The 263,387-nt window shown below is 46.6% G+C and overlaps 2 protein-coding genes across 5 annotated transcripts; one reads left to right on the plus strand and one right to left on the minus strand.

Moving 5' to 3' along the window:
- Window positions 1-10,633: 10,633 nt before the first annotated feature.
- Window positions 10,634-60,720, plus strand: PARP12 (poly(ADP-ribose) polymerase family member 12). Of its 4 annotated transcripts, XM_054726116.1 has the most exons (12): window positions 10,638-11,033; window positions 15,697-15,832; window positions 18,481-18,757; window positions 20,536-20,637; window positions 29,231-29,354; window positions 38,158-38,353; window positions 43,249-43,390; window positions 46,154-46,250; window positions 55,244-55,319; window positions 57,176-57,306; window positions 58,201-58,352; window positions 59,678-60,720. In XM_054726116.1, exons 1-12 carry the CDS (start codon window positions 10,702-10,704, stop codon window positions 59,998-60,000), a joined length of 2,088 nt encoding a protein of 695 aa, XP_054582091.1. In that variant the 5' UTR covers window positions 10,638-10,701; the 3' UTR covers window positions 60,001-60,720. The 4 variants fall into 4 exon arrangements, with proteins under 4 accessions (XP_054582094.1, XP_054582092.1, XP_054582093.1 ...); XM_054726119.1 differs by lacking the exon at window positions 58,201-58,352 and having other exon boundaries at window positions 10,634-11,033; window positions 59,678-59,861; XM_054726118.1 differs by lacking the exon at window positions 46,154-46,250 and having other exon boundaries at window positions 10,636-11,033; window positions 59,678-59,861.
- Window positions 60,721-64,107: 3,387 nt separating this feature from the next.
- Window positions 64,108-213,163, minus strand: TBXAS1 (thromboxane A synthase 1). Its single transcript, XM_008150476.3, has 13 exons — window positions 212,928-213,163; window positions 180,276-180,369; window positions 177,236-177,288; window positions 139,718-139,814; window positions 128,169-128,285; window positions 113,608-113,696; window positions 111,787-111,935; window positions 110,104-110,234; window positions 106,072-106,383; window positions 72,182-72,273; window positions 68,186-68,323; window positions 66,559-66,721; window positions 64,108-64,347 (listed from the first exon to the last, which is right to left on the minus strand). The coding sequence occupies exons 1-13, from the start codon at window positions 213,014-213,016 to the stop codon at window positions 64,273-64,275; spliced, it is 1,599 nt and encodes a 532-aa protein (XP_008148698.2). The 5' UTR covers window positions 213,017-213,163; the 3' UTR covers window positions 64,108-64,272.
- Window positions 213,164-263,387: the final 50,224 nt, after the last annotated feature.

A 263,387-nucleotide genomic window follows, 5' to 3' on the forward strand; every position in this document is an offset into this window, starting at 1 on the left:
CTACCACGTAGCCCTTGACCTCCAAGTAGCTTACCTATGCAAGACCTGTGACATTCTGAACTCACGTTTCCTTATTTCAGAAAGCAGTCCTAAGTGGAACTTAATCATAACGATAAACCTTGTCTCCACCTACTTTTATCTTGGCCATTTCCTTTTTTAAATGCCAGCTATTTCCTCCCAAGGTTTTTCACCAAAACAATGATCATAAGTGCTGGAATATATATTATCTTGCAGAAACAAAATAACCCAGACATACTCTTATATTCCTGTGGTAGTTGGTTGGTAACAGTTACCATTATTAAGTGGAATATATAGTGAGGAATTAATTGCTTGCCTAGAATCATTTCTTCCCTCAAAGATTCATACGTAACCTTTTATTTTTACAAAGCATACATATAACTTCCACATTATAGTCAGGGACCTGAGGTGTCACTTGCTAAGCAAATCCCCAGGTTATTTTATATTGCAAAAGAAACCTAAACCAAACTAAGGGCCTTACATTTATGGTTAGACTGAATCAAAAGCTATAACCTCAATTTTCCCCAAAATAGCTTCTGACTGCAAACGCGTCGTGCAGTTTTTAGGTATGAAATAGCACTGATCAGGAAATGCATGTGCAACTTCGCAGACTGTATTTCCTTCCGAAAAGACTTTTCTACTTTTAATATAAATTAAGCCATAATAGTTTCATGCTGTGGAAAGAGGGTGAAAGGTTCATTTGAAGAGATTATATAATATGAATTTTCACATTTACTGTGAAATGTCTAACTTTGCCAGTGCTTCAGCAGGTTTTGTGTGTGTGTTTTTTTTGTGTGTGTGTGGTTTTTTTTTTGAGGGGGTAGAGGGAGGTGATAGGGTGGGGTAGTATTGATTTTAGAGATTTCAAATCTGTGAAATTTGAAAAGGGGACAGTTGTTGGCTATGGTATTTATTAGTTTTGTAGTAATGTTTTGCTAGCCTGACTGACTTTTCTTAACTGATTTTTATGCCCATGGTCCAAGGAGACTGGTACCCTTTCTTGTTTGGGGTGTCTGCGGAGTAGTGTCTTGTCTGTTTGTATAGGCAGTCAATGTGTGTGCACATGTGTGTCCTTTGAATACAAAAGCACACTGTGTGACTACAGAGTGGGGTGTGGCTGGGAAACGGGATGCTGAAGCTTTAAAGAGCATTTTTTTTTTTTTTACTCTTAACAGTATTTCCCATCTTTTGCCTGCAGGCAGGGAAAGTGTACAGTATTTATTTTGCTTCTGTTTTAAATTTGTAAGTCTTTAAATAGTTTAATTGGTTACTAGAGGGGAGGACAAGTGACTTGTTTAAAGTTGTATTTGGTATTCTTACTTTTCAATTTCTGTATTTTAAAATATTGAAATCAAAATTGTATTACTTCTGTTTTGATTTTTTTAGCGCTGGGTGTATTTTTGGCTCATTTTGTTTGAAAGTATAAATGTTGGAAATTGTATAAAATGTGTCTTTGAAAGAAAAAAAATTCTATATCCAATTCTGATTTTCTGTTCCTTTTTTCTGCTTATTGATTCATGGGAGAATTATTGGAGTCTGTGAAAAACTATATCAAACTTAGGCTCCTTACTATTTCTGAAGATTCAAATGTGCAGAGTAATGTGTCATATTATTTTATTAGACATATTGCTGGGGAGGCAATTAGCGAAAGAGAGGAAAAAAGACAAAAGCGTAATTAGTTGGCAGATGAGGCTATGCTATGGCCATGGATGCTGGTGCTACTGGGGGACACTTAAAAGCATTTGTTGTTCCCAACCTGGGGAAGAAATGAAAATATGCCTTGTACACTGCAAGTACTCAAATGGAAAATAAAGACAATGAGGGTTTCTATTAAAAGCCTGTCTGCAACATAGCACCCAATTCTTCCCACTCTAAAATGAGGGGTGGGTAACACCCCACATTCCACAGTCTCACTGCTTGGTGGAAACACAAAGGTCAGCTAAAGATCGAAGGAGTGTTGGTCCCGATAATTAACTGCTAACATGCAAACTAGAGGAAGGGCAAACATTCCACAGGTTCACAGATGGCATGTGGAATGTTTGCACAAATACTTCTTGAGCACCTGCAGTATACCAGGCATTGTCTAGCACTGGAGCTACAGGAGTAAGACCCAGCCCCAGTCCTGCAGGAGCCTGTGATAGATGTGAAAGGAGGGGAGAACGAGGGGTGCTGTGACCCGGCTGCCTAGCGGGATGGGAGTGGAAGTGTGAGTTCAGTGAGATGAGTTCATTGTGGACATAGTGCTTTTGAGGGTCTGAGAGCCAGGTGTGGGATGAGCTGAGCATGGTGAGAGCTCACCTTGGGCCCAGGAGAGAGGAGCCAGGGACCAAGGAGGAAGGAACCCGGGGCAGCACTTCGGGCAGAAGAAGAGCCTGGGAGGGGGCGGGAAATGGCAGGAGGGTCTGCTCTGGAGAAAGAGCCTGAATGCAGATTGATGGAAACCAAGGCACCGAAGGACCCCACGGCCTCTGCTCTTCCTGTACTAATACCTGCAAGAGAGTAGGTGGTCCAGAGTGCACCCACTTAAAGGCACCTCAACAGCTGTTACAAGAATGGTGCCCAAAGCACATTCACACCTCCTCTTTCTTACTGGCCTGTTTATTCCAGCTGATTGAAAACTAATTCTGAATAAATCTGTTCTTTTGTAAAAGTCCACATGCCATCTGTGAACCTGTGGAATGTTTGCCCTTCCTCTAGTTTGCATGTTAGCAGTTAATTATCGGGACCAACACTCCTTCGATCTTTAGCTGACCTTTGTGTTTCCACCAAGCAGTGAGACTGTGGAATGTGGGGTGTTACCCACCCCTCATTTTAGAGTGGGAAGAATTGGGTGCTATGTTGCAGACAGGCTTTTAATAGAAACCCTCGTTGTCTTTATTTTCCATTTGAGTACTTGCAGTGTACAAGGCATATTTTCATTTCTTCCTCACAACCCAATGAGGTAGGTGCTATACTCCCCATCCTGCAGATGAAACTGAGGCCAGAGACAGCAACTGACATGTGCAGGTTCACACTGCTAAAAAGTAGAACTGAGGTTATAATCAAAAGCCTAACTCTAAAGGCCACATCATTTTTTATGAATTGTTTTTCTCTTTTTTAAATTTATTTCTCTTTATTTTTCCCCATCACCTTTTATCCCCGCCCCGCCATACACTCGTCCACCTCCACTGCCACCCCAATCACCACACTGTTGTTCATGTCCATAAGTTCTTTCTCTCTCTTTTTTTTTTTTTTACTCAATCTCCCCACAACATCCTTCTTCCCACCAGAGCTGTCTGCCTGCTCTCCCTGAGTCTAATTGTGTTTTACTTTCAGTTATTAAAAAGGAATAGATGTCTTTAGGAACGATTTGTATTCTAAAAGTTTACTTATAGGCAACCATTTTGGACTGAAAAAATATTTTTTTACAGAAGTTTTCTATCATTTAAAGTTTGAGTCTAGCCCTAACCAGTTTGGCTCAGTGGATAGAGCGTCGACCTGTGAACTCAAGGGTCCCAGGTTCGATTCCGGTCAAGGGCACGTACCTTAGTTGCGGGCACATCCCCAATAGGGGGTGTGCAGGAGGCAGCTGATCGATGTTTCTCTCTCATTGATGTTTCTAACTCTCTATCCCTCTCCCTTCCTCTCTGTAAAAAAAATTAAAGTTTGAGTCTATCCTTTTCCTAGGGGCTGGGTACATATGAAAGCATGCTGTTTATCTTCTAGGATCCCACCTTCTAGTGAAGAACCAACTAAGCAAGGGACAGGTGATACTGTTAAAATCCATGAACCTAACATGAATTCCCAAAGTCCCAGAGTTAGGCCGTGCCTAGTGCACCCCTTCCACTGGACATGGCCCTGCAGGACGGCACAGCCGTCTACCACTGCCCTTCTCATACTTCAGCCTCTCTGAGCATCATTTCCTGACCCCCAGCTCTGGTAAAACCATCAGCCCAGATAAAGGAGAAAGACATCCATCCATATTTCTCTTTATCTCTCTTTCTCTCTTCCTCCCTCCCTCCCTAACTGCTCAGGAGGTCACTTAGGGCACAGCCTTTAATAGTCTACAATAACCACAGCAGTGATTCTCCCAAAGTCTGATTTAAGGTGTTAGCAGAGTTGATTCTGTTGGAGGCCTTAAAAGAACCATTCCAAGCCTCTCCTCAACTTGCAGATGCCATCATATCCCTGTGTCTCTCACATCGTCTTCCCTCTCAGTATGTGTCTGTGTCCAAATTTACGCCTTTTGTAAAGACACCAGCCATACTGTATTCAGGCCCATCCTAATTACCTCTCCTTTTTTTTTTTTTTTAGTTAATCCTTACCCGAGGGTATTTTTTCCACTGATTTTTAGAGAGAGTGAAAGGGAGGGAGGGAGTGGGAGACAGAAAGAGAGAGACATCAATGTGAGAGACCCATAGATTGGTTGCCTCCCGAACTTGCCCAGACCGGAGCCAGGAATCAAACCAGAGACCCTTCCATGTTGGTGCTGACATTCTGACCACGAGCCACACTGGCCAAGGCATAAACTTATTTTAATTATCTCTTAAAAGACCCCATACCCCAAAATGTTTATATTCTGAGCTATTGGAGGTTAGAACTTCCAACATATGAACTTCGAGGGGGGGACACAATTCAATCCATAACACTACTGGATCAACTCATACAAATAATAACTTTTCAGTGAGTCAAGTTTATAAATCCATGTTTATTTTTTTAAATCCTTACTTGAGGAGTGAGGATATTTTTCTCATTGATTTTTTAGAGAGAGTGGAAGAAAGAGGGGAGGGGGAAAAGAGAGAGGAGGGAGAGAAACATTGATGTGAGAGAGACATCAATTGGTTGCCTCCTGTACATGCCCCAAATGGGGGCAAGAACCAGACCTGCAACCAAGGTATGTGCCAGGAATCGGACCTGTGACCTTCTGGTGCATAGGCCGACACGCTAACCACTGAGCCATGCTGACCAGGGCAAGTTTATAAATCCATGTTTTAAAAAAGAGAAACATTTTTCTTATTACCACATTATCCCCTGACCAGATCAGTAGTGACCACTGCATAAGAAATGTGCCCCTTTACAGAGTCATTGGCCTACTTATGATCCTTAAAACGATCCTTTACCTTGGGCCAGATGAAGCCTTGGGGCAGGACTTCTAGCCCTACCCATATCCAGAGCAAATCCCCAGGGATCAATACAGTTCCATGTGGGTAGTGGGATTATGGGTGACACTTGCTGTGTTTATTCCTTTCTCAAATATTTATTGAATATTAAGTACTGGCTGGGCTCTGGGTAGGTCAATGGGAACAGGACAGGGTCCCCTCTGTCCGAGCAGGGGGTGACAGTTTAGGAAAAAGCACTGTGCTAGCATTGCAGCAGCACCCGAAGCCTGGTCTGGGATCCCATGCTGTCCCGAGCCTGGTGTCCAGCCCTGCAGCAGTGCAGACTTCCTCTTTTCTCTGGGGTAGGGATTAGCTCTGCCCATCAGTGATGTTCCTGTGTCCTGAGCTGAGCGTGTCGTGGACACTGCTCTGCCAGGTGCTTTTGGATCCTTTTGCCCAACTGCAAACTTTGCTAAGGAGCCACTTTGCCCAGGTGCAACAGGTACAGAGAGCCAGAAGGGCCCGAGGTTTTCTTTCTGCTCCTGCTCCCCCTCAGGCCTTAGCCAATGCCTGATGGATGGTGGTACAGGGAAATAATAGCCCAGAGGAGGGACACACTCTGAGCAGTATTTATAGTCCACCCTGCCTATGCTCAGATTCCATATTTGCAAATTCGCCTATGTACTAAAATTTACTTTGTTACCCCAAATCACTGTATGGTACTTTCATGGTCATTCAAGGACACACACATAGCGAGGTGACACTGTGCTCTTATTTCAGCTCTTTGGGTACCATGTGTACCAGTTAATAATGCGGATTTTGTAATCAAAACACGATAATTTCAAGAGAAACATCAAAAGTGCTTTATTCAAAGTAATGTCCATCACTAGCTACACATTTTCCCCATCTTTCAGGTAATTTGTGGATACCGTCCCAATAGAACTTTTCTTGTTTTGAGGCAAATCATTCAGAGACCCTTTTTTCCACTTCTTCGTACATTTTGAAGTGCTGCTCAGAAAGTGCGTGTGCCATTGATCAGAACAAGTGGTAATCTGAAGGAGCAAGGTCTGGTGAACATAGCGGGTGGGTTAATACTTCCCAGGCAAGATCTTTTAATGTGTCTTTAACTGGTTTTGCAGTGTGTGATGGTGTGTCATCATGAAGCAGAATTACTTTGCCGTGTCTTCTGGAACATTCTGGTTTTGATGTGAAAGACAAAGAATGTCCAGGTCAACCGAAAAACTTTGAAGATCAACAATTACAAGCATTATTGGATGAAGATGCGTGTCAAACTCAAAAACAACTTGCAAAAAGATCAAATTGTTGATCTTCAAAGTTTTTCGGTTGACCTGGACATTCTTTGTCTTTCACATCGAAATCATCAAAGCGTGGTTCAAAATGATTATTTGTTGTTGGTAGTGATCAGTATTAACGGTTTCACCTGGTTTTAGAAGCTCACAATACACCACACCAGCCTGATCCCACCGAACGCAGAGCATTGTCTTCTTTCCGAAGCGATTTGGCCTTACAGTTGATGTTGATGGTTGACCTGATCAACCCATGATTTTGTGCGTTTGGGATTCTCAAAATAAATCCACTTTTCATCCAGTCACAATTCGATGCAAAAAAAGACTTTCTTTCATGCCATTGAAGCAATATTTTACTAATGACTTTTTGGTTTTCCATTTGTTTTTTGTTCAGTTGATGTGGCACCCATTTTCCTTCCTTTAAAATCTTTCCCATTGCTTGTAAACGATTGGAAATTATTTGCTGAGCAACGTTTAATCTTTTTGCAAGTTGTTTTTGAGTTTGACACGCATCTTCATCCAATAATGCTTGTAATTGTTGATCTTTAGTTTTTCGGTTGACCTGGACATTCTTTGTCTTTCACATCGAAATCATCACTTTTAAAAGCACTTAAACCAGCGTTCACAAGTATCTTGAGATGGAGCATGTTCACCATAAGCTTCCCGAAGTATACGATAACTTTCAGCAGCACTTTTCTTCAAAATAATGAATTAAAACTTCTTGCAAATGCTTTTTTTGGCATGAAATTCGACATTTTTAACCATAAAAATATCTATGATGTTAACACCTTCAACAAATTTGACATATGAAGTTTTGAAGCTTGCTGTCAATACAACAACATAGCATACATATCAAATCACATATATATCAACATGTGTGTAACTCCATCTATTGAAAAAAATCCGCATTATTAACCGGTACACTGGTAAACAAGTATTCTTTTTGTTGTCTATTTAGTATATGTTTTTTACATTTTGGTGCTTTTTGTTGGTTATTTCACTGTTTAAAATGATCCCCAAGCATTGTGCTGAATGGCTGGCTAGTGTTTCTAAGAGCAAGGAGGGTCTGCTGTGCCCTGTGGGAAAAATCCCTAGGTTAGGTAAGCTTTGTTCAGGCATGGGCTATAATGATGTGGGCTGTGAGTTCAATGTTAATGAATCAAGAAAATATATTGGCATCTTTAAACAAAAACAAACATATGACAAGGTTGTGCATTAACCCAAATCCCAAAAATGTGGCCAGAGGCTCACAGGAACTTAGCCCTGTACTCCCCCTAGAAGCAATGATTTCATATTCTCTAATTCAGTGTTCATGGTGACTTTATAGAATACTAGAGGCCCAGTGCACAAAATCGTGCGGGTAAGGTCTCTAGGGCCTAGCCTCCTGCGATCAGGGCCATCTTCTGCCCATTTGCCAGTCCCCAGGCTGAACACTGCCTCCACCGCCAGGCTGTGAGGCTGTTGGGATCACCAGCTCATCCCTGGCTGCTCCTGGGCTCAGGCCTGTGGGAAAGTAGGTGCAGGTGACTTCACCTCCATGCGCATGTGCCGGGCCGGCTGCTGATGGAAGGCGCTGCCCACTCGGGGCCGCTCATGCCTGGGATGAGCTGGTGATCCCAACGGCCTGACAGCCAGCCTGGTCTTCCCACCACCCACCCCAATTCCCCTGTTCACCATCGCTGATCCATCAGAGCCTGCGGGACGGGGTCAGGGACCAAGAGGTCAGCCATTCAGCCCACTCGCCAGTCCCCAGTCCCGCCCTGCCCCACTCGCGGGCTCTCGGGGAGGGACCGAGAGATGCTCAATTCACCTCATGGTGACCGGTCGTTTGGTCATCACGGTTGTCAAGGACACTGACTTTTTATATGTATAGATAACTACCAGGAATAATGAGAATCCACTGTGGGGATGCGTGTGGCCTTCTAGATTCTTAGAATGAAGTTGGAGCTTTGCAAAGCCCCTATGGACATCTCATTGTTCAGCTTTTACTTTAAGTTTTTTTTGGTTAGCTTATTGTTTGCCCCTACTGTTATCCATTGCCACAACCAGCCACGACATAAAAATTCAAATGGTAAACAACCTGTGGAGAGAAGCCATTAGGATTGGGCTAGTCGGAGTGAAGTGGAATAAATACCAGCTTTTTTAGGAAGTCTTCCAGAGGACCACCAGACAGGTCAAATCATGACTTATTTGGAACTGAGGCTTTGAAAGAGCTCCAGCTCTGTTATGCTGTCTGCTATAGGTACCAGGAGGGTAGGCTGTTAGTTTTTCTTTCTTTTAAAAAAAAAATTATCTTTATTGTTGAATGTATTAAAGATGTCCCCCCCATTGACCCTCCTGAATCCCACTCCCACACTCTCCCCAGACCTTCACCACACTATTATCTGTGCCCAAGGTTATGCATACAGTATATGCATATAAATTCTTTGGTTAATCTCCCCCCAATACCCCACTTCCCTCTGAGATTTCTCAGTCTGTTCCATGCTTCCATGTCTCTGAATCTATTTTGTTCATCAGTTTATTTTGTTAATTTGGCCTCTGTTAATTCAAGGCTGCTGGGGAGGAGGAGGCAGGACTAGAGTAAATTAGAATGCTACAAAGCTTGATGTTCCTACTCAGATTCAACTATTTTTCTTGACTAAATGCTAAATAACCCATTGCCGCAAGACTCTGAAAACATTAATTCTGACCATTTTTTGCCAGTTTTTCATTGCTTGTAAAGAAGGGCAAACTTTACGAGATCCTTACTCCAGCATTTTCACTGACATCACCCTTCCTTTAAAAAAATGTTATTTTATTGTACAATATTAAACCACAATTTAAAAATAAATTAAAATTTTAAGAAAAAAATTTTCCACACAAATTGAAAAAAAGAAAATCCAAAGAAAAATTGCTTCTCATCCCATCTCCTAATTAACTCATTTTCATTTGTCCATGTTACTATCTACTCTTCTTCCATACATAGGTTTTAGTATTTTGTTGGTACTATTATAAATAGAATTTTATGTTCAAGTTAATATAATACTATCATCTCTCCACCCCTCATCTTCCTTCTTCCACTTTCCTAGTCCCTCCTGCCTGCTCCCTGCGACCAATGTGGATGCGAACAGCAGTGCTCACCTTGCTCAGCCGCCTCAGGTTCATTGCAAACCACCTGCCTTCCCTCACAAATGGGTCTCTCTTCGCCACTGATTCCACACAGCGTTCTTCCTCACTGAACACGCCACGGCTGTCGTTCTCAGTCAGCGGACGGAGACTGAACACAAGGTTTTGCGAGCAAACGATCCACCCTTGTACCCACTCCCCCCGCCCCCCTGCACATTTCAGTACATAACTTGGGTACTGTTCCTTTTAGTTCTAGAATATTCTCTGAGGAAGGCTCGCCGGGTCAAAGGTCATACACAAGGAAAATGTAAGTAGCTATTCCCCGACTTTCCCCAAAGGCTCTAACAAGTCCCATTTCCCTCCGCAACGTGTCCCTGTGCTCTGAAAGGTCTCTCACTACTCGGTCACTCTTTATTCAGAAAGGGTGCGGAGCCACGTAATGGCTTTTTAAAGTACGATATCCTTTTATGTTTAAAATGAGGATTTCGCTGCCAAAACGGAGGAGAAAGCAACACTGAAGCTGCTCTCGCCCCTCACGCCCTTCGGGTGATAGCTGTGCGTGGGGCTGCGGGCAGGTTCGCAGGCCGTCGGCGGAAGCCGTCTGGGCGGCTGGCGCGGTCCGCCGGCTTCACAGGGGGCGTCCCAGCCTCGCAGGGGGCGTCAGGGGCCGTCGCAGCCTCACGCAGCCTCGCAGGGGCCGTCGCAGCCTCACGCAGCCTCGCAGGGGCCGTCGCAGCTTCCCAGGGGGCGCCGCATCCCACCTGACGGACGCGCCGGGCGCAAAATCTCTGCTCAGTGGAACCTCTCCACACGCCCGGCCCCGGGAGGAGCGCGCGCGTGCGGCGTCGCCCTCCGTCCTCGAGGTGAAGGGCCCCAGAGGCGCTTTCACTCCCCGCGCCCCGAGAGCTGCCCTGAGGGGCCGCGAGCTGGCCGGGCGCCACCAGAGCAGCGGCCCCGACGGCGGGAGGATGATCTCCTGGTCGGGCTGGCCGGCCGCCTCCGCCGGGGGCGCGGAGGGAAGGCGCCGAGCCCCGCTCAGCGGCGGGCCCGGGGGCGTGGCGCGGCCGCCGCGGTTCTCCTTTTCCCCGAGCCGGGGCAGCTTTCGCTTTCGCTTCCCGCCGGCGTCTCCTCCCCGCGGGACCCGCCCCGCCAGCCGGCGGCCCGACGGGCACCGCACCCCCGCCGCCGCGGCCATGGCCCAGGCTGCCGCGCTCGCCGAGGTGACCCAGGTGCTGTGCGCGGCCGGGGGCGCCTTGGAGCTGGGGGAGCTGCGGCGCCGCTTGCGGGACGGCGTCGGAGCGGACGCGCTGGAGCGGCTGCTGCGGGAGTCCCGCCGCTTTGTGGTGGTGACGCGGCCGGACGCGGGCGGCGCGGCCGCCGTCCCCGAGCGGGTGGTGCTGGCCGTCTCCGCGCTGCGCCTGTGTCGCGGCCACCAGGGCCTCAAGCCCACCTGCGCCGGGCTCTGCGGGCAGCTGCACTTGTGCAAGTTTATGGTCCTGGGCGCCTGCAAGTTCCTCAGAACCGGGTAAGGCGCCGCGGCCGGCCGGGGTGGGCGGTGGGCGGCGGGCGGGGTGAGGGCCGGGCGGAGGGGGGTGTGTGTGTGGAGGGACGGGGCGAGGGCCGCGTCCCCTCCGTTCGCCCGCTTGGAGCCCTTTCTAAAGTTTGGGGAGGTGATTTGGTGGCCGTTCCCCCTCATTCTCCTCAGTGAGCATTTATTGAGCACCTACTGAATACCTGGCACTGTGTGTGGGAGGGACTCGGAGCCGTGTCCGCAAGGCTCCCGATAGCAGAGAGTGATTTAGAGGCTGAGACGACCTGGGTGTGGCCGCACCGGCGTGGAAGTGGGGGGGAGGGGGAGTGGACGCGGGGGCGGGAGCGAGGGGGAGGGGCGGGCTCTTCTGAGGAAAACAGGCCGCGGCCCGCTCCCCACGACGCCCTGCCTCCGAGCCTTGAGGGCCGCAAACCGGCGGCTTCCTCAGCCCCAGGGGAGGGAACCTCTGTGCCTGCTCCCACCGGCTAACCGGCCGCGAGAGGATTCGGTGGCCTTGGGGATAAAATGCAAGCTCCTCACCACGTCAGAGGCCCCTGGGGAACGGGGCCGCCGCCCTCCGCCCCGCCCCGCCGGGGTGCCCTTTGGTTTCTGGAACACTCCCAGCCTTGGCCCACCTGGTGGCCTTTGCCCTGCGTGGAACGCGAGCGCCTTTCCTGGTCTGTGTCCTGAATCCTGGCCTCAACTCAAAGATCACTTTCCTTCTTTTTGAGCCGCCTCCTTCCTCTCCACCACACTGTCCTGTTCCTTTTCTCTCAGCACCTGTCCCATCCCCCTGCCCCCAGAAGAACGGAAACCGAAGGAGGCCGAGGCGGGCGGGTGGGCGCGGGGCCCTGGCGTGGCCCTGGCCGGTGGTTTCCCACGCTGCATGCAGCAGGTGCTCTGGGAGGTGGATGGACTAGGTTTGGGCTAAGAGTTTGGACCTCACCCTGAAGGTGATAGGAGCCTGTGAAATGGCAGGCGAGAGTGGTCATCAGGTCTGCCCTTTAGGAAAATGTATCTCTGTGTGGATGCTGATTTACGGGAGAATCCGATGGGGACCTGATTGGAAGTTAGTTCATTTATCGGAAATAACTAGTTCCTTCCTTCCTTCCTTCCTTCCTCCTTCTCCCTCCTCCTCCTTCTCCTTCTCCCTCCCTTTCCTTCCCTTCCTTCCTTCCTTCCTTCCTTCCTTCCTTCCTTCCTTTTCTCTTTTCTTTTTCTTTTTCTTTTTCTTTTTCTTTTTCTTTTTCTTTTTCTTTTTCTTTTCCTTTTTTTGGTTCAACACAGTAGACATTACTTCTGGCTCATATCAGGCTCAATAGCCAGTGTGAGGTAGGGCCCCTGATCTATGCAGCCATTCTGGAACCCAGGCTGGCTGACCTAGACTGTGCCCTCCTCAGCTCTTATGGCCATTCTGGGTATCAGGTTCCAGGAAGTAGATGGAGAAGATGCACAGTAGAGGGGTGGAGAGAGGTTTTTATGGGCCAGTTCTGGAAGTGGTAGACAACCTTCCACCTGCATCCTCTGGACCACAAGATGTCTCATGGTCCCACTAGATGGGGCTGGGAATGCAGTTTCTGGGAAGCAGCTGTCCAGAAATAACTGGATTAGAATATTGTAAGGCCCAGGTAAGGCCTTAAGACGGGGTGCATGTGTGAAAAATTTGGGTAGATGGTGAGAGTGTAGTGGCAGTATGAGAGAGGTGATGACAGTTTTCTGTCAATTTGTTGTCAGAGAGATGACTCTTACTTTCATTTCTTATTGTTGGCTGAGAGAGCAGGAGAGGATTTTGGTTTGAAACCTGTCCAGGGGTCTGAAGCTTGAGAGGACGGCCAGGGCCCTGATTGGCTAGTTTGGGAGTTGGGTGGCATAGGCCATGGCTCCAGGAGTGGGTCAGATCCAAGGTGGGAGTCTGAGGGTGGAACCATGAGGAAATTGGTCCCTCAGGGACTTGTGGAGAAGAAGCATCTCAGGGGACAATAAGGAGCAGCAGCTGAAGAGAAAGGCAGACACAATAAATGGGGATAATTAGTGAATCTTGTTAATGCTAATGTCCATTTGGTAAGATGAAGATGGCAGCTCTATTCTTAGGCTACTTCCCAAAATTTGGAGTCAAATTTTACTTGTCTTGGAAATTTGGACATCTGGTGTTTACTGGCCTAGATGATTCTGAGTTTTCTTTTTTTTTAAAGTTGAATTTACTGGGTGACATTGGTTAATAAAACCATGCAGGTTTCAAGTGTACACCTGCATGCTACATCATGTGCTCACTGCCCAAAGTATATTCTCTTTCTGTCCCCATTTATTCCTTCTTTGCCCTCTTCCACCTTCCCCCACCCCCTTTCCCTCTGGCAATCACCATACTGTTGTCTGTGTCTATGGGTGTTATTATTGTTGTTATTATTAAATAAGTTTTCATTGATTTTGGGGAGAGAAGAAACATCGATGTGAGAGAGCCATAGATTGGTTGCCACATGTACACACCCTGACCAGTGATCGAACTGAAAACCGGGGCATGTACCCTGAACTGGAATCAAACTAGAACCAAACCGGGGACCTTTTGGTGCATGGGACAATGCTCAACCAACTGAGCCACACGGGCCATGGTTATTATTATTGTTATTTTTGCGTAATTCCTTCACCTTTTTCACCCAGCCCTCCAAAACCCCTCTTACAGTTGTCTATTTGTTTTATTTGTATGTGCTTCTCTTTCTGTTTTGTTTGTTAGATTATTTTGTTCATTAGATTCCACATCTTCTTTATTCTTCACCTTTCCCTTTTCCTTGAGGTTCACACAAAAGTTTCTTGCCCCTTTCTTCTCTGTTTCTGGGTCACGTAGGGAGAGTGTATGTGGCTGGTTGTATTTTCTATGTATTTTCCTGTATCTCTACTGGTCTTCCTGAACCTCAGGTCAGCTGTTTCAGAAATAGATTCTCACTGCTGCTTTTCATTGGTGACAGCTGGGAAGGATCCCTGGTCCCTAACTTCCTTCCTGTGCTTAGGGGGATAGTGAGCATTGTGGTCAAGTGCACAGCTCTGGAGACAAGCCTACCTTGTTCCAACCGTGCCTCCGCTCCTTGCTAGCTGAGTGGACTTGGGCAAGTTACTTTATATCTGAGCCTTAGTTCCATCATCTGCAAAACGGGGATAATAATACCACCTATCTTGCCTGGGGATGTGTGGGAATGGGATGGAGGGGTTCAATGGGGAAAATAGGGGACATCTGTAATACTTTTTAAAGATAAGTTTAAAAAATAATATCATCTACTTCATAGAATTTTTGAGGACTAAACGAATTAACAAAGAAATCGTTTGGGCGATCCCTGGTTTATTGTAAATGCTCAAAAAGTTTTAGCAGCCATCATCATTATAATGATTAGATAGATTTGCTCTGGCATCACCTATTACTAGCCCCTGTGCCTAGAATGTTCTTTCCTTCTCTCCTTGTCTGGATCCTCCTCAACCCTAAGAATTTGGCTCAGGCTCCCTCTAGTTTGCTTCCCCATTTCCATCAGGGTCAGGTGCTCCTCCTCTCCATACTGATATATTCTGAACACAGCTGACCTTGTACTTTCCACTCCATTTTAAAGTCATCTCTATGTCTTTCACCTCCACTAGATGAGAGGAGTGGAATCAGGATGACTTCAAAGGAATGGGAAATGGTCTTTTACTGAGATGGCAGAGCCTATGGGAGGTGCAGGTTTGGAGGAGTCGATCAAGGGTTTGGTTTTCTTTTGAGATGCTTGTAATAAGCATGATTTATGAGGTACGGCAGTGTCTGAGTCAAGCAAATGGTATTTGCCTGATTCTTTTCAGTCATGTTGATCAGGGCAGTCAGTTGAAGTCTTTGGATCATTGGGGCATGGTGCCAATGCCTGGTTCACAATGAGTGTTTAACAAGGGCTGTTGATCCAAAAATGGAGTGGGGAGGAGAAAGGGCTGGGCCTCAAGGGAGTGTAAGCCCTTATAACCATAAGTCATCTGTACTTACTTATTCAGCCATTGTTTAAATGTCCAGTGACTGGTAGGCTATGACTCTTCTTTGGGGAATGGCCTTGTCATTCTTATTAGATAGCTGCTGAGAGGCACTGTTCTGGATTCTACAATTCACAAGTTACCATCTCTTCCTTTGTAAATAAGCTTTATGTTTTATCGTTGCATAGAAATGCTGTTTTTTCTCCAGTGCTTCTAAACAATGTAAGGAACTATTCTTGTACAATTATCTTAAAAATTGATAATTGGTAATTATCTTAAAGATTGATAATTGTATTAGTTTGCTTGGGCCACAAGTTAACACAGATTGGGGAGCTTAAACCAGAAGTTTATTTTCTTACAATTATGGAGGCTAGAAGTTAGAGATCAATGGTTGGTTTCTTCTGAGGCTTTTCTCCTTGGCTTGTAGATGGCCATTTTCTCCCTATATCCTCACATCGTCTTCCCTTTGTGTGAATCTGTGTCCTCTAATCCCTTCTTGTAAGGATACCAGTCAGATTGGATTGGTCCCCTCCAGTGACCCCATTTTAACTTAATCACCCCTTTTTAAAGACTGTCTCCAAATACAATCACTTTTAAGGTACTGGCAATTAGGGTAGGTCTTCAACATAAGAATTTTGTGGAGACACAATTCAATTGTGACACTAACTCTGCTCCTTTGCAGGAAGAACTGTAGAAACAGTCACACCTTGACAACTGAGCATAACCTGAGTGTGCTAAAAACTCATGGCGTCGATCATCTCAGCTACAGTGAACTCTGCCAGCTCTTGTTTCAGAATGACCCCTGGCTTTTACCAGAGGTGAGTGCTGGGAGGGGGTGGGTATGTGAGCAAGGAATTGGGAAGAGGCCAGAAGGTTGGAAGATAGGAAATATTATGGCAGAAGAGAAGCCTAGGCCCTCATCATGATCATTGGGATCTGCCTGGAGAAGATCTAGTTTGAATTCCCAGTTCTGTGACCTTGGGGACTGAACTTGCCCCTTGAAGCCTTTCCTTCTGTATCAGTTGGGCTGGTACCGCCTTTCCAGGGCTTCTGTGAGGTTGGGGGAGCCTGTTTGGCCAGTGGCTGCAGCAAGACCTTATTTACACAGCTGAGGAGATAAGAGACTCTAGTCAGCTCCTCCCTGTCTAGCAGGACCTGGAACCATGCAGATATCACTGGACCCAGCTGGGTCTGTAGAAAAGCTTTCTAGGGCTGCTGACAGGTAGATGTGCTATTTACTAATTCAGTTGTACCCAGGATTTTGAACTTTAGTTGATGTTGCATTTCTGGTACCCACTTGTTTCAAAGCTCATTGCAATGGTTACATAAGACTTTGGGTCTTCCTCGAAGCAGACACCAAGATGGGATTATAAGTGTGAGAGATTTATTGGGGAATGAGCAGAAGAAGTTGGGGTGAGCCTTCAGGCAATGATGCAGGTTTGACATCTGTGGCAGCAGAGAGGGAAGGAAGGGGACTGGGCAGAAAGATATCCTGACTATAATCCATTTCTAAGAAAGCTACCTGACCAACAGGCAGTTCTGATCTAAAGTCTTCACTGTTGGAGGTGGCTGGTGTCTCCCCAGAATGGTGTGCTCTGTTGGCTGGGAGCATCCTGAAGGAGTGTGGCCTCTGTGTGAAGAAGGTAGTGGCTCCAGAGGGCAGCAGCTGGGCCAAGAGTTAACTGCTCTGCAGCACGTCTGAGCAGTGCCTTTCTGTGGCCAGCCAGGTTATATGGGATGTTCTGACACTGTGCCTACAATGAGGCAACAGAGATTAGATTGGCATATTTTAACGAAAATGCTTCCATATGATTCAGTTAAAATCATTCATTTCAGAAAGGTGCTACATAGCACAGTGACTGCCACATAACAGTTATTAACTTTTTTCTTTTGAAAATTAATATTGATTTAATTCAGCTAATCTTTATTGAATATTTTCTATGAGTCAGACACGGACGATAAGGAGATAAAAGACCCTTTTCTACCCTTCCAGGAGGCACATTTACTGGGTCAGACAGACAAGTCAGTGAATAATTGTAAGGTGCTATTTTAGATGCTCTAATAGAATCAGTGCTCTGTATCAGGGGCACAGTTTTGGGCGCTGGGGAATATGTCCTGGGATAGATGGTGCCTGCTCTGGGAGCTGAAAGATGATTGAAGGATGAAGTTTTGGGAAGGGAGACACAGAAAGGAGGGAACTTGGCATAGTCAGGAGATAGCGTGTAGGTCATTAGGACCTGGATTTAGGGTTAGAGAGGGGAGAAAAAGAAATGGGTAGGCATAGGGAAGGAGTGGGGGGGGGGGAGGTTTGTGTTTGCAGAGTGGGTTTTCACGTTTTGGAGAGATCCTCTTGTTATTAGTGTGAAAAATGAATCAGAAGATGACCAGTCTGGAGTGTGTAGCCTCTGTGTGCTTGGGTGTACAGGTTGGTTCGGAACACAGTGCCAGCAAATGGGAGCTGAGACCCAGGGTGGCTTTCTGTCAGGATGTCTACTCTCAGGCTAGACTCATACAATGACTAGTTGGGGCCATCACCATGAATCGAGCACCCACTGTGTTCCAGAGATTGTATTAACCACTCCTTGTATTTCCATTTTAATCCTCACAATAGCCCAGCAATGTACATGGGATTATTCCCATTTTAAGGAACTGAACAACAGAATCTCAGAGCTTGTGAGTGGCTTGCCCAAGATCAGGAAGCTTGTAAATGGCAGAATCAATGTTAGGGTTCAGCCCTCTCTGGCCTTTCCCTTTGGGATCCCTGCTAAATCATGCTCAGTGTAGTACCTGTGAATTAAGTGGTTGAACCCTTAGTGGTCTCTGGCCTTGTTTTCATCCCCAGGAATTTGAGTGTAGAGGAGAAGGATTAATTGATTCAAGTCCCAGCTTTGCCAGCACCCAGTTCAACAGCCACTGTGTGTGCCAAATTGCTGTGTGACCTAGGGCAAGTGGATTAACTTCTCTGAGTCTGCGTGCTCCCTTGAGAAAAAAAGGACTGCATTTGGCCTTCTCTAAGATGCTTTAAACCCTAAGAACTTCTTTGACCCTGAGTTGCGGAAAAAAGAGTTGGGAGAAGCTGGGGCATGAGTTGGGGAGAGCTGGTGAATCAGGGGGAAGGGTGTAGGTAGAATGTAAGGGTTGTTAGGAACTATTATGCAACTTACATTAAAATGTCTCCTGTGAAGGAATAGCTTTGATCAGTTTGAAGTTCTCTGGCTTTTCCCAGTGGAGGGGCTTGTTTTGAGAAGTCTGCCATCCACAAAGTTTCTGTTTTAACCAAGGGTATATATTAAGTCATCCAGAGTGAGGGATATTCTTATTTTGTGTGGCCTGTGCGGATGATGGAATCACAGCAGTTGCTAGGTCTCTAGAGGAACATCTTCTAACCTGTGGACTAGTCAGTAAGAAGATGGTGTAATGTGTGAGGCCTTCCTAAACTGCTGTCTTTTCCCTTCTCTGTCAACAGATCTGCCTTCACTACAACAAAGGAGATGGACACCATGGCTCGTGTTCCTTTAGAAAGCAGTGTGTCAAACTCCATGTCTGCCAGTATTTTGTACAGGGTGAATGCAAGTTTGGCACAGGCTGTAAGAGATCCCATGATTTCTCTAATTCTGAAAATGTGGAAAAACTGCAGAAGTTGGGCATGAGCTCAGACCTGGTGAGCAGGATGCCTTCCATTTATAGAAATGCTCATGACATCAAGAATAAGAGCTCTGCCCCTGTCCCACAGGCGACTTCTGGTAAGGCCCTCGGCTGGGGCTCCTGGATTCCAGCTGGCCATTAAATGGAATGTGTGACTTTGGATAAGTCGGTGCTTCTTTTAGTAAAATGCTGTTAGTGATCCCCTTCTAGCTGGTGGGGGTTGTAAAGATGAGTTGAAATCATGGGCATGAACAAGCAAGACATTCTACAAAAATGCCAGTTGGTGTTGACAAGGAATGAATTCCTGCTGGGCCTTACTTGCACTGAGATGGGAAACTGCTTCTGTCCCCTGGAGACCTGCACAGCTCTAGGGGCATCCTTTGCATTGCATTCTTTTTTGATTGTTTAAAAACAAGTGAACAAAGCATAGAGTAATGTTGGTCTCTTCTTGAGATGAATAAATGGAATTTTTTTAGACATTGTAAATTTATTTTGTTCACTGCTCATCTCCAGTGCCTGGACAGTGCCAGGCCCACAGTAGGCACTGAGACATTTGTTGAATGAATGAACATGTTAAGATAAGTATTTTTTTTAAAAAAGGAATGTCAGGCCCTGGCTAGTTGCTCAGTGGTTAGAGCATCGGCCCGTGGACCCAAGGGTCTCCGGTTCAAGTCCCAATCAAGGACATGTACCTCAGTGTAGGTTTGATCCCTATCCCTGGTTGGGGTGTGTGCAGGAGGCAACTAGGCCATGTGTCTGTCTCACATCGATGTTTCTCTTTCTCTTTCCCCTCCCTCCTCCCTCCCTTTCACTCTCTCTAAAAATCAATGGAGAAAATATTCTCAGGTATGGATTAAAAATAATAGTAAGAAAAATAATGTTAGACTTAGTGAGAGGAACATAGGGAAATTCTGAGCAGATATTATTTAAGTAATAAGTATTTCTTCAGTACCTGTTGTGTGGGAAATGAAGAATGTGGTCCCTCACAGAGGTCATGATACATTGGTGTCCATTGCATTACTGGCTGTTGGCTGGCCATTCTGGTTATCCATTGTTTTATTCAACAAATTTTATGCTTTCCATGTAGTGATAGTTACTGTCCTGGGCCTGGTTATGTCTTGGTGACTATGAGACACGGCTCCATCAGGGATGCACAATCAAATCCATTTGTTAGCTACAATGATATCTAGGATTTTTAATAGACCCCTTCTTAAAATATCAGGTGTCAGGACTACCAGCAGACAAACATCACACTAATCTTACCTGATTTTTTATATTTAACAATTATCCTTGCTATATGTGTTTTCCCTTCACATTTTCTTTGATTAATTTTGGTTAATTTCTTTTAATAGTAGAAAGCCTAGAAGTAGACAGGGTTTTGCTTTAAATAGATCTTGAAGAGTTCAGTTGGATTATGGCCTTGTTAGTAAGGGAGGGAAGGATACCTATCCTTGGGGACAGAGGGAGGTAACCTCCAGGGTTCCACAAGTGTAGGTTTTGAGGTTGAGCCTATGTATGTCTGAGGAGCACATAAAAAGAAAAATGAAGAGGAATAATAAGATTACAGGTGATACTAAGTTGAGAGTGTTTGCTATATGCTTGTTTTTAAGGTGGTAGGTGGGGAGTATTAAATGTAACTACTAGGTAAAGGCTCATTGTAGCATTAGTAAAGGTAAACTTTGAAATCACTTACATATCGTTTTTATATTAAATTTATTATAATTAACCTAAAATTAATTGAGGTTTTATTTTGAGAGGTAGACTTTCCATTTATTTCTTTTTTCTTGGTATTGGTACCCAGTCCTAATAGTTCATTAACAAGTATTTGCTATTGGAATTAAATCCAGTAGCTGATACATCTTTGTGGTGTTTGTAGAAAGAAGAGACAGTTCAGGTTCTGTGTCCTCAACAACTACTAACCAAGAGGAGAGTGATCAGATCTGCTTGTACCATATCCGGAAAAGTTGTAGCTTTCAAGGTAAGTCACAGGAAAACCCCTCATCTATGTGTGGGTGGGATAACTGCTTCTCATTCCTGGAGCTCTGCTCTGAGGCTACCCACAAAGTCCTCTTCCCTGTTGAGAGAGGGTCAGGCCTTCTTAACCATAAGCTGGTGTGGCATTTGGTCACACCAGTTCTGCATCAGTTTTGTTGGGGACTTGGGGATGATAGGAATTATTTAAGTTTCTAAACATCAAACAATGATTTTGGGGGCCATAGTTGTGTGGTTCATGCAGCGGGTGAAACCTTGGTCAGCATAGTATGAAGTCACAGATACGCACAAGTCACAGATGCATAGTCTAGTGGAACAAAGGTAAGTGTTTTTTGTACAGAGTGGTTGTAGATTTAGAGATGCCTTAGACCCATGTTTATTCTTGGGAGATGAGTAATTGTTTAAGTCAGTGATGGCGAACTTATGACACGCGTGTCAGCACTGACACGAGTAGCCATTTTTGATGACACGCGGCCGCTGAGGCGGCCACATGCCGAGGATGAAACATTTGCTGCTCCTGAGGATGAAACATTTGCGAAATAATGTTTTTTCCTCAAAGTGACACACTACTTGAGTTATGCTCAGTTTTTTGGCGAAGTTTGACACACCAAGAAAAGGTTGCCCATCACTGGTTTAAGTTGTGGTTTTCTCTCCACAGTCCCTCTTTTATCAGATGTAGCAATTCTTGTATCTATGTGTGTGTTTATATTTTTACTAAACCTTTTTTTTCTTATTGCTATCCTGGACTTTGACTGAAGAATGTTTCCTTTTCAAATTTGGTGACTCCTCTTAAAAAGCAAACACCACAACTTCTTGTTTCATTTTCAGTCTTTAAAAACTACCCAAGCAATTCACGAATACTTTCACTTTGTAAAAGAGTCTAATAATACAGGGTAAAGTCTGAAGTCCTCCTCCAGCCTTCCCCAAAGGTAAACACATTCCATGTGGTTATGATATTGGTTGTACATTAACAGATGGGAACATATGACATATTATTTAACCTGCTTCCTTTACTTACTATTGTGTCTTGGAGGTTTTTCCCTAGGTTAGTTAGTACATGTAAATTCACCTTGTTTTTAAAAACAATTGTGTAGTATATAATTAGAGTGATGTTCCATTGAACATCTGAGTATACATGTGTATTTCTGTGGACAGATTCCTAGAAATGGAATAGTAAGTCAAAGAATAGGTGCCATCTACACTAATAAAAGAGAAAGATGCAAATTGACTGTACCTTCATGACACCCGCCAGCCAATCAGGAGTGAGTATGCAAATCAACCCAACAAAGATGGTGGGTTAATTTGCATACGTGCGGCTGGGGGTGGGGCGGGACGCTTGCATCATCACCATGGCAACAACACAGGTGTTTCACACCGCCCCAGCAACTCCGAGCCTCTGGGCAGCGTGGGGAGGTGGAAAGGTGGCTGTGGGCCAGAGCGAAGGCGGTGCCGGCAGCTAGGGGAAGGAAGGCCCATTCTTGCATGAATCTTCGTGCATTGGGCCTCTAGTCTATACTAATAAAAGGGTAATATGCTAATTAGACTGGGTCAACTGGACATCTTCTGGTTATCCTGCCTTCCTTCCGGACAAAGCCATGGTGGCAGGGGCTGAGGCAGAGTGGTTAGGGGCGTTCAGGCAGGCAGGCAGGTGAGCGGTTAGCCAGTGGTCCCAGATTGTGAGAGGGATGTCCGACTGCCGGTTTAGGCCCTATCCTCTTCACACACAATTGTATTTGACTTCTTTATTGGCTTCTCCCTATCACACAATTTTTCTCTCTCCTTTATGTAACACTTTTTCCTATTGACTCAGCATTGGGCCTAAAATGGCAGTCGGACATCCTCCGAGGGGTCCCGGATTGGAGAGGGTGCAGGCTAAGCTGAGGGACCCACCCCTTCTGTTGTACGAATTTCATGCACTGGGCCTCTAGTATACTCACTGAGTGGCCAGATTATTATGATCTCTGAATGCATAATAATCTGGCCACTCTGTGTGTGTGTGTGTGTGTATGTGTGTATGTATTAGAGGCCTGGTGCATGAATTTGTGCATGGGTGGGGTCCGGCCAGTCTGTCCGGCCAGCCCTATATAAGATATACACTGAGTGGCCAGATTATTATGCATTCAGAGATCATAATTATCTGGCCACTCAGTGTATACATATATGTGTATATTTTAAAAATCAACACTGAGATCTAATTTACACACAATAAAATGAATCCATTTTAAGTGTACACTCTGAGTTTTGGTAAATATGTCTGTCATATACACTCTGAGTTTTGGAAATATGTCTGCCATATACACTCTGAGTTTTGGTAAATATGGCTGCTAAATAAATAAAGTGATGCCTATAATCTAGATATGGAACAATTCCATTATTCCAAAAGTTTTCCTTATGCCCCTTTATAGTTAATCCTCACCCCCCAATTTTCTGATCTCAGGAAATCCCTGATCTACTTTGTTACTGTAGGTTGATGTGCTTATTGAGGATTGCATGTAAATAGAATTATACAGCATGTATTCTCCGGTACCATCTTCTTTCACTGAGCATGTTTTTGAGGCTTGGTCATGCTGGAATATCCATAGTTTGTTCCTTTTTATTGCTGAGTAGTATTTCATTGCATGGATTGACTACAATTTGTTTGTCCATTCAGATGATGAACATTTGGGTTTCCAGTTTTTGGCTTTTTACAAATAAAGCTTTGTAAATCTTCATGTACAAGTTTTCATGTGAATATATGTTCCCACTTTTCTTTGGTAAAGACCTAGAAGTGCAATTACTGGATCATGTAATAAATGTGTGTTTTACTTTATAAAAACTGCCAAACTGTCTTCCAAAGTGGATGTATATTATTTTAACTTTCCACCAGCAATATATGAGCATTTCAGTTGTTCTGCATCCTTGTTAACACTTGGTATTGTCAGCAATTTAAATGTTAGCTGTTCTAATAAGAGTAGTGATAGCTCATTGTAGTTTTAACTTGCATTTTTCTGATGATTAATGGTATTTAACATTTATTTTCAGGTGCTTATTGGCAATTTGTACATCTTATGTGAAGTATTTATTTAAATATTTTGCCTGTGTTTTAGATAATAGCTTTATTGAGATATTGAGTATAATTCACATACCATACAATCTATTTAATAGTTTTTAATATACTCAAAGAATTGAGCAGCTATTATCAAGGTCAATATTAAAACATTTCATTAAAGAAACCCTGTACTTAGTAGAAGTCACTCATATTCTCCCTTCACCTCCAGCTCCTGGCAACTATAGATTTACAGTCTATCTCTATGGATTTTCCTGGACACACACACACACACACACACACACACACACACACACACTAGAGGCCTGGTGCATGAAATTCATGCATGGGGCCGGTAGGGGTGGGGAGTCCCTCAGCCTAACCTGCACCCTCTCCAATCTGAGAGCCCTTGGGGGATGTCCAACTGCCAGTGTAGGATTGGGCCTAAACTGGCAGTTAGACATCTCTCTCGCAATCCGGGACCTCTGGCTCCTAACTGCACACCTGCCTGCCTGCCCTAACCACTCCGCCTACCTGCCTGATCCCCCTAACTGCCCTCCCCTGCCAGCCTGGTCACCTCTATTACCTTTTTTTTTTTTTAATCTTATCCTCTTTATGCACAATTGTATTTGACTTCCTTATTGGCTTCTCCCTGTCACACAATTTTTTTCTCTCCTTTAACACTTTTTCCTACTGATTAATCATTTATAAACTTCTTTCCTCCTTATTTCCTACTTCTGTTCCATCATCCTTCTTCCCATATTTCTCCTACCCTCCCTCCCTTCCCACATTCCTTCTTTCCTTTATCTTTACTCCTACCCTCCCTCCCCTTTTCCTTCCTTCCCACTTTAATTTTTTTCTTCACTTCCTCCCTTGGACCTGCTTTGCTCCCTCCCCCATTTCTTCCTTCTTCCCATTCTCCTTTTAAGCTCTACCGGCTCCCCTTTAAAACTTTTCTTCCCTCCCTCTTTCTCTCTCATCCACATTCTTCTCTACTTACTTTCAGGGTTTTAATATCTATCTGATTGTTTAATATCTGCCTAATTACTCACTATCATTTATCTTTTTTTCTTTTCTGACTTCTACTTTTAAAATCTGTCCCCAGTACACAGCAATACTTGATTTTCATTATAGCTCCTACAGTTCACTCACACATACTCTTTCCTTCTTTAACTCTGCTCTCTACTGACTCCTTTATAAAGTTCTTCCCTCCCTCCTTCCCTTCTTAAAGCTTCCGTTGGGGGGCGGGGGCATTAACCCCCAGCGCAGGGCTCAGCCCTGGCCAGGTGTTTGCAGCACCCCCTTCTTGGCTTCCCCGCCACTGTCCTGCTCCCATTCCCTGCCTGAGACGCCCGACCCAGTGAGGGTGGCCGAGGCCCGCATGGCCCCGGGTGCTGCTGCCACGAAGCAGGAGCGCCTCCTCCCAGAAGGCCTCGGACCGTCTTCCACTCCATCCCGGACCCTGTGGGCGCCTGCCAGCCAAAGGCCGCCACTGCCCTCCTCGCGCTTCTGAGCAGGGCTCCCTGCTCCGCACACCCCCCCTCCATGGTCGCCACCCCCTTCTACATGCAGTTTCCTTCCCCTGCTATTGTATCCTATCTTACCCCAGGCCTTGCAGCTGCCTGAGCAGAGGGCGGGACGCAGCCTGTTGATCTGGTTGTGACGTGATGCTGTAACAGACAAATTTGCATATTCTTCTATTACTAGATTAGATTTTAAATATATGTGTGTATATATATATGTATATATTATTGATTTCAGGTAGGAAGACAGGGGGAGGAGAGAGAGAAACATCAGTGATGAGAGAGAATCATTGATCGGCTGCCTCTTGCATGCCCCATACCAGGGATCAAGCCCACAACCTGGGCATGTGCGCTTGATTGGAATCAAACCCGGGACCCTTCAGTCCACAGGCCAACACTCTATCCACTGAGCCAAACTGGCTAGGGCATCTGGATATTTCAAAGAAATGGAATCATACAATATGTGGTCTTTTGTGACTTTTTGTGATTTTGCTCATTTTGGGGGTGTTGTTTGATCTTGTTATTGAGTTGCAAGGGTTTCTCACAGGTTTCTCTCTCTGCAGCCCTTATATCTACACTCATGTTTTCCATGGGACAAAAAGCAAGGTCCTGCGCACAAGCAAGGCACTGAGGGAATGCCTGCTGGGGTGGATCCCAATTATTCTCATTGCCATTGCCTGAGTGTCTTCCTTGCTTCTTGTTACATTGAACTTTGATTTTGTGAAGCCCCCAGACCCTTCCCACTTCTGCGGTAGCTCTCCTCTGCTTACTTTGCATGTGTTTTTCTCTTTCCTTTTTATCTCAGTTTGATTCTGTTTCATATTTTTAGAAATCCTTCAATAAATCTGGTCTTTTGATGGAATGGTTTATTGTTTTCTAGTGCTTTGGGATTTATCCTGCTTGTGGCCTATCATTTCAAGGGCTATAGAGAGAAAGGGGACGTAGATGTGGGTACTTTGCCATTGATTTGGTTTCTGTGTCTCACCTTCTAGAAGGCCTAGACCAGGCGTCCTCAAACTACGGCCCGTGGGCCACATGCAGGTGTTTTTGCCGTTTTGTTTTTTTACTTCAAAATAAGATATGTGCAGTGTGCATAGGAATTTGTTCATAGTTTTTTTTTAAATTATAGTCCGGCCCTCCAACGGTCTGAGGGACAGTGAACTGGCCCCCTGTTTAAAAAGTTTGAGGACCCCTGGCCTAGACTCTAGAATGACACAATGAGGTGGGGAACGTTTGAAGTATGGAAGGAAACTGAGAAAGGGGACAGGAAGACCAGGGCAGATGTGGCAGAGAAGGGGTCTCATGCCTTCATCACTGAACTGGGACTCAACTCTTGCCAGCCACTGTAGCTGTGGTGGCCTGTGTGGCACCCTCCTTTCCTTGTGCTTTTTAAAGTCTTTAGTGTTGAAAGTATTACAGAGGTCAGCTTTTTCCTTGTTGTCCCCTTCTGGCCAGCACCCTCTTTTTGTGCCTTCTGACTTGTGAGCAGTGCGGGTTCCATGCTCAGCTCAGATTAAGAACCAAAAGGCTTGAACCTGCTGTTTGACCACATGTTTGGCCCTCATGTCCTTCTCAATGAAGGATCAGCCTGGAAGGCAGTTGGTGGTGGGTGCCTTTTTAAGGGGAGAACCTTTCTTCAGGCCATCCAGGATTCACCTGTGCTTGGGTGTGTAAATGCAGTAACTGAACACTTATCAAGGATCATTGCCCTTAATGCCCCTCAAGAGGAAATGGGAAATCTTATTTTGTCATAACTCTGGACCACAGTTATGACCTCATCTATTCAGGCTGAGTCCTTCATTATCATTCTTGTACATACCCCTAGTCAGGAGTCTAAGAGGCTCTAACTCTGGACAAGTCAGGATGTCCTGAGACCCGCCAGTGTGGCTGTACCCAGCCTTGCTGATTTCAGAGGAGATTTCCTTGGCTGGGGTCTTCCTCTTGTTCTCTGTCCGTTCAGCCAGGTGCTCTCTTCCGTCCACTTTGACAAGCCCAGGCAGCCTTCCACCTTCCTTCATTGTCCTTCCCACACCACCACATCTTTTATAGTATCTCTGAGAAAGAAGTAGTATTGAGTACTTACCTGAAAGAATGCTTATGATTTTATTATTTTCAAGTGTCAAATTAGCCAAGCTTCATTGTTGTTATTTTGAAAGATGAATTAAAAATGTGAAAAGGACAATCATTAAGAAATTTCTCCCTCACACCTTTTACCCAGTACACAGATTGCTTCCAGAAACAGTCATTATTACCAATTCCTTTAATATCCTTTCACAAAGATTTTATACATGAACAGGTGTATATGTCTAATCTCTTTTCTTCTTACACTGGCACGCTATGCACACTGTTATATCTTTTTTCACTTCACTAGACATTTAATTTTTTTGAATATATAATATGTGATTTGGTCCAAAATTTAAAAGGTTCAAAAAACAACAGAAATCTCCCCTTATAACTCTGTCCTGGCCACCCAGTTCGCCTGCAAGGAATAATACGTGCACAGATGTGTATTCAGAAAAAATACCTCTAATTTTTTTTTTTTTTACCCCAAAAGAGGCATTCTTTTAAAAAAATATCTTTATTGTTGAAAGTATTATATCGGTCCTCCTTTTCCCCCCATTAACCTCTTTCAGCCCGCACCCATTCCCCACCTCTCCCTAGGCCCTCACTACCCCATTGTCTGTGTCCATGGGTTGTGCATATATGCATACAAGTTCATTGGTTGATCTCTTCCCACCCAACCTCCCCTGCCTTCCCTCTGAGGTTCAACAGTTTGTTCATGCTTCTATGACTTCTGGGTTTATTTTTTTGAAAAAAATTTTTTTTATTGATTTCAGAGATGGAGAGAGAGATGGAAACATCAATATGAGAGAGAATCATTGATTGGCTGCTTCCTGCACACCCCCTACTGGGGGTCAAGACCACAACCCAGGCATATCCCCTTGACTGGAATTGAACCCAGGACCCTTTAATCTGCAGGCCGACGCTCTGTCCACTGAACCAAACCAGCTAGGGTGAGATGGTGTGATACTTGTCCTTTTCTGACTGGCTTACCAGTACCGTACTGTTTTGATTACTTCACTTTTGTAATTAAGTTGGAAATCAGAAATTGTGATGCCTTTAGCTTTATTCTTCTTTCTCAGAATTGCACTGTCTTGCTACCTTATAGCATATATCTTGGAGGCAGGTCCATAGCAGAGTGCACAGAACTTTCCATTGCTTTTCGTTCCTGTCTCGCTTTCCTCTCACAACATTCTTCTATATGGATGTACCAGAACCTCATAGAGGATATTGAAAGGTAGAGGCTGTGGGCTGCATTCTGGGTGAGGGTTTGGTATGAGCCAAGACAAGGCATGTGGGAAGTGTTAGGAGTGAGAGGGGCCTTGCGGAGTGAAGGGAAAGCGTAGGGGAAACAGTTGGCTGAAACCCATAGACCTAGGCCATTTATTATGTGTATATCTGCAGGGGCAGAGCAGTGTATAAAGTCCTTTAGGGGTGTGTGTGTGTGGGGGGGGGGCGGGCTATGTGTGTGGAGGAGAGGTGAGCATGTTAGCAGCCAGAAAGATCAGTGTGTGTTAGAACCATGCTTCTGACCCACTTGCAATCAAACATGTCTGGGGTTGGGATGATAGAGATAAAGCTGGCTCCGTTTTTGGCATGAGCACTACCTGTCCACCTGCCAGTAACACATAGTCAGACTTTTACCTGCTGGTATGGTGCCTTTGGCTTCATAATCATCTTCTTTACTATCATGAGATGAAATTCTTATATAATGTAACCTGCCAACTTATGTCATTTGAAAAATCAGTGTAATGTCCTATTAAAAAGAGAGACATAAAAGGGAAAATGTATATGATAAAATACATAGTATTTAAATATCTAAATGCTTAGATATGACCATACTAAAAAAATACTCCTCCATGAATTTCCAAAGTATTCCTAGGTCAGCATGCAGCACCACAGGCATTGATAACCATGGGACTAGGTCATGCTGTCTAATACCAAATGTCTTCTTTATATTTTAATTTTAGATAAGTGCAATAGAGTTCATTTCCATTTGCCATATCGATGGCAATTCTTGGATGGAGGCAAGTGGAAGGATTTGGACAAAATGGAGCTTATTGAAGAGGCGTATAGCAATCCCAATAAAAACAGGTAGGAAATACATCATTTGTATCTGCTTTGTGCCTGGGCTTTTGTGTATGTTGTGGGAAGTTTAGACACACAAAGAGTTTAGTTTTTTTCCCCCTCCAAATATGTTTTTATTGATTTCAGAGAGGAAGGGAGAGGGAGAGAGAGGTAGAAACATCAATGATGAGAGAGAATCACCAATCGGCTTCCTCCTGCATGCCCCACACTGGGAATTGAGCCTGCAACCTGGACTTCGGCCCTGACCGGGAATGGAACCGTGACCTCCTGGTTCATAGGTCGACCCTCAACCACTGAACCATACCAGCTGGGCCAGCAGGGTTTAGTTTTGATGGCTTTCACATACTCACACACTTTCTCACACATACTCGCACACTTAGTAAGCAGAATTGGAAGTTAATGTTCATACTGGAGGTTTGGTGTCTCTGTTCTCTCACCTCTTTTTTTTCAGGGAAAAGCTGTGGGGGAAGGAAGTGGTGGTAACAAGTGAGTTCTGAATTATTTGTTGTTGGGACTGATCACTTACATATATCTTCACTGATTAGTGCAGAAAAGCAAGAGGCAGTCATTTGTGAAATTTTAGCCTTTGCCTATGAAGTCATACAGCTGAATTGCTGTTTATGCAGCCTTTAACTTTCTTATTTTTCTAAATGTGCCTCAGTATTTTCACTTAGTCAATTCAGAGTAAATGGAAATCCTGGGTAGCTTTATTTTCAAATACTTACCATGTCTTGGATTGAACTTGCTAAAATCTGTTGTCAAGAGAATTTGCGTCGATTTTTTGAGTGAATAAAATAAATTTGTGCTTAGAGTGCAATTATGTACAAATTGCTACTGCAAAGTATGTGAAACAAATTATTCCCCTTAGGAGGATTAAATGGCTCACAAACCATCCCGTCTCTCTCTCCCTCTCTTATTCTGAGGCAAAATTTACACACAGTGAAGTGCACTGATAGTGAGTGTGTATTTCAGTGAGTTTGACAAATGCATTCACTTGTGTAGCCAACACTGATTCAGGTATAGATCATTTTCATCACCCCAGCAAGTTTCCTCTTGTCCCCTTTCAGTCAGTGCCCACCCCCATAGGCCACTGCTGTTCTGATGTCTATCACCATAGATTAGTCTTGCCTGTTCTTGACCTACAGCTAAGTGGAACCATACACTGGACTGTTGTGGCTGGAGTCTTTCTCCCAGCACTCTGTTCTTGAGACTCTTCCAAGATGTCTTGTTCACATGTACACAGGCTTCCTCAGGGCAGATGTTCAGGGATGAAACTGCTGTAGGGGGGCGTTCATCCTCAACTCTGCCAGGTGATGCCAAATTGTTTTTCAAAGGGATTATGCCACTTTCCACTCCCATTAGCAGTCTCTAGTGACATGTCCCCCTAACGTTTGTTATCGTCTGCATCTGAACTTTTCCTAGTCTGGGGTGTAACTGGTATATTCATTTGCATATCCTATGAGGTAAAGTGTATCCCCATATATTTGTTGGCTATTTGTGCTTCCTGTGCTATAAAATGTCTGTCCTAGTAGTTTGCCTATGTTGGCAGAATTTAGGGGGAGGTTGTGTTGTGTTTTCATTATTTTAATTTTAGGAATTTAAAACATTTTAGTTACTAAATGTGTGTTGAAAATGCATTCTTCCTGTCATGTTATGGTACCTTTTAATGAAGAGAAGTATTTTTCCATCTTTTTTTTTTTATTGTTTTGTACTTTTTATGTTATAAGAAATCCTTCCTTAACCCAAGACCATAAAGAAATTTTCTTTAAAAAGTATTAAGGACTGTATTTAATTTCTTCTTGCATGTGTGAAATATGAGTTCAGTTTCATTCTTATGCAGATTAATTACCAGTTTTGCCAAAGGCCACTTGTTATAAATGTATTTAATTTAAAAATTTTAAAAATTGTGGTAAAATATACATATCATAAAATGTACCATCTTAACCATTTTTTAAAATACATTTTATTGATTTTTTTTACAGAGAGGAAGGGAGAGGGATAGAGAGTTAGAAATATCGATGAGAGAGAAACATTTATCAGCTGCCTCCTGCACACTTCCCACTGGGAATGTGCCTGCAACCAAGGTACATGCTCTTGACCAGACCCGAACCTGGGACCTTTCAGTCCGCAGGCTGACACTCTATACACTGAGCCAAACCAGTTAGGGCCAGTTTTAAGTGTACACTTCAGTGGCATTAAGTTCATTCACATTGTGTACAACCATCACCATTAGCCATTTCCAGAAGTAAATTTATTTTTAAATCAACCAAAACTGAGCCAAATTTGGCAGAACATTAACACATTTTATAGCTCATTTTCACATTCAGCTGCCAAATACTACTTTTTAAAAGTAGGCCATTTCTTTTCCACCCGTTTTCAATGCCGCCTGTGTTAGATGCCAAGTTAGCAAATACACACCCACGTCTGTTTCTGGCCTTTTCCGTTCATTGGTCTGTTTGTATCAATACCACACTGGTTTATCTCATTATGCTTTTTAGTTGCATCTGGTGAAGCAAATCCCTACCTTGATTTTCTTTATAATGTCTTGCTTCGTCTTGGTCTTTTGCTTAGAAATTTGAAAATCTACTCTCAGTTTTCATAAATAAAACTCTGCTGTGACTTTAAAATTGAAATTGCATTGACTGCTGTCAGTTTGGGGAGAATTGACATCTTTATGATGCTGAGACTTTCTTTCATATGTATAATAGCATCTCATTTATTTAAATCTTTAATATCTTTTAGTCGTATAATTTTCTCCATTAAGGTCTTGTATATCTTTTGTTAGACTTTTTTCTTTAGGGATCTGTTAGTTCCTTCACTTAAAAATTTTTAAAAATACATATTTTCCACAGTTTCTTTGAGATATAAGTGTATATAACACTATATAAGTTTAAGGTGTACAGCACAATGACTTGACATATGTATATATTGCAAAATGATTACAACAATAAATTTAGTATCCATCACCTCATAAGGTTATAAAAATTTTTTATTTCCTTGTGATGAGAACTTTTAGGATCTATTCTCTTAGCAGTTATCAAATATGCCATACAGCATTGTTAACTGTAGTCATCATGTTATACTTTACATCCCAGTTAAAAAATGTTTAAGTTATGTTTTCTCTCTGCTGATGCATAGAAATGCAACTGACATTTGTATAATCTTGTATCCTGCAACTTTCCTAAAGTATCTTACCTCAAAAGAATCTACTGTTAATTTATGTGAATTATCTATATAGTTATACTAGTAACTATATGTAGAAATTAATATAATTGGTGAATAATATTTTTATTTCTTTTAAATTCTTATGCATTTTATTTCTTTGTATTGCCTTATTATAGTGGCTAGGACCTCCTATATCATATCCCGATTTTAAAAATAATAACTTTAAATGTTAAAATGGTTCTCACTTTATCTAATAAAAGAGTAATATGCAAATTAACATCACTCCACTACACCCACAAGCCACGCCCACCAGCCAATCAGGAGTGAGTATGCAAATTAACCCAACCAAAATGGCTGTGACCATAGAGAGAGCAGGAGGCTTGCGTTTCCCTGGTAATGGAGGAAGCCAAGCTTTCTGCACACCCTGGATGGCCTAGGCCACCACTCAAGGCTACAAAGTTTCAATTATAGAAGATAGATAAATCCCAACAAAAATGGCTGTGGCCACAGAGCGAGCAGGAGGCTTGGCTCCGCTCAAGACTACAAAGTTTCAATTATAGAAGATAAATAAATCCCAGATACCAGGGCCTCTGCTTGGGTTGCTGGGGGGCGTGGCCAGCCTGCAAACCACCACAGGCCCCTCAACCAGGCCGCCCCACGCCCCAAGGAAACCCCCACCCTGCTCCGGGACACCCTTCAGGGCAAACCAGCTGGCCCCCACCCATGCACCGGGCCTCTAATCTATCTAATAAAAGAGTAATGTGCAAATTGACCATCACTCCAACACACAAGATGGCTGCCCCCATGTGGTCAAAGATGACTGCTCCCATGTGGACACAAATGGCAGCCACAAGATGGCCAGCAGGCAGGACAGTTGGAAGGGACCAGGCCTGCAAGGGAGGGCAGTTATGGGCAATCAGGTCAGCAGGAGAGGACAGTTGGGGGGGGGCAGGCCTGCAAGATAGGGCAGTTGGGGGCGATCAAGCCTGCAGGGGAGGGCAGTTAGGGGTGACCAAGCTGGCCGAGGAGGGAAGTTGGGGGCGACTGGGCCTGCAGGGAAGAGCAGTTGGGGGGGGACCCAGGGCTGCAGGGGAGGGCAGTTAGGGGCAAACAGGCTGGCAGGAGAGCAGTTAGGTATCAATCAGGCTGTCAGGGGAGTGGTTAGGGGGTGATCAGGCTGGCAGGCAGAAGTGGTTAGGGGCACTCAGGAAGGCAGGCAGGCGAGCAGTTGGGAGCCAGCAGTCCTGGATTGTGAGAGGGATCCCAGATTGGAGTGGGTGCAGGCTGGGCTGAGGGACACACACCCCTGTGCGCGAATTTTGTGCACTGGGCCTCTAATCTATATAATAAAAGCTTAAGTGACCATTACGACAGAATGACCAGAACTATTGGTTGCTATGATGTGCATTGCATAAGCTACGCCCCCTGGTGGTCAGTACGCTCCCACAGGGGGAGTACCACTCAGCCAGAAGCCAGGCTCACGGCTAGCGAGGTCAGCTGAGGTTCTGGGAGCTTCTCCCGCCTCCGGGGCAGCGCTAAGGAGCAGTGAGTCGAGTGGTAAGGAGCTGAGCAGTAAGGAACGAGGGATCCTAGATTGTGAGAGGGATGTTTGACTGTTGGCTTAGGCCCAATCCCCCTGGAATGCCAGCTTAGGCTCGATCCCCGGGGGCATCGGGTCTAAGCTGGCAGACGGACATCTCCCGAGTGGGTCCCAGACTGTGAGAGGTCACAGGCTGGGCTGAGGAACCCCTCTGTCCCCAGTGCACATATTTCGTGCACTGAGTCTCTAGTGAATAAATGTTTGGAACTTTTGTCCTTGTTAAGGAATTGTAATGTTATTTCTAGTATGCTAGGAGTTGATTTTTTAATTGTATATGAAAATTGAATTTTATTGAGTGCTGCTTCTGCATTAATTAGCATTAATTAATTCCTTAATTAAGTGAATTATATTAATTTTTAATGTTAAGCTACCACATTCTTGGGCTTAAGTCATATTTAGGCCAGGATACACATGCTCACACACTCAGACTCTCTCACACAGTGCTGAATTTGGGTTGCAGGTACTTAAAGATTTTTGCATTTATGTTTGGTAAGATTGGTTTATACATGTTTCATATTACCTTTGCCTAGTTTATTTTATTTTTTTTATTGATTTCAGAGAGGAGAGAGAGAGAGAAACATCAATGATGAGAGAGAATCGGCTGCCTCTTGCACACCCCCCACTGGGACCGAGCCCACAACCTGGGCATGTGCCCTAGACTGGAATTGAACCCGGGACCCTTCAGTCCACAGGCCAACTCTATTCACTGAGCCAAACCAGCTGGGGCATCTTTGCCTAATTTTTTATCTTAAGTTCACAGCCTTCTAAAAATGGGATTGGGATAGTTTCTTTTCTATTCTTTGAAAAAAATTTATATAAAATTAGAATTCTTTTTCTCCTTAATAATTGATCATAAGAATGTCTAAGCCTAATGTTTAATTTGTGGGAAGACTTTAAACTACTGACCCAATTTCTGATAATTGTTAGAGGACCAGTCAGGTTTTTTATTTTTCTGTGAGTCAGTTTTGGTAAGTTTATTTCCAGGAATTTGTTCTTTTATTTATTTTCAAACTAACTGTCATACAGTTGCTTGTGTCTGTGGCATCTTTAATTTTATCCCTTTTACATTTCTTTTTAAAATTTTGTTTTGTTAAACCTCACCTGAGGATATTTTTTCCATTGCTTTTCAGAGACAGTGGGAAGGGACAGAGAGAGAGAAAGAGAGAGAGAGAGAGATGTTGATGCGAGACACATGGACTGGTTGCCTCGTGCATGCACCCTGACTAAGGACCCACAATCTGGGTATGCGCCCTGACCGAGAATCGAACCCATCACCAACTGAGCCACACTGGCTAGGGCCCTTTTACATTTCTAATATGTCCCCCCTCCTTTTTTTCTTGATTGATCTAACAGAGATTTATTAGTTTTACTAATATTTTTCTTTTTAAAAAGAACCAACTTTTGTCCTTTCTTGATCTCATATATTAGGTGACCCATGGTTTATTTCTTAAGTATATTTTCAAAATGTGTTTATTTAATTTTAAGTAATTTGCATTGTGGTCAGAAAGTAAAGAGCATATAATAACAAACTCTTTGAATTTATTGTGTCTTGCTTTATGAGTGTAGTACAGTGTCAGTTTTAGTAAAAGTCCTATGTATGCAAGAAGTTTTTTTGATGCAGTTTAGATGAAGTATATTAATTATATGGTTCAAATCTTCTATATCCTTATTGATTTTTTTTGCTGCTTTAATCAGTTACCCTCAGAGATATGTTAACACTATAAATTTGTCAGTTTCCCCTTGTAATTCTGTCAATTTTTGTTTCATGTATTAAAAAAGTGCTTTAAAGCATTTATAAGTTTAGCATTTATATATTCTTAGTAATTTCAGTCTGTTAATGTAAAGTGGATGATTTTTAGTTCTAGTAATGATTTTTTAAAAATTTATCTTTATTGTTGAAAATGTTATAGATGTTCCTCTTTTTTCCCCCCATGACCTCCTCCATCCTGCACCTGCCCCTTCTAGGCCTTCACTACACTATTGTCTGGGTCCATGGGCTATACATATATGCATTTAAGTTCCCTGGTTAATCTCCCCCCCACCTCCTCTAGTAATGATTTTTCTTTAGATTTGTCTTGTTTGATATTAATACATCGATGCCAGCTGCTTTTAGTTACTGTTTACTATTCTTTTACTTTCAAGCTTTTTTGTCCTTATATTTTAGATATATTTTCTATAAACATCTTAGAACTTTTTTTCAGGTTGACAATCCTTGTTTTTTTAATTAAAAGTTAGTTTATTTACATTTATTGTGATTACCTGTACATTTGAATTACTTTTTACTGTCCATCTTGATTTTTTGCTATTTGACCAGCTTTTTCTATATTTCTTTCCTCTCTTTTTGGTCTTCTTTAAGATTTTTTTCTCCTCATTTAATTTTTTTTTCTTATTTACTAGTACATATTGAATATCTGTTCTTTTACTGGTTACTCTAGAAATCTAAACAGCTTCATTAACTTATAGCAAACTTTAACAATTCAAGCTAATTTATACTTTTAATCATTCTCTTGAATTATAAAAGAAACTTGAACACTTGAATTCTGAGGTAGTTCCATTCAAACTTATTTACTACTTATATGAGTTTGGGCAAATTATTTAACCTTCCTGTGTCTCAGTTTCCTCATATGTCAAGTAGATAAAACAGTTTCTACATCAAAGGGTTATTTTGAGAATTAAAAGAGTTAATATATGTAAAACATTCAGGAAAGTTCTAGGCATATAACATGTGCAATATACATGTTGCCTCTATTCTTTTTTTATTTTCCAGAAATTGGAAATTAGCATCATTTTATATAGCCAATATTTGCTTCAACTTATACATTTATCATTTTGTTTTGTACTCAACATTCCTTTGCCATATATTTCCTCTTGGATTACTTTCCTTTTTAAGTTGATCTCCTAGAAGTTGCCTTAGTAAGAGTATAGTGGCAAATGTGTTATTTGTTTGTCTGCAAGTATCTTTTTATTTCATCCTCATTTTTGAAAGATCGTTTTTTTTTTTTAAAAATATATTTTATTGATTTTTTACAGAGAAGAAGGGAGAGGGATAGAGAGTTAGAAACATCAATGAGAGAGAAACATCGATCAGCTGCCTCCTGCACACCTCCTCCTGAGGATGTGCCCACAACCAAGGTACATGCCCTTGACCGGAATCGAACCTGGGACCTTTCAGTCCACAGGCTGACGCTCTATCCACTGAGCCAAACCGGTTAGGGCGAAAGATCGTTTTATTGGGTATTTTCTTTGAACTCCTCAAAGATTATTCCATTGTTTTCTGGTTTCCATTGCTTCAATTTAGAAGTTAGTTATAAGTCTAACTACAGGTATAATAGTTTCCTAGGACTGCCTTAGCAGTTTACCACGTGGTGACGTAAAACAACAGAAATTTATTCTGTCACAGTTTTGGAGGCTAGAAGTTAGAAATTAAGGTGTCAACAGGGCCCCACTCACACAATAAACACTCATTATATGTTAACTATTGTTATTTTGGTTTCTAAGGATTTCCCTTTCTTACCAACTCATCAGTGCATTGAAAAATTTTTAAAGCAGCATTTTCTGCGTTGTGAAAAGAATGTCATGCTAATGAGTTTGATTTTATTATTTTTGCATGGCAAAACTGATCTTAAAAAGCAGTCCTCCCTTCCCACTTGGAAATACTTTTTTTTAATGTGCATGTTATATTTACTAGTATGTTCACATCTACCAGCCCAGTGTCTGGAAGACCATGGGTGGAAGTTGAGGGGCCTATGTTCATCTGATTGGTGGAATTTTTTTTTTTTTTTAAATATTTTTATTGAGGTATTATATGTGTACATATCTTACTATTACCCCCCACCCCACACCCACACATGCCCTCCCCCCCCAGAGTTTTGCGTCCATTGTTTATGCTTATATGCATGCATACAAGTCCTTCGTTTGATTTCATAACTCCCCCACCTTTCCCAAACTTTCCCCCTGTACTTTGAAAGTCTGTTTGATGCTTTACTGTCTCTGTATCTATCTGATTGGTGGAATTTTAAGTATATCTCTTGTATTATTTTGCAGGGTCTTATGTGCTGACTTGGTTAGTATCTTTCACTCTGATTATCTGAACTTTGAGTCTATGAGGTTCGGCAGTGCCCGGGTTCGGCGCCTCTCCACAGCCTCTTCTGTCACCAAACCTCCACACTTCATTCTCACCACCGAGTGGATTTGGTACTGGACTGATGACTTTGGTTGTTGGCAGGAATATGGAAAACAAGTAAGTGTGATAGAAAGCGGCCAAATGTTTCCTCCTGAGGGCTATATAGACAAGCCCTTCCAAGCACAGGCATAAGGATTGTTCTTGGGGTTAGTGAAAAAGCCAAAGATCTCCAGACCTCCTGACTCACCGTTTGGTGGGGTGGGAGGGGGATTGCGGCAAAACTAGCTAATTCAGAGTTCATTTGTCTGAGGTTTCATCTTTGAACAATTTAATATCTGTTGGTTCACGAGATCAGAATGACTAAAAGTTGTAGTGAGATCATGTTTCTTCATTGGTTTTGTTAAATGGGGGTAGAAAGATGCTTCTCTTATTGTTAAACAGGTAACTTTGGAGCAAGTGCACGTGTGTATTGGAGTGTATGTATGATAAAGATTAAATTTGCAGGGTAAAGTTTAAGGCTTTGCAAAGCTGGCTTTTCACCTGACCTGTAGCAGCAACTTTATAGAAGGTGGGCAAGAATAAGAAAATGGATTTATTTCAGATATTTATTTGGAATATGGATCAAATAACTGCTGTTGTCAATTATTTGAAGATGTTCATGGATGGATTAGATTAAAGGCAGTCCCCTGGTCACCTTAGAGGTGCAAAGTATAGGAAGGTCACCATTTCTGTAGGGGAAGCTTCTCCGAAATAGAAATTGGGGTATGTGGCTGTTGGACATTTGTATTGTTTTGGATTGTAAGAGGCTGTGCTCAAGCTCTGGTTTCTTATTCTCAGATGTACTTAGAAGATCTTCTCTGGAAACATAATGTGAGCGCCATGAGGTTAGGAAGCTTTGTCTCTCTTTTGCCACTGATGTGCCCCTGTGCCAAGGATGATGCCTGCAGGTCCTTGGGAAAAGGTTTTGGTCAGTTGAGGAAAGAGATATTGTTGCCTTAGGCTCATTGTTCAGTTGCAGATGGTCACTCTCATTGGTGGCCTCATGACTTGAGCTTCATTCTTCACCTCCATTTCTTCCAGTGCCAGCCTGTCCTCATTGGCTGTTCTGTCCATCCTCTTCCCCACTTATCTCCCTATCTCAAGAATCCTGGGATTCCTCTCACCTTTCCTGCCATGTGGATTTGTTCAGGGAAGCTCTCTACCATTGCTCTCGATTTGGCCAGAAGCAGGAGGAGAGAGGTCTTGTCTGTATTGAGGAGGGGAAAAGGGTGACAGATTGGTCACACTCCAGGAATTGAGTTTATTTGGTGACAACATGGAGGGATGCATGGCAGACAAGAAACGCTTAGAAAATGTAATAGCCTTTCACTTTTCGTTTGTCAATTTGTCTCCCTCTGGGGTACAAACTCTCTGGGAGCCTAGTGGGATAACGTGGGACCCTGTAGGTAACCCTGGAGAAAGTACATTTCTCTGGGTGGCTTCCCCAACTGGGTGTCACTTTGGGGACTAGAGGCCTTTCTCCTTCAGACAGCCCACTCTTAGGGTGCTCCCCTTTTCTTTTCTGTGCCACTACTCTTTAATGCAGAGTGCATAACCTCTTTAGAACAGCGAGAATCTCAGGGTTTGATTGTGTAGGTATGATTGACACACCATGTGTGGGTGGGTACAGATGCATGTTTGTGGGTTTGGTGATGGTCCACTGCATGGTCTCAGTTTGTACCATCAGCGGGACTACCTCATGAAGTGACCTGTCCATTCTAGCCCTTCCTTGCCCACACACTTCTGGTGTCACCCATATTTGTATTTCTTTCTTGGTTTTCTGCTAATTACCAGTTCAAAATAGTTTTCTCTTGATTCTCAAAGAAGCTAGGTTCTTTTATGACTGAGCTCAGCATGTACCCCCAAATTTCAGGTCCAAATTGCTTCCTTCCTATTAATTTCCTAGAGCTGCCATGAAAAAGTACCACAAACTTTAGAATACCAGTGATTTATTATCTCACATATCTGGAGGCTGGAAATTGAAATCAAGGTGTCAATAGGGCCATGCTTCCTGTGTCACCAGTAGGTAATCCTTTCTTGCCTCTTCCTAGCTTCTGGTGGTTTGCTGGCAGTCTTTGGTGTTCCTTGGCTTGTAGATGCATCACTCCAGTCTGCCTTTGTCATCATATGGTGTTCTCCCTGTGTGTCTTCAGATGGCCATCCTCTTGTAAGAACATCGGTCATGTTGGATTAGGGGCCCATCTTAACTAATTACATCTGCAATGATCCTGTGTCCAAATAAGGTCACATTTTTCAGGTACTGAGGATTAGGGGACACAATTAAACCCATAACCCAATCCTATATAATAATAGAGTAATATGCAAATTAGGCGTCACTCCACAACAAAATGGCAGCCCCCATACCCACAAGATGGCAGTGCCCAGTTCCCTCAGCCCCGCTGCTGGAATGTCTGGCCTGTCCCACCAGCAAACAGAGCACTGAGAGCAGGGCATGGCGGCTTCCTTAGTGCTGCGGCAGCGGGAAGCTGCCAGGCCCTGCGCACACAGAGCCGTCGGAGGAGCAGGGCCTGGCATCTTCCTGTTGGTCTATGCGGCAATCTGGAAGCCGCCAGGCCCTGTGCACACGGAGCTGGCGGAGGAGCAGGGCCTGGAGTCTTCCCGTTGGTTGCCGCGGCAATCGGGAAGCCGCCAGGCCCTGTGCACACAGAGCTGGCGGAGGAGCAGGGCCTGGAGTCTTCCCGATGGTCGCCGCGGTGATCGGGAAGCCGCCAGGCCCTGCGCACACGGAGCCGGCGGAGGAGCAGGGCCTGCGCACACAGAGCTGGCGGGCGATTGGGAAGACTCCAGTGCCAGCAGAGCAGGGCATGGCGGCTTCCTGATCTCGGCAGCCAGGAAGCCACCAGGCCCTGCAAAGCTGGGCATGGCAGCTTCCTTAGTGGGGCAGTGGCAGGGAAGTCCCCAGACATGGCAGACAGAGCCCAGACAGCAGGGCTTGGGGGCTTCCTTAGTGGGCAGTGGCGGTGGGAACACCCCCAGGCCCCGCAGACAGAGCCTGGACAACAGGGCATGGGGGCTTCCTTAGTGTGTCCGTGTCTGGGAAGCCCCTAGGCCCGGCAGACAGAGCACATTGCAGGGCATTGGGGCTTCCTTCACATGGCACATGGCGGCAGCAGGCAGAGAGCGACAGCAGGGCATGGGGGCTTCATCTCCATGGCTGCAGGGAAACCTCCAGGCCCCGCAGAGAGCAGAGAACCATGGGGAGTGGGCCTAAGCCATCAGTAGGATATCCTCTGAGAGCTCCTGGATTGTAGAGGGTGCAGGTTGGGCTGAGGGACCCCCGTGTATGAATTTTGTGCACCGGGCCTCTAGTTTTGTATATAAGAGAATTACTATTTAAAAAAATTTTTTTAAAATTAATTTTAGAGAGGAAGGGAGAGGGAGAGATAGATACAAACATCAATGATGAGAGAGAATCATTGATAAGTTGCCTCCTGCATGCTCCCTCCCACCCCCCCACTGGGATCAGAACTCACAACCCCAGCATATGTCCTGACCAGGAATCAAACCATGACCTTCTGGTTCATAGGTCAATGCTCAACCACTGAGCCACACTGGGCCCATTACTGTTCTTGGCCCATTGAAGTTTCCTGCATGAAACTTGATGTCCCCGAGGTATTGGGCTCCAGCATGCATTACTCTGACATATATTCTCATTGGATTATTCTCAACAGGCTTCTCTTTTCAATTTACCTTTTTCATTTCCCCCTTTCCTCTAATCTCCTCTGCTTTGATCTAAAAGCCCTACAGTTAACCTTCATCCTTTTGAACAACCTTAACAACCCATCCATCTGACTTGCCAGCACCTGACTTCTATTTCCATTACTGTTTATTCAGGAGTACTTTTAGAAGGTGGGACCCAGCCAGGCACAGATGCTGTCAAGGGGAGAAGGCTCAGGGGCTAAATCTGATGGCACATCCAGCCTTTGCCCAGAGTGCAGTCCATTCCTTCCTCACACACCTGGCGTTCTTGCTTCTCCTCCATGTCCTTCATGTGCTTCTTTTCCACTCCCTTTGGTGAATGTAGGGGTTTCCCAGGGTCTAGCCCACACTCCCATTCTTCCAGTTGTGTGTTTTCAGGGGTGATCACATAGATTCTTCTGACAGTGGTGCCCACCTCAAGTGAACTCTATGTCTCTGTCTCCAGACCAGATTCTTCAATCATCAGACTTGTGTATCCAGGCACCCACGTGATAGTTCTGCATACCTTTGCTTTTTTTCCAGGCGCTGTGCTGAGTGCCCTGAATGTCTTATTTAATTATTTTCCAACCTCTTGAGGATGGTATGATACTATTGTAATGATAGGAGTACTATTATTACTCGTGTTATGGAGTTGAGATAATTGAGGTTCAGAGAGGTTAAAATAACTTGCCAAGGTTATAGAGTAAATAGGGTTTGGGGCTAGAATTCAAGCTCAGTTTATCCCCAAAATCTTAGATATCTTATAGGTAACTGTAATGAGAGTGAGAGATTAAAATGGATAATTGAAAAAATAGAAGAGCTCTCCAAGGGATCAAAAAAAAGAGAACAAGGAGGGCTGTCCTCTCACTAAAGGATGGCAGGAACAAGACGAGATGGAAAAGGGGCAACATTGCTCAGGCTGTCCAATCAGGCAGTGTTTGAGGATTCTCTGTTGATGTTTCCCCTTCATTTGAATGCTGTGTAATCCACTATGAGTCACTGAATGCTCTCTCCTCCATTGCTCCCATCATGGTTATCCTGGTTAGCAGCACCCATATTTATAATTTATTTTCCTAGGCAGCTTTTGGGAAGCAGTTGTGTTGGCTTCTGTTCTGTGCCTTGCTCTCCTGCCATATCCCTGTGCCTATTGTGCCTCCTCCATGATACTAATTCCACTGTGACCAAGTCTGCAACATGGCAAGGATAGCACCAGTGTTTGTCTTCATCATTGTAGATTCTTGCCTTCATGAAGTATCTGTTTTTTTGCCTTGCAGGGCATGGAGCACCCCACGACCACCGTCAGCAGCAGCGATTTGGAGAAGGCCTACCTGGCATACTGCGCACCAGGATCTGACACTCAGGCAGCCATTCTCAAGTTCCAGGCTGGAAAGCACAAATACGAGTTAGACTTTAGAGGTACTTACTGACTTACCCAACAGGGTCTGGTCATCTGCTGGCTGTGCCTTTTCCACAAAAACCCTGGACAAACTGTTCACACATTGAGGCCCAGGGAAAAAAAGGAAGGGTGATTACTGCTCTGAAATGCTTCCCATATAGAAAGGGAGACAGACCTATAAACAGATGATGCCAGTCCAGCAGAATCAAAGAGAAACTGCCTGAAGAGTGGTGAGGGGGAGGGGAAGTGGACCCTGAGGAGCGGATAGGAGCCCCAACAGTGGAGGGAGGGACAAGCAGGGTCAGCACTTGTGCAGTGGTGGTTGTCCTGTTGGCCATGGCCAAGTCCCTCTGTGTCTGAGGATTAACCTTAGTCCCCAACAAGTGTCGTTGTGTTTCTGCTCTGCAGCTTTGCCTTATACTCCCCAGTGTGGTCACATTAATACCATCTTTTCTATAGGCACCTTCAGCATAGATGGGTTGCCAGAAGCATACATTAACTAAAAGTTGCTGGGAAGCATATTTTTTTGTGCTCATGGTGGCCTGAAACTGGGCCTTAAATGACGTGTCCCTTTTGCCTTGACAGACAGAAGCAGGCCAAACACTCTTTGGCTAGGTCTTCCAGTGACCTGGCCAAAGAGTGAGGATTTTTATTTTTAAGTTTTAGTTTTTCTATAACTTCTTTTAAGCCATTTCCAGATGGATTTAAAGTGGGCTTTCTTTTAAACACAGTTGACTGTTTTCTCTGTTTTGTGGACCTTCATTCTATGTGGAGGGCAGCAAAGTGTCTTTAGTGAATTACCCTAAAGCCACTTTAATTGCCTGTTTTTAGTCAGTTGTTTTTGCTTGTGGTTTTGTGGCACTGGTGGTTTTGCTTAATGTAGAATGGCTGCTACCTCGATGGGCCCTTACAGGGATCTTAAAGTGTCTACTACTCTTCAGTGAGAACTGCTTACCACCCTTTAGCTCAATTGGCAAACATCAACCAATCCAGTCTGACAAATGCAGATTCCCGAAAGGGACAGTGAGAGGTATGCAAAATATTAAAAGTCAGGACTTCCCTGAAGATCAAGTCTATATAACTATCACCCATCTGGTTGCTGCTGTTTGAAATATTTATTAAACTATTGAGAATATCAAAACAACTAAACCAAAAATGTCAGATGCAACCTTGATCACTCTCAACCTAGGCCACACTTCCAGGGGACAGAACAGAAAGTCAGGTGAGAGTGGGTAAGAGCTCACCACATGTGGTTGACTGCAAACCTCAATGTGAGGAAAATCATGCTTCAAGTTCACCTTGGTAGACACAGTTTTTTGTTGGTGGTAGATAACAGTAGCCACAAGAAGCTTGAGATGAGTTAACTTCTCCTCACAACTTCACTACTAGATATAATGAAAGCAAATTTCAGACCCAAATCTGCCACTCACAGTTATAAACTAAATATTAGGAAGCAAGTACATTTAAGAAATACATAACAAACCAAATGACTTGTTCTGTAGGATTGGGAAAGACTCAGTTGTCCTTTTAGGGACTGTTGTCATAAAAGAGTCACTCATGGTAATGCCAGGATTCTAGAGGAAAAGCTGAATTCTGACATTTGTTAGCTGCTATCAGAATCCCCACAGTCAGGGCTTGCTTAGGGTCTTAACCTCGTGTATCCTCTTTAAGGGTAAATTTGGGAAAAGGCCTCACTTTACTCTGCCCATGGGGGGATAGGGATTGAGTCTCACATACACGTCTTGAATAACTTTTAATTTCACTAGTGAAAAGCCCATTTAAGATTCATCACAATGTTAGTGAACAGGTCAATAAAATTTGCATGCTAATTAACAGAGTAGTGAGAGATTGAACAGTGGATAGTAAAGGGGGTTGTAGTAGCAGGATCTGAATTATGGGCTCCCATTAGAACATGGGGGAACCCCTAGGAGTGCCTGATCTTTTTCTTAAATATATTTTTATTGATTTCAGAGAGGAAGGAAGAGGGAGAGAGAGATAGAAACATCAATGATGAAAGAGAATCATTGATTGGCTCAGGAGTGACCTCCTGGGCAGTAGCATAGGGAATACACACTTCAAGTGCAGTAAGATAAGTTACAGATATATACAAATTAATATTAAAATGCTTTTTAAATGAAAAACGTTATTTTTGTACCCTAGGTGCAGAAAGTAAGACTTGACAAGGTTTTCTTGGTAGGTGAGGACATATAATCTAACTTGTAGGAGGTATTCATGGTTTTTCTACTCAAAGTGGGGTGTCCCTTTCACCCTCAGGATGAATCTCAGGATCTTAGGGATGGGCATGGGACAAGAAATTTGCTGATTAAAAATGGTACGGGTTTTACAAGGTTGAGAAATAATGTACTGCTATAGAGTCAGTTTAAGAAAAGTCATAAGAGTAAAATTATTATATTAACTCTAAATCCCACTGGCTCAAGATGTGATAATTTGTTCTTAGGCTGGGCTGAAGCTTTTTTTATATCCAGACTGGGAAAAATTGCTGAGCAACATAATAGTTTAAACAGGATCGGAAGGAACAATTTAAAAGCACTCATATGTAATTGATGTATCAATTACTAATCATACATTTATTCATTAAACCCCATCTCCTAAGGATTGATATTTTCTTTATGAATATTTGAAATAGGTAAAACTGCCTTATTTTTAACATACTGATTCTAGGGTCTATATATTTGGATTAGCTTTCAAACCCATTTAATTTGTTTATTAAACACTGACATTTGTGTGTGTGTGTATTTATTTATTTATTTTTTATTTTGCAGTCTTTATTCAGAGAAACCTGGTCTTTGGTACATTCAGAAAGGTTTGTCGGAGACCCAAATACGTGTCTCCTCAGGATGTAAAGGCGAAGCAAACCAGGTGAATGGGGTTGGGGAACTTGTCACTTAAGGTGTGTGTCGGTTGGGGTGTGCTCTGCTGAGTATAGAAAACTTCAGACTGGTTAAAGCATTAAAGAGCTTTGTTGGCTGTGTAAACTGAGTGCCCAAGTACTCTTGGTGTCCGAGTATTCTGGGCCTGGCCCTTGATCTTTTTGAGTTTTTGCTATTACAAGTATAACCCCACAAAGGATGATCTGGTGTTTATACCATTTCATATTTGTGGAGCTGGGTCATCAGATTAGAGTCCTAAAAGGTCAATGCAGGTTCCTCTTCATGAGGTTGAGCCATTATGCATTTGTCCCAGAGTGCATGGGGTGCCACTTTTCCTTGACTTTGCCAACAGAGTGGTGAAGCTTTTAGATCTTTGCCATTTTTCATAGGTGGGAAAGGGCATATCTGTGCATTTTAATTTGCTTTCTCTTATAAGTAAGGCTTACTATTTTTTCCTAACATGTAAGAGCCATTTTCCTATCTCTGTCTATGGACTATTTGTGTTTTTGTCTATTTTTCTGTCAACCTTTTGGTATTTTTCTTAAATAGGAGAATTTTTTTTTTTTATCAGAGAGATGAACCCTTGATTTGTTATATAAATTATAAATATTTTCTCCTGGTTTGTCTTTTGGATTTGTTTATGAATATCAGGATCTTAGGGATGGGCATGGGACAAGAAATTTGCTGATTAAAAATGGTATATAATGGTACGCAGACATATTTATTTTATTTATTTATTTTTAGTTAAATGTATCAGTCTCTTCTATGTATTGCTTCTGGATTTAGAATTTTGGTCAACTATGACTGCTCCCACTTCTGGAAGTCATTTTTGACTCTCCAGAGCCTACTGTAGGCATAGTTTGTCTTTTTCCTAAGACTGGGTCTCTTTGGGGCCATAAGCAAATGCCACACATCAGAAATAAAAATGGTTATTTTGCTCAAATTCAGACTATGATATGAGTGATTCAGAATCTTCCCACTCCGTAACCTGAGAGTCGTACATGATGCAGTGATGTATGGTTCTTCCCTCTAACGTTTTGTCATAACTCCAGCAGGCAAAAATCTGCTTGGGCCTCCTTGGCCACCTGGGGCTCTTAGGGTTGATCACTTTCAGAAACAAGTTCTCTATTTAAAACAGTTAACAGAGTCATAGTTGTTTAATGGGAAGTTCAAAATGGCATTTACCCATAAGGTATCTGGTTTAGTTCCTTACTATCTTTACATCCTCCATGGAAATGGTTTATTCATGTAATTGGGTCTTATTTTTTTCTTTTAAAAAAACTTTTAGATATTTTTTTGTTATTTAATTTTTTCCCTTCCTCTAGTTTGGAAGTTATACATTGTGTTAGTATTTTTTTTAAAGGCCACACTAAAAATTACAAAATGTGTTCTTCACTTAGGTATAAGTCAGTTAAATTGATTGCCATCCTGTTAAATTATATAAGGACCTTTATATAATTTACTAGAGTCCTGGTGCATGAAATTTGAGCACTTTGGGGGGTGTCCCTCAGCCTGGCTTGTGCCCTCTCACAGTCTGGGAGCCCTTAGGGGATGTCTGACTGACGCCCTCTCACAGTCGGGGACCAGGCCGTCAGTCGGACATAGTTAGCGCTGCCGCCATCTTCCGCCACCACTGCTGCACTCACCAGCTGTGAGCCTGGCTTCTGGCTGAGTGGTGCTTGCCCTGTGGGAGTGCACTGACCACGAGGGTGCAGCTCCTGCATTGAGCGTCTGCCCCCTGGTGGTCAGTGCACATCATAGCGACTGGTCGTTCTGCCATTGGGTCGATTTGCACATTAGCCTTTTATTATACAGGACTAGGGGCCCGGTACACGAAATTCGTGCACTGGGGGTGGGGGAGGGTCCCTCAGCCCAACATGCCCCCTCTCACATACTGGGAGCCCTCAGGGGATTTCCTACTGATGGCTCAGGCCCGCTCCCCACGGGAAGCGGGCCTAAGCTGAAGTCTGGCCTCCCTTTGTGGGAGGCAACCGGGCTGGTCAGGGGAAGGCACCAGCCCCATCACCCTGCTGCTGCAGCCACTGCCAGTCACCACAGCCACCAAGGTGTTTTCATCAACACGACCTCAGTCCCTTCACCAAGAAAAAAATGACAACTTTCTTTAGGCATTTTCAAGATGTGTCTTTCATAGGATATGCATTTCTTTCTTTTTTTTTTTTTTTTATCCTCGTCTAAGGATATGTTTCTATTGACTTTTAGAGAATGTGGAAGAGAAAGGGAAAGACAGAGAGAAACATCAAAGTGAGAGGAACACTTTGGTTGCCTCCTGCATGAGCCCTGATCTGGACCCTGGCCAGGGAGGAGCCTGCAACCTAGGTACATGTCCTTGATCAGAATCAACCCAGACCCTGCTGTGGGCAGGCCGAGGCTCTATCCACTGAGTCAAACCAACTAGGGCAGGATATGACATTTCTTAGCCCTCCAGCAGTGGACCTTCGTTTTTTTCTCCAGAAGTATGGTGGAAAAACCCTAGATCACCTTTTTGGATTCTTATTACCCAAGTTACTGAGAACATTACCAGTGGCATACAGGAAGCTTAGCCAATGTGCAGTCAGAAAAGGTGTTTCCTCTATAGTTCACAACAATCACCGGCTGTGCCCTGCCCAGGCCTAAAGCCTCTGGCCAAAAGCTTTAGGCCTGGGAAGGGGACCTCCAGCTCCCTGTGATCGCAGACACCGCCCATTGGGCAGGGGACCCCAGCTTCCTGCAATCCACCACAGGAGCAGATGCCCTCGCAGGAGCGGACCCCCACTTGCCTGCGATCCATCACAGGCTCCCCGCTGGTGCCTAAGGCCGGGAAAGCCTTCGGCAGGGTGGTTTCCTGGTGGGCATGGCTTGTGGGTGTAGCGAAGGTACGGTCAATTTGCATATTACTCTATTATTAGGTAGGATTCCATGTACTTTTCTCTTGACTTAAGTTATTTTTTTAAATTTTTATTTATTTTTAAAATATATTTTTATTGATTTTAGAGAGGAAGGGAGAGAGAGAGAGAAACATCAATGATGAGAGAGAATCATTGATTGGCTGCCCCACACTGGGGATTGAGCCCACAACCTGGGCATAGAATCGAACCGTGACAGGGAATCGAACCGTGACCTCCTGGTTCATAGATCAATGCTTCACCACTGAGCCATGCCAGCTAGGTGACTTATACTAGGTGTATCGGTTAATAATAGAGGATTTTATAATAAATGAAAACACAATAATTTCAAGAGAAACATCAGAAGTGCTTTATTCCAAGTAATGTCCTTCACTAGCTACATATTTCCCCATCTTTCAGGTAATTTGTGGATACCATCCCAATAGAACTTTTCTTGTTTTGAGGCAAACCATTCAGAGACCCAATTTTCCACTGCTTCATACATTTTGAAGTGCTGCTTAGAAAGTGCGTGTGCCATCAATCAGAACAAGTGGTAATCTGAATGAGCAAGGTCTGGTGAATATAGCGGGTGGGTTAATACTTCCCAGGCAAGATCTTTTAATGTGTCTTTAACTGCTTTTGCAGTGTGTGATGGTGCGTCGTCATGAAGCAAAATTACTTTGCCATGTCTTCTGGAAAATTCTGGTCGTTTTACAATCAAAGCGTGGTTCAAATTGAGTATTTGTTGTCAGTAGTGATCAGTATTAACGGTTTTATCTGGTTTTAGAAGCTCATAATACACCACACCTTCATGATCCCACCAAACACAGAGCATTGTCTTCTTTCTGAAGTGATTTGGCCTTGCAGCCGATGTTGATGATTGACCTGGATCAACCCATGATTTTGTGTGTTTGGGATTCTCAAAATAAATCCACTTTTTCATCACCAGTCACAATTCAATGCAAAAAAGACTGACTTTTGTGCCATTGAAGCAACATTTTACTGATGACTTTTCGGTTTTCCATTTGTCTTTCATTCAGTTGGTATGGCACCCATTTTCCTTCCTTTAAAATCTTTCACAATTATTAAAAAGTATTTAAAAAAAAGAAAGAAAAAAGCCCTAACCGGTTTGGCTCAGTGGATAGAGCGTTGGCCTTTGGACTCAAGGGTCCCAGGTTTGATTCCGGTCAAGGACATGTACCTTGGTTTCGGGCACATACCCAGTAGGGAGTGTGCAGGAGGCAGCTGATCGATGTTTCTCTCTCATTGATGTTTCTAACTCTCTATACCTCTCCCTTCCTCTCTGTAAAAAAATAAATAAAATATATTAAAAAGTATTAAAAAAAAACCTTTCCCATTGCCTGAAAATGATTGGAAATTGTTTGCTGAGCAATGTTTAATCTTTCTGCAAGTTGTTTTTGAGTTTGAGACGCATCTTCATCCAATGCTTGTAATTGTTGGGTCTTCAAACTTTTTCAGTTGGCCTGGACGTTCTTCGTCTTTCACATTGAAATCATCACTTTTAAAGCATTTAAACCAGCATTCACAAGTATCTTGAGATGGAGCATGTTCACCATAAGCTTTCCAAAGTATACGATAACTTTCAGCAGCACTTTTCTTCAAAATAATGAATTAAAACATCCTGCAAATGCTCTTTTTTTTTGGCACAAAATTTGACATTTTTAAGCATAAAAATATCTATGATGTTTAACACCTTCAGCAAATTTGACATATGAAGTTTTGAAGCTTGTTGTCAATACAACAAAATAGCATACATATAAAATCGCATATACATCAACATATGTGTAACTCCATCGATTGAAAAAAATCTGCATTATTAACTGGTACACCTAGTATTATTTTTTAATTTAATGAGGCACTATTTTTTTTTGGCACTATTTTTTTATACTATGAATATTTCATTAAATTTATTCACATTCTTATTGTTTTCTTTGTCCTTTCAAATTTCCTTAGATGAAGGTCTGTTGGAAAACTGGGGGGAGGGGATTATTTTGTTTTATTGGGGAGGGGGTTTTTATTGATTTGTTTTTAAAAAATTTATTTTACTTTATTTTTTCCACTACCATTTATCACCTTTGTGTCTTCTTACACCTCCACCCACCCCACCCCACCCCACCGAAATCACCTCACTGCTTTCCATGTCCTTGAGTTCTCTTTTTTCCTTTTTTTTTTTTTTTGCTCTATCCCTTCATACACCAGAGCTGTCTACCTACCTGTTCTCTATTTTCTTGTTTTAATCCTCACCTGAGGATATTTTTCCATTGATTTCTAGAGAGAGTGGAAGGGAGGGAGGAGCAGTGGAAGGGAGGGAGGAGCAGGAGAGAGAAAGAGAGGAGAATTGATGTAAGAGAGACATATCGATTGGTTGCCTCCTGCATGCACCCCCACTAGAGCTGGGAATCTGCAACCGGGGTATGTGCCCTTGACTAGGAATCAAACTTAAGACCCTTTAGTACTCGCACCATCGCTTTAACAATTGAGCCAAACCAGTCAGGGCTGTCTGTTTTCTTGGTAGTTCAGTTTATTCATTAAATTCCACATATGAGTTAAATTTTATGGTACCTTTCTTTCTCTTACTGGCTTATTTCACTTAGCATAATGTTCTCCCGGTCCATCCATGCTGTGGCAATGAGTAAAATTTCCATTGTGTGAATGTACCATAGCTTTTTTATTCACTCATCTGCTGGTGGTCACTTGGGCTGCTCCAAATCTTGGCTATTACAAATAAAGTTGTAGTGAACTTAGGGCTACATATATTATTTTGAATTAGTGTTTCAGGTTTCTTTGGGTAAATTTCCAGAAGTAGAATCACTGGGTCATAAGGCAGGTCTGTTTTTTAGTTTTTTGAGAGTAACTCCATACTGCTTCCACAGTGGCTACACCATTCTGTATTCCCAACAAAAATGCACGATGGTTCCCTTTTCTCCACATCCTCACCAACACTTGTTGTTTGTTGATTTATTGATGATAGCCTTTCTGACAGATCTGAAGTGATAGCTCATCGTGGTTTTAATTTGCATTTCTGTGATGATTAGTGATGTTGAGCATCTTTTCATATGTCTATTGACGATCTGTATGTCCTCTTTGGAGAAGCATCTGTTCAGGTCTTTCGCCCATTTTTTGATTGGATCGTTTTTCTTCTTTATGTTGAGTTTTTTATTATAAATTCTTTATAAATTTTGGATATTAACCCCTTATCAGATGTATCATTGGCAAATATGTTCTCCCATTCATTGGGTTGTCTTTTCATTTTGTTGATGGTTTTATTTTGCTGTGGAAAAACTGTGTTTTGTTTGAATATGTCTTTATTTTGCCCTCAACATTGAAAGATATTTTCTGTGGGTATACATTTTTCGTTGTAGTTGTTTTCTCTCAGAACATTGATGTCATTCCACTGTCCTCTGGTTTTCATTGCTGCTTTTGGGAAATCAACTGCCAGTTTAACTGGTACTTCTTTGCCTGAATCACTCTTTTTTCCCTTTGGTTAATTTTAAGATTTTCTGTTTATCTTGGTGTATGGATTCTCATTACAGCATGTCTCAGAATGTGTTTTAATTTTCCTGTTGGAGATACTTTGGGCTTCTTAAACCTGTGAGTTGGTGAATCTCATTAGTTCTCTTTGAAGATTGCCTTTACCCTATTTTCTGTCCTCTCTTTGGATTTCAGTTGTATTCTGACCAAATGCAGGCCTTTTTACTCTCTTCTCCATATCTCAGCTTCTTCCCAATATTTTCTATCCCGTTATTGCTCTGGGCCATAGTCTGGAGAATCCTATTTCCCATATCATTCAGCTCATTCATTCTCTCTTCAGGTGGTCTGATCTGCTAGTAAGCATGTCAATTGAACTATTACTATCAAGGATTGTATTTTATATTTCTAAAAGTTGTATTTGATTCTTTTTCAGATCCTCCAGGTCATATTATAGTTTCATGTGCCTTGCATATGTTTTTAGTTTGTGTTTTATTTTTATTTATTTATTTTTAAAATATATTTTATTGATTTTTTACAGAGAGGAAGGGAGAGGGATAGAGAGCCAGAAACATCGATGAGAGAGAAACATCGATCAGCTGCCTCCTGCACACCCCCTACTGGGGATGTGCCTGCAACCAAGGTACATGCCCTTGACCGGAATCGAACCTGGGACCTTTCAGTCCGCAGGCTGATGCTCTATCCACTGAGCCAAACCGGTTTCGGCTGTGTTTTATTTTTTTAAACATAGAAAGAATAGTTATTTTGTATTATGTCCAATAATTTCAGCAACTTAATTCGTTGTGGGCTTGTTTCTGGCTGATTCTTGCTCATTGCTTAGTTATTTTAAACTGTGCTATTTTCCTAGGCACGTTATTTGTGGGAGTTATTTGAGGCTTAGGATGAAGGTCTCATGCCAGCAGAAATGGAGTGTAGATCTAATGTAGGAAGAACAGAGCATTTTGAAACTGAGTAACAATGATTTTGAATTGGTTTCCCAGTCCTTGTTCCTAAATCCCTTGGGACATGTCTTTTATAACTCAGTGTTTGTTTGTTTTTAATTTTTATTTTTAGAAAGATCATGTGCTGCTTGTATTGTGTGACACCCTGTAGTTAATATTTCTGAGTAAAAAAAATGTATAGTCACTTTAAGAAAGATATATAGAGACCACAAGCAGCCTCTGGCAGTTCAAGTCAAATTTCTACTACCAAATTTGTTTTGACATCAGTTTTATGTTTTTACTAGAGGCCCAGTGCACGAAATTTGCACACTGGGGGGGGGGGGGGCGTTTCCCTCAGCCCAGCCTGCACCCTCTCCAATCTGGGACCTGGAATCAGGCCTAAACCAGCAGTTGGACATCCCTCTCACATCTGGGAATGCTGGCTCCTAACCGCTTGCCTGCCTGCCTGCCTGCCTGATTGCCCCTAACCGCTTCTGCCGGCCAGCCTGATCACCCCCAACCACTCCTCTGCCAGCCTGGTTAACACCTAACTGCTCCCCTGCCAGCCCAATCGCTCCCAACTGCCCTCCCATGCTGGCCTGGTCACCCCCAACTGCCCTCCCCTTGCAGGCCTGATCTCGCCCCCAAGTGCCCTCCTCTACCGGCTAATTTGGTTCTGATTGGTCGGTTTCTATACCAATCAGCGTCAAAAGCTCCACCTCCTAGGCAGCCATTGGCCCCTCACAGTTGACCCAGATTTGGTTCTGATTGGTTGGTTTCTATGCCAGTCAGCATCTCTGGGCCTATCAATGAGGCCTGATCAGAAAGGTGGGGCTGATCAGCAGCCCCGGTGAAGGCTTGGAGAGAAATGGAGGCATGGCTGCTGGCCAGGCCCGGAGAGAAAGAGAGAGGCAAGTGCTGATCAACAGCTGCCACAGAGGCTATGGATCAGACCCTGCTTCTCTCTTCAGGCCTCTCTCCAGGCCTGATTTGCAGCCCCCTCGGCAGTTAGTGCTGGGTCACTGTGCCTGCTGCCGTAGCAGTCAGTGCTGGGTTGCCCTGGACTGACTTCTGGTTGGCCAAGCCTCTGGTCATGACGGAACCAGGGTTTTTATATATTAGAATATGCCAAATACACCTCTCGAGGCTATGGTATATAATAAAAGTATAGTATGCAAATTATCCCCTCGACTGGAGTCCTTCTGGGAGTTCGGTCAGGCGGCAGGGCCGGCCAGGGGAAGGGAAGGAGTACTCTGCTGGCTGCCGCCAGATACTAGGGACACTACCAGTGCACAAGTTTCGTGCACTGGGCCTCTGGTTTGTAATAATAATTCAGAACTCTTTAATACAATTTTCAGAGCTCTTTGAATTTAAAAATCATGGATAAGGGTCTGTCGGTGCTGCTTTAATTATATTCTCTCTCCCTATGTACAGGAGTTGAAGATACAGGTGAGTATCCTCATTGTTTCAATTTGGGCCACTTAGGCAAAGAGGAAAGTGCTCTCACAAGATGGATAGTATGCTTATGTGCTTCCTCTCCTCCCTACTTTTAAAAAATGAGATGCTGATATTCGAGACAGGTGGTATTGGCTAGTGGAGGCCACCTGTGTATGATAGTCTGTTGATGTCTGCAAACCAAATGTCTTAGTGTTTTTGTTTACATTTTGTAGCAATGTCAAGTTTCAAGGCCCAAAGAGCATCCCAGACCATTGGGACCCCTCAGCCCTGCCGGACCCCGGCTTTAAGGTATGGGACTTGTGTTGCCTTGGACTGGGGAGGAGAGTGTTCTTTGAGATCAGTGAGTATAAGTGATGTGCTGATTCTTCCACCACTGAAGAAGCTGTGAGGCCAGGGCTCATGAGGGAGGACAGAAGAGGTATGTGTGGGGTATTTTTTTCAGGTTTTGGGGATTTTAAGGCTAGAGACCACGCAGGAGATGGCTGTGGTCCTGAGGGGAGAGCATGTATTGTGGATGGAGGACAGTGAGCTGGTAAATTTCTAGAAAGGGTAGAAATAGGAGCTGGGCTCAGCCAATATATATTAGTTATACTAAGCAAGAAAAGGAAAAGAAACCACTGACTATGACAAGCGACATCTAGAAGGGAAATTTCTGTTGGAAGGTGCTAGATAATAGGAGACAAGAGAAGGAACACTCAGTTCAGCAGCTCCTTTAAGGCTTGTCAGATTTGGGGTATTGCGCTGAATTCAGTAGAGTACTCAGGCCAAGATCATGCCTTATCTATGTGGGGTACTCAGACTGGCCTCTGATGGCTGACTTCGTGCCACGCATGTTGCAGACAGCTTTTACAACTGATTGTTACTGCCTTGGAAGGACTCATCTTGTTGAGCTAACAAAGCTCACACAGACCCCAGTGGCACAGGCAAGACCAATGACAGGCAGGGTGAGTTGACAGCAGCACTCAGATGTCAGAGGACAAGGCAAACATACTGAGGGGATTAGAGTAGGCTCCACTGGGTCCACTTCCAAACGATGGCTGGTGCTTGCACAGGTGGAGGTAAAAGAACATACAGGGTGATGGGAACTGCATGTGAAGCAGCCCAAGTCAGGACATGGGGTGTCAGGTATATCTTGGATGGAGGGTGTGAATAGACATGGGAAGAAGGAGAGAGGTCAGGGCTGGGCTGTGCAAAGCCTTGATCATGGGTTGAAGCAGAGGCCATGACAAGTATGGGAACCCATGAGGACCTCTGGTCTGGAAGGAGCAGGGCTGGTTTCCATACTTGAGGAAGAGGAGTTTAGCAGCTCCCATGAGATTGGAACAGGGAAACCAGAATCAGGATTTGGGTTGCAGGAGGCCCATGGACATGCATGCCAAGTCCTGACATGTAGGATCTTTGGGGGTGATGGTGAGGTGGCTGTTATAAGGCTGTACATGGGGTAGAAGAAGAGGATGGTATAAAGGGACTCCCCAGTGATCCTCATATGGTCTATCACTGAATCAAACCTCATGGCGCTGGGAACAGGGAGGCTGATTATATGGTCCAGGCTGGAAGTGCAGGAATTTGAGTATTGTCACTCTGTGTGACAGTCGGTTGTTCTTGGTCAAGGGCCTCTCCTGGCCCATCAAAAGTGCTGTTTCCCAGAACAAGAGGCTAAGGGAGAGTTGCGCTCAGCTGGGAGGGATACAGTGGCCATGCTCCTGAGTTGCTATGTGCCCGTCTACCAGCTTGGCCTTTCTGTCAGTGCTTGTGGTGTGGGACGTTCACACAGTGCTGCTGCCCATGACAGCGTTTGCCCCTCTCCACCAAATGTACGCCTTTCACATTTATTGACACCAACACTTGGGACTTGTAGACTATGTAGTCTGCCTTGTGTGGGGTCAGAAGAGCAGGGACATCCTGGGAATACCTAGGATGGTGCTGATATAAGCATCATACCTGTCCTTCGGGCAGGTTTCACCGTGAACACAAATTGCACAGATTCTACACCTGGAGAGACTGCCTCTCGGGGCAAAGGGGAGTGGTAATCTCCTTTGGGGCTTGCTTCTGCAGTTCTGGCATTTTAGGCGTAGCTTTGGGAAGAGATTGATCTGTACTTTATACTTAGATGATAACATAATAAAAATCTTTGCCCCTTGCAGCGGATCACCCTCAGTTCTTTCTCAGAAGAATATCAGAAGGTTTGCAATCTGTTTAACAATACACTGCCTTACTACTATGTTCAGAAGATCGAGCGAGTCCAGAACCTGGCTCTCTGGGAAGTCTACCAGTGGTACGTCAAGGGCTTGCTCTCAGCAGGCTGATGACTGTCCCCTCACACTGTTACATAGTAGGCTAGCTGCTTACCAAATGGACTTTAGGGACAGTTCCAGATGGCAGCCACTGCTTGCCCAGTGCTGCTGGAATAGGGAACTGTCTTCCTGATTTTTTATCTATCTCATCATCTTTATAGCTTAGTGCTGCATGTCCCCTCAGAGAGACGAGGGGAACGAGGCTTTGTAGTGACAAAGTCAGCACTTGTATTCTGCCTCCCCGAAGATCGACAGGATGGTCCAGTATAAGCCACCTACACTCTGGAGAACATAAAGCTATTGTCCTGACAGCCAGAGAGTAGGAGCCTTATTTTTTTGCCTGAGGACCAGCATGTTCTTGGGCAGTTGTCCACGTGAGCTGGAGAGGAGAATCACAGCAGGTCACCATGGCAGGCCTGGGGTTCTGCTGACCTGTCCCCACAAAAGGTTGGAGCAGTCTCATCTGTGCTCTGGGCCCAGTGATAAAATCAAGCCTCATGGCGCTGGGAACTTATGGGAGAGAGGACACGGATGACCCCCCCACAACGATCAGCGGTCTCAGGCTCCCCCTGCTAAGCTCCACAAGGAAGCAAAGGGTAGGCACGAAGCACGCCTGTCTTCCCAAGGCTGGTCTGCTTTGGGAGTTCAGTTTGCTGCTGGAGGCCTAAGGCTGTGGAGGGAAAGGCTTCCCTCTGCTTTTCAGGTCCTGTGTTCTACCTTTCCCTCTCTGGCCCATGGCTGGAGTATCATGGACTTGGATCCATATCTCCTGGCCTCATGACACTTCTGATAAAATGTGTTTTCTTAGGTCAGGTGGCATGTATTTGGTGGTAAGTGCTTTCTCTCCAGCACACATTTCTCTCCTGTGATTCTAGGCAAAAAGGGCAGATGCAGAAGAGAAATGGAGGGAAAGCGGTGGATGAGAGGCAGCTGTTCCATGGTACTAGCACTGGTTTGGTTGATGCAATTTGCCAGCAGAATTTTGATTGGAGGGTCTGTGGTCTTCATGGCACTTCCTATGGCAAAGGTAAGGTTGAGGGCAGCTTGCACCAGCATAATCAGGCCTCGCTGCACTGGCTCAGGAAACAGTTTTAAATCAATTGGTGTGTGTGTGTGTGTGTGTGTGTGTGTGTGTGTGTGTGTGTGTGTGTGTGTGGTGGGCGGGAGTGGGGGAGCAGTGTAAGCTGATAAGCCAGTTCATACTCAGTGAGGAATGGCTTTGCCATCTGTGGGGATGCCCAGCTGTTGGCTCCCTTCCTCTCCTTTGTGTGCAACCAGGAGCTGACCCAAGGGTTAGCATGGGCAGTCCTGCTTAGGCTGGGGTTTTGCTTCCTTAAGAGATGGACCTATGTCCCTGTGGAGTGGAGTTCTCGGGAGATGCTGAGCACGAGTCAGGAGAGGAAAGGGGGTGCCTACCCAACCAACCCTGTACCTGCGCTATTTTGTAAGAATAGAAATCTGAACACCTCAGATACATGCATGTAAATATGCCATTCTAGCTATTTGGTGAGTTATCTGAGTGTTTTTCTTTCTTGGTTATTTTTAAACTTCATTTGGACATAGTTTCAAGGAAAGTTGCAAGAATAATATTTTTTAAAGTCCTGAATACATTTACCTATATTCACCTGTTTTAATATTTTGCCATGTTGACTTTATCACCTATCCATTTTTTCCTGATCCATTTGTAAGTATGTGACATATGTCATACCTCTTCACCCTTTAACACCTCCTAAGAAAAAGGACATTCTCTTCTGTCATCACATGGTTACTAAATTGAAAAAAATTCATAGTGAGGTGGTAGTATAATCAACAGTCCCTGTCCCAGTTCCATCAGTTGTCCAGAACTTAGCCTTAGTCCAACGTGATGACTATGGTGTCAGGATGGATGAGAGCCAGTGGAAGGTTTTAAATCCAAATATATAAGTGGCAGCTTCCAACTCAGGTTCCCATTAAACAGGGTTCATAGTTGTATGCATTGGGCTGCCGGTGTGGTTCCATGTATGGGATCTTGGTCACTTTCCACACCAATCTTACTAAGTTGGCCATGACAGCCCCATTTTATAGCTGAGGAAACAGGTTTGGGGATTAAGTTCTGTTATGCCCAGAGAGCCGTGTGATTTGACTGACATATTCAGAATGTGAAAGGAGTTTTCTGTATCAGTTTGGTGTCCCCTCTGATGCCCTTCTTGGGGAAGGCTAGAGAAAGAGGAAGGATGGAGGGAGGACAGGAGGAAGATATGACAGAGGAGCAGAGGCCATTGGCATTGCCTGGTTGACAGGATACTAGAGCCCCTCCTGCCCGGCTGCAGCTGTCCTCCCAGTGCCCAGTTAAGCCTGTGCGTGTTTTTGCAGGGAGCTACTTTGCCCGAGATGCTGCATATTCCCACCACTACAGCAAATCCGATTCAAACTGCTACACAATGTTCCTGGCTCGGGTGCTGGTGGGCGAGTTCACCCGAGGTGATGCCTCCTTAGTCCGCCCCCCAGCCAAGGAGAACCAGGGCAACGTTTTCTACGACAGCTGTGTGAACAGCATGTCAGACCCTTCTATCTTCGTGATCTTTGAGAAGCACCAGGTCTATCCAGAGTACATCATCCAGTACACCTCCAGCAAGCCTCTGGCCGGGGCCTCCACCCTGTTCAACCTGGCATCCTTTTTTGGTATCCGGCAGTGAGCACGAGGATGTCTTTCCTGTCTCTCAGGCTTGTCTTCCTTGAAATAGCTATTTGGGAAAGTTGGTTTTTTTTATAACAAAAAAACTTTAATGAACTGTTTAACATTGACTTCTCAATGAAGTTACGTTCTTAATCTCTTGCTGATGGTAGTTTTTGGTTTTAAGTAATTTTTGAGCTTGATATGGGCTAACCAATAATGATTGTAGGTGAGATTTTTACTAGGGTAAATTTTACGTTTTACTATTTTTGTTAACTTTGCTACTGATTGGCCCCAGGCACAGAGTTTCTAGTTAACCATTTTATGGATTGGTTTTAATTTTTAATAATTTCTGTCTATCTCTAGTGATTTGGTTTTTCAGGGTCTTGGTGGCATCATTTGACTTTTTCAGCCTATGTACAGAAAACCTGTCTTGTGGACCAGGGAGGTGCAGTCATTGTGTCTGTTGCTCTGGTTCTAATCCAGGCAGCTCTTCTGCTGCTTCTCCTGGGCTCTGGCCTTGGAATTGGTCCATATATCACATTGTTAGACACATGGCTACTGTGGGTGTCATTCCGTCCCTGCCGGTTTCCCTTTGTCATGGGCCTAGCTCATGAATGCTTGTCCCAGCATCTTCTAAGCGTATTGGATGTCCTCTGAATATGGGTTTTATATCTTTATGAGATTTGAATACCTGTGCTACAAATGTTACAATATGGAAATAAAATAATATTTATCTCAAGTGGGTGACGACTGAAGTCCATTCTTCAACATCGTGTATTGAGTTCCTGCTGGGTACAGGAGGTTTTCTGGGTGTTGGAATATAACAGAGCCCCTGTTATTGGCTTCGGGGGTGCTATGTGTAGTTTATCATGAAGCTGAAGAAGCTTCTTCCACAGCCCTAGGAGGGGCCCAGCGATAGCGTCACATAGTCATACACTTTGGTTAAATTTGCAAGAGTTACTTTTTTTTTTCTTTTCCCCAACTCATACAAGTTCCAAGCTCCACAAAACCTAGAATCACTATATGTTGTGGACATGGAGGAGGTGGGTGTGTCCTTTGTGTGTCTTCCACACACAGCAGGTTGTGGCGTCTCTGCTAGACACTGGCTGGCTCTTGTCCAGAGGCAAGGGGCTGGCAGGAAGGCTCCATGATATGAGGCTGTCTGCCCCTTCCTGGGTGCTGTACCCATGGGCCTCCCAGGTTCAGTCTACAGCCACAGTCCTCTCCTTAGCTGCACTCTTCTTCCCGTCACCTTCCTAATACAATATGTTCACTCTCCACATGATGCCTCCAATTCAGCTGTTTGTCCTGTAGTTGTCAGATCCAAGCTATTTTTCCATCCTTGGAACAGGGGTAGAGAGTGATCTGGAACTTGACACAGGTCAGCTAATCAGGCCAGAGGAGAACAGTTAAATGACCAGAAAAATGAAGAAGCAACGACAATACTACCTTTTTCACCAGTAGAACCTAGGTGTAGATGTTATGATTTTCAGACCCTCCCAAATATTTCCCCCACATCCTGACTAATCTTGAAATTTCATTTATTGCTGTTTGATTAGGTCACTAGTCCTCCTATCATGTAGGTGGGGGGCCTGAGGGGTGTCAGAGAATCATTAAACAGGTGCTTGCCTGCTAAGTCTTCTAAAAAATATTTATGTATTGATTTTAGAGGGGGTGAAGGAAGAGAAAAAAAATCTGTCCCACTTATTTATGCAATCATTGGTTATTTTTTTTTATTTCTTTATTGATTACGGTGTTACATATGTGTCCTTATTTTTTTTTAAAATTGTAAACATTTTTATTGATTTCAGAGAGGAAGGGAGAGGGAGATACAAACATCATTGATGAAAAAGAATCATTGATCGGCTGCCTTCTGCACACCCCCCCACTGGGGATCGAGCCCACAACCCAGGCATGGGCCCTGAAATCAAACTGTGACCTCCTGGTTCATAGACCGATGCTCAACCACTGTGCTATGCCGGCCGGGCATTGGTTGCTCTTTGTATGTGCCCTGATTGGGGATTGAACCTGCAACCTTGGTGTATCGGGATGTTGTTCTAACCCAGTGGTAGGCAAACTCATTAGTCAACAGAGCCAAATATCAACAGTACAACGATTGAAATTTCTTTTGAGAGCCGAAAACCGACTTCTGCGCATGGGCCACGAAGTTTCAGTCGCACTGTACGTGCGCATCTGCACGTGGTATTTTGTGGAACAGCCACATTCAAGGGGCCAAAGAGCCGCATGTGGCTCGCGAGCGGCAGTTTGCCGACCACTGCTCTAACCAACTGAGCTACCTGGCCAGGGCTGCCTTTTAAGTCTTAAATGTAGATAAACTGATCCTATGCTTTTTAACCATCTGGTTGCTGGGAGCCGAGGAGTGGGAAGCAGGAATGGTCTTTTTTGGGAATTTTAGTGGGAAGGATGGCAAGAGGAACCTGGGATGGGAGAGTATCAAATGCTCCAGAAAGGTCAAGTGAGCTATGAAGACTGAAGACAACATGGATTGGCTGACCTTTGAGAAAGCAAGTCGGAAAAAGCAACTACATGGATTGGAAATTCAAGAGGAATGGGGTCCATGAGGCTAGGTTGTAGGGTGGGCATGGGGAAAGCTGTTCCTCCTGTGTGGGCACAGGAGGGAGTGGGCACTGTGATGAGAAGAAGTAAAAATGACCACAACTCAGAATGTTAATGCAAAGAGTTAGTGGGATCCAGGGCAAGTGTGTGTGTGATAGCCAAGACGTCGTCAGGAGGTCCAGCTGGGATGCAGCTGGAGGGCTTTGTGGAGGACCCGTCAGTGCCATTTCCTGCCCTGTGTTAGCTGGTGCTGGGCGTGAACAGTGGGCTTGAAACAGAGCCCGGGGGTGTGTGAGTCCAGCGATTCTCGCCCATTAGGAAGCCTGACTGCTGTGTCTGGAGATTGTGACCACCTGGATGGAGAAGGGGAGGGAAGCCAACACGAGTTGATGGTCTTGGGTGTTAGGTGTGGACGTGCACCTCAACTAGGGAGCCAGGTGCTCAGCTGGGCCCTTCTGCAGGATGAGGTTCTGTGATGGCCATAGGGGGTCAGGGACGGGGGAGACAAACGGGGCCACCAGGGGAGCCGATGGATCACCAGGAATGGGAATGGATGGTTTTTCCCGGTGAGTCTGAGCCCTGGGCTGGGCATCTCAAAAGGGGCTGGATTCCAGAGATGAGCAGGTGGTGGGCACCAAGTGTGTGAGAGGGCTGTGATGGGCTGGCAGGACCTCCTAGAGGACGGGCAACAACCAGGGCTGGGGCAGTGCTGGGAAACAAGGCTGCCTTCCTCTCGGAAACTTCCAGGGGAGCCCTTTGGTGAAGCATGGGGAGCTCTGGGCTGGAGGGGAAAGACTTCACAGTAGAGGCAGCATTTCCAGCCACGGATATGTGGCAACCTATTCTGCCAGCTCACATGAAACAGCCTGAGCTTTCTAAAGGTGGGTCGGCATCTGGGATCCCATCGATGCTCACAGATTCCTATTATCTATATGGCATTTAGCCCCTTAATGCTGCTCACAGGTCAGATAGAGGAAAAGGTCTTTGATCTAGGCCAGCCTCCTTGCTTTACAGATGAGGAAACCGAGGCTCAGGGAGGTGGCAAGATCATGGCTGCTGGTGGGAGATCTGGGATTCAATTTGCAAGTTCTTTGTTGAATTTAAACTTCTCAGCAATACAATAACTGCTTTTACTAAAATTCACCTCTGTATTTTAATTTCTCGATCAAAATTAAGAAAAGATGATGATGCTCTTAAAAAGTACACTTTAGCCTCCATCACTTTTCTGTACATTGAAACTTACGAAGTCAGTATTACCCTACCTAGAAATATCAAAGCATAATAAAGCTTTTGAACCACCTTTGAAGTTGAACTTCTGAATGTCATTGCCTCAGTCAGATACTGCAAAGTACCAGAAGCTGATAAGGCCTATGAGCTGGTACCATCAGGACAGCTCAGCGCAGTGTCCCTGTGTGGATTCCTTCCATCCTGAGGCCAGGACAAAACCCCAAGTTCTCAGTCATTTTGTCAAAGCTACGGTTTCACTTATCAGCAATTCCTTATTGAGAGAGGGGGATCTGTGGTTCAAACACCAATGGCAGACAAAACAAAGTGTAACAAACAAACGTTTATTAAACATTTAGGAAATGTTACGGAAATGACCTCTTTTATTCTGGTATGCCAGGCACCCTTTAGATTACTTAGGTGACGTTTCCCCCAAATCCGAATTTCCACAAGCGTTTTCTTTGAATTAGAAGGTGCTGTTGTAATTGTGTCAGCGGGAGACAATCTTGATGTAGACACCATCTTTTGGACCTAGGGCAGATTTAGATTCTAGCTGCAGTGGTACCTGTGATAGAGGAGATTAAAATATTTGTCACAGTTAAACACATCCACAGGAAAACATCCTTGGGACCAGGCCTGAAGCAGGGTTATGGAAATTCGGCTGAGGCCTCAGAGAGCGGAGCCAGGAGTGAGCAATGCAGCCTCCCAGCGGGACCCTGAGAACCCAGCAGAGCTGCCTCTCCAGGACTAGGCACTGGGCCCTGCAGCACTGGTGCTCGTCCCCCCTTTCCTGTGCAAATAGTTCCCATTTATTCTCTCAGGAACCCTGGTAGTGGCTGACTTTGCAAATGAAGAAATGAAGGTTCAGACGTGTTCAAGGTCACATGGCTAGAAAGTAGAGAGCCAAGCCTCACACTCTTCTCATCTCTCCATCTCCCTCCCTGTGCCCAGCCAGACCCTGAGCAGCCGCTCTGGGAAGGACTTTGGGGAGTGGGGCCTCATGCTGTTCCCTGCTCAAGCATGCTGTGGTCTGACCTCAGTGCCATTCAGAAAGCTTTCCTTATGTCTCACAAGGAAGATGCATAGTGGGCTGGGGTCTTGGAAAAAACACCAAACGTAAGAAGCAGGGTAGCCCCTTTGAGCCATGTGTAAAATGATGGTTCAGTGGCTAACGTGAACCCTTTCGAGGAAAGAAGAATCACCAGGCCTTACTACTGGGGCCTTGTCAGATGTCTTTGAGGATTATAGTTCAGATGGGAGACCAGTTTTAGAAGCAAGATGGTCTAGACCTGTGCCATCCTGTACAGTAGCCACTAGCATTATGTGGCTGCTGAATGCTTGAAATGTGGTTAGTGGAAAAGAGGGGCTGACTTTTTTATTTGATTTCATCATTAACATGTAAATAGCCACATGTGGCTAGTAGCTCCTGTATTAGTACAGGTCTAGACAAACTAGAAACACCATTGGACTTCAAAAAAAGGAGGTCATAAAAAAAAAAGGTCATTTGGGGCTAGCAAAGTCAGGGAGGGCTTCCTGGAGGAGGTGACTCCTGAGGTGGGTCTAGGAATGGGAGAACCCATGTGAACAGAACTTCTCGGGAGTCACTTCAGGATTTGAGGCAACACCCAGGAATGTGGAGGATGGGACTAGACTTGGGGTAGAAAGTTGAAGAGATGACATTCCAGGTCGGGGCAGTAGCCTGAGCAGGTAGAGAGGAGCAGGTAGAACCCTTTCAGAGTGGGAAGTTGGGGCAGGGAATGTAAAATGGGCTCAGATAAGTTCTTCCTGGATCAGCAGGCTCCAGACTCATGGCTGGTTCTTGAGCTGGGGAGTGCCAGGCATAAGCAAGTGGTTGGGGACATTGGTCCAGCCACTGTACTGGATGTCAAGATGAAGGGTAATGAGGCAAACCCCAGAAGGAAGTCTTGCACACATGGAAGACCTAGGGCAGTCAGGTCTGCCTTCTTTCTCTGTTCCCTCATCTTCCTTGGCTCGGCTCTGTGCTCCTAATTTGTCCCTCCTCTCTCCAGCCTTGACAATCAGAACTTGGTGGGCATTTTCACATCCAATATCTTTTTTTAGCCCAACTGAGCTCATTATTCCTCCTGGACCAGCAGCCCACCCCAGTCTCCCTGTTGGTTGGGGAGAGGAGTCAGTGCCACTCTCTGGATCTAGAAGTTGTCACCATCTGTCACTGTGTCCTCTGTCCCCTATGCCCTCTGGTCCAGGTCTACTGCAGTGCTGTGCAGGGGAGTTCCAAAAAGGCATGGAGGAGAGCAAAGTTCGGTTGTGTGGGGAACAGCTAGCATCTTGCAGACAGGCTGCTGGATGTGGAGGAGAGGGAGGGCTTGGGAATGAGCAAGATCGGATTTGAACCCCAGTTTCTTCACTCTGGCTAGTCATTCATTAGCTTGTTGATGTTTGTTGAATGAATGAATGAATGAGCACCTGCCATGTGCCTGGCATTAAGCTGGGTGCTGAGGCACCAAACAATAAATATGACAAACTTTTGTTCCCTCACGGAGCCTGCAGTCCAACTGTTGGACCTCAGGCAAGTTACTTAACCTCTCTGAACCTTGTTTAAGCTCCTCGTCTGAAAATGGGAATAATAAAACCTACTTTGGATTCTCTTTGCCAAGGAGGGAAGGGCTATAGCATCATGAGGGCTAACCCTACTGTACAAAGAACAATAATAATATTAGGCCAGCTGCAGTGCAGACAACGTGGTGAGCACACCTGAGCCTGGAGTAGCAGGGCTCACCTGCAGAGGGCTCACCTGAGTCTCAGGGCAGACTTCAAACCGGAACTTGCTCAGGAGGTGGAGCAGTGTCAGCTTGACCTCCAGCAGCCCCAGCCGCACCCCGAGGCAGCTCCGGGGACCCGCTCCGAATGGCAGGTAGGTGAAGGGTCGCCGGCACCTCTGGGCCTCTGCTGTGAACCTGTGAGGCAGCGCAGTCAGGTTGGCCCAGGACACCCGCCTCCACTTCGGGGCTTCTTCAGCCACTGGGTCTGGCTGAGGGTCTCCTGTTTCAGAGGTGACGATCCTACCAAGCGGGCCTAACCTCCACCGAAGTCAACAGAATCCTGTTTTCTCTTGGGCCTGTCCCCAAACTCGAGCTGGTGGCTGCTAATCCCTGAGCTTTTGTTCCCCTCCCCTCCCCCCTTCCTGCAGAGGCATTGCGAATGAAAAGAATCACCTGGACAGTCAATGTTGCCTTCCTGCCCTCCTACCGTCCATCGTGCTGTTAACGAGCCTGTGGGCTCACTATGATCCAGAAAGGTAAGAGCCTTAAAGAAACCACAGCCCTTACCTGGACCCTGGGCTCCACCTCCATCAGCCAGAGGTGATAGCAGCCATACTTCCTAAGAAGGGTGCCTGGGCCCTGGTCCTCTCCTGCCCCAAGGCCAGGTCCTGCCAGCTGTCTTTGAACCACGGAAGGCCTTCCTCAGAGGAATTGCCTGTCTGCTACTACATGGCAGCGTGTGCCACACGTGTTCTGTGACAGTCAAGCTAGGTGACAGCCACTGTTGTGTGGTAGCCAGCTCACTTCTTATCACCTCCGCACTTTTCTGGGCCCAAGGTACCCTGGACCCCCCATCCCCCTTTTCAACTGAATATTAATGCAATGTTTGTTTCAAAGATGATGCTATAAGCCCAGCGGCCACTGTTTATAGTTCCTGATCTTTGTTTCCAGGAGCTGCTGTGCAGCAGGATCTAGTATTTGTCTAGGTCCCACTGCCCACAGCTTCCCTGTGACTGGCTGTAGAGCTGGGGTTGGGTCCCCGGGAAGATGGAAGCGCTGAAGGTGGGGCCCATCTGCCGCCTGGCCAGCCCTCCCTTGCCAGATCACACAGGAAGGGATAGAAATTCGTTCCTTTGAGGAGGGGCTGTGGATACAGGTGCAGACATTTTAAATCTGGGAGCCTAAAATGAAGTGTAAACAATGGACCACATCCACACAGGGGGCAGGAGGGGGTCCAGGTCTGCCATGTTAGTCTAGCTGGTTCTCATGAGTTCCTGGAGAAATTGTGTTGATCCTCTTGTTTGGGATCAGGCTCCCCTTTTTAAAAGGAAAAGATGTTGTGTTACTTTCCCGTGCACACCTGAAATATGATCCGGTGTCCTGTGTCCTGTTTTGAACAAACAGAAGACACCTACTTACAATTGCCTTGTTCCTTGCATGCAGTGCTGCTGAAATGCTAACTCTCTGGATTCTGTTTGGGGCTTTTAAAAGTAGTACAATTATTTCCTTGGAAAATTATGCCTCACAGCATATGATTGCCTTGGCTTTTGACAGGGGACAATGGTACTAGATCTTTACCAAATCTGTGTCTCCGGCAGCCACCTACAGTCCCCTGTCGCTCACATCCCTCAGGGGCCCATTTGAAGGGGCGGCGCTTACCTCTCGGGGTCAAAGGCCTCTGGGCGTGGCCAGTGCTCAGGGTCATGGTGTAAGGCGCCCACAGCCATTTCGACCACTGTGCCCGCAGGAATGCGCTGTCCCAGCAACTCGCAGTCCTGTGCCGCCTCCCGTGTGAACCTGCGGGGGGGGGAGGAGGGGAGCGAGACAACGGGTCACCCCAGCCTTGATGCAGAGTAGAGATGAGGGGAGCTAGGGTGGGGGCTTGACAGGGCAAAGGGGGTCTGGGTCTGAAGTGTGAAATGAGTTGGGGGACAAGGGAAGAGGATGCCCTGTCCCCTTCAGGGGGGACCAAGGCCTACCCACCCCACCCCATTAAGTTTCTACTGCCCTGGACCCTGCAGCCTAGGCCAAGCATGTCAAACTCAAAGGCTAACACAGGCCAAATAAACAAGTTTGACATGCTTGCTCTAGGGTCTTTAGACTGGCCTGGCTCTTGGTGAAAAGGTAGTCACTGCTCCTTCCTTCATCCAGCCTGAAGCCCATCTTATGCCTGGGTTGGGGGCACACAGGTGCCTTTGAAGGGCTTATTTCTGAGGAGGGCTTACACGGCCCCTGGCCACACCCTCCCTCACCCCTCACTTTACCTAAAGGAGATTTGAGTTGAAAATCTGTTCCCCGTTCATTGTCTGTGTCACTATGGCTAAGTCCCACCAGAGAGGAATGCTTCTGGTCAGATGGTTTATTTTATCAAACGGCCATGGCATAATCCCTTTTATGTTCTATTTTTTAAGGGCTAGACTGTCTATGTTTGCATAGGCACTGACAATTTCTGGGAGAATTCCTAAACTGCTTCCACTATCTCCTCTAGGGGATGGATCTGGGGTAGAGGATGACAGGGGACCAGGCTGGCAACTTTTTGTTTTGATCCTTCTGTGCTGTTTAGTTTTTTGGGGGTATTTTTTTTTAGGTATAAGCATATTATTTTGGTAATATAAATAATTTTTTAAAAAATTAAAAATAATCTATGTTGGCTTTTGCTTCAAGTGGTAGGACTGGGCTTCCCTCAATGTCTTAGAGGAGATAAAATTATTATACTAATTATAGCTATAAAAGATATTAAGAGCAACCACAGCTCCTTGCAGCATTCATCACTCTGTTATGAGCATTTAATGTGAGAGTCAGAAGCCTGAAAGGCAGGGCTGTGGGGCCCCATTCAGATCCTCAGTTACTAATGCAGTTAATATGTGCTTGCGTCTGGGAGCAAAACCCCAGTTTTGAGCAGGAAGATGGGGGGAGGGGTATACAACCTCAGTTCAAAAAGGATCAAACAAGGCTACCCCTTTTTGTCATCTGTATCGGAAATAGCTTGGATCTGATGCAAAACCCCCTACAAAACAGAAAACAGGGCCCTCCCTTCTGAACATGGTGGCCTCTCTGGCTCGGTTAGGCTGCATAAAAGGCCAGAAAAATCTCTGAATCCTACTGCATAGAAATTGGACTCACATTAATAACCTTTCAATAAGAATTACGTTTTTCACAAGGGCCATTCTGAGTTATTTTTATAGATGAGGGTGTCAGTCAAGTTGTATCAGTGCTTGGGAGAAGCTAGCAGGCTTTTTCTGAGATTAAAGGAATAATAAAATGGAATAGAAGAATAGAATTAGACTAGACTAGACTAGAATAATAAAATTCTCATTCTCCTTACATTCATCTCAAATCCTATGCCTGGGCCAAAGCGAATTGGCCTCTTGTTTGGGTGAGAATAATGATGGTTTGCCTGTCTCAGTTCTGTTGTTTGAGAACAGAAATCAGCAGAGCTGATACGGTTAAAAATGCCAATGGAGTAGGTGTAGAGGAAGGTGAGGCCCAGGAGATCATGACTTGCCTGAGGTTGGAGCAGGACTGGAAGCTGGCCACTCGACTCAAAGCTCAGTGCCTCTTGCTCTTTACCTCATACCTTCCATGGCAGGCTGCTCAGAGGGGAGTGTGTCTTCCCATCACTATCCCACTGATTCTCCCTGTACTCCGTGAGGCAGGTGGAGCAGGCACATGTGCCCATTGAACACTCAGGACACAGAAGCACAGAGCAGTATAGAACTTTCCCAAGGTCACACAGCAAACTCAGGGCTGGGCCAGGACCGTCCTGACTTTATATCTAGACCAGTGATTTTCAACCGGCGTGCCATACAACTTTTTAAATCATGCGATACCCGACTAGTCAGGGGCCCTGACCTCTTTTCCCTTAGATTGTCAAATTAAAAAATGGCAACAGCCAACAACAATAGCTGTCCAGTGTGAATGAATAAAAATTATACCAATTTTTTTTTGTCAGACCTGAAAAAATTATACTTTTTGGTGTGCCACAGAATTTTAGTAATTAGTTTATGTGTGCCGTGAAAAAGGTAGAAAATCACTGGTCTAGACCCATTCTGTCATTATAGGTCACTGCGCTATATGCGGCTTTGTGGGGGAATTTTAACAAATGCATCAGGTACTCTGGTTTCTGTCCTGCCCGGAGTGGGAGCGCCCGTGTGCTGCTTCCGGGAGCAGTGCTGTCGCCGACTTGCTCCCATGGTGCTGCGGATACAGGCCAGCAGGAGAACTGGAGAACTGGCCGTTCACTTTGTCACTCAACACATCATCCATTCAAGGTCTGGTGATGAATTTGTGATTGAGTTTAGATCCAGGAAATGATGTGTCTTTGATGAGTTTATACACTTTCCTCCCCCCCAGAGAACACGACTGTTCAGCTCAGCTGACTTCCCCCTGTGCCGGGAGCCCCGGCACCTGGCGGGCCTGACCTGGGACCCGGTGTCTCTGGGGCCCCATAAAGGCTTCTTTCCTTTTGACAGTCTTCGTTGTGTCCCTGAATGTCTTATTTTGAATTTTCTTTTAATGTGTATAGCAGCCGCCCAAGTTCTATTGGAAGGACGTTGGCTATAAATCATTAAAAAACAGAGATTGGATACAGTTTGCTCTGCGGCTCCCTCCAAATCAGGGCAGGCCCGTGGAGTCACTCCTCACCCTGGCCCCAGGGGAGCAGGGGGGCCTGGCGTCCCCACTGCTCCCAGAGAGGTGACAGAAGCCTCGTGCACTCGGGGACCATGGGTTATGACTCACACCCTGGAATTCTCTATATTTGCTCTGGGCCTGAACATATTGGACAATATCAACCACACTCTCTAATGATGTTTTTGGAATTAATTCCAAGATACCTGCAAATCATCCACATTTTCTAATATCTCCTTGTGGTTTATTCATTCATAGAAATGTGGATGGACTTTATGATACACAGTTAAATGCTTTGTGTGGCTTCTGATTCTGGAGCCTGAAATCTGACCTGAGGGGAGACCCCGGGCTCCATGAGATGCCTGGTTTCGGGGGACTTTGAAAGAAGCAGGTGGCCTGGTTCCTGCTCTCAAGGCACCCACAGGTTAGTGTGGCTGGCTGTGCATTGGAGAAATGTTACAGAGCAGTTGAAATGTGTCCAAATATAACATGAGGCATAGTTAGAGCCGAAAGTGCTGGGGACGGAGGCAGTGAGGAACAGTGTGGCATGGCGCAGTCAGACTTTGGCTTGGAACTCCGAAGACAGAACAAGTGTGGGCTGTTGGGGACCAGGCCTTGGCGGCCCCCCTAGAATGTCAACTTCGAGGGCACGGGTGTGTCTCTTTCATACGTGGCTCATTTCCTACTGCATGGCACAAGGCAGATGCTCAATAAATAGTTGCTGAATGAAGGAAGGAAGGAATGGGCCAGGGGAATGGCAAACGCCATCTAAAGCTAGGAGGGCAAAGAGACCAGCTTGGGTTGGGGAGGAAGGTCATGTTAAGACACTTATTGCCGTGGTTATTGCATGGAAGGCATTACATCTGGTGCCCCTGGGGATACAAAGAAACCTCAGACTCAGATCCTGCCGCCAGGAGCTTGAGTCCAGCGTTGGTGATAACGCAGGTGGTGGCAGACTGGACAAGTGAGGACCCCAAGCAGCGATGCTGAAGGGACCTGGGGCGCAGGGTGGGGGTGTGAGCCTACCTGAAAGCCGGTGGGTACATCCTCAAGGTCTCGGCGATCACCATGTCCAGGTAGGGCAGGCCTTCCTGGAGGCTGCAGTACTCAGGGGCCGTCTGACGGAGGGATGTGACAAAGGAGGAGTGTCGAGTTAGACCGAGTCACACAGCCTCTGTCTTTTCCATTCACGTTAGAGTCCTGCTCCAACTTTAGCAAACACCTAAATGGAACCCCCACCAGATCCAAAGCTGACACCACCGCGATGGCATGTGATGAGCATGTCCTGTTGAGCAGAATGTTCTCTGTGCTTGTTTCATGGTGCGATACATTGAGGCCAGGCAGGCCCGGCCGGGAGCTGGGGTCTTTGAGGGTCATACAGAGAAGTTCAGTTATTAAACATCATTGGCATTTATGGAGACCTGGTGATGCAGCAGGCTACGCATGGTACAGACACTGCCTTATTTAATCCTCCCAGCAAACCGGCCAGACAGCTAGTAAATGAGGAAACTGTGGTTATAGGGACTAAAAAGGTTACAAGACAAATAGTGAAATAGAAAAAGAAGAAAGAAAAGTTTGCAACATTCATAAAGGATTAATAAATAGTAGCAAAACCCAAAGAGCTAAGAAGAGAAATTCATTAGAAAAAGGGCCAAAGGCTACGAAGAGGCAAAGCACGGAGGAAGAAATACAAGTTGTCATGATAAGAATACAAATGAAAATCATGAGAGTCCATTTGACACCTATCAGATTAGGAAAAGTTGGGAAATACTGATTAGATGCTGGGGAGGGGGAAGGTATGGAGCTAATAGTACTCCATGTTGGGGGACCCGGACACCCCTTGACGACTTCCACTGCAGTGGCACTGCACCCCTCTGGCCCTCACCCTGAGAAACGACATTGACCGAAATGACTATTTGAGGACCCGCCGAACTGAGTGTGTTCAGCACAGAGGTCTGAAGATCTTTGAGGGGTCGCAGCCTACTGTGGGTTTGGGTGAGCCTGTTTGAAAGAAGATGTGCTAAGATGGACTAAGGCAGTGGTCGGCAAACTCATTAGTCCACAGAGCCAAATATCAACAGTACAACGATTGAAATTTCTTTTGAGAGCCAAATTTTTTAAACTTAAACTTCTTCTAACGCCATTTCTTCAAAATAGACTCGGCCAGGCCGTGGTATTTTGTGGAAGAGCCACACTCAAGGGGCCAAAGAGTCGCATGTGGCTCGCGAGCCGCAGTTTGCCGACCACTGGACTAAGGGATATTTGTATGATAACGTCAAAGTCTTCATTTACTCTTTCCCTGGAGGAGCTTTTAACGGTGCTTCTAAGCTTTTGGCTCAATTTACACATGTGAGCATTAGTTTGGCCCCGAAGGTCTGATGTGGTGGAACCTGAGACTCCGCGGATGGCTTTTAGTACAAATGGATGCTTGGGCCCTGCCCCCTGACTTACTTATTCATTCAACCCAGGGAGCGTTGGTACATACTATTGATTTGATTATTGGTCTGAAGGGGAGCCTGGGCCCCATCTTTTCCTTTGAAGTCCTTCCCTTCCCAGGTTCTAATGTGTAGCCTGAGGGGTAAGACCACTGCTCGTCTTTCTGTCTGTCTGCTACCCCAGGATCCTCTTTTCGGGATGGGGAGGAGGGAGGCTCAGGCCTCTATGTTTTAATGGGACTATGTTTTATGTCCCTGTCCCACTTACAGACCCGTCCACCCACTGGGACCTAGTTTTGCTTGCCTGTAGTTCCTTCAGGAAAATCTGGGACAAAGGGATTCTGATCCAATCCTGCCAGCAGAGGGCAGCAAATGTATGGCAAATGGGGACTCCCTGGGAGGCTGGGCCCCAACTCAGAATCACAAGTTAGACCCAAAAGGACCTTAGAAATCATGAATCCAGATTCTTCATCATAGAGGTGGGGAAAATGAGCCCCAGAGAGGAAAGCCATGAACCCCCAAGTCACACAGATGGAACTTGGAATGGAAACCCAAGTGTTTCTCATTCAGCAATCCCTCAAACACCGACTGTGTGCCAGGTGGGGGGCTAGGTGCTGGGATCCAACAGGATTAAGTCTCTGCTCCATGGGGAAACAGACTCCTAAGTAAGTCCTTATATTGAACGTGGGCTTAGGAACGGGAACTAAAGCTCTTTTTTGGGAGCTCATTTATTTACTTACTCATCCAACCCAGAGAGAATTGGTGCATACTATTGCCCAGGCACTGTGCTAGGCACAGGGGCGTTACTTTGAGACCCACCGAGCCTTCCCATCATCTCGGAGCTCACAGTCTGTCCCAGGAAGCAAGCCAGTGGTGAGAGGTATAGGATGGGAGCTGTGGGAGAACTGATAGGGGGCACGCATCCCGGCATTTGGGATGGGGCAGCTGCTAGAAGGAAGTGTTGTCTAAACAGAGATCCTTACAGTGAATAAGAAGAAGCAGGTGAAAGTGGGTGGACTTGTTGGGATGCTGGTTCAAACCCCCCCCCCCCAAAAAAAAAAGGCAATCACAGGGCCTTGGGTCCTCAGTGGATATTTTGTGTGCTTAGGAAGTTATGGTTTATTTTTAGTGGGATGATGGTATGGTGGGCATGTTTTAGAAAAGAGCCCTTTTCTTCTAGAGATATATACCGAGATATTTACAGACCACGTGATGAGTTGCCTGGGATTCCTTTTTAATGGAAGTGGGGTAGGGTGGGAGTTACATGAAACTAGAGTGGCCATAACTTGGCTCTGATTGAAGTCAGGTGATGGGTACACCCAGGGTTGATGCAATTACTCTTCTAATTTGTGTAGGTTAAAGCTTTGTTTCCTAAAAAGTTAAACTACTAAATAGACATTTAAATAGCAGGAGTGGGTGGAACAGCCGCTGCGAAGACTCTGAGCTGTGTTAAAGAATTAAAAATGATTGCGTTGGGCTGGCCGAGTGGGAGAGGGGACACTGGGGGCTGAATCTTGGACGACAGGGAGCAGGTCTCCAGGCACAGGAGGCAGAAAGGCCTCCCACCGGGGCAAGCCTTCAGACAGCGTCAGAAGTCGATGAAATGTGGAGGGGATTGGACACAGTGGTGGAGGGCTGTCAGAAAAGCAAGGCGGAGGTCGTTTTGCTATGTGGGTTGATATGCTACACATTTTTCTTTGCCATCTAGAAAAAACTAAGATATAAACGGGGGTGGGGGGGGGCGGGGAGGGTGGAGGAGAATTCATGAGGAGTGAAGAGGAGAAGGAAGGGATGCTTAGTCAAGAAAGTACTTTTCCTTGGAAGAGCAGGCTGGCCGCTCACCCCGAGGTTTAAAATGGAAGCAGCGTCTCCCAGGCAGGAGGCTGGACCGCGCGCGGGCTGAGCGTTCCTGTGCTGCCGGCCTGGGCCTGCTCAGGCCCCTTGTCCATCTGGTCAGGCCGGGGTCTGCCTGCCTGGAGTGTCAGGGGGACTTGGGGGGGTGGGGTCTGAGCAGAATATTCTCTGTGTCCAGCCAGGAAGCATGTGAAGTGTCTTCCAAAAGATGACGTAAAAAGTGGTCCCCAGGGGTTTTCCCTGACTCCGGCTGCACAGACCAAAGAACCAGAACCAGAACCGGGAGGACTCTTAAAGTCAGCCTGCCTGCCTCCCCCCACAGGGTGCCCTGCAGCCTCGCTCCCTGACCAGGGCCCTGCCTGGAGTCGTCACCAGGTTCGGCTGGGGCTCCATCCTGGATCCGTGGCCCATCAGCTGTGGCCTTGGGCCAGTTGCCAAGGCAACATCAGCAAGTCACCTGGTCTGTAAGTTGGGGTAATGACAGCTCCTCACCCATCTCTAGGGCAGGGCAAACGAGCCGGTGAAAGGTCTCTGGAAACTGAATGTACCAAACAAACTGGTAACACTTCTCTTTGGACATAGTCAGTAGCAGGGAGCTCATTTCATCGGGAGGCCCTTCGTTGTGTCTGAAACTATAAGGATGTGTCAAAGAGCAGAGCGATTCTAAAATCTGATAGAATTTACTTCGGCTGGGGCTTACTTCATAGCATAAGTAACTGCCCTGAGAAGGTTGAAAATCAGTATTAAATATTTACTAATATTTACCATTGGGAAATACCAACTAAATACTTAATGAATAAATATTGGGAAAAATAGAAATTTAAACAGTAAACTGAATCTTTGTGTTGTGGTTCACACTCCCAATCCAGCATTCCTTCATTTTTAGGGAGATTTTTTTCATTTGCGTTTGATTTTTGAATGGGCAGTAATTCGAATTTTATTTTTAAGGTTCTTGGTTTATTAGTGTTTCGATCATATAGGTTAGGATCTGCAAACCAATATCTATGCAATAAATAAACCTGATGGTTAAAGGAACTTCATAAAAAATCTTTAGATAAAGCCGTTGAAGAGGAAATCATACTACTCTCTCCTATTAATATCGCTTTGTTACATTTAGATTATTGTGTACATTTTCTCTGTAAACTAGACAAACATACACACACACACACACACACACACACACACACACACACACACTGAGTCACCCACATCTACACACACACCCTAAATATGATGTGGAGTATACATGAGAAAAAGAAAATAAAAAATGTTATCGCTTTCAAAAAGATTTTCCCCAGCCCTAGCTGGTTTGGCTCAGTGGATGGAGCATCTGCCTGCAGACTGTAGGGTCCCGGGTTTGATTCCTATCGGGGGCACATGCCCAGGTTGCAGGCTCAATCCTCAGTAGGAGGCATGCGGCTGGCAGCTGATCAATGATTCTCATCATTGATGTTTCTATCTCTCTCTCCCTCTCCCTTTCTCTCTGAAATCAATAAAAATATATTTAAAGAAAAAAAGATTTTCCCCAGAGCCCTGGCCTGTGTGGCACAGTGATTAGAGTGTCGGCCATGCATCAAAGGGTTATACCTGAGTTATAGGTTTGCTTCCCACCCCCAGTTGGGGTGCATGTGGGAGGCAACCAATAGATCAAGCATGTCAAACTCGCACCCACGGGCCGCATGCCTCGTTTATTTGGCCTGTGTTAGCCTTTGAGTTTGACATGCCTGCAATAGATCTCTCTCTCTCTCTCTCTCTCTCCCTCTCTCTCTCTCTCTCTCTCCTTCCACTCTCTCTCTCTGAAAAGCAATAGAAAAAATATCCTCAGATGAGGATTAAAAAAGAAGAAGAAGAGATTTTTCCTGGAGATCAGGGCCCTAAGAGGAATGTTATCATGTCCTATTTTGCTAAAGGAAATGGAAACAGAGTGGCTTCAGTTTTGTGCCTCCCAAGTCGCAGCAACAGCAGCCTGAAGCAGTATTGATGGGTGCTCCTACCCCGCCCCCTGCCCCCGTGTTGCCGCACTTGGCATTATGTAAAGCGGGCTGAGTTATCCCAGCCCTCCCTCCCCTCCAGGAGGCAGGGAACTTAAAATCCCTTAGGATGCCGCATTCTAGCATCGGGACAGCCACGGGCAATGCAGCCAGATGAAGAACAGAGATTTCCATTTGCTCTGATTCTCCGGGGGACATAAGACTATAATATGAAACCAGTCCAGGGAAATGTGGTGACATTGGCTTTGCCCTTTTGCCCACAGACCCAGAAGAAAAGCCCCTCCCCTTGCCACCAGCGTCCAAGGTGAGGATGGGGTCCTCAGGGCGGGCCTGAGCAGGGCCTGGGCTCCTCACTGCCCAATTCTCTCAGCAGAGGCGCTGAGGCCTTTTCAGCTCTGAGATTCCATAGATGTGGCTAGTGAGCTGTTTCAGGCTTGGAGCGAGAAGCAATGGGGGGTGGGAGGTCATGGTTACCGAGAGGCAGGAGGAGGGTCTTCCTCTCAACATCGCTGGCTTGCCTAGCCAATGCCCGGAAAGTCCTACGCGCTAGTTTAAAGAATTTGGCAGGTTTAGATGCAGACATGCATGCATACATCAGAAAAGGTAATTAGGAAAGTATATATAGCATCTATTTATATCCACTTTGAAAGGAAAGAGACAGACTCATCTCACGTGAACACATGGCTTATTCCAGGTGCTCTGTACTCTGAGGTCCAGGCCATAAGAGATTGGGGGGGAGGGGGGAGATGTAATGAAAGAACATAGTAAACCAGCCCGTGTGTGCGCGCACACAGTGTCAGCACTCACAGCCCATGGCCCTGGGCTGAGCTTTATTCATAGCGCTCACCCCGCAGGAATGTCTGTCTTTAGAGATCTATAATAATAGCACTTGCCTCCTGCCATACTTTACTGCCCGAAGGACTGTTACATCCATTGTATCGTTGGTCCTCACAACTGCACTGTGAGGTTGCCTATCTTACTGATGAAGAAAACAGAGATCCAGAGAGGTCCATGGCTTGTCCAAGGTCACACAGCTAGTAAATGGCAGAGTCGGAACTAAATCCAAATCTTCAGATGCCAAGGATTTCCCATCATGCAGTACTGCCCAGACCTCCCTCCCTCCTTCTTTCCTTCCCTCCCTCCCTGCTTCCCTCCTTCCTTCCTTCCTTCCTTCCTTCCTTCCTTCCTTCCTTCCTTCCTTCCTTCCTTCCTTCCTTCCTTCCATTTATGGAAGCATAACATACATACAACAAAATATAACACAAACAAAAGTGTAGCTCAGTGAATTTTCCCAAAGCAAGCACACCTGTGTAACCAGCGTCTGATCAAGACACGGAAGATTTCCAGCACTCTGAGCGCCCCTCGAGGGTAACCATTCTCCTGCCCTCTCGCACGAAAGATTACTTTTGTCTGTGTAAGAACTTTACATGTGTAGGTGTTGGCATCCGCCTTCTCGTGCTCAATATTGTGTCTTGCAAGTCACCCCTGGTCTGGCATGGAGTTGTACTGTGCCCCCTCCCGGCGTGCTACCTCACAACCTGCCCTTTCTGTACGTTTGCGTTGTTCCCAGTTTGGGGGTCATTGTGAGTAAACCGCACATGCTTGTACGTGGCTTTTGGCGTGCAGATGTGCACGTTTCTGTTGGGGATACACACACCCAGGACCGAGTTGCTGGGTCACAGGGGTGTGCGTGTTCAGCTTTCGTGGATATTTTGAACGGTTTTACACATTGGTTGTACATACTGCCTAAAACTTCAACAGTGCATCAGCCGAAAAGCAGCTTGTCACCACCCCCCTTCGGTTCCTTCTATTTTCTCTCACGGTGGGTTCCTCCCCCCTCTCTCTGCCCGCCCCCTCCAATGGGCTGCAATCGAACCACTATCTCTATTCCGGGAAAGGGTCAAGAGAAAAAATAGTGCATTATTTGGGGAGCTGAGTTATCTATTCCTATAGTGTGTGTGTGTGTGTGTGTGTGTGTGTGTGTGTGTGTGTTGGGTGGGGGTTGGCAAATAAGGTACATCTAATTACCGAATTTCTAAAAATTGTCCCAATTACCAGACACAAGCGGTCATAAGCATAAAACATACACTAAAATCAACTAGATTCGAGTCTTTGGGTTATCTGCTGCTTTTTAATATTTGGGATTCTGTTCTCTCCATTGCCATGGATCATTCACGTTGATTGTATATAATGTTTAAAGAAATAAGCCCTTAAGTAAGTGCCAGTTGAATCACCCAGCCCACTTTCCCTGCATTTAACTTGCAGACAAATTCTTTTTGTTCGCTGTCTCTTAGGTAAATGTTGGATACCCGACATACATTTTGCAGAGCTGGAGGGTTGGGAGGGGGAAAAAGAGATAAGATACAGTCACCTACTATACAACTTATTATGTATTTGGGAAACCATATACTTGTTCATTCAAAGATTTATTATTAGGGTAATAGGGAGCCATTGAAGGTTTCTGATGAGTGGAGGTAACACAGGAGAGACTACTGCAATGGTCCAGGCAAAAGCAATGAGCTCCGATCCCAGTGTCCGCCATCGGAATGGGAAAAGGGGTTGAAAGAGAGAAGCAATCTGAGCAGTCCTTCTCTATCTTGGCTGCTCCCTCCTCATGGCAGGGCCTCACCCCAGAATACTCAGTAGTAATTGGTGTGAATTGCGGGGCAGGAATTGCTATTGTCTTAAAAGCTCCCTAGTATATACATTATAATAAGGGAAGACTTGCCAGGGGAGGTGGGTCTTTTAAAAAATTTTTTGAAAAAAGTATTTTACTTAAGTAATATCTGTCTTACTTAAAGGAGGTGGGTCTTTGGAGATAAGGGGTCCGGGAGTGACGAGATGCGAGTGATCCCCAGGTTTCATTCCTGGGTGGACAAACCGGGTGGGGCTGCCTCCTCCAGAAGGCGCTCAGCCTGGAGGGGTGGAAGGGTGGGAGGGTCCCAGGGCGGTGAATGAGTGCTCTGGGACGGGGTGGAGGAGAAAGGCTGGGTGCTGAGGCCTGGACCATAAGGACTGTCCAGGGACAGGTGACAGGGACACTGGGAAGGAAGGGACCCAGACAGTGTCACCGACCTCCTGGACACGTCCAAGGAGATTCAGAACTAGGAGAGGCCACTGCATCAGTCAACTGGGGGAGGGAGGGGTCGCCAAAGCCAGCATCAGTGGGGTTAAAGGATGGGCAGGGGGAGAGGGGATGGAGCAGGAGGGACTGACACACCCTCCTAGGAGGCGTGCTACTGAGCAAGCCCAGGGGAAAAGTAAGGGTGCTGTCACATGGCTGAGCGGCGGGCGTGTGACAAAGGGAAAAGCCTTCCCCTGTAGTTACTGAGGGCAGAATCAGGCCCAGTGGTTAAGTCCCAGAGAGAAAGACTTTGACTCAATGTAGGGAATGGTATTCAAATGAAAGGAACTTAAAAATATATATATGTTATTGATTTTAGAGAGGAAGGGAGAGGGAGAGAGAGATAGAAACATCAATGATGAGAGCGAATCATTGATTGGCTGCCTCCTGCACGCCTCTACTTGAGATCAGGCCTGCAATCCAGGCATGTGCCCTGGCCGGGAATTGAACTGTGACCTCCTGGTTCATAGGTCGACACTCAACCACTAAGCCGCGCTGGCCAGGCCAAATGAAAGGAATTTAACAGGGAACCAGGCAAGCCCCATGCCCACTGGAGATTTCCAAAAGCTGTTATTGAGCATCTGACAAGGTCTCTGTAGGATATTCAGGGGTCACTCACCAGTAGGAGGTGGAAGTAGGCAACTCCATGGTGCCTTTCACCTCTGGATGGTCTGATGCATCACAACCCTCCCCCTCTCCCCCGGGACAGCCTGCGACATTAGTAGATCCCGGGTCACTCTGCCAGGCCGAATAAATGTCACAGGAATGTGGAGTGATCGACTTGCTCTACTTATCCCCCACCCCCACCCCCACCCAGCCCCCGCCCCCGGCCCCCGGCCCCCAGCCTTCCCATCCTTGGTCCTGTGTGCATGGCGTTGATAATTCAGTCTGAGTCAGGGCCCGGGTCACTCACTGTTTGGGGAATGGTAAACAAAGATAAGAGCTTTAAGCACTGGAATTTATTTTTTATCCACTTGGCCTAAAAGACACTGCATGGTAAATTTAGAAGGCTGATTGCAGACCCCTCCCGCCCTCCGGTTTCCTGCCGCCTCCTCAGTGCCCATGCTCAGGACAGAGTCTCGCTGACCATGAACCTGAAATGTGTTTGGAGAGCCCGGGAGCCTGTAGCGGCCGCCTGCCGGGATGTTTATAAAAACGTATCATCCGAGGGCCTGGAAGGAAGGGACCGTTTCCTCGGAGAGCTGGCTCAGCTTACCATGCCGGCAGCAGCCATCTCTACCCAAATATTTCCCCAAATATTCACCCAGACGTCCTCCCTGGGGAGGGAGGTGCTCCGTCTCCGTCTCCCACCGTGGGGAGGTGAGGTGCTCCCCGGGGAGGTACCGCATTTCAGCAGCCCACCCTCCAATTTATTTACCAAGGTCTCCCTCACGCCTGGGCGTCTATAACCCAACAGCTCTCTCTTCTGTGTAGGTTAAATCCCTTTGCAACCAACTCCGAGAACCTGTAGAAATCCTTTTGTTGGCCGGGAATGCTCTGTATTGAATATTGTTGGAAATAAATGAGCCATTGTCTGGGCTGAGAATTTCTGGTCAGATAGAGATCTTCACTGTGATACGATTTATTGCAGCAGGGCTTTGGGGTTTTTTTCCAAGCTCTTTTTAAATTCCCTATTGCCTGCTCAGTCCATTTTCACATCTTAGGATATAAGTGGGGAGGGCAAGCTAGAAAAAAAAAAAGAAAGAAAAAAACTCCTTTGCCCAAGAACCATGTCTAATGGCCTAAAGTGGTGTCTGGAACCACATTTTAACAAATGCCCGGAAGTGAGGTACATCTGTTGGCCAGTTCAGGGCAGGGTCACCAGTGCTCTCCGCTGTCAGGCTCGGAGGACAGCCACAGGATGGCGGTAAAAAAGAAAGAGCGGAGGCCCAGGAGTTACACCGGCTCAACCCTCTCATGTTCAGATGAGGAACCACAGCCCAGAGGCGTCAGGGGACTTGCCCTCACTCTGCCCACACCGAAACCCTCACTTACCACTCCTTTTAAGAGAATAAATAATTCCATTAAACCAGCTAAAATATGCCCCCACCCTAGCTAAGAGTAAGTTTTGAAGTTAAAAATCAAAAGTCTAAAGAGCAATTTATCACTTTTCTCTTTTATAACAAACTCCTGAGATTTTGAATCTCGCTATCAAAATGGAAGAGTGGAGATCTGGGCGGAAGACGGCCAGTCAGCAAGCTCCCAGGATTAAGTTGGCTCATCTGTAAAATGGGCAGAAGTCACACCTCGAAGCTTGTAGTGAGGAAACCTCGTAAGGCGCCGCATTTATAGGGTTTCTTCAGAAGCTCTGTTTGTAATTCTTCTGCTTTGGGACATGAGATGAGGAGCAGAAGTATCAATTGTTTCTACACCTGCTGTTTAGAGACCGTGTGGGTCCCTGTCAAGCATGGGGGCGCCGCAGGAGAGATAGCCGTGCTGCTGAGAACTAGGAATTCCACTGGGGCCGCTTTGGGGGAGAGGCTAGTGAGAAGTCCCCACTCCTGTCATCAGAGGAGGGTGGAAGATTCTAGAAGATAAACCCTGCACCTGAGCGTTGGCTGGGCCTTGGAGATATGCTTCAACGCTGGCCCACTCCAGGGGCAAGACTAAGGTCAGGGCTATGTGGCTACAGGTAGACCCAAGCGCAGCTGGAAACCATGACGCCTATGCTACCACCCCCTTTCCCGGACGCGGGGGTGGCCAGGGGTGGGCTCACTGGAAACAGCCTGCAGTGCTCAGTGCACCCCACTCACTGGGGGCCTGCTCACAGGCCCGAGCCAGGTTGTGCGGGTGAGGGAAGGGAGCAGTCATGTTCTTTTAGCATCGATGGGGCTCGGCTGCAGCTGCAGGGAGGCCAGGGACTCGGGAGCCCATCGGAAGGCAGCGATGCAGGGGCTCGAGGCCCTGAGGCACCTGCAGGCAAGCACCTGGCTGCCCGGGCCAGGCTCGGGGCTGGCGGGAGAGGGAACTGCTGGCGGACAGGACACCAGGCTTCTCGAACCCTGTGTCCTCTGCACAGGCTCGTCCTTCTGACTCCCTTGCCTGTTACCGTGAGCCCTCAGGCGTGACGATAACTTCCGTCTGCCAAGAACTGGGAGGACGCCTCTCTGTCATCTCGTCTGACCCTCACAAGACTGCGCTTTGCACGGGAGGAGGCGGAGGTGTCGGGAGCCCGGGCCGCTGGCCACACGGCCACCTCTCACCCGCACGGCCCTGGCTCCCCACCTGCCCCGCCCGAGGCGCTGTTCCTCTTCCCGTGGCAGGTGGCTCTCAGTGGAAAGGGTTCCTGGGCAAGGATGGCCTCTCTAACGGCAGGCTGAGCACGCACAGGCCCAGAGCAATGGCTGGCACGAGCTTCCCGCGGCTGCGGCCTGTGTGCACACGAACCACCTCTCCCTGCCTCTCGGAGCGGGCAGAGCGGGCTTGGATGAGGAAGAATGAGGCTCCTGGGGAGGAAAACGTTTATAAAATAACTTGGGGGCGGGAGGGGACTCCAGCATGTGTCTCAGAGCCATGGTGGCTGATTTCCGCTCAGAGTAGCTGAGACTCTGCCTTCCTACCCCAGCCTCTGTTTGTTGGGTGCAGGCCGGCCGCAGGCGAGGGGGAGCTGCCCGGCCGGCCGCACGGCAGGGCTCCCGCCAGCTGGCAGGCAGGTGGTCCCCGCTCAGCAGTGGCCTGGCAGACCCTCCCCTCATACCAGATGGGGAGGGCTGTCCTCCCTGAGGTGGGCATGGAGGGGAGTTAAGGGCTACCCCATTCCAGTCTTCCTGAATGTGTCCCCAAAGCCCGCAGGCAGGGGAGAGAGGGTGCTGGAGGCTCCCCTGCAAGTGAGACCCACACACTCCATGTCTAGGGCCATGGGGTGCTGAGTGCTCCCAGCCACGGCCCTCTCCTCCCATCCCCCATCTGCTGGGCAAGCTGGGCCTGCAGACCCCAAAACATCAGGCAAAGGCTTCAGGTAGGGGCGTCCTCTCATCTGGACAGAGCTGCCTGAGCCCTAGGGGCTTTACCCCAGGCCCCGCCCTGGGCCCCGCTTTTGTTAACCTTTCACATAGGGGCTGCTCTAATGTGGGACAAAACCCCAAGAGGATGACTGGCTAAGGGGGGCAACCCAGCTCTCCCCACGCCCCTGAGAGAAGGTCCTCTGTTTATGGTTTCCTTTCTTCTCGAGTTTATTTGATGATTTTATCTATCTTAGGGATCTTGCTGACAGATCCTTTCTAACAAGACTTCACCTGTCCTGCAGGTCCCCTTCCCAACCTCTGGGCCTCCCTGATGTTTACAAACTGCCTCTTCCATACGCTGACCGGCATTCTGCTGGGCATAGCCTCCCAGCGCCTGCTGTATACCCGCGTTGTTCTGGGGGGGCGGGGAGGGCAGATGCGGACAAGCCCAGCAGGCCCCCTGGGGTGGAAGTGTGGGCGCCCTGGGAACACGCAGTGGCATCCTGGGGCCACCGAACTGCCCCCGGGGTGGGGGTTGTGGGATCACAAAGACTTCCCAGAGCAGGTGAGGCTTACGCTGAAGCAATTTTCAAAAAGCGTTTTGTGTTCTTTCACACAGAAACAATAAAAGCACTTAAACAAGGTTTTGGAACAAAATTGAAACGAGTTCCATCACAGCCGCACATTTATGGCCGTTTTATTGGAACGCGTGCTCTCTGTGGTCTGCGCCTCCCTGCCTCACGCCGGCCACGTGGCAGCCCATATATATTGGCAGCGGCACGTGTTAATTACGGCAATTTGTTTTGGCCGAGGATCTTAAGGAATCATTTGTTTCCTTTGTCTTCCGTGTCTGCAGCTCCCTGCAACACTCCATGTGCCCACGGCCTCAGAAGCAGCCCTGAGAGGGTGGGCATGGCTGAGCAGGGCCAGGCCTCTGGCAGGGCCCTGTTTCCTGCCCTCACAGGGTGACAGCAGATGGGCCCCCAGCAGCTCCTGGGAGGACAGCCTCACAGCCGTGGCGGGTCCAGGATGAGAGGTCACAGGGTCAGGCTCAGAGTGGTGGGATGACCCCTCAGCAGACCTAACGGAGAAGGTTGGGCTCCTTGGAAGACAGGCGGGTCATCTGTGGCCACGTAGGAAACGGGCCAGAGGCCAGGGGCCCGCCAGCTCCGGGGTCTCCGGGCAGCCACTCCCGCGGGGCTCAGGCTGTCGGCCGGAGCTGTGTGTCCTGCCCGTAAGGGCTGCACCTGTGTGTGCGTTCACGCGAGAGGAGTGTTTGCTGAGACAGAGCAGCCCCCTCCGGGCCGGACGCCAGCTGCGGCCCCTGCAGACGGCCTCTGTGTCTCCTCGAGGAGACAGCAAATACAGTAAATTCTGTATTTACTGTGTGACCCAAGTGAGGGGCGAGGAAGCAGGGCATAGGACCTGGGGGTGCACAGTGGGGCCAGGGAGAGAAAGCCCGGCCGTGGGGGGCTGAGAGCGGAACCAATGGCGTCTTTGGAAGAAGGGGAAGTTCTGCGGCTACACTGAGCCCTGTGGGGCAGGCACAGGGGGAGTTCCACTTGTGTCATTCCATTGAATTTTTACTGTACAGATGGGGACACGGAGGCTCCGAGGGGTTTGTGTGGCAGGTCACGGGGCAGAGAGGGTGCAGACTGGCAGAAGCATGGACTGGGGGGCGAGTGAGAAGCCACGTGTGCACGATTCCAATGGCGATGACAGCACCAGGCAGAGAGGACAGCACAGGAGGCCTTTCCCGCACTGGAGCGGGTCGTGCCAGGGTGCGCTCTCCGCTCAGAGCTGAGGGCCAGCCGGAGGGGCATAAACACAGCGGGAGCGCGTGCACGGGTCCTGCCTGGGACCCTTGGTTGCTGTGATCAACAACAATCTCTAAAGTCCTCAGATCTTGGATATTTGATCATTTTGTTGGTCCCTAGCAAACTGCTGTCCCGGACAAATGGGATGGCCAAAGAGAGTTTTGTTGGAAGGGAAGGAGGGTTCTGAGCTGAAAGGGAGGGGTCCCCGGAGGAGCCGTGCAGTGGTGACTCAGGAGTGGCCCAGAGGGACCCTGTTTGTGGGGGAGCAACATGCACATGCCGAGACCCTGGGTGGCATCGAGGCTCAATGGCGGGCGAGGAGAGACGTGTGGAAGTGACGTATGTCTGTCTGCCTAAGGTTTCTGAGATGAGCTGTAGAATGGGAATAACAGGAAGATTTGCAACAACAGCAGCAAAATAAAAACGAATGTTTCCGGAGAGCCACTAGCTGCGGGCTCCACGCTTACATGTTATCCCAGTTCATCATCCCCAACCTCACAGAGCAGGTATGATTACATCCCCTCTGACAGGTTAGGAAGCTGAGGGTTAGTGTCCCGTGGCTGGCAGGAGGGTTCATCCTGGCTTGAGGCGGGGAGACTGACCCAGAGCCTGTGCTCTTAGCCCTCAGCCTGGCTCCATCCAGGCGGGGCAAAGGTGAAATGGGTAGAGGGCCGCGGGGCCTGTAACATGCCGTCTGTGAGTCCTGCTATGAGTGTCCTCGCTTCGCATCACCCTGAAGAGGGGGCTCGTGGCTCCTCTGTGCTGACCTGGGGGCATTGGCAGGGAACCGCTTTCAACCCCAGGGCTCGGGCGGGAACCAACTGGCAAGTTTGTTCCATGGGATGGTAGGAGGGAGGGAGCCCAATGGACTTCTCTTTGTAAACCAATTGATGACTGAGCTAAGAGAAATATTAGAAGGAGCCCCTGAATTTGGATTCTGCAAGCCAAGGCGAACTGTGGTAGACAGAGCAGAGGAGGAAACGTGGGGTCCTGAAAAGGGACTCATTTTCTTTGGAAATGATCTATCACAACTGGGGGAAGAAAAAAAAAGCTGTGGAGTGGGTGCGCACGGAGAGGGTCTAGAGCAGGCGTCCTCAAACTACGGCCCGCGGGCCACATGCGGGTGTTTTTGCCGTTTTGTTTTTTTACTTCAAAATAAGATATGTGCAGTGTGCATAGGAATTTGTTCATAGTTTTTTTTAAACTATAGTCCGGCCCTCCAACGGTCTGAGGGACAGTGAACTGGCCCCCTGTTTAAAAAGTTTGAGGACCCCTGATCTAGAGGATGGTAAACTGAAAGATGCCAGAAAGTTCTGTATGTGGTTTGACTCTCTAGACTTAGTACATGAGTAAAATATACAAATAGCTAGCTCTTGGATTAATGTCTTTTCCCCACCGGTACACTTGTTTGCAGGCACCCAGCTCAGTAGCCCCCTGTCCTGATGACCGAATGTAAGAGTTAGAGCAAGAACATTTGAATTCTGTATTTACTGTGTGACCCTGAGCAAGACACCTAACCTCTCTGAGCCTACCTTTGAACTCCAGTGGGAATATTTGTAATAGGTATTCTACTAACTTCGGAGATTAGGGAGAATAAATGGTAACGAATAATAGTTTCTGTTACTATGGTTTTCTTACATCCTGACAGTGGACATCCCAGTGGAGAAAATGTAGGTCAGTTGCTTGGTACAGATCTCCTGAGGTACCACAATACCAAGACCGGGCTCAGGTAGGAGGGCAGGAAGATACTAAACATCAAAGATGTACCAAGATGGAATAACTTAAGTATTGGTATAAGTCAAGTGGATGCCATAAGCAATGATATCCTCAGTTTAGATCAGAAATGATGTAAATCTTGGAAATTTTAGAAAAAATTAAAGGGATAAAATGGTATGGAAGTAAGACAATTCCATCAAATAAAACTGAAAAACGTGGATCCGAGAATGTGTGTTTTAACTTGGAGATCAGGAAAATAGATACTAGAGAGTGTGGTAGAGTGAAACCAAAGGCTCAAGCTTGGGGGTTGGGAGATCTAAGTTTTATTCCTTGTTTGGCCACAAATTAGTGAAATGGGCTTAGGAAGTCTCTTAACTGTTCTAACATGCTTCCTTATTTGTAAAGTGGATTTAAAAAAAAAAAATCTCCTGCCTGGCCAGTGGCCAGTGTGGCTCAGCGGTTGAGTGTCGACCTAGAACCAAGAGGTCACTGGTTGATTCCTGGTCAGGGCACATGCCCGATTTGCAGGCTCGATTCCCAGTAGAGGGCGGGAGGGAGGCAGCCAATTGATGATGTTTCTATCTCTCTATCCTTTTCCCTTCCTCTTGCTCTAAAAATCAATTAAAAAATATAAAATTTAAAAATCTCCTCATTCACTTTTCTGAGCTGTAGTGATAAGTTGTGGTAAAAAAAAAAAAAGTTTGAAAAACATAGTTCTAATATCCCAGGTGCGCTTGCCTCAGTTTCCCCCATTCACTGGTGCTGTTATGAACGATTCCTTTGACTCTGCTAACGGTTCCAAAGTCCCAGCAGCTGGTGCCCGTCCCTGAACAACAGCCCCCCTCCCTGCCAGCAGAGCCCACAGGGCTTACAGTATTTATTAAGTAATAATAGAGTCGCCAGATTTATCATATGAAAATACAATCATTCAGTTAAATGGGAATTTCAGCTATGCAAGGAATCATTTGTTAGTATAAGTATGTCCAAAATGTTGCACGAGACATACGTATACTAAAAAAAAAAATGATTCACTGTTCATCAGAAATTTAAAATTAACCAGACAATTGTATTTTATGTGGCAGCCCTAGGTAAGTAATAAATAAACAGAAAACTGGGGGGAAAGTTTCCAAAGATTAAGACTTTTGAGTGCCCCAAACTACAAAACTTAGTTCTTTCATATGATCATAAATTAACAGCTGTATCATATTATGCAAATTTATGTTAAGTTATTCACTATCTGTCATCATGCTCCAATAAAAATTGTATATATGACATTTAGAAAAAAATGACATCTTCTGATAAGAGTTTTGTTCTGCATTTTGGTGGCGCTGATTGCCTCTGGCTCGCCGAACGCCGCAGCCACAGATACAGAGAGCCAGGGTCTTTGTGAGCGTCTCACTGAATTACTTATGGTCTGTCTAGAATTCTCGAGAACAATCCCAGTGAGTGGCCTGTGGTTGCTTTCCTCCATGTTAATGCCTTTCAGAAGAAACGCAGCTTGGCCGTGAAATAACGGGCAAGCACACCCCTGCCTTTCATCTGGAAGCCGGCGGTTTCCCACCAATAAAAACCGTGCTTCGAGAAGGTTAGCTTCACTGGACAAGCAGAAGGGAGATCATGTGGTCTTTAATCTCTGTGCCTTCCTGTTTCTTGATGATGATACACAAAGGGGAAAAAACCCACTTTCTGCTGCTGCTTTGCTGTAGCATGGCTGTAGAAATGCCCACCAGTTGGCTAATTGAATATTCAGAGCATAATAGAGATAGATGGCTTATCTTCAGGCTGATCTGCTTAGTTTTTCAACTGATGACGGCCTATTCTCTGGCGGCTCCTGGCATGCCACCGCGTTTTGTGTTTGTTTTTAGCAATTATAATTTTGTTTTTCTAATTGTGGAATCCTGTTTGGGGCAGAACTGCTGGTGTCTGTGCTGGGAGGGAGGGGTGAAAGCTTGCTCAGGGCACATTACACCCTCAGAGTGGTCCTGGGAGCAGAGGCTGCGAGGAGGGCCCGGAGCCAGATGGCTGTAAGGGATCTTTGAAGAATGCCAGGCCAGGCTCAGAAGACAGGCTGCTTGCAGCAGAAATTGCAGGGAGGAGGGCAGGTGAGGCTGATGCAATTAAAAAAGGACTCTTTGTTCACCCAGAAGAGAAAATACAGACTCGGAGGGAAAAGTCAAAGTGGCGTGCTGGGCGGGTCCTGTGCCTACTTCCCCACTACAAAGGCAAACTCTTCCTGCCCCGGGGTGGGGGCAGGGCCAGAGGTACGCTGTCTACACTCGGTCTTCCCAGACCCCATGACGTAGAGCACACAGTGGAATGAGCATGGGCCTGGGAGTCAGGTATCCACACCCCGAGGGACCTTAGCTAGCCTCCTAATGTCCTTTGCCTCAGTCTTTTCATCTGCAAAATAAAGGCATGAGATGGAATGTTTTCTGATTTTCTTTCAACTTTAGCTTTTCTTCATTCATTCCACTAACAGAGAGAACCTTGCACTCACGGCGTCAAGAGCGGAGCTTGTCTAGGGGTCAACAAGCAGAAGTGTGTCATTTTGTCTAAGACAGTGGTCGGCAAACTCATTAGTCAACAGAGCCAAATATCAACAGTACAACGATTGAAATTTCTTTTGAGAGCCAAATTTTTTAAACTTAAACTTCTTCTAACGCCACTTCTTCAAAATAGACTCGCCCAGGCCGTGGTATTTTGTGGAAGAGCCACACTCAAGGGGCCAAAGAGCCGCATGGGGCTCGCGAGCCGCAGTTTGCCGACCACTGGCCTAAGAAGAGGGGAAGGAGGAGGAGGGGGAGCAGGGGATAGAATATGAAACTCCTTCTAAGGTTGCTGACTCCGACTTTCTGAAAATGACTAAGAAAGGCGAATTCCAAGAGGAAAAATCTGTTGCTTTTTTGGTCACTGGTTCTCCCAGCTGAGGAGGGAGAGGCCTCTGATGACACGGGCAACTAGGAGGATCTGATTTCTGGAAGTTTCTGTCCAAGACGGAGCAGCCACTGGAATGGATTACACCCAGGGCCCACTTCTCGTTCCAGCTGATCCACAGGGAAATGACTGAACCAGTCAGCAAAAACCTGCCTTGCATCTCCCTAGGCTTTGAAGTTTGATATGGGAAATGCTATTTGGAGGCTTGGGGCGGCGGGGGGGGAGCGGGTTTCACCCCTTCTTTCAGCTGTAGAAGAGAAAAGCAAGCATGGATGGACATTTAGCAGGATACCCCTTAGATACAGCCACGGGCAGGATTTGTTTCGCTGGATTGTGGCCTGTATCACCAGAAATCTCACGGAGCCTGAGAAGGCCGTTTGTCAGGACAACCACACACCTTATTAAGTGAGCAACATTTTGAGGGACAGGGAGAAAAAGCCACTCGATGCAGTGATAGATGGCAGGTGTAACATGAATTATTCCCGCGGGAAAGAAACTGCCTGCCTGAAACCCAAGGGACAGAATGAATAGAGAAATTCCTGATCTGTTCGACTTTATGTGGAAAAAAATTGTACATGGACGTATTGATAGGATTTTATTTTAAGGGCAGACAAGGGCATGTCAATTTGTCAAATGTTAAGTAAAAAGTAACAAGATACTTTTTGGCTTAGGTTTCTTTCTTTTGCTATGGACTTCTATGTTGTCTGATCTGTTGATTGGTTGTTGAAGCGAGTTAATTGAGTTTTTCTGTTTATGGTAAAGACGCATCTCGGCTTCTTAGGCTTTCTTAGTCTATCAACTTGTACTGAAGGTACAAGTAAAAATGCCATTTGTCCTGATCGTGTCCATGGTACTTGGTGGCAGAGGACAGGGAGAGGACACCGAGACAGGAGGAAAAAGTGTTTTTGGGGTCTTCCCAACACCGTGACAGGGACCTGGCTGGCACAGTGCTAGCAAGTGGTCGTAAACGGGTCTAAATGGGAGCTAAACCACTCTGGACAGCTGCTCGCTCTCGGAGACCTGTCTACCACCGACCTCGGGGTCCTTCCCAAGAGAGCACCAAGGAATGTTGGGGTTTGTGGACCTGGGGTCAAATGTAGGTTCTGCTTCTCCTTTGAGCTAGTCATTTGCTCTCTGTTTCAATGTCCTAATTTTTAACCTGGGGGAATGTCAAAGTGGTTGTTAGCATTGCCTGGCCCAGCCCTAGGCCCAGAGCATGTGTTCAATAAACAGTAATTCTTCTTCTTCTTATTTCCATCATAATCATTTCCAATACTCATTGATATTGAATGCTTGACTCCAAAGAATCACTCCTTGATAAAAACACTTCGGAAACGGGGTGTTTTTGTAGGAGAACCTAACGCAGCCAACACGGACAGCAGAGAGTTACCATCCGCCACTGGCCACAGACTGAGCACAGAGAAGATGGACAACACCCTGAACATCGAGTAAGAGGCCCACAGTGAACTGAGCTCAGAAACAACACCACTGGAACGGGAGACTTTTCCATTAGATGCTTCTAGGAGATTTCTAATTTACATAATGCTCCTGCTTAGTAGGACCCATTTCTTCATAGAGTTAGGTCAGATTTATCTTACACATAAAAATTATTATGAATAATTACGGTGCTCCATAAATGTTTACTGTTATGATGATGGTGCCGGTGACCACTATCATTAGCATCTTTCAGGTCTACAAATCACTAATTTGCAGCCAGGCTGGAGAATCATTAAATGAGCTTTTCAGAGAAAGGAGAGAGGTTGAGGGGGAGAGAGAGAAAAAGAGCGAGAAAAAGCAAGAGAGAGAGAGAGATAGATAGATAGATAGATAGATAGAGAGATAGAGAGTGAGAGAGAGAGAGAGAGCAGAGAGAGAGAGAGAGAGAGAGAGAGAGAGAGAGAGACGGAGGCTCCAGGGAGCTAGAAACACTCCCTAAATTCTGAGGTAGCACGTGGCTTGTGAGGGAACCTCCCTAGGCGTCTGTTGTCTTATCTGTGAGATGGAGAAAGAGCCCCTGCTGCTCCTGGATATGGGGCACAGAGCAGATGGCCTCTTGTGTTCTGGTATCTTCCATGTCTAAGGGCCATAATTCTAAGAGCAGTCCCCTGGAGGCCTTGGTCTCGTGGCTCTGTGGATGGACCTGAACCACAGCACAGTCACAGAAAACCCACTACTTCCTGGTGACTCAGTGAGTGTTTTCCCAAGAGCAAAAAGCATCTCCAGTAATTACGCCGAGTATCTATCCAGTCAGTCATGTTGTGCATAATGCAACCCAAGGACTGAAGTGAAGCTGGCACGTACACCTCGTGGGAGTGTGGCCGTGGTTCTTCCTGCACCTGCACCTTACAGTCACCCGGGGGGCTTTTAAAAAAGTGGGGTGCCGGCCTCACTGTAGAATCTCCTGGGGTGGATCCCAAATACCCGCCATTTGTAGAAGTTCTCGAAGACACGAATGTACGGCTGCTGTTGGGCCTTGATGTGCATGTGGGTCCCTGGTCTGGGTGGCCAGGTGGGTAGGAGAAGGAACTGTTAGAAGGTCTCCAGTTGCCTAAAGTCAGATTCTGCCTAGCAGTGGGCTGGGGTCTAGTCTAAAACCTCGGCCCACTTCAGTTGGAGACTCTGGGGCCTTGGGGCGGACAGGAGACCCTGCAGTGCAGACCTCCCAGGGGGGCGGCTGCATATCGCGCAGATAGCAGGAATCAGGCGCAAAGACTATCCAGTTGGGAGGGAGGGCAGATGGCCCCTTCGTAGCCTCAGGATGCAAAGCTGGTCCCCAGCTCCCCTGTGTCCCAAGGACATTTCTGAACTGAGATGAAAATGGCACTGAGCAGCGGTGCATGGCCCCCAGCCAGGACAGCATGGCATGTGGCATCCAGCAGAGACCGAGGGAGAGGGAGGACAGTGTGGTCTCCGTGGTGGGCACCAGCGACGAGCAGGGGAGGGCCAGGCTGGCAAGAAGCTGTAAGACAAATGGCACGTTTCATACCGAAGAACTCGATGCAAATGAACCACGAGGGAATGCAACTCATGAAAAATTCCAGGGGCACGGAACCCCAAGAGAAAGCCTGGGCTGGCTGGAGAACTTTCTCCAATGAATGAGACAAGACCAGCTTCGCCAAAGCGGGAGAAAAGCACCAAGAAGGGTGTCTGTGGAGGCAGAGATGCCTCTGTTTCAGGAATGTTCAGGGATCGGGCCTGCAGGAGCCCGGTGCTGTCACCTTGCACTGCGTGGGCCACGAACAGAGAGGATGCATGAACTCGGAGACTGGACTCCACACGGGAGCGGAAAAGCCACAACAAACCCAGGGCTGAGAGCCAGGATGGCAGTTAAAGATCAGGAAACTGAGGCACAGCAAGGGGTGACCCCAGCATTGTATGTACCCCTGCCACTGTGCCCAGAATCGTGCATGGGCTCACTCATCTAATCCTCACGACAATCTTATGATTATATACTCATATCCCCATTTAAAAAAAAAATCCTCACCCTAGGATATTTTTTCCATTGCTTTTTAGAGAGAGTGGGAGGGAGGGAGCAGGAGAGAGAGAGAGAGAGAGAGAGAGAGAGAGAGAGAGAGAGAGAGAGAGAGAGAGAAACGTTGATGTGAGAGAGACACATCAGTTGCTTGACTCCTGCACATGCCCCGACGAGGGCAGGGGATTGAACCTGCAACCCAGGTATGTGCCGTTGACCAGGAATCGAACCTGTGACCCCTTGGTGCGTGGGCCGACACTCTAACCACGGAATTACCGGCCGGGACTCATATCCCCATATTACAGACAGGAGAAGGAGGAGCAAAGGGACTATGCCAGTCATCCTTGTCACACTGCCAGGGATGGCAGCTCCGTGCCTCTGAGTGCGCTATTGGGAGGCCTGGGCCCAGCACCCACGGCTTGGGCCCCTTTTTGGGTGGCAATGTCCTTGGTCAGAGAGAAGTCTCGGTTTGTTCTGAGTGTGACTGGGAGCTGCTCCCTCGGTGAGAGCTTCATGACTCTGTCTCCAGCTGGGTAGAGAGTGCCTGCCCCCAAGAAGGGGTGAGAACTGCCCCCAAGGAGGGGGACCTCAAGCACAGTGGCCGATGGGGCCAGTGTACCTCATAGTGCCATTTTCATGAAAAAGTTTGTTCTTTTTCCAGAATCACCCTCCCCTGGACCTCCCTCCTTCTCAGCCGTTCCAAGCAGTGTCCCATTGAGTTAAACTCCTTGCATACAGCTGAGGAGGTGAGGAGTGTATCCTCTTCCTTCCAGCCTTGACTTTCTAATTAAAATGTCTTCGAGCCTAAGCCCGTTGCCAAAAGAGCCTGGGTGGCTTTCTAAAGCTTCTTGTTCATGACCAGAGGGAAGTCGATCCTCTTCTCATCTTTATAACGAGGACTCTTTTCGCAGGGTATCTGTTTTATGCTTCCTGCAGCTCCGGCCCCAGTTTGGTCCCAGCAGGGGGAGGCCAGGGGAGTTTAATTACATTCCTCCTATAGGGAACATTCAAGGAATGAGGCTTTGAAAAACAACTTATGCTACCAAAAAGGGGGGGGGGGGGAATCAAATTAAGCGATGGAGAAACAGGCATTGCCTTTTGTGTCCTAGGGACCCAATCTAAATATTTAAATTTTAAAGACAGAATTCTAAGTGCTTAACTTTGTAAACCTTACACATTGCAACTCATAGGGGAGTCAAATACCCTTCCTGATCTGGAAGATTCACATGCCTGGCTGCACAGGTTCATGCAGTTGATGTTTTCACACATACCATATTCAGCTATAACACAGAATGCTACACACACACACACACACACACACACACCCCACAGACATAATGCTATCCTCAGTCCTGAGGCAAAACAGATTTACCAGAAAACGGAGACTAAATTAAATGTACGGACCACACCACAAGCAAACACTTTAGAAAGGCCCCTTATTCCTTACTGATGTTCCAATTGTTCTTCTTCCCTCTGTCTCTGAGCTGCCCAGTGACTGGCTGTTAGTGGGTGTGGAAATAGCCCCCCCACGCCCCGGGGAGAAGCTATTACTTTGCTGACTGCTAGTAGATAAATACCATGAACGGAGAGAGGAGAGACAAGGGTGAGTAGGTGGGCAATTAGTGAGGACAGATTTCAACTTGATGTCGGAAGAACTTTATCAAGGATAACAGTAAGTTCCCTGTTCCTGGGAGCGTTCAAGCAGAGCGACATGACCTCTCAGACCTCTGTCTTCGATGGGAGGCTGCCCTAGATGGCCCCTGGGATCCCCTCAGAGCCATCCGGTTCCTTCCTTCCTTCCTTTGGCGAGACAGTTCTGGGCGTGAAGTGGTGGGTGTGGAAGTAGCCCCGGAAGTCCTGTGGGAACACCACGTAGGACTGTAGGCGCTGCTGAGTGCTGCCTTCACTTGCCTGCATCTACCGGGGCAGTGGCCTTCTCTGGCTCCCGTCTACCAGGGCGAGTAACCATGTGTTTTCTCCCGGGAGTCTCTCCCTGTGGGTGCCCACCTCCAGGTTGCGTTCAGATAGTTACCAGTTAGAAGAGAGTGGGCAAACTGGCACTCATTCACTCAACACCCATTCACCACAAGCCTCTATGTGCCAGGCAGAAGACAGTCCCTGTGGGGATTGAGTATGTCACCCCTCCCAAGAGTAGTGGCCTTTTAGTCCTGGGTAAAGGGCTGAAACAAAGGAAGAGCCCCTAATGGTGAAATTCTAATCCTGGTGACGGGTTGGGTCCTCAGGGAGCAGGAGTCTTTAAGTTTGCCCCAGCCGATACCACTCGGCTCCACGGGTAGACAAATGGTTTGGTCAGCGGAGTCCAGTGACTTTGGTTTTTTAAAAATGTGTGTGTTTATTCCTTATTCCAAGAGCTAATTGTTGGGAATAAAGCCCATATTTTTGATGTTTTAAGAGCCTATAATGTGAGCCGTAGTCAGATAAAAGAGCCATTCAGCTGAGAATCCAGCTCCATGTCAAGTGGGCCCACAGAACGCCAAGCTTCACCTCAGAGCTCACTTTCCCAAGTTTATTTTTAATTCTTGCTTTTCTGGACTGATGTGAACCGACCCCGGCAGCTTATTGGCTTAGCAAAGCTCAGGCCAGAGGCCCAGGTAGTGACTATAAAATACTCCGAGTCGCCACACACCAGTATATGCTGGTTGGCGTGGCCCATTCCCGGGGGGACCATCTCTTTGCAGGTCACCTCTCCCTCTGCCGAGACAGAATTGCTCTGCGGGGACTCAAGGCGGAGGGGGACTCGGAGCGTTAATTGCTAAAAATTGCAAGTGCTCAAGTGCTACACTTGATTAAGCCTGGTGGCCCAGAAACACACCTGCACGTTCTTCCTGCTCGTCAACCCGCCTCCCACTTGACCATCCCCACTGGATGCACAAAAGACATCACTGTGCAAATTTACAGGCTCTGGGACAGCCAGGGGCCCCCAGGGGACAGTGGGTCAGGAGGTGAAGCAGGAAGCCTCGGTGCCTCTCTGGACCTCGGGGAACTGAGCCAGAAAAAGAATAAAGAAGACTAAATAGTGCTGCGAATCTTATAGAGGAGAGAAAAGAGAAATCCAGGACGCGGGGCCAGAGGAAAAGGGAGAAGAAAGAGAAGAAGAGGCAGGGGGTGTGGCTGCCCCTGCCAAGGCCCCTGGGAGCAGTTCAAAGTCAAATTGGGTCAGTTTCCCCGGGGTCAGGTGGGCATGGGTCTGGACTGCCCCTGACCATGTGGAGGAGTGGGCCCCTGGGTGGTGGCAGAGGAAGCCCTTGGCACTGAGCAGCACCCAGTCACGGCACAGATGGCCACAGAGAGGCACAGTCTACCTTCCTGCAGGTGTCCCCCAGGAGAGAATGGGCAGCTGACCTGGATGACAAAGGCTAGTGTGTGTGTGTCTAATAACCATATGGACAGTGGAAAACGGGGCTCTGCCACCTGATCCAGATTGGCTGGTCCCCCCGCTTTGGGGACGCTGGAGTTGTCTACTGATGGGGCACAGAAGTGCCCTGCACCCTGTCTTCCTTCTTCCTTCCCGGAGTGGGGGCTGTGGGAGCAGGGCCACCTATGGTAACTTCCAAGATGGAGCTCCAGGTACCCCCACCGGGAGGCCCCTCTTGTAGGCCGTCAAGACTTCTCTGCGCTGCTATTCCGTGTTGGGATGCCAGGGAAGGGTGAGAGAGCCTACTTCCCTGGGGGCGGACACTTCCAGAATGAAGGACAGGAAGTGGGCAAGTGGGACACATTCTAAGGGCCCCCACTGAGGCTCCTGTTCCGCAGCGAGGATAGTACAGGTCTGCTCTAGGCTCCTAGGGAAGCAGCGTCAGGGGAGTTGCTTTGATCACAATACCCGGACGTGGCCTCTTGATTGGCATCTACACGAAGGGCTCACTGGGGGAACTTCGGTCCAGACGGAGCTCCCTGCCTAAAAGATCTGGCCTGACGGCTGCCTGCTGGATGTGGCAGGGCCCCCGAGTGCACGTGCACCCTGAGGGAAGGCTCTGGTGGCCACCCCCATCTGCCTTGTAAATGACCTTCCATCAACTCCGGAGCTCTCCCTAGCTTCCCGCCCTGGAGGAAATGGTTTACGGAGGCCAGACAATTTTAGGGTTATGGGCAACACACTTCTAAAAACACCCAGCATTTGGGTAATTCCCTCATCACTTTATCTCTCACTCAATAATGCAAGAGTGGCAACCTTATTTTTGGAATCATTTTGAGGCTGTTTGCATTTATTAACCAAAGGTAAATCACTGCAGAACATCAGTGCGTTAACTATCGTGAGAAATAGTTACTTGCTACCTACATCACAACTGAGAGAGGTGGGGTAGGTGTTAGAACCTGGCTGATCGCAGTGTGGGCCATGGACCAGCAGCTTCCACATCGCCGGGGAGCTTGCTGGGAATGCAGAATCTCAGGCCCCACCCCACCCTTGGCTCAGGACAGGGCAAGCATCCTCTCTAGGCTGATGGCTCCCTGCTCTGAGTCAGCACCTGCATTCAACCAGCTCCCCACGTTGAACTTGGAGATGCTCCACCTCTGTCTGGTGCTACCGTCTGTGGCCCTGCCGGTGGCCCAGTTCTTGTCTTGTTTTAGGGTTTGGCTCTAGGGCTGCAAGCTGTCCTTTGCTCCCACCTCTTCCCTTGTGCCTCATTGATCTGTGCTGCAGGGTCTGTAGGGAAGGGATGCATCAGATGAACCACTTCTGCCCGTGTGGCTGGGGAGCACCTGAATGGATCCTCCTAAATGTGGGACAGCGAGACCCGCGCAGACCTAGGCAGGAACCCTTCCCAGTAGGGAAACCCATTTCCAGTTCTTCACTTGAATCTTAAAGTCAACTTTGCCCTACTCCCTGTGTGGACATGACCCTGAAAATTTGCCCTGGGTGGGACCCAAAGTGGGTGACATTTTTTTCCCCATAGTGAGGATAAGTTTGTGTTAAGCTACTTGCATTTTTTCCATGAACCCTCCCCCTGTTACAAAGGATGTGTATTTATGAAACAGCTAGCTGGAGGCAAATGGCTCTTCGTTTCTTCTTTTAATGTAGCCACAGAATATGCTATTTTCCTTTGAGATCCCCTGGCTGCTTCAAGGAACAAATTCTCAACCTTGCTCACATGAGCAGCACGAGCTAATCAGCTGAAATACCCAGCATGGAATGTCCTTTTATCCTTATGAGAAAAAGAGTGAGTTTATTTTAATTAGATATTTATAATGGTTACAAAGCAGCTCTTCAAGAGAAAATTTCAGAATTTGGCCTTCCTTCTAAGGCATAACTATGTTCAAATTATCCCAACGAGAGGCTATCTATCAATCTAGCCCAATTTGTGATAAATTTACAACTGGGTTCTGCACAGATTTATAACAACAATTAAGCAGAAGGAAAATGGGTCATAAATTTTTGGCTGGCACAGTCCGGCACCAACGAGAAAAAAGCGAATGGTTTAGATCAAAAGTCGATAATTTCCACATAAAGTGCTAAAGCTATAGCAAAAACAATTTGTATGGAAAGAAGTTGTTTTCTCTCTCTCATCCTTTTCAAAATTAGATATTGGAGAACACAATGAAGCATCCACATTACAAAGGTCGTATTAAATCACTGGTGTGCTTTCTTAATGTTACGCGAGGCACAAGTGCTACAAATCTTTCCCTTCTCAACTCGAATTTAATGAACGTGCCTCCTCTTCAATATGACTAAGACGACACGGAGAAAAGAGAGAGCTCTCCAAGAGATTGGGGGACTTGAGAAAGAAGGTTTTAAGCCGCAATTTGATGGGGAATGAGAGGAAGGAAAGCCAGACAAAAGTCCAAAGCCAGGTGATTCGGAAGAAAATGTAGGTGACTTAATGAAGCAGCCCAGAGGCGTGAACGATAGAGTGGGTTATAACTGTGTCATAAACTGAACCAGGAATCTGTACCCTGAAAGGAGAAAGGCAGTCAAGGTCACTTAGGTCAAAACAGGTGGTGAGAGAGAGGGTGACCCTGGGCGGAATGTTTGAGCTGCGAGGCCAGTGTAAGGGAATCCTCAGCAGTGAAGGAAGACCTTTGAGTATCGTTATAGGTGCCAGAAATTCCATTCTGCTCAAGGCAGAGCACCTGGATCACTGGCTTTCACCCCTGACAATTTCACACCTTGCCTGGGAAAGGATGCAACAAGGCCAGCTGTCTACCCGGGCTTCATTCTAACCAGCAGGGAAGCGGTGCCTGGCTCTGGTATGAAATGCCGCATCCTTTACCAGAAGTTCACGAGAGCAGATCATTTACAAGCACAAACAGCAGGCAGCGCTAAGCGCTGTTGGACTTAGACCGCTGCCTTTGGAAAGTTAGTTTTTACAAGTTCAGAGGAAGGTGAGCGTGATTGCACAACAAGAAATTTGAAAGTGGGAGCTTCTCTCAGGGAACCACGGATTCTATGTACACGGGAGGACACACTGTTCTCTGGCCACTCAGCAGCCATTCACCCCACTTCCAGTAACAGAGGTTTGGGGATCCACGGGAAATCTGAAGGGTTCAAGACACCAACTTCAGCGAGGGAGCAGTGACTCAGGTGTAAGCCAATCAAAGGGTCATATTCTTGGCCACGGTGATTGGTTGAGGGCTGGGCTTGGGACCCAGTCTCTATCAGTGTGATCCACGATACTTTCCCTGAGATTTCCAGGAAAGAGACTCTTGCTGTTTCATGCTGGACCTGAATCTGCTCTCTTCTACCCCTTAGCCTCGGCCTCGGAGGGGTGAGAGGGATGCATAGAAAACGTGTCAGAGCAGGGAGCCATCAGCCTAGAGAGGATGCTTGCCCTGTCCCGAGCCAAGGAAGGGGTCTCGGGTGGATCCACTATGGAGAGCGCAGGCAGCTGCCGGAGCCAGTGTTCCATTCTCCAGGGGGCCTCCGGCTGATGTAGCGGAATTGCTCATGTGCCCTCTCTGCCCATTTCAGCACCAGAAAAGGAACTGGAGAGAGATGTCAGGGCAGAGGGGACATGGAGGGAGCAGCCACGGTGGGTGTGCCTCCTGTGGGCCACGTGGGCCTGTGGAAGGCATCAAAGCTGTTCAGGAGGGCTGACTGCCCCCAGGAGACCCACCACCAAGAAGCTGTGGGGCAGGAGCTGCAGTGGGAGCTGGAGCGCCCTCCCCCATCAGGGATGGTATAGCGCGGAGGTCCCAGGAGCCCCGTGAATAACTGGCATCCCCCCCAAGCCAGAGGCCACTGCGGAGTAGGCACTGAGAGAAGCCCCAGTTAAGCAGGATTCGGGGATCTGTTCGATGGCCCCAACCCTGGGAGGAAAAGGGGGCCCAGAAGAAGCAAAGGGGGGCGGGGCGGTGGAAGAAGAGACAACACTCCCTCCTCAGGGCAGCTTCCTCAGGCCGCAGGTCAGCCTGAGCTAAAGGGATAGAAGAGGGTTGACTTGGATCTGAGACTGAAGCTTTAAACTGTACTGGAGTGGTTAAGACCTTTTAATGCCTAAAAGTGACCAGAAACTTTTGAGATCTGTCTGAGGTATCATCAAGGAAAGAGAAAGAAGATTCATGAAAGCACTTTGAAAGGAAATAATTGGAGAAAACACAATATGGTCCCATGTTTGTAGCTCTTAGTTCAGACTGTTCCACATACTGGTTACACAGGTGTTGTGAGACCCCTAGGGAAGTCCTGTCTGGGAATGGAGTGTGCCCAGAGTATGGGGAAAGATGGGGAGAGAGAACAACCAGGGTCCCAGCGACAGTGTGTGAACCCCTGCATCCCCCCAGATTTTTAAAAAATATATTTCTATTGATTTCAGAGAGGAAGGGGGAGGGAGAGAGAGAAACATCAATGATGAGAGAGAATCATTGATGGGCTGCCTCCTGCATGCCCCCTACTGGGTATCAAGTCCACAAGGCAGGCATGTGCCTGACCATGAATTGAACCAGTGACCTCTTGGTGCATGGGACGACGCTCAATCCACTGAGCCACACCGGCCAGGCCCGATTTCTTTGATATGTGGGTCAATGAGCCCCCTGAGCCAATCTGCTTTGAGTTTTCTGTCAACAGAAAAAAATCCTAACTGATACAGGGCACATATATACTCTTTTTTTTTTTTTTTTTTGAAAGAGGGACAGAAGTTTCATGAGATTCACCTAGGGCCGTGGTCGGCAAACTGCGGCTCGCGAGCCCCATGCGGCTCTTTGGCCCCTTGAGTGTGGCTCTTCCACAAAATACCACGGCCTGGGCGAGTCTATTTTGAAGAAGTGGCGTTAGAAGAAGTTTAAGTTTAAAAAAGTTTGGCTCTCAAAAGAAATTTCAATCGTTGCACTGTTGACATTTGGCTCTGTTGACTAATGAGTTTGCCGACCACTGACCTAGGGTGTTGCCATAAAAGGATGTGACTCAGGGAAAAGAAACTGTAGAGTTCAAATCCAGCGGTCTCATTGACAAATACAAGGGAAGGCCATCTACTGAGGCGTGCGGGGCTCCACAGGGACATCATGGAAAAGCCAGGTCAGGACAGCCTTGGGGAGCCTCTGGAGCCGAGTCTGGCATTAACTGGCACTCCAGAAATATTTGTTGAATACAAACCATCAGGAAATTATAACAAGTCATTCTTTACATGCTAATTTTCAGGAAAATATCTAATGTGTGAACATATATAATCTGCACTTCCATATCCTGACAGATGGTCTGTATTAACAAAACTGATTATCAGAAGGAGAAGAAGAAGAAAGAAGGAAGAACACGGAAAAAAAAGAAAAAAAAGAGAGACCTTACAAATGTTTATTGAGTGCATACCATGTGGGAGGCTATACTACTAGTAGCACTATTGTGACGACCAAATTTAATTTTTTAACAAGATGCACTGTATTCCTATTTCTCAGAGACGCCCCAGCTGTTACCTAGAGAAAGAAAATGGCCTGGGGGTTTGCATGACTGGGGTTGGGCTTTGGGGGCTGTTTCTTCTTAGAATTGGGATTTGGACCCTGAGAGTCTTAAGCTGTGTACACAAGGTGTAACTAGCAACCACCCACATCAAAATCACCTGGGCTGTTCATTTTAAAATGCAGGTTCCTAGGCATGGACCAGACTTCATGGAATCAGAATCCCTGAGGGCGGGGGCCTGGAACCTGCATCCCAAACACTCTTCCCAGATGGTTTTATGTAAGCTAAAGTTTCAAAACTTTACCTACTAAAATGTTTCTTTGCCCAGGGGCCCTCCGTGCCTGGCAACATTCTGCACAGCCTGGTGGGAGGTGGCCCTCTGGGGAAAGAAGCCCCCATCCTAGGTTGGGGGGGGGTTTGAAAGAGCCAGGGTTTAACAAGATAATGCCATCCTCCTTGAGGTCATGGTCAGTGAGGGCCATGTCAGAGGTGGGGGTTGTGTTCGTGAGGGCCTTGGACTGGAAGCCTGTGGAACACTCCCTGTGGCCTCCTGGGAGAGGAACACAACCAGATGTGGTTATGATGGCGCTGGTGAGACAGACTCCTGGAGCCCATGCTCTCTGCATCACACCACACAGTCTAGACTTATTTGCTGCCTTCGATTGCCCTGGAGGGTTTTATTTGGAAGGGAGATATTTTAATAGACATAACTTCTTATTTTTCTTTTTTCCCCTATTTTTTGTTGTTTTTGTTTTTATTTTTCAATTAAATTCCCCGAAGGTAAGGAGCATGACTTCTACCTGGGTAACCCACTGCCATATCTGCCACCTGCTGGCCACTCACCAGATGCTTGAACGTCTTTAGTTCGACCTGCCCTCGGTTTATTTAAGGCCAGTCTTTACTGCCTTCCTGGGATAACACCCGGAACTTCCTCTGGGAGGTGCTCTCCCAAGTTCTCAGTCATAGAACTTGAGTATGATTGACTCTGGGGGTGTGATTAATTGCTTCAAGCCCATCTGTACCCCATTCCCCCACAGTAGTTGCTTCAAGAATGGGCAGTGACCTACACATTCCCGTCAGAGTGAACCTCATGTCTCTTGCTGAAAAGCTGGGGCCACATACACGCTTTGCTCCATTGATTATGAGCAAGGAAGCCAGTAGTCCAAACGTTGTTGGCAGGCTGCTTGGAGCTTGGAGCACAACTGAGAATGAGGCCGTACCACGGAAGCACAACCAAAAACTGGGACCTGGGGCCTGAGCATGTCACTGAGGCCTTTGTAAAGATTTGCCTGAAGCCACATCTCTTCCTGAGTTGCTCAGTTTTCTGTCCTAATAAGCCCCTCCTCCCCTTTAAATCAGTTTCGTTTGGGATTTTGTTACCTGCCAGCAATTACGTCCCAATAGATGTGCCCTTCAGTGTCTATTATTTCTCTTGCAATATGTATCCCAGTCATCTTTGGTTCCTCCTCCTCCCCCTCCTCAATTAAAAAAGCCACACAACTCTCAATAAAGTAGGAGCCGAGAGGTGGCGGGAGTGGGTAGCAGGGTGATTTGGATTCATGACTTGTTGAGACTCCATGCCCAAAGAATATCGATTCATGGATCAATGTCAACCTGGAGGGAAGCCCTGTCCTGTTCAACATTTTAATCAATGACTCGGATGAAATAGGAGACATGCTTAGCAAGTCTCAGATGACACAGAGCTGGAGGAATTGCTAATATGACAGATGGCAGAATCAAGATTCAAAATTATTTTGACTGACTTGAGCAATAATAAGAATAAATATAAACCCTTACATCTAGGCTTTAAAAAAATCAATTATACAAGCAGTGGATTGGGAAAGTTCAGCTTGGCATTTGTCATAACATGGTGGAACTTTAGGCTGACCATAGCTCACGATGAGCCAAAACTTGGAGCAATTAGTAACGCAGGTAATGCATTGGAGAAGAAAGGCTAACCTTGCATTTACTTCCCCAGAGGGAGAAAGAAGTAGAATTTTCTGGGAAACAGTTTTCAGCTCAATATATGAAAAAAAAAAAAAATTCTAATAGTTCCAATAACAGAATGGGCCACCTCCCAAAACTGTGAATGCAGTGATTACATCAGAATGTAGTAGAAAGGCTTCTATGATGGTGGTCTCCCTTTTAAAGCACAGATTTTAACAGTGATTTTCTTTAACAACTCATAAGTCAAAGCAATGCACACATAAGCATCCAGAAAAAAAAAATATGGCGTCATAAAGTAGCCTCACTCGGCGCCCTTGAACGTGTGCTTCAAGTCCAGCAAGGAGGAAGGACACATTCTAGAAGGAAGATCCAGAATCTGGACTCCGCACTACCGGGCCCCATTTCACCCGACTCCATTTACAGACCGGCTCTTCTGTGTTCGCCCAGCTGCGTTATGCCCACTCGTGCCTTCACACCTGCCTCCCTGAGCATGGCACCGCTACAGCCAGAACACCGGGAAACAACACCTCCTGCCCCACCCCTGACCTTTGACCCTGACCAACGGAGGACTTTGCTGCAGCCTGGCCTGGTTTCATGGATGGCCCCAAACAGGGAAGGCATGTGCACAATTTTTCTTGTTGTTGTTTTTTCTTCTGTTGTTCTGAACGCCGCATCTTACTTGCTAACTCAGAGAGATGGAGAATGTGGGCAATGGCCCTATTTCATCTTGTGAACCTAGAATGTGATTTTAGCGAGGCAGTTAACGAAACTAAGTTTCACCTCGACGAACACACAATGGTGTGGAGTTCACACGGGCCACGGGACCCAACTCGTACTCACGTATTTCTCGGTGAAATGGTCCACCTCTCTCAGAAGCTTCTCCTGGCAGTCGGGGTGGGTGGCCAGTAGGTAGGTGGCGAAGGAGAGGGTGTTGGTGACGATCTCGTAGCCAGCGATGAGAAAGAGGAAGGCCTGGCCCACGACCTCATCCACCGTCAGAGGCTTGGACGGGAGTCTGGGCTGGTGTTTCTCGGAAGGATTCGCTGAGCATTCGTTGGAGAAGACTTGGGTGACGATGTCGAAGCTCTCCACGCCCACGGAGGCGGCAGAATGGCGGGCATCCAGGACCATTTGGAGGAAGTCTCTGCGCCGCTAAGGGACAAAGGAGGGAATGCACATTATGTATGGCCCGGGGCCGCATAAGTGGGGCTTCTTGGAGCACAAAACCGGACGTGGACATGCAGCTTTAGGATAGATCAAGGGTTCTCGCTGCGGGATGAGCTGAGATGGCGAGAGCCCCCTGAATGTCCCTCCGTCTGCACTGGCCCGCATACTGGTGCAGTCAGGAGCAGACGGTGATGCAGTCAAAAAGATGAGGCCGCCTGCCCATCTGGGCTGGTCAGAAAGACGGTAAGCCACTCTGGTGAGTGAGCAAAGCAAGTTGCAGAAGGATGTGTAAAACCAGTCAACGTACAAGGCACCTGATTGCATCCACTTGCCCTTGCAGAGTGAACCTTTAGCAACATCCATACAACAGTTCCCCGTGAGCCGGGGGAGATGGGAAAACAGGGGCTTCCAGTTTTTACTTTACCCATGTTTGTGCTGCTCATTGGTCGCTTGGTTTTCTAACAATACAACAAATAAAACATCATGTAGATTTAAGTCAAAGTATGTGCTCCATTGTTCACTCGCGCCCAGTTCAGGGCTTCTATGCTGGCCATGTTTTTCTCACCAGCAGGAAGTTAACATAACCTGGGGGCGGGGGACTGGCTTTGGTGAAGCTTGTCTTCAAAGTCTCCAGCCTGCGTTCTGCATCTCCTAGCCTAGCCTCCTCATCTCGGGCCCCTTTTTTCCTCAGTAATTCCTAGCCCATTTCAGTGGTTAGAGCTGTCTTACCATTTCCCCTTATCTTCTTTATATTTTTGTTATCACTAATTGTAGCCATAGAAGCACTTACAGATTGCCTTAGCCTTGACTGAGCATATCCCTGGCACATCCTTTCTCTGAGAAGCTCTTTAATGTGGTGAGTGACAAACAATAGGTTACTCTTTTCAGATGTTTTATAGAATTAAACAGCAAAAGGAGAGTATCAGAACCACCAACATACTCTAATTTTAAAGTGCGTTACTTGTAGCGTTTTCTCAGTTTACGGTATTGGCTTCTGGGTTTCCATTGCATGAATAATCCGTGCCACACACATGAGCACGTAATTCCATCCTTTAAGATGGCTGTTATTTCCCGTGTGGTTGCTTTCTTCCTCCTATAAAAACAGAAGTGTCTCCAGGGCGGGACCCTGCACTCCCACCTCAGTTTTGGTATTGTGCGGAGTGCGTGTTAGGTATGCAACACACGGTTCCATAAATAAAAGTGCAGTGCGTTGAATGCCTTCTGAGGAAGGCTGGGCTGGATTTGCTGACAACTGCGTGCTGTTGGGAGCAGCCACCTTGGATCGTGAGACCTTCGCAGCTCTTCTGCTTCCCAGGTTTGTGACCTTGGAAGGCGTCTGCTGAGATACCAGCAGGCCTCACAGCGAAGCTGGGTGTCAAGAACCTGGAGACCGAAGAGGCAGGGCCTCAGTGTCCGGCCAGCCCGCTCGGGTTGGAACAGTGGAGAGAATAGCACCAGCCCAGTTGGCTGCCTCTTTCTACCCTGGCCCTGCTCATTCTGTTTTCCAAACGGCATCCTCAAGGGATGGCTTACCCCAGCTTCCTTCCTGCTGCTTGGCCAACACCCGGGTGGCTGTGGTGCCCCCCTGCTAGCTCTGGTCCCGTGGGGCAAAGGTGGGGGCATAATGGCAGCTGATCCCCTCCGCTACCTCAGCTCCTGGATGCTGGCCTGGGACCCCAGAACATCCGCAGGCCTCTCAGCTGGCGTGTCTGAAACTCCTCGGCGTGTGATACAGTTGTGGTCCCTGAGGCTTGCTCGTGGCTTTGCTGGAGTGGGGTGAGGGCGATGATAGGAGGGGGCGCACAAGCACATCCACTCTAGTGGAGTTTCCCAGGGGCAGACGCAGCTGGCATCCTTTCCTCGCCTCCTGCCGAGGCAGGCTGCTGCTAGAGGGCCATCGAGCTTCTACAAATCTGTCTTAACCTCCAGCTACAGAGGCCAGAAAGGGCTGCTCTGGAGGGCCTGGGCCTGGAGAGGAGCGTTCGTGCAGATGGCTTTCTTTTATGTGCACTGCATCACGAGGCTTATTTGAACACTGCCCATTTAGGACCCAAACACTGCTGGTTTATGGTTCTCTCCAAGAAAAATACGCACCCTGATAGATGTAGGTGTCTAATCCACCCATCGGCTAGAGCTTAGAAAAATATTTACCTTTTAACATCTGTGCTGCATTTTCCACTGCGCAAACACACATCTGCTTGATGGAATGTCTACAGAGTTCAGATGGGTTTAAAGTGAGTTTTCTTAGTAACCGTATAGCTCTGTCTTGACACGGGCAGTCCTGGATTTGTGGATGGGAGGTTTTCCTCAGATCAACTCATTGTTTGAAACAAATAGCTCTCGAGTTTATAAAAGGAAAAGCTCGAGGCAATCCCAGTAATTGGATCTTTAATAACCCTCACCTCTTCGTCAGCCGCTCGGGTGCGACAGTTGGAGAATTTCGGCCTGACTCCACAGCCAGTGGGTTTCAGGGTGAGTCGGGGCAGGGGGTATGGGTGTGAGTGACCAAATGCTCACAGGGAGGCCATTTCTAGCAGCACTGGGGTTTGAAAATGGGGCTTTCCTCCCTCTCCTGCCCCAGCCCCAGCCTCACTCCCGAGAAACAGGAACCTGGATGCGTGTCCTGTCTCTGGCTGCAGAGCCTGGCCGGGGGTGCCCTTTAGATCCTTCTCCCCACACCTGCCAGGGCATCAAGTTGAGTTCATGGTGCTGTGGGCCCAGGGGCCATGAGCTTGTCGACACCTTCCCCACCTGCTGGACCTGGATACCTTTGCCGCCCAGTCTCCAGAGGACTCGGCTGGGCAGGGCGAGGATGCTGCTCCCCGAGCCAGCTCCGCGCATCCAGCCTGACCCCTGATTTCACCCTCCGCCAAGGCTGCCACAATGAGACCTCACGCCCTTTCCTTGTCAATCCCTCGGAGCCACCCAGCCTTTGAGGAAACCCCTTTAAAGCGACACTGTGCCCTTTTTTTTTTTTTTCTTTTAAGCAACTTTCTTGAATGTAACAGGTCCCTTAAAGCATAGCGTTGCGTATGCACCAGCATATCCAACATTGAAATTATTTTCCCTAACATTAAAAATTCCTACTTCCATCCTCAGCCAAGTTCAATGAACAAATATTTCACTCGGTTCCTACTTTGTGCCAAGCGTGGTGCAAGTCTGTAAGGACGAAAGAAATCTTGGGTCTCAGATGAAGCAGGAGAGGGTCCCCAACCACAACCTATGTGGGAGCCTTCTCGGAGCCGAAGGGGAGTGTGGGATTGCTGAGGGCTGCCTGTTACTGATGCTGTTCATGCTGTAAAACCTCATTCTCGCCATTTTTCAATGTAAAGAATATGCTGATGAAAAGCACACGTGGGCACATTTATCTGCAGAATTCTTTTGGGGCAGCTAGAACCTGTGCAGGGGGTGATGCTTGAAATAGGTGGTGAGATTGGGGGGCAGCTTTAATTCTACTGACCTCGGGGTGTGCTCTCCCCACAGTGTCCCCCGCCTGCCCTCACTCTCTCCTTGTTGGCTCCTCCTCGGCCTTTCTCCTTTCTTTCTACTGCCCCTGGGAAGCTCTGGGTGGGAGACCCATGCAGGACAGCAGGGTGCGGTGGGTGGGTGGTGGGGCAGGGAGGGAAGAGAGAAAAAAGAGACCACGAGCGATGCCAAATTAGGCTCCCTTCCATTTCGAAGCCGTGTCCTATTAAAACACGTTACCTCTTCTGCTGCTTGCTGGTCCCGCAAGGCAATCACATTTCTAATGAGTTTGTTAAAAAAGCTGTTCAGTTCATCTCGCTTCTTATTGGGCAGAATCCGGGCCAGTGGGACCATTATGGATGGAAATGATACTTGAAAGAGAAAAACAAAAATGGCATTGAAAGGGGGGGCGACAATAAACCACGGCTGTTAGAGGCCTGTTGCCAGGAAGCAAGCCCTGGCCTTGAATTAGAGTCGCTTGAAGGCCTGTCTTCCCCTCTGAACTGCGGCTCCTCGCTCCTCGGGGAGGGGCCGCATCTCATTCCACCCCTGGACTCCTCGCCGTTCCTTGCACATTGATAAACGCTCATACGACTGAATCCCCACTTCCATCTGGCCCTCCAGAAGTCAATCTCATGCCTCGAAATTAATTTTCCAGGCCCTAGATATGAGGGCCCACGCTCTTTGTATTTCATCAAGAAAGAACAGAGTGCAGGCCATGTTTCAAGTCTTAGCAAGTGGTAGAAGCTGGTCTACTTTCTCAGCTTTCTGGTCCTTGGCATCCCCCCGCCCCCACTGGGTAATTGTCCCCAGAGCTACCACTTGCATCGTCCCTACGTGTTGCCAATGCAGCTGCTGGCAAGGATGCTGGCCCGTCCCCCTGTGGGCGCCTCCCCTGCTGTGTCAGGTGCAGCCTGGGCCACTGCTGCCATGCCCTTGGGACAGGGATGCTTATCACCTCCGGGCGGGGGAGGAGGGGGTGTGTGTGACAGGGAACTCGGCTTGGTTTAGCTCCCCGGCGTTCGCGGTGGGCCTGCTGTGCACAGGTATAGTGCGGAAGCCGGGCTGGGGAGGGCCGTTCTGGACCCACAAGTTCTCCGAATACTCTGCCCATTTTCAAGAACCAGAGCCTGAACCAGAGACACGGCAGGGAGACAGGCTCTGAGGGGCAGAGAGCTGAGCGGCAGCGGCCTGGGACCACGGAACCACCTCCCTGGGGTGCAGGGGTGGGGGGCAAAGGAGGACGATGCTTGACCCCCTTTGCAACTCCTCCTACAGTGTCAGTGCAGAGCAATGGAAACGAAACTGACCGAGGAATGAATAAAATTTACCAGCCCTGCAAATGGTTAAAAATTGTGGCAGTAATTAATAACAATAAAATCAACACTTCGATACTTTTGTAAAAGCAAGAATTGGCCGGAGGGTAAAAACTCACTTCTCACAGTAAAGTAAACTGACGGTAACCTGCACGCCACCTGTCACATAGGATCTAGTTTGCTGTGCGTTGGGCCTCAGGCAGAGAAGTCTTCTGCAGAGGGTTTTGCTGGCGGGGAGAAATATGCCCGGGAAAGGCTTTGGGTTCCAGCATCGGCTTTGCCTTTCTACGAGTAAGCCTCGGTTTTCCCATCTATAAAATGGGGATGAGAACACCTCTCTTATAGGATGAATTCAGGCACTTGCTGAGGCAACGCATGCACAACACTCAGCAGAGGGCTCGGCTGCTGTTCTCCCCGGGGCGGCGGTGAGAGGGGCCACCTCCGTGGGTAAGAAGCTGCTCTGGGGAGACGAGGCCTCTGCAAGGCAGACCCTTCCCTAGTGGCAGAGGCTGGGTCCTGAGAGCCGCCCAGCAGCACCCACGTGCCCCAGGCTCTGCCCACCTGGCAGTAGCCCCGCGTCCCCGCCCGCGGCAGGAGCTGTACGTACAGATTAAAACCAGGAGAGGTTTGGGGATGGAGGAGGCAAAGAAACGCCGGCAGTGCGTCACAAAGGGGTCCTCGGGAGCCTTTTGGGAGTCCACTGGGGTGCCGAAGGCCACGCTGGCCACCACATCTGTGCTGTAGCAGTTGTAGCACCTACGGGAGAGGGAACCATTTGAATTTCAAGAGGGCTCTGCCATCGGCCCCCCCATCGAACTCCATCGCCCACTTACTCAAAAGAGGAGCTTCCCGCGGGCTGGGGGAGGGGGCGGGAGAAAGGGGCTGCGCTTAGACCCTCTGGGCAGGGACAGCGGAGTATCCGGAGACATAAGACACAACCAGGAGCTGATCTGAGCACAGACGGGAAGCGGGGACCGCGTCACGCAACCTCCAGGCCGTGGCAGCTGTCTCAGCCAGACACAGCCCAACACCCAACCGGGCAGTACATTTACTCCCCGCGACGGAGGGAAAACAGGGGACCCACAGCCTGTGCATGTCACCCCAAAGCTGTGCAGAGCCAGCATCTAGTGATCAATTGAGACAGAGCAAATTGTGATGAATGAATTAACAACCTGCTTGTCTAGTTGTGTTAGCTTTATCCCCCTCTCCCTCCCTCCTCATGGGTTTACAGTGCTCATAAGGGCAACCAACAAAAAAAAAAAAACAGAGGCCTGTCACTCTCAAAGAAATACGAGACAAACTTTGGAACCAGCTTCATGAACATATTATATTATTACAGAAAACACACGTTGTGTTTTAGAAACAAACAGATGGAAAAGTGTCTGGCAGGAGCTCCAGAAAAGTGAACTTCTCGGGCTCTGGGATACCTGCCCCCCAAATGGCCATTTTAAACTAGAGTGATCTTTTTTTTCTGTTATTCTAAAAGGGCCAACAACTGGGTATTCATATCCCTTTGTAATTAAAAGGGCTATTTTCAGGGTTTGATGTAGGCATATACTTAATTCCTCTTCCTCATAAATCCTATAACCAACCATGAGGAGTAAATGACATCTCCAGATGACTTACTTTATTTTGGCTGCTGTTATTGAAAACGTCCCCACAGTTGATTACACATCTCCCTGCTCCTGTTGCAGAAACAATTTGACAACTGAATGTGGTTTCATCTGATCCCAATGATGGAAGATTTAAGGGTTTTAAGAGTTGTTTGCTCTGCTTTTATAGCTGCTGTGCCCACCTTATCTTTGGCCAACTCGTGCATCTCATGACCAGAGAGAATGTGTACAAGGGACTTGTGTAAACAACATGGTACAATTTAAATGCCAGTGATGATTATGTTATCATTTTATTAGCAATGATAATAAAAACGAGTCAGCTTCTGGCTTATCTGCCACCCCCACCTGACCCCTAATCTACCATAAGTGAGCATAGGACAACCAGGAGAAGAGTCAGACCATCAGTCACTTACATTTGGTGTCCACCGCTAAGTCATGGCTTCGAGGCCGAGGTGCACCCCAATTTCTCCGGAAGTAGAAATGCAGGGACTTTCCCCAGGACCCTCTCCTTTCTGCCTGGGTGTATCCTGCCCACTCCCAGGTTTGCAGAGGTGAGCGGACAAGTCCACTCACAAGCCACTGTCCACTCGAGGCTTCCCTCAACATGCCACACCTCCCCCGGGCTGTGTTCACCTCTGCGTCACATTTGATACGGGTTCCATGTCTACTTATCAGTCAGTCCACCCGCGCTTTTATGAGCTTCTAGCATTTCCATAGTTTGCCGGTCCCGAGGTCATTGTCCAGTAATTATGTCCAGTTACAATTAGAAGCAGCGATTAGGAAATGCGACGTCTCGTCCGGAGGGTAGCCCTTACCTCTGGATGTCGAACGCGTCCCCCGATTCCGCATAGCGTTGTAGATGAGCCACGAGCAGGTCGCAGGCTTGGCTGATTAGGGGCGTCACCTGATGGCGGATAACAAAGGTGTAATTAGGACACCAGCGGGCGGCATGCCGACATCAGCTGCCGATAAAGAGGCTGTGTGTGGTGCTTCCTGGAAAACGGACATTGTTTTGAAGATAATCTTCATGCAGCCAAGATTCAAGAGGAAGGGCTAAAATCCACAGAAATCATGACATGCAATAGCTGTAAAATTTCTATTTTAGCTTACGCAATCTGTTTTTTGGAAGCAGAAAGAAGAAGGGATGTAGAGTAAACACTGTGAAATAATTATGAAAATGGTCGTTAAGTGCTGAGATGGAAATGACAATCTGTATTTGGTTTCATGACATTTGGTTAGCATTAGAGAGTAAATAGACCGCAATCCATATGTACTATCTCTGGAATTAGCCCAAATCTATGTTAACTTGGTTTCAATTATACTTTAGATCTTCCACTAACATATAAAATCCGAGTAGCCCAAGGAACTAAGGTTTCCCCTTTCCATACTCCTCATTCAATACAAAAGTCATTCTTAGAGCATTTCTGAAGGATGGGTGTTCATTTCTGCTTAAATTGCTCATAACCTTCAAATCAGGGGAACCCGTGACTTCAAGAGGCCTTCTGTGCCCACACAGGATGGTTGCTGAATTTCTTTTTTAATAGTAAAATATTTTTATTATGGAAATTTTCTGAGAGAGAGAATGGCGTCATGAACATACGAACATTCATGTAACTAATTACCCAGCTTCCACAAATTTGGATCTCACGTTGGCTGCCCACCACTTTGACCCCACAACAGGCTGGCTTGAGTGGGTGGGATTCTTATTGGAGCCTGTTTGGCACCCACGTGACCGTTCATTCTCTCCTGGGTGTTTGAAAGCCAAGTTGGAAGCATTGGGGGGGTGAGGGGGGGGAGGGCATTTTATCCAGAGTGCGTTCTAGAGCAACATCACAGGGAAAGCGACATGCTGTACTCCATTGTTCTGAGCATTTCTTTGGAAAATGTATTTTGAAATGTTATCTATGTTTCGATTTTACCTTTTGGACACAAGAATATAAATTCCTCTGGATACAGGAGATTTTTGTCCATTTTTTGTGTCTTTGGTACCCAGAACAGTGCCTGGCACATAGTAATTATTTGTTGAATGAATGAATGAATGAATGAATGAATGAATGAATATTAATGATTACATAAGATCCACTCTTTGCTGATAAAGTCTTGAGACATTTGGAAAAAGTCCTAAAATGTTAGGAGGTATGTTGTATTGAGGCAAAATTTGACTTTTCCCTTTTCTCTCCTCCCCTCCCCTCCCCTCCCCTTCTCTCCTCTCCTCTCCTCTCTCCCTGCATCACACCTGAAAGGCAGCGCCATGAATGGAACACAGCAATCCTGTAAATTATAAATAGACCATTTCCTTGCACATCAAGCACAAAGCCAGGTTATGTTGACTTTTTTAGGAGACATATAACAGGCAAATATTGAGGTTCAGGTCAATGAAAACCACAAGATCTTTCTCCATGAATCATCACCATGTACAATTGATTTTTTGACCCTTTAGGGCCCATTCATTTGAAAGGCTTTACTTTTACATTGCCTGTATTGTTATAAAAAGTCCTACCAGGTGCTCTGAGTGGAACAATCTCTTACCTTTCCAGAACCCATTGAGGTGATTGGAAAGGTCTGGCAGAGCGGGACAGACTGGGCGGCTGTTGGTGGAGGTTGGAGGAACACATGGCTTTGTTGGACCCTTCCCTCCCACGGCTCCCTCCAAGCCAGCCCTGTGTGCTTTGGGGTGTAAGGGAAGAACTGTGTCACCAGGGCCCGGCGCCTCGCTGTGTAAGAGGCAGAGAGGGCATTCCTGTCGTGTGAAAGTGAGGGAGCTATGGTCTGAGCTCAGGGCTGCGTGGGTTCCCAGGGCTGGGACAGTGGCAGGGGCAGCACGTGTGGGCAGCTGAGCAGACACCTCCCCTGGCCTCCCCCCTCCCCCCACACACACCCAGTAGAGAGATGGCAGAGCATCTGAGGCCCTGCCCTGTTGCCAAGACTTGGAGGGAGTATCTGGACAGGGAGATCCTGGAAAAGAGGATTTCCTGCTCATGGAGCCTTAAGAGCTCAGAGCACTGGGTGTCTGTACTCGGTGTGGGTGGGCCGAGGTGTGTACTCACTCATTCAAATCTAATCTCCTGCGATGTGGCTACTCCTTCGTTCCAACTGAAATTTGGTAAATGTGTCTCCCAAGCCTTCACTCAGTTGATTGACATGTAGACAGGATCAAACACAGAGCCCGAGGCCCCCCACTAGACGGCTACTCTAGGTAGCCCCAGACATGGTCATTATCACTGTTTCTGGCCAGCTGTGCAGGAGCCTAAGTCAATGTTCAGCCAGGCAGCATCTTATCAGTAAGGGAGTGGGAGGGGGAGGGGGGAGACTGTCAAACGATGTGCTGAAGCAGAAATGTACTGAATCGTATCTCCATATCCGGAAGCCCACTGAAAAAAGAAATGAGAATGACTATCCTGGTTTACTCTTGATCCTTCTGGATGGACTCTCCATGACCACTGAATTATTTCCCGAATGCTCACGAACCATCAGGGTAACAATCCGTCCGCACAAAGGTGTGTGTGAGGCTCGTCACTGTCGAGAAGTCTCAGGCCACCTTAGTATTCGGAGGACTCGGTACTGTGTAAGCCGCATTTCTATGTCTGGCTTCACCAGCTCTGCTCCTCCCGTTATTTTAACGAGCTTAGTGGTACAACGGCACTCTGCTTCAGTCTAATCGCATGTGCAGAAATACCTTTCAGATGTAGATTAGAAGAACAGTAACAGGGCAAAAGGAAACGTACTGTTTAAAAGGAAGTCTCTTTAGGCCCTGGCCAGTGTGGCTCCGTTGGTTGGGCATCATCCCACGCACTGAGAGATCGCCAGGTCAATCCCTGGTCAGGGCATACGCCTGGGTTGCAGGTTCGATCTCCCGTTGGGTTGTGTGCGGGAGGCAGCTGATTGATGTCTCTCTCTCTCTCTCTCCTTAGCCCTTCTGCTATCTCTAATAATAATAATAATAATAATAATAATAATAATAATGAAAAAAGAAGAAGTCTCTTTAGATGTCAAGCTTAAAGCCTCCTTAATGTACCAAAATGGGATGCAATATAAAATTGATTTACATACAACTCTTCAGAAGCATGCTGTGTGTTCAAAGAGAGCTCCGCCCACACGGAACCTAATCATATGCGTGGACAGTGCGGGAGGGCGGGGGGGCCAGATGCCCACCATCGGTCTCTCCATGTGCTTGTGACCGGAATTCTTTGTGGCTGGCGTGATTGTAATTTTCTACCACACTCTGCCTGCTGTCTGTCGAACTGGATGGATAATGACATTTTTAGTTGGGTTAATGTGATATGAGACGGGGCATGAATTATGAAAAATGTTTTTAAAAGCAATGCAGGGAAAATATTATCAGGCAGGAGAGCAGGATCTGCGTGTTGGCCAGTAGCCATCATCTCAGGTTTTCTTCCTTGCATCCTACACAAGCAGTCACGGAGTATTCACTCTTACACGAGTCGCATACAAACAGAAACGCTCTTTGATGGGTTTGCGATCATCTTTATACAATCCACAAACCCCGCAGTTATTCCCCTACATTTGCAGACAAGCAGGTAGAGGTGGCTTGTGCAAACACAAGCACAGATGAACACACAATGTTATCATCATACACATCTTAATAGAAGACTCTCATTTGGCTGTTATTTTTCATCTTTGTAGCATAATGAGTTATTTCTATTTTTTGGGTTTTTTTCCCCCTAGATTTTTCATAATGCACATATGTTACACTTACAGTCAGGTAAAATATTATTGCTATTAGGCTTTTAAAGAACGATTTCCTCTTGGGGGGGGGGGGGATCAGCCCAGCAGCCAAGCCTGGGGAGAAAGTTCCCCATTTTGCTTCGGTCAGCTCTCACATTGGTTATCTTCATTATAGATGCCCCTGAGTGTACAGCTGGTCAGCTATTTGGTAACTGGCAGTAACCATCGGGGTAAAGTACCATTCTCAGCCTGGGAAGGAAATTCCCTAAGAAAGGAAGCCCTTGGTAACCTGCAGTTTACCATATAATCAAGGTGGCCCAGTTAAAAACAAAGCGGATGTAATCTTTACTGACTGAGGAATTCTGCATCAAGGCGCAGGCCGAGGGCCAGAGAGCTCATTCAAGAAGCTGGAGAGGGCTCTATGAGAGGGCAAAAGAGACAGCGTATGGGCTAAAGACCCAGAAGGCTCTGACCTTCTCCTGCTCAAAGGCTTTCTTCTCCCCTTTTGGGCAATCCCTAGAATTTCATCGTTGGAGTTTCTTCCTCGAGGCTAAGCCTTTGACCTTGTTAAATACACTTGGCCCCAGGGAGAGAAAACATTCAAAGCCAGTGCCAATTGTTAGGTTTCCCCTCCTTGGCACTGCTTAGTTGTGTTTGACCTAACCTCACTGAACCAATTTCTTCATCTGCAGAATGGGAGTAATGATCGCTCCCTTGAAGAGTCATGACAAAGATTAGAAACAAAATAGGTAAAAGACTTAGCGCCAGAAGGCAGTGAGAGTTGCAAGCCCTGGGACACCCATGATCCAAGACTGGTTTGAATGCCAGCATCAGTCTCTCTTCTCTTATTTCTCACAGACAGCACCCATTGGGTCCACGTGCTCTTGTCTCACCAAGTTATCCTCACTCCTTCCTCAAATTTGTCTCTCCATCTTTATTTCCCCAGTGACCACTCTACTTCAGGCTTTGCCACAGGTTGCCTGGAATATGGTTGTCATCTTGCTTCTTGAGAACAATGACTGTATCTTGAGCTATTTGTAGTCTTAGTACCTAGTACAGTGCCTGGCACATTGGTGTATTAAAAGCTTTTTTTTCTCAAAAGAACTTTCTGGCCTCCTTGCCTCCTGTCTTTTCACTTTCTAATCTATCCTGTCTGCAGTCACCAGATTGGCCTTCCAAAAATATTTGTTACTTGAGCAATGTTTTGCTGAAATCCTTTGGAGATCCTCATTGACCAAAGGATGTAGAACAAGCTTCTGACCCTGTTTTCTAAAGCCCATTAAGAACTGAATCCTGCCAATAACCATGTGGGTAAACTTCGAGGCCCGCCTTCCCCCAGTCAAACCTTCCTGTGAGACCACAGCCCAGCTGGCAGCTTGACTACAGAGACCCTGAGACAGAGGCACCCCTCTAAGTCATGCCCAGATTCCTGAGCCTCAGAAATTATGAGCTAATAAAGATTTGTTGTTTTAAAATGCTAAATTTAGGGGTAATTTATTACACAGAAATAGATAACTAATCCACTCTCAATGTTACTATCTTGTGGCAACTCTTATATGTTGTCATGCATTATTGAGGTTCTTGGCATTTGTTCTATCAGGAATGAGCACAGTGCAATACATCCAGTTGATTTTCTACAAATAGCTATGTGATGACTGATTGGCTGAATGTTCCCTAAGGGCCTTACATAGAACGTATCCAAGAAACATTAACACGTTGAGGTGCTCTTAGTATGAATGCAGTGCCGTTTCCTGGGAACTGGCCCTGAGTGAAGACCTGAGGCCCATGGTGGTTCTACCTCTTACTCTGGACAAGTCATTGGAATCTCTCTGAATTTGGGTCCTCACCCCCAGATGTGGGGCCAATTGCAATGAGCTATAAAGTCCCTTTCCGTGGGCATTCTGGGATTCCAAGGAGGTCCGTGGCCACCAGGTTGAGACCATTGCTTGGGGGCCATGGAAAGAGCAGGCAGCTTCCTAGTTCAGGGCAGTAAACAGCCAGCTCGGGAGGCCTGTCTACTTGCTCCACCACATGACATCCCTAAAAAAGCCTTTCTGTATCTGTTTTATTTCAGAATTACGTAAAGACCTCAAAGGCAGACTCTGGTGATTTTTATGCTCAAATAATTTAGTAAAAGTGAGAATTAGGACACCAGATCCTTTGATTTCTGACACTGCCTTTTTCTCCAAAATCAGGATGCATAATCCCTTTGCTCCTCAGTTAATTAACATCTAGGTTATAATCTCACTCAATCCAGTTCTGATGCCATGAACTTGAAAAACAAACACCATTAAGCCTTTGGAGCCCCAGGACGGTTGGAGAATGGAGACAGGCTGAGTGCTAGGAGAGACACCTTTCCTGAGGGGGCTGGAGGAGAGGGCCTCTGTAAACTGAAACGGCCCCGCACATGGATGGTGTGAGGCTGGGTGGCTCATCTGTCATCTGTGAAGGAAGATTCAGAAAAGAGCCTGAGTGCAGGCCACCCCCCCTGAGATCAATACTGGGCCCCCAGGAGCCACCCCTTTGGGGCCACGCAAAGTGGAGACCTGTCCTCATCTGCTCCAGAGTGTTTGCCCAGGAGTTGGTGGTGTGTGTGTGTGTGTGTGTGTGTGTGTGTGTGTGTGTGATCTTGGAAGCTAAATGGCTGAATTGGAACGCTTTTTTCCTCAATCCGCCACTTTCAAGTCTTTAATAGCTCCTCACTATTCAGTGAAGTGTGCACCAAGCACTCCCCCCACCCCCAGCAGAGAACTGGGAACTCTGTGTGCCTCAACCTACTTTTCCCATTTGCTCTCACTAAGTGCTTGCAGGTACTCTGTGTGCCAGCCAGTTTATACTCCCTATTCCCCAAACACACCCTGTACTTTTTCGTCCAGATGACTTTGTTCCTGCAGCTCATTCCACCTGCAAAGCACCTTTCACTCTGTCAAAACTCAGCAAAACGTCCAGGGCTCAGTTCCAAGGCTACTTACCCCCCCCAGGCCCCAAAGTGCCACCGTCTCCCACTAGTTGGAAATGACGTAGGAATACATCCATCTTGTTGCCCTTCTACATGATAAACCCCTTAAAGACAGGAACTAATAAATATCGGTTGAATATATGAATTTAATGTTTCATTCTATTTGGCACTCTTCGACCTGTGGGCATTGATGCTGTTTTGGAATGGACGTTAGAGGGTGATTTTCTGAATAAATAAAGGTCAGCTAATACAGATGGGAAATGGTATTGAACTATATTGTTGATTTAAAAAATAGAAAAATTAATACCGAAAGTATTAGTCATTTCTAAACAGGTGACTAATAAATGTCAAATTCATACTAGTTAGCAAAACTTACAGCCTCCCTCTACCACCCAGATATTGAAAACATCCATGACTTATTTTTATGCAAAATTTCCTGCTGATATATATCAGTTCTAGCCATCTATGTGAATAATAAAATGTCATTTCTAATCACTCTTGGCTCCTGTCAAGAGTTTGACCAATTAGAACTCACCCTGAAAAGGAGGTGGCTGCTGGTGTTGCCAGGCAACAGACCAGCTAGGAGGCACATTGAGATGCTCTTAGATTTAACCAGTGGCAAGTCGAAGTGACATTATAATTCTGGCAAAGGAGAGCCAAATTATAACCCAGGATGGGGTACCCATGATGAGGAGTGTGTTTTCTTTTGAATGCAGATGGAAAAGGACCATTTTAACCAGAATTTAAACAGTTCATCATCATATCAATTTTAACTAGGAGGTTAAGTGTCAGTGGAATACAACTGTGTTGCAGGGTAAGGGCCTCTTGCTGCTAAATACCCAGACATTCTGGAAAACGGGCAACTGGTCAGGCAGTGACAATGTATTTTTGGAGTCTGGAGTATTTATCACCACAGCCACACTTGGTTATAATGACTTTCATTTTTATTGTTTGGGAAGATTAAGAAATAAAAGCAAATATTAAAAATAGACAGCTGGAGGCTGATACAGCCAAGAGGACGCTGCTTGTTCTAACATCATTGGAAGACGAGGTTCGGTGTTAGAAGCCCTGTGCGTGACTGTCTGTGAGTTTACAGTGAAAATTTAAAGGCCACACTAAACTGTGATGATGACTGTAATTCTGCAAAGACTTTTGCACGGAGAAGGTTGTAACTATGCATTTACTCATAAGCTGGCTTTATCAACTTAAATTTTTAAAAATTGTAGTCATCCTGGAGTAATATGTCTTCTCCAAGGCAAGAAAGGCCTAGAGGGAATAATAACCACATCTGCCTCTGCCTTTAAGATTCATCTGCCTGTGCCTTCCTGAAAGGAAACATCTGGATGAGAGTGAAAAATTAGGCATCAAGCTGGATTCTCGGTGACTGGAAGAGGCACCAACCTTCCCAGTTGGTCGGGCTTTTCTTTAACAGAGTCCCCAAGCACAGATATACAATTGGCTCATTTCCTCTTGAGTGACACACACATAGCCTTAGGAAATCATGTATGAAGTTGCCAGTTCTCTTATATCTGCTCAGTGGGCCACCACCGGCTTAATTATCTGGGTGAATGAGAGTATGTCCATCCCTTCTGTCCAGCTTTGAGGACTGAGAATATACCAGCCACCATATTGGGTTGGGTCCATGGTCCATGGTCCATCCAATTTGGAGCTTGGTCTCTGCTCAAGAGGCACTTGACAATGGAGTTGCCCATGAACTCTACATCCAAAGACATAGATAGTGCCCAATTGCCTCATTTCTCTCAATAGCCGACTATGACATTAACTACCCTACTGCAAACTTACTTGCACCCAGAATAAACAAAGGTACAAAGATCTCTCTACTGCAGGTTTCTCCCAAGCCTTTAAAATGTTAAGGTACTTGATGAATCTCTAAGAAGTTGGTTTGCAATATTTTACTGAACTGTATGACCATAAGGCCTTTTTGGCCCTCGGTGATTTCAAATCCTTTTCCTTGGTAGTAATTCCTAGTTTGAAGTTCATCGTCACATAAGTGTAGTCGAAATGCTTTTCTCCTCGATGTATTATTTTATTCTTGCTTACACTGAAGGTTTAGCTGCCACTTTTGTGCTGACATACACAACCTTAGAACAGTCTTAGCAACTTATTCCAATTGATTTAATACTTTTCAACTCAGAGAGCTTAGAGAAATATACAAATGTATAGATTTCCTGGTATTCTCCCTCTTTCAGATGAGTTATAAAATTTAGAAATAAAATTAGTGCTAACCTGGGTCTCCAGGGAATCCCCTTACTTATATTTTTCCCTCAGAGAAGAATTAAATTAGCCCCCAGTTTTGTTTCCTGAAGATAAATCTACTTACTTCCTGACCCATAATAAAGTTTTACACAATCCCAGGGTTACTCATTAATAGTCTTTGGTAAAGAATCTAGAAAAAGGCTCTAACAATCTAAGTAAATCTACCAATTGCCCCTTAAAAAAAATTAATCCTTTAGGGGACAGGGTGAAAACTCTGGCAGGTTAATCTGGCAAAATTTCCCCCCAATAAAGTAATCAGTTGTTTCCCCAGCACTACCTAGCCATCCTTTAATATAAATCTCAATAACGCGTCTGTCACTGGGCTATGACTTGATGGTCTCTTCTTCCGGAATCAGGCATGAATCAGTCGATTTTCACTGTTTCTCTGTCTCTCTATATTATCCCTGGTACAACTTAAGCCGGAAACCAATTTTATTTTAAGTAAAAAATATGGATTCGTGATAGAATGCTGATTTGAAAGTAACTTTCAAGCGTTGTTGACTGAGGCGGCCTAATATCCACATAAAGAAAGCCAGTGCCATTTGAACATTAATGACACAGATATAGTAACGGACTTAGGCTGCCAGGGAAAAAGCCTGAGACTTCCAAGGGAAAACAAACCTTGATTTCAAGAATGAGCTCTGAAGTTGGAAAATAGAGCCCAAAAGCTAGTTACAAATTCAGAAAGGACTGGAGATAATTGATGTTTCAAAGTTATTTCTGGGAAAACTAACTTAGGAACCAGCAACCAAGGGAAGTGCAGGCTCCTGCTGGTTCTCTGAGCTTCTCCCCGCTCTGCCTCCTCCACCCAGACCCTGTGCACCTCATTCTCCTCTTTTTTTTTTTTTTAAATATATTTTATTGATTTTTTTACAGAGAGGAAGAGAGAGAGACAGAGTCAGAAACATCGATGAGAGAAACATTGGTCAGCTGCCTCCTGCATACCTCCTACTGGGGATGTGCCCGCAACCAAGGTACATGCCCTTGACTGGAATCAAACCTGGGACCTTTCAATCCGCAGGCCAACGCTCTATCCACTGAGCCAAACCAGTTAGGGCTCATGCTCCTCTTTGTGTCCTTGTGACCTGCTTTTTCTTTCTTTCTTTTTTAAAAATATATATTTTTATTGATTTCAGAGAAGAAAAGAGAGATAGAAACATCAATGATGTGAGAGAATCATTGATCCGCTGCTTCCTGCACGCCCCACACTGGGGATGGAGCCTACCACCCGGGCATGTGCCCTGACTGGGAATTGAACCATGATCTTCTGATTCACACTAGTAGATGGACGCTCAACCACTGAGCCATGACGGCTGGGATGATCTACTTTTTCTACTTCCATATATATCTATATTGGTGACTCTCTAAAAGAGGAAGCCAACAATTGGTTGCATTCTTATATTTAATTTTTCCTTGATAAGGTTATTTTCCTTTTATCTCAGTTTTAATATATATCCTTCCATAGAAAGCTTCCTGGTTCTTTGATTCTTCATTCATCCATTCATTCAGCAAATCATTACTTAGAGCCCATTATGTGCCTAGTGCTGTGCAGTTAACAATAAAGAAAAATGAAGTCAAGTAAATGGAACGTTAGCTGGTGATAGAGCTACAGAGAAGAATAAGGCAGGGAAGGGGTTTGGGGTCCTGGGGCCCAGATTCTGAGAATGTGGGTAAGCCACAGGTCAGATGGTTGGACAGGGGACCAAGAGCAAGACAGATCACCAGTGCTTTCCACTCTAGCTCTTATCATAACTATGCCAGGGGACTTGTGACAAGTACAGATTCCCAGACACGCTTAGAAGTCCTCATTCTGCAGGTCCTAGGGTGGCTAGAATTATGTATTTTTTAACAAGGGTTTTAGGTGATTCTGGTGCAGCTGTTGGTCACAAGCCCTTTGTTTGAGAACTAGTGATCTAGAGACCAGAGGCCAATGGGAGGTTTAAGTCCAAGGAACCATCCAGAGACCAGGGGTGTGGGCGGGTTACATATGCTGGAGAAGGAGGCAGTCAGGGACACTACTGTCTGGTAGCCTGCTCTTCCTCTTCCTTCCCTCCCTCCATCTTCCACAGAATAGAAACCAGCCCCTTCTCATGTCCTCCATCCTGTCTTCATCTTGTCAGAGAGTCCATGCTCAGAGCCCCAAACCTTGCTTGTTCTTCATATGCAAAGGGAAGTTGCTTTGGGATTTAGGAAAACTCTATCCTAACAAATCTTGGCTTCCAAGACCATTGTCTCTGTATGGATCAAGTAAGCCCAGGGTGCAGTTCCAAATTGAGCAACAACTTCCTGGCTCTGGACGGCACCCACTGTCTCCTTCTGAAGCAACGAGAGCCACGGATTTGGTGAAGAGAGAAAATCACAAGGGACACGATTTATGGAGCATGAGACACTTACATTGGTTTAACGTTGGAAAAATATTATCCTTGTCGCGTTCTTTTCAGTCCTCATGTTTCCTTTATTTAAGCAGCATTTAACACCTCTCCTCCCTGAAACACTCCCCTCCCCGTTCTCCTGGGATTCTATTTCAGCTGCTCTTCCTGAGTCTTCTTTGTAGGTTTCTGCTCTGCCCCTCACTTCTCTGGGCTCCCCGCACCCCCCTTTTCTCTTCTTGTGCTACAGGTGACCTCACCCATGTCTGTGTTTCTGACGGCAGTCTTTCCTGCCCTTATCTCCTGAGCTCCAGCTCTGCAGCCAACATCTCCCTGATGCATCTGCTTATGTTTCCCAGGAACCTCAAACTCACCAGGTCTAAGCTCTCCAGAGAGGGGGAGGAAGAGGAATCCCCCGCCACCGAAATGGCATCCTTTCAAATGGAAACCCAAGAAAGTAAACTGAACTGTATTTAGTAGGAAGATGATTTTCTGTGGAGCTTTAAGTTCACTGGGGGTGTATGTTAAACAATGGTCTAGAACTGAAGCAAAACCCAGGGGATCTGTCTATGACAGGTGTCCTCAAACTATGGCCCTCAGGCCACATGCAGGTGTTTTTGCCGTTTTGTTTTTTTACTTCAAAATAAGATATGTGCAGTGTGCATAGGAATTTGTTCATAGTTTTTTTAAAACTATAGTCCGGCCCTCCATCACTCTGAGGGACAGTGAACTGGCCCCCTGTTTAAAAAGTTTGAGGACCCCTGGTCTATGACATTCCCCCTCCCTCTCTTTCATTTATGACAATCCCTTACCCTAGTGCTGTGAACCACTGCGAGGAACTCTATTTTCCACAACTAATTCAGACACTAAGATTTCGATTTCTGAACCAGACAAAGGAAATGCTTCAGATCCCCAAAGCTCTAGATTTATTTGGGAAACGACATTGTATCAGTTTCTGGAATATACCCTGCAAGGTGCTAAAGAAATCTAGACCCTGATAAGGGTCTTCCCGCGCCCTCCAAGGTAACATAGCTCAAGATTGACAAGAAAACTTTTTTCCCTTTTCCCTTCTTACTGGTTTTTTTTTTCCCCAATCAGATTCACTCCATCAGTGTCTTTTTAACAGATGAGATGCTCGCTGTGTCTATAGTGCCGTCACGCTGTTGCTGACCCATGAGTAAAGAAATCGGGTGCACCATGTCCAGCGGATGTCACTCCCCGTCTTGTGGTTAACTCAACATTTCAGTGACTAATGTCATAAAGGTGTCCTCCCTTGAACTTGTCCAGTGCTTACAACTTTTTCAAGAAGCAGGCCCTTCCTTCAAATAAATTCTCCCTTGAAACCTCAATACGTAAGGAGGCTAAAGCGGAGCAGGGCTCCCTCCCTGATGGGGTGTGTGCTCTGGGCCGCCTTCCTGCAGGGAGGCTGCAGCCTTCCCATTCGGGGACTGGATGGCGGAGCCACCGTTCTCAAACAGCTTTACTGGTAGGAAAGGGGACACTGTTACTCCCTCTGTCTGAAACCTGTTTCCATACCTCAGTTGGTTCCAAACCTGGGTATAAAATAGAGGAGTGTTGCTTCTAACCCGCCCAGGTTTCCACAGTGGCCCCATTTGCTTTACTTCCTTCCCCCGACCCTTCAGGCAACCCCTGGAACAGTCCCACGTAGCTAAGAAGAGAAGCGGTCAGTCGGAAGGGTTGATCAGTTCTGGAGCTGGATTCTAATCTTGGCTCTGCCGCTTACTAGCACATGTGTGACATGGGCCTGTTACTTAATCTCTCTGTGCCTCAGTTTCCTCATCGGTAAAATGAGGTGATAATAATAGTATGTCCCTCACAGGAATGCGGTGCAGGTTGTGTGTTAATACCAATAGGAGGCCCTTTGAGTGGTGCCTGGCACAGTAAGAGCTGTGAGTGTGAGCTGGTGAGCTGGGGCCACGAGCTGAGCTGACCTCTGACCTCAGATACCAAAAGTCGCGGTGGGAACAAATTAAACCTCATGGAAGATGGGCAGGACCACAGGTTTCTGAGAGAGCTTACTTGCATGGAGTTAATTATGATGTATGGGACCCTTTCCTCTCCCGGGGGCTTCAGAAAATTTATAGGCATTAACCAGGACCATATGGGTGAGCGTCGTGAGTTGAAGCTCAGAGTAGCTTTCATTTATTGAGCTGACGACAGGCCACTCCAAGCCCAGACATGTTGGAACAGCTAGACGTGGTGGATGGCTCTGGAACTGGGACTCAAACTGAGGCAGTCCCTTCGCCACCGAACATAAGGGCTCCAGGGCTCCTCCTGAGTTGCTGCAGAATTCGGGACAGAAGCTAAAGCCAGATCGGCAATGGAGGGGCCATCAGTGAGGATCGGGTGTGAGAGAACTTGGCCGGGAGAAGAGGTGGGGGAGGGGGGGCCCAGGGCTTACAGAGCTGGCAGCCTGTTGGGGATGCCACTCTTCCCTCCGCCTTGGCCGGGAAGGATGACCAGGGCGTTCATCCACCAGGGCATGCTGCGCGCCCAGAGCTCTTCCACGCGCACCCCCACTCCTCCCGGGAATGCTTGGCCATCTCTTTCGGCGTCAGGTCTGACTCGGAGCCCGCCTTTGTTTCAGGCTGTTCTCCGGGCCCTCGCTACGGGCATGCTTCACTGTTCAGAAGCATCCGCATCACCTGCCAGGCTGTGAGACAGCAGTCTCGGGCCCCATCCCAGGCCTTCCCCATCAGAATCTGCATTTTGACAAGACCACCAGGTGGTCCAGTATACATGAAAGTGTGAGGAGCACTGCCCCAGTTTCCTCCTGTGTGCCCCCAAAGTGCCTGGGGCAGGTCTGGGGACATAGAGGGAATGCCATCAGTGCTGTTGATTTGGTTGGTCATGGCCTCTGAGGATGTGGAGGCTGGGGAAATGGAAGATGCCGGTACCGTGTCCTGTGCTTTTTGCAGAAGAGGGAGGCCTGAAGGGCCCAGGAGGCAGGGCATTTTGCTGGGTCACGTGGAGGAATGATGCAGGGTGAACCAGCTCTCCATCAGCATTTGAAGAAAAGAAACCTGTTCCTTAAGGAAGGGAGTCTGCATTTCCTGTGTCTTACCTCATTCAGCTTTTCAGGGCTGAAAGCACAAGTTAGGACACTTCTGACCTCTTCCCATCTTTTGTCACGTAAAAACAGGATGCTGTCAGCTACCGGTTTGCATTCCAAACCCGTTGCCTGATGGAAAACAGCAAGCAGAGGGTTAGACCACAAGGGAACCCGAGCCACCTGGGCGGCAATACAGGCCCATGATAAACATTCTAGTCAAAGGTTCACCACTGACCAACCAATGGGGAGGTTTCATTTGCAAGGATACAGAAGAAGAATATAAAGATTTAGGGATAATGACCTAAAGATTCATGGCCGAGGGCTGGGGCAGCAGATGGATACGCTCTGCGGGCCCAGTTCGCCCTGCGACAATGAGGTCACCGCTGGGTAGGTAACACAGCGGTTCTGTATGCTCTGCAGTCTCCCTGCAGAGTGAGGGGTCCCTGAGGACCGAACAGCGGGCTTCTTGGGGTGGGCTACTCTCCCCTGGGATGGAGTTTCAGGCCTGAACTTGATGGCAAGAAGTTTTGTGTGGCTGGATTGGTCAGGTTGGGCCGGGAGTTGACAGACTCATGTGTCTGGGTCCTTGGTGTGTGTGTCCTGGGGGTGGGTAGGGGGCGGGGAATGGGGGAAGATAAGGTGGGGAGTGCGGAGGGAGACAGGAGGGGGAAAAGGAGCGTCCTTCAGAAGCTTATCCCAGCAGAGCTGCTTCCGAGGGCACCATGTTTCTGTGTATTTCACTCATTCACACACTCACTCATTCATTCGTTTTTCCTCATTCAGCAAACATTTGTTGACTGTGTAATATAAGCAAGGAGGTGGCTCTCCAGGGTTGAACAATGAAGGCGTAGGTTTGGCCCTCAAGGAGTTGATAGTCCAGTGGGGAAGCAGACAGTGAGCTCATAGACGAACGAACAGATGTCATTACTGTTCATGAGAAGGTGAGTTATGAAGTGAGGAAACAGGGCAAGGTGAGAAAATCGTAGAGGACTAAACGGTCAGGAAGGCTTCTAGGAGGAGGAGGTAGTCAAGCTGAGTCTGGAAGCATGAAAAGGATGAGTCCTCCTCACCCCTTCTTTCCAGGCTATTCTGTTTCTTCCTAAAACCAGCTACTCCCACCCAGTGGTCAAAGCCGTGACCCCCCCACACCCCCACAGCTGATCAGTGTGCCCCACCCCCTGCCCCGAGGCTGCAGGGTGTGAGGAGGAGTGGGGGTTGGAGGCCCAAGCACTCTTCAGAACCACGTGTGATATATGGTTTCACTAGTTCTTTTCCCCGTTTTAATTATAGTTGAAACATGAAGCCAGCCATCATAATTCAAAACCCTTGTAAAAACTCCTATTTAGAGGAAAATTATAATTTTCTGATAAAATATGAACACTCAAAATAAGCTATAAAACATAACTGCAAAGTATGGGGGGGGGGAATTTAATTATATATAAGAACCAAGTTGCTGGGCTATTTTTCTGCAGAGGAATACCTCTCCGTGTTTAGAATGAAATTCGTTAGGAGTGCCTTGGTCACCATACAGAATTGTGGCTTTAGGGAGTTATGGGAACATAACCCATTTGTTTAGGTTCCAGAGTCAAAGGAGAAAGCATACATTAGGTATATTTATATATTGGCAAACACCCAGCCCTGTGCAAAGCTGCAGGCAATAAAGCATTTCACTCCAAGGAAGGCTGGGTGGTGGTTTATGGGGTCCTGATGAAACAGAATAAATTAGAGATAAGAGTCAAGATTGATTGGATATGGTATCCATCCATCAGACCTAGGATTGGATCCAAGACGTTTTTTATCTTGCACCTGGAGGACAAATCTAGCCCTCTGCGCCATGTCAGCATGGCCCTCAAACCTCCACCCACCCCCCTCCCCTGCCCCAATCTGCCGTGACAATACTCTTCCCAGCTTACAGCTTCCATTAGGATTCCCCAGTTTTAATGGAAAATTTCGGGGGCATTGGCTAGAGAAATGTTTTCATTTCTAGATGTCACACTGTAAGAGGGAGAGCAGCAAATGGGTCATTTCAGAGGAGGAGATGTGAATGAATGTCCTATAAAATAGTTGTCAAGTTTGGAAATGTTTGGCTGCAAATAGAAGACTTGGATGATCAGAGAACAGTACTTAATGTGTGCTCAAAATATATTTACCGAATGCATATTACATGGGAGAGGAAATTTAGATTGTTTTTTGACCTGAGCGGGTAGAATTGGGTTCAATAGGGGAAGCTATGTGGAAAGATCTACACATCTAAAGAACTTCCCAATAGTCAAAAGGCAGAATTGGCCCAGCTGGCGTGGCTCAATGGTTGAGCATGGACCTATGAACCAGGAGGTCACAGTTTGATTCCCAGTCAGGGCACATATCCAGGTTTCGGGCTCAACCCCCAGTGTGGGATGTGCAGGAGGCAGTCGATCAATGATTCTCTCTCATCATTGATGTTTCTATCTCTCTCTCCCTCTCCTTCCTCTTTGAAATCAATAAAAAAGAAGAACAACAAAACAAACAAACAAAAGGCAGAATTGTTTTAAGAAAAAATAACCTGCCCTGAGTGATGAGCCCCCATTGCTGGAGACTTACCCCTTCCTGGAAATCCTGCAGGGGAGGCTTGTCTGAGGGGTCAAGGGGTTGGTCTAAATGACCTTTAAAAACTCTCCCAACACTGAGACTTCCTCTCCAGAACACTCCTCCAGGTATTTTTGTATTAGTTTGCCTACACACACACACACACACACACACACACACACACACACACACACACTGTGGCCAATTACACATAACGTAAAATGTACCATCTTAGCCATTTTTAAGCATGCAGTTCGGTGGTATTAAGTACATTCACATTGTTGTGGAGCCATCCCCACACATCCATCCACAGAACTCTTTCATCTCGTGAAACTGAAACTGCCTATGGAACAATAACTACCGTCCCCTCCCTCAGGCTTTCTACGCGTAATAATTGATTAGATTTGCTGAGGGATGCCTTGAGAGATACAGAGGGCTCGTCTCCAAAGAAATGGGCAACCGGACTGGGAAATCTGCTGGGGGCAGGACTGTGAGTGTCGGGGCAAAAAAGGAGGCAGGATCCAGGAGGCGGGACCAGGGAAACAGGGCTTTCTAGCCTCTTGTCTGTCAGCCCAGCCCTGTGTGCAGGGTCTCAGCAAACGCATCTTCAATTGCTTTCTGGCCAGGAGTTTCCAGACAGCAAGCCGTGGCCAGTGGAATTGGTGAAATCAGTATAGAACAGCATTAAAAAAAAAAAAAAAAGGGAAGCAATACATAGAGCAGAGTAGAAAGATAGAGGAGTGTTTTATAAAGAATGGCTATTTTGTTGTAAAACTTTTATTCAAAAGTGTGTGTGTGTGTGTGTGTGTGTGTGTATGTGTGTATATAGATAGAGAGAGAGAAAGAGAGTGAGTATTCTGTGTCATGATGTGAAATACCTGTCTTATTGTAGGCCACAGTAAAAAAAAGTTTGGAAAACCTACTCTAACCAAAGCACCACATCTTGGAATTGGCCTCTCCCTCAACTAACACCCTCTCAGCCGCAGTGTTATTAGGTTGTCAGCATTTATTGAGCACCTACTGTGTGCCAGGTGCTATGTTAGCAAAGAATGGGATTCCTGTCCTCCAGGGGCTCGTGGGGTGGTTTGTAACCAACATCTGTTGATCTTACAGCTGCAAAAGTGCTTTTTATGTCATTTCAATAATTTGGGGGCAATTCTCCAGCAATAGGGAGGCCTGTCCTGGTGAGCAGTGATGGTCCAGCAGTGGCCCTCCTGCTTCGTGTTCCTTGGACAGCTGATTGGGTTTATCTTTTCAATTAAGATCTCATAAAACAGAGCCTGACTCCTGACTAGGCCAGCTAAGCATAAACCTGAAGCTTTGAAGAATGCCACAATCCTGGGGAGCAAGTTATTAAAGAAAACCAACACCTTGGCATTCTGAGGTCCCATGAAGAGAGAAACCATTAATTGGGTGTTTGTCCTGGGCCAAACCGGTGATTCTCAGCTGACCCGGAGAGCCACGGAGAGCGCTGCGGAGCCGTGCAGGGCCCTCTGCTGTGCCTGCGTGCGCAGGTTGTTATGGAAAAGGCACAAGAGACATAACAGAACATGAAGCCGTAGCCTAAATGTTTCCTTGTGTCCTGGGACCTGCGAGAACATCGACTCTAGATCCGTGTGACGTCTGTGATGCTGTGGCGTAGAAGCCAACAGTTCCCAGGCGGCCACGCAGAGCTGCAGGTCGCGTCCACAGAATGAGGTGCTTTTAAAGACGCCAAGAGATGCTGTCAGACTTCGGGGTCCTGGTGCGAGCATTGCCAACTTGCTTAGCGGTGTGTCAAGTAGGCTGCAAAAATATTAATCTCAGAAAGTATGCCGTGACCACTCGCCGCGCTTTCTAATTTTCACACCACCGTGCCCAGGTGAGAGGCTCCCTGGCGCCACCTGTCTCTCTCCTCACCCGGCAGGTGCAGCATCTTGCCCAGCCCCTCATTGTATTATAACCAACCACAACTCTAGAATCCTGTCACTCGGAGAACCCCAAATTCTATCCCTGAGCACATATGCTGTTTCCAACACATGGCTGCACCTGCACAGAGATTTCCACCAGGGCTTCCGTCTTGGTGCTTTGAAACAGTAAAGTGTTCCATCCCCACGGGACGCTCGTCACCCACTCACTCGCTGCCAGTGGAAGAGGGTCTCAAAGGTCACACGATCTCCCCTGTCTCTGCTTCCGGCACTGACTGGCCCGAGAGCGTGGCCTCCGAGGAAGGGTGTGTGGTGTGTGGTGTGTGGTGTGTCCACAGCTCAGGGGGGCAACGGGGGCTCCATCCAGCTTGGGCTCCATCTGCCAACTCACCATCTAACTTGGACAAAGGCATGCTGTGGACTCGGGCCCTGCCTGATAGAGTTCCCAGCATTTCCTCCAAGGAGGGGAACCGCGTGCTTGGATCTGTGTTCGTGTTGGCCCCGTGCCCGACGGCCTGGGCCTTCCTGACGGGGGAAGAGGGTGAGAGGGTTTGGGAAGTCGTGTCTCCTCAGGAAGATCTTCACCGGCTCGCAGCAGCGTCTCGTAGGAGCGGTGTTAAGGAGGGCGGGGGTGTCTCTGACATGTCCCCTCTCACACGTGGCTGGGAAGGGCAAGTCTCCTGAGAGGCCCTAAGAGGGACCCTTCATCCGAAGCTGGAAGTGGCTCTCTGGGGTGCTGGTGGGGCTCCATGGTTACCTGTGGGCGCCGACTGCCACCTGAACTGGGAACCCAACAGACCTGGCGCCTAGCTAGTCTCACACTCAGGTTTTACACGGAGGAAACTGAGGCTCAGGGAAGTTCAGGACCGGCTCAAGTCACAGAGCTGATAAGAGGTAGCAAATCTGGAAACTAATTTAATTTCTTTACATTTAGGCCAAGGGCCTTTCACGATGCTGCTGGGCTCTGGCTTTTAAAGGGAGAAGCGGGCAGGAAAGGGGATTATAAAAAGGGGGACAGAGAAGGAAGGAGCGGCAGGGCTCACAGTGAGGTGACGTGCCTTCCATGGAACCTTCAGGAACACAACCATCGAGAGACCAGGTTGGCTTATGTACTGTTCTCTCCCCAAAACTCTAGATACTAATCCCCTATTCTATACATTTGTTTCTACTTCTGCCACCACAAAAGTTAGGGAAAGAGGCATGAGAATACGATTTTACTTGTTTCTCTTTTAAAAAGATAAAGATGGCTTCCTGTTGAACCAAGGGTCTAGTCAGACACAAAAATATGAAACCGTTTTCAACAAGATTTGAAATTTAACCACGTTCTGCAGGGCGCTGACAGCATCCAAGCATTCAGCTCAGTACCTCGCAGCACTGTTCCTGCTTCCGCAGGCTTCCTGGGGTGCTCAGGGCCTTCAGAGATGTTGGGGTTCACACCCACCACGTTGAAAACGTGAAGCTGTGTGCTTTACAGATAAACGTGGTCCCCTGAACCCGGAGTTTTCCAAGGACCAGCCATGTGCAGACATGGCCAAAGCGGGCGAAAGGGGGGCATGGGGGGGGGGCGGCCTCCCGCCCTGGCTGTCAGGGGGACTTCCAGTGGCAGCCCCTGGGGAGGAGGGGCTCCTGTGTCCGGCACCAGGTCGCACGTAAAACAGAGAGACCTGCCTCAGAGTAGCAGGGTCGGGCATGTGAGGCCGCACACCTGGGTTCCGGGCTCTGTGCAGTCCGTTCGGGTTTGCTAGGAACGCCCGCCTCGCTCAGGGCTGCGGGCCTGTCATGGAGTGGACCCTTCCTAAGGTACGCAAAGCTAGGAAGTATTCAAGCTTTGACTGGGGCGACAGAGCCTTCTGAGTCCGGTGCAAAAGCCATTCTCACACCCTGAATCCCCCTGCTCAGGGAGAAAACCCGATGTTTCCATTGGCTCCGGGCTTCATTTAAGGGAAAGCAGATCAGGAACTCCAGAGGAGCAAGTTTTCCAAAGCTGTCAGCAGGGAGCGCCAGTTGCAGGTTTAGGGGGCGCAGTTTATGGCAAGCCTGCCGGGCCCCCCTCCTCAGGAGATGCCAGCCGGCAGGTCTCCGGGCCCGGCACCCGCGGCCGCTCCACCTGGAGCGCTGCATGCTGTCCCGGGGGGAGCTGTGCCGAGCCGCTGGGCTCCGCTGTGATGGGTGCTGCCGCAGGTGCAGAGCAGTAAGGTTTTCGGTGACTAATTTGCCCCGGAACTTTTATAACCTTTGCCAGTGCCAAGGGCTTTGTGGTTTCCAGGAGCTGGTCCGGTCGTTCTGACGTCCGCGTGGTGAGAGGACAAATGTGTCCTTGGGAGAGGCTGCACCTGGGCGGCCAGGGCCCTGGGTTCCTGTGGTTCTGGAAAAAACCACCCACAAACCATCCCGTGGCTTCCGTCACGTCTCTTGTGAGCCAAGGGTGTGACCGGACCTGTGCCTGGAGCGGCGACCCCGTGTCGCCCATGAGGACCTCAGGGCTGGTACCCACCACACACTGAACTCCCAGCACCTTCCATCTCCACTCTGCATCCAGGCAGAACCTGGAGACGCGCACGCCTGCAGCCGGACCCACTCTCTGTGCTGACATTTGGACCAGAACTCAGAGCTTCCGGCAGCAGGGTTAGTGGCTGAGCGCACCCCACCATGCTCCCTTCCAACTAGACCCTGCCATGGAAAACAGACCCCCAACCTCGCTCACCCTTCCCACAGCTCCCCTAACTCTGGGCTTGGGGACAGACCAGGGATAGGAAGTTCTGCCGCTGGCCGTGACCATCCCTGCTGAGTCATGCGGGCCCAGCTCCAGTTTCTGCAGATATTAAAGAAAGAGCTGCCATGGCTCCCTGGAGTGCCTGATAGCAAAGAGGAGCTGATTAAAAATATCTAAATAAAAATAACCAAGTCTCGAGGTGATGGGGCAACAGGTCCTGTAAACGCTAGAAGACTGGTTTGGGTTTAATGGTAAACTGTGGTTCATGACCAGGAAGCAACATCAGGAAGTGCTGAGGGCACTGATAGAGGCCCAGAGTCCATTTGGAAATGGGGGAAGTGAGAGCAGTCTTTCCATAGACTTGAGAGCCTCACAAAATGTAATGGGGCCCTAGCCAGTTTGACTCAGTGGATAGAGCATCAGCCTGCAGACTGAAAGGAGGTCCTGGGTTCGATTCTGGTCAAGGGCACATGTCCAGGTTGTGGGTTTGATCCCCAATAGAGGGTGTGCAGGAGGTAGCCAGTCAATGATTCTCTCTCATCATTGATGTTTCTATCTCTCTCTCTCTCCCCTTACTCTCTGAAATCAATAAAAAAATATATATTTTAAAAATGTGATGGGGACCCAGCCCATGTGGCTCAGTGATAGAGCGTTGACCTATGAACCTGGAGGTCCCAGGTTTGATTGTCAGTCAAGGCTCCTGTCAGGGTTGCTGGCTCAATTTCCAGTGAGGGGGGCTTATAGGAGGCAGTTGATCAATGATTCTCTCTCATCATGGATGTTTCTGTGTCTCTCTCCCTCTCCTTCCTCTTTGAAACCAATACAAATATATTTATAAAAAAACTAGTGGCCCAGTGCATGGATTCATGCACATTGAAAGGAAATTAATTAGAAGAAGTATTTTAATATCGCTATTTGCCCTTTCTGTATAATAGAAGTGTCAACCAAATTAACGATTGACAATGACAGATAGAAACACATGCATGCGATTGGTGCCAGCAAGAGCTTTATATGTATCATGCATGCATGAGTCAACTTAGCCTTTTATAGATATAGAATAAACTTGCTTAATTAGACCTGCTTTCTCATTTAGCTAAACTTTTTCTAGCCCAGTGAAGCACCCCAACTTCTCTTTCAGGTGATTGTCAGCAACACGGCAGTAAATATCAACACGAAGCAGATTATTATTGTAGATCCCGCAGGGAGAACAAAGGGTAAAATATTTAACTGCAGCAGTGTTTGACTACATTCTGTGCAGTAAGAAAACCTGAAGTCATTTTCAAGGTCCACCATTTCTTACTTCTTTTCAGTCAGGTCAAATTTCTAAACTTTCTAAATCTCTGTTTTCCAGCTAATGAGAAGAAAATAGGATTCTACCGAGTCTCCTATCTACCTACTCCAGGACTTCTATGAGGATCAAATGAGATGAGGCATGGGAAAACACTTCACAGACATTTAGTTAAAGTGTAAAATGTTAGCACCTGGCTATAAAGTAAGTTGTGTTCCTGGGCTGAAGAAACTCCAAGGAGGCTAGTCACTAGGGAGAGGAAGCCAGGCATTGCTACGAGATGTCATTAGCGGGCGCCCACAGCGACCATTTCTGGGCTGGGCTGAGCTGTGGGCCGCATTTTGCGCCATGGGGTCTTGGCAGCATTGGCTGCGATTTGGTGGGCTATCACTCCAGGCTGGTGGCAGGGCCTGTGTCCCACTTGGGGGAAGCCAACTATTGCTTTGTTAGGTCCGCGGTGCTAACATTTCTTTGTAAATGGCCAGTGTGTGTCACAGCAGCTCCTGCATTGAGTGTCTGCGCCCTGGTGGTCAGTGTGCGTCATAGCAACCAGGCAGACGGTCGGAGGGACACTTAGCATATTAGCCTTTTATATATATAGATGTGATGGGGACATGTTATAAGAATTGCCACCCTGGGTCTGACCCACAGTCTGTCCAGCCCAGTGTTCTGGAGTTTGAAAAAATAATCATTTCATTCAGCAACTTCTGAATTCAAGTATTTGCTCAATAGCAACATATGTCCGGGAGTTCCCTGTGGTGTCCCCACTTCCAGCCAGTATACTCTATCAATTCCCCATGGGTGCGTAGAGCTCACCTCACCCTCCCACATCACCAGGTTGGTGGGGCCCACATGCGTCAAGTGTGTATTTGTGAGCAAACATGGGTTCTCACAGACAGAAAGTGAAACCATGCATTATTTAAGTTCCTTTTCACCTAACGTAGCAAACTAATATGCTGAAGTGTTTTCTGTATCACAAGGGACCATTTGATAGAAGCTTGCATGGAGTAAGTGGTTAATGTTTACTGAGTGAATGTATAATAAAGCTGAGTAGCTGAACACCTACATAAACATGGCTTATTGGAGGGGAGGCAGCATGGTGTCGTAAGGAGAAATCACGCCTCACTAATCCTGAGTTCTTTGAGCAGATAAATAAGCAGATGGATAAGAGGGAACCACAGAACCCAATTTAATTTGACTTTCAAAAACCTGGGAGAAAAATCCCACTCTAAAGATGGATTTTAAAAAATGGAGTCACTAAGGATTGTTCTGTCATCAATATGGAATTGGCTTAAAGACTGTAAACAAAGCTAGAGAAATGGATGTGTCCCCAGATGGAAAAGTATAAACATTGGGTTTCCTAGAGCTCTAATCTTTGTTGGGTCTTCTTCCATGTTTATGAAGAAGAGAAGTGAAAGTGTATATTGACTTGCAGGTTCAGGTAATGCCTAGTACTTCTAGAGAGGATGTCAAGTTGATGGGGATTCAATTCAGTTTGAACAAGGATATACTGGATACTGAATAGTCGTGATGTGCTTGGGCCATGGGGTACAAACAGTAGAACAAGCCTTAAAGAGCTAATGATCAAATTAGGGCGAAAGCCATAGGTTCATGTACTGTAAATAGTAGGGGGCACATAGGCTCAATTGTGAAAGTGAGTGATGCTGATGATAAGTGTTATAAGAGTTCAGAAAAGGAGAAAAGTAGGGAAGGCTTCATGGAGGAGGCAGAATTGGAAGACAGCCTGGAAGAATAGCTAGGGATTGGACAGATACCAAGAGGTAATAGCAGCTAGTGCTCATTGAGTGCTTGTCTTGCCTCATGTAAGTTAGGAGATGGCATGTGAATCCCTGCTCTTCCTATTAGTCATGTGACCAGGGTAGTCACATCATCAGGTCTTAGTCCCCTTGTCTGTACAATAGAGATGATAATTGTACCAATCTCATAAGTTCTTATGAAATTTAATGAGAACAAAACACTCTGGGTGGCTCAACCAGCACAGAACACAGGGGGGCTGTGCAACTTTCTTCAAGACCCAACCCCCGAGATCTCCCATCTAATAAGCTTTCTGCTGTCCCCATCCTGGATGTCACAGTGTTTTCTACAGCAGTGGAACTCACCCTACCATATGGTACTGGTCCCTCTGCCTGTCGGCCTCTGTCCCTAGACCTTGAGCTCCTTGAGGACAAGGCTGAGTCTTCTATCTCTTTATGACCAGCACCCAGACAGTGCCTGGTATATGGCAAAAGTTTGCCAAATAACCAACAAGAGTGACTACATTACCAACTATCCACATAAGAATGGGAGATGAGTTTAATTTGACCAAAAAGAAAAAAAAAAGTTGGCACATAGTGATTCTCTGAAGTCTCACAAACAAGTGTTTACTCACCTTAGACTCTTTTAAGAACCAACATAAATGCTATTGGTCTTCTCTGCTAGAATTTTTATTTCCCCACTTTTGGAAAATATGGACTACACGGACCTCTGCCACTTTCTGTCACCTCTTCCATTCTTTGGGATTTCTCATCAAAGATAAAAAGTAGGAAATATACTTTCTAAAGAGATGGAGTATGTACATCCTTTAGTGGGTCGGAGACTTGAACTGACATAAAGGGGTCCTCTTACAGGCTCCTCCTGCTATCTGGGGACACATTTCCCTCATAACGTTGCTTGTCTTTCCAGCCTCAAGAATTTTATACTCTCTGGGAAAGATATCAGCACAAGAGGCTCAAAATTTTGCTTTTTCTCTGACATTTATTAACCTTGCTGGGTCTTCCTCAGTCACTTGACCTGTGCCCTCTAGATTCCTCTAGCTTTGAACAACCCTCCTGGTTTTAGCATTTTTATAACCACAGCTTCTCTTGATCTTTAGCTGTCTCGAAGCATTTCTTAAATGTGAATTCCATTCTTTTTTGCCAGTCCTGTCCATCTCTTTTGAAAACCTGAATTCACTGGGGAGCTCAATTTTGAGTTGAGCTGATCTAAACCTGGTAAGAGACCCAATCATGACCCTATTAGATGTGTTGTGCAGTCCTTGCATCTGAGAATAATTCCCCATCCATCCATATGCAGAAAGAAAACTACATACCATTCTGTTGGTAAAATTACTGAAGTTCTCAACCAACACCTGCTTGATCATGTCTGGCTCCGAGATAACGATAAACATCCGACGGCCAAGATAGTACCTGGGAGGAATAAAAGAATCACTTTAAAATATGCTGTATCTCTCTATCCATTTATACCTTCAAAAAGGAATTCACAGTGGCTTAGAATGAAGGATAAAAGATAAACAGGAAGTAAAGATGCAGAGTAGAGGAGGAAGTGCACGAGCTAATCATGAGGAACAATGTAGCCGAGATGATCTAACATTAACATTCCACAGACATTTATAGAATCCTACCTTGTACCAGTCCCTGGAGATTCCCGGATGAATAAGGCAGAGTCCCTGCATCCAGGGAGCTCATAGCCTGATAGAAAAGATAGATCTGTAAATTTAAACACCCTAATAAGGAATTCATAAGATCCAGCAGTAAGACCAAGAAGAAAATGGCAGAGGTCAGTATTGTCCACATTGTTCAAAAGTCGAGAGAGAGTCATTCTAGAAAACAAAAAGATTCTTGGAAAAAGTCTGAAGTGAATTAATTAGCATTTGTGGGCATTCAGGAAAGATTAAACCTGCTGGGGAAGGGCTGAACATCTGGTTGCCACACCTGTATATGAAGGAACTCAAGAGATACTGGGACGTTAATGAAGAAATGAGGGCAAGGACTGGTCAGTCGGCTGGTGCTAATGAATTCTAACGGGGGGCAGTGCTTACGTATATTGCCTTGTTGTATTTATTTATTAAAGTGCTGAGGAGACAAAAGCTACCAAGACCCAGTCACAGCCTTCACACTTAATGGTGAAAGGATGAATACTTTCTCTTGAGATCGGGAACAAGGCAAGGATGTTTAACACAGTGCTGGAACGCCTAGCAAGTGCACCAAGGCAAGTAAATTGCAAGCATATAGATTGGAAAGGAATTAATGCAATTGTCCCTATTTTCAGATGACATAAAAAATCCTGAACTAATAAGTGAGTTCAACAAGGCTGCAGGATTCAAGATCCACACACATACAAACACAAAATCAGTATAGCATTTCTGTATACCAGCAATGAACATGTGTAAACCAAAACCGAAACATGATGCCATTTACAATGCGTATTAAAAAATCAAAGAAGACCTAAATAAATGGAGAGATAAATTACGTTCATGGATTGGAAGACTCCACACTGTAAAGATGTCAATTCTCTCAAAACTGGTCCATAGGTTTAATGCAATTCCTATCAAAATCACAGTGAGGACTATTTTAGGCACAGACAAGCTTATTTTAAAACTTATATGGAAAGGCAAAGTTGTGCCGAAACCGGTTTGGCTCAGTGGATAGAGCGTCGGCCTGCGGACTCAAGGGTCCCAGGTTTGATTCCGGTCAAGGGCATGTACCTTGGTTGCGGGCACGTCCCCAGTGGGGGGTGTGCAAGAGGCAGCTGATCGATGTTTCTCTCTCATCGATGTTTCTAACTCTCTATCCCTCTCTCTTCCTCTCTGTAAAAAAAAAAAAAAAAATCAATAAAATATATTTAAAAAAAAAAGAAAGGCAAAGTTGTTAAAATAACTAAATCAATTTTGAAAAAGAAGAATGAAGTGGGAGGAATCCGACCACCAGATTCCAAGACTTGACTACAGTAGTCAAGACTGAGTGGTATTGGCAGAAAAATAGGCACATAGGTGAATGGAACAGAGTAGAGAACCCAGAAATAGACCCATACAAATATTCTCAATCTATTTTAGACAAAGATACAAAAGCAAAGTCTTTTCAGCAAGTAGTGCTGGGGCAACTGGACATCCACTGGCCAAAAAATGACCTCACACCATATACAAAAAATTACCTCAGAATGGATTACAAACTTATATGTAAAACATAAAACTTTTAGAAAACAATAGGAGACCATTTTGGGGATTTAGGAGGAAAGTAGTTCTTAGATTCGACACCCAAAGTACAACCTATCACAGACAAAAATTAATGAAATGGACTTCATCCAACAAAAATTTTCTTGCTCCCTAAAAGACCTTGTTTTGAGAAACCAAGATGGCGGCATAGGTGAAACACCTAACCTGCAGCCGGGCACAACAATTTCAAAGGCACAACTAGAGGTCAGAACGGACATCGTACAGAACCACAGGAGAGCTGGCGGACTGAAATGCCCACAGCTGGGGGGAAGGAGAAGGCCACGGGGACAATCGGGGGAGCCGTAAAAGCCTGAGGTATGGAGAAACTGGCGGAGACACGAGCGCGCGCCTGCGGGGAGGATGGAGCCGGAGAGGAAGGGGCGGCTGACGGCCTGGCCGGCGTTCACTGGCAGGAAGGAGATAAAGGCTCCGGAGTGCGCTAAGCGCCGGCTCCGACTGCACTGAGCGCCAGTTCCGGGCGAAACCCTGGGAAGCCAGGCGCAGGCTGGGGGAATGAATCTGGGCTGTGGGGCGCAGGCACAGAGGAGCGGGGGAAGGCAGAGCTCCAGAGGCGCGCACGGGAAGGGGCGCAAAGGACGGACTGTTGCCTGCGCCACTGAACTGCCCTAGCGGGAAGGAGACATAAGCTCAGGACCGTGCTGAACCCCAGTTCCGACTGCACTGAACCCCAGTTCCGGGCGAAACCCTGGGAAGCCAGGCGCACGCTGGGGGAATGAATTTGGGCTGTGGTGGCGGAGGCACAGAGAAGCGGCGGCTCCAGACGCGCGCACTGGAAGGTGCGCAGAGGACGGACTTTTGCCTGCGCCACTGGGTGGCCCTGCTGGGAAGGAGACAGGGACGCCAGACTGCGCTGAGACCCAGTTCCAACTACACTGAAACCCAGTTCCAGGCGAGAATCTGGGAGTCCAGATTCATTAGGGGAGGGACTGGACTGTTTGGCAGTGGGCGAAACTCCAGGGCGCGTTTCTCTCAGAGGTGTTTGCAAGGAATACAGAGGGACACAGACACAGGAGCCTCATAGGGCGGGACTGACAGGAAGCCAAGGTTGTAGGCTCCACCCTGTAGCTCCGCCCCAGCCAAGCTGAGCAGAAGCTTTTTCCTGCTGAGTGCCTCAGGTAGTGGCTGACCCACACTACATTGGAGACCCAGAAACGAGGGCATCTAGTGGTTGGTGGGAGATGACACCAGATTTCAATCACTTGCATAAGGGAGGCATTCTAGAGGCAGACTCAGTGAGCGCCAAGGCATTGCTGCATCAAGACCCGGCCCACAAACATGTCTCCTGCACAGCAACTCTTCCTATATAGACAAAGAGGGTCCTCACGGCCAATTGGCCTGGAGGACAATTCCTCCCAGTGACACCAACAACAATCAAGACTTAACTGTACAAAGGAGGACCAAGATGGAGACATAGGGCGGCAGCCTGATCGTTGCCTACCACAACAATATTGAGACTACGACGGGAGAGCAGAGCAGACACCAGCCAGAAAGACCGGGGGGCTGGCTGAGCAGATGCTCTACAACTAGAATAAAAGAGAGGGGTACGCAGGATGATGCTGATGCCGGTGACCCAAAGTCCACACTTTAAGAACTATGGCTCAGGCGACACAATGGTGGCCTGGAACGTGCTCGGCGCAGTTCCCCCGGCGGTCTCCGGCTGAGGGGACGGCTCCACTCGCTGCCGAGCACGGACAGATGAGCCCCTGGGAGACATGGGGTGGGAGACTCCGTGCTTGCTGACCTCCGAGTCCTTCAAGAATCTCAATACCCCGAAGTGGCCAGGTGCGCACGCTCAGCGACTGGCCACCGTTGCAGACCCAAGGGCCGACGCAGCGACACCGGACCAGCCCACCGCCGGGCACCGGGCACACCGGAGCCTTGCCGAGCCCGCCGCCCAACGAGTTCTGCGGCAGCCGCCCTGGAGCTCTGAGAAAATGACCGAAGGAATTGCTGAGAGGGAATTGACCAACAGGAATTGGGATCAAGAAGACGAAACCCCGCTGAGACCCGAGTCCAGGCGAGCCTGCGAGCCTCTGGGCTCAGATGTGGTCACACGCCTCTGGGTCTAGGTGAGGCCTCACGCCCCTGGGTTTGGGTGAGGCCACGCGCCCCTGGGTCCAGGTGAAGCTGGACTCCGGGTTCGGGTGAGGCCATGTGCCCCTGGGTCCGGGCGAATCTGAACCCTGGGTCCGGGTGAGGCCGTGGGCCTCTGGATCCGGGTAAGGCTGGGTCCCGAGTACGGGTGAGGCCGTGAGCCCCTGGATCTGGGTGAGACCACGCGACCAGGGGTCTGAGAGAGGTAACGCGCCCCTGGGTCCGGGTGGCCTCGTGCACCTAGGTCCAGGTGAGGCCACGTGCCCCTGGGTCTGAGAGAGGCCACGCACCCCTAGGTCCGGGCGAGACCATGTGTCCCTGGATCCGGGTGGGGCCTCGTGCACCTAGGCCCGGGTGGGGCCGCGTGCCCCTGGGTCTGGGGGAGGCCAGGCGTCCCTGGGTCCGGGTGAGACCGTGTGTCCCTGGATTCGGGTGAGGCCTCGTGCGCCTAGGCCCGGGTGAGGCCACGTGCCCCTGGGTCTGGGGGAGGCCAGGCGTCCCTGGGTCCGGGTGAGACCGTGTGTCCCTGGATCCGGGTGAGGCCTCGTGCGCCTAGGCCCAGGTGAGGCCACGTGCCCCTGGGTCTGGGGGAGGCCAGGCGTCCCTGGGTCCGGGTGAGACCGTGTGTCCCTGGATCCGGGTGAGGCCTCGTGCGCCTAGGCCCGGGTGAGGCCACGTGCCCCTGGGTCTGGGGGAGGCCAGGCGTCCCTGGGTCCGGGTGAGACCGTGTGTCCCTGGATCCGGGTGAGACCTCGTGCACCTAGGCATGGGTGAGGTCACGTGCCCCGGGGTCTGAGAGGCCAAGCGTCCCTGGGTCCGGGTGAGACCATGTGTCCCTGGATCTGGGTGAGGCCGCGTGCACCTAGACCCGGGTGAGCCCAAGTGGCCCTGGGTCTGGGAGAGGCCAAGCGTCCCTGGGTCCGGGTGCGACCATGTGTCCCTGGAGCCGGATGAGGCCTCGTGCACCTAGGCCCGGGTGAGGCCACGTGCCCCTGGGTCTGGGAGAGGCCAAGCGTCCCTGGGTCTGGGTGAGACCATGTGTCCCTGGATCCGGGTGAGGCCTCATGCACCTAGGCCCGGGTGAGCCCAAGTGGCCCTGGGTCTGGAAGAGGCCAAGCGTCCCTGGATCCGGGTGAGACCATGTGTCCCTGGATCCGGGTGAGGCCTCGTGCACCTAGGCCCGGGTGAGCCCAAGTGGCCCTGGGTCTGGAAGAGGCCAAGCGTCCCTGGATCCGGGTGAGACCATGTGTCCCTGGATCCGGGTGAGGCCTCGTGCACCTAGGCCCGGGTGAGCCCAAGTGGCCCTGGGTCTGGGAGAGGCCAAGCGTCCCTGGGTCCGGGTGAGACCATGTGTCCCAGGATCCGGGTGAGGCCTCGTGCACCTAGGCCCGGGTGAGCCCAAGTGGCCCTGGGTCTGGGAGAGGCCAAGCGTCCCTGGGTCCGGGTGAGACCATGTGTCCCTGGATCCGGGTGAGGCCTCGTGCACCTAGGCCCGGGTGAGCCCAAGTGGCCCTGGGTCTGGGAGAGGCCAAGCGTCCCTGGGTCCGGGTGAGACCATGTGTCCCTGGATCCGGGTGAGGCCTCGTGCACCTAGGCCCGGGTGAGCCCAAGTGGCCCTGGGTCTGGGAGAGGCCAAGCGTCCCTGGATCCGGGTGAGACCATGTGTCCCTGGATCCGGGTGAGGCCTCGTGCACCTAGGCCCGGGTGAGCCCAAGTGGCCCTGGGTCTGGGAGAGGCCAAGCGTCCCTGGGTCCGGGTGAGACCATGTGTCCCAGGATCTGGGTGAAGCCTCGTGCACCTAGGCCCGGGTGAGCCCAAGTGGCCCTGGGTCTGGGAGAGGCCAAGCGTCCCTGGGTCCGGGTGAGACCATGTGTCCCTGGATCCGGGTGAGGCCTCGTGCACCTAGGCCCGGGTGAGCCCAAGTGGCCCTGGGTCTGGGAGAGGCCAAGCGTCCCTGGGTCCGGGTGAGACCATGTGTCCCTGGATCCGGGTGAGGCCTCGTGCACCTAGGCCCGGGTGAGCCCAAGTGGCCCTGGGTCTGGGAGAGGCCAAGCGTCCCTGGGTCCGGGTGAGACCATGTGTCCCTGGATCCGGGTGAGGCCTCGTGCACCTAGGCCCGGGTGAGCCCAAGTGGCCCTGGGTCTGGGAGAGGCCAAGCGTCCCTGGGTCCGGGTGAGACCATGTGTCCCTGGATCTGGGTGAGGCCTCGTGCACCTAGGCCCGGGTGAGCCCAAGTGGCCCTGGGTCTGGGAGAGGCCAAGCGTCCCTGGGTCCGGGTGAGACCATGTGTCCCTGGATCCGGGTGAGGCCTCGTGCACCTAGGCCCGGGTGAGGCCACGTGCCCCTGGGTCTGGGAGAGGCCAAGCATCCCTGGGTCCGGGTGAGACCATGCGTCCCTGGATCCGGATGAGGCCTCGTGCACCTAGGCCCGGGTGAGCCCAAGTGGCCCTGGGTCTGGGAGAGGCCATGCATCCCTGGGTCCGGGTGCGACCATGTGTCCCTGGATCCGGATGAGGCCTCGTGCACCTAGGCCCGGGTGAGGCCACGTGCCCCTGGGTCTGGGAGAGGCTAAGCGTCCCTGGGTCCGGGTGAGACCATGCGTCCCTGGATCCGGATGAGGCCTCGTGCACCTAGGCCCGGGTGAGCCCAAGTGGCCCTGGGTCTGGGAGAGGCCAAGCGTCCCTGGGTCCGGGAGAGACCATGTGTCCCTGGAACCAGGTGAGGCCTTGTACAACTAAGCCCGGGTGAGGCCACGTGCCCCTGGGTCTGGGAGAGGCCAAGCATCCCTGGGTACGGGTGAAGCCAGATCCTGGGTCCGGGTGAGGCCGTGCGCCCCTGGATCCATCCGGGTGAGGCTGGGTCCCAGGCCCGGGTGAGACCACGCGCCCCTTGGGTATGGGTGAGGCCACGTGCCCCTTAGTCTGGGTGACGCCGTGCCCCTGGGTTCGGCCGAGACCAAACCAGAGGGAGTCGGACCTCCATTACCACCATTTGTCCACCATCCAGAGCTGAGGGGTCAGTGCTGACATGTACACATAAGGAACTACTGGACATTGAAATTGGGTCTCAAAAGAACTGTTGGTCCAGGGGGAAGCTCGCTACAGATTGATTCATTTGCCTGTCAGCATAACTATTATTGCTCGTCTCACATTCAGTTCTTATTAGTATATATCTAGTGACATATGATCTCGCTCATCTAGGGGAAATGATGAACAACATAGACTGAGGAACAAGAACAGAACCAGAAGCAAGGAGGCATCGATCGGACTATCGGGCCTCAGAGGGAGGATAGGGGAGGGTAGGGGGAGGGTGGGGGGGAGGGGGAGAGTTCAACCACAGGACCTGTATGCATGCATATAAGCCTATCCAATGGTTAAGTTCAACAGGGGATTGGGGCATGCGTGGGGAGAGGGGTGGGATGGGAATGGGGGGATGAGGACAAATATGTGACACCTTAATCAATAAAGAAATTAAAAAAATAAAAATAAAAATAAAAATAAATAAAGGCAAAAAAAAAAAAAAAAAAAAGACCTTGTTTTGATGAAAAGGTAATCTGCATGCTGGGAGAAATTTTTCCCAACCATATATTTGACAAAGAATTTGCATCTAGAGTACATATTCTATAAAAAAGTAGACAAATGTTTCACCAAAGAGGATATACAGATGCCAAGTAAGCACACGAAAAGATGTTCACTGTCATTAGCCATTTGGGAAATGCAAATTAAAACCACAGTGAGCTATTACTACACATCTGTCAGAATGGCTACGATAAAGTAATAACATCAAATGCTGACGAGCACGTGGAGAAACTGGATCACGCATACATTGGTGGTGGGAATGGAAAATGGTACAGCCACTTTGGAAAAAAGTTTGGCGGTTTCTTATACAACTAAACAGGCACTTACGATATGACCCAGAGACATGAAAACTTATGTTCACACAGAAAACATGGACATGGATGTTCATAGCAGCTTTATGTGTAATAGACAAAAACTGAAAGCAAATCAAATGTTCTTCAGCAGACGGATGGCTGAACAAGCAGTGCACATCCATGCCATGGAATGCTACGCTGTAAGAAAAAGGCCCCAAACTATTAATACGTACACTGATTTGGGTGGATCTCAAGGGAGTTGTGTGAGTGAAAAAAGCCATTCTAGAAAGAGTTCATATATATTTTTAATTCTCAAACTTATTTTTAAAAAATCTTTTATAATCTCTGTCCCTGCTTTTGAGGAAAAAAATTCATATAATAATTCCACTTGTATAACATTTCCCCCGTGGGTTTTTTTAAATTTTTATTTGTATTGTTGTGAGTTTGCAGATGTCCCCTATTATTCCCTCTTTGCTCCCCTCCACCTGGCTCCTGCTCCACCCCAGGCCTTCATCACACTATTGTCTGTCCATGGCCATACATATATGCACATAAGTTCTTTGGTTAATCTCTTCCCGTCTCCACCTCCCACTTCCCTCTGAGATTCTGCAGTCTGCTCCATGCTTCTATGTCTATGGATCTACTTTGTTCATCAGTTTATTTTGTTCATTAGGTTCCACATATAATTGAAATCATGTGATATTTGTCTTTCTCTGACTGGCTTATTTTGCTTAGCATAATACTCTCCAGGTCCCTCCATGCTGTCGCCAAGGGTAAGAGACCCTTCTTTTCTTAAAAAAATATTTTTTAAAATTAATTTCAGAGAGGAATGGAGAGGGAGATAGAGAAACATTAATGATGAGAGAGAATCATTGATTGGTTGCCTCCTGCACCCCCACACTGGGGATCGAGCCCACAACCCAGGCATGTGTCCTGACTGGGAATCGAACAGTGACCTCCTGGTTCACAGGTCGACTCTCAACCACTGAGCCACACTGGCTGGGTGAGATCCTTCTTTTTGTACAGCTGCATAGTATTTTATGGTGTAAATGTACCACGGCTTTTTCATTTTTGAAATAACAAAATTACAGAGATTGGAGCAGAGATTAGTAGTTGCCAGAGGTTAGAGAAGGGTGGGTGATGGGTGGGTGTGGCTACTAGTATAAAGGGTAGCACTAGAGAACCTTGTGGTGATGGGACAGTTCTGTATATTGGCTGCGGTGGTGGTTACACAAACCTACACATGTGATATACTTGCATAAAATGCTATTCTCTCTCTCTCTCTCTCTCTCTCTCTCTCTCTCTCTCTCTCTCTTACACACACACACACACACACACACACACACACACACACACACGGGTTCGTATAAACCTAATAAAATCCGAGTAAGCATTGTGGATTATACCAATGTCAAATTCCTGGGTTTGATAATGTACTCTAATTCCCCATTGGGAGAAACTGGACAAAGGGTCCCTAGGACCTCTCTGTACATTTTATTTTGCAACTTTCTGGGAATCTATAATTATCTCAAAATAAACGTTATTTTTAGCAAAGTCACTTGGGAGCTTAATAGACCATAGAGTTAGCTCTGCTCTTCACCAAGTCGGATCTGGCAGGCCTGGGTGGGGCCCAAGAATGTGCATTTTAACAGGCTCTTGAGGTTCTGATGCCGGGAGACTAGCCCACCCCAAGGAACACTGTCCGAGGGCAGTGGCTAGTCAAAACCATCTGTCCAGCATTCAGAAAATAAGGCCGCCTGCCCTCTCCCCCACCCCCCGACCCACCTGACCACGTCTCCGGGGTGGGACCCAGTCTCTTCTCACTTTGACCAGTTCCCCAGGGGATCCTGATGTGATAACAATAACCAGTTTGGGGACCCCAAACCCCAAATAAAAAACCCTGCTCTCTATCTAAGCAAAGTTCACACCATTCCTGTTTCCCTGAGTTCTTAATTCTACAAGGAAAACATTTACACTAGGGTACAAGCATATTTTGATAATACTATATTTGTATTTATTTAGTTATTACCAAATAATTTTACACATAGTCTGGATTTTCAAAAACCCAAAATAATACTCCTACATTCAAAGGAAAGTTGTCCTCCCTGGTGGGCATCTTGGGAGTCTTTATGTGTTTTTCTCGTAATATTGCTAATGCTAAAAACCATTTTGTCACAATTCCTTTAGAATTGCTTCAGAGCTGGTTTATGAACCTCCTGAGAAAACTGGCCCCATTTTACATGTAAATTGTGTAATCTCGTGAATTTATATTTATACAAACGCTCATCTATAGTTTGAGGAGCTCCTGGAAAAATCTTGAAAAGAAAAACATGTAAATGAAGTTCATTTTTCAGGGCTTCCTTTGCAGTTCCTGGGATGGCTCCACGGTTTTGTCTGCCCAGCTCTCCTCGAGGTAGCACCTTCCCCTTCCATGCAGCTCTGGAGCTGCTGCCAGTGATAGCACTCTGTCCCTCTGGGCATGAGAATGGACTCTCACCATCTAGGCATGGCCTATCATAGTATCTCATCTCCTTGGCAACGGTGACTGGTCCACGGGGTGGACACATGACCCGGTCAGGGCCAGTCAGAACCCTTCAATGGGATGAGTTCATGGAGGCCGGGGCGAACACTCTGTCTTTCTCCTGGTGCTGCTAACCTGGGAATATATTAATTTAGGGCTCTTGGTGATCATCTTTCTGCTCCAGGGCAAGAACTCTCTGCAGAAGCTGCTAACAGAGACCAGCAGAGATTTCAGGTGAACAGAGAGTGTTGAGGAAATACATACAAAGTTTGGTTGAAGGCTTTTGGCCTCCTGCAGTCTTCCTTGGATCCTCCAAGCTTACTTTCGTTTGCTCTTAAGTTCATTTGAGTTGGGTTTCCATCCGTGTTATCCTGAAGTCCTAACGAATGTGGTGGCCCCTTTCTTCTCAACCCTGTTAATGCCGATGTCATTCTGCCCCTCAAAATGAACTTCCCCAGGAGGGCCTGCCCTCAGTTGTGTACAGGCTTATGAATGGATGGTGGTGTCTTCCTGCTTCCTGAGGTACGGGTGGGGGTGCTTTGTAAAACAATGGGCACTGGAGCCCAGGAGGCTGGGTCAGGGTGCTTGACTTGCCACTCACTTGCGAAACCATCCCAGGCAAACTCCGTAAACACCCATAACTTCAGCCTCCTCGTCCCTAAAATATGGGAGTGAAACTGGGACTGCAGTTTGCTGCAGTAGCTTTAAATTCACAGTTCCTATGAGTTAAAAAGGGAGTGAAATTGTGGTCTTTGACTATTAAGTCAACTCTCTGTAGGGGGTGAAGGGACGTCCTATACCCGTGGAATCGGTCAGTGGAGAAGGTTGAGGACGCTTCTCAGAGCCTTGGAGGTAACCCCCAGGTGAGCACGTATTGAATGCTCACTGCCTGCCGGGCCTCGTTCTAAGTGCATTGCTTCTATTATCTCATTTAATCCTCATTAAAAAATGGATGGGGTAGTTATTATACCCACTTCTCAGACTAGGAAACTGAGACTTAGAGAGTTTAAGTAAGTTGCCCAAGATAGGGACCTGATCCCAGCCTGACAGCTGCCAAAGCCTGAGCCCCTTGCCATTGACCCTCTGCCCTCTACTCCCTCAGGTCTCTTCGCCCAGGCCGGCCTCCGCGGAGCGGCCCCAGGGCTGAGTAATTGCGCGGAGGATAGAGCCACTGTGTGCCCTGTGTCTTTGAAGGTGCGAATTCAAAGCCCCCAGAACCACCACGCCAGCCCAGTGACCAAGGTAAGTTCTTGCTTCCTCTGATCTACATGTGTATACCGCCACCTTTCCGAGCAAAAACTTCTCAGCCAATTATTCTTTTCTATTTATTTATGCACATAAGAATTAGCTCCTACAACCCCAAAGCACCCGATTGAAGAGAAAATTGAGGCAAATCAGTGAAGTAGTATGCAAATAAAAGTAACATTTGTTTGACGTAATTCGTAGTTTTCTTTTTTTCCAAAAAAAACCTGACCAGTCAATTCAACCAAAATAGTTCACCGCTGCCTTCCGGGAACTGAGGTGGGTAGATGGCTGGTGTTAGTTAGCCTGGGGGCTGCCTGGCCCTGTTCCAGAAGGCCTGCCCACCCCCACATCGGGGTGACCAAGCTAGAGGCTGATCATCAGTAACACCTATGCCACCCACACGAAAGGGTGTCCAGATGTCACAGCTGAATAGAAGAGCACGTTGTGAAATGGTCCCTGTAGTTCTGTAAGTAAATGGTAGTCTCTCTATTAGTTCATTCCACAGGCATTTATTGAGCTGTGAATAATATTCCTGGAAAAGATTTGGAGGAAGATCTATTAGCTGGCTAACGGGGCATGGATCTGGAGCAGGAAGTTATGGGGACTGTTACTTTTCACATTGTGTCTCTCTTTCGTGTTCTAGTGGTTCATAATGAGTGCATGTGACTTTTGCAATAAGAAAAAGAAAAAAAGGGAAAAGAGAGACTTGTCACTGGGTTGTTCCCACGGCCTCTGTCGAGCCTCAGGGTGGAGGTTGGCTGTGGGGCAGCTACAGGGACGTGGGTTCCAGGCCCTGTCCTATGAGCTAGCAGCTGTGTCACCTGGAGCAAACCACAGCCTTCCTGAGCCGGTTTCTTTGATAAAAGAGGCTGTTATGTGGGTCAGATGAGAAACGGGAGATTGCTTGATCCACAGTCAAGTTGCAGCATAATAACCTCCCCATCAAAGCGAGGGGCCCTGCACACTCCAGTGGGTGGGCCACACCAGCAGGTGCTACGTTAGAGGGGCTGAAGGAGCTGGGCTAGGAGTGCCCCTGGAGGCCAGGTGGCATGTCAACACCCTCCCCCTGGCGGCAGAAGGACTCTGAGAGTGCCCGGAGGCCTGGTTTCCAGGTAGAGACTGAAGGGCCAATGAGGACCTCCAGCAACTCTGACACCTACTACGCACCAAGCATCTGATAAGTCCTTGCCTGGGTGACAGTTTGACCTCCCAGCAGGTTGACTGTTGTCCTGGCCTTAAGTCTAACCTCCAGCCTGGACTCTCCGTGTGGAGGTGGCAGGAAGCTCAGTGGGGAAATATGGCCATTGCCTCCTCAAGCTCAACTGTGAGTGTCTGAGACTCTCAGCTTCCCAGGAGCTTAGCGAAAAGCTCAGTAGAAGTCCAGTGCTGGGAGCACCTGGGCATTTGGCTTTTACAGGGGCTGCCCCGGGTCTGGGCGGCCCGCACCGTGCTGTGGACAAGCATGGCCCCAGGAGTCCTGGGGATCTGTCCCTGCTTGGCTCGTTGGGGCATCATGCTGTCCAGTCTGTCCTCAGAGCAGGGGTGGCTTGAGTTAGATGAGCGGCGGAACAGACTCAAGCTGCCGGGGACACTTCTCTGGAGGAGCCAGTGACAGAGTCACAGGCCCGTGGAGTCTGGGAGCTGCTTTCTCCCGACACTCATGTGTCACTCCAAGTAGGATGTGCATTACCTGCCCAGGGAGGCCTCAGGACACGCCTGGCTGGGGGCCCACCCTGAACTCACAGACCCTCCAGAGCTTGATGGACCGAACCAGCCCTTTTCCTCTCAGAGGTGCCTGGGGCCCGTTTGGCATTGTTCTCCTGCCCTCATCATACTGGTGGGTCTCTGGTCCCGCACTTCCTGCCGGACTTCGGACCTCCCACTCAGAGATTTATGGGTCCATCATTCTGGCTTGTGTATCTGATCTGCTGCTTGTCTCCACGTGGGCCCCAACTCAGTTTATCCACCTAGGGCTTTGTCAAATGCAAACCTCATTGTGTCTTTATTGAAAACCCTTCAATGGTTTGTCACCATCAAGCCCTTGGGAAGTCTTTGGCATCCTTCACAACCTGACCCCTGCCTTGCTCTTGGCCTCTTCCCTCCCTATTTCCCATCACCCAAGAGCCAGTGCTGATGATCAACCCAATTTACTGAAAACCTAACCACCTCTCACCTCCATGTCTGTGCACATGCTGTTCCCTCCAGCTTCCTGGCACAGCACCCTTTCTTCTTCTCTCGCCTGGTTAACTGCTAGTAGCTCTCCACTCGTTGTAATGGTCTGTTTCCTTGGCTGCCTTTCCACTTGATTATGAGTGCGTTATACACAGGGCTCTTGTCCCATTTATCTTTGACGTCTGGCATTTACTGCCATGTTGGGCATGCAGTAGGAGTCCCATCACTTTAATGGACATGCTAATCCTATTGCTGTGGGTTCACTCCCATCTCTCTCATTAGGACCACTGCGGTGGCTCCCAATCTCCAAACCAACTCCCACCTCAAGGACAAATCTAATTTCGTAAAACAGAAGGTGACCGTGTTGTCCCACTCCAGATAAAACTCTCCGTTGAAGGAACTAGTGAAAGCCTCTTGGTCCATAACGAGGCTCCCAGCCGAAGCTTGCACCCTCTCTTCCTGCCTCATTCCTCTTCCAAAAAGGTTCCCAAAGTTTCTCAATTCACAGCACCATTAATGACTTAGTAATTTTTCATAGCCCCTCAAGGCCAAAAGAAGTCCCTAACACTCTTATTTTTTAAGCAGTTAAGTCCAAACAGCTTAATAAGTGTTCATGTTCTAACAACTTAGTGGACATTTGAAAAAATACACATACTTGGAAGTGGTTCTCACAGTGACCAACAGATGTCGCTGTGTTCCCCATGAATATTTAAAATATCCCCACGAAGCCCTATGAATTCACTGTGGCACCCTGGGGTGCCTTAGCACATAGTTTGGGAATCATAGCCTCATCGTTGCTATAAAAATAGTTATTGGTGGCTCTCAAAATTGACAGTATTTCTCCAACTTTGCACATGATTTTTCCTCTGGTCTTCATCGTGTTAGTTTGGAAAAGGCTGACAAGTCACCTGTCCCCTCTTCTGTGGACCTTTCAGGTTCTATAACACTTTTCCCATTCCTCTGTTAATTTGCATCTCACTCTGTTTTCTTGATTGACAGGCTCCTTACGACTCTGTGAGTTCTTTGAGGACAAAGCCCTGTCTTACTTTCTCTTCAGCTCCCCAAGAAGCTAGAGAGCAACCTGCACATACGAGTGATTGGGAGGATGGTTTTGAGTCTGCCTTTCTGGTCCTGGGAAATCACTTCTTATCCTCCTGCTTCCCAATTTCTTCGGATTTGAAGCCAGACTTGAAACCTCAGAACCTTGTTTCTCTTACTCACCTTTATCTTGCCATTCCAAAACTCACCCAATCCCTGTCCATTCTGAAACAGGTGGTCCACTCGCACTGTTTCTCTTCCACACCATGGAAGGGGCACCTACATGCAGTTCTGCTCTACTCTGGGCCTCCCTTTGTGGCTGGTGCAGGTGAGTCTCAGGTCTGGCTGTGCAATGTAGAATGTTCTTCCCTCTTCCCTCTTATCTCCCTGTGATTCATCCTTCAAGACCTTGCTCAAGTACTGTCTCCTCCTAGAAGCCTTCTCTGCCTTCACTGGCCCATGATCCAATCGAATTTGTGGCTTCAGGTTGGTGGTTCAATCATGTGGTTTTCAGACACTTATTACCTGGCATTTTTGGGCAACTTGGCCTATGTTCATGTGTTTCTTCTAAAGTAGATACCAAATTTCTTCAGGAAAAGAGACATGAATTACACTCTTTTGGAAGGGAGGGGTGGTCTCTCCCACTGCCACCAACTTAGTGCTCTACACAGAGCGAAGCTGAGATATCTGTTGAGTGGACAATGTCTGGAGTGGGGCCAGCAGTGAGTTCTTCCACACGTGGAGGAAATGATCCTCTCTGTCTTTGTGGCATTAGAAGACATGAACACAGACCCTGAGATGAGTGTGGGAAAGGTCCTAAAGCGGGGGGGAAGGGGCTTCCTCCCTCTCCCAGAGTGAGCACTGCATTTGGAGTTAGAACTTAGTGACTTTGCACCAGCCCCTGAGCCTCAGGTCACAGTCTGACACCTGGTAGATTTCCCAGGTGTCAGGTAGAAAAGAAGGTCTCACCACCCTTCTTTAGGGACCTTCTGGGCTACAGCTGGGAATATGCTTGGTCGGTCCCAAAGCGAGTTTCTACGTGGTGGGAGTAGGGGGTTAATGAGGATTCGGGTCCAATTTCACACAAACCAGCCTGGAAGAGCGTCTTCGTCTGTAACACACAGTGGCCCTCCTAGTCCTGGTGCGTTGTGATGATATCAAGCTACATTAAAGCTTTTTCCAGAACAGAGCTCTGGCTCAAGGAGGGAATTGGGCAGCCAGGGGAAAATGATCTGAAACAAACCTATAACGAAAAACCTCTCCACTCTATTGGATATACGTGCCCATTTAATTTATTCAGTTAATAAAACGTATTCCCCGGAGGGGCAGGCAGAGGTAAGCTACAAGCCAATCTGCCTGCGCGAACATGGGTAAATATGTACATCTCATAACAGCAAAAAAAAAAAAAAAAAAGAGTAATTAAGAGATGTATTGAAGTATACAGGAATCCTGGAGGACACTGAAGATTCCAATTCCAGTTACTGTCCCTGGCGCAAATTTAATTCAATAGGGAATAGATAAATAACAAAATAAAGAAAAAGCGGATTCAGAACAGATGTTAGGCAAGCAATTTTTTTCACAGTAAGAAGCATAAACATGAAGAACAGCCTATAAGGCAAAGTTGTTGATGCAAACAGCATCAAACCACTAAATAAATAGTTAGATGGCACCACAGGGACAAAGAAACATTAAAATAGTCATTGGCTGTCTCTGCGTATTTGTGCCCACACAGTTATGCCCAGGCATGTGGATTCTCAGGCACTGGAGGGAAGTGTGTGTGTGTGTGTGTGTGTGTGTGTGTGTGTGCGCGCGCGCGCGCACATGCGCGCCGCAGGGAAAAAGGGGGGGTGCTATTGCATAGAATACGTGCAAGACATATATTTGTGTGACAGTATATGGCAAAATCTCTTCTTCCCAAATGATAAGTGGACTCAGAATATGAATTGAAGGGCTTGATGAAAGCTAGAACCAGTTCTGAAGCGACAGTGCGGCCAGGGGAGGAGCCACAGGCCATGGGAGGAGGGCACTGTCCCGGGTCAGGTGTTAGCAAGCCCAGATGGGTAACTCTGAAGAAAGGAGAATTTAATGGCAAAAGAATGTTAGACCCTGTTGGGGAGACACAGGTGGCAGAGAAAAGACACATTAAAGCACAGACCATGTGCTTTAAGAGACAGAAGGTATTTGAGAGACAGAAGGAAGCTTCAGGATGACAACTCTAGCTCAAAGCCCTCATTTCATAGGAAAGCCGGTCCAACGAGGTGAGGTGACGGCGTGTGTGCCCCCAGAACACGTGCCATTGCCCTAGAGCTGCCCCTTAGCCAGGAGGAGGCGGGGGAGGCCAGAGAAACTCCTCCCCAGCCTTTCTGAGGCCCCATGTGCGGGACTAGGGAAGCTCACCCGCGGCTGGCCGGGGACAGGCTGCAGGGTGCCAGCTGGGATGGGAGGAATCAGGAATAGAACCCCTACTCCTTGGGTGGGCTGCGCTGACAGAGTGCGAGTTCCTTTCTCACATCAGACCTATGAGGTAGGCAGGAGCTCAAGTGTGTTTTAAAGGTAAGGATGATGATTCTAGTCCCTTGGCCGGGAACAGCTGAGCTGAGACCAGAAGCCAGATCTGGTTCCCAATCCGGTGTTCTTTCTGGCACCCTAGGCCAACCCCTGAGTCAGGCTAGGAAAGAGATGTGAGATAGTAGCCCAGTAAGAGCCCGAGGTGTGACCCGAAAGAGCGGAGTCCAACTGGCAGCTCTTCAGAGCCGACCCTTCCCTTATCCTGTGGATCCCGAGATGGCCTGACACGGTAGTAAACCGACTGTACTTTTGTGGGCTGACTGCTGAGTTGATGGAGCACCAATGGGGAGACAGTACAGACCCCGCCACCCAAAACCTTGATTTTAGGTGACAGACTTCCCCGATTCCTTTCCATATGTCCCAGGGAACTAATACTCATTGCCGAAATCAGCAAAACAACAAGACCCTCCTGTTTGAGGTTTCCTTGGGGACATATCTATCCTGAATGATTCTTTTCATCATTCAACAAATATTTACTGAGCACCTTTTATATGTCACTTCTGGGCACTGGGGGAATCAGAGCAAAGAAGAGACAGAGTCCCTGTCCTCACAGAGCTTGCATTCTAGCAGGAGAGCAGGACAATCAACACATAATGACGTGACCTAGTGTCAGGGCCGATGTCCTAAGGCAGGAGTGCTGAGAGTGTCCAAGGAACAATAATAAGGGACAGTGGAACGGAAGGCTTTGGAGAACCCACACGGCCCTACGCTCACCTCTTACTAAACTATCATTCCCCAATTGAAGTCACTTATGTTTACATGTAAATTGAGGATAATGTGATCAGCCCAGCTAAACTCGCAGGGTTGTCAGGATGGTCACATGAGATTAAAGGGACAAGACCCATATAGAGGACTAGGAAACTGTTATGGATCAATAACATTTACTATGAAAGTGGCCCCAGGGAACAAAGATATATGTCTCTTACAGTCATAAAAGCAAGATCTCTAGCCCATAGAATTTGTGCACAGGTCCATAAAGGGCCTTTAAAGTTTGTCCACTGCAACGTTGTTTGCCGGAAGCCACCGTGTCACCTTCTGGGAGAGTGGACGGGTAAGACGGGTGGGGGTACACTGCGCAGGGACAGGCAGTAGTTGGATGCAATAGACTTGGGGGCGGTGGGAACAGAGACATGATGGATCTTGAAAACACAATGCTCAGTGAACACACTAAGCAATAAAATGAGATTACTAACTGTTGGCATAAGCTAAACAAAATAAGGATACACAGTTTGCAAAGAACATGTACCCAAAAAATATACAGTAAGCATAATTGGGGTGGTTGTTTGCTGGGGATAAGAAGCAGAATGCAAGAAAGGTATGGGATGCCGAAACCGGTTTGGCTCAGTGGATAGAGCGTCGGCCTGCGGACTCAAGGGTCCCAGGTTCGATTCCCGTCAAGGGCATGTACCTTGGTTGCGGGCACATCCAGTAGGGGGTGTGCAGGAGGCAGCTGATAGATGTTTCTCTCTCATCAATGTTTCTAACTCTCTATCCCTCTCTCTTCCTCTCTGTAAAAAATCAATAAAATATATTTTTTTTAAAAAAAAGAAAGAAAGGTATGGGAATACAAGGAATAAAGAGACAAGCAAAGCATTGCAGTGTGTTCCCAGGGCTCCACAGTGACACACACACACACACACACACACACACACTCACACACACACACACACACACCTGGAAGTGGGGTGAATTAGAAATTATTGGTTGCAACATTAATAATTCACAATGGTGAAGTAAACTATTCTTGTCAATGGCCTTTTTTGTTCTTAACATGGAATTCTTTGGAAATAAAATGTTGCTTTGTGTTAGATCCATGTTTTCTCTCAAAGCCTGTTCTCCATATATTCTAGTCCCAAGAGACATTCTGGAAAACAACAACAAAAAAGTTCTGTAGTCAAATGCTGAAGTTCTCACTTGGAGGTTTCTCAAGCATGTTATTACATGAAAGGTTTCAAGAAGTCCTGCAATAAAGAGACCTGTGTTCCTTTGATCAACCCACTGTTTCCAGCGTTTGACCAAGGGAAACCCCCCTTTTATTTTCCATGTAATGATTATTGTCATTGGAAAGGGTCCAAGGGACGCAACGTGGGAAATACCATGTTAGATGGCTGAGGGCTGAGAGGCCGGAGGTTCCGGGTTCCAAGCACAGCCTTGGCCTCACAGCCTCTCCTCTCCTCCTAACTGCTGGGCCATCCTGGAGTGCTTGGTTCCTAAGCCACCTTGGACCCGATGTCTCATGCATTTGACTGTGGCATAGACGGAACTGTCTTTCCCTCTGCCATGTTCAACCTCCTCATTACGGTAGGAACGACCATTCTGCCTCCAGAATTCAGGGCCAGCGTCGTTGACTAATGCTGACTCATCTCTGATTCCTTATATCAATCGATGAGTTGTCCAATACTGCTGCTGCAGGACATTTCCTAGATAAAATTTTCCCTTACTTTCCCTTACATTTCTTTTTCCATTTTATTTTAAATTGAATTTATTGGGGTGACATTGGTTAATAAAATTATATAGGTTTCAGGTGTACAATTCTATATACATCATCTGTGTATTGTATTGCATGTTCACCACCCCAAGTCAAGTCTCCTTCCATCACCATTTATCTCTCCTTTACTCTTTTCTATCCCCGCCCCACACCCCCTGTCCCTCTGGTAATCACCATACTATTGCCTGTGTCTATGAGGTTTTTATTTGTTTATTTAATCCCTTCACCTTTTTCACCCAGCCCCCCAAGCCCCTCCCCTCTAATACTGTCAGTCTGTTTTCTGTGTCTATGAGCCTGTTTCCTTACATCTCTGGTTATTCGAATCACTGTTATCACTCCCCTGGGCTATTAGAATGGTTGGTTGCTTGTTTGTTCCACCCCCAGCCCTTCACCCCTCACCTTGCCCTTCTCTACTCTGTGCACCTGCACAACTGCCTTCAAATACCCCACTTCCTTGGCACCATTCCTTAGGCCTGTCTCCTCTCCTGCCACGGCCAAGGTTTCCTCTCTATTGGTGTCCCAAACATCACACCTTCCTAACATACCCTCAGCCTCTACTCTCCCTTTTTCTATTTCAGCCCAAACCTCTAAACTTTCTCCCTAACTTATGTGCCTGGGCACACATGCCACCTGCCATCTCTTTCATTTGGGCAACTATGGAGCTAGTTAGCCTCTCTCAGTGAATGCACACTCAGCGCACAGACTATGGGGACAAAGGGAATTTAATAGTTCTCCTCCAGCAAATGACCACAAAGCTGGGACATATGCCGTGACAGTGCTGAAAGACTGTGCTAAAGAAACACAGAGAAAGAAAATGAATAAGTTGCAAATTGCAAGGACATGATCTTGACAAATTACTTGAGGTAGGAAGCCCAGAGATTAAAAAGCTGGTGCCAGGGGGAGGAGAAGAAGTGTAGGCCCAGGGAATCAGAAAGCAGAAGTCAACGAGTCCTAGACAGAGAAGACTAAATTTATATGAGACAAAAACGCTGCAGTGACCTGGTGGGAAAAGGGAACTCAGAGAGGGCTAAAAGCAGAATAGAAAAGCAAACACATAAATTGTGAAGGGGTTGGCAAACAGTGAGATAAGGGAAGAAGAGGCCCAGGGTAGGGGCTGTTGGGAATTATTAAAACAAACTGAATTTATGGCACAATGCATGTGTTTGTTGATAACAGGGCTAGCCTGGTAAAGAATGTGCTCATTGGCTGATAGTCAACAGGAAGTTGGGGCAAGAGGACTGGGGCTCTGCCTTCTAATCAGAAATGTGTGGTTCACATTGACCAGTTGGGTTCCAGAGCATAAGAAGTTCAAATTTCTTCTGGAGTTCACTGTCAAGGCTTCAAGGCGAGAAGTAATGGCCACTCAGCCATGGCCAAAGGGAGCAGTAAAGCATTGCTATAAAATGTTCTCCAAATGTAAAATGGTACAGTCTCTACAGAAAATAGTATGGTAGTTCCTCAAAAAATAAAAATACAACTACCACATGGTTCAGAAAATCTACTTCTGGATATATACCTGAAAGAATTGAAAGTGAGCTCTCTAAGAGATATTTATACACCAGTGTTCATAGCAGTATTGTTCATAATAGCCAAAAGGTGAGATGAATGGATAAATAAAATGTGGCATAAATGTACAATAGAATATTATTCAGCCTTAAATGGAAGGAAATTCCAACACAGGCTACAACATGGATGAATCCTGAGGTCATTATTCCAAATGATCTAAGTCAGTCACAAAAGGACAAGTATTGTAATGCAGTCAGATTCACAGAGAGAAAAAATAGAATGGTGGTTTCCAGGGAGTAGGGGACAGGGGAAATGGGGAGTCAGTGTTTAATGGCTACTGAGTTTCTGTTTTTCATAATAAAAAAAGTTCTGGAGATGGTTGGTGGGTTTGATTGACAACAATGTGAATGTACTTAATGCCACTGACCATACACTTAAAAATGGTTAGGATGGTAAATATGTTGTGTTGTTTTGTACTTGTTGTGTGTGTGTTGTATATATCTACACTAATTAAAGAGAAAGATGCAAATTGACTGTACCACCAGCCAATCAGGAGTGAGCATGCAAATTAACCCAACAAAGATGGTGGGTTAATTTGCATACACAGGCGCCGAGCGGCTGGGGGCCTCTGGGTGGTGGAAAGGTGGCTTTGGGCCGGAGCGAAGGCAGTGCCTGCAGCCAGGGGAAGGAAGACCCATTCTTGCACGAATCTTCATGCATCGGGCCTCTAGTTTTACCATAATTTTTAAAAATGTCCTCCAGCCAAACGTCCTTCATGCCATCCTTAGCATCTGGATCCATGGGAACAGGGAACCCATCAATCTCACAGTCTCTAGCTAAAATATTAGCTAGAAAAATATCATGGGTTGTAGAGTCCCTCCTACTGGCCATATTGTAGAAGCATGAAGACCCATTCTACCTACTCAGATAAAATCTTTGTAGGTATCAGCCTGGGTTCTCAGGCTCTGAAATTGTTACTCATGAACAAGTATGGATGAAGGAGGGTAGAACTCAGGATGCTAAGTGTCCATTCAGGTTGGAGATATAGCATCATAGTGGCCTCCAGGCAAGGAGGCAGAGCTGAGGCTTCTTGCCTCTGGGGTGTTCTGGGGGACCAAGCTCCAGCAGAGAAGCCTGAGACTTTGGGGAAACAGTTAGGAGTCTTTGGGCTGGAGTCTCTTGGAAAGACCCAGCGGCAGTATCAATTATAAGGCACAAGCTGGGTATGGCAGTGAACCAGAGAAGGAAGTTGGAGAGTAACAGACAACCTCCAAAGGAAAGTGGAAGGTCCACTCAACAGTTTCCTCTCTGGTGGTTAGTATGCACCAGGCACAGCATTAGCCGTGGAGATGGCGAGGGGCGTAACCTGGGGAGGACCGGAATTTCCTTCCCCCAGTGTGGGTCCTGATGAAGAAGGCAGTGGCCTCGATCAATACCTGGATGCCTGAGTAATATCAAGCAGTGCTGGTGAGTGTTGCAACCCAAAATACCTCACTCACCACGTCTACCTAACATGCTGTGACAGGCCATCCACCAGCCATAGGCTCAGGGCAAAGGTTAGGAAGTTCCTCTTTTAGCAGAGGCAAAAATAGCCTAATGTGCTAACAGTGTCTCCTCAGTGGTTAATGTGGAGGAGCCGGGAGGACACGTCTGAGAGTCAGGCCTTTAAAAAGAGGTCAATAAACAGAGAGCTTTACCCAGAGTGGAAAACTTCACAGAGTGAGTTGCAAAAGTCTTGCAATTTGGGGGTGAGATGGTAGAGAAGTTGTTAGCAGCATGGTCTTGAGATGGGATGAATAATCAAGGAGCTTGTCTTAGTAGTTAAGTTTTTATGATCTGCCCCAGGCATGTAGGCATCAAAAACCTGCCAACGCCTTGCTGGGAATTACTTGATATGAACAGCCACAGAGGTGCTACACATAAGACTGACCAGGAATAATTGGAATGTATAGGAAACAACCCAAACTCTAAAAGATTTGAGAGTCCTGAGGGATAAATGAGAATATGGTCATTTAAAGTTAAACTTGGATATTCCAAATTTAGGAGAATTTCAAATGTATGTGTGATGGTCAATGACTATTTTTTTTTAATTTACACTATATATCTAGAGTTAACGTGGCTTAGACACTTAGGTAGCTTTGCCTTTTGCCCAATGTGAGTAACAAGAGTTAAAACTGTGTGTTTTTTTAGTTGTTCAAGAGTTCCGAGAGCCTGTTTGGAAGAAGTTTCTCCGCTCACAAAATAGTGATCAAAGAAGAACTTTAAGCTCCATGTGACTTGTGAGTTAGCTGTTTCTTTGGAATTGGTAGTGATTTTTTTTTTTTAATTGTGAAATCAAAGATGGCTTGTCATTTTGCTTCTTGGATAAAAAAGGGATGTTCTTTGCATCCTCAATGAATTAGGGTTAAGAGCCATAAGAATTGGCTAAATGTGTACAGTTTTTGAGACTGCGCAAAAGAGTTCTTGACAGAAGATATATACATAATGCCACGTGTTAGCTGGACCTGCGTCCAGATGGGAGAACGCCTTGGCAAGCGCCACAGTGATTCAGGACTGTGCTGCATAACTATTTTGCATTTGGTTGAACAACTTGGGTTTGTTGCAGGTACAATCCAATTAAATATGGAATTTATTATGTGAAAATATTAGATAGAAATAGAGCTTTTATGCGATTTTAATTTGAGATGTTCTATTGTTTGGGAACACATCTGCATGGGGCTGTCTTTGGGGGGTAAAAAAGATATTCTTGCCACATTTGATCATCTCAAATGGAGAATGAGCTCCCTTTCACCTTGAGTCTGATATGCTGGTGGGTTTTGGAAAATACACCCATCAAGGAATGCAGAACTGAAAATCTGTGACTGACTTCCCAGCCTCCATGGCTGTCCACTCTTCCCAGCCGGGTGCTCAACCCCACCTGCAGTCCCAGCCTGTTCTCATAGCATGTTCAGCTGCAATCTGTCCCAGCCAGGATGGACCTTTAGTCCCCAGCGGAGTGCAGGAGTTGGGTCTGTTTTCTGAGCTTTGTGCTTCACCTCATGCTCGCAGGCTTAGGACTGAGAGTCTGCAGGTGAATTATCTCCTGGGCCCATCTTCCTGAGGCTCTGCTTACGCTCCTGCCAGACTTGCTTCTCAGGGCCCAGAACACCTTGTCGCTGGGACCTGATGTCCACTGGCAGGCCTTCTTGATCCCTGCTTCACTGAATGCCTGACTGTTGCCCAGCTGGCACCTCTGTGGGCAGCTTTCTCCTGCGCTGCCCAAGATAGCCAGTGTTTACTAGACTGGGGAAGTGTCAATTTCCTACCCTTTCAATGCTGTGCTTTGCTCAGCAGCTGAAACCTGCTCTGTCAGCACCCGCAACCTGGTCAGTTTCCTATGCCTCGCCCACCCCAGTCCATGGGGCCAATTCCAGGTTCTAGGTCATTTCCTTCTGCTGCCTCATCCCCTGGGAATAAGCAACCCACTGGCCATACCTGGCTGAGATAGGATATGCACATGAATTATTTACATATTTACACTCAATGCAAAAATCACAGAGAAATATTTTAAGTTGTCGACTAATGTATTTTTATAAGCTTTCTGGGTTAAGGGTGGGAAATTATTTTAATCGTGCTTACACCTATGATTTTAAAGGAGAAGAAGGGAGTCGCTTTGGGGCAGCTGGTGCTGGGCCTGGGTCCGCAGTCGGGTGCCGGAGCCATCTCCGGAGGGACAGGGCTTCAGCTTAGGTTTGACTTTAGCTGCCAACGGTGGGCTTTTTCTGAATTTGTCAGAAGGTTCCCAGAGTCTTAAACCACAATGGGGAAAAAATGGGGCTCATAAAAATGTTCTAATGTGGACTGTTGGGGTTGAGTCATCAATCTGTGGTCATCTTGTTTGGGACTGGAAAGGACTTCAGATATCATCTGGCCTTTGCTTTTCAGATTGCTCATTTTGGCTCACTAGTGGTTAGGAAACCAATTTAATGGGGTGTGGCCAGCTTGTATTGGTTTTGTTTTTTTATGCAAGAATAGAATAGAATAGATCAAAATGCATCTTATATAGTAAATAAGGTATTTTTTTTTTTCCTCACTGCAGAAAACCCTTTAAGGTATTATTTTATTAAACTTGTATTTCAGGTGTGTGTGTGTGTGTGTGTGTGTGTGTGTGTGTGTGTGTGTGTGATGCATTATTTACTGAGGCTTATAATTAAACAAGTGTCAAAGTCACGGATCTAGTCTAAATCCCCTCATTTTCCATCTGAGAGAACTTGGGTTTTTAGGGGAGGAGTGATTGGCCTGGATCCATTAAGCTAACAAGTGGCAGATAGAGGATTGGAGCTGGAACTTGAGCCCCAGGTTTCTATTGAAAGTTGGCATGCTCTGTTTGGTGTTTTTCTACCCAAACAAGAGGAATTGTTATATGCTCTTGATCTTTAGGAGTGTGAGTCACAAAGACTTGACCATCAGTAGGCATTAAAATAGGCAGCAACCATCACCGACAGGTTGTCATAGAATGAAGGTGGAGGAGAGGAAGTGGTGTGAAATAAAGGAGGAAGAAGAGGTCAGAAGTGCAGGGGGAAATGGGTACACTTCAGAAGGGTCTTTGCATGATGGCTAGAAAAGAAAGGTGGTCTTAACTGTAAGTAAAATGGAAGCTTTGCAGTAATCTACCACTTGGTGTAACCAGAGACCTGATAGGGACAGGCGAGGTGAAGCATATATTAAAGGATCGTTCAAGAAAAGCAGGACTCTCATAGAACCCCTCTGTCCCTTGCTGCTCTAAGTTGCCTATTCATCTGAGCACAATTGGTCCTTTGATAATTCTACCTATTGGGCTACACATCTGGATTGGTGATAATTGTGGTGTGTTCCTGCTGACAACCTTCTTCCTATTCCTAAAGGACTAAAAAAAAAAAAATCAGCTCATTATGTCAGGGTATTGGCTTTTATAAAATAATGTGTCCTCTAAAATACAGTAACAGTTTAATAAACTCATTTTAACATATGCCTTTACAGGCCAAGTGTTAGTGATTGTGTGTGTTTTTTGACCCATGAGCATATTGATATTTAATTCACTGAATACTTCTCAGTAATTTTAACACCAGGTCTCATATTAATTTTGGTTTCATATTTATATTACTTGAACCTGTGATTCTAGGTTTTGCTTTCAACACTTTTATGAAAGATTCAACTTTTACTCAGGTAAGGGACCCAAATATTGCTCCAAGTCAGGCCTCATAGAAATGTTAGGATAATTTAGGATTTCCATAGTTTCAAGGATCCTGTGTTCTCTCAATGACCATAGTGTGTTTTCATTTTCATCAATTCCTCTTAAACCGAGTTGCCTTTTTAGGTCAGATACTTAGTAAATGAGTCTCATTCTGAGGCACAAACTACAGATCAGCAGCAGAAACTTCAAGTTCAACTCCTGTGCATCAATGTCGGTGAGGCTCTGTTGCCACTGCGGCTATATTTCCACCCGAGAGCTCTGCAGCTCTTACATACCTGGGACTCTATTGAATTCAGGCCAATTTAAAGGCAAGAGCAGCCTCCCCATATCAGCTGCCCAACGTGAGTCTGAATACTTGTATTTTCTGACGCAAAGCATCCCATCCTCTGCCACATTTTTCAAGTCCAGTGTGTTCAGGTGTCTGGTGTCTTATAAGTCAAAGAATAATCACGTGACACTGGGAGGCAACAGGCTGAGTCCCTCAGAGCCCTTTAATTCCCAGAATTCTTGATCTATGGAAATAGGCCAGCAAATCTCCCACACGTTGATGACCGAGCCATCTAACTGCATTAAAGTAGACCGTCTCTACTTCTTCAGCCTTATCTAAACAGTACATAAGGATGATGGTGAAGGGCACTTAATGAGAAGTTTTTACACCTTAGTCACTTCTGGAGCACACACTGTCAATGGATGGCACAGTGGAATCTGAGCTTTAAAAAACCATTGAAATGACCTTATCGTTTTCATTGCTGATGCCATATACTCTTCCATACGTATCCCAAACTTCTCAGCTTCCTCACTGCCTGGTGACAAGGTGCTATTTGTTCATGCGTGCTAGCTAATTAAATAAAAACAGTGCTAAAAACCTCCCAGTTGGAGGCATACGGGACACCTCTACCTCCTTTGGGCATGAACCTTGCATCTAAGTGCCAGGTCCTTTATGCTGAAGGATGATTTATTTGCTAAATTGATTTGTTCAGTGCAGAGACTGCAGGTTCCCTGGGAGATAAATTGCTTCAGATTCTGATACTTGCAAAGATGTTCTTAGAACACTCTACGGCTGCTAGGTACAAGAAGGTGCTCCCTGCATGATATCTAAAGAAGGGCATCCAGTGAGGCATGTGATTAGACAGAGGAATGGAGCAGGGAAGTCAGAAATACATATGGAAACCAATAAATGATAAAAGTGAGATTTCAAGTCAGTTGGAAAAGGATGAATTTCCAGGTGGAACACCACCATCTGGAAAAAATAAGGCTGGATCCCTACTCCTACCTTTACCCTCAAATAAATCCCTGATGTATCAAATACCTATCTTTTAAAAATGAAATAAAATATATGAGAAAAATCTTTGGTGGAGGAAGCCTTTCTGAGAAAGATACAAAATGTAGACTCCATTTAAACTGATTAAATTCAACAACACAAAAACAAATGTTTTCTGATTCGAAAAAAATACAAAATAAGCAAAGTAAAAGACAGATGATAAAAAGGAGAAAATATTTGCAACATATATTAAATATAAAGGGTGATTTTTTTAATATATAAAGAGCTTCTACAAATAAGTTAGGAAAAGATAAATAATTCAATGGAAAAGTGGCAAAGGATTCTTCAGAAAACAAAATATAATGGATTTTAAACAAATAAAAAGATGCTCAAACTTGCTTATATTTAGAGAAATGCAAATTAAAAGCTACCATCAAGATTAAAGACTTAAATGTAAGACTCAAAACCATAAAAATCCTAGAAGAAAACAGCCAGTAAAATCTCAGACATTTCTCATAGCACTATTTTTTTTTTTTCTGACATATCTTCTTGGGCAAGGGAAGCAAAAGAAAAAATAAACAAATGGGACTACATCAAACTTAAAAAGTTTTTCACAGCAAAGGAAACAATCAACAAAATGAAATACAACCCACTGAATGGTAGAACATATTCCCCAATGATAACATCTAATAAGGGGTTAATATCCAAAATTTATAAAGAACTTATACAACTCAACACCAAAAAAAAACAAAAAAAAAAAAAACTTCCCCCAAAACACACCAAACAATCCAATTAAAAAATGGGAAGAGGCCTTAAATAGACACTTCTCCAAAAAAGATATACAGATGGCCAATAGATATATGAAAAAATGTTCAATATCACTAATCATCAGAGAGATGCAAATTAAAATCACAATAAGATATCACCTCACACCTGTCAGAATGGCTACCATCAATAAATCAACAAATGAGTGTTGTCAAGGATATGGAGAAAAGAGAACCCTTGCACATGTTGGTGGGGACGCATATTGGTGCAGCCACTGTGGAAAATAGTATGGAGTTCCCTCAAAAAATTAAAAATGAAACTGCCTTATGACCCAGTGATTCCACTTCGAGAATATTTCCAAAGAAACCTGAAACACTAATTCAAAACAATATACACTGAATGGCCAGATTATTATAATCTCTGAACGCATAATAATCTGGCCACTCAGTGTATAGCCTATATAATAAAAAGCTAATATGCAAATTGTCCCCTCAACCAAGAGTTCTACCAGCAGGCAGGCCGGCCAACCGCCCATGTCCCCTCCCTCTGGCCAGGCTGGCTGGACCCCACCCATACACGAATTCATGCACCGGGCCTCTAATATATATATATTTATATATACATATATACACTGAGTGGCCAGATTATTATGCATTCAGAGATCATAATAATCTGGCCACTCAGTGTATATACCCCTATGTTCATTGCAGTGTTATTTACAATACCCAAGATTTGGAAGCAGTCCAAGTGCCCATCAGTAGATGAATGGATAAAAAAGCTGTGGTACATTTACACAGTAGAATATTACTCAGCCATAAGAAAGAAGGAAATCTTACCTTTTCCAACGGCATGGGTGGACCTATAATGTGTTATGCTAAGTGAAATAAACCAGTCAGAGAAAGACAAGTGTCATATGATTTCACTTATATGTGGAATCTAATGAACAAAATAAACTAATAAAATAGAAACAGACTCATAGATACAGAGAAAAGACTGATATTATTAGTAATATTTATCAAGATAAAAGTGTAGATAATCTTTGACCTAATAATTTTATTTCTTATTCTACAGACATACTGACACAACAATGTCTGTAGAAGACTATTCACTGTAGTATTGTTTATAAAAGTAAAAGGTGTTCACCAATTGAGAACTTGTTTTTCCAATTAGGATACATCCATACAGTGAAATTCTTAAAAAAACAGAATAGCATTTAACAAGAATGAATGTATTAAAATGGGACAATTTCCCAAATATCATGAATGAAGTAAGCCAGGTAAAGGACAGCATCTATCATATGTTATCCATTTGAGTATTAAGAAACTGAGAATAGAGGTTGTTTATGAGGAGGAGCGTAAGTGTAAGGGTCCAAGGTGGGAGTCAGTTTTACTTTTTCCTGTATAGTTATTTGTACTTTACATTGTGCATGTTTACCTACTTACAACTTGATGTTCTCATGAGAGTATATGAGATTATTTAACAAGTTTGGATTGATGAAGGCATATAGGAATCAGATGCTATTAATCTAATGGAGGGGCATAGATGATGGACACCAGGAAGCATAAAAGTCAAATTTAACAAAAGGGAGATAAGTTTATACTAGATACCAAGACTAAAGTGATGTGGGGGTGAGAAGAAATGGGGATGGGGCTAGAAAAAAGAGTAGCTTTAGAGCTGTTACTTAAAAGACAGATGAGATAAGGAGAAAGGGAGTTTTGACTGGAGCCTTTAGAAGTTACAAATGAGCTGAACTTAGGGTGCTGTGTAAGTATTTGTAAGTAATTAATAGTAATAGCACAATAAAGGCTGTCATCCACTGGATTACAAAGTCAATTACAAATTGAAGGGGACATATCTCTCTCCTGTTTATATTTAATCACAAATGTATGATGATTATGTTGATATTGGTCTTTTAGGGCTTGGTCAGGAATATAAATCCAACATAGGGCTCATTCTCAGACTAAAGGAAATAACCAGTAATCATTAATTGACTTAAGGTTATCTAAAGCGATAAAACCTTGTTTTCTTCATATTATATCACTAAGGGTACTTTTGAATTGTGCAATTCAAAGTACACATAAGGAACTGGTGGACATTGAAATTGGGTCTCTAAAGAACTGTTGGTCCAGAAAGAAACTCACTACAGACTGATTCATCTGCCTGTCAGCATAACTATTATTGCTTGTCTCACATTCAGTTCTTATAAGTATATCTCTAGTGACACATGATCTCGCTCATCTAGGGGAAATGATGAACAACATAGACTGATGAACAAGAATAGAACCAGAAACAAGGAGGCATCGATCGGACTATCGGGCCTCAGAGGGAGGATAGGGGAGGTTGGGTGGAGGGGGGAGAGATCAACCAAAGGACTTGTGTGCATGCATATGAGCCTATCCAACGGTTAAGTTCAACAGGGGGTTGGGGCATCCGTGGGGTGGGGTGTGGGATGGGAATGGGGGGATGAAGACAAATATGTGACACCTTAATCAATAAAGAAATTTAAAAAAAAGAGTTCTAATCAAGTATTATAAGTAAAAATAGTATAGGTGTTTGTGCCAGTCCGCCCACTTTACATTCAATTTCACAAAAGCCATAGACAACATGTGTAGTTTTATTTGCACACGGTCTGGCAAAGCAGGCTGCATAATTAGAGATTTGGTAAAGACATTTTGTTCGTGGTAGTGGTGGGTGATGGTGATGGTTGTGGTGGTTAAGATGATGGTGGTGATAGTGGTGGTAGCAGTAATGGTAGGGATGATGGGATGGTAGTGGTGGTGATAATAAATACTAATGTTCTCAACACCTCTTGGCAGACAGTTTCTCTGGAAATATCTTCCCCATAGCAGTGAGTAAGAGGAAAAATGGGCAAGGAGCCGATTTCAAGTTTTGGGACCCAAACTCTGACTGAGTTGCTATGATGACAACCAGATCATAAGCATAAATAATCACCATATTTGGCTTTTAGATTCAAATTTCTCCCAATATCCTGTTACGTCCTGCCATCTAAAAACACAGGGCACCTCTGTATGGAAGCAACAGTGTGGGGTTTCACTTGTCAAATGGTGAATTGATTAATTATTTCAGTTTTGTTTTGTTTTTAATCCTTATTCACGTATATTTTTTCCATTGATTTTAGAGAGTGGAAGGAAGGGAGTGAGAAAGAGAGAAACATCAATGTGAGAGAGACCAATCTGAGATTGATAATACTTTCTAATGATAGAAGCAGTCTAAAAGTTAACATAATTTAAACCAAATCATTTCCTTTCATTCCACAAAATCCATCCTTGATATTCCCAATCAGTGAACCCATTTTGCTAAATTTGAAGCAGTAACAAAATAATTTTAGGGCTAAAAAGGACCTTAAATATAGACTAATTCAACCCTTTTGTTTTATTTTATTTTTTAAATCATTTTTATTTTTCAATTAAAGTTGACATACAGTATTATTATTAGTCAGGTGTACACGCAGTGATTAGATATTATATAACTTACTAAGTGATCATCTTGATAAATCGCATACCCATCTGACAGCATACATAGTTATTAGAATATTATTGAATATATTCCTTGTGCCGCACTATATTCCAATGACTATTTTATAACAACAAATTTGTACTTCTTACTCCCTTCAACTTTTTTACCCCTTCTCCTCAACCCCCCTCACATCTGGCAATGACCAAGACGTTCTCTGTATCTATGAGTCTGTTTCTATTCTTTTTGTTTTTTAGATTCAACAGTTGATAGATATGTATTTTTGCTATTTTATTGTTCATATTTTTATCCTTTTTTCTTCTCCTTCTTGAACATTCTTTGTCTTTAATCTTTGGCATTTAATTATGATGTGTCTAGATATGGGGCTCTTTGAGTTCATCTTGTTTGGGACTCGCTGTGCTTCCTGGACTTGTATGTTTACTTTATTCACCAGGTTAGGGAAGTTTTCTGTCATTATTTCTATTTTTTCAAATAGGTTTTCAATTTCTTGCTCTCCTTCTTCTTCTTCTGGCACGCCCCATGATGTAAATGTTGGTACACTCGAAGTTGTCCCAGAGGCTCCTTAACTATCTTTATTTTCTTAATTCTTTTTTCTTTTTGAAAACATCTGATTAATGTTGTTTTTTGTTGTTGTTGTTTTTCTGATTGTACTCTAAATTGCTGATTTGATCCTCAGTTTCACCTACTTTAATATTGAGTCCCTATAAATTATTCTTCATTTCATTTAGTATATCCTTCATTTCTGACTGGTTCTTTTCTTTTAATATATGTCTATTGATTTCAAAGAGGGAGAAACAGAGACATCATTGGTGAGAGAGAATCATTGATTGGCTGCCTCCTGCCTGCCCCTTACTGGGGATTGAGCCCATAACCCAGGCTTGTGCCCTGACCTCCTGGTTCATGGGTTGATGCTCAACCACTAAGCCACATGACTAGTTCTTTTTTATGGTTTCTATATCCTTTTTCATGTTTGAAGATATGAAACTCTAGTGCTGGGGCAGCAGCTTAGGAAGTTCTCACTAAGTTCCTTGAGCATCCTTATAACCATCGTTTTGAACTCTGCATCTGTTAGATTACTTGTCTCCATTTTGTTTAGTTCTTTTCTTGGAGATTTCTCATGTTTTTTTCATTTGGGACCTGTTTCTTTGTCTCTGCATTTTCACTGCTTCCCTATGCTTGTTTCTGTGTATTAGGTAAAGATGCTATTTCTCCAGAACTTGGTAGAGTGGCCTTGTGTAGTAGATGTCCTGTTGGGCCCAGTGGCACAGCCTCCACAGTCACCCAAGCTGGGTGCTCCAGGTGTGCCCCTGTGTGGGCTGTATGCACTGCCCACTTGTAGTTGGGCCTTAATTATTGTTGGTGTCACTGGGAGGGATTGACCTCCAGGCTGATCAGCTGTGAGGACTGGCTGAGACTATAGCGGAGGAGCTGCTGTACAGGAGTCAAACCAATGGAGCAGGACTTTCAGTGGGCTTTGGTGCTCACCGAGTCTTACCCTTTAATGTGTTGCTCATGGAGTTGTAATCCAGCATGGTCTACCCTGGGTGCACTGGCTTTGGAGCCTCTCAGGAGGTGCAAGGTCAGCCACTGCCTGTGCCCTGCCTGGGGCCACATGGCACAGGCTACAAAGTGATCTTCAGATGGCTGCTACTTGTGCTGGGTTTGGAGGTGCCAAGGAGAAGCCAAGTGTGAACCAAGGCTGGCTTCCAGTAGTGCTATGCCTGGAGCCACTTAGCAAGAAGTATAGGGTACACAGAGGCCAGATGTTGCTTATTTAAGAGACTTTAGAAACATCTGAAGCATGAAGCAAGAGAAGTCATTTGTATGGAAAAGCCACTGAAAATGGCTTGCGTAGGCCTGCAAATTGGGTGGGGCAGGGTCTCAGGGAATCACCAGGGTAAGGCAAACAGTGTGAGCCAGGTTCATGGAGACTCAGATATGGTGCCCACCTGCCAGCTCTGTGGAGAGGTCATCAAAAGAACAATGGCCTTGGCCAGCACTTCTGTCTGATAGAAAGCTGCCATCCCTAGCTCTCGCTCTGATGCCAGATAACTCAGTTTCTCCCTGTATGTCCCTGGCTCCTTTCAAGCTGCTGCTGCAACACTAGAGCTCAGAGGGAGTGAGTTTTGAGTAAGTCCACGCACTGGCCCTTTAAGAAGAACTGCTTGGGATTCCAGCAGCCTCTGTGTCTCTCAGCCACAATCCCCACTGGTTTTACAGCCCAAAGTTATGGGACTTCTCTTCCTGGCTTTGGGCTTGAGGGTCTGTTGTGAGGCTGGGACCCCTTGGTCCTCAGGAGGACCTCCACAGCCAAGATACCTTTCTCAATTTTTATCTGCCACACATGGGTGTGGGACCAGCCCATTCTGCATCTTTGCCCCTCTACCAGTCTCGATGTGTCTTCCTCTTTAAATCCCTAGTCCTAGGACTTCCATTAAGCTAGATTTCAGGCAGTCTGAATGATAGTTATTCTGTAATTTAGTTGTGATTTTTATTTGATTGTGGGAGGATTCAAGTACTGCGTTTGCCTATGCTGCCATCTTGACTGAAAGTAGGCAACACTTCTGTTTTAAAAGGTGAGCATACTGAGTGTCATCCAGATTATAGAGCTCAAACAGGACTTTACCCCACCACCGTGCTGCCTCTAACTGCAGGAGTGGACATGTTTCAAAAGAAGTCAGTATTTTGTGGCTCATGTTTTTTTCTAAAGCAGAGAAAGGTGATACCTTTGTGTGAAGAAATTATACCATCACCTTTCTTTTTTTCTCTCTCTCTCCTTTTCACCAGAGCTGGGAACAAAGAGTGGAGATACTACTGTAATTTCTATCTCTACAACCTCATTTGAAATCATTCTCTTTGATTTAAGTTTTCTTGAAATGAAAAGGATAAATTGTGCTAACTTACTAGTAGTTAAAGTTGGGGAAAAGTTGATTGGGCATCCTGTTGTCAAGGAAACCAATTTTCTTTCTTTTTCTCATTCTCTCTCTCTCTCTCTCTCTCTCTCTCTCTCTCTCTCTCACACACACACACACACACACACACACACACACACACACACACACACAGCACCACACCACACCACCCACCAGTTATTACAGTGCCCTTTAAGTTCTTCATCTGAGATTTTAAGATTACTTTAAAATACCCAAGGGCTCTACTCTGAAAATCTGTACAAGGAGTACTCAGGGAAGTGGTTCCTAGAATTCAAGCTCAGCGAGGCCTTTTCTAATTCTGAGGAAGCTACTCTCATTCTGAGTCAGTAGGATGCCTCAAAAATGTTTGAGACAGTCTGCAAGGTCAGTGTCAAATCAACTGCACAGTGAGACTATTGGAAAGGGAAAGGTGGAACGAGAACTTTTACAGAGCAATAGAACCACACAGGAGAAAGAGAAAGGTAAACAGTTCAATTCCTCGAACCTCTATTGAGTATCTATCATGCCCGAAGCAAGAAGCGACACACACACACACACACACACACACACACACACACACACACGAAAGAAAAGAAAGACTAAGCTGAAAGAGATCTTAGAGAGTGAGGTAGAGTTGCTTATTACTGAAAGATATGCACCATCTTCTTGTCCTTCCATCGGAGGAATATACCTTCCCACTCCATCAATGGTTGGCCACATGACTTCCTGCCCTGACTTTGGGTTTGGCCATATAACTTGGTTTGGCCAATAGGATGTTAGCAGAAATGGTACAGCAGACGTTCAAAATATTCTTGGACTGTTGAGTTGGCTCTCTTGAATCTTTGCCTTTACCATGAGAAGAGCCTGCCCTGGCCTGCCTGCTGTTCCCAGGAGGATGAGAGACATGTGGAGCAGAGCTGGCCCAGCTGAGCCTGACCTACATGAGCCACCTCCCCAGCTGACCTGCAGGTGCCCCAGGAAGCTCACCTCAGCTTCCCAGCCAAAGGTGGCTCAGATCAGTCAATTCAAACAACCCTTAGGCACATGATAAAAAATAATAATTTGTTGTTTAAGTCACTTCATTTTAGAGTAGTTTGTTATACAGCAATAACAAACTCATACAGAGAGCATCTAGTATAACATTTTAATTTATTATTTCACGGTGTCACATAGCCAACTAAGTTCTGTGGTTAAGCAGAACTCGGCCAAACTGTGAGTTTCCTGGGTAGGGCTGTGTCCACACAGGATACAAGTCAATCCCCTTTTGGAAATCATCACTGGGAGAATAAGCATCACGTATCCTGGGATTGAAGGGCTCACAAGACACTGGACCCCATCAGCATGTACATTAGGAACACAACAGAAATTTACTGCCCCAGAAAAGTTATCACCAACCTGGAAGTCCAGAAAAGAGCTACTAAAATTACCCAGTGTCTAAGGATAAACTGTGTGATAACTGCCTGAAATGATTAGGACACCACTGTGGAAAGACACATGTTGAGAGTCAATTGATTCGAGTCTGTGAATCTTGAATAGGGCAAATACTCTGAGCATGGGTTTGTTCATCAGATTCCAGAATTTCTTTTCTTTTCTCTCTCTCTCTTTTTTTTTTTTTTGAAAGTTGGGTGGGGAACACACTCTGAAGTGTAAAAGGGAAAATTCAGGGAATAATAAAGGGAAGTCTATATTACTTTACCTGGTTGAGCACTAGGGTGACCCTATGTACGTACAGGACAGCCTTAGTTTCCACTGCTGTCCTGGGGTAATTATTAATAACACCCCCTTTCACTTTCAAAAGTGTGCTGGAATGGATGGTAGATGATATGGTCATACAGCTGACAGTATATGTTACAGTATACAGGTCCATGTAGGGTTCAGATACGTTCATGGGGAGAGACCTGCTATGGGTTATGAAGGAAATTAGACCAAGGCATGGAGGGCCACTGGTCCCATTGCAGCCCACCTTCATGCGCCTGTTGTTGTGAGAGATGGTGAAGGCACCCAGGGCCTGACCAACTGGTCATTGTGTTTTTTTAAAAATACGTTTTTATTGAATTTTTAGGGAGAGGGAGAGAGACACTGATGTGAGAGAACAATATCGATCAGCTGCCTCCTGCATGGGGATCATCAATCCCTTAACCCGGACATGTGCCTTGACCAGGAATGGAACCAGTGACCTTTTGGTGCATGGGATGATGCTCAACCAACTGAGCCACTCTGGCCAGGGCTGGTCAGGGTCTTAAAGACTGGGAAGTGGTGGTGTTTCAGGCTAACTGATGTCCCCTTGGCCAACTCTGGGGTCTCTTCTAGGAGCCTCACCTGCTGGGCACTCCCTTTTGTGGATCCTCAAAAGATAGAAACACATATACCTTCCCATCTTATTATTACTTCCAAACAATTCACCACACAAAAATCAAAACGGTAGAAGAATGGAGTTTCCCTCTTACCCACACAGACGTCCATACAGCCTTCTGAGCTCCATTTGGCTCTCCCAGAAACCCTGCAGAAAACACACACTAGAGTAAGAATACTGTTCAACAAAATGTCAAGTGTTCAGACTTAGTATTCAGAAAAGAAGTCTGGAACAGCGAGAACGCAATTACATAAACAATAAAAAAGAATTGAAGTGATATTGCTTTCAAGTACTTTGGAGTATTAGAATAAACTAATAGCTTTAAAAATATATATGTTGCCAAGGAAAAGTCTCCATCAGCTCTGCTTTCATGGACAGAAAAGATCATCTGTACTTAAACTATTTGTGTATAATTGCTGCTAAAATATTTGAAAACTGTTTGCTTTCCCAACTATGTTAACATTCCCCTCTGCAATTTGGTTTATATTATTATTATTTTTGGCAAAGCTTCTTTTCACAGCCACTCTATGTGTAAACATCTGCTGGGTCTATCCAAATTATCACAAATTCTGAATTATCGTCATCCAAGTTCAATTTTAACTAAAATCAACATATTCAGAACCTTAGAGCAACTTTATATAGGACAAAACATGACACATTTCGTAGTGGGAAATGATTATATCTGGAGGTATGTGGGGAAATGGGGGTGGAGGCTCCGAAAATGCTAGACTCGTTGTGTTGTAGGGATGGAGTTGTGTATAGGGATGGAGTATGTGTGCAGATACACACAGAGGAATTGTATGGGTGAAGGGTTAGAAATTGCTAAATCCATTGTATTGTGGAAATGAAGTTTACATTAAAGCATGCATGGGTTGGGATGGAGGTGAGGGAGTGGAAAATGCTAGCCCTGTGTTGTGGGAATGGAGAATACAAGAATATGGGCAGCTATAGGATGGGTGGGTGAGAGTTGAAAGTTGGGGAGATCAAAGAGGTGGATATCCTTGATGGAAATACATCCCATTTCCATTAAATCTACTTTCATGGTCTAAGCTTGCCATATAGCAAGGAAATCGTATATGAATATAAAAAGAGTCACTGAAATTGCTGTGTTCTCAAATAACTTGGCAGAGTTTGTACATACAAGCATGACGAGCTGAAGAAGAGCATCCTGGAAATTATCCAGAGGGAGGGGCACAGTGTTCTCTTCACATCGACAGTCAGACTGTTTCTCTCCAAATGTTAATACCAAAGTAATTACTCAACTGAATGCAACTGATCACCACACACACACACACACACACACACACACACACACACACACACACCAAAATATGTGAAATGTATTAAATTCCCTATCTGAGCTGTTGTTCTATTTTGACACTGAGAAATTTCTTCACACTTGGTTCAGGAATCTCACACGAAGCCCTGATGAGATAGCTGTGGGCTCAACATTGTGAACTGGCCACCCTGTGACAGAGATGAGAAGAAGTGTTTTTTTTTTTTTTTAAAGAAACACTGTGAAGAGAGCAACAACAACAATAAAGAGTGAAAGTGGCTGTCGGACAGAGAAAGGGACAGAGGAATGGATGGTAGATGATATGGTCATACAGCTGACAGTATATGTTACAGTATACAGGTCCATGTAGGGTTCAGATACGTTCATGGGGAGAGACCTGCTATGGGTTATGAAGGAAATTAGACCAAGGCATGGAGATCCACTGATCCCATTGCAGCCCACCTTCATGCGCCTGTTGTTGTGAGAGATGGTGAAGGCACCCAGGGCCTGACCAACTGGTCATTGTGGGTTTTTTTTAAATATGTTTTTATTGAATTTTCAGGGAGAGGGAGAGAGACACTGATGTGAGAGAGCAACTGAGAAGGAAGCAGGACAGAAATAGCTAGTGTGATTTTCTATCTGGCACGAAGGGCCTGCCTTTCTGGGGGGGCGGGGGGAGGGGAGGAGTTCTGAAAAGACCTCAAAGGGATATTATCAGGACTGGCCCAAATTTAGTCCTTCCTGCCTTCAGCTTAGTGGCTCTCACACGCTGAATCTGTTGGGTCCTGATGCTGGGTTTGGTGGCAGCACCCCCATGATTTAGCAGAATAGACTATTGGCTTCTGAGAAAACCCAACGTGAGGGAACACGGAGTTTAGAGCATAGAGCCCTGGGCCTATATCTACAAACGCAGACATTTCCACTTGCTAATCACTCACTCTGACAAGTCAAAGGCATCTCGCTGAACCAGCTTCCCTTCCAACAACTCATGGCCATTTCCCCCATTTCCCTGGCTCCAAAGTTACAGGCACATTTACTCATCTTGCTTTGAATTCCCTACACCTAATTAGTCACACGAGGTACTAATTTTGTCCCCAACACCCCTCTCTTTTCACTGTTATTAGCACCCTGGGCCAAGTCTTCACTTCACGTCTAGACTTCAACAACAGTCAGATTCTACAGACCTGACCTAAACTCTCTCCCTTACAGAGTAATCGCCCACTTTGCTGTCCCTCTCTTACTCACAAAAGATAGCACATGAATGGTCCTTCACTTGCCTTTCTAGACTGTCAGGAAATTGTTCCACCTCCCCTTCCCTCCCTCTCTCTCACAGCTGCATTCCTCAGGGGTCCCCAGTCTTTGGCTTCCAGGCTGCTCACCAAGCTGTGCCCTTGTTCTCAGGCAGGTGCATCACATACATTGTCGCTCCGCATCTGGCTTGTGTGTCCTTGTCTTTGTGTCCATTGCTCCTGCAAGACCCCTTTCTCCAGGAAGTCCTCCAGGATGCATCTCCCTCTGCTCTGAAGGACAGCTACCCCATCTAGTGCTAGGATAGATCTGATCTGGTGTTGTCCACCACTATTTGGTATGTGCCCTTGAGGGCATAAGTAACTTCTACTTCTTCCACACTCCAGGGCTGGCACATTTAGACACTAAATAACTGGGGTTTTGGGGTGAATGGATGACAGGACTCAGTGCATATTGATGAGTGATAAGCAATAGGTCATTGTCATCACATAGCACCTTCCCATGCCAACCACTCCAGGTGTGGGTGACCTGGACAGGAGCAGTGCTTCGGGGTAAAGCTGCACTGGGCTCAGCGTGTCTTATGCTGGAAGGCATGGACAACAGCCCTTACCTGGCGGAAAAATGTCAGGTTTCCAATAAAAGGAGAAGGCTTGGGATGTCTGATGCCCAACTTCTCCAGTCTTGAAAATGCCGAAGTGGAGTACCTAAGGGGAAAAACAAATTAAAAACCAGAGAAACTGACGTTGGCATTCATGCTTTTGGCTTATAAGGTGTCAGAATGATGGAGTCCTCTGGAAGTAATGGTAGGAAAAGAAGTTTCCAGTTGACAATGCCTAAGGATTGAAGAGGTAGAGGCCTACAGGAGAGTGAGTGGCATAGAACCCAGGAAATGACTCCGGATTGAGTGACCCCTGAGAGATGATGTCTAAATGCCCTCCCCCACCTAAACTGTCCATCAATAAGTTGTTCTTTAAAGCACACCTCTCCCTTCGCCTCTAAATCTACCATGAACAATTGTTTCAGGAGGCAACGGGTAAAAAGTCACAATGACAAAAATAAGCTCCCTGTGCAAATTTGTCTATTTTCTTGGTCAAAATTGACCCCTGCACATAATTTGTCCCACAGCACATTTTTAGGGACAGAGTGTTCTCTCCGTCCCTAAAAATAGGGGCGGAAGGAACACCCCATGGAGACGAGACCTCATCACCAACCACTAACAACCTCTTCATGTCTTTGTTTTCACGGCCTGAAACCATATGGGAAACATTTTCTTAACCAAAAATCAGGAAATGCCGCCTGACAGATTTCTATGCCACTTTCCAGGAGAGAGCGGCAGTCTGAGAAGTGCATGTGGCTGTCAAAACATTGGAGTTCCTGGGACGTTTCAACCGTTTATGGGAACAGAGGGATAGCGCCGGGAAAGGCAGCGCTGGTTTTGAAAACCCTGGACATATGGCTGTGATCCCTGATCAGCCAGCTAATTAGGTCAAAAGTTCAGTTAGTTCAGGAAAATTAATGAGTCAAACTGGGTGTTTAGCATCATGCAGAGATCAGCCAAATCTTAATTTAGGAGCGAGGAAAACTATAGAGGACCACTACAGCTGGGCTTCATAGCAGACCTGGAACTTACAAAAAATAAACTCACTGCTGTAAGAATCACTCATGTATTATTAGAAAAATGGAATGTTTGCTAGAGTCTTTGACCTTCCCACTTAGCCCAGTGAGGAGCACTTCAAATAAGAACTTTGCATCGAACACTCAGATATTCAAGCAAAGGCCAGCCCAGCGTAAGGGTTGATTTGTGTTATTCTGAGCAAGGAGTCTGCTTTTTAAAAAAACAAACACACACACACACATATTTTTATTGATTTCGGAGGTGAAGGGAGAGGGAGAAAGAGAAAGAAACATCAATGATGAGAGAGAATTACTGACTTGCTGCCTCCTGCATGCCCCTCACTGGGGATCGAGCCCACAACCTGGGCCTGTGCCCTGACCGGGAATCGAACCATGACCTCCTGGTTCATAGGTTGACGCTCAACCACTGAGCCACGCCAGCCAGGCTGAGTCTGCTTTTAAAGTGGCCACAGGGGAGAACCAAGCCAGGGCAGAGCAGGAAGAGGGTTCTGCTCCCAGCTCCCCCGACCCAGGTTTCCACCATATGGCTGCATTATCGGGTTTGAATGAATCCCCACGACCTCACATTTCAGTCCCTGTTCAAGTGTAATTACAAACCACAATCAAGAGCCATGTGCGAATTACATGGATTAGTCACGCCCACATTCCTCTTCATTAGCGTGTGTACCAAAGGTTGACAGCACAGGGTGCAACAGTTATTCTTTCAAGTCAGAGATGATAGTTTAAATAACTCCCCACACACCTAAGAGGAAAGGGCAAAGGCGACATCCCAGGCCACTTAATACTTCCCTCGGGATCTCAAATCTGGCTCCTAGGTTCATGTCTCCATCAGTTTTTGTGAATTATTTTCTAAATATAATCTCTAATGGGTAGAAGGAAATATGTCATCTTGGGCCACATAATTACATCTTAATTTTGTAATTAGATGTCTTGATTGTCTAATTAAAGGACAAGAAGTCTGTGCCTAATTACACATGCTAATTATTATGCAAGTCCATGTCCTAATTATGTAACTCCACTTATGAAAATACCGCTTGTGTGTCCCTGCACAAAATTCAGACATTTTCAAAGAGCTGGCATCAGCAGAGAATGTTCTAGTCACAGCCATCAACTTCACTTGCAGCCTAGACTCAAGTGCAGACCTTAAGGGTCTTCAGCTAGGAGTTGGTTGCCCTCAGTAACTAGAGTCCTTGCGCCAAACTCAGCAGGGAGAGGTCGCTGCCACCAGACCACGGAGCAAAATTGCAAAGTGGGTTTCATTTGTCTCCCTACCCCTTCCTTCTCCGCACCCTTGTTTCATATTCCCTGGTCCCTGGGTCCCCTCTGTCTCTCTCAACAGGCTCTTAAACCCAGAATCGATGGGCCCCAGGAGTTAGAGGTTGAATTGTGCCACCCCAAAAAAGTTAAGTTGAACTCCCCACGCCCAGTACCTCAGAATATGGCCTTATTTGGAGATAGGGTGTTGCAAATTTAATTAGTGAAAATGAGGTCGTACCAAAGAAGAGTGGACCTCTAATCCATTTTGACTGGTGTGCTTATAAGAGGACGGCCACGTGAATGGAGACACGGGGAGAATGCCAGGTGGCGTCAAAGGCAGGGGTTGGCGTTATGCAGCGGCAAGCCAGGGACTGCCAAAGACCATCAGCACACCCCTGGAAGCTAGGAAGAGGCAGGGAAGGATCCCCCCCTCCAGGTTTCAGAGGGAGCATGGCCTGTACCCGCCTTGATTTCAGACTGCCAGCTTTCAGCACTGTGGGGTCGCAGATGCCAGTGTTTCAAGCCCAGTTTGCGGTACTTTGTGACGGCAGTCCTAGCAAACTGATAAAACACAATACCCATGAATGAAAAAGGATTTTTTTAAATACCCTGCTGATGCTTTAAAAGTTGTCATTGTGAGAGAAATTTGCTCTTTCATGTCAAAACGTGCCATTAATTCCTGTGTCATCAAAAAAGTGCAGGTGGCCAAGGATGCTGCTGTGAAAAGCAGGTAATACACAACTGTGCTGTGATATTTAGAATAGCTTCCCTTTGTGTGGGCATGAATGCAAATGGATCCCACAATTATGCCCATGGACATGCATCATTGCTTACATTAAGGATACGTAGGTTGGAAAATGACAACGAAAGGTGTATGTAGTAGCTTCAGATAGCATCCTTCGATTTTACTGTGACAAATAACACCGTCATCTATTGCTACAGGACCCCAATCCTGCAATGCCAGGGTGCACCTTATACTGTCAGTTTTCAAAATGAATTGTGACAAATGGGTCATTTTCAAAATAAGATTCCATTTTTAAAGCCTAGACATTTCCCAGCATTCCGTTTTCCCCAAGACAAAGCCTTTTCTTGATGCGTTCAACAAGAGTGGCCAGCCCATTGTTCAGCCAATGAGGACACCCACGATAAATTGGGGAATGTTTTGATGAATGGAGTATTAAAGCGATGGTCAAGCTGATTGGAGCTTGGAGCAAAAGAAGAAACCAGGCAAATGAGAAGCTGCCCTCCAGGATTTGCCTCTGCGTATCTTCAGCAGTCAGAGAGGAGCTGGTTTTTCTCTTGTGCGCTTCTGGAAACAGCCAGCTCCTTGGTCCGTTCGTTATCCTCACCAGCACTATCAAAGAATTCCTGCTTGGCCTAGCCAGTGTGGCTCAGTGGATAGAGCGTCAGCCTGTGGACTGAAGGGTCCCAGGTTCGATTCCACTCAAGGGCACATGCCCAGGTTGCAGGCTAGATCCTCAGTACGGGGCGTGCAGGAGGCAGCCGATCAATGATTCTCACTCATCATTGGTGTTCCTATCTCTCCCTCTCCCTTCCTCTCTGAAATCAATAAAAATATATTTTGCCCTAACCGGTTTGGCTCAGTGGATAGAGCGTCAGCCTGCGGACTCAAGGGTCCCAGGTTCGATTCTGGTCAAGGGCATGTACCTTGGTTGCGGGCACATCACCAGTAGGGAGTGTGCAGGAGGCAGCTGATGGATGTTTCTAACTCTCTATTCCTCTCTCTCTCCCTTCCTCTCTGTAAAAAAAAATCAATAATATATATATATATTTTATATATTTATATATATTACATTTATTTATTTTTTTAAAGAAAGAATTCCTGCTTGGTGAGCTGATTTTGGAAATTTCAGAGGCTATTGATGTTTTTGAAATGGTGAAAGATTTCTTTGTGATAAGAAAGATTTCTTTGGGAGACGTGGGATACCCCACTTCTCCTGGGATAAAAAGGCACGATGCTCCAGGAACAGGTGAAGCCCGGGGGTTCCAGGTAGCAAATTTCTACTTGTTGGGGAAGAAATTTGTTTTCTCCTGGTTACCCTACACTCCCAACATGCACAGCCCTCAAAGGCTTTGCCAGCAATTCCATAAAAAAGTTTGGGGCCACATCAAAATCTTCATTAGAAAAAAGGCCTTAAATCGTTGCCTTTTCAAAAGGTTTTATGACAAGGGAGCAGGATGTGAGGTTTGCTAGCTCTCCAGAAGAAATGCTTTATAGAAATTTGGGCAAAAAAGTTAGAACAATCGGGGAGAAAGCCTACTGTCATTTTATTGTAATTTTTTCTAGTTTTTATCTTCTGAGTATTTTTTATATGTTTGAGATCATATTCTCTATAATTTCTTTTCTATTTCCCTTTATTTCTATTTTTTTCTTCATTTAATATAAGGAATACCATCTGTCCATGTTATTAATCCATTATGGATATTACTTTTATGGCAATATAATATTCTTGTGCACTATAACTTACTAAACTATTCTTATTGTTTAATATTTAGGGTGTCTTCAGTATTTTTGCTAATTTTTATGCTACTACAATGAACATCTCTGGGCATGAAACTTTTCTAGTACTTTACACATGAAGCTTTTCCAAACCTGAAGTCCATGGAGTCCCTGGTGTTAAATGCTGGTACACATGCCAAAGTGCTTTCCAGAAAGTTTGTCCCTTTCAGCCTCACTGTCAGTGTCCATTTCACCAAATACTCTCATAAAATGTTTTCCTTTTTTTTTCCCAAATATATTTTATTGATTTTTTAAAAGAGAGAGGAAGAGAGAGTTAGAAACATCAATCAGCTGCCTCCTGCACACCTCCTACTGGAGATGTGCCCACAACCAAGGTACATGCCCTTGACCAGAATCGAACCTGGGACCTTTCAGTCCGCAGGCTGATGCTCTATCCACTGAGCCAAACCAGTTAGGGCAATGTTTTCCTATTTTTATCGACCCATCAATGTATCTGGATGCCTGCATTTCTCTCATCACTAAAGAGGGAGAACTTTTTTGCCATCCCTTTTTCTCCAGTTTCAAAAATATTTCCCAGCTTTGAAGTTATTCTTTCTTCCCTCCACCTCATTTCCACTACAGTTTATGTAGGTGTCAGGCGGAATTATGCCACAGCAATTAAAGAATTGGTTGGAAAATGAACAGTTATTGACGGGAGACTGCAAGCTGACTCCAAGCACATATTTAGGCAAGGGGAGGAAATGAGCAGATGAAGTCTGAACAGTTTTCATTTAATAACTATGGCCTTGTTAGCTAAATTTAAATTCTATATGCTTCTTCTTTCTTTCCCTGTCCTTCCCCCACAACTATAACTAGAGAAACTGTAAGTACAGAGCTTGCTTCAATCGTGCATTAAGCAAGAATTTCTTGGAAATATAGAGTTTCTGTGGGAGGACATTTCAGTTCCCCTTTAACACCTCGTTTCTGTTTTATCGTCCTCCGGCTCGTGTTCAGGGCCTCTCCTGTGACCCAGTCCCTCAAGCCCTTGCTGTCACTTGCCATCAGGGCTGGAAATCATCTGGTGAATGTCTGATGGGCTGGTACGGCTCATGTGTAGAAACACCAATTGTTTTTTTATGCCAATCTTGTAATCAATGAGCCTTCTGAACTTTTTTACTGGTTCACATATGGGATTTCTTTGATTTCTTATGCTGACAATTACATGTTATGCAAATAGTATCAGCTCGTTCTCTGTTTAATCCTTTGTCTCACTTTTCATTTTCTTTTCTTATTCCAGTGGCTGGGACCTCTAGTACAATATTTTTAAAAAGCAGTAAAAGAGAGTATCCTTTTCATATTCCTGACTCTATGGGAATGCATCTAATGTTTTAAAATTAAGTGTGAGATTTTATTGTACATTTTTTTATAGATATTCTTTATTGGGTTAAGGACATTTCCTTCTACTCCTAGTTTGCTTAGAAAAGTGTTTCTTATTAGAATGCCATGGTTTTGTCTATTTTATTAATCTTTTCAAAGAACCAACATTTGCTTTTATTGATCATTTGTATTTTTGCCTTCTATTTCATTAATTTATGCTCATATTTTTATTATCATCTTCCTTCTGTTTTCTTTGGTTTTACTTTTTGTTTTTTGTTTTTCTTTTGTTTTTTACTTCTTAACAATTTAGCTCGCTTATTTTCAATGTTATTTTATTTTTAATGAATGTATTTAAGACTAAAGTCTCTCTCTCAGTACGTCTTTAGTTGCATCTCACACATTTTTAAATGTAGTACATTCAGTATCTCTTGTAGTCTACTAGGGAACTTCTGAATATAAAATATACTAAACTAAAGAGTTCATTTCATAGCATATTACAGCGGTGACGTGATATTTTTGTGTCATGATGAATTCATGGATTTAAATATTTTTTATGTGTTTGGATCCATTGCAATTATTATTTTATTTATCAAATTATCCCATCTTTGGCTGGTTGAGTGCATGTAAGTGTGTTCCTGAGTACTTTTGATAGAACAGCTTCCTTACTTTCTTAAATAACAAGACGTTTCGGGTTTATCTTGCACATTTCTTGCACCAAACCTGGACCAGCCATTCCCCCAAGAAGCCCTGGTTCCCTTTAATGTCAGATGGCATCGGGGGACCATAAAGGAGGAAGACTTTTTGCTGTGTTTCCTGGTGATACTTCATGACCCCACATTTGATTCTTCAACCACGTGAACGCCTGTTCAAAAACTTAAATAGATTTGGAAACATGTTTATTGACTCCTTTGTAATTAGAATTATTTTAAATGTATAGTGGTACCTTTCCTAAAAGATCAGTATGGGGAATCCTACCAAAAAGTGAATGAATTCTTTTAAGTAAATTAATCTTTCCTGACTGTATTCGTTTCCTATTGCTGTTATAACAAATACCCATAAACTTAGTGGCTTAAAGCAACACAACTTATTACCTTATGGTCCTGGAGGCCAGAAGCTTAAAATCAGCCTCACTAGCCTAAAGTTGAGCTATCAGGTAGGGATGATTCCTTCTGGAAGAGTCAGGGAATTATCAATTCTTTATTTCTGTCGCTTATGGCTACATCTCTCCAATCTCTGCTTCCAGTCATCTCATTGCCTTCTTCGAACAACTCCTCCTGGGCCCATCTTATAAAGATCCTCGGGATTACATTTAGGGCCCACCCAGGTAATCCAGGACACTTTCCCTATTGCAAGATTCTCAATCCTATCCTTCAAGTCCCTTTTGCCATGGAAAGTGGTATTCTACAGGTGCCAGGGATTAGGACACGGACATCTTTGGGGCACTATTTAGCTACCACATCAACTTATATTGTGTGTAGATCCTGATTTTATGGTGGAGTTTTGGACTCTGCCTGTAAAGGAGAAGTGTCTGGGGTCCAGACTGTCGGAGCTTCCTGTTTAGGGAGAACTGGCTGTCACAGCCGCTAGAGGATGGGAAGGAGGAAGCCCAGAGCTCCAATGACATTCAGCCTCTGCCTCCGGCACCACTGAACCCGGCTTTGGTGGCCCTAGCATCTAAACGGGCAACAGATAAGTATTTTAAAGAAAATACTACAATTGACCAGTTGATGGTCATTACAGTACAGAGTTAACGATTCCATTTTTATCTCAACTTTTCAAGGCAGGAGAGTCAGTTGAGTCAATAAATCTCAATTGATATTAAGACGTTACTCTTCTAAATTCAGTTGTTTGGATAGCATCTTTAGAGTTTTTGCCGTATCTGTAAGTCACTTGTGCTGTTTTACTTCCTATTTCCTTTGAATAAACTTAAATGCATTCATTTTCAAAGGAAACTTTATATCATGACCACAAACAAAAACCATTCCCATAGATAAAAGCTCGTGTGAAAAATAAATACTTCACAATGGAAAATCCCAAAAGCCCGTGAAGACCTCACCTGCAAAAGGCAGTCCACAGGCCAAGGCTGGTCCCAGCCGGCCACACTTTAAAATGTGCTCCATCGAGGTCTCCCTGGCTCAGCTGATAGTTTACTAGTAATGCCAAGGCCAGAGAATGAGAACAATTCAGTTCTTTTCAGCATTCATGTGACGAATTAGATCAAATGAATCTATTGTCTTGTATTTCCTTTCTCAGAGCTATAGAGAGCTGGTCTGCCTTTGACACTGGGTTTATTCCAAACTATGATAGGCATTTACCCTCATAAGAGGTAGAGGTCCTAGTAGTGAGCTTCTTTATCACTGTTAGGGCTGACATTACTGGGCATGTTACCAATGAAGAGAATCATGGGACAACACATATTCACTGCCCATCTCCTACGTGCCAGGCATGGCGCTGGGTGCCAGGAATGCTGCAGGGACATGGCATGAACCTAGTGGACCAGACAGACATTCAACAGCTAATGAGAAGCAATTAATTCAGTGTTTACATTACGATCCTTGCAGCAAAGAAGCGTCATGAGGATGTGCCAGTTGAAATGCACCCTTTGCATTTTGATCACTTAAGAGCACTTCTGGCCAACTATTGGGTGGGATTTATAGAATAAAAAAAAAAAAAAAGGAAAGTGGTCCTTATGCTTATTATTTCTCCCCAAGGCCGTTTTCAAAAAATAGGACCTTCCAAAGAGAATCAATATCCAGAAAACCACTAAACTGAGGACAGAGGTGTTGAAGCTGGAGGTGATCTACACACTTATATTGTGTGTAGATCCTGATATTACTCCACCATAAAATCAGGATCTACACACAATATAAGTTGATGTGGTAGCTAAATAGTGCCCCAAAGATGTCCGTGTCCTAATCCCTGGCACCTGTAGAATACCACTTTCCATGGCAAAAGGGACTTGAAGGATAGGATTGAGAATCTTGCAATAGGGAAAGTGTCCTGGATTACCTGGGTGGGCCCTAAATGTAATCCCGAGGATACACCCGTAGCCGTCTGATGGCGCTGGGGGAGGCCTTGAAAGGGCCGGTGGTCCAGGGCTGGGCTGGGGCAATTGTGTGGGAGGAAACGCTGTCTCTGCCTTAAGCCCAGTGTGCTTTCCAATGCCCGTCCCGCCTCAAGAAAACCAATTGATACGCCCTGGGACTAAGGGCAGCAATGGCATGCTGTTGGAGTGGGTAGTTAAGCAGGAAGGGGACTCTGAGTGAGGCCCAGAGCCAGGCTAGCCTCAGCCTCGTTCCCCAGTCTCTGCCACTCCGTCACAGGGTTGGTCACAGAGGGAGGCTGGGAGCATGCCTTTCGCTTTTGTGCCAGTGGGAATTAGAGAAGAAGGATGAAGGTAGAGCAAAGAGTCGTTTCACAATATTAATGTGCACGCAACTCATCTTTCTATTTTAAAAATAGATCAAAGCAGTTGAATTATGTCATAAAATGAGTTAAGTGGCTGATATTGATGAAATACTCCTAGATTTTTTTTTTTAAGTATTTGACTGAATTTAACTAGAATAAGCTTCCCTAATCCCCACCAGAAAAAATAGTGACATGTATAAATGCAATCCCAAACCTGCCCCCAAAACCTCTCTTCTGGGTCGGAGGAGTAATGGCTTAGTGCCTTTAAAAATATATACATAACAAACATTTTAAAATAAAATGTGTTCAAATGCATTATAATATATTTTAATTTATGCATTTAAATACAAATATATTTTAATGTCCTTTCATATGTTTATATGTTTAAAAGTGAAAAGCAGCCTCTTGGATCTGGACCTTGAATTCCTTCCATGTCAGGGGATTTAAGCCCAGACATGGCATCTCCAAAGCCCCCACCTCAGCCTGCTTGTCCCAGGAGCTGGAGAATTTGGCTCCTGAGAGGGAAAAAGCAAGTCAAAGGCTCTCTTATAAATTCCTTTCAAAAAAGAATTTTGCTTCTGTGGCCTCATCTCTTTCGAGTTCCCCCAGTGCTGAGTTCTACAGCCCTGCCCTGGAGAATGAAGTTGTCATCAGAGAGCCACAGGCAGCTTCTGGGCGGTGGAGGCACAGTCACCCAAGATGCATTTTTGCAGAGGTGGGAAAATAACTAGGTCGCCCCCATCAGCGGGAGCGTCGTCATGAGACAAGTGAAAGGACGCTTGCTCCTCCTAGACAGGTAGGGGTCCAGGCCAGCGCGAGAGTTCATTTCCATCTCTCCATCTGCCAATTAGTAGACTGGGCCTCCCTGGTAATTGTGCTCCGGAGGTAATGGCTTGTTTAAGTAATTGATGGTGTTGTCCTCACTGGGGAATCTTAGCACATCAAAAGATGTTGAGAAAGCCAAAATTCACCTAGAGTCTGAATTAATCACTTTGTCAAGCACAACAAAGGCTGTCTTGCTTTGCTAATAATCCCAAATGAGGTAGCAACCCTCAGTTAAATAAGGAAACTCTGGTGCCTTTAATTAATGTTTCAAAGAGCTCAGATTTGCTTTTTCACCGCTTTATTTTTACGAGAATGCGGGGAAATGCGTGCACAGCAGGTATTTTCCAAACTTCTCAAGTGCAGGCGGGTGAGACCCTGCTGCACTGAAGTTCATAGAGAAGGATCTGGGGGCTTTAGTTGACCACAAGGTCAGTGTGTGTGGTTGTGCCTGGGTCAGAGGAAGTTAGTCCCAAAGTATGCCTCAAAGGCTGCCCTGCAGTCTCAGCGCTTCCCCTGCCCCAGGCTTGGCCATTGGGAAGCCACTGCCACCTCCCACCGCCCCCAGCATAGCTTTCTGGGCTGCACTCAGATCCACCACCCTCCAGCCTGCTCTCTGGCTGACTCTCATCTCAAACTGTGTCTCAGAAGGCTCTCTTCACCAGGCAGCTCAAGCTTCCCAGTTTCCCAACAGACCCTCATTCCCCTTTACCTGCTCCTTCCTATTCCCCCTCCCCCCAGAGCCCCAGGCCAGCCTGGCCTTGCCTGGCACCCAGTGCCTCTCCAGGTCCCCACCAAGGTCATGGGGGCCAAGTCAGAGCCATGGGATCTCATGGGTTCAGAACGGAAAGTTGGTCTGTTCCCAGCCACGTTTGAAAGGTCATTGGCATTCTAAGGCCACCTGGAAGCCAATGAGCAGGCTGAAGGGATGGGATCTGGAAGTCACTCAGTTTAGTTCAGTGATACCAGAGATATCTGCCTCGGGTGAACCCCAATGACCGTTTGAGTGTAGACACCATCCTGACCCCAGAGAGTGTATCTTACGGAAAACAAATGGGGGAAAGGGCGATTTCCCTTGGACTTGGGGAAACCCTGACAACAGCCTTCTATATACATAGTTTACGTAGTAACTCCCATGGTTCTAAACTGTCTCCAACTAGAAACCGCCGTGCTTTTATTCCTTCCATCAATCCTCATCTGCAATCAGTCCCCAAGGACTGTCAATTCTGCTTTCAAAACATCTCGAGTGGGTTCTTTCCTTCCTTCTAACTGACATCGCCCTATCTCAGGTCACCAAACAGTAAACTCCTTTATTTGGCCCATAGGGCCTTTGATGATCTGGCCTGGCCTAATTCCAAGTGGTCTCTGTTCCCCGCCTTTAGACTCCAGCAATCTTGCAGGACCTGGACATTTATAGTCATTTATAGTTATGTCAGTTTATTTCACCCTCCCAGGCTTTTAAACCCATGCTCTTTCTTCTCCATGGCCAAGATTAAGAAGAGGCATGGGAGACATCAAGGGTGCAAAATTTAAGGAAGCACTTACTCTCAAGGATGTGCAAGTGCCACTCTTGCTCTTGTATGACCCTGAGCATAAGTGCCTCCTTAAATCTCACACCCAGATGCCTGCTTACCTCACCCTCTCCCGGTACACTCCGTTCCCTGCCTGATGTGTCCACCCTCTTTCTCCACCTGGCAAGTCCTAATTATTCTTCTGATTTCTCCAGGGGCCCACCCAGACTGTCCTAGGCACATGGAGATGTTTCCTTGGCCACTGATTCCCTAATGCAGAGGGATTGCCAACGAAGAATAGGAGAATTGGTGTGTTATTTGTAGGAATATAATCCTGCCTAAGTTCATTATTTACTGGACCTGGTTCTGTTTCCATCATGCGGGCTTAGTCATCTGTAGTTAATCCTTTTGTTTTCATGAAGTCCTTAAAGAACCCTTAAGATATTGTTGTGAAAGAGATATCTGCCTCGGGTGAACACCAATGACCGTTTGAGCCCTGAGAGTGCACAGTGCCTGGCACAGAGTGGGCAACAACCCGTTTGCTATTAGTATGCCTCTGTGTGCTTCTTAAGAATATCAGTTACTGCATGTTTTCCAGGGGCCGGGGGCTGCTCTCAGTGCTTCCCACATGTTAGCTCATTTGTTCCTCCCCACACAGAATGTACTGCTATGATCACCTTCATTTTGCAGATGGGAAAACAGAGGCTCAGAGAGATTAAGTAACTTGCCCAAGGTCACACAGCGAGTAGGTAGCAGAGCTGACCTTTGACCCCAGGCTGTCTGGTTCTAGAGTCTGTGCTCTTGGCTAGCAGCCTGTACTGTGTCTCATTTTACATTTGCAGAGCAACAGGTCGCCTGGAACCAAACCTGTCTACAAGGCAGGAGGGCAGAAAGCACTCCTTTGCTCACCTCTGTGGGCTGGTGACTCTGAAGGCCCTGTGGAAAGACAGATGCCATTCACCGGGCTCTGTTACCCCCTGGGATCAAATCATTGATCAGATTAGCTAATGAGTCAGCAGGACCCTGAGACTTGAAACAATGACTGTAAACTGACAGTGAAGACCTGGCCTGGGTAGGGAATAGAGGGCTGTTTCTTTGAGTTGCTAGGTCTCTTAGTAGCCAAGGTTGGTACTCAGGGCATTGGGTCCTTGTAGTGGGTGCACAGAGTGATTCCACGTTCCTTTGTATCTAGCCTAGTGGGCATTCAAAAATATTTGCCAGTTGGCTTTGGTTATGTCTTCATAAACCCAGTCAGTATCTCCATCTTCCTACTGCACTGTGACCTGCCCAGTATCCTGGAACAGGCCTGGGAAACCCAGTTCTGTCTCCCAGCCTGGCAGATGACTTAAAGAGCTTAGGCAATCGAAATAACAAAAGATTATTGTGAGCATTTCAAAAATATTTTTAATCCCATTGCATCTTTTTTGTTGCTGTAATCCTGAAATCTTTGTGTTGACCCGATTCTTGCCAAGTTCACTCATGGCCTTTGATCGCCTCTTAGCTACAGTCATCAACTATAGGTCCAACTGGAAATTGCATAAAACAAGGTCCAGAGGCAATAGCTCCAGTCTAAGATCACCAAGACTCTCAGTGCCCTTTGCTCACCGATGTGGTTGGTACTGGCTCTCACCCCCCTAGGCTCTGGACCGGATGCACAGACACTCAGAACCTGCCCAGCCTTCCTCTTGACCAGCCCATCTGCATTTGGCCTCTTGTCTGCCTCCTGAACCTTATAATCCCTTGCATGATTGCTGTTCCTTGTCCTAGTCCTGGCTCATCCTGACCACTCCTCTCTCATTTCCTGCACTAGTTCTTTATTGCTGTGTAACAAATTACTCTAAACCTGAAGTGGCTTAAAGCAACAGACATTTGTTATCGCACACAGTTTCCAAGGGTCAGGAATCTGGAAGCAGATTAGCTGGGTGGTTGAGGCTCAGGGTCTCCCATGAGGTTACAGTCCAGCTTTCAGTTGGGGCTGCAATGATCTAAGGCTTGCCAGAGCCTGAGAATCCGCTTCCATGCCCACTTATGTTAAGTGTTAGCAGGGTCACTATGTGGACCTCTCTCCAGGGCTACTCAGCAGGCCAAGTGGCTTCCCCCTAAGCGAGCAGTCCACGGGAGAGTCCAAGATTAGGTTATAGAAGGCTCAGTCATTTATAACCTAACCTTGGACGTGATACACTGCCACAATGCGTTATTCTATTGGTCACGTGAGTGGCCCTGGTACAATGGGAGAGGGTCACAGGGATCATTTAGGGGGCATTTTGGAGGCTGGCTACCACATCATTTGTGCCCCAGTGTGAGAAAATTGAATTAAAGTGCATCGTTGTTCCAGAGTTTCACCTTGGGTTTTTCAAGCTGGTTACTAAGCCTTGTGAAGTCTGTAAGCTGCTTCCTCCTGTGATGAGGTATTGAAACAAGATGTAGTTGTGCCATTTTTCACTTCATAAAGATGTATTCAGTGCCTGTTCAGTGCCAGGCACAGTGCCAGATGCCATCATATATCACCGGGAGAACAGATAGGATCTACTTGGCTTTACTGGAAAAGTAAAATCTGGGAAACTTCAAACTTGGGTGAAAAATGAATTTAAAGCCTTCAGGAAACCATATGGCTAATAATAGCTAACATCTACTAAGCATTTGCTTTGGGTCAGGCAGTGTACCAGCACATTATAAACATTGTGGCTTCTAATCTCCATCAACGTCCTTGTTATGTCTGTTATATAGATGGGGAAATGAGACTTAGAAACCAGCCCCAGGGACTGGCCCGCTGCTCAGTGGCCAGGCTGCAGCCCAGGCCAGGGCTGTCTGACTGAAGACCTGAGCCTCTAGCTAGGCCTCGGATGGGCCTGTCCTGGCTCAGCACGGCTCGTGAAAGGAAGGAGACCACAGTCATCTCCTAGGGCTGTCGTAACAAACTGGGGGCTTACAACCGAAGATGATTCTCTCACAGTTCTGGAGGCCGGACGTCTAAAATCAGGGTATTTGTAGGGCCATGCTCTCTCTTGGGGGCTCTAGGGGAAGAGTCTTCCTCACTCTTCCTAGATTCTGGTTGTTGCTGGCAGTCCTGGTGCTCCTGGCTTGCAGCCGCATCCCTCCAGTCTCTGCCTCCATCAACACATGGTGCTCTCCCTGTGTGTCTATATCTTCAAATCATCTTTACTCCATGCATCTCTATGTCCAGACTTCCCTCTTCTTATAAGGACATAGTCATGGATCACAGCCCACTCTACACCAGTATGAACTCATCTTAACTTGGTTATATCTGCAGAGACCCCATTCCCAAGTGAGGCACGTGCTGAGGTGCTGAGTGGACATGAATTTTTGGAGGGGACACTACTCAACCCAGGAAAAACACCATCAGAGCTGTCAGCAGCCCTAAAGAGAATAATCTGCATGGGTGTGTTGGTGGGGAGAGGTCTCCCTGACCCCCGGGAGTCAGAGGAGGTGGGATGGAAGGAAAATAACCTTAATGAAAGAAGACACAATTTCAAAAGCATTTCATTTCCTGACTCACTCTCAATGTTGTGCTTTGTTTTTTTTTCTTTTGTCTGTTGAGCTTTTGGGGGGCTTTTTGGCTATTTATTTTTATTATACTAACTAAGCTAGATTCTAGTTTAGTCAGCACAGCCCTTTTATAGAGAAAAGGAAATGAAATGCTGGGGCTGATTTGGGATTGCAAGAGCACTTCCCTGTTCACATTCACCAGCCACTCACTAGAGGAGGGGGTACAAACGCATACGATGGGGGAGCAGGGAAGGGAGATAGAGTCACTGTCTCTGTTTGAAAGCCCAGGTTAATTTCACCCTGTGTAGCAGGCATTGCGGTACTGGGTGTCACCCTTTCTTCTGTTAGCCAGCACCAAGGGGTAGTTTCTAGGAGGGCGAGACATAATCCTAAAACCTGTTTTCTCTTTAAGAACCCAGTAGGGCTCTAGCACCCGTGAGAATATTTAAAAGAATTCTATAGCTATTTATCTTTACATCCACAGCCATTTCTTGGCATAGCAGCAGCCATAAATTTACTGCCCAGTGTAGAACAATGAATTTGTCTTAACTGATACAGCTCACCATCTGCCCCCTGGCTGTTGTCATTCAGGATATGGTGCACACACGACTTTCTGCATTCAGGCTTTTTTCCAGAATCCAAAGTGTCTTCTGGGCCTCCGAAATGCTTCCCCTCAATTTTGCTTCTCCAGACTGGAGTTGGGTCCTTCAGGTAGCAGCTTCTCCCTTCCACACCCCATCTCCTGAATCAATATTTGCTCTTCTCAGAGTACACACTGGCCCATCATCAGTCAGCCCCTGACCTCCATTGCTTATTCAGCTAGAAATTCTGGGTACATCTCCAGGCTGAGCCCCTACACTGAGCTCAAGCCCTTGCTTTTAGCATTCTAGAAGCTAGTTCTCATTCTACGGTCAAGACCCACCGTGACCCACCACGTCAGCGTCACAGCTGGCAAATGCTCCATCAGTGTCTGTACTCTTATCAGAGATCATTGTTTTCATTTACAATAAAAATCCAAACGTCCATTAGCCTCAGGTTTTAGTTTGCTTGCTCTTTGTTTTTATTATTGCTGCTTGTTTTGTCTTGTCTTCTTATCCAAGGCCTCCTTCTGCTTTGCCAGAGATCAGAACCCAGATGTGTCATCTTGGAGCCTGTGGTAGATGGGATCACTGCTCCCAACTCATGTCCTCCCTGTGTGCACATTCCACATCACCACACTTTGTTCTGTGAGTCTGAAGTGCCTCCCACTACAATAGGGGGAGTCTTCTTCCCCACCCCACCCCATTCCCATTAATGTTAGGCGTGGGCATGTGACTTGCCTTAATCAAAGTAATATGGGCACAAGTGACGTCAAGCCATTTTCAGGCAGAGGCCACAAGAGACATTGCTCACTCCTCTTGCATTTCTTGCATTCCTAGGAGCTACATCTATGAAGTAGCCTCTTCAGCCTGGGCCCCCTTGCAAACACCTCTGGAGCAGATCTGAACCCCACTCACAGCCTGGGACAGAGCTACTCACAGACTGTGAGAAAAATAAATGTTTGCCAGTAAATTGGGGGTGGTTTGTTATACAGCATTATTGCACCAATAACTGACTAATACAGGTCAACTCACTTCTCTGGACCTTCATTTCCTTATCTTTTAAATGAAGCCATTGGATAGTAACCAAGGTGCTCAACCTTTTTTCTACCTCTATACACCTGAGGGCTCTGGAATATTCCCAACAGTGACACCAGATTCAAATATCGCAAAGCAATAAAGAAAGAGAAGGATTGGGAAGTGAATTCCGTTTAGGAATGGGGGATCTATTGGTGGCCTTAGAGAGAGCCCTTTCAGTGGAGAATGGAGCAAAAACCCCATTGTGTGGCTGAAGGGTACATGGAAGGTGAGAAAGTGAGCATATGTGGGTTCCTCTTTCAAGCCCTTTGGCTGGGAGGGAAGGATAGGTGGGGTGGTAGCTGGGGTGGAACATATAGACAGAGAAGAGGTGGTTAGTTGGTAAGCTGATTGACTGACTGTCTTATATGTTTTTAGATGGGGGAGAATTGAACCTGCAAGGAAACCTTAACACTGTCATAGTTAAGGGATAATAAAGGTAAGGGCTCGGACATGAGTGTACAGGAAACAGAAAGTCTGATCTCTGAGAGAGAGTAGAATAAGGCTTGCCAGGATTTACTTACTGATTTGATATGCATCATTTATTCTGCAAGTTCTCAAACCCTAGGGCTAGGCAACTGGCAACTGATGAAACATAAAATCGGCTTCTCCTGCTCAATGGATAAATGTAAAGTTTGTCATAGAAAATTCTGAAAAATTTCTGGAAAGCAACTTGAGTATAAAGCTGGATTTATAGAGCACTTTTCAAAAAATAGGTTTTCTTTTATTTTTAAATTAGAGGCCCAGTGCACGAAATTTGTGCACGGAAGGGGGTTGTCCCTCAGCCCAGCCTGTACCCTCTCCAATATGGGACCCCTGGAGGGATGTCCTACTGCAATCCAGGGATGTCTGACTGCCCTGGATTGTGAGAGGGATGTCCGACTGCCCGTTTAGGCCCGATCCCACTGGGATCCCACCGGGATCTCACCTAAACGGGCAGTCGGACATCCTTCTCACAATCCAGGACTGCTGGCTCCCAACTGCTTGCCTGCCTGCCTTCCTGATTGCCCCTAACCGCTTCTGCCTGCCAGCCTGATCACCCCCTAACCACTCTGCTGCCAGCCTGTTTGCCCCCAACTTCCCTCCTCTGCCGGCCTGGTCACCCCTAACTGCCCTCTCCTGCAGGGTTGATCAACTCCAACTGCCCTCCCTTGCAGGCCTGGTCCCTCTCAACTGCCCTCCCTTGCAGGCCGGGTGCCTCCCAACTGCCCTCTCCTGCTGGCCATCTTGTGGTGGCCATCTTGTATCCACATGGGGGCAGGATCTTTGACCACATGGGGGCAGCGATATTGTGTGTTGCAGTGATGATCAATCTGCATATTACTCTTTATTAGATAGGATAGAGGCCTGGTACAGGGGTGGGGGCCAGCTGGTTTGCCCTGAAGGGCGTCCCGGATCAGGAGGGGGTTCCCTTGGGGTGTGGGGCGGCCTGAGCGAGGGACCTGTGGTAGTTTGCAGGCCGGCCATGTCCCCTGGCAACCCAAGCAGAGGCCCTGGTATCTGGAATTTATTTTCCTTCTACAATTGAAACTTTGTAGCCTGGAGCGGAGCCAAGCCTGGGGCTCCCTCTGAGGCTGAGGCCAGCAGCCATTTGTGTTGGGGTTATAATTGAAACTTTGTTGCCTTAAGCAGGTGGGCCCAGCCACGGTGTGTGGAAAGCTTTGCTTCCCCTGTTGCTGGCGGCAACCCTGGCCTGCTCTCTCAAGCTCCATTCTGCCGCCATTTGTTTGAATTTGTTTACCTTCTATAATTGAAACTTTGTAGCTTGAGTGGAGGCTTAGGCCTGGAAAGGGCAGGCAGAAAGCTTGGCTTCCTCTGTTACCTAGGAAACCTTGCTCTCTGTGGCTGTAGCCATCTTGGTTTGGGTTAATTTGCATACTCGCTCTGATTGGATGGTGGGTGTGGCTTGTGGGCATGGCTTGTGGGTGTGTCGGAGGTATGGTCAATTTGCATATTTGTCTATTATTAGATAGGACACCTACAACTAAGAGATAAACAATTGTACCAATAGACTAGTAATAATATAAGTTGATTTAAAATTTACTATTCACAAAGTGTGTGTACTCCCTTTCAAGGAGACAGGAAGGGGTAACTTCCTCCACTTTACCTTTGGAAATAACTTAGACAACCTTCTTGAAAGAAAAGTCCACTCTTCTCAACGGCCCTCCTTCCCACTCACTTCTGAACCTGCTGCGTCCTGGCATCTGCCCCCTTCCCCCCCACACACACCATCAGTGACCATCTCCAGCATCACCTAAGACTTCTTAGTTAACTCCAATAGGTATTTTTTAAACCTTGTCTGACTTGTTCAAGGTCAAGAGCTACCTAGGTGTATAAGCCCAAGTTCATTCAAATGAGACCACTTGTTTGAAATGCAGCTCTCTTCACATTCACTTCAATGCTTTCCTGGAGATCATGCAAAAATTCTGAATGATGTTTTTAAAATTAAATTAAAACCACAATCTACCCACCTGGCATCTATGCAAGCATTGTTGAGTATGAGCCTGCAGTTATTGGCTAATAATAAGCCTGCAGTTATTGAACACTAAATGTGCCCAGCATTGCTCCAAGTCTACTCTGTTTTAATTCATTTAGTCCTCCTAGCATGCTACAAGGCATATACTATTATTATTCCTATTTTACAGATGGGGAAACTGAGACACAGAAGCCTTACAAACTTGCTTAAGGTCACCAAGCTAGGCAGGATTTGAGTCTAGTTGAAAGTCCAAGCTCCGGACCATTACAGAAACTGGAGAAAGGCAGCCAGGAGTAAAACATTTGTAAAGGCAGTGTTGATGAAGTAACATGTGGCTCAAGTGCTTGAGAGTAGTTTATTTTCTTGAATGGGGTCAACAGCCACCTTTGCACTATGACTTTTCTTGGCAGTCCTTCCTAAGAAATCGTGTAGAGGTTAACTTCAACCCACAGCCCAGTCTAACCTGAATTTTAAAGGCAAACTCTTTTATTAAGATTCAGAGTTCAATTCAATGAAACTTTGTTATATAACAAGTGAGGGTGGTAACTGGTTGCAGTGGGTATGCCACCAGGGATGAATGGAAATTCTCTATGATAATAGTTGTAGCAGCAAAGAACAACTAACACGCATGGGATGCCAAGAACATGCCACATGAAATCCTATGTGTTTGTCACCTGATAGAAATATAGTACTGAGTGCCCCACGTACAATCCTGCGTGCTTAAGGCTAAAGCTGAGTGAGACCCAATCCTGCCCTTAGGTGCTCACCTTCTAATGGGGGAGCCAGGGGCGTGGTAGGAGAGAGAGAGGGTCCCAGGTGCAGTGGGGCCAGGAACACAGGGATGCAGAAGCTCTCTCTTGACTGAAAGGGGAGGGCACCCCAGTAGAGGGAAGGGAACGGGTGGTAAACGGATGGTATGTGGCAGGAACTGAGCACCAGAGAGCAGAGTTCCAGGTGAGACCTGATGGGAGATGAGCATGCCAAGGTGGGCAGGGCCAAGTCAGAGAGGACCTGGTGTGCCAGGCCAGGGAGACATTCTCTAGGCAGGAGGGCCATGGAAGGGTGTTATGAAGCAAAGTGGCAAGCTCCTGAGGTGGTATGCTAGCTGTGAAGTTGCAGGACAAATTTGGGGAGCACAAGACAGAAGGCAGGAAAATCATTTGGGAGGCTATTTCTAGCCAAGGATGCTCTTGAAATACGGAACTATATATAGTAGAGGAGAGCAGATAGAGAGGAAGGAGGGATTCAAGGACCACTTAGGAAACAGCCTCCCAACACCGGGGCCCGGTTGACTGTCAGGGTGAGGCAGAGCTGGCCTGGGTGCCAAATGCGGAGAGGCAGGGATTGCCAGTCCTCTCCTATCAATGAGGAAACTAGTAGGAATAGACTGACTTGCCCAAAGCCACCCATTATAGTGTATCCACCCTAAACCGTAAAGGCCTAGCTGATGTCCACAGTGCCATGTTTCTCCTAACACCTCCCCAGTGGCCTCTCTCAGTCATCCCTTACGCCATAAGATGCTGCTACAAATTTTGGTCACTCTCTTTATACAGACAGAGTTCAAACCCATAAATGTATAACCGACTGCTTTATGATGCTTGCAGCCTGAGGTCCCTGGATGCCTATTGATCCGTGTAGGGGGCACCTGAGATACTTTGAACATTTCAAAGAGCCTAATGTAAATTGTGCATTTATTGACAATGAGATTGTGCAGGTTAACTAAAATGTCAAGCTTCTTTGCTTTGGAGTGGAATTATAACTTGGTACACTAATGCTGGTTATCTCATTGATCAGCTGTTCTCATTGGCGGTGCTCCCATCAGCTTGTCTTTGAATAATTAAAATGGGAAGATAAATCAATCATTGCTTAAATACACATTGTTGTTTGAACAATAGAACATGGGGTCTATGGGGAAATGCTAGAAGCAGTGGAAGGTGGTGAGAGTTTAGGTAGCATTGCCTTCAACTGTGGGCATTGGGGTTCAGTAGGACAGTGAAGGAGGAAGTGGTTGTCCTTTGCAGCCTCTCTGCTGGGGTTGGATGCATCCTACTCCCCCATACTGTGGTCAGGACACCCTGCTTAGACCCGAGTGCTCTGGGGAGTGCATCTTCCAAATGGCTGTGTCCTGCATTCTGGTCCAGCCCCTTCTTTTGCATCATAGTCCTGCTCCTCGATTCCTAATGTGATAATCCCTGTATCTGTTTGAATTCATGAGGATGTTATCCACTGCACAGCAAGGAGGCAGAACCAGCACACAACCTAGAAAGCCTTCAGCATTCAGTGAGTGAGTGAATGAAGAAGTCATTTACCCACTCCTTCGGTGAGCCATGCATAAGGCATTCTGCCAGGTGAGGAGAGCACGGGGCCACTACTGTGCAAGTCGGAGGGAGAGTGATCCTGCCTTTCCCTGTGTTGTGTACATGCATGCACCTGCGTAACAGCGATCATCTTGGAAGCAGGACTGCTATCCCAGTTACCTGAGGCAGGATTATCATCACTAACGTTTATTGAGCAGCGACTGTGCACAAGCCACTCGTTGGCTTAAAATTCAGCCCCTGCCCTCAGGGGCTTATAGTCAGGCTAGGAAGAGAGGACACATGCAGAAACAATTTTAAAAATACAGTAAGTGCCAAGATAGCAATAGAAACAGAAAGAGCTACTGGAGTTCAAAGTGAGCAGATCATTGAGGGCTGGCCTGGTTAGGAAGACCCTCAAGAAGAGCAACATGTGGACAAAGTTTGGAAGGATGGGTAGGATTGGATTCGGCAGAGAGGGGAGGGCATCCGGGCAGCAGGGATGGTGGGTGCAAAGTGTGCAGAGAAAAGGGGCCTGTGGTGTGCAGGTAGGAGGGAAAGGCAGGAGGATTTTAGGCACCTTTCAGCTCCCAATGTGGAGGCCGCGGCTGGTTCGGGTACATAGCGCTGGCCCTCCCCGGGTGTCTGGGTGTAGTGCTTAGAAAACAGGATTTGGGTGAAGCCACTATTTATAGAGGTTGGCCTTGCTTGTAGACCATCTCTGACACCATTTTTCCAGACACCTTCGAACAAATACCAATTTTAAAAAGCTGTCTTCTTTCTGGGGCCATTCCCAGGAATTGCCGCGTGCCTCCGCCCAACCTAAGAAGCACACCTTTGTGAGGGCATCCGACGCAGGCTCAGGGCGGCCCGCAGTGCGGCCCAGGAACAGGCTCCGCGAGGAGGCCAAGGACACTGAGTCACAGGCTCTGGGGATCTCCCTCTCAGCTGACACACCTCCCCTGCCCACCCCGCAGGAAGTTGTGCAACATCACATATTTCTGGCAAACCAGGAACAAGGTGGCTCTTAAGAATTGAAGTTCCAGTCCACAATAGTGTGAGCTCCTGTCCCCTGTCCCTCTGTCCCCAAAGTCTCATCCCATGTTGAGAGGCACTTTGTTTTTATAGTCAGAAACAAGTTCCTGCTACTCTGCTGAGGTTCCCGAGAACGGGGCACTGGGCCTCCACGGCCAATGAGGGCCCGTTCGGTGGTGGTGATGGTGTTCAGCGGGGAGGGGAGGGGAGGGTTCCTCCAGCAGCTCTGCTTCTGGAAGAGCCTCTGTCCTCCCAGGGAGAGCGGCCGCAAGCGTTTACTCAGGGGGCTCAGTAAGGCTCCCCCACCAATCTGATGGTTGGCTTTGTTTATAGGAGGAATGAGATTCCTCATTCATCTCTGCCCGGCGAGTCAATGCTACAGCAGCCTAAGTTCCTTACCAGATTAGAGAAAGTATGGCCATACGTATTTAGACTATTGCTATTTTTCCTTTAAAACAAACAAACAAAAACTAAGAACAACTTCTATGCCCAATAAGTGTGGCCCCTCCACAGAATTCCCAGGCTTCCAGACCCTCTGAGGAAACAACAGTGATGCCTTATTGTTTTACAATCACATTTTGTTTGGGATTTTAAATGGTGCCCCCGTCTGATCATCTATTTCCCCAAATCGGGGCTGTTTTAAAAATCAATCCATTCTCAACCAAGATGATGATCTGTTGCCCGGAGAGCTGCCAAAAGACTGCATCCAGACACCATGGACCATTCCCACAGAAAAGGGCTAAGCACGCGGTTTGCGAGAGTGGCCCCTCTGCAGGGAAGGGTTACCCACCAGGAAAATGCCTCTGCGGGTCATAAAATGCATTGGGCTGCGTAAGTTCTGGTGTGTAAACTAAAATAATCAGTCACGTTACTTTATAGTCACACCTCGTACTGTCGTCGTGGAAAATCAATAAAGCGAGGGGAAGGCTAGGGATATTGTGCATAACTGTTGAAAGGAGTGAAAACAAAAAAAAAAGTAATATTCTGTGAAAATGGTCCTCGAGGAAGCACAGACCTCGTTTTCATAAGCAGGCTCGATTTCATCTCCAAGCTCATCACCGAGTTATTAAACCAAAGTGCCCATCATATCCCAGACGAAAGTACAAAAACATAAAAGCGGGAAGTAGCACGCACCCTTCCCCGGAGGCGCTGGGGCGCTGGAAATTACCCACGGCCTTTAACATTATTTCTAAAATGCGTCCACTACTCACACTCTTAATGCTTCGTTCCATCAAACGTTCCAAACCCTGGTGTGGCCTTCGCCTGTGATACTGCTCCACCTGAAACTGTCTCCCTCTACTCTCTTCCAAGTCACTTCCTCCCTGCATTTCAGGACCCAGCCCGGGACCCTTCTGCTTCCCAAAGCCACCCCCGACTGGCTGGCGACACAGAACAGCCGAGGGACTGGCATAGGGAGGCGAGAAGCAAGAGGTCACGCACAAAGCCGCTGCGGGGCCCCTGGGAGTTGCTTTGTGGGCGCATTTCCAGGCTCCTGGGACACCGTCAGGGCCGCAGGAAGCGCCGCTGGAGATGAGCAGGGCAGCCAGGCGGAAGAGGGGGCAGACACCAGTGGATCGCGTGTGTTTTCTGACTCGCTTCGCCGGCAGCAGGTAGGCTCAGCACAGACCTGCCCGCGTGAGAGCATCAACAGATGAAACAGTCCTGCAGCCTAGACCTGGCGGCCTCGGGGGTCACCTAGGCCAGCTGCCCTCGCCACGCGAGGAGCGCTGCGGCAGTTCCTGATGGACGCCGAGGGGCACTCACAAGTCCCCAGGCCATTGCCGGACAGCTGCGGTTATTCGTTTCCTTTGATGTTGAACTAGTGCCAGCCCCACACATTGGCCCGACTTTGCCCTCTAGACTCTGTGCCCTCTACGCCCTGAAAAACACCATCAACCTGGAGCCTGGGAGCTGGCAGAGGGATCATGCCCATGTTTTACTCCTCTGTCCAGCAGCCCCTCATTTCCAGCAGCTGGGCAGCTGCCTGACTGCTGACACGACTGACCACTCTTTCCAAGAAAACACCCCAGGCGGTCTCCACTGCCCTTCTCACTATGGCCACGCGCGGCGCTCCTTAATTAAATAAGCTCAGGAGACCCTGAGTTAAATAAAGTTAAACAGATTTCTTTGCCATGGAACCTTTCAGGGCCTTTGACTTGCTGTGAATCGCCAAGAAAGGCCTTGCCCGTCATTATATGTAACCTCACAAACATTTTTAGGAGCAGAACTTGGGAAATGGTGATCAAACTGATCTTCACTCTGCAAATACCCACTCAGTGGCTGGGTGTCCCTCCCTCTGCCTCTGGTTATACCGGGGACACCTCGGTGGCTCCCCTGCTCTGCCCAGCTCAAGGTTTCTCAGCTGGCTCCCATGTTCTATCCGAGTGGGTTTCCCCCAGCTTCATTGATATCTGATTGACAAATAGAAATTGTATATCTTTAAGGTGTACAACTTGGTGTTGTCATATATATATATATATATATATATATATATATATGCCTTGTGTAATGATTATCACAATCAAGCTAATTTACATATCCATCACCTCGCCTAGTTACCATTTGTGTGTTGGTAAGAACACTTATGATTTACAAATCTTTGCAACTTTCAAGTATCATACATTATTATTTGCTATAGTTATCATGTTGTACAATAGATCTCTAGAACTTATTTATCTTATAACTGAAAATTTGTATCCTTTGACCAACATCTCCCTATTCCCCCCACCCTCCAGCCCCTGACAACCACCATTCTGTTCTCGACTTCAATGAATTTGACTGTTTTAGATTCCACATATAAGTGATATGCAGTATTTGTGTCTGGCTTGTTTCACTTAGCATAATGTCCTCCAAGTTCATCCACATTGTCATAAATCACAGGATTTCCTTCTTTTTGAAGGCTAAATAATGCATATATATATATATGTATGTATATATACATATATAAATATATATACATCTATATAAATATATATATATACATCTATATAAATATATATATCACAACCTCTTTATCCATTCATCCATTGATGGACACTTAGATTATTTCCATATCTTGGCTATTGTGAATAATGTGCAGTGAACAGGGGTGCAGATATCTCTTGAAGATCCTGAATTCATTTTCTTTGGATATATACTAAGAAGTGGAATTGCTGGATCATATGGTAGTTCTAGTTTTAATTTTTTTAGGACCTCCCATACTGTTTTCCATAATGGCTGCACCAATCTATATTCCCACCAACCGTGCACGAGGGTTCCCTTTGTTCTACATCCTAGGCAACAATTATTATCTCCTATTGATGACAGCCATCCTAACAGGTTGGAGGTGATATCTTGTTGTGGCTTTGATTTGCATTTCTCTGATGATTAGTAAGGTTGAACACCTTTTAATATAACTGTTGGCCATTAGTATATCTTCTTTGGGAAAATGTCTATTGAGATCCTTCGCCCATTTTTTTATTTTTTTGTTTGCCTGTTTGCTATTGCGTTGCATGAGTTCCGTCTGTAATTTGGGTTTTAACCCCTTATGAGGTATATGGTTTGCAAATAGTTTCTTCCAGGCTGTAGTTTGCATTTTTATTTTGTTGATTGTTTCCTTTGCTGTGCAGAAGCTCTTTAATTTGTTGTAGTCCCACTTATTTTTCTTCTTTTGTTGCCTGTGCTTCTTGTGTCATATTCAAAAAATGATTACCAAGACCACTGCCAAGGGACTTTCCCTTTATGTTTTCTTTAGAAGTTTCAGTTTCAGGTCTTACATTTAAGTCTTTAATCCATTGCAAGTTAATTTTTCTGTATGGTAAAAGATAAGGATTCAATTTCATTCTTTTGCATATGTTTATCCACTTTTCCCAGCATCATTTATTGAAGAGAGTATCCCTTCCCCATTGTGTATTCTTGGCTTTTTTGTCAAAAATTAATTTACTGTATATCCATCAGTTTATTTCTAAATGCTTTATTCTGATCCATTGATCTATGTGTTTTTTTAAATGCCAGTATCAGACTGTTTTGACTACTATAGCTTTATACTGTAGTTTGAAATCAGGAAGTGGAGTGCATTTGCAGTCTTTTATGGTTCCATACAAATTTCAGGGTTTTGTTTTTTTTTTCTATTTCTGTGGAATATGCCATTGGAATTTTGATAGGAATTGCATGGAATCTGTAGATGACTTTACGTAGTGTGGACATTTTGACAATATTAATTCTGATTCAGGAACAGGATATCTTTCCATTTCTTTGTGTCTGCTTCATCTTTTACCTCCTTGGCTAAATTTATTCCTATTTTACTTTGTTTGATGCTATTGTAAATGGGATTGTTTTCTTTATTTCTTTTTCAGATAGTTTATTGTAAGTATATAGAAACGTAACTGATTTTTATGTTGATTTTGTATCCCACTATTGTATTGAAATTGTTAATTAATTCTAACAGTTTTTTGTGGAGTCTTTAGGAATATATATATATACACACATACATGTACATACACACACACACACACACACACACACACACACACTAGAGGCCCAATGTACGAAATTTGTGCAAGAGGCTTGTCCCTCGCAGCCCTGGCTGCCTCAGCCTTCACAGCAGCCCTGGCTTCCTTGCAGCCCTGCAGCCCGCCCCCTGCCCACTGGTCATTCCAGAAGATTGTTCCACCATCTGGTCTAATTAGCTTATTAACTCTTTATTATATAGGATGTATATATATATATATATATATATATATATATATATATACACTGAGTGGCCAGATTATTATGATCTCTGAACACATAATAACCTGGCCACTCAGTGTATATCCTATTTAATAAAAGGCTAATATGCAAATTGTCCCCTCAACCAGGAGTTCGACCAGCAGGCAGGCCAGCCAACCGCCCATGTCCCCTCCCCCTGGCCAGGCTGGCCGGACCCCACCCATGCACGAATTCATGCACCGGCCTCTAATATATATATTAGAGATCATAATAATCTGCCCACTCAGTGTGTGTGTGTGTGTGTGTGTGTGTGTGTGTGTGTGTGTGTGTATACACACACATTCGTGGGATCTGCAAACAGAGACAGTTTTACTTCTTCCTTTCCAATTTAGAGGGCTATTATTTCTTTTTCTTGCCTAATTGCTTTGACTAGGACTTCCAATACTATGTTAAATAAAAGTGGTGAGAATGGGCATCCTTGTCTTGTTCCTGATCTTATCGGAAAAGCTTTCAACTTTTCACTGTTGAGTATGATGTCAGCTGTCGGCTTGTCATATATGCCCTTTACTATGCTGAGGAACATTCCTTCAATACCTGGTTGGTTGACCGTTTTTATCATGAAAGGAAGTTGAATTTTTGTCACATGTTTTTATTGCATCTATTGAGGTGATCATGTGATTTTTATACTTGTTATGTTAATGTGGTATATCACATTTATTGATTTGTGAATGTTGAACCATCTTTGCATCCCAGGGAGCAATGGTGTCTTTTCAATATGCTCTGGGACCAGGTGTGGGTCTGGAATTAGAATCCAGTTCTCCCACATGTAGAGCAAGCTGTCTGAGAAAGAAATTCTCAGGTATAGTGATAGGCATTTCCGTTATGGTCTTAAGTCTTAATAATCACCCATCACATTTTACTTTAACCTGGTCTCAGACTGAGACTTGACCAGAACACTAACTCACCCTGATTCCTAATTTAACGTCTGTTTGATCTGTACCTCTGGTCTTGGGATCCTGAACCTTAAATGCAGCTCGGCACTGAAAGCCCTTCCATCTTCCCAAGGGCTCTTCTCAGCCTCCACCACAGGCATATATATATATTCACTTGTTTTAACTGCTTAGCTACTTAGTGGAACAGCCTCCATTCACCTTTCTCACTGCATCATCAGCCAAGACTCTCCCATGACTCCAAATCGCCCTGTACATTTTACTCTACGGGTAGAAATAGTGAGATTACCATCCCCAAATCTCCATGCCCAAAGTATAAAACCTCCATGCCCAAAGCTTTCCTCTTCACAATTGGAGAGAAGCAATTTCCTACTCTTTTTGGTCAAGTTTCTCTCTCTCTCTCTCTTTTTTTAATCCAGCTATTCATACTCATTCAAGCATTATGGAAGATTCTAAAAGACTAGGAGAAGAAATAAAAATCACCCATAATCCCAGCACCAAAAGAAGCCCACTATTAATATTTGGGCTATCTCCTATACTCTTTCTTAAAGAATAAAGAAATCTTTATAACAGGAATCCAGCTGCCAGTTCTTAGGTGTGCTTGAGAGTTTAAAAGCACTAGGAGTCAAGGCTGCCTCTAGCAATATTCAACTCATGCAACTTATTTCTTATACGTCAAATCTCTTCCAGGAGTAAGAATTTAAAACAGTTTTATACAGAAATCTTAAGATGCTTCTCACATGTGTTAATCACCTTTGCTGTGCTTCATGTACTTCTAGCTCATAGATTCTACACCCCCAGCTCTGTCTCCCACCCCAGTGGAGTGGCCCTGGTCTCCTTATACCCCAATTCACGCTGCTCAGCCATCTACCTGCCAATGTGAATGATCCTCATTGAAAAATCATGTCAAGTGCAGTTTTGGGAAAACTATTAAAATATACTATGCCTATTTTACAATGCACTCTTTTTGAATGAAATGAACTATTTTGTCTTCTTCTTTTCAAATTCGCACATACACTTAATAACTAAGACGTGTTCATTTATTACGTACATGCCATGGTCTCTACTCTACAAGGTGTGTGTGTGGGGGGGTGCGGGGGGGGGGAGCTACAAGGACAGTCCACCTGCAACAATTAGAAAAGTGATCACCAAGTAGGTACGAAGTGAAAATACAGTAGGCTTTCAGGAAAGGGGCTGGTTCATGTGGCCAAAAGATTTACGCTGAGCTGTGAGGGCTAAGAGTCGAACCAGCAAGAAAAATACCAGCAGAGATTAGACGCTGGAATTAGCCTTCAGCCAACATTTATTAGGTGCCAAGCTCAAGCCAGGCATGTGAAAGAGAGGAGATGAGAGGGATGATAAAAGCAGCACTGAGTGGGGGCTTGTATGTGCCTCGGGCAACCCCAGGAAAAGCTTCCCTGAGGAGATGCCCCGGAGCTTAGCATTGAAGAGAAGAGAAGATGGGCATCCGAGCATGGGGGCCAACCAGGGCAAAGGCCCACAGCAGCGTGTCCCTTCAGAGAACCATGAACAGCACAGGACGTCGGGGGACAGACCAGATGAGGCCACTGAAGGATGCGAGAGCCAAGCCCTGAGTCCTGGACGCTGGGCTGATAAATGTGTCCTTCTTAACTTTCCCCCGTTAAACCAAATGCTAGCAGAACATCTGTGCCATGGACAGAAGTTTCCAGAATTGTAATGAGATATGAGACCTCACCCCTACCTGGGAGGAACTTGCCGGCTGGTTGAAGAGGCAAGAAACTATCCTGGTGTCCCTCATAATTTTACCTTCTCAGAGTTTAGTGTAGGTTCTCCATTGCGATCTTACGTGGCCAATGGCAGGTGTCGCTCTGAAAGGAGAGACTAAGGAGCTGAAATATTCAGGACGTGCCACACTCCTCGAATTCTCCTCAGGCGAGATGGCTGTGAGCGTCTCTCTCACATGCACCCTTTTAAGAAAATGAAGCTGGGGAGACCCCACTTCATTCAAGCTGCTGTCTGTGGCTCAGTGGCTTCCTAGAACCTTGCCTGGAAGAGAAAGGTCGACAGGCCAAGGTGGTTTCCTGGAGCCGAATCAAGGGATAGACTCAAGGGCACCAGAGCCACAGCCAAGGCTCCTCCCTCCTGCTACTCCTCTCCTTCTGGAATATTCTCTCCAGACATTGAGCTTACCCCAGGACCTCCATATGCCCCCTGCCATGGGATCCTGTCCAGACTTCCTGTTTCCTGACCTTGCCCTGGGGCCTCACTCCACGCCTGGCACACATGAACAGATCAATGAATGCTTTTGCGATAACAGGTGGAAGTCAGCTCTCCCCTCCTATTCACCACCTCTGCTTCATGCTTTTATCTAATCTTGTCTCTGACCCAGGTTATTAATCTGGCCCCGGGAATAGATTACACACGCACAGCTGCCTTGCTGAATAGTGCGGTGTTATTGACCGTGACTCTCTGATGTATGCTGATTACAGTTACAGCAGCTTATGGTGAGGACACATGCCCCTTTCTGTGACCAGAGCAACATTAATGTATGCGGTTCATTCATTTATCAAGGCCATAAGTCAGGCACTGAGCTTGGCATAAGAATACAGAAATGAAAACAACACACCAACGACAGCCACAGACATGTAGGGAAGTATCCTATATGATAAAAGGCTAATATGCAAATTGTCCCCTCGACCGAGAGTTCAACCAGGAGTTCGACCAGGGGGCTGCCCTCGGCCCCTCCCCTCAGCCAGCCCTGCCCCTGATCACCCATCCCCACCCCCGCCCCACCGGGATCAGGCCAGGCCAGCCGGACCCCACCCATGCATGAATTCATGCACTGGGCCTCTAGTATAATATAAACATTGATGCCATGAGACCACCTGGAGGACTCAGGTGGGACATGCTTTGAGAGCCACAATCAGAGCCTAGCTGTTCATGAGAAATTAATATTAATAAGTAATTTAAAATATGCCTAAAGCACCAAAGACTTACTCTCCTCTGCATTTAGGTTGCATCAGTGTCAGTTCATTAGAGTGGCTGACATCTACTAAGTAAGCACCCTCCCCTGTGCCAGGTGCTGTGCTGTGTGCGTCACTGAGCGTGGAAAGATAAGATGGATTAATGGGGCGGGGGAGGGGGGGTGGCTACCTTTTGCATGTGGCTGGTCCCAGGGCAAGATAAGCTACGCTGCCATAGAGAAGTTCAAAAGATAATGAAACCAGTTGAAAAGCAAAACAGCACTGGGCTGAAGCTGCCTTTCAGAGCCAGTTCTCAAGAAGTAATTTCATCATCACAGAACATCAAACGTGAGTCCCGTTTTCAACTATGCAAATTCCAAAAGAATAATACCTCACATTTGCATAATGTTTGATGCTTCTGAAAGTGCTTTCCCAGTTATTAATCTAGAGGAGGCTTTATTACCACCGGAAACATAAATTGAAATTCTGCTCAAACCCAAGGTCCCCATTATTTTTTCCACCTTCCCCTCAAACCCCAGAGCTGCCTAAATCCAGGTGCTTATGACTGACAGGTGGATATGCATAGTGCTGCCCGGCGTGGGGCCTGGATTGAGCCAGACGTCGGAAACCCTGTTGAACTAACACTACACGGGAGCTGCTCCCAGGTCACATCTGAGATCCTTGCAGGGCCCCAGACTTGGTGGCTACAGAGTGTGCTATGCTCGTAGGGACCCGTTCTCTTTTATCAAATATTAGAAAACAAGGGAATTAGTTCCACCACTTTGTCCTTAAACCTCCAGAAGTCCCCATCAGTGACTGCCCGCAGGGTAGCCCCCGATGCCAGAGAGCTCCCACATCCTTTCTGGTTTTAGCGTAACATGAACCAAGGGGCCGATAGTGCTGTACAGCCAAGGCGGGGACAGGATCTTAGAAACGCAAGGTGAGAAGACAGGACGGGGTGCGAGGAAATACTTCTCCCCAAACCTTTCCAATTTGTTTCCTTTTCCATCGCTCTCAGACTTAATTACGGTCAGCGTTCTCAGTGACTGACCCCCCCAGCCTTTTCTGACACCGCAATCTCATGCATCTTCGCAAAAGATTAACCCGACTGTTTGCCTTCCATTCTGAAGCTGTGTTAATACTCAACTCCTTCCAGATTAGAAAAGAAGGAAAACACACTCCTGCGTCCCCACCCGGCTCCAGCAGGGCTCCAGGGCTGCCGTCTCTGAGCCGCACTTACCACTTCAGGAGGGCCAAGAGGACCACTGCCAGGGTCACCGTCAGCACGGGGCCGCTCACTTCCAGGCTGAGGAACCCCCAGCCTTCCATCGCTCCTCTGAGACCCTCGGGGGTGTCCTGCCGAGGGATGAGGCGTCTAATGGTCCTGCCGTTACAGGAATCACGCTCTGCAGATGGAAGAAGGAAGAGGCAACCGAGAAAACATCACACGGAGTGGGTCCCCAGAATGTGCTCGTTCTCACAGTGTCTCCTTATAAAGAGGAAGGAAGAGGAGGGAAAAACAAAGGGTTTCTGTGTAAGGCAATGAATCAGCAACTTCATTTTCTTGATGACTGTACTGTCAATAAACATTTACGTTAAATTCCCCGGGAACCGGCAGCAGAGCTGGCCCCATGTTGGCTGAGAAACAAATTGGTTCAACCACGGATTTCTACTCTGAGGAGTGGTCCTTAAAGAAAGACTCCTCTCAAAAAAAAAATTAATTTATAATTAAGTGAAGAGATTCTGTATATCCCAGAAAAACTTGGGGTGGACATCAGCCTGATGAAAAATGCTGACTGCCCCGAGGGCATCCATCCAGCGAAGTTCATTAGTTCCCGGGCCTGATGACCACTCTGGGGTCAGAGGTGACTGAGGGCTGGCTATTGGTGACTGGCTGTTGCAATGGACCAAAACTCTCGCCTCAGATTAGTGCTCTAGTCCTGAATGTGAGGATCTCTTAAATGTCTGAAAGTGTATCCATAGATAACCGCGGGTATGGATCCTTTGTTCTAGTGCTAAGCTTATCTGACTAATAGAGCCTGGATCCTGTTTGCTTATTAGTCATCACACAACACCTTTAGGAAGGGGGCAGTGTATCCGAGTCCGTGGGCCAGCTGAGGGAGCAGCCGGGAAGAGGTGGGGCGTCGACAGAGGCCAGACAGCACAGGCCAAGGGAAGAAGCCTGGGCATCATCTTATCAGCCGCCGAGGTTTTAGCGTGGTTGTACTTACGATTATTAAAGTCATTCTGGCTACATGTAAAGAATTCACGGGCAGGGAGCAGGAGGAAAAGCAGGGAGGCCACGTAGAGGACTGTGACCTCCCTCCTGAGATCACGCTCCTTAGACGACAGCAGGGATGGGAGGTGCACAGAAGCAGGTGAATATGGAGTGCACTTGAGGGTGGCCTGCAGTTTCCTGGGGGGTGGGACGGGGAGGGGAAGGAGGGATCATGTCTGACCACCAGGTTCCTGGCTTGATCTACGGGGGTACAGGGTGCCCTTTACTGAGATGGGGAAGGTGGGGTCTTGTTGGGAAAATCAAGACGTTCCATTTGGGTTTTGTTAAGTTTGAGATGCTTGGGAGACATCTGAGTGGCCCTGACAAGTCAGAGAGTAATCTCAGCTGAAAATATATGTAACAAGGATGAGTTGTGATAGGGTATTTATGGGGTACTTGCTGTGTGTTAGTTACTCTTCTAAGAGTGTTCATATGTGTCAGCTCACTTAACCCTGGCAAACAACCCAATGAGGTAAAATTTAATCCCATCTTATAGGAAAGGCATGGGATGCAGGACTCCAAAGCCCATTCTCTGGACAAAAGTTTATATTCAAACACGGGCACCATCAATATACAAACAGTATTTAAATCCAGAGGCATAGATGAGCTACAGCCACAAAGGAGAGTGAACTACGCAGGTACCAAGTACTTCCCTTTTTCTGACCAGTGGCCCTGCTTCCCTGTTTTGCATCCGCAATAGCTGGACCCCGTCTGGACCCCAGTGCCCCATGCCCCGGCCCAGACCTTTCAGACAAAGTCTCCTTTGCCCCGTCCCATCCCATCAGTATGTACTGAGAAGTTAATGGATCTGTGTGCTCGCCCTCACAAAACAGAGCTGCTCACTACAGGGGGCACCGAGAACCCGATGCCGTGGGTGTGGAGGAAGCCAGCTCATCATGGCCACAGATTCGGTCAGAAGGGCCTCAGGTATGACTGGGAGCAGTGTGTGTGCCAGAAAGAGGCTCAGAAAAGGTTTTTTCTTCTAAGGTTTGGAGGTGAAGAAACGTGAGCAATGCTGGTAAAGCACCCAGAAGCAAGCTTCCTTACCGAAAGGCTTGTCGTAGCAGGAGTATGATGCCTAGAGCAGCACTTCCCAAGTGCATTTGACCACGGAGTCCCTCTTAAGAGACATTTATCAACACGTCCCTCAGGAACATGCTTTGAAAAATGTTGACCAAGCCCAAGTCTCATTTACAGAGGAGGAAATGAAACCCAGAAAGGGTGTGACTGGTATCAAGTCCCCCAGCTGCCTACTGATGGAATCCAGGTCTCCCATCTCGATTTTCCGGCCCTGCATCTAGAATATGTTCCTCACGTCACCCCGTGGGCATGTCACCCACACACCTGGCACAGGTCCTGCCCTGTTCTTGGAGACCCCTTTGAATGTTGGTGGCCCCTCGTGGCACCGAGGTCACTCATTCATTCCTCCAGCTGGTATTTTTGGAGCCCTTCCTATGTGACCTGTGATTTGTGGAGGGATCATCACACCCTCTCTATGCTTGCCTCAGAGCAGAGATACTACTCAGGGAATTGTGGGAAGTAAACTAACCAAGATGGAGTAGAAAGGTCGGATATGAGAGATATTAAAGGATTTTCATCGGGAAAATTTTCGGTAATTTCCGAATCTGCCGCTATACCGCTGTACCTAATTTTCGGTACTTTGCCTAGTACGTGAAAAAAAAAAAAAAATGCGTCACAAACTAAAAATAACCAACCAATCGTGGTCAAACCTCAAGGTTAGCCATTGCAAATGTCTGCCCCCATGTGTTTGAATTGACTTTGTGTGGTTTAAGGGGACAGTTAGGTTCAGGGCCTCAGGTCTGGTAGGGTTAAGGATGTATTATAATTTTTATATCTATGAGACAATGCAGGGACTCTCTGGCCAAGATATTTTCGGGATGAAGGGCAGACTGTTGCAATGATACTGACCATAATTAAACATTATCCCTTTATTCTCTGGGTATTTTCTGTTAAATAATATGTCTATTAAAAACAATTAACTCATCCTAGCCAGTGGCTCAGTGGTTAGAGCATCCGCCCTTGCACCAAAGGGTCTCGGGTTCAATTCCCAGTCAAGGGCACGTACCAAGGTTGTGGTTTGCTCCCCACCCCAGTTGGGGTATGTGCAAGAGGCAACCAATTGATGTGTCTCTCTCACATCGATGTTTATCTATCTATCTCTCCCCCTCCCTTCCTCCCTCCCTCTCTTCCTCCCACTCTCTGAAAAGTAATGAAAAAAATATGCTCAGGTGAGGATTAACAAAAAACAAAACAATCAGCTCTACAGAACTGTATGAAACACACCAACTCCCAGAGACCGACTCTGTTAAGAATGACTGTATATCGTCCCATTCATTTTTCTATGCACATAGAAACATGGCTATGCTTTTTATTTTTATGAAAGCAGAATCATCATATCCATGCTGTTCTGCAAGTGGCTTTCCCCTCGCTGTGTCGAGACCGTCTTTCTGCACTCGTACCTAGAGATATGCATCTTTGGTACTTAGGATTCCACCGTGTGGGTGTGTCATAATTACCCTGCCCTCTGCTGAATGGTATTCGGGTTGTTTCCAAGTTTTCCCAACTACAGGTGAAGCTGCAGTGACGGTCCTTGTACATATCACTGTGGCCTTGTGTGAGGATATCCCAGGTGACGTTCTCAGAAGTGGCACCGCTGGGCCCAAAGACGTGCATTTCAAAATGCTGGGGGCGGGGGAGGCGGGGGAGGGCGCCCTCTGTGAAGGCAGTCTCAGTATTTCCTCCCCGAGCTGTGCGCCCTTACCCCACTTGGTTCGACACCCCCCCAGCACTTTTCCCCTCCGCCTCCACCTACTCCAAGTCTTTCTTTTTTTCTCCTACATCCAGGCAGACACCTCCCCCAGAGTTGGGTCAACTGTTTTGACTTAAGTCTGGTGTTTCTTTTTAAAGCTTTCACTCCATAAATCCTGTGGCATTTCCTCCGTGTTCCCTGTGTTTAAAGGCTGCCCGTGCAGATGTCTGAGCAGTGCCTGGCTCCTCTGCTGACGGGCCCCAGCTGCCGAGCTGAGCCTGGTGTCTGCTGAGGTTCGAGGCAGTGGGGCACATTCTCTCTGCCAAGCAGAACCCCACATAAAGGACAACGGGGCACCATGCAAATCCAGAGAACGGCTACGTATAACCCCATTGCAGCCTCAGCGCCAGCCTGGGGAGTAGTGAGCAGGACTTTCCATTCCTGGTCCAAGCAGAAAAAAACTGGAGCTCAGAGATGTTACAAGACTGCCTGAAATCATACGTTTAACACATTCTAGAGACCAGGCTCAAGCCCCAGCCTTCTGCCTTTAAACCCAGTGTTTTTCCCAGTAAATCTAAAGTCACTTCTTGGTTGACATATCCATAGTTCCCCACAGCTGTGATATCTTTGTTCCCATGTTCACCTCCTGGGGTGCAGAGTTGCCGATAAGGAAGAGGAGGGATGGTGTGTGCCTGGGGGAGGCTTTATCTCCTTGCAGAAGATGCGAGGACCCCTTTTGGAAGGCACAAACCTCAGCTGGCCCCAATTCAGCCCCATCTCCTAAACACCAGGCAATATCTTAGGGACTCTCGGTCCAACTTCTGAAAACATGGGGTCAGGTTAGATGGGCTCATCCATTCCTTCATTCCTTTATTCAACAAACATTTACTGAACAATTGCTAGGCACTAGGCATCGGGCATAGATACCCCATATACAAGTCTGGGCCTTGCCCCAAGGAGCTCAGCTTCTAGGAGAGGGAACCAGATATGTGAACACCCAAGTGCCATCGGTATAGAGGTGCAGTCACACACACACACACACACACACACACACACACACACACACACAGGCAGGGCACAGAGGGGGCAACGGTAGGAGGAAGGCGCTTGTAAAAGGTTTTCACAGCCCACGGCGTGGCTCAGTGGTTGAGTGTCGATCTATGAACCAGGAGGTCATGGTTCCATTCCCGGTCAGGGCACATGCCTGGGTTGCTGGGCTCAATCCCCTCATGCAGGAGGCAGCCAATCCAGTGATTCTCTCTCATCATTGATGTTTCCATCTCTCTCTCCCTTTCTCTCTGAAATCAATTTTAAAAAAATATTTTTAAAAGAAAAAGAAAATAAAACAAAATCAAAGGTTTGAACAAGTGATGCCGGAGCTTAGACTGGACAGATGACTTCACCCAGCAGATGAGGGTGGACAGATGTGCTGGGCAGCGGGAGCACAGCTAACATTTGCGAAAGGCATTGGAAGCTTGGGGTGAGAGGGAGGATGGAGAGATGCTCAGAGACTGGTCCCACAAGGCACTGTGGGTCATGCCAAGGAGTGCACACTTTATTCTAGGATCAGTGGGGAGCCAGAGTAGGACCTACAATTGAGCAGCAGTGTGCTTAGCTTTGCTTTTAGACGTATCCCTCAGGAGGCAGACTGGATGGGTTATACCTGAGACGGGGACACCAGCAAAGAGGCCACTGGTCATCCAGGTAAGAGATGACGGCCTGAATAAAGCAGAAGGCCTAGACATGGGGACGAGAGCCCGGGGAAGGCAGGATCACCAGTGTTTGCTCACTGATTGAGTGTGGGGGTGAAGGAGAGGAGGTGGTTGAGGATAACGCCTCAATTTCTCTAACTCTATTGATTGGGTCATGTGGTGCCATACACAGCAGTCAGGACCTGGGAGAAGGAGCAAGTGGAGGGAAGTTACTGTGGTTTCAGTGGTGAGACAGCGAAGCATGAGGCCCCTGGTGGCCATGGAGGCAAAGTTGCTCAGAAGGCAGCCAGACCCGGAGAGGTCAGGAGGGAAATCTGGAGTAGAGAAGGAATTGGCGTTTGAAGAGCCATCTGCGTATAGATGGGACGAAGCCATGAGGATCAAATTAACCACAGAGAATGGGTAGAGTGCTGAGAAGTGGGTCATGGAACAACGTTAGCAAGAGCAGCCTTGCAGGGGAGAAGCAAAGGGGACCCTGGAGAGATGGAGGAGGGATGATCTGAGAGGGAACAGGACCCTCCTTCAGTGCTTAAATGGGGTCACCTTTTGTTTTCCAAAGGACGGGGTTTGAATCCAGCCACTTCTGCTCTCCAGCGTGGATGGTCTTGAGAAGCTATTTAACTTCTCCACGCCTCAGTTTCCCGTCTGTAACGTGGGGATAGCTGAACATACGGCACAGGGTGGCTGTGAGGACAATGAGGTGCCCCTGGGGCATGCTGAGCAGGGCTCTGACACGGAGTGAACACTTGTACGTGTGGTCTGTGGTTCTGTTCGCCAACACCACAGGAGGCCAGTTGAAAGAAGCATGAAATGCCTAAAGGTGGGGAATGTTGCAGGAAGGCCAAGTGAGGTGGTCACCGGAGCGTCTTAGAATTTAGCAAGTAGGTCATTGCTGCCACCCCAGAAAGGCTCTGGTGAAGTGGCAGATGTGGAGAGACAGAACTAGAGAAAAAGGGGCTGGAAAGGACTGATGACCTTCTGCTTCTATCTCTTTGGCCCCGCGGTGGAGACCTGGGAGAAGACACAGGTTTGGACCAGCTAACGTAGAATCTCTGGGTGCCACTATCTGTGGGACCCACGTGAAGCGGGCACGTCTCCTGTGAGGAGACCTGTGGGAGGCAGCAGCATCTGTGTGCTCCCCCGGCCCCTGTGATAATGCAGCATTGTCTCTGCTCTTCAAGGTTGCTATGGAGACATGGATGGGTTTGTAAACAGTTTTCAGGTCTACGTCAAATCTTGACTTTTGTGTTGGTTGTAAGGGCAGGGACCATATTTTATATATCATTGTGCAACCACACCACCTGTTATGCTGCAGCCTTATATACTCACTTGGCTTTAATTAACATCCACAGGCTGGTGATTTCCAAATCCATCCTCTCCTCATTCCTGAGTTTCTGACTAATATATCCAGTTGCCCACTGGACCTCTTCTCACAGTTATTCCACAGATGCTGCAGATTTGAAATACCTAAAACTAGACTCATCACTGCAGCCTCCTTTCTCCATTAACCTCCTGTCCTCATCCCATGTTCCCCATCTCAGTAAATGATACCTCCTCCCACTCCACTCCCAAGTCACAAACTTGGGCTCATCCTTGACTCCTCCTTCTCTCCCAGCCCCCACCTCCACCTCCACATCCAGTTCATCACCAAGCCCTATTGGTTCTGCCTACTAATTTCTCTCATTGTGTCCACTTCTCCCTTCATTCTCATTCATTCCACTGACTCCATAAATGTATTGGCATCTAGTCTGCGTTAGATACTGTTCTAGACCATGGGAAATCACTGGGACAGCAAACAAGCTAGATTTCGGATCTCACGGAGCTTGTATCTAGAGAGGGATCCACCCAAAGCTCAGCTCTATCTCACTAGATCGCAGCAGTTTCCTAACAGCATCCCTGTCCCTCGTTCATTCGCCGACATTGATTTGCTGAGTTTGCGCTAAGTGCCTAGCACTGTGCTGGGTGTGCCTGAAGAAGGTAGAGAAGAATAGCGTGGCTTGGAAGCATTGAGCAAGGGGAAATGTAAAACTGGATGAAACCAAACTTGAGGGTAGGTAGGGGTCAGAACACCTAAGACCTACTGGGCCACTAAAACGTGTACTACTCCTTCCGAAAGGAGTATCTAGGCCAACTCTATCCTGCCTGGTTTTATTAAAATGAGTGTGGAGCTCTTTAGATGATAGTCTAACCCCTGTACGTCAGCGTCATCCAGGAGCCCCGGTCACACAGTGGGGGCTCGGCCGCAGTGCTACCATGCAGACCCTGGCTGTGTGTTTCATCAGAAGGCGGGACAACCTGTCAACGGCAGGCTGCTCTTGGTATTGCTATCAGACATGGCCCGTCCTATTTCCTTCACATTTCAGCCCCTCTATCAATTTATGTCACCCATGATCTCAGCTTGTCAGATATTAGCACTTTCTAAATTGTCATCGCATCTTTCCTGGCACTCCTCCTGGCCGAATGTGGCTGCATGTTGACGATTAGGCGTAGTTCTGCTTGTGAACGTGGGGAGTCAGCAGATGGCTTGACTGCCTTAAGGCAAGTCTTGGAGCTTTCAGTCAAGCTAGTGCATGGAACAGCCATTTTTCACCTCCTAGTCACAGGGTGCGGGTGAGGGTGGGAGGAAGAGATTGCAGAGACGGGCTGCATGCGCAGGAAGCAGAATCCAGAATCCACAGAGGCTGGCAGCAGACTGCAGTGGTATTCCACGCAAGTCAGCACCCCACAGTCCCAACACAGAGTAAGGAGGGCTCTGTGACATATGCATGGGCCCAATCGTGGGGGCCCTCAAAGCAGAAGATAATCAGAACTTTCAACAGCAGCTGCTTTCAAGGCGATGTATAGAGGAGCGGGTAGGAGGATCCCAGGCCCCAGAATGGCAGAAAAGAAATAAAAATTGAGTCCTGAGGGGAGCGTGGATAGGATAAGTGCTGTAACAAGGACCCCCAATCTCAAGGGCTTGACAATATAGAAGTCTATTTCTCACTCACCTCACCATCCAAATGTGGGTGTTCCATGGGCAGCTTTCCATGCAGTGGTTTGGGAACGCAGGCTCCTTCAGTCTGGTGACCCCGCTTTCTTACACCCCTCAGATGTCTTTGCTGGATAGTCTGCAACCAGCTGGCCAGGTTTTCACAGATCAGACCGACCTGGAAGTGGTGTAAACACTCCCAACTTCATTTCCTTGGCCACACCCACATGAAAGGAGGCTGGGGAATGGACAAGCCCAGGAGGAAAAAGAAAAAAGCTTGGTAAACACACAGCATTCCTGCCATAGGTAGGTCCCAGCCTGGATCTGTTCCCAATACCACAATAGGAAACAAGCCACTAGAACAGGGTGGAAGGGGGGCCATGGAGGTCCCCAAAAGCCCTGTAGTCAGTTCAGGAATCAAGGATAAAGAGGAACTAACCTTTATGATGATGGAGCTGATATCTGACCCAGTTTCCCCAACTCTCTTCCCAGGAGGCTGAGCCTACTTCCCGTAGCCCTAGCTGCTAGCTTGAGTTCTGCCCCAAGTTCACTGCTAGGAGCCTGCCCACAGCTCCGTGAAGCCATTGGAGCCATCCATGTATGATGCTCACCTAGACCTAACTAGACAAGGCTGGTCCTCCCAACTAGACCCTCTTAGGATGCAGTGCTACTTGAATCAAGCCTCAATCCTCCACACCCCACTGGACAATGTGAATCAGAAACATCTGCTCTGCCTGAAGAAGTCCATCTTATACCTTGAACATTTTGTCTTTAGTGGTCCTAGCTCCCTCTCCATCTGCACTGGTCTGTATACTGAGGCCCCAGCCTGCTTATTATACCTGTGCCCACCTGAGTTATGACAGGCCCTGTGTCAACCTGACCCCCTCCTAATGGGCCAGATTCCTTCTTGTGCATTTTCAGCACTCAGACTAGATGTCACCGCCAGGAAGGCTCCAGGACCACCCATGATATGACTCGTACCTCCGTGTCCTGCCATAGCACCCCAAGCTTTCTCTGTTGAAGTTGCCTGATCAATTGTATGTCTACAGAAACTGTATCTGACTCAGCAGTGTATCCCCAGTGGCTAGGAGAAAGCCTGTCTGTCACTAGTAGGTGTTCATGAAATGTTTGTTGAATGAATAAATGCAGTCCTGCCTGTGTTTCAGGTAGCAGCCACCAGATGGCAATGGTGCTCTTTGGGTTATGAAGGTAGGTGTGCATGCTCTTTCTGGGAGAACACCTGAAGTAAACTGAGGTTTGTTCCCATAATCCAAGCACTTGGTTAATCTTCTGTGAAATATATCCGTTAATTGAAATAACCACAAAATCATTTCTCAAGCTAGCCTCTCTAAGAAAAATACAACAAATGAAATACCATAAAGAAAGGAAGAGGGTAGAGAGAAAGCCGCATTGAATGCTCCCGTCCTTGGTACCATTCTCCACGTGACCTCAGTATGGAACTATTTAACTCAAAGACCCGAGAATATCCATTCAGATTCCTGAGCATTTGATGTGTCTGAAGCTGTCCCAGCCTGACACCCCTGTGGCTGCCTGTACCTGTTCCGGGTTCACTGGCTCTAAATTTACTTGTTTATCTTATCGGGGTTTTACCAGTAGACCAGTTTGGCTGGGACAGAGGGTTCATAAATAAGGCTGGTGAGAGATAAGGTTGGAGCAGCAGGGAGGGGCCCGCAGGGGGAAGGCTCTGGACACCAGGCTGAGGAGTGTGGACTTTACCCCCACGCAGCAGAGTAGCTGGAAAAGATGCTGGTGGCACGCACATGTGTCCATGCATGTGCGGGCAGGCAGGTGGGCACGCACGTGTGCGCATGAGTGAAAGGGCTGTGGGATGGGGGGAGGGACATGTGCTAAGTGGTGCTGAGAAGGTCAGGTGTTGGGAGATCTCTGCAGTGGTCTAGGAAGTAGGGCTGAGGCATGGGACACGTGGAGGACATGGAGAGTGGACATCTAGGTGGCTTCGGGAGACGCTCTGTAGGTAAATCAACTGATTCGAAGAAGAGGGAGAGAAGAGAGCCTAGAAAGGAAGCCCACCTTTGGGCTAAATCCTGACTTTGTGCGAATTAGAGAAAGACGTGTCTTTCCCAGGGACTTGACTTCTACCTGCCCCCAAACCGTGCTGTCTGCAAGGCTCTTAGGTGAACGGTGTCCCTGGATGTGGCATGCCCACCTGGCTGCCCAGCAGCCCCCAGAGCCGTCTCCAGGCTCCAGGCCTGGGTGCGTGAGATGGGGTGGTATGGGAGGAACTCCTGAGAGGAATGGGGAAGGTGGCGGACAGCTGTTTTTAAGAGAAGCGGCACCCTGAGTTTCAGGTGTCTCTGCCGCCCGCCGTGGTCCTCAGACTGTAGGGGAGTCAGACACACATTGAGGGGGAGGGGTGATATTCACACACAGATTGCCAGACCCCACCATCAGAGTTTCTGATTTGGTAGGTCTGGGCTGGCGCCTAAGAATCTGCATTTCTACCAAATTCCCGGGTGACGTTCCTGCTAGTTTGGGGCCGGGCATGGAGAACGGTGCTTCTCGCCCCCAGCTGTGCATTAGAAGCACAGACGAAGTTTTTGTTTTTTTTTTCTAAATGCTCAAGTCAGAGCCCTTCCCAGCCCACCTGGGTCAGAATCCATAGAACATCTGGAGGGCTTCCCTCCACCTCCATGTGAGATTCAAAGACAGCACCTCTGGGGGCACCTCAGGTCTGAAGATGCTGCTGTGTGTGAGCTGAAGAGTATTAGCAAATGCTCTGGTTTCTGTTTGTGAATTTTCACCGTTTTGTCTCCAACACCCTCCTGTTTCCCCTGAAGAGGCCTCAGCTTTCCCTTTTGCTCCGAGATGTGTACCAAACTGGCCAGAACTGGCCAGTCTCCCTCAGGACCATTTATTTCACATTTGCTTCTTTCACAATAAGCACTTGACACTTTGCCTTTTCTAGCTGTTATTTCAGCAATTCCTATTCTGCCTTCCCTGTGGGTGGGTCGTGCAGCTTAGCGCAGACCTGCCACCCTCCGCCCCCCCCCTCCCCCCTCCGCCTCCCTTCTCTGAGGTGACCTCCTCCCACCACAGCCTGGCCCCACCCCTGCACTTCACGGCCACCCAGCTGTTCGGCGGGCGCCAACCTGTCTTATCTCCCAATGGGATTATTTGAGCGTCTGCAGGAACTAAGAGAAGTGAGTCCTTTCTCGCAATATGGTAATGAAAACATGAGGCAACATAAGGTATGTGTAGGCTAGAAGTAAATACGGGTCTGAAATTTCACATAATTACATAATAGAGAGGTGTTGCCAAGGTAAATTAATAAGAAAACAGTTGGCTGATGTTTACCAACAAAATCAGTATGGGGTTTGTTCCGCCCTGCTTTTTCTTCCTCAAATGAGCCATGAATTGGAAGACACTAGTCCCCGCTATCCGCGACTTTGCTTTCTGCATTTTCAGTTACCTGTGGTCAAGAGCAGTCCAAAAAAAATAAATAAATGGAAAATTCCAGAAATAAACAACTCATAGGTTTTAAATTGCATGTTGTTCTGAGCAGTGTGATGAAATCCCATGCCCCCCTGCTCTGCCCTGCCCAGACGTGAATCAGCCCTTCGTCCACGCTGTATACACTCTGCCTGGTAGTGACTTACTGGCCGCCTCAGTAATCAGCTCGACTATTGAAGTATCGCAGTGTTTGTGTACAAGTCACCCTTATTTTACTGAATAGCGACCCCAAAGTTCAAGAGCAGTGGTGCTGGCAATTTGGATATGCCAAAGAAAAGCCATAAAGTGCTTCCTATGTGTGAAAAGGTATGTACGTATAGGGGAAAATGCATAGTATATACAAGGTTTGACACTATCCACGATTTCAAGTGTCCACTGGGGGTATTGGATGGGGACCGCGTCTCAAAAGTGGCAAACTCTTCATGGAAGTGACCAAATTATTTTGTTTGGTCAGACTGTCTAGAAACTAGGGAAATTGCCAAGGTCAGACCTGGGAGCTACATAGGGGCTTCTCTCTCTCTCTCTCTCTCTCTCTCTCTCTCTCTCTCTCTCTCTCTCTCTCTTTCATGTCTGTCTTGTTTTTCCATCTGTCCTGCTCCCTATGCTATTCTCACAGCATTGGAACAATAAGGCCAGGGTCTTATCTCAAACTCATAGTCTCAATGTCTGCTTTAACTTTGCATGCTCTTACATCAAAACCCCTGGATGGCAAAACTGAGATTCAAATCATATTGATTGTCAGTATCATGTAGGCACCTCCCCTTCTCCCAAAAGGTTTGGTAAATAGGTCAAGCCAGTTTGGATTTGAGCCAGGACTTAGGCTCATAGCTGGAGTCAGAGGAACCCGCCACCATCACCCATTTAGGAAGTCCTCAGAGCCCAGGCAGGTGAGAGGCTCAGGTGCAGGGGTTGGAGAGGAGGGTGGACAAGAGAAGTGCTCTGGGCTCAAGGAGGTTCCACTCAGTGACACCAGGCTCAGGTCAAGATGACTGGATGCAGAGTCCGGTGAGGACTCCAGGTCAGTGCCAAGAATCACTGTCTTTGTTTTTTGTTTTGTTGTTTTTTGTTGTTTTTTGTTTTTTTGATGGCTCAATAGCTTAGACTTGGTGTTTAATTGACTCTTTTTTAAAATTTCTTTATTGATTAAGGTATCACATATTTGTCCTCATCCCCCCATTCCCATCCCAAACCCCTCCCCACGCATGCCCCCACCCCCCTGTTGTCCGTGACCACTGGTTAGGCTCATATGCATACACACAAGTCCTTTGGTTGATCTCTCCCCCTTATCCCCACCCTCCCCTACCAAGAATCACTGTCTTTGAAACAGCCTGGAAAACCACAGTCTTTGGAAAACCAAGTCGAGACTCCAGGTACCTCGTCTGGCCTTCTACCTTCATAGTGTCCCTGGCACCTCGTTGCCTGGTCTCTGCTTTAACTCCTCCAGTTCTGGGAAGCTCACTTCCTCGTGCAGCAGTCCGTCTCCTGTTGCACAGCCCCAGAACCTGCGCCAGACTTTCCCGCCTGTGCCAGGACTCCCACATCTGTCCCTGCATCTGGTGACAGTCACCCCGTGGTGTAGGCAGGGCTGTAGAGCCCCCGCTGGACCAGCAGGTCCACGCCGGCTTGGCCAGGTTCACTGAACCTTGGCAATGATCAGACTAGAACTCAGGCCGCTCAGGTCCTGGCCCGATGGTGTTTTCATCACACAGCTTTGCCGTCAGGTTGAGAGCAGCCCTGCATCCAGCTTCCTGAATCTGAAATGTACCAACCGGCTAACCTTCCCCGCAAACCTGAATGAGAGGTGGGGGTTGGAACCGTGTGCTCCAGACTTGAAGAGTGAAGCAGTTGCCCAGCCTGTGGGCTGAAGCGATGGCAAAGTCAGCGGAGGGCCGAAGGGAAGCCTGCCCTTTGCAGCACTGGGTAGAGATATGGGGTCAGAGGCTGTTTCTTCCTACTGAGTTTTTCTGTCGTGAAGGGATGCTACCATCCCCTGTTGTGGTGCTTCATCCAAGAGAGACAGGAAGCGAAGGAGGTGCTGGTGGAGAACAGAGTCAAGGCCGCATGAACAGTCAGAAGAGACACCCATCGAAGGGGGCCAGACAGCGAGATGGAGACCAGATCCAACCAACAGGTGGGCATCCAAGACTTCGCTTGTGTAGAGGAGAGAGGACACAGGACCTGGGAGGTCCCCGTTTTGCTTCACCTCATTCATTCCAGCTGGCTTGGAGACTGGCTCCTAAATGTCATAAGTCTGACTTACACCTGCTTTGGGCAGAAAAAGGTGCACATTCTATGTCTATCATCACTGAACCTAGTATTTGTTAACACTTAACAGTGTTAAAGGAGATCTGAAAAACCCATAGTCTTAAGTTCTAGGGTTCCTGATACAGGTAAGGTTACTTCAGTTACATAATTAGGGAAAAAAAACAGTCACATGGGATTCAGGAAACCAGTCCAGGGTCCATATGTCTCTGATGGGTGTTACTAATCAAAAGAAGCAGGATATAAAATAACTAAACATTTGGACAAACCTAAGGAACACTGGACTTATTCTTCCATTTCAAAGACTTTTCAGGAAGCCATAAGCAGTTCAGTGGGCAATAAATTCTCCTCAGCCCCTTCACCAGAAGCATGTTTTCTTGGCTGGAACGCAGCCATTCCTTCTGTGGTGGTATGGAAGGACTTACACATGAAGGCAACGTGACTACCCTCCAACAGGGGCAGTTAAACATATCCCTGAAGGATATCATTGGCCCAATGCTGGGAGGTCTCTGGAACTCGGCATATGGGAAGGACCAGGCCTTGCCCAAGATGTTCTTCATTCATTGTCTTCAAACAAAAGGCAACTCCTTGGAAGAGTAACCGAGTGGCCTGCCTGATGCTTTGCGGACATTCAAAACACTGTAGGTGAGGTCGAGTGGCTGTCCATTCTTCATGGGAAGCCAATCTGGCGCCACCATTAATCACGCAGAAATACTGGGGCTCTCCATCCTGTCCCACCCCCCTCCCCTGCCCCCAAATGGGGATGGGCATGTGGATAAATGATATATTTCACCTCCACTCATTTCATGTCCCTCCTACTCATTTTGAAACCAGTCTCTAAGAAGAGAACCATCTTTATTTAGGCCTCTTCCACAAAATGAAATAGAAGGCAAAAGACATGTTTTTCCGTGTACCCATGAAGAAAGCAAAGGAAATTCACTTCCTTGTGTTTGAACTAAAATCTAGAATGAACATGGGTTAGTTTTGTAGCAGGGGGAAAAGTTCAGGGGAACCTTTTGATTTGAGCTGCAGTCATCCGATACGAGAATGAGCGTGCATGGTGCTGGTTCCCTCCTTCTCGGTCTCGCTGGGAAGCTCACCCCAGGGATGTGGGCTCGTCTCCCCACACCCGTGCACATTTGCTCAGTAAGAACTCATCCTTGGCCACAAAGTGTAGAACACGTCGACGTAATTATCTTTGCTTCAGAAACAGCTTCCATGTAGCCTCTGAGAGCCCGCTGGGAAAAGTGTGCTCTTTTAACATTCCTCTACACTGCTGCTTTTCAAGGATGGCGATAAGAAATAAACCTAAGCTGTGGAATTGCCACCTGTGGAAGGCTGTCCTATGGCATGAATTCCAATTGTGCCAAGGCCAGCACTTGAGAGCCTTAACTGTGGAGGCTGGAGGCCACTGAGCCCCAGATTTATGACTATTCCGATGTCTCAACCACCTGCACCAGGCACGTTCCTGAAATTTATGAAATGCAATTGCTCTAAAGGGTACAGGCCAGGAAGTGCAGGGTTGAAATATTCTACCTGGCCAGAGACGCTGTCGTGTGTGGATTAATTGAAGGCTTTGCTCATTTTAAACAGGGTATTTCTCACCCGCAATAGAGTGCTTTCCACGCCATCTGAAGAATTATAAAGCAGTCAGGTCCTGTTTGAAATGCTCAGAAAACATCCTCACCAAAGGTCATTTGCTATTTCCGTCTTTGGGGTTAATTACTCCTGTGGCTCTTGTCTGAGTGAAAAAGTCCTTCTCCTTTTTTCCTTTCCCCCTTCTTTTCTTTCAACAATTAGTTATAGAGTCTGTAGACTATGTCTAGATTTTTCTTCCAGAAATAAGTTCAACAAAGTCCCTTTCCAGGAGCCCCCATCAAGCCATCAAGCCGTCAACTCATTCCTAGTCCAGAATCATCAAGAACAGAGTCAATCATCCTAGGATGTTCATCTTCAAAGACAGGCAGAGGGTGCTCACGTCATTCTGGCCTCTCCAGTGGGGATAATTTGGCTTTCAGGCTAATTATGGGGCACAGCTCTTTTCTGAAACATCTGCTGAGAACAGCTCACCACTCGGCCACAGCACACCTTTGCTCATGAATCCTAGACTCTTGAGAATCATCTGTTCACCACAGATGTGACCCATCATCCAATGTGACAAAGAGTGACTATATGTGCAGAGTATATATAGATTTGTCCCCACATAGGCAAGAAATAATGTTCCCCTGTAAAAGGAGATTTTAAGAAATCTCAATGTTTTTCTGGTTGAATCTAGTAAACAAAATAAGTTCTTTCAAATTCTATTTGCCTCAGTCTTTTGATTCTGCTTTTCAGAACAGTATGTGTGTGGAGATAGAATCTTAAAGACACCAAACTTTTCTTTAGGGAGAGAGTAAAATCGACATAGATTTCAGAGTCACATAATTCCCAGGAGAAACGAACCCAGGCTAACGGGTGTAGTTTGGGTATGTGCCATAGTGTTGTTTTTTGCTGTTATGGTTTGCTTTTAAATATTTATTTGTGAAGTATAAATCTTGCCAAGATTGAGGTCTGTTCTGGAGAGGTGACTACTGCTTTTGCTGTTGCTTCATGGAACTGTTGAATCTTCTTGCAAAACAAAAAGAGTCACTTATATAAATAGATTATCCTAGTGAAAATAGAGTCATCCTAGTGATGTATAAAATGGCAATTCTAGAGAATTCACTGCTGCCCCTTCTCTGTGAGGCTGGAGCTAAGTCTGCATGTGCAGTAAGTTAGGTGACTAGAGACAGCAGCCTCTGTGGTTAATCAGCTACAAAGACATGAGTGACTCTAAAAATCCTGAGAAATTAGAGTCTATGTCACTAAAATGACAAGCATTCAGTTGAAAAACTGAAAAAATATTATCAGTACCATCGGTATATTTACAGATTCCTTTTCTATTGATCCAGCCCATGGCTGACCCAACACCTGTTGCATAACAGATGCTCAATCACTGTTCTGTTCAGTTCAGGTAACACTTCCTGGTGGTTTGTTCTGGTTCTCTGTCAGTCAACATGATGGTTTAGAACGTTATTTTTCACTCAATGAAAAAGACTAGGTCTGAGCATAGAGGCCTGAAGTTTATCAAATGTACAACTGCTTTAAATAATCATTTTCCCGCAGTAATGAACTTGCATCCTCTAGACCAGGGGTCCTCAAACTTTTTAAACAGGGGGCCAGTTCACTGTCCCTCAGACCGTTGGAGGGCTGGACTATAGTTAAAAAAAAACTATGAACAAATTCCTATGCACACTGCACATATCTTATTTTGAAGTAAAAAAACAACACGGCAAAAACACCCGCATGTGGCCCGCGGGCCGTAATTTGAGGACGCCTGCTCTAGACTATTAGCATGAGACGTGACAGTCATGGGCATGGGGGCCCTATGTCTGGGGAGTAGGTGGGAGAGCACACCCCCTCCTACCTCAAACATGTGTGAGTGAACTATTCATACTAACAAATGCTCTCATCTACTTGGTCAGTTGATCCAATCAACAAACATTATTTCCCAGAGTGAATGGGAAGGGAGGTGGATGAGGAAAGGATGAGGCCAACAGGCAAGACATAGCTGATTCTTTAAACAATAATTCAGTGAGTGTCTACTATGTGCCGGGCACTGTACTGGGATTACAAAGGTGAATGAGGCACAGCCTCTGCTCAAGAAGCTCCTGGAATAGGAAAAAGGCAGGTGCACAAATAGGTCGTTGCAATGTGGTAAGAGCAATGAGGGAGACAGAGAGAGCACATTTCCAGCATGAGCAGAGCTGGCTCTGAAGGGAAGAATAAGCATTGGCCGGATGTTGGTGGGAAGGAGGGATCTTTGGGAAAGAGGTCAGTGGTGTCCTGGAGCTGGCTGGAACCAGCTCACAAGGGCCAGCTGTTAAATGCTCAAGAGTCTTGCCCTGGCCAGTTTAGCTCAGTGGTTAGAATGTCAACCCATAGGTTCTATTCCTGGTCAAGAGCACATACCTTGGTTGCAGGTTCAATCCATGGCCCAGTTGGGGCTCATGTGAGAGGCAACCAATCTATGGGTCTCTCTCACATAGATGTTTCTCTCTCTCTCTCTCTCCCTCCTCCCTCCCTAAAAAAATCAATGGAAAAAATATCCTTGGGTGAGGATTAAAACAAATGTTCAGGAATCTGGCAAGCTGATTGTTAAACTTGGTCATTATTAAAATTAAATTAACTACTATTAAATAAATCATATTTAAAACAAATATAAAAATATATCAGTCCCTAATTTATTTTAGTACTAGAGGCCCAGTGCATGAAAATTCGTGCACTCGGGGCGGGGAGCGGGGGGGAGTCCCTCAGCCTGGCCTGCGCCCTTAGGGGATGTCCACCTGCTGGCTTAGACCCTCTCCTCAGGGGATCAAGCCTAAGCTGGCAGTCAGACATCCCTCTGGCAGCCCAGGAGCCCTCGGAGGATGTCCAACTGCCACAGAGGCAGGAGAGGCTCCCACCATTGCCACTGCGCTAGCAGCCCTCAGCCCGGCTTGTGGCTGAGTGGAGCTCCCCCTGTGGAAGCGCACTGACCACCATGGGAGAAGCTCCTGCGTTGAGCGTCTGCCCCCTCGTGGTCAGTGCATGTCATAGCGACTGGCCGTTCCACCGTTAGGGTCAATTTGCATATTACCCTTTTATTAGATAGGATTAGCTATGCCCTTGAGGATTTTTTTAGGTCTATTGTATCTGTACGATGGAAATGTTATCTAACAGTGGATACTACCCGTCTTTTCCCAACTTCTCATTCAATGGCATCATGTTAGTCTGAAACTGTCCATGGGGGGAGTATTTACCAGAAAAGTCACAATTGCTACAGATCAGGGATTCCTTCCTCCCCAGAGGCCATTTACCAGCAGGCAGGATGGAGGCCACACCAGGGAAAGGCAGGAAACTCCAAGCTGTGCAGACAGGGGAACAGTGCAGCAGGGAACAAGGACAGACGACAGACCAATCTCACTTGACCTTTCAGACCACATTGAGGAGCTGGAGCTGGAGGCTTTGAAGAACTTTAGGAGGGGGAGCAATCATTCTTGCAGGACAGGGGAGCATCCTTTAGCTGGAAGGTGGCCGAACTGGAGAGGAGTCAAGGATGACTGGCAGGATAGAGGGACTCACCCACCATGCAGGAGGGGAAGAAGAGGTGACTGGTGCAGCGTTCGACATGTTGAGTGTGTGGTGTCTGGTCTGTGAGATCCAGCAGACAGCTGACTATGTAAAGGAAGCTTCTGAGGCACCTGGGCTGGGGCCTGGACTGGAGACCACTAGCATGTGCGTGGTAGTGAGACCTTTGGAGGGCGTGAGGTCACCAAGGAGAGCATCCCGAGTGAAAAGAGCAGCAGGCTAAAGACTAAAGGCGAAGAAAAGGGGAGAGCAAGGTGCAGATGGAAGAGGAGACCAGGAAGAGGCTCATCCAGAGAACCTCAGGTGAGAATGAAGCATAATGCAGGACAAAGGAGAAGAAGGTGCCAGGAAGCAGGAGCAAGAGAGAAAGAAGAGAGATCTAGAAAGAGGAGCAGCACACAGATGTTCAGTCCCCACCCCCCAGGAACCACTGAGAGGACCAAAGGAGTTTTCTGTTGTGGTGTTTTTTTTTTGTTTTTTGTTCTGGTTTGTTTTAAAGACGGGGTCTCGCTGTGCTGCCCAGGCTGGAGTGCAGTGGCTGCTCACAGGCACAGTCCCACTGCTGATCAGCACAGGAGCTCTGACCGCTCCGTTTCTGAGCTGGGCCGGTTCACCCCTCCTTAGGCAACCTGGTGGCCCCCGCTCCCGGGAGGTCACCACATTGATGCCCACCTTAGGGCGGACACCCTGTCGGCATAGCACACGACAGCCCAGAACTCCTGGGCTCAAGCGATCCTTCAGCCTCAGCCTCCTGTGTAGCTGGGACTACAGGCGCACACCACCAAGCCTGACAAAGGTTATTTTAAATAGAAATAAGTGGAAATCCTGCTCGTGGCAGAGAAGTACAAACATCTGCCACATAATTGTAAAAGAAATCTTCTAGATATTAAGGTAACCACAATGAGAAGGAAGACCTACAGTTAGACTCATCAGAAAATGTGTGTGTCAGGGGATGGAGGTGGACAGACAGACAAGACCCTCAGGTCTGGAGCTGGTGACAGTGGCAAGAGGCCTCCAGAGAAGCAAGCACCCTTCCACCCCCATGCTCAGCAGTGTTTGCATCTCAGACCCAGGGAGGAGGCCTGGCCACCCCAGAAGGAAAGCCCTCGGGCAACTGGGCCCCTCCCAGGAGTGGTAGGGACCCTCCCTAAAACCAGCTGAGATAGCTGACGACTATTTCAACAGACACTGTCGAAGGAGGTCATCCAGAGGTCGTGACCACTGGTTGACCCAAGAGCAGACCAGAGCAATCAGGGGCTCCTCAACCCCTCCCTGCCCTTTGAATACCCGTGTGCCCACTATGCACCCAATGGGAATGTTTGCAAGGTCGCAACCTTGAGATTTTAAGGTGGTGTTCAGAGCAATAGGACTGAATATGTGACCGAACCCTGTTAAGGCCTCTGTATAAACTGAAGCTCTGGTGGAAGGGGGTGGGGATCAACCAGGCTTCCGGAGCCCAAGATAAGCCTCATGTGTTAAGTTCCTGGCCTACCAATCGGCCTCAGTCTCTCCCTGCCCTCCATGTATGAGGGCAGGTTGCAGACCCACAGACACAGGGAAGAAGCAGGCATAATGTCTGCAGAAGTGAGGCAATATAAAATAGAAGTTAAGAATGTGAGTTCCTGAGCCAGACTGTTTGGGTTTGAAACCTAGTTCCACTAATTATTTCTTTGGATAATTTAACTGAGCCTCAATTTCCTCATCTATAAAACAGGGATAATGATCAACTATACCTCAAGGAATTATTGTGAGGATTAAAGAAATACCTGTAAAATGTTTAGAACCAGGCCTGGTATCTAGGTGGATCGATTATGATTATGATTACAATTATGATTGATTATGATTATGATTCTCTGGTAGGACATCCCACAGCCCTGGACTGCTTGCTTTCCACACCCAGCAGGCTATCAAGATCATTGGCCAGTTCTTAGTTGAAGTACCAATTTAGGATTTTTTAAAATATGTTAATAGAGTTCCAGTAAACAGTGAAAAATCTATTCACTTTAATTTTTGGTGAATGCATAGTTAAGATAGATCTTTTCTGCCTTCCAAAACAATTTAAGAGGAAAATTAAAAAACAACATGTGACCTATGTAATAATTCTGTAACATGAGCAAAGATAAACATAGCACTTGAGAAATATTAAAATTGCATATTTAAAAAAATTAGTATAAATAATAGAAGTAAATTTAAGCAACATTTAAACTACATTTGATGGAGGGGGAAATAAAAATCATAGACCCAATGAAATAAAAGGTGAAAGTGAGGTGGAGACAGCAATGTGAGATGAGGGTTGTCAGAGTTAAGAAAATAATGAAAGAAATAATTTAATAACATAGCAGAATTTTAAATGAATTTAGCATAATCGATGGTTAGAAATGATACAGAAGAAAATGCAATCAGTGAAAAGAAAGACAAGCTTGTGGATTTTATTCCATAATATAGAAGAAAAGGACAAACAGATCAACATTATTAGATACAAGGTCTAGATATAGAGGATGGACAATGAAAATCCAGTTTTCAATGAGAAGGGGGAAAAAGGACCAGAGAAATATTCTGCTAGTAATAATATTATAAAAAAGATATTAGAAAAGAAAATCTTAAGTTGAAGCAAGACCTGCATTCATAAATCAAAGCTCATGATGTGTCAGGCAAAATAATAAAAAGGGAACAAAATTTAGACATATTCTACTGATACTGTCGACTGTTGAGGGGAAATTTAACAATAATGTAAAAGGACCAATACCAACAAAACATTTTATTTAAAAATACATGAATGGTCCTAACCGGTTTGGCTCAGTGGATAGAGCGTCCGCCAGCAGACTCAAGGATCCCAGGTTCGATTCCTGTCAAGGGCATGTACCTTGGTTGCGGGCACATCCCCAGTAGGGGGTGTGCAGGAGGTGGCTGGTTGATGTTTCTCTCTCATCGATGTTTCTAACTCTCTCTCCCTCTCCCTCCCTCTCTGTAAAAAAATCAATAAAATATATATTAAAAAAATAAAAATACAGGAATGGCCTTATTAGGAGGAATTCCATTGCAAAGATAATGACTTCCCTCAAACTAAACTAACCAAAGTTAGTGTAATCCCAAGTAAAACACCAGTGGGATTATTTTGGAAACATTCTAAAAACTGTTTCTAAAATTAATTTGGAATAACAGAAACATTTGCTAGGAAGAAGTTGAATACGGGAAAGGAATAAATGGGAGCAAGGAAATACAGTCAGGTATAAACTATTCCAGGGCAGATTTGTCTAAGAAGGAGAAGAAAGATGGGAATGAGTCATATGAGAGTTTTTGTAAGTGAAAGAAAAAAAAAATTAAACAGTCCTGAAAAGACTGAAAATTTAGGATACTCAGGATCCTTTTTGGAGGAAGCGCCAGAAGAGGTAAGAGGAGGTAGGAAAAAGGCAACGATACCCTTAGATAGAAGGAAGAATATTCTACCCAGAAAGTCTGGAATCATCAAGAAACATCATCATAATCGATAATAAAACATGTTTATAACGAACACTAACATAAATAACAAAATAGTAATTACAATGGCTTTCGTGTATTGAGCATCTGTGCTGAAGCTGCAGAGAAAATGGGTCCAGGCCCTGGTGGGACTTAGGGCCCAGTAAGCAGACAGGCAAAACACAAGCAAGCAAGCAAAACAATTGCAAGTTGTGATTTAAAAGGTTTGGAGGAAATCAACATGGTAGTGAGGATACTGGTGGAAGGTGGGGATGGCCGTGCTTAGGGAGGTCCAGAGGTCTTCTCTGAAGACGTGATCTGAAGCCAAGGCCCCCCGAGGAGAGAAGGAGGCTGTTGAAGGGGGAGCGAGGAGGGTGGCCTATGCATGCTGTGGGCAGAGGCCTGGGGGATGGAGGCAGGGAGGAGTCCTGCCGGACCTCGGAGGCCACAGCGAGGATTTTGGACAATGATCCTAAGTGCAGTGAGAAGCCACTGGAGGCATGGCATGATCTGATTTGCATTTTTAAAGATTACTTCCAGGGCACTGCGTGGAGGATGGATTGGTAGTCAATGGAGACTAGAGCAAAGAGTGAGGAGGTGGCAGGGGTCTCGGTAAGAAGTGGCATTGACCTGAACGTGGGTGGTGACCGTGGAGATAGGAAGTGGGAGCCGGGCCATGGTGTTGGGTGAAATCTGCAGGACTTGCTGATGGATGGGTAAAAGGACAGGGAGGACGGTCAGGTGAGCCACAGGTTTCTGGCTTGGCACCTACTTGTGGGAGCTCCCCCCGGGGGAGGAGATGTGGTTAGAGGGTGACAGGAAATTTGTGAATGATGCATCCGGCGGGGCAGGTGGGGCTGGCTGCCAGGGAAACCTCCTGGGCCCTGAGACTCCTCCGAATGGAAGTGATGTTAAGGAAGTTGTTGTTCTAGAACATGTGGGCTGGCTGAATAGAAGGAGTGGAGGCAGAGGCTGGTAAGTGAGGCTGGGCTTCATCCAGGGCAGTGAGAATGGCGAGGAGACCAAGAGATTTTGCAGAAAAAAATTGGCAGCCCGTGGAGATAAAGAAGGTGAGGTGAGAGATGAACTGTGCCGATGTCTGAGAAAAGGGCAGGTGGAAGGATGAGGCTATTTCTGAAAATGTTTTCAAATGATGACAGGGCTCCTAGACAGTAACTATAGGTACAGAATTGGAACGAAGGTCTGAGGTCCAGACTGGTTACCACGGGGGCCAAGTCCCAGGTACCTGCGAGTCACTCACTCTATCTCTCACACCTGGGTTCACAACCTTCCAGAAATCAGAGCACAGAGACGTACGCTTAACATTCAAACTGCATTCGGGAGTCCAACCACACGCAGCCTGATGAATCTTCCTTTGGACATTCAGAAGTTCCTTAGGTCCTTGTCATGCTTCATGCTCACCATTAGGAACATACATTATCATGGGCATGAAGCAACCTAATTTGAATCAGAACTACCATGGTCGGGAGCCTTGATATATGACACGTGCAAAGACACTTATCTCCTGTCTAGAAAGGTTTCTAGACTCACATTTTTTGGGGGAATTTACACAGATTTCTTTTCTCAGTGTTAGCACAACTCGCTAACATTTTCTTTTCTGCCTTTGCTGTCCTCACATAACTTGGAAGCCATCTGGCCGGCAGCTAATGCTGTGGTTTGCAGAACAATATACCTGGCTTCCCCTGGTCATAGCACAGGGAAAACTGGGCCCCGCCCACTGGGCTCCCCGGTCTCTCTCTCCACTCCCTCCCTTGCTGACAGCTCCTTCTCCCCCATCCGCTGGCTTCCATTTTTTTCTCTTCCTCCCCTTTAACGCCTTCTTCCCTTCTGGCTTCACCAACGTCGCCCTTTCCCTCCTGGCTGTCTCAGTTTGCCTGCGTCATCCATCTTCTCCCCTACAGGCTCCTGGATTCAGAGCAGCACTTGCTGGAATCGCATTGTCTGAGCAATGACTGCCCTCCCTGACTTCTGTCTGTTAAAGAAAAAAAAAAAAAAAAAATCTTGTCATCGCAGCTTCGTGACTGCCGGATCCCAGATAAACGAAGATTTATTGTGTGAACACAATGGCGACCCCCAGGCTCTGCACTTTGAATGCATGCCATGCGTGTTCCAAGGAGAAGGGTTGAAGCACGCAGTCTCTGCTTTATCTGGAAGGCATTATTTCTATAATCATTGAAGAAGGAAATAAATAGACTCGACTGAATGCATCACGTGTCCTAGTGGCTGAGGTCAAAGGAGTTGCTGCCAAGGCAGCATGGCCCCTGGTATGAGGCTTGAATACTGGAGGGACCCAGGGAGCCTCAGCGCAGCCCACGTGCTACCTGGGAGGCTTGGCCTGCTGAGCCTTTGCTTAACTCTTCTCTCTTTCCCTCCTTCCCCACCCAAAGCCCAACAGGAAGGTAGCCTAGGGGAGAGCTGGGTGATCTGTTAGTGACAGGAAATGGTAGCAAGGTAGGGGAGGAAACCTTCCTTCTCTCCCATCTCAGAATGAAGCACTTTCTACCCAACCTGCTGAATCACTATAGGTTTAATGTATGTGTTCAAATGGACAGAATAAGAGGGCTTTGGAAGGACTCACTCCATCAATTCAGCCTTTTTAATAACCAAACAAGATGATATGATGTAAGGAGCCACGTGGGGCAAAGTGCTAATCCTATGGCCAACATCCTCGCCTGACCTCAGAATAATCAACTCCGGCATAACCTCGGGGAGAAGTCATCTGGGTCAGTCATCCTTCACGGTGTTCTTTCCAAGTTGAGAACATGGCACTGAATTTGGCCCCATCACTCATTGAACTGATTTTCTGGGGCCCCAAATATTCATTTTGTCCGGGTAGATACGGTTTTTCCTCAAAGCTTCTGTTAAGAATATAAAGACAGCCGTAACCGGTTTGGCTCAGTGGATAGAGTGTCGGCCTGCGGACTCAGGGGTCCCAGGTTCGATTCCGGTCAAGGGCATGTACCTTGGTTGCGGGCACATGCCCAGTGGGGAGTGTGCAGGAGGCAGCTGATCGATGTTTCTAACTCTCTATCCCTCTCCCTTCCTCTATGTAAAAAATCAATAAAATATATTTTTTAAAAAAGAATATAAAGACAGATCAAGAAGAAAGAACTGTTTTAAGTGACAACCATGTCTTTGCGGCCCTTCTTTCCATTTGTGTGTAAGACTCACTGAATATACGCTAATGGATTGTTTTCATGCTGAAATTTGTGTGTTGAATGTTGAGTCTTCGTGGACATGAGAATTGGACTGCATTTATGTCAAGGAAACACATCTTACTAATCCAGTTACTTCACTTAAAAATTCTGGATATTGGCCCTAGCTGGTTTGGCTCAGTGGATAGAGTGTCCGCCCTCGGACTAAAGGGTCCCGGGTTCATTCTGGTCAAGGGCACATGCCTGGTCGGGGTACCAGTGGGAGGCAACCAATTGATGTTTCTCTCATATTGCTGTTTCTCTCTCTCCTTCCCTCCCACTCTCTCTAAAAATCAGTGGGAAAATATCCTCAGGTGAAGATTAACACAAAAAAAAAAAAATTCTAGATATTGTGTCGACATTTTATCAAGCAGCAAGTTTAACCGAGTCCAACACCACTAGATACACCTTTAAAAGGTTAAAATGCATGCATTGTATTAAGGAATTCACATCCTTTATGCCAGTAGTCATTAGTGGCTATAGTCAAACTCTGAAACTCTTCTCTTTTTTAATTAATAAACTTTATTTTTTAAATATTTTCTTCAACATCTAAATAGACTTTTATTTTTCCCTTTTACTTATTTGGACAGAAAAGAAAACTCAACTCCCCAGCTTGCATTCGCGTCTCCCTACATTGAGGGAACACACTCAGCTCAGAAACAGTGGACCCTGTAGAAAGAGCGTCACAAATTTAAAAAAAAGATTCTCACGTGGAAAAAGTGCTCCCATGTGACGGGCGCGGCAAAGGCGTCTGGACTCACGACTTAGAATCCGGCCGCGACCCGTGGCCCTGAGGGGACACCAGGGGCGAGGTGGTTGTCGCCAGCCGAGGACACAGGGGCACGGAGGCGGGCATGCTGCCAGCACACGTCACTGACGGGTGAGCACGGGAAACGTCCCGGGCCGAGGAGAACGGACTCTGCATTTGTGAACGTGAGGGGCTCGTCCGTGGGGCAGGAGGGGAGCACGTGGCTCCAGAAGGGACTCCCTGCTTGTCTGTGGGGACGCAGCCTGTCGGCCGCTCTGGCTGATGTTCTGGGGACCAGTGGGCCCCGGCTGCCCGCTGCTTGTCCTGTCATCGTGTCCGGCCCGCGGTGGGCAGGCCCCTTAAATATGTTTTTATTGATTTCAGAGAGGAAGGAAGAGGGAAAGAGGGATAGAAACATCAAGGATGAGAGAAAATGATTGATTGGCCGCCTCCTGCACACCCCTCACTGGGGATTGAACCCACAACACGGGCAATGTGCCCTGTCTAGGAATCGAGCCGTGACCTCCTGGTTTATGGGTCAACTCTCAACCAATGAGCCACAGTGGCTGGGCAATAGACTTTATTTTTTTAGAGTAGTTTTAGGTTTATAGAAAAATGAGCAGAAAATACAGAGAGATCCTATATACCCCCACCCCACCCTACCCCTCCAGTTTCCTCTATTATTAACATCTTCTAATGATGTGGTATATTTGTTACAAGTGATGAGCCATTATTGATACAACATTCTTAACTAAAGTCCACAGTTGGCACTCGGGTTCGCTCTTTGTGTTGTACATTCTATGGGCTTTGACAAATGTATAATGTACAGTATTAAACAGAAGAGTTTCACTGCTTTAAACATCTCCCGTGCTCTGCCTATTCAGAACCCCTCCCCTCAGCTCCCCGGGCATCGCTGATCTCTATAATATCTCCATCGTCTTGCCTGCTCCAGAACGTTGTATCATTGGAATCACACAGCATGCAGCCTTTTCCGATGGGCTTCTTCCACTTAGTAGTACACAGTTAAGGTTCCTCCCCGACCTTTTATGGCTTAATAGCTCATTTGTTTTTATCACTGAATGATATTGCATTGTATGGGTGTACCACAGTTTGTTTACACATTATTTTTTAAATTAACTAACCCTCCTCCCCCGTGTGCTCTACCTTCTACCCAGTTCTATGAGGGCTAGCCAAAACGTTCTAAAGTAGCTTTATTTCCAAGGCTAATCTAATTCTGAAAATAAGACATATGTCAGACTAAATACTATACCAATACATTTTAAAGCATTGAAGTATGTAGTTTGCACAAAATAAATGTGATCTAGAAAAGTGATCTTTTCAGGGGTACATGAATCTCTTGAAATTAGACACCTGTCTGTTGTATAGGTGTGTCTAGGGTCCAGGGCATTCATTAAATTCTCACAGGGAGATAGCATACCTCCTCTCAATGTTACCAACCCCGGAGATGAGGAGGGGTGCAAATAACCACCAGTTGCATTTGTCGCTGGAAAGGAGCTGGTGACGGTGGCTTGACGTGGTTGGGTGCAGCAAGGAGCACACAGCCAGAGTGGAGAGGTGAAAGCTGGCAGGGGGAGAGCTGGGAAATAGGGAGGAAGAATGAGTTTACTCTGAGATGGGGAAGAGATGGGAATTGAGGTTGGCTAAGAAAGGAAGTCCTTCCAAGTCAAGGGATTATAACCTACAAAAGGTCTTGTTTCCCCCAAGTAGTGTGTCATGCGTGTACACACACACACACACACACACACACACACACACGATATACAGAAATAATATTGTCTCTTAATTTAAGAAATACAGCCTCCTGGTTCTCTTTGCCACTTCTGTAAAGGGGCTTTAGATTAGCAAGTGAATATGAAACCATGAACTCTGATCAGGAGAGAGAAGCAAGGTCAGAAGGGAAGGAAGGAAGGAAGGAAGGAAGGAAGGAAGGAAGGAAGGAAGGAAGGAAGGAAGGAAGGAAGGAAGGAAGGAAGGGGGGAAGACTTCCCTCTGCTAAGTCAGGTTGATCTCAGCACTTGGCCACGAAAAACATTGCCCATCTCACCTCTGCAGCCTGGATGAGAAAAAGCCCTGCAACCTGGAAAGCACTTGGTGATGTTCCTGTTACTATGCTGTCCTGTCTCCTATAAAATATGTTGCCTTTTCTTCTCTGCTTCTGCAAATCAAATCTATCCCTAAGTGTCTGGCTCAAAATTTAAGCTTCCCCTGACTATTTCTGCGCATTGTGATCTTTCCATTCCCTAAAAGTCAATAGAATTCATAATAAGTGTCTTTCATTTGGCCAGTATCACATATCGCCCTTATGTTATTTGTTTGCTCATTTTCCCCTGATCTCTGTTTTGTCTTTTATGACAAGATTGTGAGACAAATGTGTTCACTGATGTATGCCATGCCTTAAAGAGGTGTCTGGCACATAGTAGGTGTTCAATAAACACTTTTAAAATGTACTCATGGCCCTAGCCGGTTTGGCTCAATGGATGGAGTGTCAGCCTGCAGACCAAAGGGTCCCGGGTTTGATTTCCGTCAAGGGCACGTACCTTGGTTACAGGCTCCTCCCTGTCCCGGGCCCTGGTTGGGGCTCATGCAGGAGGCAACCAATCCATGTGTTTCTCTCACATCAATATTTCTCTCTGTCTTTCCCTCTCTCTTCCACTCTCTCTAAAAATCAATGGAAAAAATATCCTCAGGTGAGGATTTTTTTTTTTAATGTAATCATGACTAATAGGATTCCTGCAGGGATCTTTTATGCTATTTCTCTTCTTCACAATGTTTTAGAGTATGCCATTCACATAAGAGATAATCATTCAATTACAGATCTAGAAACTGCTCCTCTGATCTGAACATCTTGCCTGTGTAGCCATGCGTTAAGCAGGCTGCAGACAAACAACCTAATGACCCTCTTTGTGTAGGTCAGATAATGTTGCACCAAATTTTCGTACCGTCCTTTCCATTTTTCACTTTGCCTTTTTTCCTGTCGATGTTCTCTTAACTGGGACTCAGATGATACTAAACGATGCTTACAACTTAAGGAGTGCATCTTTGGGAAGGCAGGGGCGAAAGCAATCCCTTCTCTCCTCCCTCCTTCTTCCCTGGCGGCAGAGTTAACTTAGTAACCAGGGCCCTTGCTCAGAGCAAACGCAGGCTCCTGTGCGTGTCTAAGTAGACAGGGCATTAGATGTTCCTCTCTCTGCCCCACACCCCTGGTGCTGAAGGGGACTGGCCAACCACTCCCCCAGCTTTGCTTCATGGAATTCCTAAAGAATGCCTCTGTCTGTCTCTGTTTTGCCTCTTTATTTGTTTTTGTTGCCGATAAACTATACACAGATGCTGAGGCACGTTCCATAGTAAATTTGACTTAAAGGTCAAGGTCTTCAGCCTCTGGGACCTGAAGAGCGGATATAGACAAGAGAATGGGTGCCAACACAGGCCTGAAACAAACCACCAAGAGAATACAGGCCTGAAATAAACCACCAAGCAGGTCAGGGGTCAGGCTGGTTGACTTTCAGCCTCATAGGGATTGCATCTCTGAAGGATCTTGTGGAGCTGGGGCGGGCGGGGGAGAGGGGGCCCACGTCTCAGCCTTATGATTTTGGTGACTCTGTTTTGTCAGTTTACCCAAAGGTGTTCAGGATCTGATGAGCTGATCTATTCTAACCAAACCACAGACTAGCTTTGTTTTTCCCCAAAATCAGAAAAACAATGTATTAATTTAGAGTGAGAGTTGAATATTCTTCTAAGACCCAAATATTTAGGTCCAGGGCACTTACCTTCGGATTTACATGACACTGGTCAATTCCATTTTAATGAAGAGACAGCTTGCTAAGCATGAGATCAGAGTCTCGGAGTGCACTTTCTATAGACAGCAGCATAGCCTGATGTGCCCGCGAGCCCTGCCCTGCTTCGGGAGATATCTTCCCGGGGAAAAGGACATGATGTTGGAGACACATAGTTGCATTCTTCCTCTTTGCTTCTTTCTTTTCTAAATTTCATGGGGACTACCACCCATTAACATGCATCATTACAGAATACTTCTTTGTTTCAATATTTTAAAATCATACTTAAAATTCTTTTAATTCCAAAGTATGTGATCATTTACAAGAAACTAAAAGGCACTCTAAAGATGTATAAAAAAAGCTAATTATCTCATGTCTCTGCCACGGTCTCCATTCCCAGCCCTGGCAGTAACAGATGTGGAGAGACGGGGCCATGCAGCCTTCTCCACTGGGGCCCAGTTAGAGGTTCTCGAGTTTCTTTTACAAATATGGGGTCATAAAATGCACCGTACCCTGAAACTTACTCTTCTCCCTTAATGCATCATAGACACTCCGCCTTGGTCAGTGGATAGAATGCAAGCTCATAATTCTTAACAGCTGCATCATATTCCATGGCATGTCCCCAACATCCTACTCAGGTCCATTCTAGTTTTTGGACACTAAAAAGCAATAAAGTAATAAATGCTCCTGTGCCTATATTATTAGATATTAATAATTTCCCCAAAGTGAATCAATTCCCTTTAACAGAAATGGTAGCGCCAGTTCTATAAGCTGTTTTTCATGAGTTACAGTCAATTTCATTGATAAAGATAAGGACCTTATTTTTATCAGGAAAGATGTATCTCCTACTCAAATGAAGGGACTGTTACACTCGTGGGGTGTGGATTCTTTTTTGTTTGTTTGTTTGGTTTGTTAATCCTCACCTGAGGATATTTCTCCATTGCTTTTAGACAGAGTGGAAGGAAGACAGGAAAGGAAAGAGAGGGAGAGAAACATCTATGTGAGAGAAACAAATCAATTTGGTTGCCTCCTGCATGTGCCCCAACCAGAGCTGGGGATCGAACCTACAACCCAGATACGTGCCCTTGACCGGGAATCAAACCGGAAACCAAATCAAACCCAGGACTCTTCAGTGCTCAGGCCAACGCTCTAACCATGAGCACACCAGCCAAGGAAAGGGATGTGAATTCCTATAAAACTTCAGCCGCAGGGGAATAAAGTCCCTGATTTAAGCGTGTTGGCCTTTTCGTAGCATTTGAGAATGTTTGAGCTGGCCTAGCCCAGTGGGCACTCAATAAATATTCCAGAGTGTTCAATACATGAGGGTCATTTGGTTCAAGTTGCCCAATTCACGGACGGGGACACTGAAGCCCAGAGGGTTAACCAGGCACAATCAGGGTAATGGGGAGGAAAAGGCGTGCAACGAGATTGGAATGCCTGGAGTAGGGAGGAGAGGACCTGGGCAGTAGATAGCTGCCGTGTGCAGTGGATACATACATGGAAGGAGGGAGATGGGAGAAGACTCGCCAAGTTTGCCTGTCCATTAAAAAGGTAATTCTTCTTTGAAGCTTTCTTGAGCGACTGCAGCTGGGGTTTCGATTTAAATTTATTTTAATTCTTTCTTGCAGCTGAAGCTATGTGTCTTTGAACGTGGCCCAGTGCGGGAACTGGACCCTGGGCAGTCCAGCTTTACGCAATAGTGGCAGGGATTGTGCGGCAGTCTCTCGGATCTGTCCTCTTCCTCGTGGATGCTCAGATCCATTGCCCAGCCCCCTCAGGCTTAGATGTAGCAACAACTGAATTGTTGCCACTGGAGTGTGGATGGAAGACGGGACACGGATCCTAGGCAGGGCCCATCAAAACCTCCCACCGGGGATCCATTCTCTCCTCCTGCCTGCCAGTGGGAAGCGAAGGACTCGGAGCTCCCGCACACAGGTGGGGAAGCCTGGGTCCCTGAATCACCGTGTGGAAGGCCTCCTGCCGAACTCCCGCCCGGGGCTGTTGTAAGAATGAGAAGTCAACTTCAGGTGTGTTAGGCCACTGTCAGCTTTTATTTGTTACAACAGCTTGTGTTACTTCACGGAGGCAAGGGCTCCCACTATATTAGTGTTTCTGTATTTTTATGAACCATCAGATATAAAATCCAGAACCTATACCAATTAATAATGCAGCCATTGTTACACATTCTCTTACTATCCACTAACTCATACGAATTTACTATGAAGTCCTAAGCCTTGCCCTAGTTGGTTTGGTTCAGTGGATAGAGCATCAGCCTACGGACTGAAGGGCCCCGGGTTTGATTCCAGTCAAGGGCACATGCCTGGGTTGTGGGCTTGATCCCCAGTAGGGGATGTGCAGGAGGCAGCCAATCAATGATTATCTCTCAGCATTGATGTTTCTCACTTTCCCCTCTCCCTTCTTCTCTGAAACCAGTAAAAATATTAAAAAATAATAAAATCTAAAAACACACACACAAACTACCTACCTTATCCATGAGAATGAGTACACAGGAGTGAAAAGACTGGTCTGACATTCAAAACTTTCCTCACTCCCATGTAACTTAATTTAGTTTGATCACAGCGCTTTCTTTTCTCCAGGAGTTTAAGAAATCATTTTTCTTTTTGAGCACTGTCTTTTTATCCATTGTTCTTGCCTAATCACCCACACTGTATAGCTTTTGTCATCTTGACAGCAGTGGAAATTTCCTAAGTAATTATTTCAGTTTTCCTTGCTTTCTGGTTAGGATAAAGAATAAATAGAAAACAGTTGGGGAAAGAAAAGGAAATTGAAGGGAATGAGCAGGACTTGGATTGTTTTAGTTTTCAGAAATCATCAGAAGACTGTTCGTGGCAGTAGTCATGGTGGGGAGGTTCGAGTGTCTCATTCAAACATGAAACCCAGAGGATCCTCATGGTCCCGACTTGCACTTGAAACTAAAGCTACGTTGACTTTACAGCCAAGACAAATTGTTTTGTAAGCCTCGGGTCTTGGTGCAGCAGTTTGGGATAGAATGCTTGCCACTTGGTCACAGCGCTGTGGGATAGAAGGAAATGATGGTGGAGCAATGTGTATCCTTTATGGTGAAGAGGAAATGATGGACCATATAAACAGATGATTGGCACTTCATCCGTGAGCCTAACTAACCATGTTGCTCAGATTACAAAGCAGCAGTTAGGGCTCGGTGTGGGGTTGAGGGGGGGAGTTGACCTAGAATTACATGTTCAGGCCTAAAAATATTCTAGAAAAAAATACGCTGACGGAACACAGTGAGTTGAAACCATAGTAAAACGGCCATCAATTCCTAGCCACCGCGTCAGATATTTCACTAATAAAGAGATTAAGCACACTGAAATTATAGGTGTTTCTACAACTTCTCAAATTATTATAAACAAAAAGGTGAATGGTTGTATTCACAGTTGTGAACATGCAAAACAAAGTTTATTCTTGTATTATTATTTATTAATTATCGTATTGTTTTCCATAGGAACAACTGCACGCCCAGGTTGCCCCACCCTGTTTGTATGTCTGGTTGGGGGCTAAACCAGGTTGGAATGACATCATCGCACCAAGGCCACCCATTCAGCAAACAGTTGGTGTCACACATACGGAGCTGGAGAGAAGGGGTGATATCTTTTTTCTTCTTCTTTTGAGAGGGGCTAATCTTGCTTTGGAGAACAATTTATAACCTTATAGCTTTTGTTCTCCAACCCTGCCTTCCACTCTCTACCAACTTGAACTCCTGCTCTGAAACCTTCAGTGCTCCTCTATCGCTTCTAGAAATAGAGTCAAATACCTCCGCTTGGCCCCAAAGGCCCTCCCCAGCCCACTCAGGCCCATCTCACTGTCTAAACATATTGTGTTTTCACTATTGCCCAACATCTGTCCCCTCTTGGGGCGGGGCAATCTCTGCTCATTACCCCTGACCATTCCTTCCTTCTCAGCCCTAAGCCCTTCCTCCTCATCTCTCCCCTTCCCTCCACGTGTCCAACCCTTTGGTTCTCTGGATTTGAAGAGCTCCACAGAGGTCTGGCTCAGGCTCCTGAGGGCAGGACGGCTTCAGGGTGCAGGTCAGAGGGCTGTCTGTGTGCTTGGCCTGATGCTCTGCTGTCACTGACTTGAAACTCTTCATAATTTCTGAACAAGGGACCCCACAGTTTCATTTTGCACTGAGCTCCACAAATGATGTTGCCAGGCCTGTGGGTGGGAACTATTTGTGTGGGCAACTCCAACATATGGCCCTGTGTTTTTATTTAATTAAAATGGAGACAAAGCTTTAGCATAACTAGAGTGCTTTATGTGTACAAAGCAATGCTACACGCATCACCTCCTCTAAACCGAGCAGCAAGCCTGTGGAGCGAGGGTGCTGAGTTCCAGCAGCATGTGTGGGTCTTGAGGCATCTCTGAATCAATTTACAGCATTTTCTGGCTTTCCTTTTAATTTGTTGTTGTGGTTGTTGTTGTTGTTGTTGTTGTTGTTGTTGTTGTTGTTAATCCTCACCCGAGGATATTTTTTCCATTGATTTTTAGAGAGAGTTGAAGGGAGAAAGGAAGAGAGGGAGAAAGACACACACACACACACACACACACACACACATCAATTGATTGCCTCCCACACACACCCAAACCAGGGCTGGGGATCGAACCTGTAACCCAGGTACGTGCCCTAGACCGGGAATAGAACCAGAGATTCTTCAGTCTGGGGGCAGACCCTCTAACCACTGAGCACACCAGCCAGGGCTTCCTTTTAATTTTTGTTCATATTTTCCAGCTCCTCCTGCTCTTCATGTTTATAATGAAAGTTCAGAGTAGCCTACATGTTCACCACAATGATGTGGCTACACTCCGCTTATATCAGTTTCCTTGAGCTGCTGTAACTAAGTAACACAAATGCCAGAAATGTATTGCCTCACCGTGCTGGGGGCTAGAAGTCTGAAATCAAGGTGTCCACAGGACCCCGATCCCTCTGAAACTCAGGGATCTTTCCTTGTCTCGTCCTAGCTTCTGGCGGTTTTCTGGTAATTTCTGGCGCTCCTGGCTTGTAGGTGCACCACTCCACTCCTGTCTTCATGTGGCGTTCTCCCTCCCTCTGTCTTCACACACCACCTTATAAGAACACCCGCTGTATTGAAGTAGGGCCCACCCCACTCCACAGACTTTATCTTAAGTTAACTAATTACATCTGCAATGGTCCAACTCCCAAATGGGGTCACATTCTGAGTCTTGGAGATTAGCACTTCAACATATTTTGGGGGAGGGAGACACAGTTTAACCCATAACACTTCCCCTGCCCTCCACACTCTGAGTCATTAGGTCCTATCGATGCCAGCTCTGGAATGTCTCCTGAAACCAGTGGCTTCTCCTGTTGCCATTACCATGGCCCAGGTCTCTCTCATCCTTTTCCTCCTAGTCTTGTGGCCGTCTGATCTCGTCCCACTCTATAGCCGATGAGGGCTCCTGAACGCTCTACCTGACCTTGTCACTCCCTGATTCCCCGTTTCCTCTGGACAATCACAGCCCTTTGAGAGGCCTTGCATGACTGGGCCCCAATTAGCCGTCTGACCTCTCTCCATTCCACCATCTCAGTGGTCGGCAAACTCATTAGTCAACAGAGCCAAATATCAACAGTACAACGATTGAAATTTCTTTTGAGAGCCAAATTTTTTAAACTTAAACTTCTTCTAATGCCACTTCTTCAAAATAGACTCGCCCAGGCCTGTGGTATTTTGTGGAAGAGCCACACTCAAGGGGCCAAAGAGCCGCATGTGGCTCTCGAGCCGCAGTTTGCCGACCACGGCACCATCTCATCATTTTCTCTTGCTAGCCTCCTCTTCATCTCCTGTGCTCGAGGGAGACTGGATTCCCCCAGTGAAGGGCCAGCATCTCTTGTTCTCCAGACCTCCATGCCGTCTCTCTTCCTGATGTGGTTTGGCTTACACATCACTTTCTTCAGGATGTGTCCCCCTCCCCCCGCCCCCCTTCCCCCGCCCCATCTCATATGCGCCTGCGTCTGAGCAAAATTAGCACCAGGAGGGCATCCACAGCCCTTTCTTCACTATCTACCAAGGAGAACCCTGAAATCACCAGTCCTGAAATTTGTGCCCTGCCCCCTTCCTTTCGCCCAACAGGAAGGCAAGAGTCTAAGTCAATCCACACAGCGACGTGCTGGGGAGCCTGGGAGAAGAAAATCGTCTGGATGGAATAAAGGGAGATTTAATCATTCTTGTCATGCACTATGAACTAGAAGTCCCCTCGGGGTTGTTCCAGAAATACAAAAAAAACTCAATGGAATTTATTTGAAATTATTTGGAGCTAATGGACTGTCCTTGACTTTGGCGGTGCTCTAAGACCGAATTTCATGGGGCTCGGGATTTCAAGAGTTACCCTCCTATAGCACGTGCCCTTTGTCCATCAGCACATTTGTCACACCATATGCTTGTGTTGACTCGTCTCTCTCCCCAGAGAAGCACAAGTACCTCGCACAGCGCCAGACACCGTCAGCCCTCTAATGATCGACTGAACGATGGAAAAGAAACTAAGTCACCGAGAGGTGAGAGATTTACCCATAGGCAGTGGCAAGCATGATGGAGAGGCAAACGTTGAACTTGGGTTGGCCTGAAGGCCATGTTCTCAGCCACTGCCCAGCTCTCGGAGCCCCGGGTCTGGGTCTGTCTTGTCACAAGTGTATTGTCAGTACATACTTGTTGAATGAGAGAGAAATGAAAAATATGTGGTTTTTTTTTTTAAAGGGAAAGGAGGAAGATTGTAAAGGTAAAAGAATGAGCATAGAATACAGAGAAGGAAGACAGGAGAGAGGGAAATAAGAGAAGTCAAGAAAACTCCTTGCCACTCTGCCTGGGCTCAGTGCTGGCGCCTTCTGTACTTTCATGGACCAATATTTAAGGAGCTCCAGTGTCAGGCACTGTTCTGGGCACTAGTGAACAAGATAGGCAAACATCCTGGCTTCGTGGAACTTACATTTCAGTAGGGAGAATCAGACATAAAAAAACCAACTTAAGAGATGAATAAAAAAACCTATGATGTTAGAAGACAATAAATAGTACACAAAAATAGCAGAATAGGCTAAGAGAAGGAATTCTTATGCTGGAGTCCCATATCCACAAGGGGTCGGTGGCTAGAATTCAGGGGATCTATGAACTTGAATGGGGGGGATGACTTCTTTATTTTCATTAACCTTAAATCTTCAAATCTGACTGTAGGCAACCAGCCAGGGGAATAATTGCAGTGCCTCTGGCTTTGTTACCAGTGGAAGGCACAAGTATTTTTATATCATGTTGAGAGTTGTTACTGGTATATATTCACTGCTACTTTGTAGCTATTAGACCTGCAGTTAGATCTTAGTGTAGCTCAGTGGTTGAGCATTGACCTATAACCCAGGAAGGAGGTCATGCTTTGGTTCGCCATCAGGGCACATGCCTGGGTTGCTTTCTCAGTCCCCAGTAGGGGGCATGCAGGAGGCAGCTGATCAATGATTCCCTGAACATTGATGTTTCTATCTCTCTCTTCCTCTCCCTTCCTCTCTGAAATCAATATCTTTTTAATTTTTTATTTTTAAGAAACATATGCAGCCCTAGCTGGTTTGGCTCAGTGGATGGAGCGTAGGCCTGCAGACTGAGGGTCCCAGGTTCGATTCCAGTCAAGGGCATGTACCTTGGTTGCGGGCACATCCCCAGTAGGGAGTGTGCAGGAGGCAGCTGATGGATGTTTCTCTCTCATCAATGTTTCTAACTCTCTATCCCTCTCCCTTCCTCTCTGTAAAAAATCAATAAAATATATTAACAACAACAAAAAAAAAAAAAGAATCCCGGGATTGATTTGAGCCAAGGGCACATAGCTCAGTTGCAGGCTCCTCCCCAGCCCGGGCCCTGTTCAGGACAAGCGCAGGAGGCAACCAGTCTAAGTGTTTCTCTCACATCGATGTTTCTCTGTCTTTCCCTCTCTCTAAAATCAATGGAAAAAATATCCTCCTGTGAGGATTTAAAAAAATAAAGAAACATGGTTTCTTTTATAACACTATACTTTTTTGTTTGTTTAAAGTATTACATATGTCTCCTTTTTCCCTCATCAACTCCTCCCCGGCCACTCCCCCCGCCCCCCCCCCCCCCCTCCCCAGGACAAACCCCTACGGTGTCCATTGGTTATGCTAATATGCTTGCATACAAGTCCTTTGGTTGATCTCTTACCGCTCCTCCCCCAGCCCCCACCCCTCCACCCCTCCACCCCCACCTCTCCCCTGCCTTCCCTCTAAGGTTTGACTTCTGTTCAGTATTTCTCTGTCTCTGGTTCTGGTTTGTTTGTTTTTTAATATATTTTATTGCTTTTTCACAGAGAGGAAGGGAGAGGGATAGAGAGCTAGAAACATCGATGAGAGAGAAACATCGATCAGCTGCCTCCTGCACACCCCCTACTGGGGATGTGCCTGCAACCAAGGTACATGCTCTTGACTGGAATTGAACCTGGGACCCTTTAGTCCGCAGGTTGACACTCTATCCACTGAGCCAAACCAGTTAGGGCTCTGGTTCTGTTTTTATTCATCAGTTTATGTTGTTCATTATGAGTGAGATCATGTGATATTTATCTTCCTCTGACTGGCTTATTTCGCTTAGCACAATGCTCTCCAGTTCCATCCATGCTGTTGCAAATGGAAAAAGTTCTTTATTTTTTATAGCAGCTTAGTATTCCATTGTGTAGATATACCACCGTTTTTTAATCCACTCATCTGCTGATGGGCACTTAGGCTGTTTCCAAATCTTAGCTATTGTAAATTGTGCTGCTATGAACATAGGGGTGCATATATCCTTTCTGATTGGTGTTTCTAGTTTCTTCGATATATTCCTAGAAGTGGGATTACTGGGTCAAATGGGAGTTCCATTTTTAGTTTCTTGAGGAAACTCCATACTGTCTTCCACAGTGGCTGCACCAGTCTGCATTCCCACCAGCAGTGCATGAGGGTTCCTTTTTCTCCACATCCTCTCCAGCATTTGTCGTATGTTGATTTGTTGATGATAGCCATTCTGACAGGTGTGAGATGGTACCTCATTGTTGCTTTTATTTGCATCTCTCGGATGATTAGTGACTTTGAGCATGTTTTCATATGTCTCTCGGCCTTCCGTATGTCCTCTTTCAAAAAGTGTCTATTTAGGTTCTTGGCCCATTTTTTGATGGGATTGTTTATCTTCCTTTTGTTAAGCTGGTAACACTATACATTTTTTCATGCATTTAGAAACATTATTCTGGGAAGGGATTCCCAGGTTCCACAAGACTGCCTTGCATTCTTTCCTATTGTTTTGCTGATCCTGAACTTCTGAATGTTAAATAACAGGACAGTGCAGGTAGGAGAGCCAGTTGCAACACAGTCATGTGCTGCATGAGGGCGATTCAGCCTGGGACAGTGGGCCCAGAAGATTATCGTGGAGCTGAAAAATTCCTATAACTTAGTGGCCTCATAGCTGGTGCACTGCCAGTCATACAAAAGTACAACACATACAGTCATGTACGGTGCAGAATATTCGATGATAGTAGATGACTATGTTACTGATTTATGAATTTACAATACTATCGTTTTTATCATTATTTTGGAGTGTAATCTTTCTACTTATAACAAAAAAAGTTTGCTGTAAAACAGTCTGCCGTGTTACACTGGCAGCAGCCTCATCCCTCTCATGTTTACCAATCTCTTTTTAAGATATTTTATTGATTTTTCACAGAGTGGAAGGGAGAGGGATAGAGAGCTAGAAACATCGATGAGAGAGAGACATCGACCAGCTGCCTCCTGCACACCCCCCACCGGGGGATGTGCCTGCAACCAATGTACATGCCCTTGACCGGAATCGAACCCGGGACCTTCCAGTCCGCAGACCGACGCTCTATCCACTGAGCCAAACCGGTCTCGGCTGTTTACCAATCTCTTGATTGCATCATTTTCCCTTGTGCTTGGTTTAATCTCATGTTGATTCGTACGCTAACATGCTGTACAGGCTTGCAGCCTAGTAGCAATAGCCTGTACCACACAGCCTAGGCGTGTAGCAGGCTACAGCAGCTAGGTGTGCGTAAGTGCCCTCTTCGGTGTTTGCCCAGGAACAAAATTGCCTAATGATGTATATCTCAGGATGTTTCCCCTTTGGTGCTAAATAGAGTGGGCAGCGTGGTCTCATGACGAATGCCCTGTTGAACCTGTTCCTAGCACATGCTCTCCTCAGCGACCCCCTGTCATGGCCCTAGCTTTGCCCAAAGCTCACACTCAGGTGTCCAAGGAGGCCGTCGTGTTGTTGACCAGCCCACTTCTCTGATGAGAGAACTCTGACCCCTCCCTGCCGCTCACCACCTTCCCTTCTCGGCTGTTATTTAATGTTCAGAAGTTCAGGATCCACAAAACAATATCAAAAGAACACAAGGAAATTCAAGACTATATTTTAAATCTTCCTTTCTGTTGTTCTGTCTTCTATTTAAATATCTAACTCAACCAGACAAACTAGCTCCACTCTGCCAGGCAGTGTGTGTCTCCTAAAGAAAAGATAGCAAATCGGCAGTTCCTGAATGTTGATTAAGTGTACCACCTAGGGCAAGCGGGATGTGAGCGGAAGCTGCTGCCATATTTCACAAGAACGTCTTTAAAAATTCAAATTCATCTCACACGTACAATGGAAACCCCCAGAATTCGGTGACAAAAGAGCCTTTGTGTTTTAGAAATTGCCCTTTGAGGCTGTTGACGTATTTTTTAATATGATTTTTTAACATGATTGGTTTTAGGTGTACAGCAGAGGCTGTTGAAATATTTGTAAAAGATATCCACATGGACTGTGATAAAACATTATCTGGAAATCACAAAATTAAATTCTTCCGTGTATTAATTAAGATGCTGATAGCTGTAAGTGATGGGATGCCCGGCTAAAGGTGGCTTAATAAGGACCTCGCTCTGCTCGGTTAGCAAGAGGCCAGGAAGTCCGTGGTTTCAAGGTCAGTTCATCTCCAAGACGCCAGGACTCTGGGTCGACCCCTCTAACTCCAGAGCATCTCACAGAGCACCTCCAATGATGGCGTCTCCCCCTTCCCAGCTCCTTCCTGTAGCTTCAGCGTCTCACACCAGCAGCTGTTTCCATACCTCTGCTGTTGACATTCTCTGTTATAATTATCCCCTAGACTAGAGAGTGCATTTATTTTTTAAAAAATATATTTTATTGATTTTTTACAGAGAGGAAGGGAGAGGGATAGAGAGCCAGAAACATCGATGAGAGAGAAACATCGATCAGCTGCCTCCTGCACACTCCCTACTGGGTATGTGCCCGCAACCAAGGTACATGCCCTTGACCGGAACCGAACCCGGGACCCTTGAGTCCGCAGGCCGATGCTCTATCCACTGAGCAAAACTGGTTAGGGCTAGAGAGTGCATTTAAATGCAGATTCCCAGGCACTGCCCCCAGAGATTCCTGAGTCAATGGGCTTGAGTTCTGCCTGAGGAATCTGCATCTTTAGGAAGTTCCTGTAGAGGTTTGACGCAGGTCACCCAAGGACCCAAACTCTTCCTATGCGCATCCCTACCTGACAATCTCTTAGGAATCATAAACTACACAGGTTCAAAATTGAACTCATTTGCCCTAGCCAGTTTGGCTCAGTGGACAGAGTGCCGGCCCTCGGACTGAAGGGTCCTGGGTTTGTCTCACATCGATGTTTCTCTCTCGCTCTGTCTCTCCCCGTCCCTTCCACTCTCTCTCTCTCTGATAATCAAATGGGAAAATATCTTCAGGTGAGGATTAACAAAGAGAAAAAACATGCACACAAACAAAAATAACTAAATTGAGCTCATTTACCCCCCACACCTGGTGAATACAGAATAAAGTACAAATCCCTTGGCGTGGCATACGAGACTCTGCCTCTATGCCCAGCCTGGTCCCTGACCACTGCCTGAGCCTTGTTCTTGGTGTTGAGCAATATTGTGGCTTCTTCCGGATCCTGGACGCCTGCCTTTCTCCTTGCTGTCCCCCTGCCGGAACTCACGCGTCTGGGCGCAGACACGCCTTCTCCTCCCTCCTGCAGACATGCTCCTGGCCAGTGGCCTCTGTGCCCGCTTTGACCAGGTGCCTCCTCATCTGTATCATTACGACAAGTCAAGGGAGGGGATTGATCCAAGAAGAATGAAGGGATTAGTGTCTAACTGATGTTTGTTTGGAGATCAGGCAGGGCAGGGACTGAAAAGAGGCACTGGATTTGGCATCGCAGAGGTCACTGGCAACGTCAGAGCCGAGCGTCCGTGCTAACAGCCCTCTGCCATCACCGTCACTTCCCTCTAGGCGCTGCCACATAGGGGCGAGCTCTCCGATGCCAGAGGGAGGACACTTCACGATACAAACGTACACCGCACAGACATGGATAGGCCCACCGCTTCATCACCAAGCCGGGCTTAACTTGCCTTAACGAACGTTTAAAAGAGTTCTCCTGTCCGGCCAGTGTTGCTCAGTGGTTGGCTATCGACCTATGAACCAGGAGATCACCGTTTTTAAAAATATATATATATTTTTTATTGAATTTTTACAGAGAGGAAGGGAGAGGGATAGAGAGTTAGAAACATCGATGAGAGAGAAACATTGATCAGCTGCCTCCTGCACACCCCCCTACTGGGGATGTGCCCGCAACCAAGGTACATGCCCTTGACCGGAATCGAACCTGGGACCTTTGAGTCCGCAGGCCGATGCTCTATCCACTGAGCCAAACCGGCTAGGGCAGGAGGTCACCTTTTGATTCCTGTTCAGGGCACATCCCCGGGTTGTGGGCTCGTTCCCCAGTAGGGGGCATGCATCTGTCATCGTTGGTGTTTCTATCTCTCTCTCCCTCTCCCTTCCTCTCTGAAATCAATACAAATATATATTTTTAAAAATAAAAGACTTCTCCTGTGTCTACTCTCCTTTCTATATCCACCTTCAGGTAAAGCTTCTCTCTGTGCCATTTCTGCCGAGTGTGTCCAAGTTCCTCCTGGACTGCATGTCAGGCAGAGAGGCTGTGACCCACCTCCCTCATCACACATTTCTCTGCCGGGCTGGAATGCTTCTCTGGGCTGCTTCTCACGTGCAAACCCATCCTCACCTCCCATTCCCGCAACCTCCAACCAAATCACCCCACCTTACCGGCCCCTGCATCCGGCTTCTCTTACACTCATAGGCTGCCTGTGGGGTATTCTGCCATTCTGGCCTCCCTTTGCCTTTCCTGTATCCCTGTTCAGACGTCTGATTGTTTTTCTTCCAGGAGTAGAAGCAGACAATGAATGATGCCCCCTCTCCCCCCCCCCCCATCCTGCCAGTGCAATCCCTCCAAGGCCGCCTCTTCCACAGTCAGACTCCCTCCACCTGCCACACTCGCTCCACTCGCTGCCCTCAGAGCCAGAGCTGCAATGGTCTCCATCGGAATGCGATGCCTCCTCATCCACATCCTCATCGGTGTCATACTCTGCCCCGCAGCTGCTACTTCAGGGTTCCTGCAGATTGACACGGTCTATTGTTAAAATGTATCATTTAAGCCGATCAAAGGTTTACTTCAGAAATTTGAAGTAATTTCTTAGGAATAACTAAAACAAGCAGGTCTGTATTATGACTTGTTAAGAAACAGAATTGTAGCCCTAACCCGTTTGGCTCAGTGGATAGAGCGTTGGCCTGCGGACTGAAGCGTCCCAGGTTTGATTCGGGTCAAGGGCATGTACCTTGGTTGCGGGCACATCCCCAGTGGGGGGTGTGCAGGAGGCGGCTGATCGATGTTTCTCTCTCATCGACGTTTCTAACTCTCTATCCCTCTCCCTTCCTCTCTGTAAAAAAAAAATCAATGAAATATATATATTTTTTAAAAAAAGAAACAGAATTGTAAAAGGGGAAAAGGAGACAGAGGAGAAGTAAGGTGTGGAAGAGATAGAAAGCTATATCACGGTCAAAAAGAGAGACGTAAACCGACGCATAGATGGAGAGACCAAAAGAGGGGTGTGATCTTGAAAGACATTCTGAAAAGTGACCTGCCTCCCCCCAGACGCATCCTTCAAAGACAAAACCCCGGGATCCGCCAACACAGAAATAGGGGCCAGGCCGGAAAATGAGGGCAACACACGCCAAGTCCAAGTGAGATACAAGCTGCGCAGACCCCGTCCCGTGAACGCCTTGAGAATAATGGACACGCTAACCTGAGGAGGTCCACCCCGGGGAGAACTATCCCCATCCTGGGGCCTGGAAGAGACTGTGGTGGTGTGCCTTTTCACAACTACAGGCATACAAGAAGGAAAGACCCTCTGTCACTTGTCCTGTGAGCAAAATGAACTTGAAACGAGGGCAAAACTCCCCCGTGCTGACTCCACTAACCCCTGAGAAACCTACTGCTCGCGCCCTTTTACAGGAAGGCAGTTGAGAAGAGGTGGTTGGCGTACGTGGCTACTAAATCTCTTCCGGTTCTCCTGCCTTTGCTCTTGCTTCTCCAGCACACTGCAGTTACAAGTGCTTTGGCAACCTAGAGCTCCTTGCTGTGCCAGAAATCAAATTTATTAAATGAGTTGATATTTGTAAACTTCTCGGAACACTAAGTGCTACTGCGTGTATTAAATAAATAAAATGCACCCGGCCGGCGTGGCTCAGTGGTTGAGCGAGCGTCGACCTATGAACCAGGAGGTCACGGTTCGATTCCAGGTCAGGGCACATGCCCGGGTTGCAGGCTCAATCCCCAGTGAGGGGCATGCAGAGGGCAGCCGATCAATGATTCTCTGTCATCACTGACGTTTCTGTTTCTCTCTTCTTCTCCCTTCCTCTCTGAAATCAATAAAAATATATATTTTAAATAAATAAATAAATAAATAAAAGGCAATGCATACTATCTCTAGCCAAATGTTGCACGCTCTCTGTTGTCAGCCCTGTCCATTGTTCTTGTGCATCTAGGACAGGTTAACACGCCTTTGAGATGCCAGAAGTAATATGCAGGGAAGGTTGGGGTGGGGTGGGGGGGGGGGGGGGGGCCGCGGGGGAGGGAGCAGACTCTCTAGTGCCCTCTTCTGGTGCCTCCCTAACCCTCCCCACCTTCCCATCTCCAGCTTCCAAACACTGCACATTCTTTTCAGGCTGAATGTAAGAACACCACATTCCCCTCAAATTAGTACCACCCGAGTCACTCACGTGTAATTCATGGTGCTCAATCCATAAAGCCTCCGGACTGGCTTTATGTGACGCGACCTCCCATTAGAACCAGCACTGCTGACCACGCCTCCCTTCCCAAGGTCCTTGCCCTGCTCTGTCCAGGTACCATTCTGTCCAGGTTATCCTTCACCCTCCCTCCCCTCCCTCCACAGGAAGTCCTTCTCCTCTCCCCATACTGTCCATACCGGAACTCCTCGGGGCTCTGTCTCGGCCCCTCTCCCTTCCCGCCCTCACGCTCTCCTTCCGTGGTATTTCACTGTTGGGTTTAGAGCCGGCTCCCGCTCGGCTGCAGTCACTGGGGGGAGATAGATAGGCGTGCTCAACCTGCCAATTCATGACCAGAACAATCTAAATTCATTTAAGTGACATTTCCACCTGTGTGATGCCAAGTATGCTAGCTAGACTGAATGTCTTTGTTTTTCTAAAACATGTTTTTATTGATTTCAAAGAAGGAGGGAGAGAAATAGAAACACCAATAATGAGAGAGAATCATTGATCAGCTGCCTCCTGCATGCCCCCTACTGGGAACCGGGCCCGCAACCCGGGCATGTGCCCCTGACCAGAATCGAACCCGGACCCTTCAGTCCGCAGGCTGACGCTCTATCCACTGAGCCACACCGGCTGGGGCTTGACTGAATGCTTTTACTGGAATGGAGCAGCACACACACAGGTACAGCTGCAGTCACCGAGGGCTGAAGAGGAGGTGGGGGCTTCTCTGGCACCCTCTTCTCTGGAGGCCACTCTCAAGATGTTTTCAGTTCACACAGGTGATCTTTCTTCATTTTAACATGTTTTTATTGATTGATTGATTTTTAGAGAGCGAGGAAGGGAGAGAGAGAGAGAAACATCGATCCGTCACCTCCCACACAGACCCCAGCCAAGGATCAGGTCTGGAACCCAGGCATGTGCCCTGACTGGGAATCAAACCAGCAGCCTTCTGGTGCATGGGACCACACTCAACCGACCGAGTGACCTGGCAAGGGCATGATCTTTCTTTATGTAAATTCACCTTCCATGGGGTGTATTAGTTTGCTAGGGCTGCCATAATACAGCATCACAGACGGCCTGGCTTCAACAACAGAAATTCATTTTCTCACAATTCTGGAAGCTAGAAGTCTGAGATCAGAGGATCAGCGGGCTTGGTTTCTTCTGAGGCCTCTCTCCTGGGCTTGCAGACGGCTGCCTTCACCCCTTATCTTCACATGGCCTCTCCTCTGGGTCTCCTCGTTCTAATTCTCTTCTTACAAGAACACCAGTTATATTGGATTAGCCCCACCCCCACCCCCAACCCCATGACAGTTTAACTTCGTGACCTCTTTAAAGAACCTACTTCCCAAAACAGTCACCTGCTGAGGCACTGGGGGCTAGGATTTTAGCATACGAATTTTGAGAGCACAGAGGCCCGGTGTGGTGTGCCAGAGAGAGTGAAACTCAAGGTGCGTGGGACAGACCGGGGAACCTCAGAGGGAAGGCGGGGGAGGGTGGGTGGGTGGGAAGAGATCAACCAACGACCTTATATGCATATATGCCCCATGGACACAGACAATAGTGTGCTAAAGGCCTGGCAGGGCCGGGGGCGGGGGGGGGGGGGGGAAAGGTGAAAGGCAGGCTGAAAGAGGTCAATGGGGGCGGGAGGGGGGGGGGGGAGACATATGTAATACTTTCAACAATAAAGATTGTTTAAAAAAGGAAAAGAAACTCATGGTTTGGCAGAAACCGGACAAAGTTAGAGGCAACTATTGAACACTACTCAGTGCAGGCCCTGAGCTGAGGGACATCCAAACAAGAATGCCACGGGCCTGGCCCAAACGTTGCCAACCCAGTTGTGGGGACAGGGCCCCGGTACAGAGGAGAGTCCGCCATCTAAGCTGAGGTATGCCATGGGACAACAGAGGGTGTAACAGGTGGGAACTGCTCTGGAAGCCTAGAGGAAGAAGAAATAAAAATCAGTTGGATAATCATGGTCACTGGGAGGTTTTACTAGTGATAATAACCACCTTTTATTGAACTTCTACTAGCGGCCAGCACTCTATACAAACTCTAATCTAATCCCGCCTCAGGGGCTGGGGGCGGGGGGGGAAGAACTATACCACATTACTTAGTGTTGTGCTTGGCACAAGTGAGCATGCAATAAAAGGCAGCTATCATTCATTCATTCAACAAATATTTGTGCAGTGCCTACCATCTACCAGGCAGTGTGCTCACTGCTGGGATATGATGTCAAGCAGGATCAGCATGGGTTCTTCCCCGGCTGAGTTTACAGGTTAGAAATGCACTGTCCCGTCATGGTAGCCAGTAACCACACAGGACAATCAATTAAAAATGAAAAATGCAGTTCCTCAGTCACACTGGCCACACTTCGTGTGCTCAGCAGCCACAGGTTGTTACATTTCCAGCATTGCAGAAGGTTCTACCGTGCAGCACGGGAAAGGGGAAGAGAGATTATGCCTTTATGGTAAAGGTTGTGGACAAACAAGAGGTGGTGGGGCGGGGTGGTTCTATGGGAAGTAACCTCACAGGGTGAGCTGATCATAGATTTCTAACTGGGCTGGTCGTGGTGGGTAGGCACACCCCAGGCCTACAACTTTTTTAGTGAAAGGTGTTAAGCCAGCCCTGTCCATTGTTCTTGTGCATCTAGGAAAGGTTAACACACCTTTGAGATGCCAGAAGTAATACCCCAGGAAGAGGCATTAATCCTCAAGAGAGCACATAATCTTGTTAGCTGTTAACTATCCTGTAATCCAAGCCCCACCTGGCTTTCTCCCACCCCCATATAATCTTCCTTATGTTCCCATCTTAATTTCAAATGCAGGCAAGAAACTACAAAACTATTATTCTCCAGCATATCTGAGATCTTGCTCCCCAGGATATGTCATCCGTTTGACTCAAATAAACTCATAGAAAAGGTTTGGACATTTCTTACATTGACAAGGTTGTGATAGAGACTTATAAGTACATGAAAAGAACATTATTACTATTCTCATTATAATAGATACAGGAACTGAAGGTCTGAGAAGTTAAGCAATTTGACTAATTCACACGGCTACTAAGTGCAAGAGCTGGGATCTGAACCCAAGTCTGTCTTAATCTCCTGCTACCTTGGGCACAGGTAGAACCTGGTTAAAGAGCGAAGATGGAGAAGGCACCGTTGGTAGGAAAGTAGCAGCCTGGGCAAAGACAGAGGCCCAGATGGCCTAGGCTGGCAGGGGACCACGAGTAAACCAGTCTGGCTGGAGAGGCAGAGACTTGTTGAACTCCTGTGCTTGGAAAGGTAAGTCAGGGCTTGCCTGCCTTGACTAAGAGCCAAGGAGCCAGTAACCTCAGCCCTGTGTGCAGAGGTTGAGTCCTTGTCACAAGTGAACAGGAGCCTGGCATGGGCAGAACTGTGTTAGGAAGGTGGCGGTGCTTATGTGAACGGTGCTGAGACCAGGTAAGGATGGCAAGGGGGGACAGAAAGGAAGGGATGAATGAATGGTGTGAAGCAAAGAACACCAGAGGGGGGGCCAAGAGATGTGACCCTTCGACTTAATACTATGTAACATTGGGCATTATATTTCATTTCTTTGGGCCTCATTTCTTCTTTTTTTAAAAAAAAATATATTTTATTGATTTCTTACAGAGAGGAAGGGAGAGGGATAGAGAGCTAGAAACATCGATGAGAGAGAAACATCCATCAGCTGCCTCCTGCACACCCCCTACTGGGGATGTGCCCGCAACCAAGGTACATGCCCTTGACCGGAATCGAACCTGGGACCTTTCAGTCCGCAGGCCGACACTCTATCCACTGAGCCAAACCGGTTTTGGCAGGGTCTCATTTCTTCAATTTTAAAAGGGTAGGACTGGTCCAGAAGACCTCTGAGTCCTGTTCTAGCAATGGTTTCTAGGAACCTGCAAACGTGAATGGCAGGCTAAGAGAAGCCGTAGGAAGAGTAGCATTGAATATGGGGCAAGGAAGATGGCAGAGTCTAAGGTCATCCTGATAGGAATTGGGAATGATGTGCCACTAACAAAACTAGAAAGATGTATGAAAGGGCTTGTCTTTTTTCCTTTTTTTTGAGGAGTTTGGGGAGGGTGGAGTCACAGGGTATGGAGATTGGGAATGATAAGTGGTAGTGAGAATATAACAGGCTTGGTTTTAGTGCCATATTAGAAATCATTATTATACACCCCCAAGCATAGATTTTAAACTTTTTTCATCCATGACTTTCAGTATTAGGAAATACAATTTACATCATAGTACAGCATGGTTGTCCAGTATATATAACTGAAGCAAGAGATTTATGCAACCAGTTACCCTTACTAAGGGCAATGGGTCCTAATATTTATTCTGAAACATTTCATTTTTTTAAAGCTGATTGCCATCTCCTGAATTTCTTTAATGATTGCTTGTTGTCACCACCCCCAGTTTTCAAAGCACTGCCTAACAGGAGACTCCTCTTCTTAATTTGAAGGCCGTGGCCGTGCGTCCCGTCACCGAATCCAGGCGGGCCTGCGGAAGTGAACCTGGACTGGGGAGTTTGGAGCAGGTTCAGCTGAAGGCTTGATGGGAGAAAGCAGAGGCCTGGGGAGGTTCCGCGGAGACGGGCAGAGGCCTGGGAACGAGTCGGCGGGAACCCTCAGGTGATGGAAGAGCCTGTAAGGACCCTGTGGGCGTGAGGACGACGTGGAAACCAGGTTCCCTCAG

Source organism: Eptesicus fuscus, chromosome 14, assembly GCF_027574615.1.
Source record: "Eptesicus fuscus isolate TK198812 chromosome 14, DD_ASM_mEF_20220401, whole genome shotgun sequence".
In the NCBI taxonomy this organism is placed as follows: Eukaryota; Metazoa; Chordata; class Mammalia; order Chiroptera; family Vespertilionidae; genus Eptesicus; species Eptesicus fuscus.

Excerpts from the sequence above, each read along its gene's own strand:
- PARP12 (XM_054726116.1), top strand. The coding sequence starts at position 10,702 with ATGGCCCAGGCTGCCGCGCTCGCCGAGGTGACCCAGGTGCTGTGCGCG. Across the intron at positions 18,758-20,535 it reads TGTCCCACAGGCGACTTCTG|AAAGAAGAGACAGTTCAGGT; the intron begins GTAAGGCCCTCG and ends TGGTGTTTGTAG. Across the intron at positions 58,353-59,677 it reads TGGCACTTCCTATGGCAAAG|GGAGCTACTTTGCCCGAGAT; the intron begins GTAAGGTTGAGG and ends GTGTTTTTGCAG.
- TBXAS1 (XM_008150476.3), bottom strand. The coding sequence starts at position 213,016 with ATGGAAGGCTGGGGGTTCCTCAGCCTGGAAGTGAGCGGCCCCGTGCTG. Across the intron at positions 113,697-128,168 it reads GCCCTGAAAAGCTGAATGAG|GTGACGCCCCTAATCAGCCA; the intron begins GTAAGACACAGG and ends ATCCGCCATCAG. Across the intron at positions 64,348-66,558 it reads AAGTCTGCCCTGAGACTCAG|GTACCACTGCAGCTAGAATC; the intron begins GTGAGCCCTCTG and ends CCTCTATCACAG.